General features: G+C 34.6%; 8 protein-coding genes across 12 annotated transcripts; 2 read left to right on the top strand and 6 right to left on the bottom strand.

The window, feature by feature from the left end:
* Positions 1-6839: 6839 nt before the first annotated feature.
* Positions 6840-38315, bottom strand: LOC138694936 (guanine deaminase-like). The gene is made up of 10 exons (XM_069819142.1): positions 38159-38315; positions 37891-37988; positions 31196-31303; positions 29439-29702; positions 19580-19798; positions 16367-16474; positions 15421-15528; positions 14410-14575; positions 9395-9541; positions 6840-7218 (listed from the first exon to the last, which is right to left on the bottom strand). Exons 2-10 carry the CDS (start codon positions 37915-37917, stop codon positions 7022-7024), a joined length of 1344 nt encoding a protein of 447 aa, XP_069675243.1. The 5' UTR covers positions 37918-37988; positions 38159-38315; the 3' UTR covers positions 6840-7021.
* A 12569-nt stretch (positions 38316-50884) lies between these two features.
* RhoGAP5A (Rho GTPase activating protein at 5A) lies at positions 50885-73746 on the bottom strand. Its single transcript, XM_069819141.1, has 8 exons — positions 73512-73746; positions 73062-73115; positions 62325-62523; positions 60133-60605; positions 56666-56917; positions 56053-56190; positions 54482-54587; positions 50885-51634 (listed from the first exon to the last, which is right to left on the bottom strand). Exons 1-8 carry the CDS (start codon positions 73534-73536, stop codon positions 51460-51462), a joined length of 1422 nt encoding a protein of 473 aa, XP_069675242.1. The 5' UTR covers positions 73537-73746; the 3' UTR covers positions 50885-51459.
* Positions 73747-76917: 3171 nt separating this feature from the next.
* unc-45 (unc-45 myosin chaperone) lies at positions 76918-85909 on the bottom strand. Its single transcript, XM_069819140.1, has one exon. It carries the CDS (start codon positions 85677-85679, stop codon positions 82863-82865), a length of 2817 nt encoding a protein of 938 aa, XP_069675241.1. The 5' UTR covers positions 85680-85909; the 3' UTR covers positions 76918-82862.
* Positions 85910-87347: 1438 nt separating this feature from the next.
* Ppcs (phosphopantothenoylcysteine synthetase) lies at positions 87348-96242 on the top strand. Of its 3 annotated transcripts, none has more exons than XM_069819135.1 (6): positions 87367-87695; positions 88112-88242; positions 90856-90953; positions 94427-94641; positions 94732-94917; positions 95926-96242. In XM_069819135.1, the coding sequence occupies exons 1-6, from the start codon at positions 87570-87572 to the stop codon at positions 96100-96102; spliced, it is 933 nt and encodes a 310-aa protein (XP_069675236.1). In that variant the 5' UTR covers positions 87367-87569; the 3' UTR covers positions 96103-96242. The 3 variants fall into 3 exon arrangements, with proteins under 3 accessions (XP_069675238.1, XP_069675236.1, XP_069675237.1); XM_069819136.1 differs by lacking the exon at positions 87367-87695 and adding an exon at positions 87880-87987; XM_069819137.1 differs by lacking the exon at positions 94732-94917 and having other exon boundaries at positions 87348-87695.
* A 4707-nt stretch (positions 96243-100949) lies between these two features.
* Positions 100950-112316, bottom strand: RpL15 (ribosomal protein L15). Its single transcript, XM_069819139.1, has 5 exons — positions 112239-112316; positions 111771-111966; positions 111453-111589; positions 109403-109513; positions 100950-101217 (listed from the first exon to the last, which is right to left on the bottom strand). Exons 2-5 carry the CDS (start codon positions 111940-111942, stop codon positions 101023-101025), a joined length of 615 nt encoding a protein of 204 aa, XP_069675240.1. The 5' UTR covers positions 111943-111966; positions 112239-112316; the 3' UTR covers positions 100950-101022.
* Positions 112317-165736: 53420 nt separating this feature from the next.
* Positions 165737-220674, bottom strand: put (activin A receptor type 2 punt). Of its 2 annotated transcripts, XM_069819133.1 has the most exons (12): positions 219784-219980; positions 208698-208882; positions 204256-204412; positions 196984-197040; positions 191387-191529; positions 184297-184455; positions 179199-179419; positions 178599-178785; positions 177094-177231; positions 173304-173435; positions 170489-170690; positions 166320-166452 (listed from the first exon to the last, which is right to left on the bottom strand). In XM_069819133.1, exons 1-11 carry the CDS (start codon positions 219839-219841, stop codon positions 170508-170510), a joined length of 1620 nt encoding a protein of 539 aa, XP_069675234.1. In that variant the 5' UTR covers positions 219842-219980; the 3' UTR covers positions 166320-166452; positions 170489-170507. The 2 variants fall into 2 exon arrangements, with proteins under 2 accessions (XP_069675235.1, XP_069675234.1); XM_069819134.1 differs by lacking the exon at positions 196984-197040 and having other exon boundaries at positions 165737-166452; positions 219784-220674.
* An 8843-nt stretch (positions 220675-229517) lies between these two features.
* Positions 229518-234427, bottom strand: LOC138694930 (transmembrane and ubiquitin-like domain-containing protein 1). Its single transcript, XM_069819132.1, has 3 exons — positions 234255-234427; positions 233110-233937; positions 229518-230902 (listed from the first exon to the last, which is right to left on the bottom strand). The coding sequence occupies exons 2-3, from the start codon at positions 233919-233921 to the stop codon at positions 230473-230475; spliced, it is 1242 nt and encodes a 413-aa protein (XP_069675233.1). The 5' UTR covers positions 233922-233937; positions 234255-234427; the 3' UTR covers positions 229518-230472.
* A 64-nt stretch (positions 234428-234491) lies between these two features.
* On the top strand, positions 234492-265949 carry ALiX (programmed cell death 6-interacting protein-like protein AliX). Of its 2 annotated transcripts, none has more exons than XM_069819124.1 (15): positions 234492-234801; positions 235205-235323; positions 235750-235877; positions 238101-238254; positions 239342-239466; positions 239553-239654; positions 244226-244448; positions 245490-245613; positions 251704-251881; positions 254869-255186; positions 257806-258021; positions 260653-260808; positions 261080-261233; positions 264025-264240; positions 265284-265949. In XM_069819124.1, the coding sequence occupies exons 1-15, from the start codon at positions 234596-234598 to the stop codon at positions 265373-265375; spliced, it is 2511 nt and encodes an 836-aa protein (XP_069675225.1). In that variant the 5' UTR covers positions 234492-234595; the 3' UTR covers positions 265376-265949. The 2 variants fall into 2 exon arrangements, with proteins under 2 accessions (XP_069675225.1, XP_069675224.1); XM_069819123.1 differs by having other exon boundaries at positions 263956-264240.
* The last annotated feature ends 2680 nt before the right edge of the window (positions 265950-268629 follow it).

The following is a 268629-nucleotide window of genomic DNA, read 5'->3' as shown; positions in this document are numbered from 1 at the left end:
ATCTTGGAGCAACAGTAACAAATATAAATGACATTCGAGAGGAAATTAAACACAGAATAAATATGGGAAATGCCATATGGGAACCTCCGGGTTCCTTAAAAGCCATAAATAATAAGTAAGAAGTTTTAATAATTAAGTATATCCTGCTAACAGTCTTACCTTATTGTTTATAATGCAGTGTATCATTATGAATGTTTTGTTTAAAAGTTAGATAATGTTTATGCATGCCGCATTAGTTTTTTACATCCTTACGCAGAAGAGAAGCCAATTTGCCATTGTCTCTGTATGGATGACATTCCGAGTATTTTAAAGCCTTTTTTAATATTTTCTTTCTCGTTAGCCATGGGTAGTAGGTAATTACTCCACGGAAATATCGCTGTTATCTCCCCTGCAGATATCTCATATTCTATCTACACCAGTGGTTCGCTAGAAATTAGAGGAGAGCCAAACGTGACAAATAGTAATTTGCTGAGAACTGCAATGCATTTCACAGTACTGAATTCCAACGATTTTTAATTACTGAATTATTTGGCTTATTATTATTATTATTATTATTATTATTACAATTTATATTAACAGAAAACTTACATATTACTGATATTTTGAAGTTGAAAGGCGGACTCTGCTACTCATCTGCAAAATCATATTAACACGAGCAGGTTGAGTTGTTTTATTTCATCTGTACTCTGTTTTGAATTTGGAAATTTAGAAAATAAAGTGTCACATACAGCTAGAAGACACTTAATAATCTTCTCATCTGTAAATTGCTTAATTTCTGCAGACGTGGTATGTGTTTTTGTTGTCAATACTTCTTTATGTGCAGTGGAATAGATAACTTTCCGTTCAAATCTTACGGACATTTTTAACATTTTCAGTTTTTCTATTCTTGATTGAGAATGTTTTGAATACTTGTTTCATAAATTTCAATATACGCTATTGTTTTTGGAAATCTTCACCGGCAGCAATGATGCAGGGTAACCAATGTTTTCTACAGTTGCATATTATTACAGAAATAAAAAAGTACCAGCAGCAGAGGAAAAACCAAGTCCAACGAATGAATCGTAATAGTCTTCCAAAAGCTATGCTTCAATACTGTCCCCAAGGGAAGAGATATTTAGCCCGCACAAAAAGAAATGAAAAAAGATGGAACGAGAATGACCGAGACCGTAATGGGCCTCAGACCTTATACTTGTTTGGATAATGATGAAAAAAAAATTCTCAGAAAAAATGTAGTAATAGTAATACCGGTAGTTAAAGAGCAGCAATAATGTCTTTGAGGGCCGCGTAAAGAGTACCTTTGATCTATACTGTCACAGCTCTATTAAAGTTTCCAACCACCGGTTATGCGCTTGTCTGCAGACCCGAAGCTGCGCTCGGGCGCGGGTTCGATTCCCGCTTGGGCTGATAGCCTGGTAGGATTTTTTTCCGAGCTTTTCTTCAACCGTAAGGCAAATGTCAGGTAATTTATGGCAAATCCTCGGTCTCATCTCGCTATCACCAATTCCATCGACGTTAAATAAACTCAGCTAACCTAGTTAAATTAGTAAATAAATTCAGTTTCCAGTCTTGTTCCCTGGGGTAAAGAAAAGTGGATGACTGACAGTTCCTTAGAATACACTCAATTCTCTCTGCATAATACCCCCTCACAGCTTTGGTAGTGTTACCTGCAAATTACAAATGTGTGATAATGAATTCCCATTGACAAACTGTCCCAAAAACAACAAAACAAATAAAACGTCAAATACACATATCCCATCGCCTTTTTCGTTTAACGCTCGTCATCGACGTTGTGACGTTACATTGTTTTTTTCATTGTAGCCAATATTGTAAATTTTCACCAACTCAAAGGGATACTAAATAAATATCTATCGTGCTACTTTACTATTAAAAATCGTAATATATCGATTTTAACAGCATGAAATATAAGCGATTTACTTTCAAAAATATATTACATTGAAATAGGAAAATTCGTGGTAACATGGATTATATTTTCGAATTTTCTCAGTTGCTGGCATTGCTACTGTACGGATATTAGACAAAACACTGTCACAGCGCACTGCAGCGACTGATGGTGACAAAGCATTGAAGATTTTGAAATAATTTCAAATAGCTACAAAGAGTAATCTTGTTCGTATAAATTATTGGATTGCTATCTACAATGACAGACTCGACAAATAAGTCTAAAGTAGATTTAGGACTTCTCGAAGAAGATGATGAATTCGAAGAATTTCCGGCAGAAGGTAACTTATACTCTCAGACCAGATACGTTTCCCCGTTATTGTTTTTAAATTACTTCTATTAAGAAATTAAAGTTACTAAATAAATCATGAGGGAAACATTCACGCGATATTCGTTGTGTGTCTGTTTACCTGTATATAGGAACAAATCTACCCTAACATTGCGTGCGACTTTCAGTAATCGCTAAGCGGTTTTTAAGGCAGGCTTTACGAATATCAACCCTTACAATTTAATTTTCTTTCTGTCTTTAATTGCTTCATTAGTTAAAGCTCTTCGTCCCACCCTTGGTTGTGTCGTTTGCTTCTTAATAGTTCATATCATGTTTATTGCTAAACTAGCGCTGAGGTATTTCTTCCACCTATTTACTCTTCTGTTCTTCTTGGTTATAGTATTCCCACTTTATTATAGGTAAACATCTATTTTCAGATTGGACTGGAAAGGAAGAAGATGAAGAGGACATAAGTGTGTGGGAAGATAACTGGGATGATGACAACGTGGAGGATGATTTCAGTGCGCAATTGAGGTTAGTATATTGCTGTATACTTGAGGGTATAATAGGTTGATTACTTATGGCTTATTCTTTAGTCTTTTTATGTATTGACAATCGTTTAAAGAGGCACTTTGGAACGCTTCACGTTCACAATACAGGAGCCATCAGATTTTCACATACGCCAGTTATGAATTAACTCAAGTGTCTTACGAGATTGTGGAAGTAAAGGGGTGGGGAATAAAAAAACTCTTCTTTTTTCTCTTTTTCTCCATTTCTTCTCACTTCCTTTTACTCTTTACTATCTTCACAGCACTTCAATATCACCACATATATAGACATTATATTAACTATACGGATAAATTTCAGAACACGGATTCCTTCCTTTCCCTCTTACTTCAAAATTCCAACCTTGTGCACAGAAAATAAATTATTGGCACTGAAAAGTGCCTTTTCGTAAGCATGATGATGTGCATTTGACAAACTGAGACAAATCTGCTATTTTTAGTATTTTAAGATATAATTTTCAGTGAGGAATCCGTATACTGAAATTTTCTCGTGCAAATAAAACTAAGTTTGTTCACTCAGAAATTAGACATATACATTTGTGATATTAAAATTTACTTACCATGTAACACAACAGCCCACTTTTATTAAAGTCGTCTAAGTCTGTCTAACCCCGTCTCTCCAGTTACATTATATTCCAGCTGATCGAGGTCCTTTACCAATAAGAGAAGTTCTAACTTGCAATTTCTTGCACTATGCAAAGCCCAACTTCACAAGCAGACATACACTCATAGTGCTCTTGACAGTATGAGATTGAATTTCAAAGTGTTAGTACACTTTATACAATATCTGTCGTATAATTGAATAGGTATGTCCGTCAAATTGCTTATCAAAATCACAGTGCTATTAGCAAAATATTACAACATTTACAGTGTTAAACGTTTTCGGCATAAACTGTCAACTTCAGAACACGTAACAATACCAGAATATGAATAGGTACTTACTTCGTGTGGAAGCATTATGGCTGAGATACATGTTGATTACATATTACTTATTTAAAACTAGATTGTATATGAACATGGACATATAAAATGAACGTTGCTGAATGATAAAATAAAATTGCATTATATATAAAATTCATTTTATATATCCATGTTCATATACAATTTTATTATGGTGATGACGATGGCATCTTGAAGATCTCTGATCTCTCTTCAGCTTAAATTTTTCTCTTCACTTTACAAAGGTTTTCGGAATGGTGCCTCTTGCTCCAAAGAAGAGACCAGTAACTATGATTTTTTCAATGTTGTATTTCGCTGATAGGTACCAATACTGAATCGTGGGCTCGTAGATTTTCTTTTTCTCTTCATTCACTTCAGATGGTTGAGTGCCTGAGATTTCAAATCTGATCATAGGATAAATTATTTTGGCTGTTTCATTATTTATATGTATAGTTATGATATCGATTCTACAATTGCTCCCACCATCAGCAATACAATGAACTTCCTCATGGACTTCTAAATTTTTGGATCGAAGTGCATCTGCCATTATAGAACATATGGTGTTGTGATGTTTTATTCTGAGTACTTATCCCTGTGGGCAACTCCCAAGCACATGTAGTAAAGTTCCATACTCACTGCAGTGGGTTGTGCCTGTAGAGTGGCCAGAGAGAGAACGTAACAATGAATTTTCGTGTTTATTTCGTGTTGGTTAGTAAAACTTTTTTTTGTCCAATGGCAGGCCCTTAACTTTCTATTATTCGCTCCAACTCTTATGAGCATACTCAAGTCACTAGTTTCGAGAAGCAAAGATCACCTAGTTCAAGAGACTATCCAGAGTGCACCACAGGTAGTGAATCTACATTGCACTTGTAATGAATTATGATGGAGAATTGTTGGAATGTCACAGGAGAACTGAAGTACTCCAAGAAAACTCCTGTGTTGCCTGGACCACGGGATTGCCCAACACAAGTTATAAATTCAGGGTAGATCGGAATTTGAACCCAGAGTCTCTGACTTGTAAACCCAAGCGGTTGATTAGTATAACCTAATATTCTAAAACTGAAAGCAAGATTTCGTCATTTTTATGCTAGTGTCATAAAATGAAAATGCAATTCTAAAATATGTTGTTGTTGTCTAGTGCCTTGCATCTGGCAATGAAGCTATTAGCAGTCGTGCTTTCCAATACTTTTGAACTGTAGTTTCTTCTGATCTTAATGCTGCACAGGTCTTCAAGTGATCTTCATTCATTTCTGCTGGATCGTTACACAGGACACATATTGAAGCTGAGATACCTATTCTGTAGAGATGACTTGCTAGACAGTCATGATTTGTCAATAGTCTGAAGGCTGCAACTGCTGTTTTCCCTGGTCTCTGGGGGATTATATCTGGGTGTGGCTTACATGTAACTGTTTTCTTAACGGGCACCAGTTTTTACAATGTGGCAGTTACATCACCCGACTTAAACCCCATTATGCAAGAGGCACCGCACCTGTCGTTGGTCAACGGGTCCTTCGGACCTAGCCGGGAGGACTAAATAGATGGTATTTAGATCCACCGACCTTTCCCTCATGTGCCGCTGAGGGACGCTGTTGAGCTGTGATAGACCAGCACATATGTAAATGGCATTTCCTCCATTTTAGATGAAACTGTTATACCGCTGTGACTCTGTCCCCAGATCCTCATCTGTTAAAAGCAGGGTGTACCATGGGCAGGTTGAGGTTGGGAATTGGGTAGGAGAGGCTATAGGAGGCGCATCACTACCCCTTACACCCTTATATACTAAATTGAGAATTTGTCACAAGCTTCGGTATTTCACTTTGTACGCTTATGAATTTTAATATTGGTGCACATGAAATAGACCCATTACAGTGCACTTTGTTGCTTAGTTGCCATTACAGTGTAGTTTTTCGAAGGCGTTGGAATAATATTGCTCTAAATTTTCATTGCAAAATATATTGTATTTGCAATTTTAAAGGAGAAGTGCGCACAAATGTGCATTAGTTTTGGGCTCTGCTGTATTCCAGCAGCGATTTTCTCTTTAAACACGCACTGAAGTGGTATCTTGCACATGGATTGTCACACAGTTTACACACGCATTCTGGTGATGGGTCGTGATAGTTTGACCTTCTGCAGAGTTTGTGGTGATAGCCATTTAAAAATATGATCATGCAAAAATGTTGTACAAGTTTGTAAAGTGCATTACAAAATCACTTCCCAACCTTGTATCGTAATATACTATTACATGAATTCTTTCCATTCCCTGGAACAGTAATTCCTAAATAGTCTTTGTTCGTAAATGATTTCAGAAATGGTGGCATATATTTACACAATTTCGTGGTCTCGGAGTATTTTATAAACTAAATACCAGAACACATTTCCAACATCTCTACAAGAAATTTGAGAAAATGTTCATCTGCAAATGCCTGCTGATGTGTTTGTATCTAAAAATAGCGTGATAGGGAAATTGCTAGTTATATCTATTATCAATTTTATAGGTGACTCAATCATGAAATTGCAGAAGTGTATTAATTGAAGCATGAAAGTCAACCACTAATCTGTGAGTCTTCATGCGAAGACACCTGATGGCCATTTTCAGTATTATTTCACCACAGATTTGTGCTTCTTCATACAAGAGTTTAGGCCAGACCTGCAGAACTGTAGCTCCTCAGAGCGACTTCTTTCCTCCACTTTCTTACCCCACCCACCTTTTCTACCTGTGCTGTCACAGCGTTCTAGTTACGCTCGGCTGCATCAACATTCATTCTCGCGGCGGAAGTCTATCATCCCGAATAGAAATGGAGGCTGACGTCATATTTTCCCTACTTGCGAGTTCTGCAGGCCTGGTTTAGGCAGTAAATACTGAAGACAATCCCATATTAATTTATGGGAAACTATATGCGTTTTACTGGGGGAATAATTTACTTTTTATGAATTGCTGTGGTCTTAATAAGATTTCTGTTTTGTTTACAGGGCTGAGCTCGAGAAGCAAGGAATTAAGCTGGATCCCTAAGTTAATATCTTAAATAACTGTAAATTATTTGGATTTAATTATGATGTTCGTGATAAGTTTATAAATTCTCTGTAAGAAACAAATAAACAATGTGATATATTTTTTACTGATTTATTATTTCATATTTTTTGTCAATATAAGTGATTTATTTTAATTGTATAAAACCTTTAATTTGTTTTTATAGTAATAATTTGTTACATTAATGTAAATTTAATAGCACAGTGATTGAGCAACATACTTTGTATATTAAGTACTCAAAATGCAAGTCAGTAGACAGTTTTATTTCACTTGACGTCCAGCAACAAACACCTTGCTGATATTACGGTCATCACCATTATACAGGAACTTCTGCACCAATGCTTCAGTCTTGTAAGGTTGTAGGATGTCGATGGGGCCTGGATTCATCATGTTAACAATCAATGCATCAAAATCTTTGTTGACTTTGAAGTTGCCAATTTTGTCATCCAATGCAACAGCTGGAAAATAAAATTAAAATTATTGTAACAGCTGATACTGACAGCTTGTTAAATTATTATGCTGGTAAGGATGGGCAGAAGTCCTGACATACAATTCTATAAGCACAAAATCAGCGATATGGGTACAGCTCACCAGTTAAGGCTCCCCCATTCACAATGAGATCTGTATCGATACCTGTTGCAAGTAGCAGTCTCACAATACTAATCCTAACATGTATCTGACTGTTAGTTTTATAAGTACAGTACTTTAGTACGATTCTTGGCATATCTCAGTGCAATCCCTACCCAGAGATCCGATTGAGGGACTACTGTATTTTACCTCCGGAGAATTTTACACTAAGGGACTCCATGGGTCATAAGCAGTGAAAAATATAGTGCGACTGCATTGGTGTTAATGCAGCTTATGTGGGTACCTCTTTGTTACTTGTTAGCTTAAACAACAAGTTTAAGCCCCCTCACCATGACAAGGTGAGTACAGATGGATCTCTAAATCCTAATAATGGGACATCAGGAGCAGGGTATTATATTCCAAAATATCAAGAAAGTTATTTCATACCATGTTCATCCTCCTCCAGTCTTGACACTGAATTGCTAGCTATTGATGCTGCTCTTCAGTGTGTTACTCAAATTTCTGAAAAATCTATTTGCATACTTACTAACTCCAAGGGGGCTATATTTAATATAATTAAATATGTTGTTGTTTTCTAATGCCAGGCGTTTGACAATAAAGTCATTTGACCTCTTGCACGCCAATATTTTTCAAAGATATTATCATGACCAGCCACTGAAGCACAGATTTTGAGGTGTTCCGAATCCATTTCTTGGTTTGAGTTGCACAATGGGCAGTTAGGGGACTGATATATTCCAATTCTATGCAGGTGTTTGGCCAAACAATCATGGCCTGTTGCCAATCTAAATGCAGCTACAGACGATTTTCGTGGTAAATCGGGAATTAACTGTGGATTTTGATGCAGAGAGTTTCATTTTTTTCCCTTGGGATTGAGTTATCAAATTTTGTTTGTTGAAGTCTAAGTATGTACATTTAATAAATCTCTTCACAGAGTAATACGTAGATTTAGTAACAGGTCTGTAAATAGCAGTGCTGCCCTTCTTTGCTAAAGCATCTGCATTCTCGTTTCCCAGGATTCCACAATGGGATGGTATCCATTGGAATACAATTCTTTTATTGAGTGATATTAATTAACTCCAATAATTAAATATGTACCAAACCTATATGCACATAGAATTATTCCAATTCATAAACAACTAAGTAAACTGAAAGAACTCCAAAAGGAAATAACATTTCAATGGATACCTAGTCATTGAGGTATACCTGGAAACGAGAAAGTCGATAATATTGCAAAATAGGCAACATATTTGCAACCAAGACCTCTTCAAGTGATATCTCTATCCAGTGCTTTTGCTTCAGTAAAGTCTCATTTTACAAACCTATGAATCAACAATTGGCTCGCTTCTGACAAAGGAAAAATTTTACAGTCTGTTCAAAAGAAACCAAATGACCTGGAAATGTACAAAAACTTGCCCAGACAACATTTTTAACAAGAGCCAGAACAGGTCACATTGTCACTCAATTGTACCTACACCGATTTCACATTTCTGATAATCCTACTTTGTCTGTGGTGTAATGGTCATGATGAAGATCTGGAACACATTCTTTTATACTGTCCATCCATAAACCACAAAAGAAGTAAATTAAAATCATCAGTACCAGTTGCAGAAGACACAGCCCTGCAGTATATATTGACTACACCCCAACTCTGGCTACTAGCAACAGGCATCTATAATGAACACCGATCAAAATATCCCTCATTTCTCATGAAAAACAACTGAATAGACTACAGTGGACTATATGTTGTCAGCAAACAGCTGGATACATCAAGAAGATTGATTGATAAGTACAGTACTATCCCATCCTAATACAGTATTCCATATTGGATTATAGACTGAAATAAGGCAAGGTAAACTAAGTAGTATGTCCATTGGTAAGTAATTTCGTAACTGAATAAAGTAATATACACATAGAATCCCTCTTATCTGGCACCAAAGGGACCAGGTTAGTTACGGATACGAGATTTTGCCGAATAATTGAATAAAATATTGGTATATCACTATTACCAATTTTTTTTTAATATGGTCCCCAATAATTTAGCAATACCTGTAGCTCCTCCCAGTGTAGCAAGGTAGAAAGCCTCATGATACGTAAGTGGAACATAATTTTCATCCTTGAAGGAAATGTGAATTGAAACATCTAGGGTGTTGCGAATAGTGTCCAAGATAGAAGGGCTGTATCCACCAGATACATCTGGAACAAATGATAAAGTTGTATTATGTAGCTGTTTATACTATGCACACATTTATACTACAGTCTTAATCGACTAACAGAACAAAAGGAATTAATTATAATGAAAACAAAAATAAATTTTTATTTTCCGACTACCACCAAATTATAAGGTTCGTTCCAACAAGTGGTTCATGGATCAGTTCATGTACGGTTCCTGTACCATCTTATGCGCATGCGCTAGTTGAGCATCTGCTATGGGATTGAAACTGGACTGGACACTGTTGGAATGCTTTCGCAGATCGTTATGTACTAAATCCAGAGATGCTATAACTGTGATCATCTTTGCTAAGAACGGGATGCTTATTATTATCATTTCACAGCTAATTCTAATTGCAGAAAATAGAATTTCGATCATTTTCTATTAAAAGATGACAAAAAGTATGGAAGGCAAGAATTCCGCCAATTCAATGTCGTGTACTGGGGGACTCTCATTTAAAAATAGTTTTTTTTTAATTATTAATTTACGTGCGTTATGTATTATACTTTTAATCAAAGCTGCATGTTGAAATTGTAATTAACTATTTCAATACCCAAATAATTTCCATTCCCTTTATTTTTCGCGAAAATTTAAATTAAATCTCTAGTTTTATTATTTGTATGCACTGTCACTTTTCATCTTAGCCTCATTGATGTGAACAGTCGATCATGTCTTTCTTCAGTATCCAGGAGACGTTGGTGAGCTTATACGCATGTGCGTCTCGTGTACTCTTTCGTACATGCCTCATTCTGCGGACTATTTCTGACCGTTCCAAACCAGTGTCAAAAGCTTGTTGGAACGCCCGACTGCAGTACATGTTTCCAGTTCAGGACTGGTTTGGATTGTGTTGGAACACTTTTTCTTTATGGCGCATGCTCACAATAGTTACGGACGGTTCCTGACTGTTGTTGAAACAAACCTATTGTTATTCCTTTATAATGCAGATTCACTAAAATGAAGTGATTTCGATATTCACATAATTCATTGCATGAATATTAATTGCATACACTAACTAAACTGTAATGCTTGGATAGTTCTCTTCAGAAGGGAAATAAACTAGAGTCTTGTGCCATGGATTTACAGCACGTAAAAGAAATCTGTCTCTGGAGAAAAGGATTCTAGGCAAAATTACTGCCCATTTAAGTTTCCTGTTTTGATACAAAATTCTGGCCTTGTAAGATAATGCACTGGTCTCTAATGCTCGAAATCGTAAGATATTAAAAAAAAAAAAAAAAACTGGTTCATAGCATGTTGCAATGGCTCTGACCTATAATGTCATCTAAAAGGAACAAAATTTGATTAATTGTATCAGGTATCTGATATTAAGGATGTAGACACAATGGACTCATTCAGCCTAAGTGCTCAAGGCTAATCTATCCCATCTCTCTACGTCAAATATATTCCTATACAAGATGTAACAAAAAGGTATGTAAAAATGTTAGGGAAATATTTCTCACATGTAGAGAATGAAAATACACTCAGGGACAAAAAAAACCGGACACTTTAATATTTGCTGGTATTTTGCAAAACATTATCTTCTCATACAATATTATGGTAGCCATCTGTTGTTATGGAGACATGTATACATTGTTGATTGTTTTTTGTTTTATAAACAAGCCATTACAACCAAATATTCCAATTTTGCTTTCGGAGTCTCAGCTATAACAATTTTTTCTCAACCATTTTGTGCTTCATTATCGTTATCATTCGTTATTTCTTTATTTTTACATTTTCTGAGTTTAAGTGGGGTTGTAACATTTGTCTTAAAACAAGATGCGACCTGAAGATGTGGCTCGAGCTGTAGCCCTTTACGATGATGGACGCAGTGTATGTTACATTGCAAATGTTATGAATATGGCTAGAAGCACAACCCATGATGCCATAAAACGGTATAGAGAGACCATAGAATATACCAGAAGACCAGGTTCGGGTCGTCCAAGAGCTACAAATCCAAATGAAGACAGGTATATGGTGTTGAGAGTTCTTAGGGAGCGCAACCTGCCAGCTACTAGTGTAGCCCAGCAATTTGTTAACATGCATGGACGCCCAATTTCGGCCAAAACAGTTAGAAGGAGGTTGAAAGCAAGTAGACTGATATCAAGTAGACCTGCAACTGGTCCCAGACTTCTCAGGATGCATAGAGTTGAACGACTGCGTTTTGCAAATTATCACAGGGATTGGAGAAATGGACAGTGGAGCTCTGTTCTGTTCACCGATGAGTCCCGTTTCAATCTGTGCTCACCTGATGGACGTGAAAGAGTTTGGAGAAGGAGGGGAGAACGATTTTCACAGTGTTGCATTTCCGAAAATGTGCCATATGGAGGTGGTGGAGTGATGGTTTGGGCAGGAGTGTGTACGGATGCTCGTACAGAGTTGGTTTTTGTTGAAAATGGAAGACTCACAGCTGATAGGTATATAAATGAATGTTTGGCTGATCATGTTGTGCCATTTGGCCAATTTGTAGGTGATAATTTTGTTTTAATGCATGATAATGCACGGTCGCATATTGCCCATGCAGTCGGAGATTATCTTCAAGAATCCATGTTCTTCCATGGCCAGCAAGGAGTCCAGACATGAACTCAATTGAACACGTGTGGAACATGCTGGGACGGCGTGTTAAGAATAGACCACCGAGACCAGAATCGTTACAAGAGTTGAGGCGAGCACTTGGTGAAGAATGGGAACTTATTCCTCAAGAAGACATTGCTAACGAAATTGAGAGCATGCCAAGACGTATGGATGCAGTTATTCAAGCCAGAGGGGGTAATACCCGTTACTAAAAAGAGTTTTTAATGTTTAAGGCACCATAAAATGAAAAAAACAGACCAAACGATGCCATAGTTATACGCCCTTTGTAATTTTTTGTAAATTTTCTCATCAGAGATTTTTTTTTCAAATGTTGTCGTATAAGGTGCTAAATGAAACATTATTTTGTTTAAATGGGTTTTGTTTCGTTCTGAAATAATTTGCAACAAAATGCAAGCAAATATAGAAGTGTCCGGTTTTTTTTGTCCCTGAGTGTATATTATATAAACATGGGTCCAGAAACACTTTATTTCTGTGTTAGAGCTCATATTCTACAACTTTGCGTACATATCATGAGAAACACACAGGAACATACCACATGAAACTCTGCATTGCAAGAAGTGTTCAAAATGTTCTCCATTAGCACGAATACATGCATCAACCCACTGTCGCACTGCATCCCAGAGACACTGATATATCCCTGGAGAATGTCTTATTGTTTCGCAGCCTTTCCGCAATACGGGCACGAAGACTCTCTACATCTTGCATCGAAGTTTCATAAACAAAAGCTTTCAAATGCCCCCATAAGTAAAAAATCTAGCGAGTTTAGGTCCGGATAGCGTGGAGGCCAAGGAATTGGTCCACCTCTCCCTATCCATTTGTCACGGAACCTTTCATTTAGCAAGTGATGAAGTGAACTGCACGACCTTTGTATGTACAGTGCATATCAACACTGGCAGTGAACCTAAGAATTACATCACGATCCCACTACCATTTATTAGACATAAACACTACTATATCTTAAAGACAATATATTTTGCATATTTTCATTCCATTATGTCCTACGGAATAATATTTTGGGGAAATTCTGCAGATAGTAAAAATATATTCTTATTACAAAAAAGAGCCATTAGAATAATAGTTGGAGCAAAGGCTAGAGAATCATGTAGATTATTTAAAAAAAAAATCAGAGATTCTAACCTTAACAAATCAATACATCATCATCATCATCTTCCTAACAAGTATTAGGCCAAGTGGCCTGTTACGGTCTCAAACTAGAATTTTCAGTCCATCTCTTCTTCGGACGACCCAGAGATCTTTTGCCATGCGGATGGTAATGAAACAGTGCTTTTTGAATTCTGCAGCGATTCATTCGTTCGAGATGACCCTTCCACTGAAGTTGATATTTGCTGATGAACTGTATAATGGGTTCTACTTGAAGTTCTTGCATTATGTCCTCATTTTTTTTATGATCCCAGCGAGTATATCCAGCTCTCATGAACCTCATCTCACTTGCTGTTATTCTACTGACATCCTTATTCAATACATATACTCTACAATAAACTTCCTATTATGTAATAAAGAAATTTTTCCAACTAACTCAGCCATACATAGTATAAATACCCACAGAAGGAATGATTTTCATACGCCATCATCAAATTTATCATGCTTCCAAAGGGGAGTACATTACATGGCGATAAATATGTTCAATAGTCTTCCTGAAGACATTAAGAATCATAGCCAAAACCCTGCATTATTTAAGGTAAAACTAAAAAATTACTTAATATCTCACACTTTCTATTCTGTAGATGAATTCTTGACATTTCACAGTACTGTGTAAATATTATAATACTATTAAATGGTAAACATATTACATTGTATAAAATATTATTGTTATTAAGGTATTAATTCTGTACATATTTCATATTTGCATTTTATATGTATTGCATTTTATTGTTAACCGTAAGAATTGGACATGTTCTTTATTCTATGCTATAAAGCAAATGTAAGAATATTCTGGAACGAATAAATCTATCTATCTATAGTCAGATTACAAGCTGTTTGTAAACTGGGGGAGGACTAGTCGTATAAAATGAGCTCTAACACGTAAATAAAGAATTTCCGGACTCATGTTTATGTAACATATTTTCAACCTCTACATGTGAGAAATATATCCCTAAAGTTTTGACATACCTTTTTGTTACACCCTGTACAGAACATATATAATTCTTCTACTTTAGTCGCCATTTTACACACAGAGCATTTAGCACATCACATGGACATTGACACCTCTCTTGACTTACTTCAATCACAAATTCCATCATACCTGTACCCAACCCAACTTTGACACCAGCATTGATCAGTCTGCGAACATCACACAGACCACTCTTAAGGGAAGTGTTGGAATTGGGGCAATGTGAAACAGAAGAACCTCGGGCAGCCAATACAGCCAATTCATCATCAAGAAGATATACTCCATGGGCCAGTACTGTCTGCAAAAGTATTTGGATATTATTAAGATATCGAGATAATTGAATAAATAATGACAAAACACTTCATATCTATGTATATCAATATAAAATTATCAACAATAGATCCATTAATATGTTATTAAAATCTGAGTAAATATGTAAATTAAAACTATCAGTAAAAATTATTTCATTTATAGATATATAAAAACTTCAAGATACATTTTGAAAGTTACACATATCAAAGGCACATATTGAGTATGAAAAGATGAATTGGGAAATTTAACATCTGCAGGCACAATTCAGTATCTTGCAAAACTTTTTATTACTAATGTAAAAATTGTAGTTACACAAGAATTAAAAGAAAACAGAAGGAAAACATACAAATCACAAAAACATTGTATAGATTATAGCATACAAAGTTTTCCAGCAAAGTCCATTAAAATCACACTTAAGTACTGTATGACCATGCTTGTTTCACAGGAAAAAGGAAAATTTATGAAAATTATTTGTTGTGGTAGGATGAATCTTAAATTTCCTCGAATCCAAATCCTAAGTTTCTCGAATCCTTCATATAAGTTCTGAAAGATTCTGCCAGATGGCATATTGAAAACAGTGTGGCACTCAGGGCCACTACAAGGTAATACTGGTGATCTGGATACTACCAAAATTGCAACTATCACTGTTTTTTTTTTATTAGTGAACACTTCTAATCTTTCCAAAGTTTTAACAGTGTTTTAGGTTAGGATTTTAAAGATTCAAATGACGAAAAAAGCGCCAAGATTCGAGTTTTGGAATCTCGAATCTTTTGCAAGATTTGAGGATTTGAATGTCCCACCCTCGTTATTTATATGGTGTGAACAACTTACCTTCTTTGTAAGAAGTTTGGCTTTATCATACACATCAGCATAGTTCTTACAGTCTGGGTACAACTGTGCCACAGCTGCAACCTCTCCACGATTCTCTGAGATATGAGTCTAGAACATCAGAATTCAATACATGTACATGACTTTGTTGTTGTTGTTCTTTTATTATTATTATTACTATTATTATTACAGGGACGGGAAAATTTCGCTAAAATAGCCAAATACGTCACAGCATGACATTATTACAATTAAAAAATTGATTTCATAAAAGCAACTGATTAATAATTGATTTAATACAGAGGTTGTTCTCAAGACTTGTAGCGGTATTTTTTCTTTCTTTCTATCAAGCCTGTTTTTAAGCTCCCCACTCTTTGTGTACCCTTCCTACTTCCCCTAGCGTGCCTGTAGTATTTACTTATTGGCTTTTAAGGAACCCGGAGGTTCATTGCCGCCCTCACATAAGCCCGCCATTGGTCCCTATCCTAAGCAAGATTAATCCAGTCTCTATCATCATATCCCACCTCCCTCAAATCCATTTTAATATTATCTTTCCATCTACGTCTTGGCCTCCCTAAAGGTCTTTTTCCCTCCGGCCTCCCAACTAACACTGCCTGTAGTATTATTATTATTATTATTATTATTATTATTATTATTATTATTATTATTAAATCTCCAAATATCAGGTAATCCGATGTCATAATACATACCTTCAATAGGTTTACGTGAAATGTTGCTACCAAATTAAATCATAAATATGTTTGTTATTTACATTTAGTATACCTGAGCAGAAAGTATTTAGTATTTTAGTATTTATTTATTTATTTATATAATCTGGTAGAGATAAGGCTGTCAGGCCTTCTCTGTCCCTCTACCAGGGGATTACAACTACAATATGAAGAATAAAGTTACAATTAAGTGGCTTCTGAGCACTAAATAAACTGAAACCTACCTGAACATGCACATCATATTGTGACGCAAGATCTCCCAGTTTCTTCATGAGTTCCATATCACAACTCAGAGCAAATCTTGGAGTTATGATTGGCATGACCAAATCATTCTACAACAAAAAAAGTATATTAAATACAATTTACTGATTTGTCGGAAGAATTGCATATATGCACCAACAACAAAATGACCTATGTACTGTATGTGCCCTTCTTCCAGCAAATCTCTTCAATTAATAAGTGCACAGATATGTTTCTCTAACGATTCTATCATATACAACACAAGCCAAATCAAAGATCTTAAGAAATATTAAACATTATTTCTCGAGCAGTAATGTCCATAGCATTAATACACATTGCTATAAAAAAAAATCGACAGGGGTTTTAAGGAAATCTCAATGACTGCATGAAACGTCCATTCTCGAATTAAAGTAATAAAGTTTTGTTTCTTTAACAGTGGAGTGTATTGTAATATTTCTTGTATATGCTGAACTAGATATTTCCTCATGGGCACCAACAACAGCGTGCAGCCTATAATCTACAACAAATTACCTCAAATTTTGGACTTAGCATTTCTACAGATAAAACTAAAGTTTTGGCCTTCAAAGGGAAATATCCTATTTAAAGCAAAATTTGTATTAGTGCCACTTTAATTGAACGAGTCAACTCTTAATTTTTTGGATTACAAGATGTCATTTAGTACAGATCAAGATATGCTAAACAAAATATCAAAATATATTAAAGTCACTAGGGTAATAAATAAGTTTTTAAATAATCACTAATACAGAATCACACCAGACTCCAAATCTATCATACTCTTGTTAGACCTGTTCTAAAATACGATAGTGGATATGGATCATCAGGAAGACAGATGAGAAACATCTGACAGCAGTGGAGATGAGGTTCATGAGGAGAATCGCAGGTTGTTCCGTTCTCGAACATCATGAAGAACCCCAATTGTCAAGTACATTCAACAATATCATGCAAATTGGAAAACACACGTAGAACAAATGCTCCGAATACCTAAACAGATCTTGTCCTATGCTCCACGACATCACAGGAATTTGGGACGTCCTATGAAGTGTTGGCAGGAGACTGTAACATATCCACTAGGGTCTAATACTTGATCTGTAAACGTGCATACGTAACTCATATATCCGATATTTCCAGGACTATTGTGTGGAAAACCTCGAGACACATTAAATTTAATAGAGTGAGATGGAATGCGTGGAAAATGAGACACGAAGTTCATTTTACACTTCTGTTTCCATGCTACCTCGAGTGACTACAGAGTAAACATTTCATGCCAAAATGTTACAATTTTTCTCTCCTTGTAGGTCGAATATAAAGTTTAACGTCAAAAAGAGATGAACTACTTGCAGAGAAATGTCAATTCAATTTCATGTTGTACGTCACCTTGCCCGAAATCTACTTCACAAAAACATTTTGCATCTTCAGAGTTAATAGAAGAAAGAAAAACCCTAAATAGGTCTTCGTTTCCCTGGGTTTCTCACACCTGTTAAGTGACAATGTTCAGGATGTGTGCTGACAGCATGAGACTTATTACAGTATTGTCAGAGATGACCGACATTTACAAAGGCGATCCTGAGAAAGTAGCTGAAAACAACCCGTCAACTTCACTGGATGAGAAGATTTCAACAAACGTGTTAGAAATATACTACATCCATCAACAGGGCACAAGCAATAGCATTTCTAGCCACATAACTAACAGACTCGTCTTTTATTTTCAGCAGTGAAATAAAGATCTCTCTCTCCCATCACAACTGGATATGTGCCTCTTGTTCTGGTAGCTCAGTGTGAGAGTAGAGACTTGCCATTCCACAAAATCATCTCTTAGCACTGAGGTCCCAACTGCAGTAAATATTTGTGGCGGACAAGATCCGAGGTTCGAGTTTTTTTTTCGAAAGTTCTTTTATTTCCTTAAACATTGCTAGAAACCACAGAATTTCGTATTTACTTTTGAAAAAATTCGCGATAAAAATATATCGTTAAAAAATGAAAAACAAGCTACTTTTAGTACTAATCAGAACATTCATAATTTTGCTACAAGCACACATTAGATCTCCATCTACCCTCTGTGAGAAAGGAAGAGTTCACTATTCTGTATTATTGTCTTCAATGCACTGCCTAAATTACCTTTAAAGCTTTGAAAGACCACGAGAATAAAATTAACAAAATTTCATCATATTTATACCTTCTACTCAACTGATAAACTTTGTTTGGAAATGAAATGAATCTACTTACTATGTATTAATTACCATCTATGCATTATATATCTTTGTATAATTTTTTATTCATTTCACACCTTAAAGCTACATTGCTGATTATTCTGAATATATAACTGACTGTCTTAGTCTGTACTAACGGGTTTCTCACATACGACGCAACTTAAGGTCTCAGCATTGCTCGGAAAACATTAGCTTGGCAGGAAGGCAGCACTCACCAATTGAGCAGCTGGCGGCCTCTCCCCCCTCCCCCCATTTCTGGTAACAAAATTAGTCTTGCAGACACCTTAGCTGTAAACAATGCGTATTACTCAGCCTCGTTCAGTTCTGTTTGTTGTGTGATTAAGTACACGTTTGTTCATTCTTATTGTGTGTAGTTTTGTTCACTATGTTGTATATCAGGGAGCAACGAGTGTTTATTGTGTTAAACTATTCAAGAACAGAGTCGTATGTGGAATGTCAGCTTCCTTTTATACAGAAATTTCCCGACGTACATGTTGTTCCCAATAAATCGACAATATGCAGATTACTAGAAATTTTTTTTAAGACTGGGTTCGTGTTAAACATAAAGAAAACTAGAAAACCAAGCATTCTAACTAAGAAAAAATTAGATGAGATAGGAACGGCCTTAAAAAGAGGTCCGAGAAAATCGTTGCCTCGTTTAGCACTTCAATGATTGTGATTTCAACAATTTTGGTAGCCGAAATTCATCGAGTGTTTAATAACGTGTACAAAAGGTGCCAGGCTTCTCTAGAGGCAGAGAGACGTCATTTTGAGCACATTCTGTAAATAAAGGTATGCTTAATCTCGTCACATTACTTCTTAGTTTACGTACAACTCAGGGGAAATGAGCCAGGCCATGACGTGGCAACTGTGCTATGTGTGTGCGATAGACATTCCATGGGAGATATGGGCAGACGATTTCATTGTACGTGACAAACCCTGTAGTATTCATATGAGCAACAATCTTACGTCTTGGCTTTTAAGAAGTTTGATGAAGTCTTCTGTATTTTGGTATGACTCTTCTGTTGTTTCTCCATACCCTTCAGGTGTATCATAATTCATATTCACTTTCCCAATAAATGCTCGCTGACCAAGGCGAGCCACAATATCTGCCAGAACCTCCGAGCTGGACAAGTGGATTGTTGCGAAATATGTTGCTGTAGTGGTACCATTTGCCAAGGTCTTTTTCTGCAATATATGAAGTGAAACAATTCCTAATTTTTAACTCATGGTAACAAAATAATGTCTTATACTAAGCATATTGTTTTTAAATAATTGATTAAATGGCGATCTTACTTGTGTTAATTGTGTAAGCATGTGCGGTGTAAGCAGCTGTTTCGGTGTTTCTTCACACCATCCTCAGAGCCTACTAGATCTCGGAGTCATCTCGAACTTCGCCGCCTGTTGTGTGGGTGCGTTCGAATGTTGAAAAGTGTTTAAATGTGGTGTCAAATAGTGCGTGTGTTCTGAAATTGATCTGTGTGTTGAGAACTTGATCAGGGTGTGTTTTGGTGTGTCTGTATATTTCATATTGTATCTGTGCGTAAGTGGCTAATCATGACAATATCTTTGAAAAATATTGGAGTGCAAGAGGTCAAATGACTTTATTGTCAAATGTCTGGCATTAGAAAACAACAACATATTTCATATTGTTCTAGTGTGTCGAGTTTTTCGTTTTTGGGTTGTATGTGTAGGATTTCCATGTCTGTTATTGTATGTATGGTTAGCATTAGTTATGTGTTCGTCATATGTAGATGTATTGTGTCCTCTGGTTATTGCTTTAATGTGTTCTTTGTATCGAGTTTGGAATGATCTGCCTGTCTGTCCAAAACACACCCTGATCAAGTTCTCAACACACAGATCAATTTCAGAACACACACACTATTTGACACCACATTTCAACAATCAACGCACCCACACAACAGGCAACGAAGTTCGAGATGACGCCGAGATCTAGTAGGCTCTGAGGAAGGTGTGAAGAAACACCGAAACAGCTGTAAGCCGCACATGCTTACACAATTAACACGAGTAAGATCGCCATTTAATCAATTATTTATATTCAAGTGTTAAAAGTAGTGTACGAAAGATTCAACATGGATATTGTTTTCATTATTGAATAACTATAAGCAACTAATTTAGATACTGATAATTGAGTGAAATAAGCGTTCTACATTAATCTGAACACATGCGTGGCATATACAACTTACTGGCATTATAACTAGTAGTAACACACGTGTTTAGTGGGGAGATCCAACCACTCTCTTGCACAGGAGAAAACGAATTGGTGGTGATTTAGGCCTATAATCCCGTACAAATAATGCGACAGTAAGAGGTAGTAACAAAACTTTCTGTTGATCTTACTTTTATCAAAGTATTTACTGAAAATAATGTACACTTTTGTGGAATCACATTGGAGAAACTTGCAGATATTCAGGGAAGAACACAGCAAAGTCCTTGGAAATCTTCACACCAATTAGTAAAAAAAATGAAAAATGTCACTGTAATAAAGTTGCAATTTATAGAACCAAAGTTGGCTTTATTCGACATATAAATCTAGCTACCTGGTTACATAAACAAATACCTTGGATACATAAACAAAACAAAACAGAAGAATCGATCATTATGGATATGGTCGATTTAACTATAAAACTCATTACATTCTCCCCTAGGTCAGTATTGAATATAGCCCAGTAAGTAACTCGGGGGGTTTCACTACTCTGCCAGAACGAGATACCGGTATATTGTTCTCGTTTGACTTAGTCTCGCCATTTCTTCCATAAGACTCATTCAAATTGGGATCACTCCTTTCTGTTATTCTCGGGCTTTGTGAAGATTTAGAAATAGCTGTATTCTGGTTGTCATCATTTTCGAAGTCTTCCATTTGAATTTCATCCCTCTCCTCAAAAACAGACATCTGTTCTTTCGGAGCAAGTTGTCGATTCGATACAGTCATCTCTCTTCCATTAGATGTTCGGACATAAGAATAGGTAGGGTTTGCCTCTATCAACTGAAATACTTCAACTAATGGATCGAACTTGCTTGCACGAACGTTACTTCTCATGAATACAGTTCCTGGTGTTGTCAATCATGTCGGTAGCATAGATCCATTTGCAGAGCGTCTGGAGTGTGAGAACATACGTTCATGTGGTGTTGTGTTAGTTGCTGTACATAACAGAGATCGAATAGCATTTAAGGATTCCTGAAGAACAGTCTCCCATTGTATAACTGGAAGACCTCGAGATTTTAATGTCAATTCTATAGTCTTCCAAATTATTCCGTTATATCTCTCAATTTGTCCGTTCCCTTGGGGATTATATGCTGTAGTGCGGCTAGTTGCTATTCCTTGTGAACAAAGATACTGTTTAAGTTGCTGCGACATAAAAGCAGAACCTCGATCAGAATGGATAACTGACGGACTCCCAAAAATCGAGAATAAAGTTGATAATCTGTGTATGACCGTCGAAGTTGAAATATCACTGCAAGGGAATGCAAATGGAAATCTGGAATACTCGTCGACAATTGTGAGTAAGTATACATTGCTAGTTGCCTTTAAAATCTATATTCAGACGCTCGAAAGGTGATGTTGCTTTAATTAGTCGATCTTCTCCTTTGTAGAAACGAGGTTTAATTTCTGCACACACCGGACATGATGCAGTCATCTTCTTGACATCTTCTAAGGAATACGGGAAGTTACCACAACGAATAAAATGTGCCATTTGCACTACACCAGGATGGCAGAGAGACTGGTGAAGCTGATAAAGAGTAGGAATTCTAGCAGATGAGGATGAGCAGACTCTGGATAATGTATCAGCTACTGTGTTATCCTTTCCAGGACGATAGACAATATCAAATTTGTAACGTGATAATTCTAATCTCCAGCGTTCAATCTTCTCATTTTTTATTTTTCCATGTTTAGTACAATTAAACATGAAAGAAACTGACTTTTGATCGGTTAACAGCGAAAATGGGCGTCCTATTAGGTAATGCTTCCATTTTCTCAGTGATTCAACAATAGCGTAAGCCTCTTTCTCTACAGCAGAATGGCGACGTTCATTTTCAGAAAGGGTTCTAGAAAAGAATGCTACTGGCCTTCCAGACTGGGACAAAGTTGCAGCTATAGCAAAATCAGAAGCGTCAGTCTCAACCAAGAATAGAACTCCTTCCTCTACAGAGACTACAACTGACTTGGTGATATCAGATTTTATTTCCTTGAAGGCAGTACAAACATGAATAGGAATAGGAAGTTCTCTGCATTGTATTAAGGGTCGTATTTTATCAGAAAAATTTCGTACCCATTTAGCATAGTGTGAAAACATCCCAATTGCTCTTTTTAGTGACTGCTGATCTTTAGGAATAGGTAGATCCAGTAAAGGACGAATACGATCAGGATCAGGTTTAATAGTGTTGTTTATAATTTGATAACCTAGGAGGTTAATGGATTTTGTAGAGAATTTACATTTGGTTTCATTGAGAATAAGGCCATATTTCTTTACAGCTTCAAGAAACTTTCTCAAGTTTTTATCGTGATCTAGTTGACTAGTACCACACACAGTAATATCGTCAAAGTAAGCATATACTCCATTTAGTTTTTCATTACTGATAATTGAATTAATCACCCTCTGGAAACATGCTACTCCATTCGTAATCACCAAATGGAATTCGCAGAAATTGATAAAGTTGTCCACAGGCTTCAAAAGCTGTATAAGATTGCTCATATTCAACAATGGATATCTGATGATATGCACTCTTTAAATCGACAGTACTAAAATATTGATATTTAGCTACTTCTGAAACAATGCTTTCAATACTAGGAAGAGGGTACGCATCAAGTAGTGTAAATTTATTTATGGTTTGTGAATAGTCAACAAGCATTCGCTTCCTGTGATCAGTACTCGAAGTAACAAGAACTTGTGCCCTCCACGGCGATGTACTCTTTTCAATTATGCCTTCACTTAAAAGTTTGGCGATTTCAGATTCTATGAATTTGTTGTCTTCTCGTGAATGTTTACGAGACTTTATAGCAATAGGATGATAATCCTGAGTGAGATTAGAAAATAATGACACAGGCGATATGGAAGCAGCAGCAAGTCCACAAACATAAACGGGTTCATGAGGTCCCCAAAAACAATTTCAATAGAAGAATGAAGTTTGAGTATATCATGCCCAAGTACTATATCAGCACACAAGTCATCCATAATTAATAGCACGACATCTCGATAAATGTGATCATCAAGTTCTATAGTAGCATTACAGCTACCTCTCACATGAGAAATGAGTACTGATGATGCCATTGCAATCTGCACATTAGCAGGTGTCATTTCAAAATTATGCCTGTTTACTAAGGAACTGTTGATGAAGCTGTTGGTACCTCCTGTATCAATGAGAGCTTTAGCTTGCACTCCATTAATTTTAACTAGTAAGATAGATTTATTTAAAAAAGTAGTTGAAGCCCCACAGAGAGTACGACTCGAACTAATCCAAGCATCTGAAAGTTTATTGTTTCCATCTGTTGCAGCTGTTACAGCATCATAAACTTTCCTTTTAGATTGACATACCTTAGCAAAGTGTCCTTTCTTCTTGCAAATATTACAAATAGCATTTAAAGCGGGACAATTACTTCTCATATGACAATTGAAACCACAGAAGAAACACTTGTTAAATTGTTTTTGCGCAATGGCTAGTACACTATCAGGATGATGTGATTCATTAGACTTCTTATTTATCTCTTGCACATTACCTGATGCTGCACTGACTGATGACACATTATTATGTCCATATTCTTCTGATTGTCTGAAAGCCATCTCCAAGGCACGTGCTTAGGAAAATGCTTCATCTAATTTTAATGTAATATTTTCTAAAAGACGTTGTCTAATCGGACATGATAATAGTCCAGTAATAAAAGCATCGCGGATGCATTCATTTGCGTTTTCTTCTGCTGAAACTGCTTTAAACTTACAGTCCTTCCCCAATAGTTTAAGTGCTTGCAGATATTCATCTAAAGTTTCGTGTTGCAGTTGTCGTCTTGTAGCTAGACGGTGTCTTGCAAAAATTTCATTCGTAGGTTTTACAAACACAGATTCAAGGTAAACTATAGCTGCCGAATAGTTGTTACAATCTCTTATAAATTAATAAACTTTAGGAGATATGTGATTTATTAACAGCTGAAGTTTCAGCTCTTCTGTAAGTTGTTCTCCTGCATTGGCTGCCAAGAAATTAGTAAAAGTATTCTTCCAGTACTCCCATTCCTGACATGATGATTGCGATGCAGGGTCCAAATCTAGTCGTTCTGGACGCAAAAATTTCTCCATGTTCTTTCTTCTTCTCCTTTTACTTATTAAATTCGTTGAAGTACATATCTTAAGAGAATTTAATCAGTACAATATTTGTTTTATATATGTCGAATAAATTGTAATAAAGTTGCAATTTATAGAACCAAAGTTGGCTTTATTCGACATATAAATCTAGCTACCTGGTTACATAAACAAATACCTTGGATACATACACAAAACAAAACAGAAGAATCGATCATTATGGATATGGTCGATTTAACTATAAAACTCATTACAGTCACAAAGACCAGCATTAAGAAGACTGGAAATGCTGCACTTTTACCCTTATACAGTGACAGTGGTTCATCGATTACAGCAATGGAATCCAGTCACTTGAGTGAATTTTCTTGAGTGGACGTTGCAATCTGTTTATGTTGAGCCATCTCAATTAGTGATGGCAGAGGAAGCCTGGTTTCATTTAAACGATTATTATAGCCACTCTCAGAATACAAGGCACTGAAGCCCTCAAAATCCTCATTTAGTGCATGAAGTGGGTGTGTTGAATGGCATTACTGCACGCAGGGTAATTGATCCCATTTTCTTTTACGATTAGAGGCATTAGAAAAAGTGTTTGATGGTCCCATAATAGTCAGGATGTTCATCTGCTTGTTCCCCAGATTTAAATGTTTGTGACTTTTATTCTTGGGGAAATTAAAGCAAAACGTGTATGTGAGCAATATAATTATATACTCTTGACGAGCTGGAGAATGAAATCAGGCGAGTGCTGACAGAAATTACAAGGACAGAGTTTGCAAGAGGTGTTACAGAATTTACAACATCGATGAGATTCTTATATTCAGAAAAGTGGACATCATTTTCAACTTATGCTTTGATAAAAGATAAGATCAACATAACGTTTTCTTACTACCTCTTATCAGCGCATTATTTGTATGAGACTACGGGCCTAAATCACCACCATTCACCACCAATTAATTTTCTTCCTGTGCAAGAGAGCGGTCAGGTGTTCCCACTAAACACGCTCAATACAACTGATTATAATGTCGGTACCAGTAAGTTATATATGCCATGCACTGTATTAGTAAATATATCATGCATGAGATAAAATTGTGATCATTAATAATCAAAGCTTTTGAAATCATGTAGTAAAACGCAAATGCTGCTACTTTACTTTCTTATATCAGGCATAAGCTGTGTAAACATAACACAATTGTTACATTTTTTAAACAAAAAAGAACAATATGACAGAAAAAAGTGAAAAGCATTTGATTCATTCAGCATTCGTGTTAAAAGAATGTGTGAAATAACTACAAAGATTGTAGGCCTATTAAAGACACAGAAGCGTAAATACATACTCAGAAAATAAAAAGAACAAAGTCGTTAAGTTTTACATTCTAGAAGTTTCAATCACATCCAGCAAGTGACAGACAGAGCAAGTTTATAATGTTTAATCTTTTTTGTTGTCAAGCACCGTTTAGGGATTTAAACTGGGAGGGGATGGGAGGGGAATCCAGATATATTTAGACTTAACATTTTATACAATTTGTGTAAAATCTTACACATCTAAACGCAGTAAAAGTCCTAACATGAGCTCGCCTTTACTGACCAGTTAAATGCTGTGCTTTAAAAAAAAAAACGCTACGTTATTCTCATTGCAATAAATTTATTAATTTGTCATACATTAAAATTATTCATTGCTTTACTAATAATTTAAGGAGTAGCACTAAAAATTAAAGTGTGGTGTAAGTAACTTTTTAATACTATACTAAAAACTACACTATCAATGCAGATAACATTTTGAGCCATAATTTCATGCACGCAAAAATAAAGGGTAACTGTCATTATTCCAAAGACCACATGATAATAAGTTTAGGAAAGATTTCAAACAAAGAGTTTCAGATAGCACTGCAACGCAAAGAATTTCAATACTCTAATTTAATTTTAGCATAAACCTGCATTTTTGACGAAAAATGTACCGATAAAATTCCAAGAATATTTCAGTTTCATAATGGTACATAAATTTTGTACCTTTAACTCATATTAAAGTGAAAGGATGCTGTTCAAACAAACATTTAGATTTCAGACGAATATCAATACGAAAAACTGTCCATGAAGTTCCTTTGAGGTTAAATTTTGTATTTTGTAAAACGTAAAGGTAGGCCTAAACTCTTTACATGCCATGAAGGCACATGGAGGCAGAGTTCCGTGGTTCTGTGACCTTTGGTACTAGAATGAGGTATTGTGGTCAGAACCATGCTCTAAATGACTTTTACCCCTGTGAAAGACCCGTATCAATATGACAGGAGTCTGAATGGACCCTGGGGCCATGGAAAAAATCCGAACCACCACCTGGGCTTGAACCTGGAGCCTTCCAGTTGATCTACCAACTAACCTACTCAGTTGCTAACTAAATATTCTGCAACTTTAATTTAACAAAATTCCTCATACTTACTTACTTACCAGCTTTTAAGGAACCCGGAGGTTCATTGCCACCCTCACATAAGCCCGCCATTGGTCCCTATCCTGAGCAAGATTAATCCAGTCTCTACCATCATATCCCACCTCCCTCAAATCCATTTTAATATTATCTTCCCACCTACGTCTCGGCCTCCCCAAAGGTCTTTTTCCCTCCGGATTCCCAACTAACACTCTATATGCATTTCTGGAATCACCCATACGTGCTACATGTCCTGCCCATCTCAAACGTCTGGATTTTATGTTCCTAATTATGTCAGGTGAAGTATACAATGTGTACAGCTCTGTGTTGTGTAACTTTCTCCATTCTTCTGTAACTTCATCCCTCTTAGCCCCAAATATTTTCCTAAGAACTTTATTCTCAAACACCCTTAATCTCTGCTCCTCTCTCAAAGTGAGAGTCCAAGTTTCACAACCATACAGAGCAACCGGTAATATAATTGTTTTATAAATTCTAACTTTCAGATTTTTTGACAGCAGACTAAACAAAATTCCTCATAGTATTAAAAAATTCCAAATTCATATTGGAACTCATATTGGCATAAGAACTCATGATTAAGAGATACAATAAAATTCTGAGGAACAGTCTGTTCGATTTTCAAGTTTCAGTGGGCAGATGAACAGTTAAATGATATGTCATCGCAAGTTCTTTCGAAATTTTCGAGGCATCGACAACCGTCAAAGTAATTTTTCTTTTTAAAGGGCAGTTACTTTATTTTTAATCATGATATAATAATCACAGCATTCTCCTCTAGATGCAACAAGCCAAACTGTAGATCACTTCCTACTACCTTAGTATTGCTTCTTGTGCACCATGGTAATTGTTATACCAGGACGATTATGATCTTTCATGGGCCAGTTAAGGAAATGCCGGCATGGGAAATGGGAGTATCCTATGAAAATCAGGTTTATTCATTACAAATACAATCTTGATTCGCTAAGATTTGAAACCAAGTCTCAAGAGTAGGAAACTTACACTCTAGCCATTCATCCAACAGTGCGAATATGAGCAAAACCTACAGTATTAGGAAACTTTCTTCCATGCTAAAGGACACAAATTAGAAGTCCGGAAAGTAACGTACTTTTACAGGCCAACTCTGATGTTTTGTTATTACATAATTAACAACAAAGCTTTATTTTTATTAACAACTGAGCCAACTCCCACTAACCCAGTAATAACACCAAATCTAATAAGACTTCAAGTATGCTGAACAAAAACCAAATTAGAACAACATAACATCATGCGAAGAATCTAAATAAGGCTCACTAAAGGTACAAGGACTCCTCTTGAGAGGTTGGTCTCTCTTTCATTACCAATCTTACACCAATGCTGGATGTGGCAGGACGTTCTCTATTGCTGAAGTGAGAAAACCTTACTAGTTTTGAAGTGTCTTCTCCTCATTCACCTAGATAAAAGTAGTACTTCAACCTACAGCTCTGTTGGAAACATTTCCAAAACTTATGAGCAAATTTAATGTAAACAATAGTGTATCTACACATGCATTCAGATAATATATTCACAAACTCTCCAATAACTTCTTGCAAATATTCTATTTGTACTGTTTTTAACATTTTACTTTGATGCAATATTGCTTAAATTTGTTGTCAATTGCAATTTTCTTCTGGAACAACTAAATGGTTTTTAAAGTAATTAACTAGTATATAATAAATATGTACGTATTTTAAATTTCAAACATTATTTTCAATTGAGGACCGTTTTTGCAAAACTTGCTAACTGAAAAAACTAAATTTTACAGGAGAGACAAAACACTATAGGAAGCAAGTTTTGCTGTATCTCTTATAGGAGAAAGCAAGTTTTGAAAAAACGATCCCACTTTGACACACTACAATGAAGAGAAATAAACCAATTTTACTAAGACGCTTCGAACATCATGTAAAGGCCTGCCTTATGTTAACGAATCCATCAAAATCTCGATTTTGCAAATTTTGCAGTTAACAAGTTTTGCAAAAACGGTCCTCAATTATAATTATAGTACATAAGTATTTTGAAAAGTATTTTAAAAATAATATTAGAAGAAATAATTAAATATATTCAGTTTACTTACCACAATGGCTTCATACACTTTTGTAGCAAAATCTAGGTCAGAATATTTTTTTTCCAAGGGGAAGGTGTAGATCTGAAGCCAGTCCAGTAACTGTTTATCGTATCCCAGACCAGCATTGGGATACTGAGGTGCATGAATGTGGGTGTCTACCAAACCAGGCATCACAAATTCCCCTTCTCCCAAAGTATACACAAAGTCATCAGTAATACTATACTGCTCTTTGATTTTCTCCAAGTTTGCCGTGGTGTTTTCTACAGCTACAATCTGTAACCAAGATAATGAGATGAAGAGTTCGCGGGAAAAACGATGAATGTCACAGTTTTCTTACGGTTGATGTCATTATCTAATTCAATGGATCACTGCGAAATTGAATGTTGTTCTTATGAAAAATGGTAAAAAGGAGAATTATCACCACGAATACAGTAATCCTTTCCTTTATTTTCTATAGAAACAGCACTACATCTTGCAGTTATAGACTCAATTAAATCATTATCTAATCCTTAGCAGAAATGTGACATTCATCGTTTTTCCCGCGAACTCTTCAGATATTAATGAAGTTCTTGAAGTATAATTCTGCTGTCCATAATTAGATGACAACTATGATTCATACTTTCAGTAAAAGCAGGCAATAATTTTTCTTGTTACCATCTACAATATGTAGATTGCTTAGAATACTGAATGAAGTGTCTTGGTGTGAATGATACATTAGTTTTTTACTGAATAAAGATGTTCATGAAGTTTTCATTTGTCCATTGTAAGAGATCTTTCCATTCTCTTATGGATTGTATTGTACTTATTTACATTCCATGGTATTCATACATCGCTTCATAGCTAAAATACGGAACATGTTAAAAAAATCTTAATAGTACTACAAAGTCTTATCACAGTCACAGTCTAGTTGAAATATATACAGAAGGGTTTCACAATAGACTAGTACAACACAAGAGGTTAGTATCAATACTTAATACAGGACAGAAATATTCATGCAGTATTATTAAATGTCATAAATTCACCTACAGACTAGAAGGCGTGAGAAATTAGATACGGTACTTCTTTAATTTGGCCCTAAATGTTTTGAGTTTCATTTTTTATATCCATAGGAAGGCTATTAAAAAATGTTTACTGTCATATAACACACTCCTCTTTGATAACATGATAGACTTGCCGATGAAGTATTAAAGTCATTTTTTTGACGAGTATTTATACTGTGAACTGTTACATTAGTTACAAAGTTGTCACAATTACACATCAGGAAGTTTATTAATGAAAAAATATATTGTCAAGCCATGGGCATTATTTGTAGTTTTTTTTTTTTTTAATTTGGCTTTTTTTACAGTAGGAATATACTGTTACTATCTGTAGAATTTTCCATGGATGAAATATTTGTTCTTATTTCCCCATATTTGTAATGAATTTCTTAAGACACAGTAAAGACCTAAACACCGAATTTAAAGAATTTTGGTTAATTACTATTTTTTTTATCATGCTAATAATAAACCAGCACGTAATAGTTCACATACATACTGTCGCGAAACTGTTCAATGTAGGTTTCATAATGTGTACCGTATTTTGTCGAAATCTGAAAGACATTCTTTAAAAATACTTTCTCCATATACCATGGACAAAGTAAAGATGATTAGGACACTTTTTTTTAGCCAATTACAGTGTATACTAAAGAATCTTTCAATCAACTCATTGTACATGAGCGAATTATATACAATAACATTCAAAGTATATAGTTTAAAATGTATACATACCTTCCCTTTCACCACAGCAATTAGACCATTTTCAATAATAGTGAGTGGAGATATTTTCTCAGAATGCACAATCGGCCCAACGATGATGAAAGTTGTGTTGTAGTTTGTCTGTACAATAAAAATATACGTTAGATTACTAATATAAAATAAATATGTTTTGCAGACAGTGCTCCTTCTCATGTTACTTCAGCAATAACAAGTGAGAATTAATATGACTCACATAATAATTTTATTTTCACACTTCAGTTCTATAGTTACATCTTTTTTGTCCGAACAGACACCTTAACTCAGGCCATCTCCTTACAATTGTGATAACAGTTGAGAGTGATGACTAGTGACAGCAAAATATGAAATTTCATATTCTAAACCATTTCTGTTCGCATTAAAGGAAACCAGGATTTTCAAGTTCTTGATGTGAAGAATGCAATAGTATTAATGCCAAAAAAAATCATATTTTATAAAGTTAATATTTTATAATTATGGAGCACCTGGCTAATTGTGAAACTCTTAGGACATTTGTGGACCTTCCATCAAAATATTGGGAAGCAAGAAGGATGATGACTTCATTGTTAAATCCAGGGCATTAGATACACACACACATATTTTATAATTCATTTTTTTTTCATATATAGTACGATTTTTTCCCCTAAATTAATATTTCTGTAACTACCATTGAGCCAATCTTTCTAGTCATTATAAGTAAACAAGAGCGATGTTTTCCAGGAAATACTTAAAAAACCCAAATCAACTATTCAACCAACATCCAGGATTCATAAGGGCAAGTGAAATCTCCAAATTCGCCTTAGAATTACTGGACTTGTAGTGTCAATAAATTCGAGAAGCCAAAACAAAATAAGTGATTCCTATTCCACCTTTGCCCATTTTTTCGAATCCAGTGAAAGTCTTTTCAATGCTGTCATATTGGTTTAAATTAATGTTTTAAATGGGTTTCAACCATCAATTTTGCTGTATACTTAGTTCCTTCAAGATACAAAACAATATTAATCTTTTGTCAGATAAAGAGTTACTTGAGCTATACTATGAATTACTAATGTTGAGTCCAGACAATTTAAGAACTTTTTCTTTTGTTCTCTTCAGTGTAAAAAATTGAATTACAGTATCTACTGTAATCCTTGCATTCAAGTAAGGATTTGATGATGCTGTAAAGTTAAATTATGCAGATTATTGTATTTTATTTGGTAGTACATTAAATATGAATATATAATCTCTTATTTTGTACGAAAAATAATTACGTAAGCCTGCTTCTAATGGATTAGGAATGAAGATATTTTAGCATTAAAATATTTATTTCATATTTTGCCATAACAAATTTCATATTTTGACATAATTTTCTTCATATTTTATCAGTTTCTAGTGATGACAATCAAGAGTCCAATTACGAAGTGAGAAACAACCAGTAATTTTTCTTGGAGCCTACAGTTGTTACGCTGTAAGTCTAACCTATAAGAACCTGAATACACTCTTCTCCTATCTGTGAAATCATGGATCTAAGAATTTTTATTGCTCTTAGAAATCCATTAAGTTTCAATTACTCTTGCCAAATGTTTGAATCTATGGACCTCAGATCTCATGGTAAATGGTAACGACTCAACCACTGAGGACGGACTTGAACACAAATTATTATTATGTGGCATATTATGTGACAGGTGTATCTGAAGCTAATGAATTAATGAGTTTTCAGATGAACTATCAGCGATTTCAGTAAAGAAAAAGAAAAGTTATTTTTTGAACCACATATTGTTAGAGGAAAGGTTATGTGTAGAATTACATCGAATTGGCTTTAAGGAAAAACAGGATCAATCAACTTCATTGGTTACAATAAGATGTTTACTGGGGTTAAATGCACTGGGTCAAATGTCTAGGTCCCAATGACTACTGAACCAATAAATTCCTGGAAGGGAGCCAGTTTTGTTTCGAACAATACTAATACATTAACTTATAAATAACACAGTATTCGAAGTCGGTCATGTAGGTATTAAAATAAATTAATATACGTATTATTCGATATATTATGTAATTTCTTGTACATTTATGTCCTTTCGTCTCTAGAGCAAAGCTTAATTTCAGGATTGATATTTAATTCAGTATGCTCATAATTATGACCCAAGCATAATTTATTCTCAGATGAATCATTTACTATATTGTGTGGTTACTTTTTTCTATAAAAATGTTGGCAGATATACAACAAATTTTTATGGCGAAATTAAAGTCATTTACACGTCACTTCAAAATGGGTTGAAGCCCAAGTGAAGGTGGGATTTTTCATCTCATTATATTTTTCCTAATGGTTTCAGAATCAACTCAGTCTCCTATGAAATTAAGTACAGCGTTGGTTCGGAAATATATAAATGTCATCAAAGCATTGTGATAACTATATCACCCCCATACTACTACCAAAGTCATGGGAGAACTACTTCCAACATACCTATCCAGTGAAGCATACAAGGACAGTTATATTCTGTTATTCAGGGCTGTGTCGATAATTAAAGCTTAATTTAATCTGCATATATAAAACAGACAGCCAGTACAAATGCATAATATTTATTGCCTGTTGACTATTAGGCTTTTATATTATCACCTGCAGATGTTATGTTGTAGCATCATTCAACCTTAGAGGTTATCAACTGTTGGTATCATAAATCTGGAGATAATAATAACATTGCATGAATTGTGAGTCAGTTTCTTAAACTGATTAAAGCTTCAAGGTTGCTTAAGGGAAGATGCCTATGCAAATGGTCAAAAATTCGATATTTTAATTTTACTTTTATTTTGTTCTCTGATGTTTAAAGATGAAGTTGCCAAAATATTATTTCGAAATTACGTCAGAAAGTACCCCAAAAATAATTATCATATGACAAGGAGTCACACCACTCTTCTTTATAATTCTAAACTTTATACTTAATTTTCCGAAAGTTAACATTTTTTTAATAATGTTCATTAGAAACTGAGTTTTTCTGAAATGTTGCACACTTGTTAACTTTGTATATTCTTTATTTCAATCAGGGAAATCTTCATGGCTGATATATTTTTCAATTACTAAAAGATGTTGCAGAGAAAAATAAATTTTTAAAAAGTTATTTATGAAATTAATATATGCTAACTCAAATGTCACAGAAAAAAATCCTGACAAGCAATTATTCGACTATACATGAAATAAAAGTGAACAAAATTTCATTTAGTAATCTTCATTTGTTTTTGTACAAATGGTACACGAGTAAAATGAAATTACTAAAATCCTTTAAGCCACCCTTGCCCAAAATATTTAGTTTTTCATGAAAATTATAATACATGTTTCACATGTTGTTATTTGTATCATACCCAAATTTCAAAATGCTACAGCACAAACTAAGAGAGTTATGAAATTTGTAGCAATGTACTGTACTTTCATTGACATCTCCCCTTAAATTAACTTTGCCCTTTCAATGGATCCGTTGAAACTGAAATGCTCAGGAAAGATCTAATTTATCTCTAAACTACTATGCGGTAGAAAGTGGAGTGAAAATAAGTCCTGAAGAACCAACATACAGCTAAATCCAACTAAAGTTATACCAACACCTGAGTTTATTTCTGGGGCCATTTCAAATAAAAACGTTCATATATTAATATGGTTGCTCTAGTTCTCAATTCAAGAGTGTAGGAGAAAAACTAGACAACAAACATTAAGTTCATTCTAAGAGAATAAAAGAAACTCTTTTTATTTAAATGCTATAATAAGAATCAAAAGTTACAGATAAAGAAATTAGCCGACTTGTGTGAATTATCTGTCTGATGTTGGTATTAGATAAACATGTCATGATATTGCTCAAACTCAGTTGCTTTCTGTGTCATATATAATGAGGGTTATATAAGTATGTATGCAGTTATTTCGAAATAAGAGGAACTACTACTATAGGTTACTTTTTCCTACTTCATTATCTGTAGCAGTCATGTTGAAAGTGAAGGTTACCAACTTTTCCTTGTACTGTGAGCAAATGGAGTTTTAACGAGGGCATAACTCCGCTCTTCATTAAATAAGTATATAATAAATTTCAATCTTAAGACATATCAACTTGCAAATGTTTATTTGCTATTTAATAACAACATATGAACGTTTTCGCCGTTTAGGGCATCTTCAGATATAACAAAAAACATGTAATCTGGACCTATAATAGTAAATTATGCAAATGACAAGGAGTAGAGAACAATATATGTAATACATAAGATTCATGAGCTTTATGTAAAATATGACATAATACAGGATGAATATTGAGATGATCTTTGGATTTTAAAATTAAACTGGACGAACATTTTTACATATAGCTCATGTTACAATTAAATATACAATGATTAAAATTTGTCAATGATGTTAAAATTTAAATTTATAATGATGATAATAAAATGTTTTAGAGTAATCATAGCTGAGAATTGTCGTAAGTTACAAGATAGTTTGCGTAGCTGATGTTCGTGTGTTTTGTAATTGTTTCATCTGAAAATCATCTCAATTTTCATGTTCCTATCATCGAAATTTTAAGAACCTGACGAAATGTTCTGAAAAAAAAAAAGTATGAGAAAAAGCTTGTAAAATGAGCATGGAATTGAAATTCAAGGGTGCAGCCACTTATATATTGCGTAATTTTTGTGCTTTCGAATGCCGCGGAGCATTGAAACTGCTCAACATATAAATAAGAGATTGCTGATTCATTTTTACAAGAAAACGAAAATGCGATTTTTGACTGAAAATGACCAAAATTTCACTCGTCACCCCCCCCCCTTAACATATCCACAATACACATGGAAAAGCGGAATATTCAGAAGATTTCAACTTGAAAGCAATGAAAGAGCCAGCCTATATTTCACGCTACTAATTTGGTTTACAGTGTGGTGTATCTGTAGTGTAACTGCCTATTGAGAATGTGATCATCTTCATACGATCTTTACTCAAAGTGACCCAAATTCTTGTATAATTTAATAGCTGACACTGTATCTGCATTGATGTTCCAGCTTATTATAAGAGACCAAAACGATCTCCCATGTTTTAATACAACCATAATCTCTCTAAACGCACTGTCACTCATATGTTAATATATTTCTTTAACATTTTCTTTTGCACATCATATGATAATATGAAATACAGTGCCATATTACAAGGTCATTGTTCTATATCTGCCGTAACTACATATTATAATACCTATCTGATTACAGCGCAAACAGAAAAAAGTAAAGGACTGAGTTCATCTCACTGCATTCTAGTTTATCATTAGATTCTCTCGTGCTTTCTATTATTAATTTTCTGAAGGAAAATAATTAATTCCGGAGTTGCCCTCGAACATGGGTTCGACTCCCGCTTGGGTTGATCAATAATTGCATTGCCTTCAATGTAATAAAGAGTATTTCCACAATATAAAACAATTAACTTAAGAACCGAAATACAGAACAATGAAAAAGTAGGCCTAATTGTCAAAATTGTTGAAAAAGTTGTCTCGAATGAATGTGATGTCAAATATTATAAAATAAAAATAAAATCACATTATGTTGACTTATTCTAACTTTATAATTAAAACCATGATATTTTTAGTTTCTCTTCAGGCAACATTATCCTTAAACTACCTGTACCTAAACTAATTAAAAATCCTAGATTTAGAGAAACCAAAAAAAATAAACATTTCCCATTTCTTTTACCAGATATTTACAACAAATGAGATACTTGAATAATTTTCACTTTTTGTACAGATATTTCCCCATTCTTACTTATCCCCATTATATGACGATTAAGTTATGTAAGTTATATGATATTCTGTTTTATGATGTTCAAAAATAAAAGCACTTTCTTGTTAACATTATTTTGTGTAGTAATCACTTTGCCTCTAGATACAACACAGACTATGCCTAGGCTACTCTTTTCCTAGGTAAACATACTTTTCCATCCGAGGACACTTTATAAACATGTCAAAATTAAAAGAGAGAGAGTAAAAAAGATGAACTAACATAAGACACGCAATAGTTAAACATTATGCTGGAGAAATGTATAATTTATGGAAAAATATGCAATGTTTGAAATTTCAATAATACAATTTGTAAAAATATAAAATATGTCCCTGGGTAAAATTCCTTACTTTAATATTTAAACACTTTACACGAAGAATTTAAATTTCTATCAATGATGGTAGTACAACAGAGGCAATGAATTATATATCGGTAATAAAATTAATACAGTGTCGGTAGCCTTACATACCGATACCAGCACCTACTTATGTGTAGGTTTACCTAAATTTTAATACTTATTGGGATAACAAAACGTAATTTTAAAGATACGATGGAAAGGTATGATGTCATATCACTTAAATAATTCCCTCAACCAACCCACTAACGTTGTCATGTATGTTCTTTATGAGTTAGAGGGATTAAATGAGGGGACAGCTAAGTGACATTAAGTCGGGGTATGTGACAAAGTTAGTGGGTTAGTTGAGGGGATTATTTTTTAAGTGATAGGACATCATACCTTTCCATCGTATCTTTAAAATTGCCCTGAATTTTCAATAGTGGTAGTGTAATATTAGTAAATAAATGTCTGTAGTGTAATACAGAGGACAATATTGGAAGAGGAAATTAGTCTAAACACATGAATATTTAAGTATTATATTATACATAAATGTTACTATAATTTCTGCATTACTATAAAAAGAGATTATAATTACCTTTTGTGAATGTGGTTGTCCACTCATGTTGAATTCTTTGATTTTCCACAAATTATCCACACTAACTTGTAAAAGACAGTATGGAAACAGTATGATCCCTGTGAATTAATTAGGTATTTATATACATAAAACATGCACTGTCCAACTTGAAATGTTATTGTTTCTATTCAAAGTCCTGATAAGCTTTACTGATATTTATTGGTTTAATTAAAAAGATAACAATTACATTGTCTACTATACACTCATTGTGTAACAAGTTAGAACATACCCTGATAATGTCTGTTCCTTATTGTCTCGCAGACTTATTACATTAACTTGCAGACGGAGATTAGATAAGTCTGCAGGTCTGTCACACAAATGATATTCGCACTCTTCAACACTCATATCGAGTTCAAGGGGTTAGGAGAAGCTGTTTAATCTTAATCTTATCTAACTGAACTGGAGAGCACTCTAATGGTAGGAATAATAAACAGTACACATTTTGAAAAGAAATGGAAGATGTAAATGTCAAGAGATCGAGAGCGTTTAATATTCGTTTGAAAGCAAATAATAATTGTATTCTAAAATTATAAGTATAGTTTCAAGACTAACAAAGATTCTCATTATAGTTCACAAAAAAATCATTTGCCAACCCTAACCTCGAAATAATTAACACAGTATTTTGGAGTCATATTATAGAAAAACTGTCCAAATACATTTTCCGAAACACATGTATTGTGTAAGTGCATATCCTGTGATACTGATATGCAGTTTTCGAATCTCTGTTGGAAAATCTTTTATTTCCTGTAATTTGGCTTAGGCCTACTTGTTGAATGTCTCTTCATACAAAAATAAATGTTGGTATATCTTTCTGTGAGAGATATTTACAACAGTAGCCTATTCTTTTATTCTAAATTAGAGAGCTTTCTATGAAAATTAAACTTTCCAGAGAACGAAATTCACTTGAAATCTTTACAAGCATGACTGAAAGAAATCATATTTTCAATTGTTATTTCAGAGACAGACATTATTTGCACTTCTTAAGCTTTGACATATTCAGTCATCATTAGTTTTCTTGTGACAACAGTAAGTCTACCAAATTTCTCCTGCTGAAAACTGGAATGTCACCATCAATATCAGGTCACTGACAAGCGACACTCATGAAGATACTCATATTATGGATTATTACATTACTCAAAAATGGTCTTACAGCTTTTTACCTTTTCAAAAATATTTTTCACTGCTATGGATTCCTTTCAACACTGTTTGTTTTGAAGAAGTTTAACACACATTTCTATGCAAGAATAATTTACATTTAATTTCACTCATTGTATTGGCAATAGTTGATGCTGACATGTTACCGGTACTCTTTTGTAATGTAGGCCTTACAATATTGATTCATATTTGAGAATACTCTTTCGGTAGGCCTACTTCCATTAGACAGTGGCAACGAAAATGAAAATTCAAAGAACAGTGGGAAGATTTGTAGGCTGTTATAACTTGATTATACATCTTGATTACACAACTTTTAACACTGTGTCACTTCGAAATATTTATGATAAGTACTTTGTGTTAAAATTTAACGTACCTTATTAACATGTTTCGACCGAAGATGACCAAAAATAGGTCGAAACATGTTAACAAGGTACGTTAAATTTTAACACAAGAAAGTTCTTATCATACATATTTCGAAGTTATAACTTGATTTGCTAGCATGATTTGGTACGACATTCCACTTTCTTTCAATTTTTATTTCATCTTCCCATCCATTCTCAAGAATCTTAACCGCTTCTTTCATGAAACATACGTACTTCATAAAAAAGATCTGAGTTTTAGATTTCTTCTAATATTGTTGAACCACAGTAATGCACACCTTCCTATTCTGGCAGTTTTCAGCATAACTTAGCAGAAATTCTTGTATTTTTGTACCGGTAGTGCACACACCCCATATCCAGATATGAAAGTGCAGTGTCATAAAATGTGTATGTACAGAATTTAACAAAATCTTTTCTTTCCACTTGAATTTTTAAAATTTGTTTCCAGAGATTTCAGAGATAATGTTAGAAAATAAGCTTCTTCCCTGTTTCTAAGCTGTGTTTGCAGCAATTCATAATTAGAAAGTGGTCTGGTAACATCTTGTTTACCTGTGTTTTTTTTGTGATTGTATCAAATAAGCTTAATAGGTTGTGGAAAAACATAAGCCATAATTCACCCTCTTCTTGTGCCAGATGTGACTTCAAATCAAAGAACATATTTCCTTTGTTAAAAAAAATCTCTTTAGTGCTGGAAACGGTTTTGTAATTCTTTCAAGGGCTGGCATCAGTACTCTATCGCGCGGTTCACTCGTGTAAACGTAACCCACTGCAAGGCATTGCTGTGGTGACTCTTCATTGAAAGTCGTCCATCTATAATGTAGTGAACCTTACGAGCAATGTGTGGCCGAGTGGTAAGAAGTCTGACATCCGTACCAGAGGTTGTGAGTTCGCCTCCCGGTACGGTAAAATTATTATTTTTTATTTTAATTTTTACTTAATTTATTAGTTTAAATGTGAAATGGCATTTGTTAACAAACTTCGTTATGCCTGCCTTGTAAAACTATTATTCCACATCACCTGTGGGCTATTAATAGGTGAGACCTGGCCTGTATAAACAAGAATAGTTGTTTCACATCCTAAAAAACCGGACGCATATCAAACACAAATAAATAATTAAATTAACAAAAACAAACAATTGTTTAATATATTAACAAAACAAGGCCTGTGGTGGGGACTAGTATCTCGTCCACAAACCACCTGCGTCAACAACGCCCTCATTCTGCGCGGCATGGAGTCCACAAGATTATGGAACAGGTCTAAATTCTTGGCCATCTCCTCCCACGCATCTAGAACTCTGTCCCTCAATTCCGAACGGGTGGTTGTTCTGCCCAATTAGAGCATAGGATCCTTTTGACTGCAGCCCACAAATTTTGAATCGGATTCATATCTGGTGAATTTGGATGCCAGTCGACTGAGTCGACATCACGCCTCCTCGTAAACCATCTTTGAATCCGGTTGGCGGTGTGTATCGGATGATTATCCTGCTGGAAGAAAAGTGTTCCTTCTGGATATCGTTTTCCGTTGTATTAACAGATAGCAGTATTGCTTGAAAGAGAGAGGGAGGTTTATTATTTATTAGAGTTTGGGCATATTGTAAGAGATATCGCCACATAATTATAGCTTTGTGAGACACATATGATGGCAAATTCGTAATAAAAAGAAGATTACGGGAGATTCGAACCTTGAGCTACTACTATCAAATTGTTCAGTAGACCAATGCGTAACGACTTATGCCACTGTGACTGTTAATGTCAGTTCGACATAATACGTGGTTTTCCTGTTCATATTCGCTCCGGTTGATTTTGTATTTATCAATTTTGTTATTATTTCACTCTTCAAGGGCCCTGGTGTATCTAGAATCAACCCGCCATTCGATTTTATTACATATTTTAGACTCTTAAAACAAAATACAGCAAATTTAAATGGTTTAATTATGTGTTACATGGTGAACTACGGCTTTGACGAGACGAGCATGCGCAATGTTTGTCTCTGGAACTTAGAAATTGTCAGCTGGCCCATTCTTTTTGCCGCTAAGTGTACATGGATAATTTTTGTGGTATCATGATTGCGTGCTTAAATAGTCCCATACAAATATTTAAAATATTCCATTCATATGTGATTTTTTCCTATATCACATTAATAATATTGTACTTCAGACAATTTTTTATTGTTGCACAAAATTAATCTCTGTTTTTAACGATTTGGTGATAGCATCAAAATTACATTGTGGAAGAACAAAGAAAGTTGTAGTAGCAGTCAGCATGCCTGACCGCAAAACTCATGTCACCAAGGCTGGATCCTGGTTGGGACAAGTTACTTTGTGAGGTTTATTCTGGGGTTTTTCTTCAATCCTCTGAGTAAATGCTGGATAAATTCTGGAGTTGGTCTTCAGGCTCATTTTGCCGACATCATCAGATACGAAAAGCAATGGGGAAACTAGTGTTTATCATTAATTTCTCTAGTACAGTGTGGTGGCTGCCAGATCACCAATGATACAATCATTATGGTAAGATACTGTCTGGTAGCTATCAGATCGTCAATGATTGTTCCAGTCAAGACACTTGAAGAAGACCAAAAAAACGAAATATTAATATTCATAATACAGTTTGTATTACTGATACATTCTACAATAATGTAAAGAATATAGATTTAGGAAAATGTAGCTATAATTTTCACCAGAAATTTGCAATTTTATTGAATAATTTAGTACCGTAAACTGGGGTTACTTTGAAGACAGAGGAAACTTTGAACATTTTTTCAGAAAATCAAATTTAAGTTTCTACATGCTGCACTTGTTATAGATGGAGGTAAATTATCATAAAAATCATTCTCCATCAAACAAGTGTAGCATCTAGAAACCTAAATATGATTTTCTAAAAAAATGTTCAAAGTTTCCTCTGTGTTCAAAGTAACCCCAGTATACGGTAGCATCAACCTTTCCAATTGAGGGGCGTTTTCACAAAACTCGTTATCTACAAAATATTCTTTTTTTCAAGACAACTCTTTTCTAAAATACGCAACTGTAGATACCGAGTTTTGAAAAATCTCTTTTATTTCAACATCAATTTACTGATATACTTACCAACTTTAGCTTAAATCTGATAGCACCATTGGATTCTCCTGAGCCAAAAACGTAAGGATACGCTAAAACCTCAAAATCGAAAAAAATGTAGATAACGAGTTTTGTGAAAACGCCCCTCAATTGTAACTTCCTATGGTAATGATGTGGAATGATGTGCATGGGTTCTCTGAAAATATGATATAAATGTCACATCTCATCCTGTGCCTTGTTGGCACTCTAGAAACCTAGTAACCCTATTACTATTTAGTCCGGGTCTTTGTACTTTATACCAAAAAGGCGAAACCTAATCATTTTCTCCCTATTACCACAGTCTAGTATATACAGTCACGAAGCTCAATACGTATTAAATATGCATCCATGGATAGTTGCTAACCACTAGGATCGCTACTATCGCCTTATTACAGACAATGCAAAATAGTACCGGCACAGTTTATTGTTCCTAGCAACCTCAACAACTCAAGCTTCGTGACTGTATATACTAGACTGTGCTATTACTACATAATATTAGTGGTTTATAGTGATTTTCTAGTTGTCAGGTTGAATTTTTTTTTTTTTTTGCTAACTCTGTTCCGAATTTTGATACTGACAAATACAACTGGCAGTTACTTTCCAACTGTTATGTTGACAGCATCATTTGCTTTTGAAGAAGCTGCTAATGTTCCAGAAACAAAATTATTAGAGAGTACTATTTGAAATTTGAACATGATTAATAATATTAATAAATAATACAGTAGTATTTAATAAGTAAACAACTTAAAAGAGTGTTTTCGCACCCTTGTTATTCACTAAATAGTTAATGCTAATAGTTGACAGCAGTAGTGACGTATTTGGTGGCATGTTCACATCTGTAAAACTTCAGAAATAATCGTAAGGAATCAGTGCACGTGACCATTCAATATTCTCAACGAAAAATTCTTTCCTGGGCCTTCTTGTACTTCGGCCTGAATATTTATCCATCTTGAGCTGTCCTAAATAGATGAATATCGTCTACAGTGGTAAATCTCACACAAAATGGTAGGATGGAAGAGAAAGCCTTATGGCCTTAATCCTGTCAGATTAAATAAATAAAATTTCTAAGAAGTCATATTTTAATACCGAATTAGGTCTACAGTAAACTTCACTCACAAACACATTATCCGCCTATAGATAGCCCCTTAACCACTTAGCAAATGACAGGAGTGCAAACACTCACTAAAAAGTGGTATTCGGTTTTTGAAGTTCATATTAATCATTTCATGTGGTCAAACAAAATAAATTGTTAGGTTAGGTCTCATCAATTGTGAACTGTTTAGTCAAAACAATTTGATGTTGTCAGACGAAATACATTTTCATATTACAGTATATTAATTATAAATAAATAATTAGTATTATTGAATAATTTCAAAGAAAAAATTGTTCTGGGGCTGCGTATAGATCCCCGGACCTTAGGCTTAATGCACCAATGCTCTACCAACTAAGCTACCCAGGAACTTCACCAGAAACTCAATTTTTCCCTTTTGAGACAGTGTCGGATGAAGTTCCTGGGTAGCTCAGTTGGTAGAGCATTGGTGCGCTAAGTCAAAGGTCTCAGGATCAATATCCAGCCCCAGAACAATTTCTCTCTTGAAATTATTCTAGTCTGCTTCACAGGAGCTTTACCTGAAAGTATGATTTGCAGAATTAGTATTAATGTTTCGGTATTGTCATTTTACCTGCTTTGCTGATATCTGGTGATAATAGTTGGCACCCCTGAAAAGACGGCCATGTTAGCTTCTTAGGAAATAATCCTACGTGAACCCCACTATAGAAATAGGTATTCTTAATGAAGCTCAACCGAGTTCTTTCGAACAAACAATATTTTTCTGGTCGCAATTATAGATGAAATATGCCCTTGGCTTCCACATTCCTCAGTCCTTGTAACATTTGTTCAATCTGTGCAAAATCAAAACAGATATTTTCAGGTACACAGGTTTTTAAGAGAATTAACTATTTCAGTAACAATAATGTGCATGTTTAATTTTATTTCTTTTAAAAAATATATATACAAAAAGTTATAATTAAAATAGGGAGGATTTTTTTTAACTATATTACCACTAACAAAAAATATTTAATTTTCTTTCAGTGACCAGGTGCACTTTACAAATGATACAGCATACGAATTTAATTCAGTGTTTTTATCACAGTAAAGTTATGACAGGACTAAAGCATAATACTATATGTAAAAAGAATTCCTACAACAGCTATAACACTTTTACCTGCTATGAGACAGTATCTTACAATATACATTTGTAGATCTACAAATAGCTAGGCAACACAAAGTATAGGCTTACATTACGTAACACTTCTATCAAAACTGAACTATAACTTGCCTGTCACGTAAACTAAATATATTTATGAACAAAGAATTCGTTTAAATATAGACTATAAACTGCATATACAAAATATTTACTGTATACTTTTATTTAGTAATTCCAGGTGTTGCAAAAACTATAGATGTATTTTACATCTCAAAAAAGAAATTTCGTTAACAGCCTCTGTTAGTTTTACATCAAACTGTCTCATTAAAATGCAACATGTACTTGGATTATTAAACAGTAGGTTCCATTACTGATCGGATAAAACATTCACTTGTCGAACAATTCAAAAATTTATTTCTAGTTTCTGCAGTTATTATTACTTACTTACTTACAAATGGCTTTTAAGGAATCCGGAGGTTCATAGCCACCCTCACATAAGCCCTCTGCAGTTATTATTAGCTAATGAATTATGTAACATGGACTAAATACACAATTTCGTACAAAACAAAATATTCTTGTTCAATTAATTTGTCAACCAAGATGAAATGACAGTTTTCTGCAGTTTTTAACTATTGGTCATTGAATTCATGATGTGGAGCTCATAAATTCATTGAAATATTAAATTAGGTGAGAAAGGAGACCACGCTTTCTTGAAAATTCAGTTCATCATTATACAGAGAGATTCGTTTGTAATTTCAGAGCAGCTACAATGCACATAGATGTGATACGTTTATGGCACTTGCATCACTTCCTCTCACAGAAACTGAAACACATTTACACCAAACAGCACATGACTACAGTAGTGTCTGTCATTCTAACACAATGATTTGGTTCGGTATTAGGCAGAGAATTTTTCTAATGGAAACTTATTTGCAAAGTAGTTGTTTTCTAATGCCAGGCATTTGACAAAGTCATTTGACCTCTTGCACTCCAATATTTTTCAAAGATATTGTCATGGTCAGCCACTGAAGCACAGATTTATTTGCAAAGTAAAACTGTATAAAACGTATTAAAAAGCGCAATTGTAAGTTTTATCGAAAATATCCCACTCTCAAATTACACTGTACAACACTGATTTCCTCACAGACATAAAATGCATCAATTACCATGTTTTCGGACCCACAGAATACAAAAATGAGATTGATTTTTGCGTATCACATAACAGAGCTGAGATATTGCTATCACACCCTATAGTGGAATTATTCTCATGGTTTATTACTCTCAGGGGCTGTTAAACCTCTAGGAATGTTCAGGTATACAGAATTTGGTGGTTTCTATCGTGAATAACATGAAGCAGTGTCTTGTAATACTTCATTCTGTGCAGATGGTGCTTACATTGTGAGTAAATCATTGTGACTGTGTTATATTGTGAGTAAATCATTGTGGTAGTGAAGTGGCATTTCATACAGTGCTGTGTAGGAGAATTAAGATATTACGCTAAAAAAATCTGCCATCTGAGATATCATATAGAAATTTCTATAACTTTTCAATGTCTCACTGCTGTAAGAATTCCCATAATTTATGGGCACTATAGTAGATTTGGAAATAAGAATAAATATTGGGTGCCGAACTCCTGCTTGGGTGACATCAGCAACGAGCATAAGTTTCATCAGGACATATTAGAAACAGAAAGGCATTACAAAAGCAAATCAGTAACCAACATGCTTGCTGATTACAGCTGGCAACTTATCATAGATGTTTTGAAGCCATCTTATCAGTATAAGTCATCCAGGAAGAAGTTTTGAAAAGGTGAGAAATTTTGCTATATTTTAGTTTACTTTGTTAGGTATATAAAATATAATTGTATCATTATTAGAAAAATACATTTGGTTGTATTGGATAATGCATGATTTGGTTAAGATGGATGGAGTGATTCTAGCAATATCATTGCAAAAACACGTCTCCAAAAACTTTTGATTACACAACAATACTTGAAATGTTGTAAAAAAAATTGAACAAACTGTTACGTGATAGAGAAAAACGAACTTCAGATTTGAAATCAGCATATTCCAATTAACTAAAGTCGCGTAGTTTCATTTCTGTGAGCGACAGAATGTTGAAATTTGCTGTACAGTGTTATAAATGGATCTCTATGTATAATAACAATATGCAATAAAGCTCATCAAGTCATCATACACTATTAATTTTGCTTACAAAACATAACCTCAAAATAATTACTGTTGCTAACATCATATATATGTTATCAATAATCAGAGATGTAATTACAATCAATTGAAATAAGCAATTTAAGATTAAACAAGTTCCAGTATTCAGTATGGGAAATGTAAGTATAATCTCCCCATTTCCAATTAAAAGTTTTGATATATAAAATACACCTAAAAATTCTGTAACATCTTCTAAAGAATACTGTATAGCACTAACACAGGAAGAACTAAAATGTGGAGTTAAATGTCAAATATTATGTAACATTTCGAGGTGTTACAGTTTAAAAATTGTGGCTCTTAGGTTAAAAAAATACATATTATGTAAAACACGAGTTCTGAATGTGTGATAATTACAATCTTTCCAGTGCAATAGGAGTGTAATTCACATTTATATCTCGGAATAGTAGCAAGTTACACACGAATCAATTCACGATTACGACACATTTGATGCATAATTAATGTAAATCAGTTAAATCATGGTTATTAATAAAATTCTGAAAGTGCTTGAAAAGGAATGCCAAAATAAAACAAGCTATAAAAGATGTGGCAGTATAATATTACGAAATTTAAATATCATACATCTGAGACATTAGTATTACCAGTTAGTACGATTAATTATTTGCAAAATAAAAACAGTAATTATGATAACGAAGACCTCTTTAACAACTCGAAAGTAAAAGCCATTAATACAGTCTTCATTTGAATTCCAAGTAAAGGAATTCTCTTCACAGTGGGGCAGACGAAATGGCCGTCTGAAGTGAATGTTTATTCAATTTACTTTTAACATTCAAATGCTTTTATTTTTATTGAATTTATTTATTTGCAAAGTTAGAACATTTTCACTGTCAGAGTCCTGCCTAATTCATACTCTCGATATGTCACACGATAACAACAAAGAATGACACCCTCAACATCTCGCATGCTTCCAATGGAAAACACTATCCAATCCTCAAATCTGTTTAGGTCGTTCTCTAGTGTCTTCAAAGATGTCGTCTAAGTGGCATGATGTGCTGGGAGTAATATACAGTACCGGTATAATAATTATTCTAGACAAGCATTTTGAAGAAATACCATCTACATTGTTCCCTTTGGTTCCACTTGTTACGTAACTCAAGAAGAAAATATTATACAGCTGACTCACTTAGGACGACCTTCCACTGGATCTGAAGCTCATGGGTTCAAATCCAATACTGTATTGAAAGTATGACGTACTTTTCAGGAACAATAAAAATCCTTTGAAAGGAAAGCAAACCCACATGCCATAGATGTCGTCATTTATAACTTACTAGCAAATACGAACAATCTCTGACCAGGCAAAAATATGTCTGGTTATTTCTCTTCCCTCCTTCCTGCTTTTCTGACAGATTTTCTGCAAGTCATCATCTTCAATATAATTGTACTACGAAGTTACATCAAACTGCAAAGGCATAATAAGACAATGGAAACAAACGGAAAGAAAAAAAAAGTATGCAATAGGCTTTCAAAGACCATAGCATTTAAAGGACCTAAAAGGACACCACCACCACTGCATTTAACTTAGATTATAGAATACACAATGGACTAAAAACTCTGTCAAAGACAATTAACTGTTCAGAAGAATGATATGATATGCCATATAAAGTTTCAACCATAAAAAATCAACACATCAGATTGCTATCATGTGAATCAATCATAATTTATCAACTCTGTTGACAAGATTTTATAGCCATGCTAATGTTTAAAATAACGTAATAATCTAACTACATAAATAGCTATATGAAATGAACTGATATTTAAAACTGAAAAGAGGTTATTGTTAATTATCATACAATTTTAATAAAGAATATTTCCAAAGTAAATTGAATTATGTATGCATGACAATATGAAGAGATTAGGAGTATGGAAAACAAAAGAAAAACATTGAAAGTATGACTGCTTTTGTGCACTTCATTTTAAGTACACTACAATTATTGCACGTTTCTTCTTCTACATAATCCGTCTTTCCATATTACTAAGTTCAATCATTCTACAGAATTTTTCCTTATTTATGGGTTATCCCGATGCTATCTTTTCAGCAAATAAAGAAGAGAAATGTTAGAATCAATGTTGATTAAATAATAATCTTTCTTTGAATAATCTTCGAATAAACTACTATTATTTTATGAATAAATTTTTTTAATTAACATATGCTTATTTGCTATATGAATTAATGATTCTTAAACAAGAGTGTGAATTAAATTTCCCCGTAATTTAGTGAGAAAATGGATGCGGATAGATAAAACATATTAAAATAAAACTTTTCACTATGGAATGCTGAAAATCTGTATTGGTGACTAACAATTTTTAAATGCATAAAAATGAAATCAGTTGAAAAAAGCCAGTATACAGCATATTCGTAGAATAAGTTAAATTAATATACAACTAATATGAAATAACAATGAATCTATACACAAATTTAAAACGTTTAAACCTGAGAGGCACTTATATGGATATAAATGACTACAAATCATCTATGCAAAGAAACCACACAAATAAGTGACATGCAGCAAAATGTTGTGTTATTGCTATGTATGCTGCGAATTACGAAAGAATATTTAATTATTCATTTTAAACAAAGTAATCATAATATAATACATCTAATAAAAGTGAAAACAATCATTGAACAGACAAAATTAGATATGTACGATATATAAAGTTTTGAACTCGTTACATTTATTACTTTAACAATTGCAAAATTTTCAGATATGTACAAACAAAAATTAAAAAAAAAAAAAAAAAAAAAGTCAATATAATATTGAACTGCATTTATATACAACTATTTAATGCAAATTTAAATTAAATAGTAACTTCACAGTATTAGTTCATAGACGACACTAAAAATGAAGAAGAAACTATTAACAAATACTGATTTTATGGTCTATTAGTTACATTTGTCATTGATGTGAAGCTTACAGTTTCAAACCCGACTAACAGAAATGCAATTTTAAGGTATGAGAAAAACCCTTGGTATGGCTTCCTTCAAAAGTACAGTATATAAAAACACTCTGCTAATCTTGACTCAGACAAAATTAGTGACTGGCTATTTCGTGCCTCACCAAGCTCCTTGCTATGCCAACATCTCTCTGAAGGTCAATGTATTGATTGAGACCTATAAGATTGCAGAGGCTCTGACACACAAAGCAAGTGACAAATTAGAAAAATGGGATAAAACAGGCCTTCAAAAGCCACAGAGTTCAATTAAGTCTACTGTTATAAATTATTTCGAATTTAGATTAAGGGGTTAGCTTAAAGGTACAGCTTACAGCAGTAAAATTTTTGGAAATATTCAACATTTTTTTTCTCCATTACTGTATTTTGTACAATAATGAAAATTGGTATGTGTAAAACACTGTCCTTCTGCTATATGAAAAAAATATTTTTACGATTTAAAATATATATATATATTTTCAAAATTCAAAATGGTGGCAGTTCACTGTGCAGTGATGAAGCCTTTCCCCTCTTAACTCATAAACTTGTTAACTTTTTCATGTTCTCTCCCTTTTATTTTATTGTTGAAACTCATGTTTACAATATCATGCTCTTACAACTACATTCCTCAAGAAATTATACATTTTTTCTTATTTTGTGTTAGAAGGAAATACCGATATTTGACCATTTTTTTAAATTAATTTATTTTTATCAGACAATCTATCGAAAGTAGAGAAATGATCTTGCATCATATTGTAGATATGACATGCATAAATACACACAAAAAATTTCATCACAGAATGTTGGACAGTTTTTGAGTTATGTGAGAAACGCTTGATCACTGCACAGTGAAATGAATTTTGAAAAAAAAAATGTAAATAATTTTTTTTAATCGTAAATATATATATATATATATATATATATATATATATTTTTTTTTTTTTTTTTTTCATATAGCAGAAGGACAGTGTTTACACATACTAATTTTCATTATTGTACAAGATACAGCAATGGAGGAAAAAAATGTTGAATATTTTCAAAATTTTACTGCTGTAAGCTGTACCTAACCTCTTAATAAATATGTGACAATGTATTAATAAATAATATATTTATTAAGACAGAATGAAATAATATGGGGTCATGGCATCAATAAGTGAATACATGTTAAATTAAAGACTGACGAGATTCTTATATCATACTACATGTTTTCTCAAGTGCAAATACACCATGTAACTTCAGAATTATCTGGAAAAATAGGATTTTTTTTCATTTGCTAATTGTAACATGTAATTAAAAAATTAATTATTATACTTTACTCTCCACATTTATGCTCTAACTGCTTAACATACCAATACTACATGATAATAAGCAGTTCTGCACGAGTAGAATATATCTTCAGGCTCAGTCACCTGATAAGTGAGACTAGAACACTTATTTTGAGCCTTGTACAAAATATAATACTCTCTTATTACAGAGTACATTATAAAAAGGCAAGCCTCTGGCTATTACGTGGGAGACTTAAGAATTTAACTAAATATGGCTTGTTGATGAGTTATCATGGTTTCGAGAGCAGATATCTCGTATGTCATGCCTGGGAGACCACCACACTTGGTGAGATCAGGTGCAGGCATCAATGTAGGTGCAAATACAGTGCTCAGATTGTGAGCAGTCATCTTGTTCGTGCTTTGTTGCTGAACAACCCTGGAAACACAGAAATACTAGCTGTAACAGTGACATGTCCTGCCGATAAGCTTAATGGAATAAAGATTTAATTGTTTTTAGCTTTGCCTCAGGCATTAAAGTCTTAAAAGTACTTTTCGCACACTACCATATAATAGTAAATTTTTAACATGCATCCCTAGCATGAATAGATCTACATGTAATTTTAGGATTTTATTTTATTGGGTTATTTTACGATGCTGTATCAACATCTAGGTTATTTAGCGTCTGAATGAAATGAAGGTGATAATGCTGGTGAAATGAGTCCGGGGTCCATCACTGAAAGTTACCCAGCATTTGCTCGTATTGGGTTGAGGGAAAACCCCGGAAAAAACCTCAACCAGGTAACTTGCCCCGACCAGGATTCGAACCCGGGCCACCTGATTTCGCGGCCAGACGCACTGACCGTTACTCCACAGGTGTGGACGTAATTTTAGGAATACTTACTTACTTACAAATGGCTTTTAAGGAACCCGGAGGTTCATTGCCGCCCTCACATAAGCCCGCCATTGGTCCCTATCCTGTGCAAGATTAATGCAGTCTCTATCATCATATCCCACCTCCCTCAAATCCATTTTAATATTATCCTCCCATCTACCTCTCGGCCTCCCCAAATGTCTTTTTCCCTCCGGTCTCTCAACTAACACTCTATATGCATTTCTGGATTTGCCCATACGTGCTACATGCCCTGCCCATCTCAAACGTCTGGATTTAATGTTTCTAATTATGTCAGGTGAAGAATACAATGCGTGCAGTTCTGCGTTGTGTAACTTTCTCCATTCTCCTGTAACTTCATCCCGCTTAGCCCCAAATATTTTCCTAAGCACCTTATTCTCAAACACCCTTAACCTATGTTCCTCTCTCAGAGTGAGAGTCCAAGTTTCACAATCATACAGAACAACTGGTAATATAACTGTTTTATAAATTCTAACTTTCAGATATTTGACAGCAGACTAGATGATAAAAGCTTCTCAACCGAATAATAACACGCATTTCCCATATTTATTCTGCGTTTAACTTCCTCCCGAGTGTCATTTATATTTGTTACTGTTGCTCCAAGATATTTGAATTTTTCCACCCCTTCGAAGGATAAATCTCCTATTTTTATATTTCCATTTCGTACAATATTCTGGTCACGAGACATAATCATATACTTTGTCTTTTCGGGATTTACTTCCAAACCGATCGCTTTACTTGCTTCCAGTAAAATTCCCGTGTTTTCCCTAATCGCTTGTGGATTTTCTCCTAACATATTCACGTCATCCGCATAGACAAGAAGCTGATGTAACCCGTTCAATTCCAAAGCCTGCCTGTTATCCTGAACTTTCCTAATGGCATATTCTAAGGTGAAGTTAAAAAGTAAAGGTGATAGTGCATCTCCCTGCTTTAGCCCGCAGTGAATTGGAAAAGCATCAGATAGAAACCGACCTATACGGACTCTGCTGTATGTTTCACTGAGACACATTTTAATTAATCGAACTAGTTTCTTGGGAATACCAAATTCAATAAAAATATCATATAATACTTCCCTCTTAACCGAGTCATATGCTTTTTTGAAATCTATGAATAACTGATGTACTGTACCCTTATACTCCTATTTTTTCTCCATTATCTGTCGAATACAAAAAATTTGATCAATAGTCGATCTATTACGCCTAAAACCGCGGAATGGCTGTCTAAAAATGTAATTTATTGAATGAATACCATTCCAAATGAGACTATCGAGGAAAGTAAGAAAATTTCTCAGACGAACTGAAAGATATGAAAATGTTCGAGATAAGTAATCTGTCTGTATACATGATTCAACATACATTCTGTGACAAATGCCTGCAACCACAAAATCTGCATTCAGTCAGCTAAAAGTGTCTCCACACACATATGCTCTCTCTCTTTCTTCAGTGACTCGCAGAATCATGTCTTCATCCTCGAGCTTATATAATAAATAATAATGTTGTTGTTGTTTTCTAATGCCAGGCGTTTGACAATAAAGTCATTTGACCTCTTGCACTCCAATATTTTTCAAAGATATTATCATGGCCAGCCACTGAAGCACAGATTTTGAGGTGTTCCGAATCCATTTCTTGGTTTGAGTTGCACAGTGGGCAGTTAGGGGACTGATATATTCCAATTCTATGCAGGTGTTTGGCCAAACAATCATGGCCTGTTGCCAACCTAAATGCAGCTACAGACGATTTTCGTGGTAAATCGAGAATTAACTGTGGATTATGATGCAGAGAGTTCCATTTTTTCCCCTTGAGATTGTGTTATCAAATTTTGTTTGTTGAAGTCCAAGTATGTAGATTTAATAAATCTTTTCACAGAGTAATACGTAGATTTAGTAACAGGTCTGTAAGTAGCAGTGCTGCCCTTCTTTGCTAAAGCATCCGCATTCTCGTGCTTAGCTTTTTTCCTCTAATAATATTCAAGACTATACCCATATTCTTTTACAAAAAAACGTGTTAAACTCATATATCCCACTTGACAGATAAGATAGTACTTACATCCTACTACATACTGTGGTATAACTATTCATCTTATCTCAATACCCAGTTTTATCTCAATATTTCTATTTCTGTGAACCACTCCACTGAATAGCCTTCTCGAGATCAATTCATATCATTAGGAAATGCCATAAAAAGCATTGTATATACAAACAATGCTTACTACATCACCAGCACTTGGTCTTCGTTGTGATCACTTACAAATGATATTGTTTAACAAGTACCTATTGAATACATAACTATCAATTGACAAAGAAGGATTATATGGATCAAATGTGTATTGTTTCAACACTTATCTCTTCAGATGTATAAAATCCAATCCACTCACCTGTTCAGGTGTTCCATCAGATACTTCAGTGTATTGTAATGAGCTGCTGGCAGCAAAGTTAAAGCATCTTTGATGCCTACAATCTGTTCTGGAACTGATTTCAGCTCTGCAGTTTATAGAAATAAATGATTATTAACACTATGATATGCTTACAATGTAACATATACTGTTATTATATTAATATGTACTATTGTAATAAGAAATTGATAAAAAATGAACGTATATATCTGGATACTTCAGAACAAGAATTGTTCGATTTAGATGTTACTCAGATCAAAGTGATCTATACTAATAATAAATCTGTAGCCGAAATTTTTCTGGTAATTTTCGATTTTCCAAAAATAATTGGTCCTAACATATATAATTAACCGCCCTGAAACCGAAAATCGCTTTTTTGAAATTTTTGTTTGTATGTCTGTCTGTCTATCTGTATGTTTGTTACCTTTTCACGTGATAATGGCTGAACCGATTTATATGAAAATTGGAATATAAATTAAGTTCGTTGTAACTTAGAATTTAGGCTATATGGCATTCAAAATATTTTATTTACAAGGGGTGTTATAAAGGGGCTTGAATTAAATAAATCGAAATATCTCCCCTATTATTAATTTTCATGAAAAATATTACATAACAAAAGTTTCTTTAAAACTAATTTCTGATACGTTTTATTCCATGCAAAATTTTGATAGGACTGATATTTAATGAGATAAATGAGTTTCAAAATTACAATAACAACGCCATCTAAGGCGGTGTAATGGAATAAAAAACAAATGACTTCGTCTATAAGGGGCTTTGGACAACAATCGAAAGCTATGAAACATAGCCTACAGATAATGTTTCTGTGTTTGTATGAAGTAATATCGGAAGCTAAATTAACCGATTTGTATAATTATTAATTCACCATTGGAAAGTGTAGTTTCTCTAGATGGACATAATGATAGGCCTATAATGTTATTACAGTAACTTCTGAGTGAATTGAGGACAGTAAGATTAAAATAGCTTCTTATGCACAGAAAACTTAATAGCTATTCGTTTCCTGTATTTTCTAAAATAATTTTTATGTCCAAATGAGTGGTCTATGGATCAAAATGATCACATTTTAATTTTTTAATACAATTTAAATTAAGTTACATAATAAACGATTTATCTTTCTATCAAACACGAATGTTCCCTGGATCAAATGTCCTATTTTAATTATGTAATTACTATATATTTACTTCTAACGGGTGCAGTGGAGCGCACGGGTACGGCTAGTAAAAGATAAATTATTTCTACCTTATGAGGCTAACTTACAAGAGTAGGTCACGAAAGGCAAACGCAGTTTTTAATAAAAGACTAAGTTTTCAGAGCTGACGAGTACATTCCAACATATTAGGTTATAAGATTAAATGTTCAGCATATCACAGCCACTTCGTATTTTCCTTGAACCAAAAACATAATATTAACAGATCAAATAAACCTATACAGGAATAAACAGGAAAATGAGAAGCCAAGATCCTATCACTGGAAATTGGACTGAACAACCACTACTCAAATAAGTGCACTTTTTAATAACTGAAGTGTAAACTTACGAGCAGCTTTAATGAGAGCTGGATGAGTTTCAAATGTAACAAGAGGAATAGGCAGTAATCTCAAGTATAATTTTAATGTGCCTGCTATAACATTGATGTTGTCATACACTTCTGGCCCCATGTCTGCCTGATCACCATCTGAAAACGTAAAATCAAACATTCATCAGACCAATTTGAAAGACAAGATATACATACATACATATACAGGGTGAACTGTAAGCAATGTCATTAATTTCAGGGAGTTATTCTTTTAGATATTCTAAACAAAAAAGTTTAATACAATTTGCACGCTTTTCCTTCCTATTCGGGATAAAAATTGTGTATTTGAAACATTTCATAGCATGATTTGGGAAAGCCATTGATTTCATTCATAATCAGCTCAGTTGGTTTAAGACAGCAGTATATTAAGAAAATAAATGATGAAGAGAATTTTAGTTTTGTCCTTTGAATGTGCAGAAATTTGATCCAAACAAATGCAACATTTAAAAATTGCACGCGCACGCGCACGCGCACGCACACGCACACGCACACGCACACACACACACACACACACACACACAAAATAGAACGTACAGTTCAAGATAGGAGACATAAAGTTAACAGATTTAATTACCCTTATCTAATGCAAGTTTGAGCGTCTCTATTTCCTCTGCAAATCCCGATACCCTGTACAATCCTTCTGCATCAAGTCCTCGCCTTTCTATTTCAGTAATACATTTATCTACTACAAATGGGCGAGTTGTCCGATGAGCTTTCACTAATGTGGTGAGGTCAATTCCAAACACTCCACGCAGTTGTTTCAAGTCTGGGCAGCAGTCACAAGGTACCTTTTCTGAACATTTGCTATGAGCACTAAATCCACAATCTGAAAGGAATGTAAGATCTTATAGTTATAATCTGTACCTTAGCTTTCTTTATAAACATACAATTTTATCAACTGAAGTTTTATTTTTAAGTAATTTGTGTGAAAATTGTGTGAAAATAATGAAGTATTTACACTGGAAAAGTAGGGTATATTTATTTATTTACTCTGGTGGAGTTAAGCCCATCAGACCTTCTCTTCCACACCACCAGAAATACAACTACAAGAAAAATTGTACACCAATGCAATTAATCTACAGTAATAATGAGTGACAGAATGAATATGACATATATTTATTTAATGGAATGTGTTCCACTGTATTTATTTTTTATTTATTTTTTCTTATTTTTATTATCTAAATCGTGTTTATTTATCACTTAACGCCAATATGTATCCCACTGTGTTGTTTTTTTATTATTAATCTATTTTTTTTGTGTACATTTTATTCAATTGTCGGTTTCTGGTGTAATTATGTAAAACCTATTTAATTGTAATCTAATACGAATATGTATGATCCCAGGATATAAATATTATTTAGTAAATAAATATTTAGTATTATTGAATAATAATTGTATAATTTCAAGGAAAAAATTGTACATGAATTATCGGCTTCTGTTTTTACGTGATTTGTATTTGATTCTAACAACATTAATACGTATTTCACTATGTTTATTTTTATTTTATGAGGTAAATTTTATGTAACTACCTCTTTTGATCTCATTATGTACCTAAATTGTATCAGTATGTAATTATTTAATTCTGATCCAGTTTTATGTTCAACTATGTAAGCAAGTTTTAATCCTGGTTGAGTGTAAGAGAAGGCCTTAAGGCCTTAACTCTGCCAGGTTAAATAAAGCCATTATTATTATTATTATTATTATTATTATTATTATTATTATTATAAAAAAAACAACTGAACATACAAATACAAAATGAAAATAATATCACTCAGCATCATTGTATATTGGATGGATTGGGGTAATTTGGGTATAAAAAACAGTATTTTTAACTCTAGAGACTCGTAGTCTGTTATCACAATTTTTCAGTCAGCTTTTCATATGTTAGCACTGTGATCTAGAATGATTCTGTTCAAGTACGTATCATTCAAAAATGTAGATCGCTGCTTCAATTTATAATTAATTTATTGAGCTCGTATTTTCATTTTTCTTTTTTTTTATTCAAAAGTGCATTGTTTTGGAACTGCCACTTATTTCAGTATACTGAATACAAAGGATTCCATTGTACAGTGAACTCTCAAAATAACGTACTTCACTAGACCATATTTTTCAGTTTAACGTACATTTTCAGATTCCCCACTCAAATCACATATGTTACTATGTACAAATATTTCATTTTTACGTTCTCTGGGCTTAAGAAGGTTTCATTATTACATACAGGATTTTGAAGTGAATAAGTGATAACACTTTTTTTTTTTAACTTTTACGACTATAATGTGACATATATTATGTGTAACAATGTTTTTTCTTACACGATTTATCGATTTTGAAGTTTTATTTGCCTAACATGAAGTGTGATAACCTATCTTACTTGTTGACGATTTTTGGCATGGCTCAATGATCTTTTCTGTGGATGCAATGAAGTGTGTAGACCAATTCAAAGTTTACCTGGGGAAGAGTGAAAATGTTCCAAGAAGAATTCTGATATTTTGACAGAAGTAGAACAATTTGTGGAAAATGAACTACTTCAAAAAACACATCAAACGAAAATAAGGGATTTTTTCAGGTCATTATTATTGTATCTCCAATGGGGGGTTAGCCTTATTTTACATCTGTATGTTAGGGCTATAGTTTTACACAAAAAAGTTAAGCATAAAGAGAAATGGAAAAGAAAATTAAATTAGCTTACGCGATGTAAACAAAACATAAACAAACCGTAAATTAGGCATTGCGATTGCAAAGCAAACATCAGGCATCAATTTAAGACATACAAAAACATTAACAACACACATACGTAACACTTCTATAACACAAATATGCAGCTTTCCGTACCATACATCATAAATTAATACACAATAGTCACACAAACACAAACAAACTTTAATTATGACACTGCGACGACATCAAGCATCCCATAACTATGACTCACATACATAACAAATCAAGCATCCGTTACAACACATACACTTCAACATAGTAACCACAATTTTAAAAGTTACAAATTTGGCTCCAAGAAGAATAAATAGGACACTGTTACTAATTACTATTCTCCTACAAGGTCTTAAATACATCTGTAATAAATCTTTGAAATTCCTTTAAGCAACACTTACTTACTTACAAATGGCTTTTAAGGAACCCAAAGGTTCATTGCCGCCCTCACATAAGCCCGCCATCGGTCCCTATCCTGTGCAAGATTAATCCAGTCTCTATCATCACACCCCACCTCCCTCAAATCCATTTTAATATTATCCTCCCATCTACGTCTCGGCCTCCCTAAAGGTCTTTTTCCCTCCGGTCTCCCAACTAACATTCTATATGCATTTCTGGATTCGCCCATACGTGCTACATGCCCTGCCCATCTCAAACGTCTGGATTTTAAGTTCCTAATTATGTTAGGTGAAGAATACAATGTGTGCAGTTCTGTGTTGTGTAACTTTCTCCATTCTCCTGTAACTTCATCCCTTTAAGCAACACTGCTTCAGAAAAACTTTTGTTAATGGTGGTAAGAAAGTTGTATCGCACATGCTGAGATGGGTTTCTAGCCGGTATCTCTTGCGTTCTTGTAGCGGACACTCGAATAATGTTAAGTGTTTTATTGTAAAGTTTAATAATTCTTTAAAGTGTACTTGTGTGTTTGAATTTGTTCTGTGACACAAGGGCTGTAATCAGAACTGGTAACGGTGGATCAAAAGACATGGTTTTCAGAATAAAATATAAAAGATTTGATTCTTTCATGTACGTTATACTGCTTCGGCTTCGAAGCTGGGTACCTGGTTCTAATAAAGTGCACTGGTAGCAAACTAAAACATGGAGGCATGAGATAGTTACTCTGCCTGCCATTAAAAATTCACTTCACTAAATCCCCAAGGTAAAAAAAAAAAAAAAAAAAAAAAAAAAATGTACGTTATACTGAGATTTCACTGTACATCGTAACTCTCCACATGCAATTGAGTTCTTGAATGCTACAGAAATTATGTATAAAAATACTGCAAGTTTTATGTTAAATGAAAATTAAATAAACAATAATATGTTTGTACATACCCTCACACTTTACTCCCTGGGCAGTAAATCCCCAAAGAAAATTCCCACAGAATTCACACCAATTCAGACCTTTAAATGTATGTACTTTAAAAGCATGAGGTTTGTCATAATCCACTGCATCCGTTTCACAAGTAGCAGAGTCTGTTACAGATAATTCTTTGGTTTGTAGCTCTGAGATTTCTGTAGATTTCTTCTCCTTCTCAAGAAAAGATTCTGTTGCCATGCAGATATCTGTTTTTCTATTTGCTTGGCCTATCACAGCTCTTCTTTTCAAGCGATTAAGTGTCATGTATGGACTCTTCTCATAGTTATTAAAACTATCCATCAATTCAATATAAGGAGCAGCTTTTGCTTCAAAATAAAGCGTAACAAGTCCATCGGCCACCAAGTCATACACAGAATCAAATCTTTTATCTCTGACGTAATGTTGGCCATCGTAATAAAGTTTATAATGTTTGATCTTGGTGTCAAACCTGCCAATGTAAAAGAAACATATATTAGCAATAATAAATTGAATACAAATATTGCACGATTGATTGAAGTGTAATGAAAGAGTTGATATGTGTATAAAAAATGAGTTTCTTTTGACACTTCAAAGTGATAAATAATTGTTTTTAGCATCTCTGCCACCACTAACATCACCACTGCCACTACAATTACTGCTAAGATGTTGCCATTGGCAATGACGTTTCTCTTTTTTGTAAATACTTCTATAAGATTATGAGTTCCATTCAGCACTTTTTACTTACTTACAAATGGCTTTTAAAGAACACTGCCACTGCCACTCTCACAAACACTCCCCATCAATTCCTATCCCGAGCAAGATTAATTCAGTCAAGAACATTTTACAACCCACTTCCATTAAACTACTGTTGCAGCATCATAATACTTTTTCTATAATCCATATAATGAGTTGATACTTGTTTTATTATTTTTATTATTGATTACTATCTTAAGGTACTTTTGCTGTGCAACTTTTGTACTGCAGCTGCAAAAGTTGCGCGTTGTATTCACATGTAAGTCAAAAGTAGCGCGCTGTGCAACCCGAGTGCTGCAAAAGTTGCAACTGGAGGTTGCGAGTCTGTTCACACACAAGGCGCTACTTTTGCAGCCGCAGTCATACTGCAGGTTTCCATCTCCGTGTTGACTTCTCAATATACATTTTGTGGTTATGTTCGCATTATTAAGAAACTCATGCGAAAGCTTCCTTATCTATTATTTGATTTTCTGTCGTATCTAGTATTTGAAATTGGCATTATTTTTACTATAAAGCTTTTAAAAACGCCTGTATACTTAAATGATAACCAACAGCATATTCACGTAATCAATGTTGGCAACCCTCCTGTTTGGAACTATGCTACAGAAAATTTAAAAAATGAATTATATCGTCAGCACAGACTGTGTTGTGTATTTAATAACTGTTACAAATAATTTATTTTCATCACATTTAACATTAAAATATATCCAAACAATAAAAGTATCATTGGCACATTTGGATGGCAACACTGGTTGCAACCGCAGCAAAAGTTTCAACAAACCCGATATCAAAAATGCTGCGGCTGCAACCCTGAGAACCCTGTTCACATGTCGCTACTTTTAAGCTGCGAGCAGCATGAAAAAGTAGCGGGCAGCAGGTTCGGCAGCCGCTACTTTTCGGGTTGCACCGTTGTTCACACATCGCAGTACGAGAGTTGCGCTTTTTTTTGTACTGCAGTGCTGCAAAAGTAGCGACATGTGACCGTACCTTTAGCTCTACAGTGAGTAGTATTTCCCTCTAAAATCATCAATCATCACCTTAGATTTGGTTTCATAAATGTTTCAATTATTATTTGTCAGAAAATATCGAAACATAATTACAGAGGAGAAAAAATTCGAATTATTAAGTCTCAGAATTGTTGAGTTAAAGGACACAGTAGAATACTAAAAGTCTACTTCTGAAATCATAAAAAATTAGCCTATAGTGTTGATAGTTCAAGGGATTCAAATAATTCTCAAACAGGAAATTTTGAAGGGACGAATGTAAGGCTATATTTAAGTTCCTCCCCTCTCCCCTGCCTCAGGACTAATAACATAAATGCATCTCTTAAAGAGCAAAAAGAAACGCAAATTTTCATTACACAACTGAACTGTCTACTGTTAAAACTAAAAGTTTCTAATAAATTCAGACAACTGCATCATCATCTAATACCTACCTGAGTGTCAAAGTGTAAAATCCATTTGTTCCTTCACTCTGCCTTACTAGGTAAGCTCCTTCCTCTTTTAAAAGGGCAGATGCTTCAAGATGTGACATAACACCATGAAACTCTAATCCATAAAATAATGGACAATTTGCAACATGATGCTTTCGTGGAATTGGTACAGGTCGAGGAGCTTGCTGCTGAAGACGATATACTGAAACATTTAACAATTATTGTATAACACTAATGATCATGCATGTTACGGCACTTGATAATTATGTAGTAAGCCAGGCCATCTTCCCACAACAAAAGTCCAGAGCACATACATTACCAAATATATACATAATATTTTATACATCTTGATTACACAACTTTTAACACTATACCACTTCAGAATATGTAGTCCTTTGCTTTCGCATGTTAACCCCTTACCGCATTCTGGGACAGATATGGCACATACCGGTTTTATATTCATATAACTTATAATATAAGCATATAATATTTCAAACTAGATACTGGGACAGATATGGCACACTGTCAACAATTGGATTTGACCATATGTGACATCAGTTGAGAAAGAAAGAACTACTTAAGTTATCTGAATATAAAACCAGTGTATGCAAGACTGTCCCATGCGGTAAGGGGTTAAATACTAGGTACGGTACCTTGTTGACTAGTTTCAGCCTGTTGTGGGCTATCCTCAGAACTGAATGGTCCTGGTTTTCGCACTTTCTGTTTGCATTTCCTGTACTGTACTTAGTATGCAACACGCAAAAGCAAAAAAAAACTACATATTCCGAAATAATATTTTAATACAATTTTCAAAATTTTCTTATGAGTGACATATTGTCGGCCTCTTTACATTCTAATGGAAAAGTATGTTCGACAGACTTATACTGCAGGAAGATGGCAGCTTTGCTGATGCTTACTTACTACACAATTATCATCAACTCTATTCTTTTACCGAAAATAACTCTGTTCGTACAGTAAAAAACCTGTAGTTGTAGCCAAACTCCCTTCTTTAACATCAGTACTTACTTACTTAGGTACTGGCTTTTAAGGAACCCGAAGGTTTATTGCCGCCCTCACATAAGCCCGCCATTGGTCCCTATCCTGAGCAAGATTAATCCAGTCTCTATCATCATATCCCACCTCCCTCAATCCAATTTAATATTATCTTCCCATCTACGTCTCGGCCTCCCTAAAGATCTTTTTCCCTCCGGCCTCCCAACTAACACTCTATATGCATTTCTGGATACGCCCATATGTGCTACATGCCCTACCCATCTCAAATGTCTGGATTTAATGTTCCTAATTATGTCAGGTGAAGAATACAATGCGTGCATTTCCGTGTTGTGTAACTTTCTCCATTCTTCTCCTGTAACTTCATCCCTCTTAGCCCCAAATATTTTCCTAAGCACCTTATTCTCAACACCCTTAACCTATATACCTCTCTCAAAGTGAGAGTCCAAGTTTCACAACCATAAAAAACAACCGGTAATATAACTGTTTTATAAATTCTAACTTTCAGATTTTTTGACAGCAGACTGGATGATAAAAAAGCTTCTCAACCGAATAATAACAGGCATTTCCCATATTTATTCTGTGTTTAATTTCCTCCCGAGTATAATTTATATTTGTTACTGTTGCTTCAAGATATTTGAACTTCTCCACCTCTTCAAAAGATAAATTTCCAATTTTTATATTTCTATTTCGTACAATATTCTCGTCACGAGATATAATCATATACTTTGTCTTTTTTGGGATTTACTTCCAAACCTATCTCTTTACTTGCTTCCAGTAAAATTCCCGTGTTTTCCCTAATCGTTTGTGGATTTTCTACTAACATATTGACGTCATCCGCATAGACAAGCACCTGATTTAACCCGTTCAATTCCAAACCCTCTCTGTTATCCTGGACTTTCCTAATGGCATACTCTAGGGCAAAGTTAAAAAGTAAAGGTGATAGTGCATCTCCTTGCTTTAGCCCACAGTGAATTGGAAACGCATCTGACAGAAACTGACCTATACGAACTCTGCTGTACGTTTCACTGAGACACATTTTAATTAATCAAACTAGTTTCTTGGGAATACCAAATTCAATAAGAATATCATATAAAACTTCTCTCTTAACCGAGTCATATGCCTTTTTGAAATCTATGAATAACTGATGCAGTGTACCCTTATACTCCCATTTTTTCTCAATTATCTGTCGAATACAAAATATCTGGTCAATAGTTGATCTATTACGCCTAAAACCACATCTACATATGGAGTTAATCTTCTCAAAAGAATATTGGACAGAATTTTGTACGATGTCAACAAAAGTGATATTCCTCGAAAGTTACTACTGTTGTCACGCCAGGAGAAGGCGGCTGAAGTACTTAGACGGGGCGGAGGGGAAACAGTTGCGCATGCGCACCGCGCTGTTCCCTGCAATATTCCTGTTTCACAAACATCTACTGCACATATATTTGAGAGTGTCTGCGGGTCTGTGAAATAATAGTGGCGTTTGGTTGTGTTTTATTTGTTTCAACAAGAATAGTTTCAATATATCGCAAGTCTTTAATAATAGGTTTTTTTCTGGTGTTAATATAGTTGATTATAATACAGTTAGTGGAGTTTTTATTATTGTATAGTTGTAGTTTAGGCTTACATAGCGGTTTATTAATTGCAAATAATTGTAAATATGTCGACAAAGAGGAAACAAGGATTGACAATCCATAGCGGAGAAAGAAATATTATTGTAAATGTGATAAAATGCTGTGATGAAGAAAAAGAACAACAATGTCTTAGCATTCCTGTTACGAAATCTGCAGAAAGGGCAAAAAAGTATTGTAATGTATCTATAAGAATGATACAGCGTATAAGGAAAGAAATGAAAGACTGCAAAGAAGAAGAAAATGTTTTGTCGACACCTGGAAAAAAACGGAAACGTCCAGACTATCGGAACGCAAATGTAGATGACTTTGACCGGAGAGTGATAAAGGACATAATTGAGGATTTTTATCTGAACAAGAAAGTAGTACCAAGCTGCAAGAAACTTTTGCCTGTGTTAAAAGACAGAATTGATTTCAAATGGAAGGCGACAACATTATGACGAATACTAAAGGAAATGGGTTTCAGATGGAAGAAGTGTGCATCGAGACGAAAATTTTTAATTGAAAGGGAAAACATTGTAAATTGGAGGTGTAGATACCTACAGACAATTAGAAAGCTTAGGGAAGAGGGTAAACCAATCTTGTACCTGGACGAGACATGGGTAGACACCAATTTAACGTTTCGCAAGTGCTGGCAGCATAAAGACGTTACGGGAGTTTTGACTACCGTTAATGAGTCTAACAGACTCATTGTTGTCCATTTGGGTGGGATTGATGGCTTTGTTGAAGGATGCGAATTAGTATACAAGGCGGGGACAGCAACAGGCGACTATCATGGACAGATGAACTCTAACAATTTCGAAAAGTGGGTGGTTGAAAAAGTTATTCCCAATCTGTCTACTCCATCTGTAATCGTCATGGACAATGCGCCCTATCATGGAAAACAATTAGATAAGGTACCAACCAAATCAGCGGTAAAAAAAGAAATGTTGGACTACCTGCGAAGGCATGGAGTGCCATGTGAAGAAAATATGAGGAAGTTCACTCTTTTTTCGTTAATTGAACAAATTCGTCCTAAGCAAAAAGTGTACCAAATAGATACGATATTTGCAAATCATGGTCACACTGTCGTCAGGTTACCACCGTATATGTGTGATCTAAGCGCTATTGAATTAGCTTGGAGTAGTGTTAAGAACTATGTAAGGTCACATAACACAACGGGTGATATGTCACTGAAAAGACTGCAAGAACTTGTGCAAGAACTAAAATCTGTAACTAAAGAAGACTGGACTGGATACTATAAACATGTGAGTGATATTGAAAACTACTACTGGGAGAAAGACGCAATAATGGAGGACGTTATAGACGAGTTCATCATTAATGTTGGCGACGCGGACACCAGTGATGATGACAGCAGTGATGAGAGTGATGATGACAGCAACACCGAAGATGAAGATGAAGAATCTTTTATGTCTGACTTCGTTCCCCTGTAGCCAGGTAAGTGGACTGACGTTTTCATGTCAGAGTGTAGCGAGAAGTTCCCCCGTCCCGCCTATCCACTCCACCCGCCACCTCGTAGCGCGAAGACAGTACAGTTAGTCTTGTCCCCCTTCTTAAAGATAGGTACGATTAAGGTCTTTAACATCAATAGCAATATAAATTTAATTTAATATTGAAAGAACTATATTATTACCTTGCAGACAAACAATATAACCCACTTGAATTTCAGTTACCATTTTACAATCTGTTACATGATGGTAAAACATACCAGTTCATAGGTACCAACTCCATGGGGCAGCAAAGGCTATCTCACCTTGTTCATTTGGGTACAGAGGCTAACACGTCCTTTTGTCTCAGTGATTTTTTTTAACAATGTCCGAACATGTTACATGAAATATACGGAAGGGAACATATCTCTATCCAATTTTTACTGGGAAGTAGGATGGAATAACTATATTAGAATTTCATAAGTCGATTCGTGCTGTGTTCAGTGGTAACTGAAACCGGAGACCCCTTGGTGATAAGTGTAGATAACAGCCTAGGATTGAGTGTAATAAATATGGTGGTGTATGAGAATGCTAATATAAACATGAGTGGAAACAAGTGAAACTGATAGAAACTTAACCCTTTGCAGTCGGATTTAAATACCGCAGTCAGTCTGCGCGAGAAATGTGTCGGATGCTGCCCACCGTGGATATTGCAGTGGCGGATGTCACCCGACATGGGACACAGATTTAAATATCGCAGTCACTTTGCGCGAGAAATGTGTCGAATGCTGCCTGCCATGGGACTGCAACGTTGATATTGCAGTTGTGGATGTCACCCGACATGGGACACGGATTTAAATATCGCAGTCACTTTGCGCGAGAAATGTGTCGAATGCTGCCCGCCATGCGACCGCAACGTTGATATTGCAGTGGTGGATGTCACCCGACATGGGACACAGATTTAAATATCGCAGTCACTTTGCGCGAGAAATGTGTCGAATGCTGCCCGCCATGGGACCGCAACGTTGATATTGCAGTGGTGGATGTCACCCGACATGGGACACAGATTTAAATATCGCAGTCACTTTGCGCGAGAAATGTGTCGAATGCTGCCCGTCATGGGACCGCAACATTGATATTGCAGCAGTGGGTGTCATCCGACATGGGACACAGATTTAAATATCGCAGTCACTTTGCGCGAGAAATGTGTCGAATGCTGCCCGCCATGGGACCGCAACGTTGATATTGCAGTGGTGGATGTCACCCGACATGGGACACAGATTTAAATATCGCAGTCACTTTGCGCGAGAAATGTGTCGAATGCTGCCCGCCATGGAACTGCAACGTTGATATTGCAGTGATGGATGTCACCCGACATGGGACACAGATTTAAATATCGCAGTCACTTTGCGCAAGAAATGTGTCGAATGCTGTCCGCCATGGGACTGCAACGTTGATATTGCAGTGGTGGATGTCACCCAACATGGGACACAGATTTAAATATCGCAGTCACTTTGCGCGAGAAATGTGTCGAATGCTGCCCGCCATGGGACTGCAACATTGATATTGCAGTGGTGGATGTCATCCGACATGGGACACAGATTTAAATATCGCAGTCACTTTGCGCGAGAAATGTGTCGAATGCTGCCCGCCACGGGACTGCAACATTGATATTGCAGTGGTGGATGTCATCCGACATGGGACAGAGATTTAAATATCGCAGTCACTTTGCGCGAGAAATGTGTCGAATGCTGCCCGCCATGGGACCGCAACATTGATATTGCAGTGGTGGATGTCATCCGACATGGGACACAGATTTAAATATCGCAGTCACTTTGCGCGAGAAATGTGTCGAATGCTGCCCGCCATGGGACTGCAACATTGATATTGCAGTGGTGGATGTCATCCGACATGGGACAGAGATTTAAATATCGCAGTCACTTTGCGCGAGAAATGTGTCGAATGCTGCCCGCCATGGGACTGCAACATTGATATTGCAGTGGTGGATGTCATCCGACATGGGACACAGATTTAAATATCGCAGTCACTTTGCGCGAGAAACGTATCAGATGCTGCCCACCGTGGGACTGCAACGTGGATATTGCAGTGGCGGATGTCACCCGACATGGGACACAGATTTAAATATCGCAGTCACTTTGCGCGAGAAATGTGTCGAATGCTGCCCGCCATGGGACTGCAACGTTGATATTGCAGTGGTGGATGTCATCCAACATGGGACACAGATTTAAATATCGCAGTCACTTTGCGTGAGAAATGTGTCAGATGTTGCCTGCCATGGGACTACAACGCCGATATTGCAGTAGCGGATGTCACACAACACGGGACTCAAAAGGGTTAAACCTAAGTGTAGTAGCTGAGTATCACATAAGTAGAAATACATTTACATATACCACCCATAACTCATGCATCCCTTCTTGCCCTGTACTCAAAGTCAAAAGTCAGTGCCTATGTCGAAGTTCATTCATGTGACACCAACTACACTGTCAACACACGATTTACAAAATACAACTTACAATCTGCAAGCAATGGCTGTGTCAGTGGGGGTTAAGGGCTAGTGCTCATTGATTATAATTTTATCTTCATATTTTTATCGCATCTCATAGATTCGTAGATAAAAAATTAATTTAGTCAATCAGTATTAATGAAGTTACAGGAGAATGGAGAAAGTTACACAACACAGAACTGCACGCATTGTATTCTTCACCTGACATAATCCAGACGTTTCAGATGGGCAGGGCATGTAGCACGTATGGTTGAATCCAGAAATGCATATAGTGTGTTAGTTGGGAGGCCGGAGGGAAAAAGACCTTTAGGGAGGCCGAGACGTAGATGGGAAGATAATATTAAAATGGATTTGAGGGAGGTGGGATATGATGATAGAGAATGGATTAATCTTGCTCAGGATAGGGACCAATGGCAGGCTTATGTGAGGGCGGCAATGAACCTCCGGGTTCCTTAAAAGCCAGTAAGTAAGTAAGTATTAATATTTAACATTAGAAATCTTTCCTTTGATATTTCTATACAACCGCATTACTCTAGTTGATTCAATAAGTACCATAAATAGGGTTAACAACAGATGTCCGTAAAAACCCAGACATGTTTTCCAATTTTATCTTTTGTCCAGTGTCCAGGGAGGAATTTCTGTAAATTGCTAAATGTCCTCCTTTTTGAAAATTAAACATTTATTACTTTAAGTATGCATTATCAATCGGAAAGCAGCCTGGCTGCACGACTGTCATTATCAAATTAACTTACATATCAACTTTTCCTGGTGGTGGTATGTGGCATGTAAATACTTAGCGATGCTTTGTTTCGAGAAGGGTGAGCATCAATCCATTTGCTATTGAAGTTCGCAGCATATTATCACGTGCATCAAGAATACAATTTAGTCAAGTTTCTTAAGCAAAATGGTTCAAGCATTGAAAAGATGTCTTGTAATGATAAGTGGGTGAGATTTTGGTAGAAGCAAGAATGAATCCTGCCATTCTGCATTGTTAAAAATGGTAGATTTGACTATTCCTTGTCCACACCTTGTGGAGTAATGGTCAGCGTGTCTGGCCGCGAAATCAGGTAGCCCAGGTTCGAATCCTGGTCTGAGCAAGTTATCTGGTTGAGGTTTTTTCCGAGGTTTTCCCTCAATCCAATACAAGCAAATGCTGGGTAACTTTCGGTGCTGGACCCTGGACTCATTTCACCGGCATTATCACAGTTTCATACAGACGCTAAATAACCTAGATGTTGATACAGCGTCGTAAAATAACCCAATAAAATAAAAAAATTGACTATTCCTTAACATAGGCTAATTCATATTTCGAGTGTGTTAAAAATGACAGATTTTGCTATTTCTGCACATAATGCAAATGTCGAGAGAGTTTTTTCATTGATTTCACCTCAGCAGACAGATAAGAGGAACCCATTATTGATATAGTTGCTGAAGGGTGTAACTCTAGTAAAATATAATTTTAAGCAGTTAAATCGCTCTGAATTTTACGATTTTATTTTGAATAGGAATATTCTGCAAAAAATCAGTTCACAAAAAAATATGACTGATGTTTACTGCATACATGATTATATTGTTTACAGAATTGTAGATGTAAGGGAACAGAATACTAATGTAAATACAATATATTTACTACTATTGGTTTTCAGCTAATGATTTCCCATGTCCTACATCATAGAACATCATAACATACATTTCGTCAAGTGTACCTGGTAACCATAACCGTAAACAAAAAAAAAAATTGTGGGTGAAAATTACTTAAATGTCCCAGCCACTATAGGAACTTGATAAAATACCGTGAAAATGTCTTGGATTTATAGTACTGATTAGTAGAAATTGATTGATCACTGGGAAAGCTGTAAGCCCACTTGATCCGCCTTAAATATGACCTTACTTATATACAAAACTCATCATGCAGGCAGTGATAAAAGTGTGCAATATTCGTTCAGTGGCTGGTGGATATTCTATATTGACCATAATGATTTCAATGGTGTTGTGCAGAAAGGAGAAGATTACCCACATTGATTACTATTTGTCCATTAGAATGTTCTCTCCTTCCCAAATTAAACTATGTTGGTGTCACTTCCGGGTAATTAGCAAGGGAGCACCAGTCTTTCACAAGGTATTTAACAAGGTTAGTGTATTAATTGAGGAGATATCTAAGTGACGTGAGGCCGAAGACCTTAAATCATTGAAATCTTTTCACATAATCTTTTTTTTTGGGTTATTTTACGACGCTGTATCAACATCTCAGGTTATTTAGCGTCTGAATGAAATGAAGGTGATAATGGCGGTGAAATGAGTCCAGGGTCCAGCACCGAAAGTTACCCAGCATTTGCTCGTATTGGGTTGAGGGAAAACCCCGGAAAAAACCTCAACCAGGTAACTTGCCCCGACTGGGATTCGAACCCGGGCCACCTGGTTTCGCAGCCAGATGCGCTGACCGTTACTCCACAGGTGTGGACTCACATATTCCTCAGCGTTACGTCACTTAACATATCTCCCTTAACTAATCCACTAACCTTGTTACATGGGTACCTTATAAAAGACCGGCGGTCCCTCGCTAATTATCTATGTCTGTCTGCAAGCACAATACTTCTCTTCCATGAACCACTAATAAACTTTGTCATGTAGGCCTGTTTTACTTATTATTAGGGGAGAGTCGGGTATTATCGGACATCGGGTAATATCGGACAGTGAGTTTCTTTCATCTACCACATGATAATAGTACCTGATTGACATGGTTACATTTCTGTGAAGGCGCATAGAGAAACGTAACCATGCCATTCAGGTACTACCATATGGTGGTAGATGAAAGAAACGCACTGTCCGATATTACCCGATATCCGATACTACCCGCCTCTCCCCTACTTACTGCACATGTGTATAACATTGAAGCTTTGTTAATATTTTAAAGTTGATCTGACGTCATAATGTTGTTTTCTAATGCCAGGCATTTGACAAAGTTATTTGACCTCTTGCAATCCAATATTTTTCAAAGATATTGTCATGATCGGCCACTGAAGCACAGATTTTGAAGTGTTCCGAATCCATTTCTTGAAAATAATGATTTTGTACCATTAAAGTAGTCCCCACCCAGAGATCCAATTAGGGGACTATTTTACCTCCGGATAATTTTACCTTAATGGTACCAGTACTCATTTCATATTGGAGTGGTTAAATGGCAAGTTGTAGCCAATTTAAGTGAACATCATATTTTAACGTTTTGGTGGTTAATTCATCCACACACAACCCCCAGAATGTCTGGAGGACCACACCTGCTGTTGGTCGACGGGTCTACTAGACCTAGTTGGGAGGTCTTGTTGATTACCAGCTTTCCCTCCTTAAGTCTCTGGAGGACGATTTTAGTGCCATAGCAGGTCAGCACTAGGAACAGAAAGGTAGAAAGGGTAGGAAGGAAAGTGAATTGAACCCCTAGGCCTCGAATGCTCTAATACCATCGCGGTTGAAGACAGTAAGAGTTCAATCAGAGGACTGGATAGGAAAGGGTAAAGAGGGAATTAGGTATTGAATAGAGAAAAATTATACCAAATTCGGACATTAACTCATCAAGCTGACCAGTGCTAAACGCATTAAATGATGTGTGAGAAGAGGTAATTAATTGGAGGTCCATTTAAATAAAACAAGCTAGGCCCTATTTAATATTAACTTAACTCTTCATCCCTACCCATAGCGAAACTTACACAAACCCTTCCCTGGGGTACTGGAGAACCCCATCAATTGAAAGCTTAACGTTTTCCTAAAAAAAAAAAAATAAAAAAAAAATGTAATTTCTACACATATATGGTCACAATCTTCTAAACATGTAAGTACTGCCAACCAACTCGAAGAAGCATTAAAATAAAAATCTCATGTGGTACTCTAGTACCTCAGGTAGGGATTAAGAGTTAAAGAATTCATTACTTAATAAGGCAGTTCCATACATTGGGCTGAAGTAGTCCAATCTATTCCAGATGAAGAAAAGGTAATGTGTTTATTTATTTTATCTAGGTCTAACTATAACTTTGCTTTGGTGACTGATTAATTAGGACCCAGATGAATACATAAATTGATTTTAATTAAGTATAACGTGATCAGGAAACTGCACTAGCCTATAAAGCATAGGTAATATAATTTTACTCACAATTTGGATTCCAAACATGACGAAGTGGTGATCCCTGTTCTTGAGTTGGGCTACCTAGAATAGAAATAATTTGAGGATGAATATGTACATTATATTCATTTTAATAGCACAGCATAAGAAAGCGACAATTTTGTTATCACAAAACAATTTACAGAGGAGTGCCTCTTATAATAAAAGGAAGTGAACCCACCCTGAAGTAAATAATAAATTACTTTGCAATGTTATGAGAGTGACACAATCATTTGAAATATTATGTCTCTCTTACTGGAACTAAACCACGGAAAGGAAGACTTACGGACTTTTTTTATGGTATCCTTCAATTCATAAAAATGTTGAATACCATATTTCATTCCTTACTCAAACTTTAACATAAACATATTTTGTTTTCCTATGTCATGTCAGGATAATGACCCGCAATATTTCTTCTGAATTAGAAGGAAAATAAAGTACCTTCATTAGTTTTTTTATAGCTCATTTTACAGCTCTTACAGCCAATCAAAAGTTAATTCCTATATTGCACCTCTTCTCTACAAACATTTCAATACAATAGAAATTGTCTACATCTTCAATCATAGATTCGAAATCTCCATCATCTTGAAACATACAAAACCACTGATTAAACCAAACCATCCTTCCGTTTCTTAAGGAAATACAACCAAACTAATGGAACTCCGCCGGATTTGAATGTCATTTGTTTTACGTGGCGAATGCACTCGAGTATTAGTAAAAGCAGTAGTAATTTTTTTAGTTATGAATTACATAAATTAAATCGCATTCAAAGCATAGCCTTTTTTTTTAATAATTACTAACTTCAACGTTGTTGTAAATGTAATATCTGTAATTACGAGCTCTCTCAGCTGGATTTTTGCAATTGATTGACTATTTACGCCAGGGTTCGGTCAAGTCCTTCCTTCATTGTAGTTTGCTTAAGCGTTTGGTGTAAAATTGTAACGTAATTTCTTAATTAGGAAAGGTTATTTGCTAATTAATCGCAATCATGGTTATGAAAGGTCTTAGTGGATCAACTCTAAAACATCATCCTGCTGTAAGCGAATATCCATTTTATTGAAAAATATATCAAAGTATTACATTTCTTCTAAGTTCGGACACTACTTCGATATGAATTTTTTTAGATAACACGCAATTCTCGTTTCAGCTTATACCTTTGTATGTTTGTGTGGGATTGGGATGCTGTGGAGCCGTATTGTACACTCTTAGACTAGCTACACGAAGTCCCGAAGTATCTTGGAACAAGAAATCAAACCCAGAGCCCTGGCATGAATATTCTGCCAAACAACATAAGGTGGGTAACTAACACTCTCGTAATACTTATATAAAAATTGAAATTGTGTTTCAGTGGAGATTGTTACCAATATGTGTGCTTTTATTTCCAGTTCTATTCACCTGTACGAGATTATTCCAAAACTGAAAGCCCAGCCCCAAAATACGAGTAGGCTAAGCATTGTGTTTTATTTCATGTAGAAAATAAATGTACCCACTGAATATTGTAGCCTGTGGCCTTGCATGGTTGACTTTAATAATTACACTAAGTATAGAATGTGAAGCTGTCATGCTTATGAAATGTAAATAAAATATAGTTTACAGTATTACGTTTGTTATTTTATTAGTTAATTGTATGAGAGATTGATTGAAATATATTTGTATTGTCTGAAAGTGTTTCGTTGTGATTGGTTATTAAATGTACGTAAGTAGGCCTACGTTAATTTCGGTTATTAAATGTAACTAAGTACCGTAGGCTTATGTTCATTTCAGAGAACTATTTTTTTGGCCATTCATTATACTGATACTACGATACTCAATCACCATAAAGACTTTCACCCGTTTCAGATTTAATCAAGTTCATTTCCTGCAGAAGCAAATATTAAACTTTTTTTTAATACTTAATTGAGTCTCATTTGTCAGAGATAACATTGGTGAATATGAAGTGAGAGGTGACTATAACGATTACTTGAGTAAACAGCAAAATGTTAAATTTACACTTTTCAGATTGGTAATTCTACAGAACTATAGAGCTCAACTAAAACATCAAGCTTTGAAATCGCGAACAGAACACCCCTAGGAGATATATAAGTAATGTTGAATTCAAAATTATCTCTAATTGGCTTATTACCAAATCTATTTAATATTATGTTTTGACAATTGTCTATTGCACTATTAATTATTGTGCCTAAATAAAAATTGTTCTGATAATTATAGCGAATTGTCTCATTCCCACTTTTAAAGTAATCTGAATTCAATTTGCGGTTCAGACATTGTGCGAGTAGGAATTTCTGTAGTAGTAAGTTGAGCATTCTTACCAGGGAACTGATAAAGATATTGAAGAAGGGAAGATGTGTCGTTCAGTACGAGTTAGGGATCTTATTAGTAAGAGAAAGACATGACTATTGACCATTATAAACAGGTTTAATTCATCATTATTTGAAAATTATTTTCTTGCATCTATCATAGTTCCCAAAAAATCTATCAGCAACATTGAACCATGCTGGTTTTGGCTGATAAATGTTATCTATTCAAGCAATATTCTTGCTACTAGATCTTCCTCACTTCTCTATTACAGTTTTAATAGTTTTTTCTTTTCTTTCTTTCGTACTTAAGTTATGTGTCCACAGTAAAACATCACCTATTCATTTCCTCAATGGACTCTCTCATGGCAGATTCACTTGTATTTCTGTCACGACACTTTACAGTCTATATTCCAGAGGCCTTTGAGAGCTCATAACACTTCAGAAACTGAAGTACCTCGAGTCATTATTTCACTTATTCTTTCCTATTATTTCTACTTTCCAGTACAAAAAAAAAAAAAAAAAAAAAAAAAAAAAAGCAATCGGCTGTTAATTTACCGAGCTTAAAATACGTGTCAATCTGAATTTGCGCGTTTTCTTCTTGAATTCAAGTTATCAAGTGATGTTCATACTCTTCAAGTTGTTTCAAGTATCCTTTAAAGTCGATTAAAAAGTAGAAAGGGATTAAATTTCACTTGAAACTTTAATTCAAGCTGCTACTTGACTTGGAACTCAAAGACTATTATTTTTAGGCAAGTGCAAGAAATCAAATTAAAATAAATCCTGTGTATCTTATTTCGGAGGGGAGCAACAATTTCTTTTGCCCAGGGGTGTAAAGACCTCTAAATACGGCCCTGATTATATTGTGTTCTACAAAATCACAAATATTTCAAATGGACAAAAATGAGTGGATGAAATCATAAAGTTGACCAAAAATACAATGGACGAATAGGAGAGGTGGACAAAATAGAAATAGACGAATTGCCTGTGGATGAAATATCTGGGAGACCATATTTAAGAGGATCTAATATGGCATATTGGTAATCTTCATGTTACATAAATTCCTTTTGAAAAGCATTCTTTCAATGTGCGTCTCCTTGTCTAATTTTTGTTTTTTTTTTTTTTCTCCTAAACAGCAGCACTCCACCTTGTTGCTGTCAAACTCACTGATTAAGGTATCAAAAGGCTTTATTTTCTAAGAAAAGGATTATATGAATCGAGGAAATTTTATAGAATCATACTATCACTAATAGTATTTGAAATCTAATATTGTAGTTCTACAAATAAATATATGGTATTCACAGATTTGAACACTACTACATGAATATCTATATAAAACAGGATTTAAATTTTTCAGTTTATCTTCAGAATCAGTTTTCTATATAACAAGGAAACTGTACTACTTAAGTTCTAGAATCTTCATTATGTCGAGAGCAAAATACATCTGAAATTTTGGCAGTTAAATATCAATTGTTTCTTAATATATTTGGGCACATTTGGTGGTATACAACTGAAATGGTAAACATTATTCCTTTTACATAAAAAAAAACATAGTTTTCAATATTCATTTTATTAGTAAAAATCTATGAAATAAAATACAATACTTTCATTTTTATAAAAACTTTCAGAAACCATTAACTTGCATAAGTCCAATGAAAAAATGTTTCATACACTACAACCTCCTGAGTTCTGAAACATTTGTTTGTTTATTTTTAAAGTTAAATATAATTTCTACGCTTTAAAGAAAGTCACTGAAATGAGAAAAAATTCTGCAGATTACAGTTAGGGCACAAATGCAGGTATATTATACTAGACTTCGGGGGTCTGCACATACATCTATATCATAATCATGTATGAGGTATAGTATGCTATACTTTCAAGACTCAGGAGGATAAATATTTTGATTTCACTGTGGCTAATTTTTTTACAGCAAATTTGATTGAAAAATAAGACCTTATTCCATTTATCCTTATGATGAAAATTCCAATTTTTATAAGAACAGAACTCTATGTCACTGCTTCTTTCACATTTCCTATGAAGAGAACTACCTGTCTTTTCTTTTTAGCAGGTAAAGAAGCCATTTGTGATGAACATAATCTGTTTTTGAACTATTAAACGTTTAGAATTGAAACAAATATCATAAGTGATGAATACATTCAAAACATTATATTACCTGCACTTTTCCATTTTTAATTTGTTGGCATACGAATGTAACGGGTATAATACCGGTATATATGACAACAATTACTAAAGGAACCTGAGCAACAAAAATGACCATTTTGAGTTAATTGTGGTTTCATAAACTATAAGGGTACAGCTATATTTGAGTGTTAAAATGGTCCTGATTCCACTGCTAAAACAGTGTAAAGGAATAGCAAGTTTCTTGATTTGGTGTAAGAAGACACCCGAATCCAGGACTTGGGTACCATACCTTTTAACACAATATAATAGATAAAAGAGTGAGGCACATTCGCAAAATACTTTTGAAAGGAAAGTTGCCAAATGATAAGCATGACAAACACCAGTGTGCATTTAGAAAAGGAGATGATCTTGTTCAGATTCATCAAAACATCACTTCTTTCGCAGTTAAAGAATAAGATTACACATCTCGCAAATGTACAAATGCAATCTTAATGAAGACCTTGAATCTATATCTGCATGGACCAGAAAGTACGCTTTGAAATCACAAGCAATCCTAGTGGAACATCAACATCTATTATGCAACATTACTCCTGCTCTTCCAGTCAAATTAAACACAATCCCTTTTGCTTCCTGTGTTAAAAACCTTGGAGTTTACTTGATATGCATTTAAACTGGAACAACTATGTAACTCATATTATCAAAAAAATACTTTCCACACTACATTCCTTAAACAGCATTCGAAAATTTCTCCCACTGTCTTTCAAAAAAATATTAGTGGAAACACTAGTAATGCTCCACTTTGATTATTGCGATTTTGTACTGACTGCCCTCATTGTCAACCAGTCGCAAAGATTACATGTTCATAATTCTTGTGTTTGTCTGTGGTCCATTGCGCTGAGCACATTACCCCTTCCAAACTGGCTATGGCTTAACGAACGTAAAAATGTTCATTTTCTTGTTCTCCTTTTCCAAGACCTTCACCTCTCTACACCCACCTACCTACCTACATCGTATCATAATCTCTACACAAGCACGCAAAATAGCTGCATATCAGCCATACCAACACATAAGACATCATCATACACAATCTCGTTATTGCACCTTGTGGAATACCCTACCCAGTGATCTCAGAGATTGTTGGAATTTAACAGTATTAAAAAACAAATTGCATATCCATCCTGAAGAGTGCCAAAAACAAAAGATTGAGGACTTGAAAAAGATATGCTTACCTTTTGTCCTGATGATGGAACTTGTATCTACAGGTAGAACCATAAGTCACGTTATCTATGTAATATTTTAAAGTCAGTAAGTAGTGCTACCAAATGTCGACCCCACTGCATGCTGCTGTGGCAAAAGCATTCAGGAATATAACAGAAGATTTTCTTCACAAAACCTCTCATCGAACATGGCGTCACATTCAGTTGTGATAATGACTGTGCACAACGATCTTCTGGATAAATAAGGTATGTGTATGTATGAGTCGTTAGTTGTGAAATAAATTTGGGGGAGGGTAAAGTGACTTACGGCCCATGCTGTAGTTCCAAAACGTTGGAAATGTCAAGTTCCAGGACACAGTAGAATACCCAAAAGCCTAATTCTGATATGCTGTTATGTATCTGAAACTTGCATTGATTTCTACAATATGTTCATTTTGTGGCCAACAGCCTTGCAAATCACAGGTGATGACTAAAGAGCCATAATGGGTTATTTGAAGATGACTCAATGATCAATGAGTTATATATATATATATATATATATATATATATATATATGTGTGTGTGTGTGTCGTTGAGAAGTCACCACAAAAATATTCATTGTACCATCCTGATGGTATTCTTTGAAATCACATTTATTCATTTTTCTCAGAACTTTGTAAATGACACTCAGGTCCCTTTTTAAAATAAGCGATTCAATTATTACGGATCTATTTATAGCTAGAAGAAAAGGGAGGCTGAAAAATTCAGTCAAATTAAAGTTATCTATGAATAATGCACTATTGAAGAGCATCAGCTTGTATTTACATAACTGCATTAAGTAAAATGGTAGTTGGGAAAGTTTACAATAACATATTCCCACTTGAATGTTTACTCTAATTTAGTCACTGTCATTTTCAAAAATAAATAAATTAATTAAAGCTACATATTAATACAGTATTTAAAAATCAATAACGTAAAATTTCACACAGGTAAGTTGTTAATACTTCACTCGAATAAATATAAATAAACAATGATTCCATGACAACACCGCTCATTCGAAGAAAGGTGTGATAATGAAGAAAATCTTTATGAATAGATATTAATATATATACTGATTAACACATGATGATTCAAGAATGGGAATTATTATGTAATGGTTTACATACAGTAGCTATTCACAACAGGAATTAATGAGCACCAATTTAAATTATGGTTACCAATATTAATTATAACTAAAATATGTAATATACTCTAGCACAAAAAAAATATTCAAACTTAAGGAATGACACTTTCTTTTCAAATGCCACAAAAGACGAACTATAGGTTACCACAAACTTGGTAAATGATTATCTTTCTTCAGTGCACTGTATTAATATTTTCACAAGAAACAGTCTTCGCATTCATAGCTATATAGTATGTAGCGACATGATGATCCTCAAAACAATGTTAAGTCATTATACAGTACAAATATTTCCCAGTTCAAGGCACAAAAGGAACTAAAAAATGGTAGTATATACCTCTATCAGTACTAAAAAATAAATAATACCTGAATACAGCAGTTTTATACAGCATTATGTTCAGCTGTATGGATCACTTATAATTAAGAGGTGAGAATGATATATCCTAAGCCACACAGACAAAATTTTACACAGAACGTATTAAAGGTTTAGAGTTCAATGTTCTTAGGCGCGGTATCATAATTTCTTTGGTGTATACTTACGTCATTTCTTGAGTAATTGTATCACATTACATTATTATACATGTTTATTGTATTCAGGACCCTTGTGGTCACTCAAAATTCTTTGAGCTGATGTCTATAATTTAGAAATTTATTTATATATTACTAGTAGCATTCCTCATATGTGTAAGAAATGAAAACATTTTTGTTAAAAGTATGACTTTGAACTATCTCATTCTCGCCCCTTCAATTTTCAGAGCACCTAAAATATGTTAAAACGAAAAATTGAAGGATAACTTTATGTTTTTTAAAACACTGCAAGCACAATATATGAGTTTTGACAACATTGCAAACACAAATGTTTTATCATAAAATAAAATTTCACCACGCTACACAATGTCTCTGTTGGCACTATGATCATTCATATCACACAGTTTCAAATAATATCTCCAAATTCATAGGCCCTAAATGATTTCAAAGAATGTTTCATATAAATATACTGTAAGTATTGGACTATTAGGACAAGAATACACATTCGTTTGTATATAAATATTCACATTACACAATTGTCTTCACTATTATTATTATTATTATCATTATTGATAATTCTGTACAAGAGTGCTACCATAGGAAGGCAAATTTCCAGTGGAAAATATATAAATGTATTTAAGGTCCACGGAAATTATGTTAGCAATGCTGCGAGAGAATGTACTTCAAGTTATTCAGTTGTAAACATGGGTGTTCAGAATGGCATGTAAGATTGTGTGAGTAATGGATTTTCGGACCTAATTTGGAGCAGCCCCTAATTTATGTAGGCCTAAATAAATTATACCTGCTTTTGGTAGCGCTCTTGTGAAGAAATAACATTACTACCATTATTACGTCCTCAAAGTAATTGTTGTACATTATTTTATTGCAAACTTATGAAAATTTACCAAGTAATATGCAATACGAGTATGTTTTCTTGAGCACAAAAATAAATTTGCATATTTCTTTCATAAGTTTGCAATAAAATAACAAGCAACAATTTCTTTGTGCACTATATTATTTATTATAGTTTACACTACACTGTGCAAAGCTGAAATCCTGAATTCTGAGTTGAGTTCCAATAATTAAAAGTATCCTTCTTCCCCCCCCCCCCCCTGAATATTATGTGGGTTGTGAAAAGATATCGATGGAGTTTTGTACGAAGAGCATTAACAACAATTTTGTGGCTTTACGTTAATAAACGGTTATACCACATTTACCCGCATAATGGACGCACTCAATTTATTCGCGTTAAAATTAAAATAATATTCCCTGCATAATAGACACATAGAGGAATGTGAATCTGTGATAGCAGTGATGCTGAATCTACAGTGAATGAGGTAAATCTAGTGTTAATAATGAAAATAAAATGTCTTGTCTTATTGTCGCTGTATTCACTAAGTTATCATCTGTTTGTACAACTGCTGCTAACTATCGATCGTCTTAAGTGTGACACAATCAATATATAAATCAGTCGCGGTCCATATAGCGTTATGTATTCTATCAATTATTTCACCATTTGAGCTGTCACACTTTTAATACGAGTTTTTTTTTTCACTATAAATTTTTCCTCACATAAAGGACGCACCCTAGTTTCTTTGTTATAAAAATCGAAGAAAAAAAGCGTCTATTACGCAGGTAAATATGGTACATCATTTCTCCATCGACTCTTTCCTTCATGTATGAAAAATTAAAAAAACAAAATGTGAAAATACTGAGATAAAGTAAGTAACACATTTTATGAAATGATGGATCTGAAACATTTTCTTTTAGACCTGATTTTGTTGACAGCGCCCTTTTTACAAAACACCATTGATATGTTAAATCTATTATTAATAATTATGATGTTTCCAATGAACAAAAAAATATTGTGTACAGGCATATATATATATATATATATATATAATTTTACGACGCTGTATCAACATCTATGGTTTTTCATATATATGCCCATATCGACAAAAAACACGAGCTTTCATCACTTTTCTTCTTGGAATGAGAGTGTTGTAAGTTTCATTTTGCTGGTCTTGGTTTCTCACTCTGCAGTCCTGCCTTCATAAAACTTGGATTGAAAGGAATAATTTTACAATCTAAACAATTAATCTTGTCTTTTCTTGTTGAACAAAGACAGTACTCATTTGTATTGCACCAGTTTGAACATTAGTTAATTTCCTCCCACAAAACAATCCAATGAAAAAAATTAAGTTCCCTATATTGTTCTTAAGCTATTTACAGATGCAGTTAAAAATGTTAGCCTAATGCTAAGTATGGTACTCAATACGGCTTCACAAAAGTACCAAAATATCAGACACTGATTCACACTGCTTTAGAACTGAGGTCTTACTTAAACCAAATTTGAAATTTTCATCATTTCACTTGAAACTCAACTCAACCCAAGATAATAGGAAGAAGTTTGCATATCTTAGTTAACAGTTTGGGACAAAAACATATCTGCCTATTCCACATCATCTTCATCGTCTTCCCCTGGCTTCTTAATTAGTTTCCATTCTTCTGCAGCTTTCAGCGCCTCTCCAGCATATTCTCTCACCTTCTCTTTCCCTTCTTCATGGATGGTAGAAAGAGCCATAAGGAGCTCCATTATGTCAGTAGCAATGAGCTTCTCTGCAACCTCCTTGCAACTGCGCATCATATTGTGAACGATGACAACACCTCGATGCTGAATGTCTGTTTTAGGATTTGCCAACAGCTGATGTAGAACTTCCAACCATGATTCTGGCTCAAATACTTTTTTGCACGCTTTCTTGCTAACAGACGTGAGCATGGCAAGTGCACCAGCTGCAGCCATACTTGTTTCTTCATCTTCCTCACTGCACAGTAGTACTAGAAGTTTTGTTCGATCATTACTACCTTCATATATTTTGACAACATCGGGAGAGACAATTAGATTTGTCATTGCCTGTGTAGCAGCCCTTCTTAACATTTCATGTTCTTCGTACATGTAGTTTTCTATTTTTGGAACACCACCTTCCTTAATAATTCTCTTTCTAACAGTTTCATTTACTCCTGCCAAGTTACAAAGCGCTAGGAGAGATTCAAAATTCTCTAATGCACTACAATCTAACGATAGCAAACTGAGAAGAGGACGAATGACTTCAGCACATCTTTGTCCAGGAAATGCCACCTCAGGATTAATAGTAATTCCGATGCGAGCCAAAGCCTGTGCAGCTTGCTTCTTTCCCTTTTCAGTTCCTTCCAGAGCCATTGGAAGCAACACTTTGGCTCCACCTTGCTGCACTACGATGCCGCGCAATTCTTTCTGACAGCACATTGCATTGAATACCCTGGAAATAAGTTCCTTTGTATTTTGACTCTCTGTCTTAGACAAAACTACTAATGCACTAGTAACACCTTCCTTAGCCAGAACCTCAAGCCGTTTAGCTACAAAATCAGGATCATCTAGTTCGTGTTCTTCAGGGATGTGGTGTTTCGAAAACTTGGCAAGTTCAATCATTTCTGGAATCACCTCCTGCTTTTCGTACGCATTGGCCAAGTTGACAAGTGTCGTCACACAACCATATACTGCAGACTGGTCACCTGTTTTGGCTAGTTCAATCATGGCACGGAGGGCATCCCTATCTTCTATTAATTTCTCCTTCACATCAGCATCCAAGGTAAGATACGAAAGTCCTTCAACTGCCCAGCGACGCATGTCACGATCCTTAGCAGGGTTGATCAGAAATCTCCGACATGCTTCTGCTAGTTTTGTAGTAGAACCATCTGCAAATGGACGTATCGAAGCATCAGTTCCGCCACTACTCCCCAATTTACACAAACCCACTAAAGCTCGAACACGGATACTGTCATTCTTCGACTGATACAGCCTCTTCAGGATGTCGACTCCTTGAGTAATGATACTGCGTACTTTATCCTTTTTGGAAGCTGCGGCAATGATACATTCACAGGCGACTTTTTGTTGCAGAACATCTTCGGTACCAGCCATAACTAATATCATTTCCATAATTCCCTCCCGAGATACAATGGTGTTGCCCACATCCAATGGACCTAAAAGTAGTGTAGTCAATGCTACCACGACACGCACTTTGGATTCAATGTCCGGTGTTATAAGTTTGTCTTTGACATATTCATCCACACTATTGATGAATCGCTGGCGAGCTTCGTCATAATACATATTTTCGTAAATACGCGAGAGGCAAACGGATGCAATTGTACGTGTTGATGGTGTTATTTCCATGGCGGATTCATATTTATATTCTTCCAATTCACTTGCAACCTCCATAAGGCGATGTAAACCACGGATCTCTACGACACGTTCCGCCCAGTCCAATGCACTGTAGTGAACATTACGAGTGATGAGTTCCATAAGAGAATCACGTGCTAAACCTGTGATTGTACGACTCGTTGTTGCATACAAAAGACAAGTTAGTAATGTGTCTATTTCCATTTTATTCTCCTTGCACAGTTCTGGTTGAGGCTTGGAATCTGGCTTGTTTTCCATTCCACTTAAACTATTAAGAATGGTCTGCATACAATACTGAGCTGCGTTCACTTGGGCCTCATCTTTGCAGTTCAAAATATCTAGGAACCATGGCACACCAACTACTTGAAGAACATCTTTCGTCCTTTCTACGCTGTTCTTGCACAGTTCACCTATGATCCTCACTCCACCTAAGAAAATGTCTTTATTTTTCTCGATTTTAAGTAAGCTGCTGATTTTTTGCACAACACCCTCCTTGTACATAACTTCTGCCCCTGCCTTCTCTCGAGCCAGTACCAGTAAGTTGTTCATAGCAGTTTCTCTCTTCTCTTTATCCACTTCAATATCAAATGCGTACTTAAACATTTGAGCTACTTTATTAGATGTTTGTGCATTTTGTACCAATCGATCTTGAACTACTGCATGAAGCCTTTCTAGAATTGGCTGGATTGCTTTGTTTCCCGGATCAACAGTATGAATCTGTCTCGCATCACGATAAGCTTCTTCGTATTTTTCTAGAGCTTCAAGTGCTTGACAACGTCTGAACAGTGCTTTAGGATCATTAGGTACTATGTCCAGAGCTGAGGTACAGTCACTGTGTGCTTCATTATATTCATTTTTCTTCAAATGCACTGCTGCACGGTTTTTGTAATACACGGCTTTCTCAGATGTGTCGTCCTTGGTCTGCTTAATAGCTTTAGTGTAACACCTGTAGGCTTCATCCCAGTCACCATTTTTAAAAGCCACATTACCTTTTTCTTTCCAAGTCTGTGGATCTCCTGCACTCTCACAATCAGTAGCTGTAGAGTTTGTCATCTTCGTGAATTTAAACTCGGATGCCGTCGTGAACTACACAAATTTAACAGCAAACTGTCTAACCTCGCTTCTTTTTATTGCTGCCAGTCTTGTGCTCTGGAACTTTCTAGTCAAAGACCATGCGTCTGGTTTATTTTTGGAAGTTCATATTCAGGTGCCAAATCCACCACTCTGCACCCTCCTAACCTATATCAACAACTTCTATTATTGGGTGCGCTCCATCACTGCCATATGATCATACAGACTTTACCACAGTTTTCAAGATCACAGTGCGTAGACTCGGCAACGCGGTTGTGACGACCAAGAAAGGGAACCATTTTCTGTCAATATCTATATCTATAGAATAGATTGCACCACTCCTCCACCGAACATCGTACAGATCGTAGACAAATAGGTAAATAACCAGAGCCTTCTTAACTAAAGAAGGCTCTGAAATAACCCATTCACGTTGAGCTACCAGGAAAAATCGTGACAATGGACCGCATTAGTGGGAGTGGCTGGGTGCTATGGCAACAATTGAGCGGGTTTCCAAATCGATGCTGGCTCTGTAGACAAATAACTATGTACACTGGTTTCTGACAAATAAATAAATGTTGTTATTAAATATTATTTCTAGGTTTATCACCATTAGCATTGTTTACGACGTTGAATTTCTTGGTTTGGATTTAATATCACAGTTGATCATTCATCGTGGTATTTATTGATAGCGAAATGGCAAGAAATAGCATAATACAATTTCACAGTATAATAGTTTTTCTTGGAGATGTCAGATTCCTATTTCATAACAATTTCACCATGACAAGTAAAATTTTGTCAAGACTTTCTGACATATTTAATTTTATGAAACACAAAAGTGTAGATTCATTTGTTGACAATTCTATAAATCTGTAAAATTGTTGTCTCGTATGTCATAGGAAGTTGACAATTTATTGTAGTTGTATTGTAATTGAGGCAATTGGATATTGGTGTGAATTTTAAGAGAAATATTTTATTTTAAGTCACGCTCAATACTAGCAGCAGTAGCAGCAGCAATATAAACAGTGATGATGGTTATAGGGAACCACGCAGGCAAAGGGCTTTCAAAGAAAGTATAAACGCAAATTATATTTTCAGTGATTGTCTTCAAGGGAAAATTTCGTATTTGCAGAACAGCTGAATATATTATGACCAAAATAGAATATTTTTGCTTTCTTTAATCAAATTTATAATTGTATTCTTGCTGTTCGTGACTGATATTTGATGATGGTTAATAATTTTAACAAATTCAATAATGACGCGCGTTACTGGCATTATAGATCATCCAATTGACTCGTCTCGTGTCGATTACTTTGATAAAAATATGAAATGAAGAAGAATAAATAATTTGCTATCGATCTTACATTTTACACATACTTTATACGGTATGTCATTGTCGTTTTTATGAAACGCTGTTGATAATTTTACAAACTGTATTTATTTGTCAAAGCAGTAAAAACTGTCAGAAAACAAATGCTACAATATTTTTTACATATTTGTAGAATTGTAAAACTTGTCAGCTTAATGAAACAGGGCCCTGATAAATTCTAAGTGGGGGCATCTGACTCTGGGTTCGAGCTCGTTAGAGCCTGCAGGGCTCAGGAAGAATGGCCGCCTGTCAGCGTCAGATTCAGGAATGCCGGGTCATCCATCAGACAATTGTATATAGGCTAATAGACATACAGTATAATGAGCTAAGTCACGATTATAAGAAATTTAAATTTTCACAAGTTACGTGGAAATGCATTATCTGTTGTCTACGAATCTCTAAATCGCAATGAAAATGCAAAGATAACTATTATAGGTGTCACTAGTATCCTTCAGCGTCAGATACCTTGTCAAATGTTGTAAAATCATCATTTAATTTGTTAAGTCATGTCCTCTCGTTGGGAAGAATTTTATGCCTCTCTTGCGATTCCAACTGACTTTGAAGAAAATAAGAATAAAATAAAAGACTTTTGTGAGCATGTCAGTTCACAACAGAAGATAGTATTGGTCACGGTAATAAACTTTATATACTGTATATATATTTTTGAAATTTTATATGTACGGTAATATCATTTAATTTTGTTGCAAAACGAAAATGTTTATATGTATGTATGTATTATGTAACTGTTTTCTAACCTCATACAATATATTTAACAAACCGGTTAACTCAAACCCATTAACCTAACTAAATAGTCACGAGTAGGCAATTAGATGTACAGATGTATAGGCCTTTGTTGACCACATATATCGTTCTAATTGATATGTTATGCAGACCCCAGTAGTGCCTTGTACATCGATACATGAAGTAATGAGTTCCTTAAAATGTTTTAATTTCACTTAGCCCAGCCTAATTTTGAGTTTATGGTTGGCATTGACGATACTAAGGAGTTCCTCACACTCATGGAACATGATCTTTTTGTTGTTTACAGTCTGGTGGCACGACAGTACCTTTAGAACACAACACAGTGCGGTTTGTTGACAATTTTAGTGCGGGAACAAGAGGTTCTGCGTCAGCAGAATATTTCTTAGAGAAGGGTTATGTTGTTATTTTCGTTCACAGGTTAGTCAATTTATAGTAGAATTAGTATACTAACGCGTTTGATAGAAATCATACATTAAATCGTATTCCCGGTACTTATTTAAGCATAAGTGTAATCTAATCTACGCCTATTCAATATAGGCCTCTCTATTTGTTAATAAATACACTCTTAATTTACTCTTATTCTCATTTCTTCCTTCGGTTCTTTTACACATACGCACATGGTGATCATGGAAAATTTAAGGGTAATTCTTCAGGAAAGCTACAGCCAAGAAGGCACAATTTTCTTTTGCTTCATTGTTGGATGTTGGATGCTTCACGAAACATTACTTTCAACATCAAAATCGTTTGATACTTACAGATACCTGTATATTCTGATGCTGTTGTAACACACCCCTCCCCGCTACTTTTACTTTTTACTAATTACCAACATAACATGCGAGAGATGCAGGACGAATTACTACGGAAATGGTCAGTTTCCCTAATTTTGGGATCCTAGACCTCTTGAATGTTATATTTGTAACAAATGCATTAACGATTTTTATGTTGAAAGTATTTGTGGCTGCAAACTAAAACCACGCGTTTATCACTATTATACATTCACAGAAATCAAGCTAATGAAGCAAAAGAAAATTTGTGCCTGCTTCGGTTTAGATTTTTTTGAGAATTAAGCTTATAATATATGCAGTTGTACTGTTGAGTACTGGCATTTGGCAAAGTCCTGTCGTTTTAAATTATATATGTACCTACAGTATATGACTATTGCTATGCGTCACAAACATAATACCTTTGTGAACAATAGTCAACAGATTGATAATTGTAGTGAATGATGAAAATGAATGATGATCAGCATATTCACTATCCTCCTTTCCATAGTCATCTTTCGAGGCCCCTTTACTTTTTAACAAGTAAAACACACACAAGTTTCCTCTTCCTTATACCCTTTAGATTTACACGGTTTTAGGATACAAAAAATGTTAAAAATAAAACAATTGAAATATGGGGGGGGGGGGAATAGAGCAATGCTGTTATATCACTGATAATTAATTAATGGCTGTCTCCAAGGTTACGCTTGGCCTATCATGTCCATTTTCACAACTTTCTTATGAAAGTCATTCCTTGCTATGTATTTTATACCTACAAAGACATTTTAAATGTGTTCTGACTATAAAAGTATGGTATTAATTTGTGTTAACATAAATTTTACTCACAGTGAATGCATGAATGCAAATAGTTTAAGCTCTGTTGTGACTTGCAGCTCTCTCTTTATAGGCAGAAAAAAAAGGTAACAAGAAAGCCATCAGATTATGCCACAATTGAATGGGTTGCATATGCAATTAAAATACCGTACACGGACTTCCTCCAAAATAACTTTGGTCATCAATGAGTGTTATAGGTGGTAAGATTAGAAGACAGTATGCTAACATTATTGGTTTCTGTAGTATATACAAGATGAACAGTAAGTAATGTCATCAATTTCAGGGGGTTATTCTTTGAGATATTTCAGACAAAATAGTTCAATACAATTTTGCTCATTTTTGTTTCATTTTCGAGATAAAAATTGTTTTATATGAAACATTTCATAATGTATTTTGGGAAAGCCATTGATTGAATTCCCAATTTGTTCAGTCAATTTAAGAGGTAATAAATGATTGAAAGAATTTTAGTTTTGTTTTTTAAATATGCAGGAATTTGATCCGAACAAATGTAACATTAAAAAATTCCTTTGCAGAATGAAAAGTTACATTTGTTCAGATTAAATTTCTGAACATTTAAAGGACAAAACATATCATCATAAGGCTGCTGTCTTAAAATGACTGAGCATAATTAAATCAATGGCTTTCCAAAAACACGCTATGAAATGTTTCATATAAAACAATTTTTATCTCGAAAAAGAAGCAAAAACGAACAAAATTATATTAAACGTTTTTGTTTGAAATATCTCAAAGTATAACCCCGTAAAATTAATGATGTTACTTATGGTTGAGCGTGTATTAATTAATGGAAGAAATAATTTACATAATACGTTTAAATTGTTTTTAAAATACATTTTGGTATAGACTTGCATGTAGCAATATGCATCAGACTGGCTAAATGTGTACCGTAATATGATTACCTAATAAGTTTATAGTTGAGACATTCGGAAATAACCAATGTCGACATTCACACTGCTAGAACTCTTGTATAGATAAATTTTGGATATTAAACAAATTTGAGTGATTATATTACTACTAAAATAATTTCTATCAAATAACCAATATATTTATTTAAAATCTTAACAAGAATGATTATATGCTATTGCTGACAAATCTTAACATGTGTGAACACACATTATTTTAGCTAATGTTAGAATACATTCACATATCATAACTTCATCAGCCTACCATTCCTGATTTTAAGAAAGTATGAGAATTAAATGCTAGTAAACAACATAAATGTACGCCTATGTCATTGTAAGAAGAAAGTCAGATGCACAGACACAAATTCTGTTCTTTTTTTCTTACTTATCTGTCTCTCTCTATTTCTATTCCACTCTCGAAGAAAAAAGTGTTTTTATTTGAGCTATATAATAGTATGTAAGTGCAGAAACAGGTAGTGGTATAAAGTTTCTTTATACATATCAAACTTTTTCAGATTAAAATCATTGGAACCGTATGTTCGACATTTCATGGGACAGAAGTTCCTGGATATGCTGGAGATCCATAATGATGAAGCAGAAACATCAGTTGTTGGTGAGTCATAAATTTAACGATTTAATTGACATAGGACTATGAGAATTTAAAACGTTCGTAAATTAACTGTTTATATTTTAGGGACAGGGACGTACGCAAGGAGGGGGTTACCAGGTATGAACCCTCCCTTCCACCCCTTGGACTTCAGAAAAATGACATATTTAGATTTGAGTTTTTTTAATCCGTAATCATTTTTCCTTTTCTAATTTTTCACTGTCAGAGTAACAAAATCTACATCGACATAAGAGATAGTCCTCCTACCCCTCCTTCAGTATAATCTCTATGCTTAATGCTGCGGCACATACGAATTATAACAATGCTATCTTTATTATAGAGACCTAATACCTAGTACTGACCTTGTAATAAAATGAAGCCGGCACAATATACGATTTAACTTGCTGTTTGTTAAAAATTGGATGGCTGTAAAAAAATTACGTTTCAAAGATTTTTATAAGGATATTCATGAATATGTTCTATTAAAATATAATGGGTTCGATCCCAGGTGGTGACAGGATTTTTTCTCGTTGCCATACTTTCAGAACGGCCCCGAGGTTCACTCTGCCTCCTATAAAATTGAGTACTGGGTCTTTCCCGGGGGTAAAAGGTGGTCAGAGCGTGGTGCTGACCACACCACCTCATTCTAGTGCTGAGGTCATGGAAACCATGGGGCTCTACCTCCATGCTCCCAAAGTGCCTTCATGGCATGTTACAGGGATACCTTTACCTTTTTTTACCTTTACCGTAACATAATAATAATAATACACAAAATTTAAAATACCGAAAATGTAAACAATTTTAATAATGACTCTCCCCTTGACAAAATTCTCCAGACGCCACTGTTTAAGGATGATAATATTACGTGTACAACCAAGGTTTATGTTTAATACAATAAGGTACAATCACGATATGTCAGAATTAGTTTAAAACAGCAGCGGCTCTACTTTAAGGTCACATGATCATGTGTCCTCCCAGTTGTAAATGAAAATTGACGAGATTTTACTTAGTTTTGAATTTTTTCATTTGTGGCCTTTTTCCTCGATACAGGACTGACACTTTTAGCAGGGTGGCAACATGAGCTGGTCACATTTCAACTGCAGACTTCTTGTGCCATACTGTTTTATAATGAATACTCGTCTCATGGTTTGTGCAGGCAATGGGAACAAGAATATTTCCTACTTAAAGGTGGTCTTCACTCACAGAGGTATTCTGATTGAGAACTTGAAATAACTAAAACTAGCCACTGGCATGGCTCAGTCGGTTAAGGCGTTTGCCTGTCGGTCTGAAGTTGCGCTCGTGTGCAGGTTCGATCCCCGCTTGAACTGATTGCCTGGTTGGGTTTTTTCCGAGGTTTTCTCCAACCATAAGGTAAATGCCAGGTAATCTATGGCGAATCCTCGGCCTCATCTTGCTATCACTAATCTCATCAACGCTAAATAACCTCGTAGTTGATACAGCATTGTTAAATAACCAACTAAAAAAAATAAAAGTACTACCATTTGCTACCCAGTGGTGCCATTATATTACACTGTTCCAAAATAAATTATTTTATTGTTTAGAATAGTTACGCTAGTATATCAACCTTCCAGCAGACTGCGCAATTTAAGTGGGAGTAGTTCAACAAAATATTTGTAAGTGTGGCATGGTGGGGGTGCGGAAAAAAATTGCAGAGTTATCAGTCCAGTCCCAGTCACAAATAAAGATTTTACCACCAAGTTCAGAAAGCAGAAGTCACTGCCAGTTTGTTTGTAAGATACTCTGAAGACGAGTCTTACTAATAGTACGTCACAAAGTGACATCTTGTTTTAATTAACATGAATAAATTATCAATTATATTACTCAAATGACCAACAGTATAGTTTCATTTTAATCAGTTATGAGTGAAAATTTTGTTTCAAAGTGATTACCAATTAAGTGTTGTGGTTCAAAATGATGTAAAATATTTACAAAGTGCGTAAAAGCTTTATGCCCATAACACACTATAGCAAGAAATATGTAATGCATCCGTGAACCTATAGAAAATACATTTGTTTAGCCTGGAGTAGTGCTTTAAATAAGGAGTAGATTACATCAGTTGGCTAGCGATATTTTGTAAACATATCTACCCACAGCTAACCTACCTGTATTATAGACCTATAAAATTTATATGTGGTAAACAAACTGGAACCAGTAATAGAAAAATTCAAATTTATGTCATTTTATTTCGATATCAAACCGTCTTCCATATGGCATTGTAAAATTGGTGTTTTAATTAATTATCTATACACAAATGGGTCCACTGAGTAGCAACATATTCTCATTATAGTCTGAAGACCAAAGCATTGCTAAGCTGTCCCCATACACATTACATAGTTCTCTCTGTAGTGTATATGGGCCTTATGCTAAGAGCTCAGCTCTTTTAACAAGAGTTAGCTCGCCCAAAACTGGAAGTTATAGGTGAGTTTTTTTTATCTTCTGATTATTAAATTTTTTAAACATCTTCTCTTTTGTGCCCCATCTGGCCCTAAGGTCAAAAGCCGCTATTGGTTTAAAATCCATTATATGTTGTTGTTTTCTAATGCCAGGCGTTTGACAATAAAGTCATTTGACCTCTTACACTCCAATATTTTTCAAAGATATTATCATGGCCAGCCACTGAAGCACAGATTTTGAGGTGTTCCGAATCCATTTCTTGGTTTGAGTTGCACAATGGGCAGTTAGGGGACTGATATATTCCAATTCTATGCAGATGCCTGGTCAAACAATCATGGCCTGTTGCCAATCTAAATGCAGCTACAGACGATTTTCGTGGTAAATCGGGAATTAACTGTGGATTATGATGCAGAGAGTTCCATTTTTTCCCTTGTGATTGTGTTATCAAATTTTGTTTATTGAAGTCTAACTATGTAGATTTAATAAATCTTTTCACCAGAGTAATATGTAGATTTAGTAACAGGTCTGTAAGTAGCAGTGCTGCCCTTCTTTGCTAATGCATCCACATTCTCGTTTCCCAGGATTCCACAATGGGATGGTATCCATTGGAATACAATTCTTTTATTGAGTGATATTGAGAGAGCATTTTAGTTATTTCTGCTCTTTGAGATGAAGGTGTGCGTTTAGAGACTATTGATAGAATAGCTGCTTTGGAGTCTGACAATATAACTGCATTCTTAAATTTATTGATGTGGCATAGAAGATTCCTGAGACTTTCACTTATTGCAACGATTTCTCCATCAAAATTTGTTGTTTCATATCCAAGAGAACTATAAAGTGAGAAGAGACAGCATGTAACACCTACACTGGCACCTTGTTCTCTGGAGATAAAGGCTCCTTCAGTGTATAAATGAAGCCAGTTTTGTGGAGGGTACCTAATATTAATTGTCTCTAAAGACAATTGTTTCATTATTTCAGTGTTTACTTCTGATTTCAGAAGTAAATTATATTAACAATTATATAAACTTAAAATCTTACAATTCTCCCATGGCTTTTATTTTCAGTGAAGAGTGACCATGTAAATTCAGTGCTGCCTATACTGACAAAATATAAATCAACTATGGAAGCCAGACATTTACTTTGCATTCCATTTACAACTTTAACTGAATATATGTGGCTTCTGAGAGCTGCCTGTGAATGTCTTGCTCCTTTTGGAGCAAGGGCCGTTCTCTACCTTGCAGCCGCAGTTTCAGACTTCTACATTCCTTCAAGTCAAATGGTTAGTAAGTAAACAACAAAAAAAATATTTTTTTTTATGGACTTTGTCCCTTCTATTTCAGAAAGTGACTGAAATATTTTGGTGTTTCAGCCAACACACAAGATGCAGTCAGAGGCTGGTGCACCGAACATTTCGCTGCAGCTTGTTCCGAAAATATTAGAGCCTTTGGTGAACACATGGGTACCCCATGCGTATGTTGTTTCTTTCAAACTTGAAACAGATGAAAACCTCCTGATTACTAGAGCTCGAGGTGCTCTTTCTAAATATAAACATAAGGTAAAACATTAATTTTTAGTGCGTACAAAATTATACGATGAAAGAGTAATGGAACGGAGAAAAATTCTCTCCGACACCGGGATTTGAACCCGGGTTTTCAGCTCTACGTGCTGATGCTTTATCCACTAAGCCGCACCGGATACCCATCCCGGTGTCGGACAGAATCGTCTCAGTTTAAGTTCCAACTCTTGGGTTCCCTCTAGTGGCACCCTCTGCACGTCATAGATGTCTATGAACGTAGGACTGAAGTCCATACATGTGCTGAGGTGCACTCGTTATGAGTGACTAGTTGGCCGGGATCCGACGGAATAAGCGCAGTCTCAAATCACGAAGTGATTTACGCATATCATATATATTATTTTAATGTACCGAAGTACATATGATATTTCCATGCAGATATTCTGCGTCATCATACGATGTAAGAGTAATGGAACGGAGAAAAATTCTCTCCAGCACCGGGATTTGAACCCGGGTTTTCAGCTCTACATGCTGATGCTTTATCCACTAAGCCACACCGGATACCCATCCCAGTGTCTTACAGAATCGTCTCAGTTTAAGTTCCAACTCTTGGGTTCCCTCTAGTGGCCGCCCTCTGCACTACGTCATAGATGTCTATGAACATAGGACTGAAGTCCATACATGTGCTGAGGTGCACTCGTTATGAGTGACTAGTTGGCCGGGATCCGACGGAATAAGCACAGTCTTAAATCATGAAGTGATTTACGCATATCATATATATATTTTTCTGAGACAATTCTGTCCGACACCGGGATGGGTATCCGGTGTGGCTTAGTGGATAAAGCATCAGCACGTAGGGCTGAAAACCCGGGTTCAAATCCCGGTGCCGGAGAGAATTTTTCTCCGTTCCATTACTCTTTCATCGTATGATGATGCAGAATAACTGCATGGAAATATCATATGTACTTCGGTACATTAAAATATATATGTGTACAAAATTGTTTAGAAAGTGTAAAATTTTATATTTTGCTGTATCCTTTGTTGTTGCAGATGGTGATAGCAAACATTCTCCACACTCGGAAATACAGAGTAGTTCTTGTGATGGCTACTACGTGTTCAGAAATTGTACTTGATCCTGAAGAAATAGAGGCAGGAATTGAAATTGAATCAAAAATAGTATCAGAACTTACGAAGAGACATGAGTCGTTTATAGCAGAGTCTGTATAATCAAGTGGTATTTAGTGTAGTCGATGTAAGTGGGAAGGGATTTATTTTTATATATGTATAACACCACATTATGTAATATGTATATATATGTACATAAATGTAAACATTTCTAAATAAATAGAACTTCAAAAGAATGAAAACTGGAAGTTTAATGTAATTTCATTTACAGTTCATCTTAAACTCTGTGGCTGACTGCGAATGTGTGTTGTAGGTAAGTAATGAAGTTGTTTTTAACTTCAGGATTGCTGAGAGACAGCACAAAATACTACACGGAAATGCAAACGAAATAATAAGATCATGACTATATTCTGAGTGCCTTCGGTAATATTACTATCTCAAACTGCTGACTTCCTTCTTTCACGAGTGCATCAGGGTGTCTACCGAAAATGTGAAACAAAAATTGGTTACTTTTTAGCTGTCACAACTTAATTACTGATGAGCACGATGAAAAAACCAGTAATCACATTTCAGTCATCTGGGCAGTTTCATAAAGTTGACAAGTCATGACAATTCTACAAATATGTCGGAATATTTTAGCATTTCCTTTCCGACAATTCTTCCGTGCTTTGACAAATATAATTTGTGAATTGTTGTTGTTGTTTTCTAATGCCAGGCGTTTGACAATAAAGTCATTTGACCTCTTGCACTCCAATATTTTTCAAAGATATTATCATGACCAGCCACTGAAGCACAGATTTTGAGGTGTTCCGAATCCATTTCTTGGTTTGAGTTGCACAATGGGCAGTTAGGGGACTGATATATTCCAATTCTATGCAGGTGTCTGGCCAAACAATCATGGCCTGTTGCCAATCTAAATGCAGCTACAGACGATTTTCATGGTAAATCGGGAATTAACTGTGGATTTTGATGCAGAGAGTTCCCTTGGGATTGAGTTATCAAATTTTGTTTGTTGAAGTGTAAGTATGTAGATTTAATAAATCTCTTCACAGAGTAATACGTAGATTTAGTAACAGGTCTGTAAGTAGCAGTGCTGCCCTTCTTTGCTAAAGCATCCGCATTCTCATTTCCCAGGATTCCACTATGGGATGGTATCCATTGGAATACAATTCTTTTATTGAGTGATATTAATTGAGAGAGCATTTCAGTTATTTCTGCTGTTTGAGATGAAGGTGTGTGTTTAGAGACGATTGATAGAATAGCTGCTTTGGAGTCTGACAATATAACTGCATTCTTAAATTTATTGATGTGGCATAGACAGTTCCTGAGACATTCACTTATTGCAATGATTTCACCATCAAAACTTGTTGTTCTATATCCAAGAGATCTATAAAGTGAGAAGAGACAGCATGTAACACCTGCACCGGCACCTTGTTCTCTGGAGATCAAGGATCCGTCGGTGTATAAATGAAGCCAGTTTTGTGGAGGGTACCTAATATTAATTGTCTCTAAAGACAATTGTTTTAGTATTTCAGTGTTTACTTCTGACTTCAGTATTTCTTCTGTTAAATTTAGATTATATTCTATATTTAATAGAGTTAAAGGTTTTGGTTTAATTTGTAAGTCTTCTTTTAAATTCGGGATATTGATTTTCTGTTTTAATTCTTGAACAATGGATATGAAACTTTTTTGAGTTTTCAATCTACAGAGAGGACTGTATGATTGCCAATTGTTTCCTGGTAATCTGATAAGTTTTTCATATTGAATCAGTGCTTTTTCTTCTATTGTCATTTTGATGCTGTTAATACTAGTGAAGAATCTCATAGAATCTATTGGAGTTGTTTTGATTCCACCAGTAATGAGTCTGAGAGCTTGGTTTTGAACATATTCTATGTCGTTTATGAAAGGTGAAGTAATTAAAATTTCTCCGCAGTATGTCAGCACTGGCTGTATAAACATTTTGTATGTAGTGTTCAAAGTATTCCTAGAGCATCCCCATTTCTTTCCTGCTAGTCTTTTTAGAAGGGAGAATCTTTTACGAGCTTTTTCAGAAATGTCAACAGTGTTTCATAAACATGACAGTGACAGATAAAGTATGTGTGTACAGGTAAAATCAATAGCGAATTATTTATTCTTACTTATTTTAGAATAAAATTTAGTTGGAATTTATAAAACAGTTATATTACTGGTTGTGAAACTTGGACTCTCACTTTGAGAGAGGAACAGAGATTAAGGGTGTTTGAGAATAAGGTGCTTAGGAAAATATTTGGGGCTTAGAGGAATGAAGTTACACGAGAATGGAGAAAGTTACAAAAAACAGAACTGCACGCATTGTATTCTTCACCTGACATAATAAGGAACATTAAATCCAGATGTTTTGAGATGGGCTGGGCATGTAGCACGTATGGGCGAATCCAGAAATGCATATAGAGTGTTAGTTGGGAGGCTGGAGGGGAAAAAGGCCTTTAGGGAGGCCGAGACATAGATGGGAAGATATTAAAATGGATTTGAGGGAGGTAGGATATGATAGAGAATGGATTAATCTTGCTCAGGATAGGGACCAATGGCGGACTTATGTGAGGACGGCAGTGAACCTCCGTGTTCCTTAAAAGCCAGGAAGTAGGCAAGCATTTTATATTTTTATGAAAGTAATCAATATGAGATGAGCTGATCGATTGATCTATAATGCACACTATTATTGCATTTGTTGAAATTAGTAACCACTGTTATAAATTCAATTATGAACAGCGAGAAAATTACAATTAATTCTAAATTTTACTAAGAAAGCAAACACATTCCTATCAACAAATGTAGCCTCATATTCAAAGGAAGCATCCATATTTTTTTCTTTATCAAGGACCCATCAATAATTCCAACAACTCTTGGCAAATTGGTTGCTCTCATGAAATGATTTTGATAAGCTACATACATCAGCAGTTAAGTAATATTGAGCTCCATTTACCATCCAGTATAAGAACACAATATTTGAATCAAGTGTATTATTAATTTTTTTTGTGCAGCAAATCTCATATTTTCAGTTCCTGTTTTTCATGATTTACTATGTGAATTATTATTTAATCTATATCATATCTAAAGATGAACCCTGTAATATAGGAATTTAGTTCTTGGTCAGCACTTAAGACAACATAGGATAACAGACTAGTACATTTTTCATAATGTGGAATATAAAAAAGAAAAAGTGAAGTACTGGAGATCATACATGTAACCATGTCATACAGCACTTAGTATAAACTGAGCTATCAAACACAGTACAATATTCTTCCTGTAAGTATGAGAATGAGGTGAACCCTTCACTTTCTTCGAAAAGGTATTTTAACATATTAAATAGCCACCATAGTGGTCTAGTGGCTACAGTGCTGAACTTATCATGTGGACCCAGGTTTGATCCCTGAAGTAACACCAATCTATAACTTCTGTAGGACAGCTCGTGGTCCAGGTAACACAGGGGCTTTCTGCAGTTCCCTGTGGCATCCTAACAAATCTAATCTTAACCACATAAAAAAACCTCTCCAGTTCAAACATAAGCTCATAAGAAATTACATGAGATATCACAGTCTACTATATACAGTCACGAAGCTTGAGTTTTGAGGGTGCTAGAAACAATAGACTGTGACAGTACTATTTTGCATTGCCTGTAATGAGGCGATATTAGCGATCCTAGTGATGAGTAACTATCTAATGTTTGCATATTTACTACGTATTGAGCTTCGCGACTATATAGTAGACTGTGATATTATTATCATTACTATTATTATTTTAATTCACTTTCAGTTGTCAGTTCCTATATTCAAAGCCATGTTGAAATATGCGTGGCATGCATCAAAATTGATAAACGAGTGTTTGTGAATGTGAAGGATGTCTGTTTCGCAGCAGAAGTGCGGAAAAATGCGTGTGACTGTGGACAACCTTTCATTTGCTGTGCATGGTGCAGGAAATATGTTTTTATGACATAATGAATCGGGTACAAAATTAAATGGAATAGCTGCTACAGAAATAGAACAGACACCAGTGACACATCTTACCTTTCTACGTGAGCAGTATTTCATTGTTTATCCTTTACAATACAATGTTAATTAGTAATTTGTTTAAAACATGATGAAGCATTCAATACATTGAGAAATATGATATAGGTCTGTAAATAGATAACTGTGATCACAATATTAATCATTATTAAAAGAAAAAAAAATAGGACCAGTTAAGATTCGAACTCAGGTTGCCTGGATAACAACTCAGCATCCAACCATATGGGCTACACTGTCACGCAAGCTAATGCTTCCCTATTGAGCACCTAACGGAAGTATGTCACAAACAATAGCCAATATTTCCAAAACGAGGGGTCATTGGCCACCCATATCAGGTATGACTTTAAACAGTACGTCTTATACTTTCATCTCACACAATCTTATTCCATTCGGTGATATACAGAGCGTGTTCTCTCCTTGTTCGTATAAACTGAGCTATCAAACACCGTACAATATTCTTCCTGCAAGTGTGAGAATGCGGTGAACCCTTCACTTTCTTCGAAAGGGTATTTTAACATATTAAATAGCCACCATAGTGGTCTAGTGGCTACAGTGCTCGACTTATTATGTGGACCCAGGTTTGATCCCTGAAGTAACACCGATCTATAACTTCTGTAGGACAAGTCCATGGTCCAGGTAACACAGGGGCTTTCTGCAGTTCCCTGTGGCATCCTAACAAATCTCATCTTAACCATATAAAAAAACCTCTCCAGTTCAAACACAGTCTCATAAGAAATTACATAATGAGATTATATCCAGTTTTCATAGTAGAGAGACGTCAAAATTGAATATAATGAAAGAGAAATCAATTTTTGATCCAGATATGTAGCCATCAAGATCAGTATCCCACCCCCCCCACTTCAGAATTGTACTATGTCATTTTAGTCAAATAAAAAAGGAACAGAATTGTAAGAAACATTTCTTTTATTTCCTGGCAATGTACCACCATATATTTTTACATATTTTTTCACAAATAATATTAACGTTTTCTGCGTAACTGTAGGGAATTTCTCCTCAACCAAGCAGCACGCCTTGATCCTCCAACTGTTTGGCTGTAACGATGTCCTTTACCAAGACCTCTAGATTTACGACCAGCAGATGTTAATCCACGTAATTCACGATGCTTCATCACAGCCTTGCATATCCAATTGGATTTGGGATCACGACGAATTGCCTGTAACAGAAATTATCCATTTTACTATTGTGCTTTTATTTTTTTGTACAATTTTCCAAACAAGATAATATATTACAGAAGAATCCATAGACAGTATTGCAAGCTAGCACACGCAATATAGTGGCAATTATTGCTGGGAATCAGAGAGATTGAAAAGTCCATGGTGAAGTGGAAAGCCAACTTATTACTATCAATAATACAATCATCCATCATTAGTATGTTACTAATTTTTAACATCAGCATTGTAGCACTGATATAATATGGAACAAGTAACAAATTATATAACAAAAATATGTCGTGCAGAGCAAGCAGATTAAATCCAATTTACAAGCATAAATTCATCGGATGAATAGAAGATAGTAATATGAAAAATATTTGTTAATACTGTTCTAAACTTTTTCTCTTCACCCTTCAAAGCTTTAAGATGACAGAGGCAGTGAATAGTGAACTACTTTTTCATACAATATGAGATTAACAGAAAGTAGATGGAGACATGAATTGAATCTTTTATTCAAATTATTAATTTCTGATTAGTAAGAAAAGTACTTTGATTTTAAACATAAAACAGCAGGGGAAAAAAAAAGATGTACCCACTAAATAGGGTCAACATTTCTCAATTTTGAAAAATTTTTTTATATGACGTCCTTTTATGTACATCTATCATTGCTGTTAGACCTTTCTTTTGTAAAACAAAAATATGTCAAGCTTCATGTAAGTTAACTCAAAATATTAATCCATATTTCATCACAAAATGAAAGCTATTTTAAGAGTTTACATCGCCATAATGATCTTAATGCATAATAAACAGAGATCAATAACAATTGGAAGCACTGGTAATATTCATCGGCTTAGAGTGTAAACCTGCTAACCACCAAAAACAAAATTTCACAAGGGAAGAAAAAAAAAAAAAACGAGTTTAAATTAACTCAAACTTTAGGACCAAATCCAAAGTACAGGTAAAGTTTTAGAGTTAATTTAAACTTAGTTTTTTTTTGCTTCGCTTGTAAAATTTTCTTTTTGGCAGTTAGCAGGTTTACACTCTAAGCCGACGATATGTTCTGTGTATTTTCCAGTTCAAGTGTTTGCCCAATTCAAAACCAGGAAAATTTGTGCTTATATACTGTATTATGGGAAAACTGAGCTGACGTCTTTAATGAATAAATAAAAATAACAAATTCGAAAAATTTCAGAAAAACAAATGTAGTGGAGATAACTTTACTCACTATAGCATAAAAATAAAATAAAACTAGGTGTATGCTTTTATTAGGTAACTGCGTTGTACGACAGTTGAATATATGGAGAGATAACGATTCAAGAATGCTGGGAGTTATAATCTTTTCGCTGTAAGAAAAATCCTAATATAAACAATAGCACATGACTGAAGTGAGGCTTCATTGGCCGCTGTTTGGCGCCATAGATTCTCAGTACGTGTTCCCGCCTACTGTTGTACATTCTGTTTCATGTTGAACATTTCCCGTTACTCGTCAAGTAGACCTAACTTCATTACTATGCATTCATTTGCTTAGGAAACATTTACTTTATAATTACCCTAATTAAAACTCACATAGCTTATTATATACATTTAAGACTATTTGTTTTTCTCCGCTTTTGAGAGGGTTTCTAATCTTATGATTAATAACCACACACACCCAGGATGCAGAAACCATACTTCAGTACCATGTGCTTACGTGAACAATTACGAGCTAAAGTGACGCCAGCGTGTTACAAGAACAGACTACCTCGGTATTACTGTTTGTATTCATCTGCGTTCATAGTACATAACAAAATATAAAAGTAGCTTTTCTTTTACGTATCGTTTTATATATGAGGGAAGTTATATGTTTCATTATATTTACTTACTTACAAATGGCTTTTAAGGAACCCGAAGGTTCATTGCCGCCCTCACATAAGCCCGCCAGCGGTCCCTATCCTGTGCAAGATTAATCCAGTCTCTATCATCATACCCCACCTTGCTCAGATCCATTTTAATATTATCCTCCCATCTACGTCTCGGCCTCCCTAAAGGTCTTTTTCCCTCCGGTCTCCCAACTAACACTCTATATGCATTTCTGGATTCGCCCATACGTGCTACATGCCCTGCCCATCTCAAACGTCTGGATTTAATGTTCCTAATTATGTCAGGTGAAGAATACAATGCGTGCAGTTCTGTGTTGTGTAACTTTCTCCATTCTCCTGTAACTTCATCCCGCTTAGCCCCAAATATTTTCCTTAGCACCTTATTCTCAAACACCCTGAACCTATGTTCCTCTCTCAGAGTGAGAGTCCAAGTTTCACAACCATACAGAAGAACCGGTAATATAACTGTTTTATAAATTCTAACTTTCAGATTTTTCGACAGCAGACTGGATGATAAGAGCTTCTCAACCGAATAATAACACGCATTTCCCATATTTATTCTGCGTTTAATTTCCTCCCGAGTGTCATTTATATTTGTTACTGTTGCTCCAAGATATTTGAATTTTTCCACCTCTTCGAAGGATAAATCTCCAATTTTTATATTTCCATTTCGTACAATATTCTGGTCACGAGACATAATCATATACTTTGTCTTTTCGGGATTTACTTCCAAACCGATCGCTCTACTTGCTTCAAGTAAAATTTCCGTGTTTTCCATAATCGTTTGTGTATTTTCTCCTAACATATTCACGTCATCCGCATAGACAAGAAGCTGATGTAACCCGTTCAATTCCAAACCCTGCCCGTTATCCTGAACTTTCCTAATGGCATATTCTAGAGCGAAGTTAAAAAGTAAAGGTGATAGTGCATCTCCTTGCTTTAGCCCGCAGTGAATTGGAAAAGCATCAGATAGAAACTGACCTATACGGACTCTGCTGTACGTTTCACTGAGACACATTTTAATTAATCGAACTAGTTTCTTGGGAATACCAAATTCAATAAGAATATCATATAATACTTCCCTCTTAACTGAGTCATAAGCCTTTTTGAAATCTATGAATAACTGATGTACTGTACCCTTATACTCCCATTTTTTCTCCATTATCTGTCGAATACAAAAAATCTGATCAATAGTTGATCTATTACGCCGAAAACCGCACTGATGATCCCCAATAATTTCATCTACGTACGGAGTTAATCTTCTCAAAAGAATATTGGACAAAATTTTGTACAACGTCAACAAAAGTGATATTCCTCGAAAGTTACCACAGTTGGTTTTGTCCCCCTTTTTAAAAATAGGTACAATTATGGACTCCTTCCATTGTTCTGGTACAATTTCCTTTTCCCAAATAGCAAGTACAAGTTTATAAATTTCGCTATATAATGCACTCCCACCCTCTTGTATTAATTCTGCTGGAATTTGATCGATACCTGGAGACTTGTACTTTTTCAGATTTTCTATCGCAATTTCGACTTCTGAAAGCGTGGGTTCGGGTGTAAATGGCTCAGCAGTTTGTATTTCATTTTCGTCCCGATCATTTCTATTTGGCCTATGTACATTTAGTAGTTGCGCAAAATAGTTTTTCCATCTGTTTAGGATTGATGGAGAGTCTGCAAGCAAGTCACCATTCTCATCCTTGATCACGTTTACCCTTGGCTGATATCCGTTCTTAAATTCCTTTATACCCTTATATAAATCTCTAATGTTTTTATTCTTACTATTTGTTTCTACCTCATTCAGTTTTTCCTTCAAGTAACCTCTCTTTTTATTCCTAAGTGTACGACTTGCTTCCCGTCTTTCATTGAAATAATTATCTCTCTTCTCCTCAACTGGATCCTGTAAGAATTTCAATTTTGCCTGTTTCCTTCTTTCTACTACCATGCAACAATCTTCATCAAACCACGGTTTCTTTTTCTTAGTTTCATAATAACCTATGCTCTGCTCAGCTGCAATTTTGATACTATCTCTGATATTTTCCCACACGCTATTAACATCTAATTCTTTCTCAACTTCGTCGGAACTTTCTAAAGTGGCAAACCTATTCGAAATTTCGACCTGATAATTTTGTTTAGCTTCCTCGTCCTTTAATTTCAAAATATTGAATTTAGTAATATTAACTTGTTGCTCTACTCGCTTGGCTACTGATAATCTTTCTCTTAATTCTCCAATCACCAAATAATGGTCAGAATTACAGTCTGCACCCCTGAAAGTTCGAATATCTACTATACTAGTATATCTCCGTTTATCTATCAAGATGTGATCTATTTGGTTGTGTGTCAATCCATCTGGAGAAGTCCAAGTATATTTATGTACAGTATATCCTTATGGGGGAATGTTGTACTTTTGACAATTAAATTTTTCGATGTGGCAAAGTTGACTAATCTAACTCCATTGTCACTACTAATTGCGTGTAGGCTCTCTTTTCCAATAGTTGGTCTAAAAATATCCTCCCGTCCTACTTTAGCATTGAAATCACCCAATAAAATTTTCATGTGATATCTAGGGAACTGATCAAAAGTATGTTCCAATTCCTCATAGAAGCTATTCTTTATATGGTCGTCTTTCTCTTCTGTAGGGGCGTGAGCATTTATAACTATGATGTCGCACCATCTACCCTTAAGTACTAAATATGATAACCCGTCACTGATAAATTCGACCTTTTTTACTGCTGATTTTATTCTTTTATGAACAAAGAATCCTGTTCCTAATTGGTGATTATTGTTTCCTTCCCCATAATACAACAAGTAATCTCCTATTTGTGATATGCCATTCCCATCTAACCTAACCTCTTGTACTCCTACGAAGTCTATTCTATATCTAGCTAGTTCTTTTGCTACTAATGTTACCTCTCCTGTTCTATAAAGACTAGTTACGTTCCAAGTGCCAAATCTCAAATCCTTATTCCTTTGCTGTGGTCGTGCCAGAGAATCAGTCCTATTCCGAGGCTTATTATAGGGATACGTAACAAGCTGTTTTTTACGGTGATGGGTTGTTAGCCCTTCGCCCAACCCCCAAGCTGGAGGACCACCCCTTATCGGCTGTCCACGACTGCTTATTCAATATATTCGCAGCTACCCTCCATATCTGGAGGCCGTCTCCTCTATCCGCAACCTGAGGACGCGCCATGCCGTGGTGATAGGGACCCACAATACATGGGTTTCATTATATTTAACAATTATAATTCAATTTTTTATTTTCAAATAATACAAGATGATAGTTTCAAAATACGGACTATATTTTCCCGCGTCGTGTGAGTGTTTCGACTGTGAGCCAATCACGGGTATGACAGCCATGTGCTTGTGTTTACATTAGGATTTTTCTTACAGCGAAAACAGTATAGTTGGCAGCTGTTTCTGCTTACATGTTTGGAGTCAGCTAATACCTGACTGGCATTCTCTGTATTACATGTCGATCATGCTATTTTTCTGATTTCTAAAACCTAACTACAGTATAATCTCGATTATCTATGTGTGGTTTATCCGATTTGCGGATTACCCATGCATGGCTTACGCACGAAAATAATTTATAACTTATAATAACATAGTGATAAGAAATCATGAAAAAATTATACTGGACTTCAAATTAAAATGGTAGTTTGTGAACTAAGCTCTGATGCTCGAAGTTAACGATTCCCTATTGAGGTGGGAAAAGGAATGTCCCTATGTGAAAGAACATGGAGAAATCTGAGCAGCAGCTACCTGCTATCGTAATACAGATGATTAGTCTGTTTTTATGTACACTTGCTGTATACGTCTTGGTTCTCACTGTAGTCGTCTGTTAATAATCATATCATGCAAAATAATAAACTTTTATGCTCGACCATGCCGAAATGTAGTAATTATACACCTGGTAGCAGTCCTTTAATGCATGTCATTAAAGTACACCTACTCATTAAAGTACAGGTGTTCAGCCAATGACAAGTCAGATTTGTACCGTTATAAAACAGCAAGTATTGATTATTCTCGGATATGCAATCGAAAGAGAATTAGCGAAAAGTCACGGAGGCTGGAAATCCAATACTGTCGCAGAAGGTTATGTTCTGTTACTATAATAATTAGTGTTAATTGTAAATAATATTCAAATAAATTCAATTTGTCATCTCGTTTTTCAATTCTAAATCAATTTTCAGGTTATACCAGAGTAATGTTCATCTTATTCTGTGCCAAGGTCAATGAAATTCGGCCTCGGAAAAAATCAATACTTTCACATTTGCGCACATCTCACAATTCAGGTCAGTTCGCACATAACCATAATTTTGAATACTTTCAAGTTAGAAATATGGACGAGCATAAAAAGTCGTATGAAACTTGCCTATAATGGTAATTAAGACGCTCGTATGAAAATTATGAAAGTCGCTTGCGCTAGTTTCATAAACAATCATATTTGCGTCTTAATTACTACCATTATAGGCTCATTGCATAATGTACTATTCTATTTTCAGTTTCTTTGCATTATCCAGGTACCTCTTCCCGGTCATTAGTGCGAATAATAGAGATTATACTGCACAATAGTGTTCTACAGGCATGCACAATAACGTTCTTACTCAAGTAACTCAACTAATGTTTCTGAAATCTCACTTTCAATACACTGAAGAAATATGTTTAAGGCAGAAAGGCATTAATAAAAGAACGACTCATAGTTTAATTATGAAAATCCCACGAAAAATATTAGAGGCAATATCAATTAAAACTGATGTAGTGATCAGTATATCATTCATGCTTGACTTCTTGTTTTTAGTTTTCCACTGAAAAGCACGAATTCCCCCAGTTCATTTGGGCCTATGCTATCATTCTGCCTGACTTCCCCATTTGGGCACATCGTAAAACAGCGAATGCTAAGCTCCGCCCACGACCACTTTCCACTTTTCCCCTACAAGCTCACCACACACTCTAGCGAGAAAGAGTGGAAATAGGGGTTTAGGGTGGGGTGACATTTAGTGGAGGAAAGTGGAACAAAAAGAGTGAATGCGGCATCTACGAAGCAAAACAGGAACTTCGTCCTGTTTCCCCCCTCTCTCTCTCCCTCTCCAGCTTCTTCTCCTCTCTTCCTTGCTTCATGTCTCTGTCTTTTATTCCTTATGACTTTGCGTAGGGTAGTATTCGATTCATTGATCTTCCTAACGAAACGCACGCACGCTTTTTGGTCACGCTTCAGACCTCTCGGCTACCGAGACGAGTTGGTGGTAGAAGGGAAAATGAATCTATTTATATTATTTCAATGTACCGAAGTACATATGATATTTCCATGCAGATATTCTGCGTCATCATACGATGAAAGAGTAATGGAGCGGCTTAGTGGATAAAGCATCAGCACGTAGAGCTGAAAACCCGGGTTCAAGTCCCAGCGCCGGAGAGAATTTTTCTCCGTTCCATTACTCTTTCATCGAATCTATTTATGTTCAAGGGAACTACCATAACGTATTGCAGAAACGCAATATGTGTCGTTGGATATGTCTTAGTACGTTTTTTTTTTTTGCACTGAAAAGGGCAGTTTGGTGTTGGAGCATGATGTACTCCTAAACTTCATCTCTCAAACTTACGACTCTATGCAAAATGAGGTCGTAAGTGTAATAGCGAGATCTGAATTCCACATCAGTTTCCAGTCTCGCGTAGAGGGAAATGTAATAATGCACACTGATTTAGTTGTAGTGTGTTGTAAAATATTAAATACATGCGAGGCGGTAGGCAGTGATCCACCAGTTTTGTTTTATTCAAAGTATGTGTTAGTTCGAGGAAAAAAACGTAGTGTCAAATGCACATTACATGTGGTTGTTGTCTAATGCACATTAATTTGGTTGTATTGTGTTGTGTTGTAAAATATGAAATACGTGCGAGGCGGTAGGCAGTGATCCACCAAAGCAGGGCAGATATTAGAGAGAGACAGACTGAGCAGGCGAGTGAGGTGCTGAGCGACGAGGGTGTGGATAACTTCCCCTACTGGCGTTCGCTGTTTTACGATTTATCCCCCCATTTTGCCGAGATTAAGTATAATATTCAATTCAATAGAGTTGTACACTTAACAGTGACACTATAGGTATTATCTCCTGGAGCACTTTAAAAGCATGGACAAATACACATCCAACAGGTGGCTGACAAAGGTGATCTGTGAAATTCCTTTTCTAATGCAATGAATTTGTTGGTTTATAATCGTCTCCTACTCATATTACAAAAATATTCTGTACAAGCCATTAACAGTAACACATGCAAAGTAGCACATTACCTGCGTGGCAGACCCAATATGATACTTTACACTTCAAAATATATTTACCTTATGGGATGGATCTATCAAGATTACTTCAAAGTATTTGTATGTAGAATCCTGAGCAACCCAGTATGAATTAAGAACACGCAAACCTCCACATCGTCGGCCAACACGTTCCTGAAAGTACAAATTTTAGACTTCATTAACACAAGCTAATAGAAAGAGGACAAACACAGTTAAAAAACTGAATTTTGCATCAGACATCCAAGGAAGTATAAACTCATCGTGTTTCATGTAAAGAAAGGTATCATCATAGCAAACAATGCATTTTCTCCAATTATTTTCTTAATATTTCGGTAATTCTTACAACACTTTTCTAAAACATATGACATTCTCATACTGTACTACAACCCATTTTCGAATATTGTGACCTGACAGCTTAGGAAGAGATGACTACCAGTAGCTACCATGTGTATCAAAAACCTGGCACCAGTGTCAAATCTTATAATTTCCTCTTTTTGTCTGCTTACATTTCTTTCTTTCTGATTCCCTCTCTGGTGTTTTTGGTTTATAAAATTTATTTACTCTTTTTTGTATTTTGAAGGAGATATATTACAATACCAACGTAACATAAAAGGAGTTACACATTAATACAGTGTACACAACAGCTTGTAAGCAAGTTGCATACTGGCAACAGAGATCGCTCTCTACAAAATGCAGTGAAGAAAAGCAGATAAAGTTAGATTTTTATTGATATATTAACAGAAAAATCCGTGGCCAAGACTGACCAGCATGCTGCTGGCCTCATATCTACATGCCTTGTGAACGATCATCGAACAGCGTATTCCGAATCTCACCGGACCGGTGGACAACAATGACGTCACGCTGCAGCGAAACAGAAACAAAACTGCTGGAAGGCTCGATGGCTGTCATGGCGACTGTATAAGTTGTTGTCTGTGCTACACTAGCAAAATTTTGCGAAATTTCCGTACTGCCATCTCGTTCAAAGAAAAGAGAGCATAAACAATTTATTTCTTGAACCGGTAGTAATAACTGGTCCGTTGACATGTTCGCTCATAAGCCATTAACATATTGTTTTTACGTTGTGCTCATTACAAACAATAAAGCAGAACTAAAGCGGAACACACCGCCATGACACAACAGTGCACGATGTCATTCGTCTGCTAATTCCCGCCCTATACAAGAACCAATCAGATTCAATGATGGCGGCTGCCACCACCTCTGCAAGCTGATGGCACTGGTACGATACCGATGGAGCATCAGTGAAACCATCGGTGAAATTCGGAATACCGTGATGCCAACAGATTGCTCAGCGCTGAGATTCGGAATACGCTCAAACCAAAACTAAGTATCATGTCATTAGCACAGTGATCACCACAACCATTATAGCTGGTTTCCGTAACCAGGTTTTGCTACCTATCGCAGCTCCCTAAATTCATCACGATGCTGCGTGAGCACCAATTCCATTTGCTGGCCGAAATACATTAACAGTGCTTATCCATATCATAGCATTTACTTGGCATGTCGTCTGCCTTCATCTGCGTACACACCCAGAAACAAAATTTCTCATTAACAGAACGATCGCGGTAAAACTAGCGCTGAGTTAGTTACGGTGATTTCGGAAGTGAAAATCTTGAATTTATAAAGGATTAGCTTATTTGTGGAGAAGCAATTGGTCGTCTAAGCAAGGCATAACAAAACCCTAATCTAATCAAACCTAACCTGCGTCAGAATTAAAATTGTTTTATTTAACGACGCTCGCAACGGCAGAGGTTATATCAGCGTCGCCGGATGTGCCGGAATTTTGTCCCGCAGGAATTCTTTTACATGCTAGTAAATCTACTGACATGAACCTGTCGCCTCCTGCGTCAGATTCGTATAAGCTTATATGTAGGGTGTATAAGCGGAGCACGAAGGGAATACTTCAGCCTAGTTTAGCAGAGAAACTGAGTTATTAATGGATAAAATCGACAATGGTAACTTCCACCCAATACTATAATGATACTGGTACCAGTTTAATTAGAAAAAATGTACACTTTATGATTTGCATTAATCATGAAAGACACTCGTTATTAATCACATAATATTAACATACCTCTGCAATAGACTGAAGGTTACGAGTGGGCTTCAGCTGATTTACTCCATGGCTTTTGGGCTTACCGAAAGTTGCACCTTTTGGCACTGGACGCTTTCGGCCTCCACGGCGAACACGGATACGGTAAATAACATATCCTGCAATATAAAAGTGACTACATTATTATAAATATTCAAGTGCTTGAAATTAAATAATTGCATAAACAAATTACCTCAGAAATACATAATCCCCATCATAGAATGTGAGAGTGGTGCATGTACAATTCATCACTGGACGCTACTTAATTTAATACAAAACATATTACAATAGGGTTAATACCTTGTTTGGCTTTATATCCCATCCTACGAGCTTTATCCGGACGCGAAGGTCTTGGAGCTCGATGCATCTTTGTCAACTGGCGGTATTGCCAGCATCTTATCCGCAACAAGAACCTCATAACATCACTTTGCTTCTTGCGGTAAAGTTCTTGAATATATTTGTAAGCCCCCATGGCGATGTAAAGGGCCTTTTACACCTAATACAGAATAAGCGTAAACAATAATTCAGGAACAAATACAAAATTACTTAAAAGTAGGTATGTGGCATGTTCCATGTCGGTACGTCCAACATGCCACAAACTACATCGCACTACAATATGGAATATGCTTAAATAATACAAACTACCTATTTCGTTATAGTTATAACGGCAGAAATAACTGCATATAACATAGCATCAACGTTTATTTTCAGTTAACATTACCGATGCAATGGATAATTATCATTGTCACTCTATCCATTCCCACTTACCTAACCACACTTGCACACCAACCGGAAAAAGGATTTCCAATCGCTGTACTCAAGGGAAATATTATGTTCATAAAATTGATTACATTAATTATACCTAGATAACAGCATCTACATCATTTTGAATTAGAGTTAAATAAATAAAGTCCAATAAATTTGTTTATATTATTAAAGAAATATATTGATTTAAATTTAATTTGGAGTTACAGGAAGCTTGGAATCGGCACTTGCACAAAATACCGCGAAGTTCAAAACAAGTTAATCTTGTCTTTACTAGAGCCGGGATTTATATGCACATAAAGTTCGATAAGAAAGAATAGGAGTAGAAATAGAAGCAGAGTCTGGGTCCATTCATTTGGAAAGACAGAATCGGGACTATTTCACATTTTATTTTATGATTTACATTAGGACTATAAAATGTCCCCCCCCTCCTCCCCGTATTTTCACTTGTTTAAGAAATCATTTCAAGAGCTTCTAGCAAGAATTACCAATGAAATTCGAAAAAAAAAAAAAAAAAAAAAAGAAAACACCATACTACAGGAGACCTGTGTTATTGTTGGAGGACAGTTTTAGTACTGTTGGTATTAACTACTGTTTTCACAGAAAGTGTCGTTAGGTCAATCCATTACAAATTCAATAGTTGAGCAGTTTGGACTTTTTCCATTGCTAATTGTCAAAATTATAACACAACGTTTCGAAGAGTTGTGTTACAAATTGTTACAAAGTATTGAAGTTTTATATTGGGTACATCATGCTTCAGTGTTGTGTTTTTGGATGTAACAGTCATACCCACAAAGATTTAGGGTTTCAGAAATTCCCTTAAAAAAAATTCCAGCAAGTTATTCTGTTTCTGTCGGGTACGTGGAGAATTCCATCAGACAAAGCATTGCAAAAAAATGGTTTTGTCGTTTCAACACACAACTCCTGGTATAAAAGTTAGTGTCCCTCCACAAAAGATTATGTTGTGTGTCTGGTGGGATAAAGAAGACATCGTTCCCCAGGAATTTAACCGTAACTGCTGACATTTACTCCCAACAACTCAGACGTCTTGCAGCTGCAATTGAAGGAAAACGACCGGGAAGACTGCATCAAGTGCTGCTACAACATGATAATGCACACCTGCACTCTGCTAACATGACGAAAGCAGCTATCCAGGAGCTTGGTTGGGAGGTGATTCCACATCCACCATATTCTCTTGCGCCCTCAGATTTCCACCTTTTCCATTCTCTATTCAACAATCTTCAAGGGAAATCCTTTGATAACGAATATACTTTATAAACTTGGCTTGACAACTTCTTTAACACCAAACCAGCAGATTTCTCAGACGTGAAATCGAAAAACTACTCCAGCATTGGCAGGGAATCGTAAATAATGTAGGAGAATATATTGCTGATTAATTTCTGTCTTATATTCATCTCAAATAAAAACTTTTGTCACACCGAAAAAGCTACGAACTTTTGCATCAACCTAATAGTAATAAGTAGGCCTACTTATAATAAGCTTTTTGTTATGTTCAAAACGTTTCTATTTTATAGTACTGAATTTAGCATTTTAATTATTTTCCTTCCTTCACTTACTCTTTTTTCTATTTTAGATGTACTTGTTTCATTGGTCTCTAATGTTGAAAATATTAAATACATATGTAAAACATGACACACTAAAATTCAGACCCTGATGATTATTATTCTGGGTGTTCATTTCAAAATGTGTCATGACATCACTGTTGTTGGGTCACCGATTTGAAGCGAGTTTCAGCTTATATGTTAGAGAAGTTGCCTATTATTTAAGGCGTTCTTCAATCTGAACTTGAGAACGTGTACGGTATAACTTGAACGTCGTAGCAACAGATGGCGGTCTGTACAGTCTGTGTGCTACCATAACCTCTTTCGAACTGTGTTTTGCGCCGGCAAGTCGTATGCAGGGTATTTGTTATCATCGGTTGCGTACGGTAACATTCCACAACACAAATCAAATGCTCCGTGTCCATGTTGACCTTCGAAGTTAATGTCAACAAATACGTAAGTAATCGTCTTAACCCTCTCCCCATATCCCGACAGTACGTATTTCCAAACAGTTCACATTCCTGCCACTACCGGCATTACCGTACGTATCGGTACATACTCTTCAGAATGAATGCCGTACTTGCTAGGCAACTTCTCTGCCTCATAGGTTATACACCTCTGCGGAAGTGTAGGAAGATTGAATTCTCTAGGCTCATCGGCTAGCCACATGACGGCATACAGCGAGCCATGACACACTTTGAACTGAACACCCAGTACAATTTATATATAACACTCCTGGGTTGATTGAAGGCTGCAGGAAATTCAACAGTAAAAAGATGGGTTTCTTGGATACAAATATATCACAGATAACGAAGAGGCTTGCAATTTGGTCAGGACTGGACCTGTGTCTCTTATCAATCTTCTCATATGAGCCGAAAAGCAATGACTGGCCTTAGGAAATTTAAAAAAGGTTTCAACTGCAGTATCAGCTGTATGACAAGTTTCACTATTTGACTTAAATATGTAAAGAGTATTTGACAAGCATTTATAAAGGAATAAATCAGTCAACTTATCCCTATATAATTCTTTTAATAGAGCTCATAAAAAGGTAAAAAAAGGTATCCCCGTAACATGCCATGAAGGCACTTGGGGGGCAATGGATCAAATTAAGGGAACTGTTAATAAGCTCATCTCGAAATCCTTCTCTCAAACCGATCATCACAGCAGATAGACAAATATAAAGTAGCTGCCCATACTATCCGTGAGCTTGAATGAAGATCATCAAAAAATCGAGTAACCTCGAGTAGATAGTACTCATACAGCTGGTGCAGCACATTGTATGCATAATCTTAGTCTGCATGTGATGTGACAGGGTAGAGACAACTATCTAATTTCTTACACTATTAGTTAGTATAGACAACTTACTTACTTACTGGCTTTTAAGGAACCCGGAGGTTCATTGCCACCCTCACATAAGCCCGCCATTGGTCCCTATCCTGAGCAAGATTAATCCAGTCTCTACCATCATATCCCACCTCCCTCAAATCCATTTTAATATTATCTTCCCACCTACGTCTCGGCCTCCCTAAAGGTCTTTTTCCCTCCGGTCTCCCAACTAACACTCTATATGCATTTCTGGATTCGCCCATACGTGCTACATGTCCTGCCCATCTCAAACGTCTGCATTTTATGTTCCTAATTATGTCAGGTGAAGAATACAATGCGTGAAGCTCTCCGTTGTGTAACTTTCTCCATTCTCCTGTAACTTCATCCCTCTTAGCCCCAAATATTTTCCTAAGAACCGTATTCTCAAACACCCTCCATTTAATCTAAAACACGAAGGAACTGTGAATGAACTCATGTCCAAACACTTCCTCAATCTTTGCGCATTAGTTTGATCTCCTCAGCAGATAGAAGAATATAAAAAAATTAGTTGTCTATACTAGTCTAGTTGTTCGATTAATTAAAATGTGTCTTAGTGAAACTTACAGCAGAGTCCGTATAGGCTAGTTTCTATCTGATGCTTTTCCAGTTCACTGCGGGCTAAAGCAGGGAGATGCACTATCACCTTTACTTTTTAACTTCGCTCTAGAATATGCCATTAGGAAAGTCCCTTAATCTCTGTTCCTCTCACAAAGTGAGAGTCCAAGTTTCACAACCATACAGAACAGCCGGTAATATAACTGTTTTATAAATTCTAACTTTCAGATTTTTTGACAGAAGACTAGATGACAAAAGCTTCTCAACCGAATAATAACAGGCATTTCCCATATTTATTCTGCGTTTAATTTCTTCCCGAGTGTCATTTATATTTCTTACTGTTGCTCCAAGATATTTGAATTTTTCCACCTCTTCGAAAGATAAATCTCCAATTTTTATAGTTCCATTTCGTACAATATTCTGGTCACAAGACATAATCATATACTTAGTCTTTTCGGGATTTACTTCCAACCCTATCGCTTTACTTGCTTCAACTAGAATTTCCGCATTTTCCCTAATCGTTTGTGGATTTTCTCCTAGCATATTGACGTCATCCGCATGGACAAGAAGCTGATGTAACCCATTCAGCTCCAAACCCTGTCTATTATCCTGGACTTTCCTAATGGCATATTCTAGAGCGAAGTTAAAAAATAAAGGTGATAGTGCATCTCCCTGCTTTAGCCCGCAGTGAACCGGAAAAGCATCAGATAGAAACTGGCCTATACGGACTCTGCTGTAAGTTTCACTAAGACACATTTTAATTAATCGAACAACTAGACAACTAGACTAGTATAGACAACTAATTTTTTTATATTCTTCTATCTGCTGAGGAGATCAAACTAATGCGCAAAGATTGAGGAAGTGTTTGGACATGAGTTCATTCACAGTTCCTTCGTGTTTTAGATTAAATTGACAGATTGATATATGAAATGACAACTGGTAAAATCAGTGAAAAGGAAGGTTTATACAGTGTTCACCACTGTGGAGTAACAGCATGTAACTGTGATACGAGTGGGCCTAAGTTCAAATCCTGGTTGGATTTTTTACCGAGGTTTTCTCCCTCAACCAACCAAAGCAGAATAACTTTCAGTGTTGGACCTCAGACTCATTTTACTTAATTAAAATCAACTTTATCTGTCACCTTTCAATAATTTCAGATGAACCGGAGATGCAGCAGATGTAGTACCATGATTTGCGCACAGAGGGCGTCCTGCGTACATTCCAGGAGAACAGAGGGGGTTTCACAGACTGTGTCAGTCCTGGTGTTGTGTAGCTGAATTGGTAGATGGCAACAAATGGTGAATCATGATATCTATAGTAAAGTGATCTTCAGGTTAATATAGGATGCAGCAGCATGTAGAAGTGTAATTTACGAACAGATTGCATTGATTTGAGGAGGCTGCAGAGGGGCATCTTTTGTTATTTACACGGACTCCGTCAGACCTGGGTGTTGTAGCTGAATTGATAAATCCCGCCAAATAGTGAATCACTATACTTACAGGAATGTGATCCTGAGGACTTCAACGATTATCTCATAGAGGCAGTTGGCATAACAAGTCTTAGGTTGTGGTGCAGCCTTTGTGCTCTCCTCAGAAAGAAGAAAATGAGTTACTGTATACAGTTTATGTACGAAAGTGTAACTGGACACTGCTAACAGTTCCATGGACATTTGCAGAAATATTTTTAGCAAATAATATAATAAAGGACTATGGTTTCTAAGATCAATTACATTCAATTTTGATCTACATCAGTATGCTTAATGAAATGGTGCATGTAAAAATGAATGAATAAATAAATACATCAATCAGTTGATCGATCAATCAATTAATCACTATAATTTATAAGAGCTTCAGCACAATACAAAGTCAGACAAATAGAATTAAAAAAATGAATTGAGCATCATTTCAAAGCTTTTGAAAGTAAGCATCTGAAACAGTTTCCACCTCAGTTGTAAAGGTAAATTGAAGATCCTATAAAAGAGGAACATCATTAAATCAATCTTTTTGGGTGTAGAGGGAGTGAGAGAGAAATAACATTATATTTGGTTAAAGTTACTTCTGATAAGGTTAAGTCTGTGAATCTGTTCGTTTTTGTGAATCTTTGGACATTTAATAATATTAACCCAGTTCCAAGTCACCTTGATAGCTCAGTTGGCTCAGCGCTGGCTTACGATGACTAGACCTGGGTTCAAATGCCAGTGATGCAGTGGTGGCTCGTGCCATAAATAGTAAGTGAAGTACATACTTACAGACATTAAAAACATAACTACTTTCTTTAAAATGAATTATAGTAAATTACGTCACTCATGCATAACTCACCTATTTTTTTTGTACATTTGGTCGATCCTTCTATCCTTTAGGTCAGCAAACCTGTCGTTAATGTCACTGTAAAAGGGGTGACGTTAGTAAGTTGAGCTAAGTGTTCCTTTTTAATTGTAATGTTCGACAAAGACGATCCTTTCCACCAATGTACTAGTAGAGGGAATTATCACAGCAAGAGTGAATAACTTGTAAAATTCCTCAAATACATCTTGATTGTCTTGGAGAGAGTGCAGTATTTCTTCAGGAGTGAAATCTCTGTAATTTTTATCTGCATAAAGAAGACACAGTTCATTTTTCAGGTGCTGGAGCTTACTAAATATTTGTGGATAGCAATGACGTAACTGCTGTAAGGCCTTAGTTGGAAAATTGGTGGAGTGATCTTGAAATTTTGAGAAGTCCATAAGACATAGGAACTGTAATTTATCACAATCTTGAAACCGAACACTCCTTTGCATCAATATGTTGTCGAGAATTTCAAAATAAAGGAACCGACAATTATGGAAAACATAATTTTTTTGTCTTCTTCTGATGGTCACACTTGTAGGCTTGGTGGCATTTTCAAACAATGTTACGAAATTACGTTTATCCCTTCTATTCTTTAGAATATCACCCTTTGATTTTAGTTACCAGTAACCAATGTCCACTGACTTTTTCTGAATAATTTCGAGGAGAACGTCAGTTAAACTAAAAATATAATTGAAAATGATAGCAAGAAAAGTACATTCAAATTTGTCCATTTCATTGAGAAATCCATTGCTAGAATGAATAGAATTTTCATCAGATTTTACATAGTTTAAAATAACTTGGAAAACTTCTTTTAGCTTGTCCTAGTTCTCAACAATCCCTGGATAAGTTTGGAGTTTGAACTCCATCTTGTCTCAGTTAAAGTAGGGATTCTTTTTGTCAAAACTAAATCAAGTTCATGCATTCGTTTTGCAGAATTATGGGGAAAAAAGTTGGGATGCCAGCAATACTAGCAAAATATATGTGACACTTTGAAATAGTACCTATTACAACTTTGCTTTAGAATAAAATTTAACTGGCGAGCTAAACAATGTACAGATACGGAATTAAAATTTGGAGCAAGTCTTGATGGGATCCACTTGTATGTAGGTAACAATTTCGCATGACTGTCTACAAGTAGTACAGTATATATACAGGGGCTCTTGTTTTCTGCACATGCGCAGTGTGTTCTAAGCAAAACTTATACAATAAGGTAACTCCAAATTTTACTTCCTTATCTGTAAAAAGATTGCTTGAGGCCCTTTGTCTTTGCTTCTCTTTTGCAGCTATTCAAATGACCTAATATTACACTCGCATCATCATAGCATTGCGAAACTAATTTGCGTTCATAGTCAAATTCTTTTAAGGCACCATCCAACAACTGAAAAAGAGCTTCTGCTGATGTCTGCACTTACATTATGAAACCCTAAAAATCTCTCAACTAGCTCCCCCTCTACATTAACATATCTCACTATAATAGAGCATTGGGACGTCTGACAAATGTCTGTGGTATCATCGACTTGCATAGAAACGAAATATGAACCATTACTTTCAGTTTTTACATGTTCTTGTATATAATCTGAAATGCAATCGGCAAGTTCGTTTTCAATTGTCTTAAAATTGCCACTGAATGAATTCTTTATTTTGTTGTAATGAGTCTGTATTTCTACGAGACTTCTTGATGTCAAAATAGTAACAAGCTCTTTGAAACGTCCACAATGTAACGAAGAAACACTTTCGTCATGGCACTTGACTAGAAGTTCCTGTTTGCACAAATACAGTGTTGCATTGTTATCTCTTAGAAAAGCCTATTTAAGCGTATATTATCATTAAACTGTTCATTTATAAGTCTTCTATTCTCTTGAAGAGCATCAGCTATAGTATTTGTTTTTTACGAATGCATTAAAGTGCAATTTGCACTGTTCTCCCGAATCGGCATGCTTATGGAGAGATCGAGTAATATTAATGAAGTCAGTACACCCTTCATTCCACACGTAATCCACAAACAGAAACAGTGTTTAATATTATTTGACATTGTCGACTCAATCCTTACTTAGCAATAGTAGTCATAAATAACGTAATAACCAAAGTCCTGAGTTTGGTTACTTTGAATACAAGTTAGATGTACATCGATCATACTAACTTTGTTCGGTCTGGAGAGCAAGTTGCGAGCGAACAGTTCACGATGCTGTTCAGTGGTCTTCTTGCACACTCCAGTACAGTGTGTTTGCATTTGTTTATTTGTGTGCATATACGTATAAGTCGGTGAACAACAGGAATAGTACTCATATACAAAATATTACTTGAATTTAATAACAATAACGAAATATTTATTTAAAGGCAGCTTATATGCAATAAAATATAATTTTTATCAGGGATAGACAAGACTAAACAATTTTCAGAAGCCAGCGCAATTTTGCGCATACATGCAATGAGAAAACCATTCGAGCTAAGATAAAGATACATTTACTGTAATATATTAAGCAATATTAAATATCTATACAATGCAAACACAGGGTCTCAGAGATGCTCTGAAGCTACATAGGACAGTATCTTGAGATATGCAACATGTGTAATGATATTAATTTAAAAAGCACACTTGAATTTAATAATTAAGCACCACTGATTATCAAATTATATTTATAAATAAAAGATTTTATTTAAAATTAGCATATCCTTAATTAAGGCCTTCTGAGTGGTATAAATGGAATTGTATAATCTGCAGGGAATCTTTAAGAATTTGCGAGATGATTTTTTGAATTTCAAAAGATGATACTGATAATTCTTTTAAAAAAATATATGTAAATTTTAGTAAAGAACTCCGAGCACCAAAAAATAAACCTGTCACTGACCAATTGAAGAGAGGGATGTTATACTTGGCACTAAGGTAGAGAATACAAGGTTCATAAATGGCCCTCTTTTCATGATCAACCTGATGAGCTTGGTTTAGATCTCTCTCCATGCGTATAGTTGGATCTATGATAATAACCTTTTGTTGTTGTCTGTTTATTGCTATTATATCCACTCTTCTGTGAGAGTCGTCTTCAGAAATACAGTGGACCTCTCCATGAACTTCCCAACCCTTGTTCCAAAGAAGACAGGTGATAGCTCCACGGACTCTATGATGCCTGTTGTTATGCAATAACTCTCCTTTCCGACAAAAGCCCAACACGTGGCCAAGAGTTTCTGTCTCATTGCAGCCAGGTTGACGGCAACAGGTCGTGCTGAAAGCTCTGCCAGGAACGGAGCACACTGCAGTAAGCTTGCAGGACATCTTGATTGCATTAATATATTCCGAAGACGACAAATTCTTTTTGGTGCTGACCCATGAATTGGCTCTTGGATATTCTTCATAGATGACTACACCTTTCCCCTTATGAGGTAAATGACACCAGGATTCAAACGATCTCTTTCGCAATTCATCACATAGATGTCTTCCAGTAGTTCGAGGTGTTATGCTGGCTTCAAGAATTTTCAGGCACTTGAGAGCATAACATTTTTAGTCACCATGGTACCTGGGACCCTGAATTTGTCACTCTTGATTTTTACAATAAGTAAAATGTATCTAGATAGTACTTCATATCTAATTAAAGTTTGGAATATAAACTCCAACACAGACTTAGAATAATACAAATTATGATTGTGTGCTTTACGAGTCTCTCAAGTGTTTAAAATGAAACATTTTTCCTTCTTTCTCATAAAGTATATTTTCTTCTTTCCTAATGACGTGCTCACTACCAAATTATTCTATTGGAATACTGATTTCCAACTGTCTAGCTTAATTTTGTTTTCGTATGTTCACTGAAAAGCAGACCTGAACTAAGTAGTGTTGGATACCGCCGAGCTATATTCCATACATATCTACACTGTTGTGGATTGCTTGGAAGCTTTAGATAACCAAACACAGGATTCTAGTAATAACATACTTCGTTCCGCACAGTATTCTTGTTTTATAGCTTACCTCGAATATAATGCAGCTGATCATCTGAGAACTGAAATTTCTGTGATAAGTACAGCATCAGTCTGGTTGCCTAAGTAGCAAAAATCATACGTGAACTTCCCCATAAGCAAAGCCGTGTTTTCTTTATGGTGATAATTTTCTTAGAATTTCATGTGTCATTTTTTAAATTTCGTTTCTTGGCATTGAATAGAGTATCAAATTTTCGCGATGATGTTGCAATAAAATATGTCTGTAATTATGTAATAACCTACTACATCTCTACCAAATTTGCTTGGATACGAAAATCAATTTAAACACATTACATGAATATATAACTCACTAAATATATTATTTATTTATCTAATGGCTGGTAAACTGATTATAAAATCATTAATCTTCAAAGAAAACAACAAGTGAAGAAATATTAAGAAACAATTTTATAGAAAAAGCATCTTCTTTCTGGCTTCCCAATAGTGTTTCACTTCTGTGAGTGACTGTAGGCCAGGACATATTGAAAGGTGATGTCGGTTCATCTCTGTATTAGTTAGGTACACAATTTGCAGGATGGTGTCTCCATTATCCCAAAACAAAAGAGGTATTTCGCCAGTAAATCATGCCCTGTTGCTAGACGAAAGAGTGCGACTGCACTTTTTCTTGGTTGAATTGGTATTTTCAGTATTGACTCTCTCCAGTGCTTCTCAGATGTTCTTGAGGCTAGACCTTGCAGATGTTGTGTCTTGAATTGCTCTTTTACAGCTATTTTCACAGACATTTTTATTATTACTCAGTGGATTTAAGTTATAATATTTGATATGTTATTTAGTTGAAGGACATAATGGATGGTAAGATGTAGTGAAATAATTAACACAATTATTACTTTAATTTACTGTTAACTCCAAACAGAAACATACAAGAAGCTGCAATATTTTCAGAATTCATTTAAGACTTCTAGTGACAATATCATTATCACTTAAACAAAACCCATGTCCAGCACTGTGGTGTAGTGGTCTAAGGCATCCTGCCTAGGACTCAAGTTACAGAATGCGCACTGGTTCGAGTCCTCATGGGGGAAGAAATTTTCTCATGCAATTTCGGCCAGTGTATGGGACCGGTGACCACCCAGCATCGTGATGCACTTGGGTAGCTACAATAGATAGCGAAAATCTGGTTTTGCAAACCAGCTATAACGGCTGGGTATCATCGTGCTAACCACACGATACCTCCATTCTGGTTGGTGATCGTCCACCTCTGCTTCGGTATGTGGACGTGAGGCCAGCAGCCAGCTGGTCCGTTTTGGCCCTTCATGGGCTGTAGCGCCACTGATAAAAACAATTTGTAGTGTTTTTTGTATCACACTTTTACTTATTGTTGAGTGTTATAATGGCTTTAATTTTCCCAAGTTAAATAAACCATTATTGTTATTGAACAATAAATGTGTACATATCTCCAACCACAATTTAAAATCATTTTTCACGTTTATTGCTAACACAGTATATAGACATGGCTCTGCTCATATGGCATTTTCAGGACACTCGAGATTGGAAACCCTAATAATCGATAGTGTGTGAAAATAGAAAAGATGAAGTGCAAGCAGGTATAGTGCTACCTGCATAATACAACAAGTGTAAAATATCAAGATTGCTGTATTACACTATAGTCACATGCCGTTACAGAAAGAGCACTGGTTCGAGTCTTCATAGGGGAAGAAATTTTCTCATGAAATTTCGGCCAGTGTATGGGACCGGTGCCCAACCAGCATCGTGATGCACTTAGGAAGCTACAATAGATAGCAAAAATCCAGCTTCGAAAACCAGCTATAATGGTTGGAGGGGATCATCGTGCTAACCACACGATACCTCCATTCTGGTTGGATGATCATCTACCTCTGCTTCGGCATGTGGACGTGAGGCCAGCAGCCGGCTGGTAGGTCTTAGCCCTTCATAGGCTGTAATGCCACAGATTTACTTTTACTTTGTATCACACTGTGGAGTATTCAGAAATATAAAATGGGCATCTGGTGTAGCAATTTCTTGATACATCCAATAATGAAAATGAAATCTACAAATATGTTTTGACATGTTGGATACAATACTCTGCCTGACACGTATCTAACCAGAAATATAGCACCAAAGAAAAAACAGTTTGAAATACAAAAATTATTCTCTTTTCTTTTGTTCTGCCTATGAGTACAGTACTGGTAAATAAAATAAAAATAAATGTTCGCTAATCGCACCAATACCTGGATATGTGGGGGGAAAATGAAATACAAGATATTATCCTCGTAATTATAATAATCAAGAGTTCCTCAATGCCAGTCTCTCAACTTAAGATTATCCTCCTGTTCCTGCATTCCCAAAATGTTTTCCAATTACAATTCCGGAGATCTGTATTTTCCAATATAAAAACAACATTTTCACAGTAGCGATTGCTGTTTTATTGGTCACAATGTTTGTCAAAGATACGTTATTATTACAAACACAAAAAAGGGAAGAGGGGTCTGGAGCATCTACCAGTAATTATAAAATCAGATTTCTCAATTGCAAATGATGCAGTCATAATATATTAATATCATAGTTATTACCACTTTCTATCCCTAGTTTCTTCATTTTTTATTTTATGTCAGTCTACCTGCCGAAAAGAATTCAGTTATTACTTGTCTGCTCTCCAATAATAAAAAGCAAGCAAACAAGATTTAACTGAACAGAATATCTATACACATAGCCCTTGGTAAAATTTCCCATCCTTACTTCTATTTCATTGTTGTACTTTTTCTGGCAAGAAATTCACCAAGGCTTATTTTTTATTCACACTGACATTTTGTGTACTAACCCAATGTTCAGCTATGCCACTGCATCTAAATAATCAAGAAAAGAAGAAATGAAAATGAAGATCCAAGTGGACAGTAAAGAGAGAAATGATGTATCTTAAATATTTTATATATATATGGAGCACGTGAATGTTTTAGCAACACTGTAATTAATTATTTGTAATGAAAATTGATGTAATATTCAATTATGTTTTGCATTAAAGTCAAGTTAGCTCAGCTGATAAGTGTCTAACATGATGGATGTGATTACAGAAAGGAGTAAAGGAATTTTATTTTTACTATAATCTTCAGAACAATTCTAGGAATTAAAAATTTATAAGAACGAAATGCTTGTTTTAAAGGTTAGCCCATCAGAATTTCTATCTTCGTGCTGCTCTTGCAACTTATTGACATGGATATAAAGAACTTTCCCTATATAAGTATAAATACTGTACAAAGAATGAAATTATGCAGTACTAAATTAATTCAAAATACTAAAATAGCACATTAGTTCACCAAAATGTACGTCTTGGAAACTGAATTAGGCCTATGTGTAAATCACTAAATATTTTAAAGTGAAATAAACATTTTTATATTTGTTAGTACAGTCGAATCTCTGTACAACGAAAACTGATATAGCCATAAACCCTGTGATATATTTCCTATATTATAAATGTGTTCTATTCATCATTATAACAATGGTTAAATTTTGGAGAAACTCTGATAAACCCTCATTAATACGAACTCGGTTAAGAACACCTCCTTAATACAATCAATTTTCCAGGTTCCTGCTCAAATGCAGTGATTTTAATGGATTTTTATTTGGTTCATACGAATTTCTGTTTATATGAAATTCGAACAAATTTTCGGTCCCCAGATTTTTGTCCTCTTCTTTAATATTCATACGAACAAAAATACAACTTTTATATACATCCTTTGGAGTTTATTGCATGGGAACTTTCTTCGCTCGCTCTCATAGTAAAGACTTCAAATGTCCTTCACAATATCGATTAGAACACATAATACATTAGAACTTGGTTATAGCGACCTCGTTTTGTGCAACACCTCGCCTGTAACGTCAAATATTCTGTGGTCCCAACAAATTCCCCATAAGACATAAGCTTTTCTCCCTTGCTTAATACGACAAACGTATATGCGTCTACCTCGCATATAATGTCATTTTCAACCTCAGTTTGGAATACAATTTTCTAAGAACCAAAGTATTTTAAGAAATATTTTGCTGAAATCTGGCAAATCCTTTACTGTTCCCTTCTATCATAGACCAGGCAGATTCCCCATCCCATTGTAACCTGCCCGAATTCATGTGGTATTAATGGTAGCCTACCTGCATGCGGTCAGTTTCAACAGGAAGTTTTCACTAAATGCACGCAGTATGGCCACTTAAAGAAGTGAGTGACACTTTAGAAGCCATTAGAATTGTGAACATTTCTATGAAGCTAGGAGGAGCAGTGAAATTGCAACTGAAATAATTACCATAAAATTTAATTTATAAAATGTATATTGGGCAAGTAGGAGACAACAGAGTAAAATGACTGATAACTTCATTTCTCAGTAAAGAAGTTTGGTGAGTAATGAACAAACTGTTTTAATACAGAATACTGTATTTATAATTGTATGTGTATTCTATTGTGTTCATGGTATGCTTAAAAGTGAATACATAAATCTAAAATAAGCCTAATTATGTTTATTATTTTTCATTTCCCACCTCACTAGACTGATAATTTGAATCTCGGTTACTACGACACTCGTTTATAACATAATTTTCAAGGTCCCTTGGATGTCGTTATAACCAAGTTCTACTGTATTATTGCTATATCTTTCATGGGAACCAGAATAATACTGTAAACTGGGGTTACTTTGAACACAGAGAAAACTTTGACCACTTTTTCAGAAAATCATATTTAGGTTTCTACATGCTGCATTTGCTATAGATAGGGGTAAATTATCATAAAATCATTCTCATACCAAATTTACCTCCATCTATAACAAGTGCATCATGTAGAAACCTAAATATTATTTTCTGAAAAAAAAAATGGTCAAAGTTTCCTCTGTGTTCAAAATAACCCCGGTTTATGGTAGCTTAAGTCTTCTGTGTGTCTTATCTCGAGAGGTGTCATTAGGTGCCAGTGATTTAACCGTTAATTTCTCATGGCCAGTGTTCGGGATAACATCTCAATACAAGCAACAACATGAGTGAAAGAAGGAAAAAATCTATAGATATCAAAACTAAAGTTAAAATTTTGACTGAAGTGTGTCACGGTACTATGACAAAAACTCAAATTGCAAAATATTTTCAAATTCTAAAACCTACTCCTTTGACCACAATAAAAAAACAAAGATGAAACTGACGCTGTTGCAGCTTCCAGTTCTTCATCAGGAAAAATTAAGTGAATTCGTGCAGCAAAATATGAACAAATGGAATCTGAGGTTCTTGAATATTTTAACAATATGAGGGCAATATAAGTGAGTTAGAAGTAATTTAAGTTAAATTCATTGTGGTAATAAAAGTGATAATTTTTATAAACTGAATAACCTCTATATCTGGAAGACTGCACCAAGATGGAAAGAGGCCAGATATGGAGACTTCTCTAAACCGTAAGTACTGATGATACATTCTTCTAATACAGTATTCAGAAACGTTCACAGGTACATAAATCGAAATTCATTATTACTAACTACAAACCATGAGAAAGTGTTTTGAACTGAAAGAGTGAATTCGTTACAACAAAAATCGATCAGAATTCGGATAAGACAAACTTCGTTAATACAAACAAGCGATTTTTCAGTCCCTTGAAGTTCGTCTTAATGAGAGTTTACTGTATTAATTTACTTGGTTTACATAGCCAATATTTCACTTTTAACTTGACATCACCCTCTTAAAAAGAAATGTTTCTGTTATTTAACATACCCTTTCTCTATACTTTTGTTGACCGAGCTTTGCATTTTGTGCAATGAGTATGTTACAGTAGAACTCTACTTCAAGGGCACATACTCCTGCCACTGGCGCTTTGCACATACAATTGTTAATGATGGGAGGTGTAACACGAAAACAAATCAGTTTGGAGACTAAATTAGCTGCATTTAGTAATTTAAATCTGGAATTGAAGCAGCCTGAAATGGCTAACAAGTATGACTTTGCAAAGTCAACACTTGCAACATTCATAAAGAAACAAAAGGAAATATAGGACAGTGCTGCAAGTGGTAAAATTAATCATAAATGTAGGCATTTAAAAACTGCAGCAGCAGAAGTTACTGATATTGCTACCTTGAAGTGGTTTAATGTGTCTAGTACCACCAGAACATCTGACTGTGCTTGAAGTAATATGAACACGTTTGTTGATGAAAATCTCAAAACCAAAACACAGAATACAATTTTATTACTGATTAAAAAAGTCCGAATGTTAAAAATGAATTTGTACTTCAAGTAGGATAATCAAATAGTGAGTAAATTTTATTTCACAGTATGTAATGTTGTTTTATGCTTATTTCCACTACATTCCATTTCAGAACAAAACTTGGAGCAAAATTTCATACCGGCAACATTTCAATACAATAATAACCCTGATATTACAATACAATTTTCCTAGTCCCAGAAAATTGTTGTATCGAGGTTCGACTGTATTAAAAACAGAGAGGAAGATATGTAACCACATGGCATAAATATTTCTTGGTATGATCACTAATAAGATATGAAATTCAATAAAAATAATAACCAGAAAACCGAAATAACTGCAAAGTGAATTAAGGAAGAAGCTTTAACTGCATGGAAAATAAAATCTAACTTTAGTGTTCTGAACACTGTTAATAATTTTATTACTGAGCTGGAACGTGAAAACTTATTTATTCAAGAAAATGAAGACTTAAGAAAATCAGGAAGTGGGGATAAACTCTGTAAATGATTATCTCAAGAGAAGGGGGAATATCCAACAAGATGACTTTAATAATAAGCATTTCAAATACCGATATTCAGGCTGTGGAGTTCCAGAGGAGAGATAATTTAGTATCATAAATCTTGATTTACATTTGATATTGCTCAAGTGAGTTACTTAATGCTATGGTTCACTGGCTTACTTATTAAATAAAAACAATACTTCAGTCCTACTGGATCGATATAAGAATTTAAAATTTCAAGTGCTCCATCATTATTAATGTTTGTCCACAGATATGTGACAGAGATAGATGTAAGTGCAAGTAGATAGAAAAGAAATACAAAAGAATCTATCCTCCACCTAAATGCATTAATTTTGAAATGACCAGGATGTAATGACAAAAGCACTGATTCCAATAATAATTTTTGTTGTTTTCAAATGAAATTCATAAGCAACCCTAATAAAAAAAAAATTAAATCAAGTAAAATATGCAGTCTGCTACAGTGCTTCCACTATATAAATACACTACACATATAATTATATAGCTTAATTCTTAAAGATACAGACCATAATCAAGCAGTCAAATCCTGTTGAAATCTGTCACAACAGGCGAGACCTTTCTCTCATATGAGAAATTAGTACTTGCAATGACCCCTTCTTATTTCAACAACATAAAACCCTTATGTACAGTATAGGAATATACATTCATCATATTAATACATAATTATCATTATCATTATTATTATTATTAATATTAATCTTTATGGTACATATTTTCTTCTATACTAGAGCCGAAAAAATACACTCCGGTATATCTAGCTATATGCATAATGGTAATAGTATTAATAGTAGTAGCAGTAACAGTAGTAGTAACAGTAAGAGTATAATATAAACTTGTGTTAAGTGTTACTTGTAGTATTTACAGATATGCAGATACAAACTGAGGATAATTAAAAAAACAGCCCATTGAACAATTAAATTCATCAGTTACAAATATTGTGAGAACAGTTTTATTATAAAATATTTCAAAACTAAAATAGCACTGATATTATGTTTTTTTAACCTCCGGCTTATTCTTTTCACTATACTATTATTGGCGTTTTACAATATCCATTTTTGTGTGCTGTCCAGGCACAACAGATGAGAATATCTGGGAGAAGTAAAGCCGGTGTAAAAAGTTATTTCTGACTATTGACAAGATAATTTTATAGAATTCTAAGAACCTGTCAGTTACAGAGAATCAAATAATTCTCTTTTAGACAATGTACGGAGATCTTTAAACTCGCAAGTCCTTACAATTCCAACAAAATCGTCAATTCCATAGTCATTTTCAAATTTACCAGTACCGTGTCTTGAATTCTATTACTACAAAAGAATTACATATGAATTTACCAGCCCTTATACCTACATGACATAACGGCATATCTCTTGAGCAAAAACATAACACTTATTATTAACATTATTATATTATCATATTTATTATTAAAACACTTGAATTTACTTTTTTTTTATATTTTTTTTGTGACTGCTAAACAAGTTTTTACCTTTTAACTTTTAGAGGAATCTGCTGCAAGAACTATTGGTAACACAACTACACTTGAGAAAATTATTCACAACCACCACGAATCTCAAAAGGAGGAACAAATTGGAGGCGAGGATAGTTGTTGATAAGGCCTCATACTCATGTGTTTGGTACCTGCAAACTGAGTGTGGTAATTGTGAACATTACACGTAGCAGCAGAGGAATGAGGGAAAAGGATAGAAGGTAGATTTGTGGGTTACTTAACTATGTTACTACGCAATTTACAGTCCTCCCCATCCTAATACTAAACTTTGAGCATATTCCGAATCTCACCGGTGAGCAATCCGATGGCATCACGGTGTTCCGAATTCCGATGACGTCATTGATGCTCCACCAGTGTCGCACCGGTGCCATCAACTTGCACAGGTGGTGGCAGTCTCCATCAGTGAATCTGATTGGTTCTTGTATAGGGCGGGAATTAGCAGACGAATAACATCGTGCACTGTTGTGTCATGGCGGTGTGTTCCGCTTTAGTTCTGCTGTATTGTTTATAATGAGCACAATGTAAAAACAATATGTTAATGGCTTATGAGCGAACATGTCAACGGACCCGTTATTACTACTGGTTCAAGAAATAAATTGTTTATGCTATCTTTTCTTTGAACGAGATGGGAGTACGAAAATTTTGCAAAATTTTGCTAGCGTAGCACAGACAACAACTTGTACAGTCGCCATGACAGCCATCAATCCTTCCAGCAGTTTTGTTCCTTATTTCGCTGCAACGTGACGTCATTGATGCCACCGGACCGGTGAGATTCGGAATACACTGTTTACAACTGGGCAAGTAACAAATTAGAGAAAAATTCCATCACACACACACACGCACGCACACATGCTTACAAACGAAATTGCCACAGTGTGTCAATTGGCTTTTCCAGTAGTACAAGGTAAAGCCGCAATACATTCAACATGACATAGATACATACTTACAACATATGTATGTCATTTGTTTGTCTCTCTAAAAATTAAATACATTGTCTGAATCACGGCCGTACTTCCTACAACAAACACACACACACACACACACACACACACACACATACACTAACACCACAACAATCAGGTTGGTTAGTAATATTGTCCAATGTAAAGCATTCAGAGAAACAGATTCTGTTAATATACCATACCAGAGATGTTGAAAACAGCAACTGAGTATCAATTGAAAGGCTTTTCACATATATACATATTTAAATCCTTGTTAAGAGTAATGACCTGAATATGTATATCTTAATTCTTTGGTTATTTAACAATGCAGCATCAATCAAGTCACGGGTCCACATACCACAGCATGAAACTGTACCTGTAAAATCGTCTAATGAATTTACAAATATTATTTACCACCCCATCATTCTCACGTGAGTAATATCTACTTATGTTTATATCATGTTAAGTGTACAATAGGAAAAGCACTATAAAGACAAAAAAGCTTATTTTGGCAAGAGGTGCACACAGAAAATGTCTGAGCATTCCTGAATAAAAATTTGAGCAATGGTAGGTACATCTTGAACTGCCTCTCACAAGGGAACATCACTCAATGTTAAAAAAAACTTCCAACAATTTATATATCATTCGAAAGAACATCCTGAAAAATGATGAAATCTCTATTACATCCTAGAGTTAGAGAGTTAAAGAGGCGGTGATGGAAGTTTCCGCCATCCAATGGGAGTCTATTATGTTTGACCTGGTGGACATGAGGATTGAAAAAATTAATTAATTAATTAATAATAATAATTTATTTATTCTGGCGAAGTTAAGGCCACCAGGTTGGCCACCTCTGTGGTGTAGGGGTCAGCATGCTGGTCTCTTACGCAGAGGGCCCGGGTTCGATTCCCGGTCGGGTTGAATTTCCTGGTTGAGGTTTTTCAGGGTTTTTCCTCAACCGTAAGATGTTAAAGCGAGTATAAATAACAGCGAGAGAGAGAGAGAGAGGGAGAGGGGGGGGGAGAGAGAGAGAGAGAGAGAGAGAGAGCCATCAGATCTTCTCTTCCACTTAGCCAGAAACAAAAGAAGCTTATACAATTTTACTAATATTTAAAGAACACTAATAAAAAAATTTATAGTCATTCTCCTGTGAATGATAATGATAGTTAACAAAACAATGTTTGAAACACAAAAGTTTCTTGCATCAACTAAACTTTACCAAAGAGAGTTGATGACACTCATTTTCTTCCATATGAAATTCACAAGTACCAACTGTCCATCTAACACAATAAATTTGTTTAAAGGGAATAAGCAGGAACTGTCATATTATTGGTGAGTATGTGTTTGATTTTATGTTTGTTTAGAGAATTTAATACGCATTCATTGTAATGTGTTTAAAATTCCCCCTCTGACCACTCACCTGCATTCTCACAATATAACAGCAGGTGGCTATGTAAAATTAACAGTTTTAATACGTCCCACCATCATATTTCCAAATTGATGTATAATTGTTTAGACTTTTGCTTAACATAGAGTTGCTCGCTCTATATGCTGCTTCATACATATTCAATCCTCGCGCCCAACGGGTCAAACATAATAGACGCCCATCGGATGGCGGAAACTCCCATCACCGCCTCTTTAACTGTCTTTAGCCTATTCATATGTGCATCGCAGGATGTAGTATTATAGATTTCACCATTTTCCAGGATGCTCTTTCGAATGGTATATAAATTGTATGGAAGTTTTCTTAACATTGAGTGATGTTCCCTCGTTAGAATAACATGAAAAAAAAAAAAAAAAAATGTTTCTACTGGTAAATAAATAAAAGACGAAACTTGAATATAGATAAGCACCACTGCCATACAAAGATACTACTGTCACCTAGTTAATCCCCAAACAAACTCTATCTAACCTCACCAAAACCTTACCATACAACTATCACAAACAAAGTGGTGCTTACCCGTATTCACGTTTGGCCAAAAAAGATAACAGAAAATTATAGATGTAAGAAACTATAATTAATAATATATTACGTGTGCAGAACATGAAACAGCGCAAGGAAAGATCGTCAGTCAACATTTTTTTGCAATGAACGAATCGAAATTCCCACTTCACTCCTGATCTCTGTAATTGTTCTTTCAACGATCTTGCAACACTAACAGCCGCACTTTCTCGATTGTTTCGGGATTTCTTCTACTTGGTCTGCCAAAACTTTCGTTACTCTCAAATGAAGTTTATCATCTTTGAAATGACGATACCATTCTTTAATGTGTAATTTCCATAACTTCATTACCAAAAGGTTTATTTATCTTTGTAATTGTCTTCGTTTGTTACCAAGTTTTTCACAAAATTTAATGCAAATTCTTTGCTCCACACACTCAGCCAATTCGGCTCAAAATACGAATAAGACAAATACGACTATTACTGGCAGCATAGTGACAGAGAGGCTATGAGGTCTGGCAAAATACCACATACACACTCACTGTGCAACCTTCAACATATATATATATATATATATATTTCCGGTTTTACAATGTTAGTACATTTTCCCGGAGTCCATGATCACAATTTTTTTAATAACTCTCCTCCATTCTTGTCTATCAGACCATAAATTTTCATCAATATTCCTCTCCCTCATTGTTGTAAGTATTCTTTCTATCCAAGTCGCTCGTGTTCTCTCTTTTTTTTTTGTGTGTCCTTGTGGTATCCTTCCATAATTCTCTGTGGTAATCAGTCTTCTCCCATTCTTTTTACATGTCCGTACTATTTCAGTTGGTCTTGAATGAAGTCGATAATTTAATTTTGAACATTCATTTTTTGTCTTATTTCTTCTCGCCAAGAGAACCTTACAGATCTTCTCCAGAATCCATCTCTGCTGCTGTTAATTTTGATTTCAAAATCCAAACTTCTGATCCGTATGTCATAATACTTTTTACTATTGTTTTAAATATTTTTGTCTTTGTTTCATTTGTAATCTGTTGGTTCCAAATAATACCATTAACAACAATTTATCGCTAAGCCTCAAGGCTTTTACTCTATTGTATCATGGTACTCTTTGTCGACGGCAACCTGTAGTGGTTACAGGAAGAAATTAAATTAAATTAAGTTCTCAGAAGTAATTTCTATTCTAATTTCCTTATCCTGTAGTCCATCACTTGTAATTTTCATTTCAAGACATTTAATATTCTTCTGCATGTGGCATTGTTCCAATTCTTCTTGTATTATTAAATCATGTTTTGTACCTCCTATTGTTATACATTTTGTTTTAGTTGTGTTTACACTAAGACCCAGTTTCTTATATTCTTGAACCAATTTTCTAGTAATGTAGTCTATTCTATGTCTTCATAATCCTGAGCCAAATCAATTGATATCAGCAAACTGTAATGAATATACAGTGTTATTTATTGAAATTTCAATGTTCTTACATTTTTTCTTCCTTCAACATAATGTATTATATTACAGGTTAAAGCAGTGATTCTCAACCAAGGAGCCACATCCACTGGGGCTCCGAAAAGCAGTTAATGGAGCTAAGAACAAAGAAAGAAGAAAAAAAAAAATATATATATATTTTCCGAAAGTCATTCTATAAAAATTTAAACGTTAGACAATTTTGCGTTAAATAAAATCATAATTAAATTGTTTTCTTTTTAATTTGATACCAAATTTAATACTGCTGTATTCTACAGTCTAGGAAAAGGGGCCGCACTGAAATAATATGAAGGAAAAAGGGTGGGAGCCTCATCATCAAAAAGGCTGAGAAACACTGGGTTAAAGTATGAAATCTGAAACAATTCTTTGGCCCGTTTTGCATTCAAGACGAGTATTTTTCCTGGATCAATGTAATAAAAATGTAGTATTTTCCCACGGTATAATTAACGACACATACACTACCAAAGGTTATAGTCTGAGTTACTTTAGAGCAAAAATAACGAAATGACGTTTATCATTTTGCTTCCTTACAAACTGTGAATATGACTGAAGTGTAACCCATATTTTATTATATTCAGTATATGTATATCATGTTTCGAAGTTCGACACTTTACCATAAAATAATACTCTACAATCATAAATAAGATGAAAATGCAAAAGAAAAAATAATTCTCTAAGTGCTATAATTTTCAACTGTGTTTAAAAGTTAACTAACAGGAAGACGAGAGATCAAAGTCAACCACGGCCTACTATCGCTTCAAATAAAATTAGTCATGTTTATTCTTTGTTTGCTGAGAATTGGCGAGAACTTATTTCAATTGACAGGAGCATACGAACTGGCACTCACTCCACATAATTGGAGTCATAAGAATGGATGATGATGATAATGACGACATGAATTGAGAAGAAAAGAAAAAAAAAACACAAATACTACATCAATTAATATTTTCATCATAGTTCCACATTGAGAAGAAATTAGGTGATTAAAATTGTAGAAAATCCACTCCTTCTATACATATTGATCTATACAGCGCACCTGGAAAGTGTTCAAAGTAATTTCTCGAAAATCATCTGAGATATCTAAAACTATATGAGGAGCAACTAATCAAATCGTAATGTCATACAAAACAAAATCTTCAGAAAAAGCCGAAAACCTGTATTTTCTAAACTTTTGTATTAAGAAATATGAACAAAACATCATATCCTGGTGTTTGCTATGCTGACTGAGGTATACAACACAATTAAAACAATTATAAAAAACATCAAAGTTATTAAACAATATTGGACAAATTACGTTTTGAAGCAATTTCATAGACATATTACATTTTGTTTCATTTTAAACATCACAGTGAGTTTTATTTCAAAATTTTAAACACCACAATGATTTTTATTACGAATCTGTCTATGTTAAATATTGCACAATGGTGAGAATAACAGTTTTATTATGAAGTACCACACACATTACATTTTTCAAGTCCACTTTTAATGTCTGGTATAATTACATGAGTATGCAGTTTTAATGTAAACCGAATTTAAATCTTGTAAATGAATGAAAATTAATTATAGGAAGGTACTGATTTAATTTAAAAAAAAAAATGAAAAAGATATCCGCAACTCTGGTCTGATTTTATAAAAAAAAATATTTTCATAAAAATGTACAGTTATCGGTAAGCTTCAGATCTTGTACAGAAGGAAGTATTTTAAAATTAAAAGAAGAATGCAAGGTAATAACAAACAACACTATATTTCATTAATTGATCTGATTCTTATTGAACTCTGAAATCTAATGTAGAATATGCAAGCATGAAAATGTTGCATTCTGAGAAACTTGAAAGAGGACACGGTTCTTATTGTTGACTTTTTCCTTCTCCTGGTGATTTGATTAATATAAGCAATACTACGACAATGTCACTAAGTATCAGGACAGAGTTATTAAATTTCATACATCTGAGATAACAAGCTTACACCTTTTATTACAAGCCTGCCAAAGGGTTGTATTCTGGACTAATACAATACTTTTCCCAAATTTTATCAAATAACCTGGCTTCATATTCTTGTTGCCGTTTGGATTTCCTTTTCATTTTCTTCCTGGTACGCCTGTTTCCTGAATTCTCTCCCACAACCAAACTATCTACAAACTCATTCATAGTTACACAATTAAAACTCTCAAGATCACAACAACACATCTGCTAACAATGAGCATACAATATAAACTAAAATAAATTGTACCAACAGTTGAAAAGTAGTAGCATTAATGCTTTGGACATACTGCGATTCGATTCATTTTCAGTGATGGACAAATTGCAATTTGTTGTGACAGTTACTATTGTGACTAGTTTTTTAAGGTGATATAATACGAATTGAAGCATTTTGACTGTGCAGACTTGTAGAAGAGGCAGAAAACTATAGGAAACCACATCAAACTCATTTTGCACCTGAGGTGGACATATTACGATTTGATTAGTTGCTCCTCATAATTTTGGTATGAGTTACTTTTGCATATTTCATTGAGCATAGGCCAGTCTCTTAAGATAACATCTGGAGATGACACAACATTTTTTAATATTATACATTTATTAATTTGTCCTACAGAATAATATCTGTAATATTGACAATATTTGGAGAGAAAAATTCGTTCTGGTGCCGGGGATCGAACCCGGTCCATGGTTCTACATACCAAGTACTCTGACCACTGAGCTACGCTGAATTCAATCCACAGCACCGGACCGAACCCTCCTCCTTCAATGTTTCCCTTTTGTGGCCTGACTCCAAGTTAGGCGTATATGTTGACGTATATGTCCAATGTCAACTGCCATTATACTAGGAGCGCACTCAGCTGAGTGACTTTTTTGGCCGGGATTCCGCAATTATATGCACTGCTGTGAGAATATTATGGATTTATTAATTTGTCCTACAGAATAATATCTATGATATTGACAATTGATATTAGAGGAGAAAAATTCGCTCTGGCACCGGGGATCAACCCCGGGTCCTTGGTTCTATGTACAAGCGCTTTGACCACTGAGCTACGCCGAATTCAATTCACAGCACCCGATCGAATTCCTCTCCTTCAGTGTTTCCCTTTGTGGCCTTACTCCTAGTTAGGCATACATGTTGACGTATATGTCCAATGTCAACTGCCATTATACTAGGGGCGTACTCAGCTGAGTGACTTGTTTGGCCGGGATTCCGCAGTTATGTGCACAGGAATCTGTCCAAATATATGAACTGCAGCTATGAGAATATTATAGATTTATTAATTTGTCCTACAGAATAATATCTGTGATATTGACAATTAATATTTGAGGAGAAAAATTCGTTCCAGCGCCGGGGATCGAACCCGGGTACTTGGTTCTACGTATCAAGCGCTCTGACCACTGAGCTATGCCGAATTCAATCCATAGCACCAGACCGAACCCTCCTCCTTCCAATGTTTCCAGTGCTGTGGATTGAATTCGGTGTAGCTCAGTGGTCAGAGCGCTTGGTACGTAGAACTAAGGACCCAGGTTCGATTCCCGGCGCCAAAACGAATTTTTCTCCTCAAATATTAACATTTTTTAAGCTACTTTGTAAGCTATAATCTGTTCCTCACTGAATATCAATGGAGCAATGGCTCTCCAGTTAACATAGCCACAATGACCTAAACGATCTATGCTTCTTGACACTAGTGACATCTATGAGCCATGCTTATAGATTTGGGGAAAATAACAGCAAGAGTATTAATCTTTTACATTTATACTTCAGTCCCGAAAGTAGGATCTTATGATTTCAGTGCACGAATTTTTTGACACCAATGTATCTTGTATTCCTTTAGAAATTTATTGTATGTATTTTCAATTTTCATTGTTTCATTGTAAACTTCTATATATGCATTTGTTTTCTGGATCCTTGTGGTCACCCTTATTGAAGGGCAGATGGTTTTATTTTATAAATCCAATATATCGATCGTCCAGTTCAAAAGTGCGACAACTAAAAAATTGCCATTTTTTTTAGTTATTTATACTGCTGAAAGCCCCTTTTTGAGCTCTTTCCGATTCAATATTGAGATAAGTCATATTTACAACAAAAAAGAAAAAAAAAACGAAATAAACTGCTTTAGAAGTAATTATAATTATGGACTTTACTAATTCATTCATTATTTACTCATGGGTAAGCAATCGAAAGGGCCTATCTTCCTCAGAATGGACCAATGCTTTAAAAATGTCAATATTTCGGCGGTTTGCGCAATACCGGGCAGAACTCTAAGCACAACCCGCTGCCGTCATCCAGACTGTAGTGAGCTTGAAACACTTGGACACGTGCTTGGACAATGCCCCAAAGGCGAGCTGCTGATCAATGCTAGACATCATCGTGTACGACATACTTTGGCGATATCGTTAAAAACTTTAAATTGGGAGATTCATGAGGAAGTACATTGTGTATCATCAGATGGTTCTTTTAGACGGGCAGACATTATTGCTATCAACGGACGCTTAAAACGGGCTCTTGTTCTTGACCCTACTATCCGCCGTTTCGAAAGAAACCTAAATCAAGCCACCGAGGTTGATATTGAGAAGAAGTCCATATATGAACCTTGTCTGCCGTATCTTTCTCAAAAGTACAACGTCCCTCTTAAACAATGGTCCGTCATTGGTTTGCTGTTTGGCAGTAGAGGTTCAATCACAAAATTCACGTGGAATTATCTTAAGGAACTTCACATTCCTTTTGATTATGTAATGTCTATTCTTATAAATATTATCAAGGATTCTCTTCAAATATTACATCATCATCTCTATTTCAATTAATCAACTTATATTTGCCTTCAACAATTAACTTTCTTTTTTCTTTAATGTATCACATCACATTATTGTACATGTTTATTGTATTCAGGACCCTTGTGGTCACTCAAAATTCTTTGAGCTGATGTCTATAATTTAGAAATTTATTTTAATGAACTGGAAGATTGTGATATACTCGTCCTGAATACTGACTCATTTCTAATTGTCGTGGTTATGAACCAGAAATCTGTTCCTTTCTAGGTGATTTATTTGAAACTTTCAACTGAAGATATCTCAAAACTTGTTTTTTTTAGTTGTCGCACTTTTGAACTAGACGACTGATATATTAGAGATGATTGAATACCACCCTCCCAGAATAAGGGTCTAAATACATAGGGAAATAATGTACCATATGCCATTATTCCGGGGAGAGGGTATTTAATTTAATTAATGTACAACTGTGACCAACAGATGTATCACTTTATAACAAATTTAGCATAATTATATAACTTTTTTCAGAGGAAAATGATTTTTTTAGTAAAATCAAGTGCTTAGAAACCTTTTCATCAATACTATTTGTATGCTAGTACGATACAGTCCGGCAGACGAATCACTATCAACAGTGACATAATTATGCCTTCTCTTCATATGCACTGCAGAGAGATTTGGGATTTAACTCAGGCATATTGGTGTACAATCTAGTGATAGAAGTTGTGCACCGTCACCTCTCTAGTCCCGAGGTAGAAATTTTGCATGAAAATTTCTGACCCCGCTGGGGATCGAACCTGGGCCAGCAGGCATGCTATCACAGAGCTAACTCAGTGGACTATCTTACTAAAAGAACAACACAGAAGAAGTACTGTTATACGAAACACAGTTTACTTGAAATTACCGGTATAATGAAACAAATTCAATTTACTGTAAATACTACAAATATAATAGAAAAACAAAAATATAATAGAATGCTATCTCATCTCGCCAAGAAATTGTGTAATTCTCGACTTGTTCCATATCTTAAAACTTCAATGCTAATGTAAGATCTATGCAATATAATAAATTAAATTAATGAAAATGAAGAAAACAAACAAGACTTGATTCTAGTTACGTACTGACAGCAAGAAGGCATAGTGATGTCAGTATGCAGATAGACACAGCTGGAGTCAGATTAGTGTTCTCACAACAGGAAGCCACAATTGTAAAAGTAATTATGGTTAGTTACGATTACTGAGGAGTGAATATTCATGTTGAGATCTCTTAGCGAAAAAGTTATACTTGTGCATGAAATGTTTGAGAAAATTTCGGCTACATTTTCCAGAAGCTACCTGATCGTCTATGCCAGCATTTCTCAAACTTTTCTGAAGTGGGGACTACTTTTTTAAGTCAGAAAACTTCCGCGGACCATCTTACTCTTGTTCCCTTCGAAAGCAAATGTATCGTTTATGTAGCATATTTTAATACCAGTATATTTACATTTTAATGTAGAAATAATTAATTAAAATTAATTTAATTCAATTAATTTTATATTAGTAGTAACTAAGTTAATGTTAAAAGAAGAAAATTTATTATATCGTCATCTGAAAAAACAGAAATAAAAAAAATTAATGCAGAAACATGCCCGATTTTCAACAAGTAAAGATGCAATTTTGCATGTTCTATTATTTGTGTACAGCATACAGTATGTGCCCATTTCAATGTGCAGACTGGGTGTCGCCAAACTATTAAGAAAGTCATAAATACATGAAAAGGTTCGGTACTTTGGTCCTGTTATGAATTCGGGTAGTCCCTAACTGGGTTACAGACACGATGCCAGATGTGCAGGGAAAAGCTGGCGAGAAACACCACGTTCATAGTGCTTTAAATCTCTGTTTTGTTGCTGAGAGTAGAGTGGGAAGTCAATAAACGAGTAGAGTAAATAAATTTCATAAAATGTCAGTAGGCCTACTGGGAGAAAAAGTGAAAGGCGATTGCCATGTGTCATTTACAAACTCTGAGATTTTCAGCTATAGTGTGATACGCAATTCGTTTCAATTTTATTTTTTCTTTTGTCTTTTTTTTTGGAGGACCACAAGGACAGACCTCGAGGACCACAGGTGGTCCGCAGACCATAGTTTGAGAAACGCTGGTCTATGCAATATGCCCTTGACTTGTTTTAAAAGTGGCGTGGAACAGGCTCAGAAAAAAAAAAGACAGTACGCAAAGAGAGCCCTTACAGGAAATCTTGACTATGCTGACAAGACTGACGCAAAGTCCAAAATAAATTCTTTAAGATGGTTAGTTGCAATGATTTCTTATGAGGACTCAAAATGTCAAAGTTTTATCTGTGTAAAGTGTCAGTATACCATCCACCAGAAAAACAGAGTGACTGATGGCAAGGGAGCACTTTACCAGGGTCGTCCTGTTTGCAGGATTCGGTATATGTATTAATTTTAGATGGGCTTATAATGTAATTATTAATATATTTCTAATGGAATTCTGTCAACATTCTTTACAGATCACAACTCTCTTCCTTAATCAATTCTCTTCCTAACATTACCATGGATAAGCGGAATATTTACAACTGCAATAAATATAACAGGTTTTCTTACTTCCAAAATAAACATATAAAAAATAAAACGCATTCGATATAATTATGTTCAATTGTGGTAACAACAGCACACAATGCATTTTCTTCATCATTAATGAGGACTGTATGATAAATACGAACAGTAGGCCAAAAATAGACACACCGGATCTTCTAAGTTCACAGTAACTGGAACATGAAATTAAGTAAAAACTGTACATGAATAAATTGTATATGTGTGTGTGTGTGTGTTTGTGTATATATATATATATATATATTCAGAACGGCCCCAAGGTTCACTCAGCCTTCTATAAAATTGAGTACCGGGTCTTTCCCGGGGGTAAAAGGCGATCAGAGCGTGGTGCCGACCACACCACCTCATTCTAGTGCCGAGGTCACTGAAAGCATGGGGCTCTACCTCCATGCCCCCCAAGTGCCTTCATGGCATGTTACGGGGATACCTTTACCTTTTACCTTTTTTATATATATATATATATATATATATATCTACAGTGCGCAGTATACACAACTTCAACTTACCAACATTACAACTGGTTGTAACACGTGTGTTTAGTGAGGAGATCTGACCACTCTCACATGGTCAGTGGCAGTGATTTAGGCTTATAGTCCCAAACAAATAATGTGCCGGTAAGAGGTAATAACAAAACATTACATTGATCTTACTTTTATCAAAGCAAATATGTTGAAAATGATGTCCACCTTCCTGGATGCAAGAATCACATCAGAGAAACTTGCAGATATTCATGCAAGAATACAGCTAAGTCCTAAGAAATCTTCATGCCGATTAGCACAAGAATGCAACATGTCACAAAGATCAGCATTAAGAGGATTGAAAATGCTGCACTTTTATCTTTATAGAGTGACAGTGGTACATTGATTATAGCGAGAAGATTCAGCCACTCACGAGAATTTTAGTGATGGTATTGTTGATCCATCTCAATTACTAATGATGGACGGAGCTTGGGTCCATTTATGTCCACTTGGAATACAAGGCACTGAGACAATGAAAATCCTCAATTAGTGCAGAAAGTGGGTGTATGGTGCGGCATTACTTTACACAGAGTAATTGGCCCCATTTTGTTTTACACGATACGGTCAACTCACAATGTTATGTGCGAGATATATTGTACATTAACAAAATGAAAAACAGTGTGCTTACTTCCAGCAAGATAACTCCACTGCACATACAGCTTCTATGTCATTAGAAGCATTACAAAAAGTGTAATCACAGCCATTCATCATCACTGATTGGTTTTCCTCCCATTTAGGAGAGAGGTCGGATCTCCTCACTAAACATGTTATGACTATTTATAACACTGGTAAGTTGTATATGCTGCGAATTTTGTGTGTATATATAATAATAATAATAATAATAATAATAATAATAATAATAATAATAATAATAATAATAATTTAGAACATAAAGATTTAACATTTCCATAAGAAACCTATGAATAAAAACAATGAAGAAATAACTTTATCACTGAGTCATATTTAGAAATTAGTAAGCTTTGACAATTTGTAAAACAAGAGAACATCAGTCTTTGACTTAGCAATTTATTTGCTAGAGCTTCCTCAAATTAGAGGCTGCCATTAGACAAAGCATACAAAACAGTACAAGAACAAATAGATGATGAAAGGTAACAGAGTAAGAAAAAAAGTAAACAAACAAACAATGGCAGTTTACAGAATAAAAAAAAGTTACAAGCAAAGAAGCAATGAAAGCTAATAAGAGAAAGAAAAATGATAATGGTGCGTCAGTTTTTTCAGTACACTGAATTAGAGTCCATATAGGTGGTTCCGTAAAACTTTGACTGACTCTAATTATGAAGAGGGCCAGTTCATTCAGAAGAGATTTGTGCAGTCCTAGGGTCTTACAGAATTGAGAAGAGAAGTTGGGTATCGTTCCTCTTGCTCCAAACATCAATCCCGAAACACTGATATTGTGAAGTTGGTATTTATCTTTATAATACGGGATAGTTGGAATGTAGATTGCTCATTTCTCCTCATGTACGTCTTCAGGCTGCCCTTTATACATTTCAAACCTAATGGTGGGGTCAATTAACATAACCTGAGACAGGGATTCACTAATGGCGATTATGTCAATTCGTCTGTTACTGCCATTGTTGGCAGTTCCATGGACTTCTTCATAGACTATGTATTTTAGTTTTCTAAGGGCATGATATTCCTTTGTTTTACAAATTGAATTGTCAAAGCCTGATAATTTTTAAACATGGCCCACTGATTAAGTTATTTCTCATTTTTTTATAGGCAGATTTTTTATGGCAATGTTAAATTCCTATGTCCTCTATCCAGAAAAAAAAAAAAACAATATAAAACACTAATTTTCTATTATAAATCTTCCTAGTCCTATCTGTTCAAATAAAACTACACTGGGCTTAGTTATGAAAACAATCAATAAAATATTTTAGGTCATTAAAACTATAAATTCTCTTTAGTTTATTTTTAAATAAGAAATGGATTTATTAATATCTGAATGTACCATGAATGTAAGAACGAAATAATAATAATAATAATAATAATAATAATAATAATAATAATAATAATGCATGTGTCTTTGCTTCTTCTGTTTTCATTAAGTAAGTATATACCTATAAAAATAATCCATTCATTAACACCTAGGACTCACTCCCAGACTGAGAAGGAGTACATCATAATAAAGAAAAAGAAATCATACCCATAAGGAGGGGCAGAAAAGAGAAGGGGAGCGAAAATAGTGTGACAGGATAACATTAAATCAGCAGGTAGGCAGAGCAATTTATTACAGGACAGAAAAGGAGGGAAGGGGGTGGAATTAAGTGATAATCTCTACTTGAGAAATGTCATCCATCAGGCAATTATTATTGAAGATTTTATCACTAAATACGGCAGTTTAATTCGAGGTTATTTCCACAACTCCTACATACAAATATAAAGTACTTGTAACAGTATACGCACATAAGAAATTTCTACTTCATTAGCGCAATAATAAGAAATTGCAAAAAATTCTATCTTTTTCCCATCTTATTATAAATAATATAGCGAAAGCATCTTAATGTTTTTCTGAAGCCATAAAAAATCAATTTGCAATTATAGGGCACCCGGTATTCCACATTGTCACACTTTTCCAATCAATGTAGCATAAAGAATAATAAACTAGTTTGTTATGTCACCAACATCATCATAGTATTCGTACAAGAATTATATAGAAATTCCAACTTAAAATACGAATACTTCGCAGTTTAAAGCAATAAACTAACAAGAACAGCAGACCACGACAAGTAAATTATACTCACAAAACAGTATTGCAATTGGAAGAGCAAATGTTAAGTACAAGAAGTACACAAGCATATATAGTAACATAAGCACAAGAATAATATACAGTATTATTTACAGTGCATATTTGAGGCCTATTAAAGAGTTTCTAATATCTAGCGTAATAATTAAAATATTATTAGATGCCATTTTAATAAAGGTTTACTTTGAATTACTATATCATCCAATATAGTATTAGTAAATAAATATAATTGCACAAAGATGAAGTTTGCTATGATTAGATTCTGTCATATTTACAACCGAACATTAAACTATATCATCAATTCTTCAGTATACAGGGTAGTCCATTTAACCCTTTCACCTCCAAGAGCGTGTGAAATATTTCAGATATACACAAACCGACAATTACAATTTCAATTACATTGAAGAGGACATCTGATACACATAATGTATTTTTTGTACATGATATAATTTTCAAGATATTTGAGTCGACCTTCTACTTTTAAAATGGGAACCAACTATGTTTTGTATTGCAAATGATGCGTTAGCTTTGTCTAGTAGCAACTGGCTACTTTACTGACTGTTTGAATGTCACAGGTAAGAGTAACCAAAAGCAATGTCCGACCAAGGATCAAATGGAGGGAGGACAATTCTGGTTAGAGTTGTGGATCAATTAAATCACAATCACAATGTACTGTACATTTTAATACTATGGAAATATTGCACATATGAAGTGAGACTAAAAGTAGTGTACAATAAAAAATAAACAATTATTCTCAAGAAACAAAATGCAAAATCTCCAGTGTGAAATCAGATTTCTCGCCGATATCTTATCATTCAATTTCCCAGTACAGAACTGAAGAAATAAGTGTTGTATTGAGTAGTGTACAGTACTATGGATGTGTTCGATCTTCAATTATGCCAACATTATGAACTAGACATAAGGAAGGGTGCGTCAGACATTGTTTATAGTTTATAGTAATGATAGACATCAGCTCAAAGTATTTGAGTGACCACAAGGGTCCTGAATACAATACACATTTATTTATTTTTATTTATTTATTTAACCTGGTAGAGATAAGGCCCCTCTACCAGGGGATTACAACTACAATATTAAGAATACAATTAAAATTATAATTACAATTAATATTAAATTTACAAATACAATAAAAATCAAAGTACTAAAAGATTAACTGACTAATAAAAGCTAGACAGTTTATTGTAAAAGTTAAGAAGAGAGAAAATTTTTTTATTAACTAAGTAAAAATTAAACCTATTCTATGCAGTAAGAAAATGCTTAATAAGTTTGCTTTTGAACGCTACTAAATTCCGACAGTCTCTGATGTCACTGGGTAGGGTATTCCACAAGCGCGAAAGCGAGATTGTGTATGATGATGAATACGATGATGTCTTATGTGTTGGTATGGCTAGTATTAGGCTATGGCTAGTATGCGGCTAGTATGTACAATATAATGTGATGTGATACATTAAAGAAAAAAGAAAGTTAATTTTACTGTTACCGGTGATATTCAAACAGCCTGTAAAGTAGCCAGTTGTCGTTAGACAGTGCTAAGGCAACATTTACAATACAAAACATTGTGCAATTCAAAACAAGAAATGGATTCGGAACACCTCAAAATCTGTGCTTCAGTGGCTGACATAACAATATCTTTGAAAAATATTGGAGTGCAAGAGGTCAAATAACTTTATTGTCAAATGCCTGGCATTAGAAAACAACAACAATACAAAACATAGTTAGTTCCCATTTAAAAAACGAAAGTTGACTCTATCTTGAAAATTATTTCATGTACAAGAAATATATTACCTGTATCAGATGTCCCCTTCAATGTAATTTAAATTGCAATTATTGTCGGTTTATGTATATATGAAATATTTCACACACTACCAGAGGTGAAAGAGTTACGTGGGCCATCCTGCACTAACCACGGTCAAGTAAGTAAATGTCACTGGAAATATTATGTATGAAATAGTTTAACAGAAATAACTAGATCTGTGTTTAGATGACTTTAATATCATCATGATTTAATTTTTAAAAATCTTATACTTACAACACCTGGCAAGAGACTGTCCCATCCTACAAATGCTTATTAGAGGGAGAAACAGTGCATCTTGTGAAACAATAAATTGCCTGAAGAAAGTATTCTCATTTTTATAATTCGTTGTTCATATCAAACTAATGATACAGAATGGCATCATTCTTTTGAAAAATTCCTGAGTGCTTCCTCAGAAGGCATCATAAAAGGATATTTACTACAATGTGCTTAACCTCTTTTAATATAAAGAGGTGAAAAATTACACGAAACAATGTAACTGTCAAGATTGAATTGATAAGAAATGAAGCATTTAAATTTCAAAAGCACAGGGGGCCTAGAGAATTTTCTTTTTTATTATTATTAATTTTTTGTTTACAATACTTTTAATGTGAGGCACTTGTGGCAAGGATTACAGCCCCCACATGCTTCTGGAATTGTTTTCATTTCAACCAAAGAATATATTGTTTGCATAGATCGAACTGTATTGGGAAGCCATATTTATCAGATTTAAGTTCAATAACAGGGCAGAAGTCCAGTTTAAATACTGATTACTAAAGAGGAACAGTTTTATATTGAAGCTACAGTAATGTTTCATCAAAAATATGTTTGTTACATTCAATGTCCAATATACATTAATTGTAAGGCATATTATTAGTACCTTTCAGATAAAAAAGAATGAATTAATCGTAACCAGTTACTTGGTTATGATTATAAATGGGAAAGTTGTAAGCAAACATCAAAAAGGAAATAGACTGCATGCTTGAATAATGTCTTGCTAAGGCTGCAAATTCTACTATGCTAGTCTTTACTTTCTAAGACAAATATTATGTTTCTAAATACCAAAATTCAACAGACACGGCAGCATCATATTTTACATAAATAAGTAGAAGCTATGTAAATTTCTGGGAATAAAATATAAAATCCGATATTGCATACAAACTGCAGTCAATGCAGGACTTTCATCACATTCAGATGTTTAACCTCACTATCAACAAAGATTGGCTTGAGAAGTAAATCACATGCATTATGTACATTTCTGTATTGTTTTCAATTTAAAAATAATTATGACGAACTGTACATAATACGATCTTTACCTATTTGCAAAGAATTAAGAGTTTTACATACTTCCATATCAAATCTACAAAATTCCTGATAGAATATAAAAAACAAAAAATCTTCTGCGGGATAGGACAGAAACTTGGCAATCAGCTGATTTCAACACCTCTGGCAGTAATACTTAAAACCATCTTAACGAAAGCAATTATATTTGTCATTGGCAGCAATATTAACTAGATTGGTTGTTTTCTATGTACTCTTTCAAAGCAGATATCAGAAATCTGGAATGACAACCTTGCAAACAAAAAATTGGAGGTAGAAAAGAGCATGACCTTATATTCAAAGCAATATGCACAATTCTGTCAAAATACAACTTACACCACATTATTTCAGTTCCTTAAAATATACGCAAAAAATCCACACTATTTTATACAACCATATTCACAGTTTTGCATTATTACAAAACACAACACAAAACAAAATATTAAGAATTTACATCATTAACAAACATACGTACTATCAATACATGGATGTGTTTACTTTCTAAATATTATAAAAATTGTACAAAAGCTTAATGAAAGCTCCACAGGAGCATACATTTACTATTCATATTTTCATAGACATTAATGACTTTTTAAAAGTATTCACTGATATTAAATTCAAACTAACTGGTATCTTATAAACAAAACCAATTGTTGCATCTGGTGAACAGGCATAGATGCTATTTTCGAGAATTGATTAATAAACAGAATGAAGTAGTGGCCAATATTTTATATATTTATTTCCATCTAAAATTATTACCTGATGAATTTTCTTCCATAATTAATATTTTGGATAGCATAATTTTTAATGCTCCTGTAGAAAGTCTGAATATTATTATTTTGCAGAATTTGTTCCACAAATATATTGTTAGAACTTATTAGCTTGATATGAATAGAAGAAAAGAGCATGCCATTAGGAACAAATTTGTAAATTAATGTGAACACGCACAAAAAAAATGACGTTCACAAAAAGATAATTGAAATAAACTGTTAGTAACAAAATTAAATTATATTTCAATCTTCAATGTAAACAGTTATAAAATTACAATGTGCTGAAATTTAATGTCATAAAGAAAGGAGAGGAGAAACATTATCATGGGATATACAAAATATCATTTGGACATATTTTCTTTTACATGTCTTAAAATGTAATCAATATCTTAACCATTTTCAAACGTATGTAGGTTGTTTTCAGACGTATTTATTATCCCTCATAATAAGTTACAAATATTAAGTTCAATGGATTTATATTTAATACATGCCTTGCATTAATGACAGAACTGAGCATATCAACTTAAGTCAGGGCTGGAGACAGAATAAAAGTACTTTACAATTCTTTAACCCTCCATCTGCTTACAATCAAAATATATTTTATTCTAAACATGACAGTTAAAAAAGTTCTTATTCGAAAAACAAAGCTATAAAACTAATATTTTATTATTAAAACTCACGAAAATGTTCCAACACACAAAAACAAGTGTTTCTGTGTAACAAACATGACATAATGGTACAAAATGCTTAAAACAAATGCATGATTTTAAAAATTTCGTTTCATGCAATAATAATAGTATGTTAAATTTCGGAAAAGTACTGGCGTTTCTGTAATTAAGTTTCATTTATAATTTGGAGGGGTTTGACTATTGAAAATCCCTAGCAATATTCTGTCATCTTTAAAATTGAAGTAATCGACATACATGATTAAGAATGGATTATTTATCAATTATAAAGAGGATCAGTTAATGTGACGAACATACTGTTACATGCTGAAACACTAAATCTATATGGATTGTTGTATTTACTGCAGTGAGTGGTGTTCCTGTAAGTAAGAATTACACGAGATGGAAACTCACAATTTTTTCGAGTATCAAATCAGTCACACTGGTATATTCTAAACTTTTATTAATAAATTGTTGATTAACTATACCTAGGTATATACCACATATTTTCTGTTCCTTTGTTGTTCAGAAAACACCGGAGACAAAGATAGTGGAGAAACAGGAAGACACTTTGTATGTGTATTGTTTGCTAAAGAAACACACTGCAGACATATTTAGGTAAGGATCTGAAACCAGGATTAATGAAATAAATTCACGGGAGAAAAATTAGAAGCTGAAAGGTCAAGTGTTGGGTACTGAGCTATCACTTCTTTGAAGAATTCTTTCATATCTTCTAGATTTACAGAATATCAGATGATGATTATACATTAGATTCCTGGGTTTTGTAATGATGATGGTATTTCTAAATAACATTCAATATTAATAATTATGGAATGCCTTTCATGATGGTTACCAATAAGTAATAAAAATATCCTATTTATTCTTTTATTTGCATTAAAATTTATATGCAAAATTAATAATGTAATTTCTTAGGGATTACAGAATTTCATCACACTAAATATTGCTATGTATGTTACCAAGTAATTAAAACTTCCTATTTTTTTTTTAAACAGTAATGTAATAAATTTCAGAACAATCTTGAGTAAATGAGTGAACCAAATAATACTGCCTTCAATGTAACATAAACAATAAAATAAAACTATATTAAGGCAAAATAATATTTTCAACATGAAAAATAATGAAAGCAGAAAATGGGTAAAGAAAATCCACAGCCTTGACTTAATCTCACAACACAATGCATATGAACTGTGGCAAGCTATTTTCAATCTAATGGTACTCTGTGAACCATTCAGTTTGTGCACTGCTACTTTCACCGGCAAAGCATCTGTATCACACTGAAATTCATTTACCACCTGCATAACTTAAGACAAAAAAATAGGGGATTTGCAGCAATTCATATACAATGCGTTAAAATAACAGTGTTGGTCATCCCTGCTATGAATAAGCAATAAACAAAAAATATTAAATGAACTCACCAAATACACCAGTATAAGTTTTAAATATTTTCTGTCACGCTCATGTTAACATTAAGTACCCCGACAACTAAAAGTCTAAGTGAACACCATAATCTGACCAGTAATAAGGATGGATTGCAGATTATAGAACTGTTTACAAATACTATAACCATAATAATTACAATTAATTAAAACATAAAATAAAACCAAGACTTAAGTGTAGTAGTTAACGGAATGATTGCAAACATGTAACAAACTGGAGGTATATGTCAATAACTTGTACTGTGGTATTGAAATGGTCTGACTATATGGGGGAGTGGAAAGGAGCGGCCATGTTACAGGAGGCAATTCCATTCTTCTGTTTTGTAGTATGTATATGGAATACATTTAAACTTCTAGTAACAGTAATTTATGGAAGAGAATATGGCAATATACGGGCAAATAGGAACATGGTGAAGCAAATCCTATATTGCATTTCCAACATTCACATTTAGAACCATCAATATAAAAAATGTAAATAACTGTTGGATTAAAAAGATGAATATTGCATTTGCAAGGCCTTGCAAGTTGTGTAAAATAATTATATATGTTCTTTTATATGTACACACGCGTCATTCATTCATGTTGTCAATTGTGAAATACGGAAAAATAAACACAAGTGGATGTTAAAGTGATCTGAATGTTGAATATCTATGGTTGGAAAAGTGATGCAGAAGGGTTCTCTGCATCACCATCCTGTCTACCTGTATTACAGATGGAACTACAAAAGGGGTTTGGGATGAGGACAATTTTATAATTGTTAAATGTAGCAGATTTATCCACACAAAACAATCTAAACACAACACCACAATTGAACAGTGAGCGGTATACAATGCAACATGTTTGCATGGCAAAAGAATGAACAAACATAATTTCAATTACATTCATATTGGAAGTAATTGAAGTTAATAAACCGAAAAGAATTCAATACTGTCAACAGGTACAAATAGTTCAACCAACTGTATGACAAGTAACGGTAAACATGCCAGAGAAAAGAGCACGCACATAGTGGTCATAGGACATACATACTGGCTTGAAAATAACACAATTAAAAAAAAAAAAAACACACACACACACAAAAAGTCTCCCTGGCCAATTTACTTTCGTCTTGCAAAAAATTGTTTAGAACAAAATTACAATGACGGAGATAACACACGTTGCATATTTAATAAGAAAATATAATGCATATAAATGAAGACTGTAAAATTTTAAATTTGATATTGACCTTAGAAGACGTAATAATATCTTGATGATGATGATGATAATATGATGACAATAACAATAATAATAATAATAATAATAATAATAATAATAATAATAATAATAATAATAATAATAATGATAATAATAATAATAAGAATAATAATAATATCTTTTTTTGCACACATTTAAACTTGGTGGTGAGTATAGTTTCCTGCCAGATTTTTGGGGGTTATCCCAAAGTTATAACATCAAATGCAACATAAACAACAATCTAGGCTTGATTACTGTCCTATAGATCTGATTTAAGGGCATGTGTACGTTAACGACCACAAATATTACCGGAAAATGCAGGCTCTAAATTTCTAAAATTTTATAAGAAAATGAACTAACAATTGGACAAAAATTACAAGGTACCACAACAAGACTTATTAGAATTTAAATATCTGATAAAAGTATAAAAAAGATTACTAATATTATTTTTCAAACCAGTTTTATCAGAGTATGAAAAAAAAAAAAAAAAATTCTGCAGTTACATAATTTGGTAACCATAACATTGTTGTAGTCTCTCTGACATCTGTAATATTTTTCCTGCATGTAATAAACACTTATTTCTGGAAAGTAGACTACTCTCAGACATGTAGAATTGTTTATTTTAATACAATTAATTTTTTATTTGTCTTATATCAAATATATTAAAATGTACATAATGTTTTGTGACCTAATTTTTCTATTTTCAAAGAAATGGGCATTATTGTAGTCTACCTTTTGCATAAATTCATGTTAAATCAGCATGCAAAACTTCAGAATTCTATCTCTAATGACTGTGGAGTTATGAAATAATATATGTGAGAATTTTCAAATTTTGGAAAATTTAATTTAAAATAAAAACTAAATTCTAAAAAATATTATTAGTAATCTTTTTCATACTTTTATCAGATATTTAAGTTCTAAAAAATCTTGTTCCGGTACCTTGTAATTTTTGTCCAATTGTGAGTTCATTTCCTTATAACATTTTAGAAATTTAGAGCCTGCATTTTCTGATAATAATATTGTGGTTGTTCACGTACATATACCCTTAACTATAATTTATTTATCTCTGTCCTACAGTAAAATTATTTTTTATTATTTTTTTTCTCTTAACTCAATATGAGATTGGAGAATCTCCAAGCAGAAAACTTTAGAAACATAAAATACGCAATATTTCGGAAAGAAAAATTTAAACTTCAGATGATATACACAAATACTCAACTGTAATATATGTACAATGGAACAATTTTGTACTTTCAATCAATTACTGATTCCCTTAATTCCTTAGATGAAATTTAATACAAGATCTAGACCGTCATTCAAATTTAATCTGAGGCAATTTATGCCGGCGACGGTGGAGAGACAGAATCCTTTCAAAGGGATAAAGTTGAAAAAAACGTATGTCCATTAATGATAGATGTGTGAGGTTGGACTGCAAGTTTATAGCTAACAATGCAAACATTGGCTGACTTTTCATTTCGACATTCTTTTGCCTTAACAAACATGATGTCCAAGAAAACACTACATAAGCTGCCCTACTCTTACAACCCAACTACACAATACACTTTAAAAATTATGCAAAAATATTGTGCACAAAAATTTGTTTTCATTTCATGGAAGGAAGAAATGGGGAAGGAAAGAATATTTTAACTACAGTACTTATATTCAAAAGTTATGTACAAAAAAGAACTATGACAAAAAAGTTATGTAATGTATGCATATTGTTTGAACTCTCGGAGATGTAAAAAGCACCAGTGTTTGTTGTTTTTGTTCACTGTACAATTAGTGGTTAGTTATGACATCAGTTGTAATCAGGAGTGTGCAGCAGGTTGGTACTGTCCTAACACGTAACAGAGGGAGCACGTGACAATTATATTTCGTGTAAACTAAAGATATAGAAGGTCAGCAAATATTCAATACGAACATGCACTTCTCTTATGCAGTTAGTATTACACAATACTGGAGCGAAACTATTGTTGCCAACCTCTTTCCACTGAAAATACAATTAATGATTTACAAAAATATATTTAATATTACTAGATAAAAAACAGTTGTTTAATACAAAGAAAAACACTAACGTTAAGTTATCAATGTAATTAGTATAGGGTGGTCCTAAGTCACACAACCTCAAACTATGAACTGTCAACATATATATTAGAATTAGAATGTATATCACACGTAAAGTACAGGAAGAGTATATAACTTTATGCAACTACTGTATAAAATAAATATATACATGTCTGATCTAGTTTGCTTTTTAATTCTTTTTCATTATTGGATCAGCTTATTCTTTCACGGTTTCGTAAACACTGTAACACTTTCTGCAAGTCAGAATTAACTGATTCTTATATGGGGTTTTCATGGTTTTCCTTAGCTCCTTTCTAGTACCTTGGGATAGGCCATATTTATTGCTTAGCTTTCACTTAACTTATCCTTACATTTCTCGAACCGAACTCAGAACATTCAATTTTGTAGATATAGAACTAAATTAGGAAGCAACTGCTTGCAAGTAAATGTTGTCATGCACAAACATGTATTAATAATTCATTAAAATCTTTCATTATTGCAAATGTGATGAAAAATGTGATACATTCAACATTTGTTACACAGTAGGAAAGAATTATGAAATGCAAAGGTTTCTTTCATGAAAGATTCATGAAAAAAGAATAAGGCAGAAAACATTTATGCAAGTACATAGATTTCAAATTGTTGCGACTCTAGGACCATCTTATACCCTGAAGAGGTTGCTTTAGATATATATATATTACAATAACATTTTGCACTTTCTTTCAATTACAGGTGATTTATCCATACATTCTTGAAGTACTGTGTACTTTACGGATTTAATCAATGCAATGGTATCATAAACAGTACGAAGGTGTTCACTTCAAAGGTCAGAGTGTTACAACAGTAGACATCCACGTAGTAATATACACCGGTACATATTCCATAAAAATATTAATTTAAGAAAACCAACACATATAGTGCCTAATAAACTAATTTTTACAATCACACTTATTCATTTTTGATACTTCATAAGATGAGCACATAACCAATGCAGATGAATAAGGTATACTTTAAATACAATTTTACAACTTAGAAGAGAATTAACCCTTATTAACTTTGCCTTGTAGTGATGTACTCGTAAATATGAGGGTAATTTTTCATGTCTCATGCAAAGCTTAATTTCCGATTAGATATATATTAAATATTTTACTTTATCTTTCTCAATACAAAAATTCTAGGGAAGAAAACAGAATGAATACACTTTAAATACAAGAGAGAGACATTTCTCAAACTATCTCCATTCATGTTAAATCAGTTATGAATGACTCTGGTTCATTGTCTTGAAATGAAAGAGAGAGGGAAAGGCTGAGAGATAGAGGGAGAGAGACGCAGATGTACAAAAATTAGTACAACTGTTAATCATGTGTAGGGACAGTACCAAGGAACAACTTTCTCCATCCATTAACTGGAGAACAAGGTAGCAAAGTGGGGATGACAACAGGTATTGAGCAACCAAAGAACTCAGTCTTGAAACCAATAGGTAGCAGAGCTACAGCTGGGCAAGTGAGGTACAAGACAGATCAACAGCACTGGCCAAAACATAAGGAGCTATTCCTACTCATATGTAATGCGATTTCTAAGACTTTTAAAAACAGAGACACGGAGGTGAAAACCTAAAAGAACCTCTTGAGAATTTGTTATGGGATGCAGCTTGTGAATTGCAAGCTATAAGTGGTCAATAAGAGAAAAGTCTTGACAGTACGTTGAACTACTGCTACTATAAACTACTGTAATTATAATGCTTTTCATCATCATCATCATCATCATCATCATCCTCCTTCACGAATTAGGCCTCTCTAGACCTGTTTCGGCCCCATCTAGCAGTCTTCTTAAAGGTCTTCCTGGTCGACGATGTCCTCTAGGTTTATATTGCATCATAATTTTTGGGATTCTTGAATTTTCCATTCTTCTTACATGATTTAGCCAATTGAATTTGTATCTGCTGATTTTTTCTTCTACTGACTCTACTTCTAATTGTTCTAAAATTTCTTCATTCCTTTTTCGGTCTAAAAGAGTATATCCTGCTGTCCTCTTTAAAAATTTCATTTCCGTTGCTTTGATTCTGTTCATGTCTTTTTTCTTTAATGTCCAAATCTCGCTTCCGTATAAGAGGGAGGGTAATGCTAGTGTATTATATATTTTTATTCTTGTAGATTTTTGTACTAATTTAGCTTTTAATGTATTGTTTATTATTCCTAGAATTTATGTAAATTTGGCAATTTTCTTGTTCACATCTTTTTCATTTTGATAAGATATTTCGCAACCCAGATAATTGAAATTTTGCACTTGTTCGAAGCATTGGTTATTGTGTATTATCTTACTTCTGACTGGGTCTTGTCCTAAAAATGCCATTACTTTTGATTTTTGTGCTGAAATTTCCATCCCAAAATCTTTTAATATTTTATTTAATGTATACAATCCTCTTTGTAAATTATCCTCTGAATTGGAAATTATGACTTGATCATCGGCATAGAGTAAGGTATTTAATGTTAGAGCACTGGTTATTTTGATTCCTGATGTGTAGATTTGGTTCCATTTTAAAATAATTTCATTTATATAGATATTAAATAAAGTTGGTGATAGTGGACAACCTTGTCGAACTCCATTATTAACTAATTTTCTTTCGGATATACAGTTATTTATTTTGACACTTATTTTGCTGTCTGTGTAGATTTCTATTATATTTTGTAATAGCAAATTTGGAATATTTTTATCTTGTAATATGATAATGCTTTTCATGTGACTTAATTCATATGTCTGATCTTAGTGGCTATAATATTTTGTCTGGATGCATGTAATATTTAACTTACCATAACTAACAGTGAATGAGTCTTAACATTACAAATAGGCAATGTTGCTCAAGTGTGAATGGCTCGTGTTGTTCTTAGCTGCGACCTCTATGAAGTAAGTCGCGTGAAAAGGAGTTATAATTGTGCACAAACAAACCTCACTCAGCATGTGCCTCTATATAATGGAAACACACTATTTTTGTTCTGCAGTCCTAGTGAGTTTCAGTAAATGGACTTTTAACAAGGAAATTCATTTGCCTGCAAGTGTAGCATATATGATTTGTATACAACAGTGTTTTACCTTTGTTGCCCTAGGCTGCATATATTTATTTATTTAATTATTCTAACATAATTAAGGCCATGAGTCCTTCTCTTCCGCACTAGCAAAAGTGACATATGCATTTAAATAATAATAGCCGTAGTAATATTAATAATCTATACTAATACTAAATCTGTAGCCGAAATTTTTCTCGTAATTTTCGCTTTTCAAAAAATAATTGGTCTTAACATGTAAAATTAACCATCCTGAAACCGAAAATCGCTTTTTTGAAATTTTTGTTTGTATGTCTGTCTGTCTGCCTGGATGTTTGTTACCTTTTCACGCGATAATGGCTGAACCGATTTATATGAAAATTGGAATATAAATTAAGTTCGTTGTAACTTAGATTTTAGGATATATAGCATTCAAAATACCTCATTTAAAAAGGGGGTTGAATTAAATAAATCGAAATATCTCCCTTATTATTAATTTTCATGAAAAATGTTACATAACAAAAGTTTCTTTAAAAATGATTTCCGATAAGTTTTATTCTATACAAAATTTGATAGGACTGATATTTAATGAGATAAATGGGTTTTCAAATTAAAATAACGCCATCTAAGGCGCTGTAATGAAATAAAAACAAGTGACTTCGTCTATAAGGGGCCTTGGACAACAACAATTGAAAGCTATTAAACATAGCCTACAGAGAATGTTTCTGTGTTTGTATGAAGTAATATCGGAAGCTAATTAATTACTAAATGATATGTCAATCTTCATTAAACTATGGTAGCATGTAATAACAATAATTAAGAAACATGTTAAAGGAATTGTCATTGCAACAAATGAGTGGTCTCTGGACCAAAATGATCGCATTTTAATTATTTAAATACAATTTAAATTAAGTAACATATTAAACGATTTATCCTTCTATCAAACACGAATGTTCCCTGGATCAAACGTCCTATTTTAATTATGTAATTACTTTATATTTATTTCTAACAGGTGCAGCGGAGTGCACGGGTACGGCTAGTACTTAAATATAAAAATCAATATCTAGCAGATTAAGGAGCTTATACTGTGTCTTCTGAAACCCTTTAACATACTGTTTAATTTAGCATACTTTTGAGACGACCATTCAATGGGCTTCAACGTTGTGAAGTAATCAAGAGATGCCTTTAATAGCTGCAGCAAAATCTCTGAAGCTCCTTACATGTGAACTCAGTACACCTATTGCAATGTGCATTTGGAAGAAACTGAAATGAACATGTCAGGAAAATTATGCTTCAGTTTATCAAGGTCTATAGAGACAAAGTTTCCACTGATGCTAGATAACTGTGTAATTGACAAAATGTCGTTAAATAACAAACTTAAAAAAATATATAATTGTTACACTGGAGTAAGATCTGCCAAATGTTTCCACTATTTTTATACATCTTGAGCAGATATAATTGCCATGTAGTGCAAATGAGTCTAATTAATTAGTCCCGAAGGTAAGGCAATGGTCTAACATATCTTCTTAATTTAAGGGAGAAGTTGAAATCGGAAGTTACTTATTATATCCAGTTAAGGTATGTTTTATTCACTTCATTCTTGTGGATATTTGCCATAGGTTTGGAAAATAACTGAACTTTTAAAATAAAGTGTAGAAGTAACAGTAGGCATAATAGACTCTGCTAGCTGTACAGCCTAACAGTGAGTTTTCTTTTAACTCACATGTTGCAAACTGCATCCATCTGTCTCTTAATTGTGTGGTGTTTGCTTAAGCAAACATATGTACATGAGTTTGTCCTTTTTTTTTTTTTTTTTTCAAACAAATAATTGTCATGAGCTGCATATTTTCCTGAAGTTCTGTTTTAAATCATTGAAAACATTTTCAGGGACTTTGAAAAGGTTAAATTAAGCATTTGGAAAATGACTCTTCGGAAGAGCATAAATTTTAGAGCAGTATAATCATTTTAAATGTGATCAAATCTCCATTAAAGAGTAGCAATGGTAAGAGTGACCTTCAACATAAAATATTAAAATAGTTTGCGAAGTAATTTCTTAAAACTGTTGCTTGACTATGGGGAAGCAGAAAATGTATGAATTTCGAATATGTCACAAGATTCTTAACAAAAACTTGGGCATGTATCGTGCTGCTGCCAAATTTGTGCTATGCCTGCTGCCTGAAGATAAAAAACATAAAATTGTTAATGACACTCGAATCTCTAAAATGTCGACAATAATGCTAACTTCTTACAAAACTAAATCAAAGATGGAAAAACACGAGTGTGCAGATGACAATCAAACAAAATAGTATTTTTCATAATGAGTCACAAAAATATCATGTACTCGAAATTCGAAACAAAGTTGGTAAAAGAAAATCCAACCTGACATCTAGAAAATCACTATTATCACTAGCATATTAGTAATAGGGGAAAAATGGTTAGGTTTCACCCTTACGATATTAAGTAAGCTGATCCGGACTACATATGCGTGTGTACCATACATACACACCAAGGAAATTGATTCTAATTCAAAACTCACCAGAATTAACTGAAGAAAAATCGTAATTTCTTCTCATAGGCATGATTAATTTCAAATAATCAATTCTGTAAATAAATATTACTAATACATCATGTTATTATGTCACCAAGCCTAATAAATAATACAAATTGTAGCTGTGGAAAAATGTAACATATTTTCTTGTACTATTGAAAAGAGTGACAATTAAGATGCTTAATAGAAGTGAAATATGAATTAAGATGAGCAATTTTTTGCTAACATTCTTCCACTGTGATCATGTCCATAGCTTCCGAGTGTTTTGACAGTGTGTTGATCAATTTTGGCAGCATGGAACTAAATTACTGGTATAGGATATAATGCATGCCTAACAGCATACAATTTGTCAGGATAAAATATGTACAAGTAAAATCTGAATGTACGAGTGTATACTGTATTGTGGCGAAACTAATTATTTTAAATAAATTAAAAGTATAAAGGTAACAAACACATACAGTAGGCATATTCACAGTACAGGACGAAATCACACTGGTGTAAGCAACTCTTAAATTATTTTCTCTTCTTACCAAATTCAACTGAAAGCTAACACGAAAATTGTTTCATATGTTGATAGCTAAACCAGAACTGTATAGGCTTTCATAAAGTGATCTAAACATGTCCAACAGCAATGATGGTTGGTTTTCAAATCAAAGTACTTAACAAAGCCAACGGCTATTTCTTTCTTTCTTTTTTTTTTAGTAGGTTATTTTACGACGCTTTATCAACATCTAAGGTTATTTAGAATCTGAATGAGATGAAGGTGATAATGCCGGTGAAATGAGTCCGGGGTCCAACACCGAAAGTTACCCATATTGGGTTGAGGGAAAACCCGGCTATTTCTTATGTGATATCCATTTTCAATTTGCATACCCTGTATGTCAGTGATTATTGTTACAGGCTGTGGTCTAGTGATATACTGAATCTACATGTTTGCACAATTTTTTTACCACTGACCTCCACAGCCATCATGGAACATCTGCTGCCAAGAACTGAGAACAAAGTAACGACGTCCAAGACATAGCATTTTGGTTTATTTATGTTATAATCTGGTTCCCCAGTGGCATCCCAACAAATCTCCATCATCATCTCATCTCATCTCATCTCATCATGGGTGTAGCATAGGCCAGCCTCCTATGGCGCACCCTGAACAACGACTCTGTTGGTAAATTGCTCTACATAACTGGCTTCATATGAGTCAATGACAAGCAGTCAAGTACCCATGATTAGTTAAACAAATGTAGTAAATGTAGAGCCTGGACGAGAAATTATGGCACCAGCGCGAGGGACGCATTTCAGTTCGTTTACTTGGACTCGCCCTCACACTCAACTGGAAGGATGTTGGGTTAGTTGGTTACTAGCATTCCGAGTGTTCAGATCGTTCTGCTACTACCGCTATTACTAATACTGAAAACATTGTCCTTCTGACCGCCCTCATTATGGCATTGTCTAAGGTGTGAAATCATAAGAGTAGTTCATAGTTAAGGACATGAAATAGCATACAATGCATGGAAATTCATGTCAGAAGAGGTTGTAAATGGAATGCCAATTCCATTGAAAATCGTGTTTGCAAGAGTACTGGCTGCCACTGATATTTCAAAGCGAACCTTGGCAAGAATTAGGAAAGAAGGGAAAAATAATGAGGCAGAAACAGCAGATTCTTTCTCCAGGCCGGAAAAATCACAGCCGAAGAAGAAGATTGTTGCAGCTGTAGACAGTTTTGATGAGGAAGTCATAAGAAGACTCATCTATAATTTCTACGCTACGCATAAGCAGAGGCCGACTCTGCATTCGCTTCTTCCAAGAATGGATATCAGTGTATGATTATGTGAAGAAAGTAGAGAACAATACATTGAAAGTGAGCACGTGATGGACAGTATTTTGGAGAACATTTCCATAAACTTAGGGACATCTGATTTCAGCACAGATCAGTCGTCTGATTCGAACGGAGAATAGGAATATAAAGATGGAATAGCGGGTGTAGTTCCATTAGGTACTTTCGGACTCTTGAGTAGGAAAGTGGTGATACTAAGATAAGACGAATGTTTTTAAAAAGAGATGAAAAGGTATGCCTGCCGCTCTGAGCTTGAGAACAGTAACCCAAACAACCCCACTCCTCTACTCTGCTGGCCGGCAATTTAAAACTTGGCGCAGGTTGGTGCCATAACATCTCGTCTCGGCTCTACTACATGCGGTAATGGCTCTACTTTTTCCATTCAATGGAAGCCACACTTTAAATTTATTTTGCTTAAAACTCCATCACTTTCAGCCAGGCTTGAACTCATGACATGTGAGTTCTGAAGCATTGTATATTACTGACAAGTATTGATAGTATTTTTTATTTGTTCTGGAGGACTGGCTTGTGACCTCACAGAGTGGGTGTGATTATGGAGTATTGATGGAATGATGATGATGATGATGATGATAATGGTGAGGGGAAATGGGAGAACCCCACGAAAAATCCCTCGTGCCTGTTTTGTCCACCACAAATTCCTTTATGACCCAGACAAGAACTTCTGCAAATTACATATTATGAACAAAGGTTGGTTGGTTGGTTGCCAATGCTCGACATATTGGAGTTCTTCCATTTGCCTTCCTGCTTCCCAATATGAACAAAAGCTAAACTTGTGTAACATTCACTATTTTCAACTAATTCACTCACATATCAATGTAGGTGTATAAAGGAGCTTTGAATCACTTTATGTATGACTAATTAAGAAATTAGTTTGTGATTGAAATCTAACTCTTAACATTTTAATATATAGTTAGAACTGCAATCTGTAAAAAATGGGCTATATTGTTTTATTAATCTTTTTGCAGAAAATAGACAATATTGTTCTAATCTGTTCTTACATGTAATACAACACAATAATGGTCAGCATTAGAATTATCATTAATTTTTCAAATTACGCATACTTAAGGAAACTACATATATTTCATCTCCATTTCGGGAATTTTTTCCAGACTTAAAATTTCTGATGTGTTTATGTGCGTGAACAGATAACTTTTTGTGATGTTACTGTGAATACACCTCCTATGCCTTTCATACAGTAGATATTTTGTGCATTTGGTATAATTATTATATGAAATATTACAGTTTGCTAAGATTGTACTGTACATATGAACGCATTTAAAGAAAGCATTATGAACAACGAAATGAAGTGGAATGTTTATTTAGAAGTATTAAAAACCACAAATGATATGAACTACAAACTGGATTTCCATAAACTCAGTCTCGATTTATTGTGATAGGCTGTATAGAATTGTCTCAATTTATGCCAAATGCAGCATCATCTACTGTTAAAATTAAAACACAATAATCTTGTCCCTATATATTACTTATGGTTACTTTTTAGAAGCATTGTAATGCTAAATTTGTGTTTATAATATTACAATTAAATTGCAAATGTATTCATTGAATGTTTTCCTACATTCACCACAATGCAGTATACCTATAAGACTGGTATGTTTGTATATGAATATATACAGTTTATCGGTATGATGTGTACAATAATGGTGAGACTTATTTGAAGACTAATTAAAAAACCTGAAATGAAGTTTGCATATCCGATATCAGTGCACTAAAATACACAATGAAATAAAATATGGAGCAATTTAAAAATAATGAGAATAATAAGTTATCAATAATTTATCATTCTTTCACATCAACAACAAAAGTCAAACAACTGCTTTAAAATTTCAGATTTTTCTTTCAATATGTAGGGCAACTGCGAATACATAACCAATGGGCACTGATAAATTAGATTACTTACTGCAAGCACTACAAACTGACAACTATCTCTTGTAATAAAAAATGCATCTTACAATTCAGATTTCTATAGAATCTTACCTTGTAAAATTACATTTAATAACAAAATTTCATATAACTTTATAAAAGCTATAAAAAAACATGCAACAACAAATAAATTAAGTTTACTGGAGGAAAAACAAGTGAGGCATCTTGAGCTGTGTCATCATTCACCAACAAACAATGCAAACTACGGTGTATAACAGGAACTTGTTAAAATAACCATAAGGTTATGCTCCATAGTGCTAAATTAAACACTACTAGGAATTAAATGCACTGATATCAGAAGATTAACTAACCATTTGAAACAGGAAGCGTCATGTTCAGAGAACTGATGCTCAACAATACAGATACAAACACACACATCATTCACAATCAATCTGTTTGCAATAGTTGTCTAGAGAGCTTTCAACAACTTAGCATTTCAAGGCAAGGCAAAATATCTATCACTCATACTCACATACACTCACGATGATACATGGAAGCATCTCTGCTTACCTGTCCTGCTGGAATCTAATTTGTTCCAAGTTTTACTCCAATAATGGACTAGTATAGCACAATATTACTAAAAATATAAATGTCTAACATGAGGATTTATACATGAAAGCTACACTGTTCCAGTGCTCAAAACACACGAATTCCTGAATAAATGGTTAGTTTGTTTTCCTGTGGTTGCTTGGATATGATTTCATCAGAAAGAAATAAAAAGAAACTTAACATTAAATATTCGTATATAAAAAGGGATAAAATTAACGATGACTTAAGATATATCCTGGGGAAAGAGGGGCAGAAGAAGCGAATCTCACTTTTCAGTAATAATGAATTTTGACAGCATAAATTTATCTATACAAATACAACCCACTTGATGTCATGGTCATTTATCTCTACAAACGTGCCCCAAGTTGACATCATGGCCCTTTGTAAAGTCCATTAATAACGTGGTTTCTAAAACATTTGTCAATTCGATAAAAAATTATACTAACAACAAGAAAATAAAATTCCCCTCATTGTCTTCATGAGTAAACATTTAAGAAAGTGTTGAGAGTGATATCTAACAAATTTTTACCTACTGAATGGAGAAAAAATAAAACTTATAAGGGAGAAGAGTAAATAAAAACAGGAGTAAAGTGCAAGACAATGGAAAACTGTGTTAAACCATTTATAAAAACCTGAGATAATTGACTATTTCATATACGTACAACGATAATGCTTCACAGTTTTGAAATTAACTACAAAACCTAAACTTATGGTTCGCCAGAATAAAAAAAAAAGTTCTGAACCACATCCAATGCTATTACAGAAGAATTTCTTTAAGCTAGTTCTACGTAAAGAAAGCATCGCAAGCTTTCCTTCAAGAATATATATATCCTTCCTTAGCACATTTACTTTGGATGTTCACTCAGTAGATACATCTTCAGCTGCCATCTGCAGGAGTGAACAGGCAACTCATAGATGCCGGGCTGGTAGGTGTGGCCCCACAGAACTAACACACCAGTAATACTATGGGTTGAAAATTTCAAATTAAATGCAACTTGTGACACAATTTCCATTTTTTTCACAGCTCAAACCGAACTAACACTCACTGGCTAGAAGCCTCATCACAAGCAAAAAGCTTTATAAACTATTGCCTACCAACCCGACCAGATCTAGCCATAGATTACATAGTTTGTCTCTCTCGCGTTCTTCTTATATTGAAATCACTTCCAACTACAGCTACACTACACGCAAGCAGCCCATCTGCAACTTGAAACTTGAAGCAGAAGCTCCTCTTGCTGTGGAATTAAACAATCTTCTCATAAAGTGTAACAATAATTATTTCATCCTCTATTTAACTGTAACACATCTCTTCTTTTCATCAAAGTAGCGAACGTCAAGCATTAAGTGATAGTAACTGAGTTAGAATGTCACACAGGCACACTATTGACGAACGTAATGCTCTTACTTTATTTAACATGATTAAGTGATGCAAATTAAATTTGAAAACCATATATAAAAAGGTCTACGTCATAATATCTTCACTCGTGAACATACATGTTAGTAGTCAAAAGTACTCAACATAAGAACTAGTAACAAACATAGTGTCAAAATGTGGCTGTTTGACATTCACCGTCCAGCTACTAAGCTATGTCGTTGTCTACTTCTCTTAGCAGTAGGATATGTTGCATCACAATTCCAAACCTTCACAATGCCCACACTTTACTAATAGGTTCGCAATTTCCCATGGGGCCACATGGCACAGTGCCTGGTTCATTCTTGCATTGAGTGACATGACAATGCACAAAACGAAACTAATACACTAACTTGTCCACACATGAAAAACAGCTTTCGAATTGGCACAGGTTCAAAAATGAAGTAATGAATGTATGGAGGTAACAACAGCACTGGTAGGATTCCCCATCTTGCTAAACATGTACAAACATTTGTGTTTCTGCTAAAATTCTCTGTTCCAGGTACTGTAGATCAAGTGCAGGTACTCGATAAAAAAAATTATTCACTAGAAAAGAAAATAATGTTAAATTAATATTAAACCACAGCTTGAAAAATTGATAGCATGTAGAAAGGAGGACATTTTAACGTAGCATATTCTAGAACAAAAGACAGAATTTTAATGATATCAAATAATGGATTAATATTATTCATTGTTTGATACACTCTTTTAACACTTATAATCACTGAATAGCTTTATGATATCTTTAGTGTGTTAACTTTTGCAATTTATCAGGCTGACTAAACATGCTCTTATCATATCAACAAATGCACGTGGACAAGGATCTCGTAATTGGTTGTACACCAAAGTACACCAGTGCGCAATTAGAAAACTAGTCCGCTTTATAAATGGTTTCTTGTTTTAAAAAATTTGCAATATTGCTGTTTAAAAGTATTAAACAAAAACTTAGTTACAAAATTATATGTAATTACAACAATATATACAATAATTTTCATTGCAATAAAAAGTAGAGTGTCTTAATACAAAACACGGAAAAGTTGTATATTACGGTCAGATTAAAGTATACACTATGACACTATGCAGTAATAGTATGTCTACCATAATGTTTTATATGTACTGAAACACCTCGCTGATAGAGAATGATTGCATTTTGAATGATGTCATCATGACTAATTGCTATACAGTATATAGGATGTGTGTGTGTGACCTTCCTGACCTCAACATTTCGTAATCTTACAGTTACAGATTAAGCCTTAATTGAAGTGTGGCATATCAGATGGGCAGTTTAATTTCAACTAATCGGCCACTTTTATGAAGTGTTGTGAATAATAAATTGAACTGTTGTGTTATGAATTTGTGAATTGAGATATTATTATTATGGGAGAGGAATGAATTGTGTTCAGTGTTGTGAATTATGTGAGAGTAAATTATTTATCAGTACAATCTACAAAATGAATTGTGCTGTGTGTTACTATCTGATTTGGAAGGAACTGGCATGTTGTCTGATAGCTACTAAAGGTACGGTCACACGTCGCTACTTTTGCAGCGCAACTTTTGTACTGCAGCTGCAAAAGTTACGTGTCGTGTTCACACGTAAGCCAAAAGTAGCGTGCTGCACGCTACTTTTCGTGCTGTGCAACCCGAGTGCAGCAAAAGTTGCAACTGGAGGTTGCGAGTCTGTTCACACACAAGGCACTACTTTTGCAGCCACAGTCATGCTGCAGGTTTCCATCTCCGTGTTGACTTCTCAATATACATTTTGTGGTTATGTTCGCATTATTAAGAAACTCATGCGAAAGCTTCCTTATCTATTATTTGCTTTTCTGTCCTAACTAGTATTCAGAAATTGGCATTATTTTTACTATAAAGCTTTTAAAAACGCCTATATACTTAAATGATAACCAACAGCATATTCACGTAATCAATGTTGGCAACCCTCCTGTTTGAAACTATGCTACAGAAAATTAAAAAGTGAATTATATCGTCAGCAAATATGCTCAGACTGTGTTGTGCATTTAATAACTGTTACAAATAAATTATTTTCATCACATCTAACATTAAAATACATCCAAACAATGAAAGTATCATTGGCACATATGGGTGGCAACACTGGTCGCAACCGCAGCAAAAGTTTCAACAAAACCGATGTCAAAAATGCTGCAGCTGCAACCCTGAGAATCCTATTCACACGTCGCTACTTTTAAGCTGCGTGCAGCATGAAAAAGTAGCGAGCAGCAGGTTTGGCAGCCACTACTTTTCGGGTTGCACCATTGTTCACACGTCACAGTACGAGAGTTGCACAGTTTTTTGTACTGCATCGCTGCAAAAGTAGCGACATGTGACCGTACCTTAAGTTATTCACGTAAGTTCTATGATTTTGAGTTAGGCTAACTACCTTAACCTGCCATCATCATATCCAAAATATAATATACAGTATGCTATTAATAAAGTATTGTAAACTAATATGCTGGCAATAATTTAATAGTGAAACATTTTTTTTACTAATAGCGATTACTTGACTTCATCATTCACCACATTAAGCCAGTCATTGCCAAAAATCTGCCATAGGAGAGCTCAATCATATAATGATTAATGAATCATTTATAACTTCATATTTGTATTTACATATATTTATTTTTATAATTTACAATTTTTTTACTTCTACCATAATTATATTTATTAGGCCTATATTATTTTTAAATGCACGTCCATTTTCAACACTGACTGCTGTGTGTTACCACGCCCAGAAATGTTATGTGCGACTGAACCACCAATAATATATCAGAAATGATCACATGCATTTGTTGATATGAGGAACCAGTTTAAGAGTGTATAGTTTCGAAGTGGTATCCTTCATTGTCCAAAGCCTAGGCCACTTCGAAACTAGTCAACCAGGTAAACTGCAAACGTTAACACAGTAAAGATATCATAAACTATATTACCTGGCTAGGGAAAAAATTGATGTAATCAAAATACCTAACATTAGGTCAACAACATGCTTGGTAGTTGTTCAAAATACATTGACCTTACGGATGTTAAAAACCACTGCAGAAAATCTGAGTTTTAAGAGGGTAGTATTGATACTAGAGCTTGTTGACGGAAATTGTACTATATGAATGGCTACATATCTTAATAATAATCATCTATACTAATAATAAATCTGTAGCCAAAATTTTTCTGGTAATTTTCGATTTTCCAAAAATAATTGGTGTTAACATGTATAATTAACCATCCTGAAACCGAAAATCGCTTTTTTGAAATTTTTGTTTGTATGTCTGTCTGTCTGTCTGGATGTTTATTACCTTTTCACGCGATAATGGCTGAACCGATTTGTATGAAAATTGGAATATAAATTAAGTTCGTTGTAACTTAGATTTTAGGCTATATGGCATTCAAAATACTTTATTTAAAAGGGGGGTTATAAGGGGGCTTGAATTAAATAAATCGAAATATCTCGCATATTATTGATTTTCATGAAAAATATTGCATAACAAAAGTTTCTTTAAAAATAATTTCCCATAAGTTTTATTCTACACAAAATTTTGATAGGACTGATATTTAATGAGATAAATGAGTTTCAAAATTACAATAACGCCATCTAAGGCGCTGTACAGAAATAAAAACAAATGACTTCGTCTATAAGGGGCCTTGGACAACAACAATCGAAAGCTATTAAACATAGCCTAAGAGAATGCTTCTGTGTTTGTATGAAGTAATATCGGAAGCTAATTAATTGTTTAATTATTATTTCACCATTGGAAAGTGTAGTTTCTCTAGATGGACATAATTCTACAATGTTATTACAGTAACTTCTGAAACATATAGCAAGTAATATAAAGTACTCATTAAAACTAAATGATATGTCAATCTTCATTAAACTATGGTTGCATGTAATAACAATTAAACATGTTAAAGGAATTGTCATTGCACCAAATGAGTGTCTCTGGACCAAAATGACCGCATTTTAATTATTTAAATACAATTTAAATTAAGTAACATATTAAACGATTTATCCTTCTATCAAACACAAATGTTCCCTGGATCAAACGTCCTATTTTAATTATGTAATTACTATATTTATTTCTAACAGGTGCATCGGAGCGCATGGGTACGGCTAGTTATAATAATAAAAACATAAGATTTCTAGCATTGTTGTTATAAAAATAAAATCTTGGAGAGTTTCTGCATCCTGTGCCAAACATATAATAATAAAATATCCTTCTGTTAATAAATGGTGAAAAATTATTTCTTGATACCTCTAGCCCAGACACAGTGTATATTCGGGAATGCAATAACAGAATACAGTAGTAGCATTTCAAACAGGGTACTGTACCATTCTGTACAAGAAATATTGGAATGGCTCGGCTGAAATGAACTAGAATAAGCAGAATATGACAACAGGCTGTATTCTACACACAGCTGAGAGGGAGATGAGCCATTATTGCAACAAGAGAGAGGTACTGTTCCTTTGTGGTACCTATAAAAATTTTACAGGATCACTCACATAACTATTATAGATCTCTAATAATAGAAATCATTGGATTAAGTTAATGCAAGTGGTTTAGAAGTAAGGTTAACTTACCAATAATATGCTGAGCTTTCTACATGCTGGACTCTTTGTGCGGAGTCTCACTTCCAAGAGGGCTCATTCTGATGGTGGTAACAGGAGTGGGCAATAGGCGTGACTGTAGTGCCACTCTCTCCACAACACACGAGGCTGAAAGTCGAGCTTCGGCATCATGGTCCCAGCATTCCTCCATTGTGTCACAAAGAGCCACCAAACCCTGAAAGATCATACTTACTTCTTTAAGTATTCACGTCATAACCCATACACACTATCCACGAAATTAGTATTACAATAAAGATTTCTTCCTGAGAGTTTAATTTCATACTCATTTTTGGATAAGGTTTATTCTACCAATTTTTTTGTTTGTATTTCATCTATCAAGCAACTTAAAGTAGAATAATATGGAGTAAGAACTGGGAAAAAGAAGCTTCTAAATTTATCTGTTGCAAATTTTGGAAAAAAGTATTTAGCATTAAATATCAAATATCACAAATTCACTTTTAGCATTAGTATCACGCATCAAATAATTATGAAGAATTGGTAGAATGGAGAAAAATTCTCTCTGGCACCGGGACTTGAACCTGGGTTTCCAGCTTTATGTGCTAGTGCTTTATCCACTAAGCCACACCGGATTCAAGTTCCAATGCCGGATTGAATCCCTCTCATTCTTAAGTTCTACCTACTGTGTTCCCCTTTTGCTGGCCTACCCTCATGTACCTTGTTACATTATATCAATCGTCTCTAAACACACACCTTCATCTCAAACAGCAGAAATAACTAAAATGCTCTCTCAATTAATATCACTCAATAAAAGAATTGTATTCCAATGGATACCATCCCATTGTGGAATCCTGGGAAACGAGAATGCGGATGCTTTAGCAAAGAAGGGCAGCACTGCTACTTACAGACCTGTCACTAAACCTACGTATTACTCTGTGAAGAGATTTATTAAATCTACATACTTAGACTTCAACAAACAAAATTTGATAACACAATCCCAAGGGAAAAAATGGAACTCTCTGCACCAAAATCCACAGTTAATTCCCGATTTACCACGAAAATCGTCTGTAGCTGCATTTAGATTGGCAACAGGCCATGATTATTTGGCTAAACACCTGTATAGAATTGGAATATATCAGTCCCCTAACTGCCCATTGTGCAACTCAAACCAAGAAATGGATTCGGAACACCTCAAAATCTGTGCTTCTTTGGCTGGTCATGATAATATCTTTGAAAAATATTGGAGTGCAAGAGGTCAAATGACTTTATTGTCAAACGCCTGGCATTAGAAAACAACAACAACATTATATGTGACAGTAGAGACAATGTCCAACCACAAGTACAGAAGTACACAAGGATACAACTAGAGTCCAAATAAAAAATGCCTTTCATTACTTTAATAAATTATTAACTTGTACATCTGAAATGGCTTTCTGTAATATGGAAAATGCAATAATCTTAACCCATATGACTTTGTGAACTATATGATATTGAATATTGGTAGTACATAGGCGGTTCAATAAGTAATGCACATAATTTTTTTTCTCGTCTGCCTTTCATTGCAAAATAACGAAATTTTATACACATCATCTTTAAAGCTTCCTGCATTTCGTCATATAGTTTCGCCATTTTCCGTTAGATAGCTGTGACGTAGTTTAGTTTTAAAATGGCTACTGCACGTGAAACAGGTACAAAGCAGAGAGCTGTGATTGAATTCTCTTTGCGGTGCAGGAAACCATTGCAAACATCCAAAAGCGCTTACAACATGTCTATGGGGATCAAGCAGTGAATAGGAGTACTGTCAGTCGTTGGGTTAGCAGAGTGTCAGCGACAGAACGAGGTGAAGCAAGGCTGTCAAATCTTCTACGCTCAGGATGACCATATGCTGCTGTAACACAGAGACAGTTGAAAGCACCGATAGGCTTATTCCGGGTAACAGGCAAGTAACATCCAAACAACTTGCTGTTCAGTCGACATCTCTGTTCGTCCCCATAAGATGTCAACAAAATTCTCCTTCTCCATGACAAAGCGAGGCCACACACAAGTGTGTGCACTCCTCAAGAAATCATAAAACTTGGGCGGACTGTCCTTCCTCATCCGCCCTACAGTCCGGATCTAGACCATCCCACCCTACAGTCCGGATCTAGCACCATCCCACCCTACAGTCCGGATCTAGCACCATCCCACCCTACAGTCCGGATCTAGCACCATCCCACCCTACAGTCCGGATCTAGCACCATCCCACCCTACAGTCCTAGCACCATCTGACTTTCATTTGTTTGGTCCCCTGAAGGATGCGATCTGTAGGAAGCGATATGACGATAATGAGCAGGTCATAGGAGACATCAGGATGTGACTGAGAGAAAGACCAGCTGATACCAAGATGACATACAGGCTCTAACATGTAGGTGGCATAGGACCATAGATTGAATGAAGACTACGTGGAAAATAGGTATTTGTAGTCAATTAATTGGGGAATAATGTAGTATATTTGGATTTGTAATAAAAAAACTTTTAATGAGAAAAAAAAAATGATGTGCATTACAGTGTAGTACTATACCTATGAATACAGCACAATACCTAGTCTTGGTTCTTAACATTAGATATTGCGTCATTAACTAGACTATACAACATGCCCGTCCTAATTTACATAGTATGATAGTAGAGTGAATCACGTTCAATATAGTTTTTATATACTGTTCACTTATTAAAAAACCTAAACAGATGGTTAATCCACAAAAAGAATAACCAGGGGATAGAAAATCGAGGTTCTGCTGTTATTAGAAAATAAAAATTACTTTTGAATTTATTTGTTCCAACAACAACTTACAGAGTGCTTGCGCCAAGTCTCTCTGATTGCAGGCCTCATCTTCTTCTGCACAACACATTCCTGCATATCCTCGAGGGTAGGATGTTGACCCACCTCTTCTTCAAATGGAAGCATGTACTCTGGGATAGGACCCTAATTCGTAAACATGATAAATAAAAATTAGTATCACGAAGGTCACACATACTTTTTTGTTACATGTTTCACGCATTTTGCAAAAATTTAGTTTCTTCATCAAAATGTGAATGATATTAATGCTTGTGGTTTTAGTTTCTTCAGCTTTTACTCGTTAGACATACATTAATGAAATTATTATGCATCCAAATAAGACAAACTTTCGTTTTTTTGAACTGCACACAAAAGGAATTATAAACCCAAAAGTAAAAAAATTGAGTTGTTTTATGCAGATATACGAGATCTGTGTGGAAAGTATCCATCCATTTTGAATAACTTGTGAACCAGATGCAGTTACTTTTGTTATATTAAATGGCTGGATACTTTCTGGACAGATATCGTATGTAATTAATCTTGAACAAAAAGTGAAAGTAATAATAACAAAAAAAATGTAATATAAATTCTTGTAGTGGCTACTGGTGAAGTTTTAAAATTTGGGTAATTAACAGACACATATTTATCTATAATTAATAATATGAATATCTTAAATACGTCAACATACTCATAACCACAGAATGTTGGGTAAATCTATATCATTTATCTCTTAAAGAACAGAAAGAAAGAAAAAAGTAAAGGGAAAGAAAGAATGAAAGAAAGATTTGGAGAAAAAAAAGGAACAGAAAAAGACAGAAAATCGAAATTATAGAAAAATAAATAAAATCATAAATCTATACGTTTTTATAGTAATAGTAATTTATTCACCATAAAGATCTTTACAAATCATGGCTTCGTCAATCTTATTTCTAAGTCTTAATCTAGTTTCTGATTATACTATGGACATATTTATGAATTTGTAGCTTTGTTATTGCAGGACATCTGCTGACATGATACAATTACACATTAGTAGGCACTTTCTGCAAGGTCTAAAGACATAAATTCCTCTACAGTATATGGCATATGATGCAGCAGCAACCTGTTGACCATGCTTTTAAACTTCTTTTGTTTACTACTTATTATGGAGCTTGGAATTTTATTATACATATGGGTATGTAAAATACTTTTAAGACTTGTGGTTATTCTATGGGTGGACAGATGGATATGACTTGATGTTCTTGTTTGATACATGTGGTAGTCTGAATTCAATTTGAATTTTGCTTTGTTTTTATGAATGAAAGACACTGTTTCTAGAATGTATATACAAGGTACTGGCAGAATTTTGAGTTCCCTAAAAATTTCTTTACTTTGCGACCTTATAGGTGCTTGTTTCATAATTTTTATAATTTTCTTCTGTAACTTAAAAATTTCCGTAATTTTGCTTGTTGCGTCCCATAATGGTATGCCATACTGAATCTGGGAATGTACCGATATTCCTAGCAATGTTTACCACATACTCAACATTTGGATTTTTATGACAAACAAAATGCAACCTCAGGTTGCGAATTAAATTTTCTGATGAGGGGGGGATAGAATCCTAAGCTAGGGAATACCTCGTTAGCATTGAACCTCGGACTAATTTCCACATGATTAATTCACATATCATAAATTCATCATCACGCATACAATAGCCTGGGTTAAGTTCACGGTGCTGCATGCTGAACATTACAAGCATCCAACAGTATCGGAATTTCTCCAAACTAAATGTATTTACATATTGCATCATTTGCATCACTCCTCTTATCTTACTACACACACAATGATAACAACAGAGCGACAGAGGCGACCTCAACCTGATTCGATACGGCTTAAGATAAAATGTGTAATTCCTAAGTTACTGATTGTTGTCAGCTTGCCGGTATATTTTATGAAGTATACTCGTATTAAACCAGTTATATTTTGTGAGGAGGATAGAAGTTATCCCTGGCAGAGATTTTAATATGAATTTATGAGAGGGGGATAACTTTCCAACAGGGGGAAATCCCCCCATTAATTCGCACCCTGCATACCCCAGACAGGATTCGAAACCAGAACCAAGGCTGAAAGCTGTATGTCTGAATTGTTGCATACACTATTGATGAATTAATTAATGGACAACGAGAAAAAAAATTCTGCACTGTATCAGGGATACACCAACACACAGAATACATCAGTCAGTTTCAGGAACAAAATTACAGTTGTGTTGCTTTGAATGTTTTATTTCTGTTTTGCTTTACATATGAAGAGGTTGGGTCTATGATAAGAGAATTAATGAAGAGCATACAATATATTTTCTCTTCATATGAAGTGACATTATTCCCAGCTCATATAAAATTTGTTAATATATCATATGTGTCCATTATCACTTCAATATTGCAGAACTTGCGAGTGGTCACACAGGTTTGTAGGTGCTCTTGAAGCTGAGATATTAATAAGTGCCAGTGTGGCATGGCTAATTTTATATCCAACTTCGGCGCCCTTATACCCAAAGCAAGGGGAGGTGGCATCATTAGAAGGAGTCACACAAGTTACACTGGTTCATGGTCTAACTACAAATAACATTAGCATTCCACTGTGGCTCATACAATAAATATTTGGAATTCTGCCATTTTTTGTTTCATCACGGATTCCGGAATGGGTGTGCATACTCAGTACGATGAAAGATGTATTCTACATCAAAAACTTAAATCTATTTTTTTGTTCCCACGCTCCTAGCAAGGTTTACCATAAACTCAACATTTGGGCTTTTATAACATACAGCATACAGACATAGTGTGACTATCATGATATGGGGTTTGCATCATGCTGGACCTCCACAATAGTACATTATGCAATGAGCCTATGTTAGTAATTAAGACGCGAGTATGTTTATGAAACGAGTGCGAGTTTCATAATTTTCATACAAGTGTCTTAATTACCATTATAGGCAAGTTTCATATGACTTTTTATGCTCGACCATATTTCTAACTTGAAATTATTCATAAGTATTCATGTTATTCTTATCTGACTGGGAAGCGGAATTGACCTTGTGCAATATCTCATAAATTGTGAGATGTGCGCAGACGCGAAAGTATTGATTTTTTGCTAGAAACAAATGACCTTGATATAATCTAGAGAGTAAAATAAAGATTAATCTTGATATAACTTTGAAATTGATTTAGACATTGAAAAACGAGATGACAAATTGAATTTATTCGAATATTATTTACAATTAACGCTAATTATTATAGTAACAGAGCATAACCTTCTGCGATAGTATTGGATTTCCAGCCTCCGTGGCGTTTCGCTAGTTGTCTTTTGATTGCATATCCGAAAATAATCGATACTTGCACTTTCATATTGCTACAATGGTGTTTTCTGATTGGTGGAACACCTGAACTTTAATAAATAGGTGTACTTTAATGAGGTCCATTAAAGGGTTGCTACCAGGTGTATAATTACTACATTTCGGCATGGTCGAGCATAAAAGAAATAGAGAACATCACAATATGTCAGGAAAACATTCATATACTAAACAGGGTTCGAAACTACAACTATGACTTCCACATCATGAAAGCTGCATGCCTTAAGTGTTGCACAACAAAACTTGTGCATAAATGAATTAATAGATAAAGAGAAAAAAGTAAATTCTAAATGCAATACTCATTTTATTACGGTACACAATAGGCAAATTGAATGATACAATTGTATATTTCTATTAAAGCCTCCAACTAAATTATTATAATAGCATAAGCCCCTCTATAAAGAAAGTACAACGCAGTCTCACCTCTTGAGCTGTGCATCTTGAGGCCAACTCCCAGAGTACCAAGCCACAGGCGTACATATCAATGCGAAGAAAAGCATCTCGTGAAAAGTTTATGGCTCCTTCCAGAACCTCGGGAGCCATGTAACGACGTGTGCCCACCTAATAACATTAAAAGCTTTATTTAATTCAAACGACACAGCTCATATCACTAAGCATCTGCTGAGTCCATATCATATCAAAACTGATAATTTTTTTGCTTTCTGTGTAAAATAATTTACTCAGTCCTGAAGAAGTTTTTGACTTTTGCAAACAGGAAATAATCAGAAGGAGACAGGTTGGGCGAGTATGTAGAGACATGGGAGAAGCTTCCACTTCCAAGAACTTGCAAACGTCTTCACATTGATCAGGGCTGCCTGAACTACGTATGGCCTGTGAGTCACATCTGGCCCATCATAGCTTTTTATATATATTATTTAATGTACTGTAGTACATATGATATTTTCATGCAGATATTCTGCGTCATCATACGATGAAAGAGTAATGGAACGGAGAAAAATTCTCTTCGGCGCCAGGATTTGAACCTAGGTTTTCAGCTCTACGTGCTGATGCTTTATCCACTAAGCCACACCGGATACCCACCCTGGCGTCGGACAGAATCGTCTCAGATTAAGTTCCAACTCTTGGGTTCCCTCTAGTGGCCGCCCTCTGCACTACGTCATAGATGTCTATGAATGTAGGACTGAAGTCCACACATGTGCTGAGGTGCACTCGTTATGAGTGACTAGTTGGCCGGGATCCAACGGAATAAGTGCCGTCTTAAATCATGAAGTGGTTTACGCATATCATAAATATTATTTAATGTACCGAAGTATATATGATATTTCCATGCAGATATTCTGCGTCATCATACGATGAAAGAGTAATGGAACAGAGAAAAATTCTCTCCGGCGCCGGGATTTGAACCTGGGTTTTCAGCTCTACGTGCTGATGCTTTATCCACTAAGCCACACCGAATACCCACCCGGTATCCCAAGAGTTGGAACTTATTCTGAGACGATTCTGTCCGATGGCGGGGTGGGTATCCGGTATGGCTTAGTGGATAAAGCATCAGCACGTAGAGCTGAAAACCTGGGTTCAAATCCCGGCGCCGGAGAGAATTTTTCTCCGTTCCATGACTCTTTCATCATATAGCTTTTTATGCTGCCCACTTTTTTCTTATACGAGTTTGAAGAAAAAGCAGAAATCCAGTATGAGAAATCAATCAAACTGCCTAATACAGACTATTGGAGAAAATACAAAATCTTGCCTACTAAATTAAATACACAAGAAGGATAATCGAGATATCAAATTTTCTTTCTCAGCTGGTATTTCTAGATTTTCATCAATATCGTGCAAAAATTAATTCTCGTTACTTCTTAATGCTATACCACATGAGTAAACAATATTCACTAACAGTACAGATGACTATTTTTAAAATATATCTTTATATGGTATAAAGCACATTAAAAAAAATGTTTATATCTTACTTGTCCATGGGTGTCACCGCAAGGTTTCCCAGGTTGGAATATAAGAGCCAAACCAAAGTCAGCAATGCAGGCTGTCAGGTCAGATTTGAGCAGGACGTTCTTCGACTTGAAATCTCGGTGTGCAATAGCAGGCTTGTACCCATCTGCCTTGTTTGCTGGAATCTCCTCGTGCAAATGCATCAAGCCCCTGTAATTGCATGACCATAACTTACAATGTTTAAAACTAAAACTATTTCCATAACCGTAATGATAAATATATACACATATAATCCAAAATGGTGGTGGCGTCCTTTTAGAGTTTTGCAGCTTTTTAACAAATCCTGCAGAGACATCTATAGTCACAATCGAGACAATTTTTTTTCTTCCTTGATAATATTAATTTTCCATAATAATAATAGTAATGATGATAATAATAATAATAATAATAATAATAATAATAATAATAATAATAATAATAATAATTTTCACCACAATTCCATAATAATGGGGAGAAATCAATAATAATTACAGACAATCTGTAATAGTTGGTGCCTCTGTTTATACACTAAATACCTAGAAGAGAAATCAATATCCAAATCTCTAAATATTGAGAGAGAATACCTGGCCATCGACTCAGCAATGCGACACATCTCAGTCCAGGTGACGATATTAGCTTTGAGGTAGTCACAAAGTGAACCCTTCTCATGGAAAGCAGTGATGAGCCAAAATTCAGCCTGCAAATTGTCACCACGTTTTTCCACGCCAATGTATCTCAGGATGTCTTCATGGTCCATATGTGGTAGCTTGAAGATTTCTTGTTCAGACAACCATGACTGCTTATCCTGTAACACACAGTTTAAACATTATCATTACTTAAAATACAACAGCAAAAAAAAGTTTAGAAAACATAACATCTATACTAATAATTAATAAATCTGTAGCCGAAATTTTTCTGGTAATTTTCGATTTTCCAAAAATAATTGGTCCTAACATATATAATTAACCGCCCTGAAACCGAAACTCGCTTTTTTGAAATTTTTGTTTGTATGTCTGTCTGTCTGGATGTTTGTTACCTTTTCACATAATAATGGCTGAACCGATTTATATAAAAATTGGAATATAAATTAAGTTCGTTTAACTTAGAATTTAGGCTATATGGCATTCAAAATATTTTCTTTAAAAGGGGGGTTATAAGGGGGCTTGAATTAAATAAATCGAAATATCTCCCTTATTATTAATTTTCATGAGAAATATTACATAACAAAAGTTTCTTTAAAAATAATTTCCGATAAGTTTTATTCCATGCAAAATTTTGATAGGACTAATATTTAATGAGATAAATGAGTTTCAAAATTACAATAACAACACCATCTAAGATGGTGTAATGAAATAAAAAACAAATGACTTCGTCTATAAAGGGTCTTGGACAACAACAATCGAAAGCTATGAAACATAGCCTACAGAGAATGTTTCTGTGTTTATATGAAGTAATATTAGAAGCTAAATTAACAGATTTGTATAATTAATTATTAATTCACCATTGGAAAGTGTAGTTTCTCTAGATGGACATAATGCTATAATGTTATTACAGTAACTTCTGAGTGAATCGAGGACAGGTAAGATTAAAATAGCTTCTTATGCACAGAAAACTTGATAGGCATTCGTTTCCTGTATTTCCTAAAATAATTTTTATGACCAAATGAGTGGTCTCTAGATCAAAATGATCGCATTTTAATTTTTTTAATACAATTTGAATTAAGTTATATAATAAACAATTTATCGTTCTATCAAACACGAATGTTCCCTGGATCAAACGTCCTATTTTAATTATGTAATTACTTTATATTTATTTCTAACAGGTGCAGCGGAGCGTACGGGTACGGCTAGTGCTGACATAAGATTACAGTGTTGATTCTCATGCATCGCTACTATTTTCCTTAGTTCATGTAGATGACAGCTGTTACTTCAAAATGTAATAAATGCTTTCTTAAAATTTCGCCTAGATGAATTACGTTAAATGGTATCAAGTGCATGACGAAGTAGTGGCTTCAACTGACTGAAACCACTGCAACAGTTTGATACCATGCATGATTCCGTGGCTTATTATGTGCAATGCCAGAGTTAAACAGTACACTCATCAGTAGGATACATGGAATAACTTATTTAACAAATGAGAATAGTAAGAAGTCCTGGAAATAGATGAGAACTTGATCACTCAAAGGAAAATATATAATTCATCTTCACCTTAATTAAAAATCTGTGGAAAAATTATTTGGTGGGCTACTAGTAAAAGTTGTTGCTGTTTTCTAATGCCAGGCGTTTCACAACAAAGTAATTTGAGCTCTTGCACTCCAATATTTTTCAAAGATATTATCATGGTCAGCCACTGAAGCACAGATTTTGAGATGTTCCGAATCCATTTCTTGGTTTGAGTTGCACAATGGGCAGTTGGGGGACTGATATATTCCAATTCTATGTAGGTGTTTGGCCAAACAGTCATGGCCTGTTGCCAATCTAAATGCAGCTACAGACGATTTTCGTGTTAAATCAGGAATTAACTGTGGATGTGATGCAGAGAGTTCCATTTTTTCCCTTGAGATTGTGTTATCAAATTTTGTTTGTTGAAGTCTAAGTATGTAGATTTAATAAATTTTTTCACAGAATAATATGTAGATTTAGTAACAGGTCTGTAAGTAGCAGTGCTGCCCTTCTTTGCTAAAGCATCCACATTCTTGTTTCCCAGGATTGAACAATGGGATGGTATCAATTGGAATACAATTCTTTTATTGAGTGATATTAACTGAGAGAGCATTTTAGTTATTTCTGCTGTTTGAGATGAAGGTGTGTGTTTAGAGACTTTTGATGGAATAGCTGCTTTGGAGTCTGACAATATAACTGCATTCTTAAATTTATTGATGTGGCATAGAAGATTCCTGAGACTTTCACTTATTGCAACGATTTCTCCATCAAAACTTGTTGTTCCATACCCAAGAGATTACTAGTAAAAGTTGAAACAAAGCAAGCACAGTACAATCCCTCATATTCAACAACTACAGGACAAAACCAGTGCCAGATAACTGATTTTACCGATTAATTGAAAATAGTTCTTATAGGTTATTTACAGGCATAATGGCACCTACGTTTTTTTACATGTAGAAATTTAAAAATCTGCAGGCTGATTTTTAAATTAAATGTTGAAATAAAAGCTTTATTTCCAGTACTTAATACAGTGCATTCAACTGTTAGTCCATAATACAAAGCATGCTAAAAATACTGGCTGCCATATAATGTAGAGAGCAAGGTAGTCAAAATCACAGTTTTGACAATGATGAGATTGTAGTGCTCCATAATTTAAACCTCTTTAGTACCGGTATGTCTCTAATATCTGCTATAGCTCATCTAATTATTACTAATTATTACGAATTATAATATTGATCTTTCTATTTAATTTTCAATGAATGATTAAAAGTCATACCTAACTCATGATTTATCTATTACGAAATTTATCGTACATTCCACTACATTCACAATCAACGAGCATTTATTCAATATCTCAACTAATTACACCCAACAGTAATTCTTTAACACAAACAACATTTTTAACAAGTAATCTTATAATAATAATTATCTGCGTCTCTATATAATAACTTGTCTATATTTTGCATTTATTATTATCTCTTAATCTCTATTTTCAGGTGAAACAATTACATAACACACAACATCAACTACGAAAACTATCTTGAACTTACGACAATTCTCAGCCATGATTACTCTAAATATTTTATTATCTTCATTATAAAATTAAAATTTTTAACATTGACTAATTTAATCACTGTATATCAATTGTAAAGTAGTCATCAACGTCAAACAACATTCATTCAAATGCCAACGGCCTCTCTAAGTGAAATAATTACAAAACAACGAACATTAACTACGCATACTATCTTGTAACTTATGACAACTTTCAGCCATGTTTACTTTAAATATTTTATTATCATCATTGTAAATTTTAAATTTAATATCATTGACAAATTTTAAACATTGTATATTAATTGTAACATGAGCTATATGTATAAAATAAAATATTCGTCCAGTCTAAGTTCAAATTCAAAGATTATCTCAATATTCATCCTGTATTATGTTATATCTACATAAAGCTCATGAATTTCATGTATCACATATATTTTTCTCTATTTCCTTGTTATTTGCATAATATACTATTATAGGTCCAGATAATATGTTTTGTTATATCTGAAGATGCCCTATACGGCGAAAACATTCATATTGTAAATTTTATTAGTAACAACAATGTAATTTATTCGTCACACAATAATTCCTTTCTACAATTCGCCTTAAACGCTCTCGTCAACAATTGGATTTTCACTCAACACAATATTCGTTATAAAACTCCACCGATGACAACGACAATTTACTTGGACTAGTACGAACAACAATGAACTGTTAATCTTAACTAATATTTACAAAGCACTATTTACAAATCAGAACTATCAGTTCTCAGTTCACAGTTCTTCTATCTCAGTCACTCGAGTTCACAGTATCTCGAACCACAGACCTTCAGAGACAGTTCACTGTACTCGAACTCGGGTCCCTCCAACTGCGGTCCACTGCACTCGAACTCAGGTCCCTCCAACTGCGGTCCACTGCACTCGAACTCAGGCCTTCGGATGCTGACGCAGATGCGGACGCACACTCGAGTCGAACTCCGGCACACAAGTCTGGCTTGCTTGCTCTGGCTTACTCACTGACTGAATAACTGAAAACTGCTGTCGTTCCTTCGCGACCGTAATTTATAACCACAGCGACGTAGCCTCGATAGTTCCACGCGTCTCTAGAGATGGCACTCCAGAAAAATCCAGAGCCCTCTCCTCTCTACCAGCACCAGATGCGCGCGCAAACTCGTCGCGTTGACGTAATACACCCTCTCTCTTCTCTCCACCGCGCGACGTCACTCAATGTTCCGTGGAGCCTGTGCGATCTGCTTTCTTGCGGGACGCTGGTCGTGAGTTCGAATCTCACGTCGCTGTCACAATATATTGTTATTAAATAGCAAATAAACATTTGCAAGTTTATATGCCTTAAGATTGAAATTCATTAAATACTTATTAATAACTTCTTCAGTGGCTGAATCATTTTTTTCGTACTTCATTATCTTCATAATGTTTTGCTGATAAACAGTTCTTACAATTACTCTTACAAGGAATCAAGTGAAGCATTTTGTTTCTTTCATTCAATTGACAAATAGTCATTTTGTCAGGTAGTAGGAGTAAATAACATTACCTTCAGTTGTTACCAAAACTTGACTGTAGGTCAGTTTCATTTGTCACTGTCTCCTCAGTGACAAAATAGCTGATAAACATCTAAATGGGTACAGAAGAAGGAAAGACAATGTCAAGCACTTGACATCAATAAGCCTGACATGACTAAACCAGTCCTATCTCATCAATACTGGACTTCTGCTGTTGAAAGCGAAATTGAAACAAAATAAAAAAATCCAAGACTTTCTAATTAGCATTCTATTATTTGCATACCAATATCTTAAAAAAAGTCTTACTTCAAAACAAAATAAGTGTAAACATACATTTCTTAATATACAAGTAACTCACAGTTTTCTGGCGTATTAAAAATTAAATTCTCGTAGTAAAATTCAACACAAACACACATTATTTAAACAAAAATTTAAATAAACAAATGGGGATACCTGTATAGGAAATATCTTGACTGCGACTGTATCAGTCTTGTACTGAGCCTTCCAAACAGCACCAAAACGTCCTCTAGCTTTTATTTCTAGAAGCTGGATGGGGCGAAGACCCAAAAGAGGCGAAGGTGGAGGTAAGGGATGTGGTTCAATTGTAGGAAGCTGTAAATGAAGAACAAGATTAGAGAATGCATAATTAGCGTCAAGAAAAGTAATTACATGATACATAATAAAAAACCAATTAAAACAAATATTCTTATGCATGCCATTGTAGCAATGTTTATCACTTACATCAAAGATAAATAGGGCACAGATTTGTATGCAATGTAAGCTAAAAATGACATCAACTACGGTACATCTGGGTAGGCATGGTGTACATTACGGTTGAGAAAGCATGGTTTACAATGTTACTAAGTTTAAATATTCCAGTCTATCTAACAATATCTAAATGTGACAGGGAGTCACCTATCGAACTCTGAGCCGAACATACTACACACAGCAGTTATCAAGAGATGCTGTAATGAAGTTTGTTTTGTCTTCTTTAAAGGCTTCTGTGGTTGGACAAAATATGCACTGCTTCACACACACAGCTAAGTAGCCAGAAATATCTGATATCAGACGCTTGTGTGTGTGGGGGGGTATAGTTAAATATATACGAAATAGCAATACTACTTTATAATGCATAAATCCGAACTCTAATGATAAATATGAATTGTACATGACACTGAAATCAGAAACTGTAACACAAATTAGAAGTTATTAATTAAAATGAAAAGAAATAAGAATGGAAAGATGTTGACACTACTAAAATTAAACTGTTCTTGGCAGTAGATATTTCTTTGGTCTGTGACCCAACAATATTTGGAAGACATTAAAGAATAGGTCCATAGTAGAAATGAACTATGCAAAATCAATTCGTGGTAGATTTCTCGCCATCTTGACAATGATACATTAAATATTGTCTGACTGAGTGGTTATGTCACAGGGTCGTCAAAATGGGGTAAGTCACGTAGCAGTTATTTACTTTATAGGACACTTTTCTTTTAAATTATTTTCAACAGTTGTATAATATTACATAGATTTCCAAATCCGAACAGCAAATATTTTCAGGAAAGAGCCTAACAACTCAGCCACTAGCTTTTATAGAGAGACCAGCAGAAATTGGTGGGGGAAATCGAGATGCGACATAACCACTTGGTCCGATAGTAGTAATGGACTGTAAAATTCGTTCACACTTAAGATACACTTAGGGTGACCAGACGTCCTCTTTTGTCTGGACATTTCTCCTTTTTAGGCCTTCGTCTGGGGTCCGGGCGGATTTTAAAAAAAATCAAGAAATATCCTCCTGATAATTTGAAATTATCTGATTTGACGCCTTTTTCAAGTAATTTGCCTGTAGATAGCAGCAGTAACGACGGAATATACTCTTTGCCAACGATCATAACTCTTTTTGGTCCTATTTATTGTCGTTGCTTTCATACATGTAGCTTACTGTAAAATCATTTTATATTATTAAGTTTTGTCATAAGTAGACCTATGCTGTAATAAAATATATATTTACATAATTTTAAGTATAATATAGGCCTAAGCCTAAATCTAAATGATATTATCTGTCTTCTTTAATAAATGAATTGGTTATTTCGAAAACGTAACATGTATGTACTGCTCAGCGCAAACTACTTCAGTAGCATTTATTACATTAACCAAACTAAAGGTCCATTTCTTATCAATTTCTATAGATGAAATATGTGACTTATTTTATGATTTTTAACAATATGTTATAGGAAAGAGTAAACAGCAGTCTGGTTAAAAAAGTAACATAAGCGAAAATGTCACATGTTACGTTTTCGAAATAATCGATTCAATTATAGTTCCCTTGACTTTGATATGTAGCTAACTGTAAAATCATTATTATTAAGTTTTTCATAATTATTTTCTAATAAAATGGATATTAATATACTTTTAAGTAGTATGATATAAGCCTAAATCTATACTGTAAATATTTTATAATAAAATAGATATTGACGGAATTTAAATTACATGTATAATAAGCCTAAATCTAAATTATACATATTTTCTGTCCTCTTTTTTTCGAACAATGTCCTTCTTTTTGAAGCTTTGTGTCCTCTTTTTCATTGATGTGCATCTGGTCACCTTACACTTAGTTAATATACCAGAAAAATATTCGAAATATTTAACATTCATTTTTTTAATGTTATTCCCTTTGCTATACAGCTTATGATATGGGAAAACAGAACAGAAATTGACCAGAACAGCATTCACTAACTCGAACTGAGCATAATACTGCAACAACATGATGCTAGAATATGTTTACTTTCAAAATTAGCTAATCTGTTCCTAAGGAGTTTTGAATGGCAGTCTTGTGCTGTTTTAGAATGAGATGGAAGTCAACCATTCACAAAACACTTCATATAAGAAAACGCAAGGCTGAATTAATGACAGTAAAAAGAAAAATTAAACAAATACAACAGCAAAACAAACAAAAACTAATATTGAAATGTGTAGTTTTGCTCACATACAGGGGATTTTCTTGAATAAAGCTATGTATTTCCAGTAAATTAAACGAACTTTGTTCATATTAGCACACAACAAAGTAAAGAAAAGTGGACTAAAGAGATAAGAAATTAAATTGAACTTTGCCACTCTGCTATTTTTGGCACTATGTGGTGCCATATTTTCCAACAGCCTACATTTTAATGTGCAGTATGTCACTTCAAATTTTTCAATTTATAACGACTTATAGCCACTCCTTTCAATTCTATATATCTGAGTCTATATATTCATAACACCCAATTTGTGCGGTATTTGAAAGTATTAGGGCGGAATTCATAGTCGTCACTTATAAATGAGTGAACCCTTAAGTGGTTACTTATACTCATTTCTAATTCATAGTTGTCCCTCATTCACATAATGAGTGATTACTTAAGTGAGCTTATCTGTACCCTTAAGTGACCACTCATTTTCAAAATGGATACCGAGAATGATTTTGAGGATTTTGTTGAACGAAATGAGGAAAATATACGTGTCCCAAAAAGGTATATTAGAGACATGGAGAATCCTCTGGAAAAAAACACAGAATTGCATATAACATGAAAAGAGAGATAAAACAGATACAAATGCAAGATACAAGTGTAATTACAAATTAAAACTTGAAAATAAAAAAAAAAAAAAACAAATAGATACTATCTAAATAAAAGACACAGATATCGATATAAATGAAAAATACCAAATAAAAATAAATTAAAAGGAGTTAAGTATAGAATCATAGCGAAAATGTAAAATGTAGCTATAATTGGAAAATTACAGAGTAAATATAACACTATGTTAATAAATTCAGTATACAGTATTATATAGTAGGCGTAATAAGCTTAATTAATTTATTTAAGAAATTCACTACTACAGAACATGTGTTCCAATTAGTAGGATATCTGATTATAACTATAACTAACATGCAATTAGAATCCAACATATCATGAAACTATTGCTGTATATAACTTATTCAGTACAATAATATTGATAACTCGTTGTTATAGCAACTCCACATGTAGAGCTGCTTTCGATTAGTTCAATGAGAGTCAGCTTTTGTTATGACGTCATGTCCGGCAGCTGTAAGTGAGCACTCATTACGTAAAAATAAGTGTTGTCTATGAATTCGGAATTGACTTAAGGGTTCCCTTATTATAAGCAAACACTTATTACTTAAGGGTTCACTCATTTTATAAGTGACGACTATGAATTCCACCCTTAGTATAACACACATGTAATAAAAAATATTCGCTTTCTTTCATTTTGTCATATAGGATTATTTTAACTGTTTTATCAATATTATTTAGTAATTAATTTCTTAAAATTGTCACAGATTTATTTAAAAGTTAACAATATAGTTATTGCACAATTTAGCAGCATTCTGATTTGAAAGGAGATGCTGCCTGCAACGGTATAAAATATGTTTATTATTATAACGATTATGTATGACATATTAGTATCAACAAGAGTGTCGTGCCAAAAGCTATGAAATGTGCGTTCATTTATGCTGTGTGTAGCAAAATGTGTGTATGAAAGGTGCAAGCGAAAAGATGCTTCAAATTTTTTTTGATTTCCTATCTTACTCTGGAGGAGATGGGACATTTTTCATATATGATGGCAAGCTATAACCTGATCTCCTTGTAGAACTGAAATAAAAACTTCTGCAAGGAAGAACAGTAAAAAAAGTCAAAAGAAGATTTCCACTTAAATAAATCTATTTATTATATTTAGTTAATTTTATAAAACAGTATGCAAATCAATGCCGAAAAACGTAAAATAATGTAGCTATTTCTGTTAAATTCCCTGCATACGAAATTTTAAATAGTAAAACATTCGAAAGAGTAAAACAATATACACTGATGAAGTTTTACACTTTTTAAAATGAGTTAGTTCTATTATACAAAACTACAAAATTTAATAAATATGAGACTATGATCACAAAAAAATACAAAAATACAGATGTGTACTACTTAAGCATGACCCGTACTTGGTAATAGTAAAGCTTCTAGACTGAAGTAGATAAAGTTTGTGAAAAGAAATTTACAATGGTTAGACACTGTGGAACTTGAAATTAAGATATCATACAAGAAATCATTTTGATATAGTTCTGAGTTATATTTCTCGTCATTATTTAAATATGAACAGTCATCTTCAAAGAAAGAATTTTACTTCGGAATATGTATGGTAAGACTTTCCTGTGTTAAATTTCAACGTACCTCATTTACATGTTTCGACCTATTTATGGATCATCTTCAGAACTGGTCGTTGTTGGTCTTGGCGCCACTTGTTCTGTTTCCTGTGAGGGTGTGTTCCTGTGGTATAGTGTAGAGTCAAAGAGTGTGTGTGTTTTGAAGTTGAGTTGTGTGTTGAGAATTTTGTTCGGGTGTGTTTTTGTATGTCTGTATATTTCATATCGTTCTAGTGTGTTTAGTTTCTGGCTTTTTGGTTGGATGTGTAGTATTTCCATGTCTGTGTTGATGTCTCTACACTATGCCACAGGAACACACCCCCACAGGAAACAGAACAAGTGGCGCCAAGACCAACAACGACCAGTTCTGAAGGTGACCCATAAATAGGTCGAAACATGTAAACGAGGTACGTCGAAATTTAACACAGGAAAGTCTTAACATACATATTCCGAAGTGATACAGTGTTAAAAGTTGTGTAATCAAGATGTATAAAGAATTTTAGAAGAAACTTAAAGCAGTTCTGGACTATAATTCGTCCTTTAAGAAGACAGAGAATGGAAATACTTTTGTTGAAATACCCTATCTTATTCAGAAGTAGACTTTTAGATATTCCACACTGTCCTGGAACTTGGAGCTGTTGCTACTATTCACCGACTTTCCTGAATATTAATTTCACCTCTCATTTCCTCCATGCTCGTCAAAAATGCGCAGAAGATCTTCCTCAATGTGTATATTTTCATTAAGTTCAGTGATAATTATAGTTTCCTGGATTTTTTTGCCAATCAGATATTTAACTGTGTATATAATGTGTAATTGTGTACTAGCTGGCCTCTATTTTACTAACTCCAAGTGAGAAAGCCTTTATGTTTTACATGTGCATCACAAGAGTATCGCATGATTTCTGCTACCTTTAGTTTCTGGATTGCAAGGGAAAATTCTGACTTTTCAACCACACAAAATGCTAAACATATTGCTAAAATATTTCTGAATAATTGAGAAAATGTCCCAGGATTATATTTTGATCAGGTGCAAACTGCGACTACCTTAGTCCTTTTAAATCTTTGCAATTACTATTTACAGAGAAAAATTGAAAGATGAGTAAATGTGAAAAATGTCCACATGTTACATAAATTAAGAGCTAATATTCATGTCGAAATTTCGAAACAACAACTTGGCAGTGTTGCTGGAAATATCTCTACAAAATGAAAAATATACACCGAAGAAGGGGATGGGGGACTTGTCACTGAGATATTAAGGTAAGTTATGGTATAAATTTTAAGTTCAAAAAACCAGCTAGCTTACTAGTTTATAAGACACACAGATTTACAGCATCAAGGCTGCTGTGCAATCAGAACATTGAATTCATGTAACAAGGACATGCTATATTTTTTTCGCACTGTTTAAACAATAAACAGAATAAAAATACCTTGTAAAATTAAAATACAGAATTTAAATTAGTTTAGTAAATATTTCACAGATGTCTAATATTTACAGCATAAAATAAGCCGCATTTACTGTATACACACTAAACAGTCTTACTAATAAAAACTCTATATACAGACGTTTAACTGTCTTAAACTTATACAATGAGTAGCTCGTTTAGAAGTCGTGTGTAAATTCCTTACTAATAATCACTACATATGTCGTGTATAACAGTATAACTGTATATAGTTTCGTCATTACTTCGTTACGAAAAGTAATAGAATATCTGAGGTTCTCTACTGCATCCGGTAGAGCGCTCTAGTGTGGCGTGTTAAATATCGATAGTACAAATGGCTCTAATCGATTACCACACTATATTTTGGTCAAAGAGTACAAGCTACAGCAATATTATTCTAATAATTCTATGATCTTTGGTTTGTTCTTCTGTGGTTACAAGGTAACCATCATCATAAAATGACAGTCTATACGAACAGCTGTTAGAGGGGCGGCCATTTTTTCCCTATATACAACGCTTAAACAAGGGATTTCGTGTATATAACTACTGCAAAGCAATTCCCATTGTATAGTTACAGCCTGTTTATACGTCCATAGCTTATTCACGGTTTATTAGTAATGTTTTCGGTCTCAATTCTACATAAGTCTCGTATAAAAACTATACACGGTTTATTAGTAAGACTAAGTTTATCCTATAAAAATATAAATTCAATCTTGTTAACATAGCTACTTACCCACTAAAGATTTAAAATCATAAGCATTGACGTGTGCATGGAAAAAGAAACACATACTGTAGTTGAAGCAACACTTATATTAACAAAATAAATGCTTTGCAATTGCTAGCAGTGATAATGATTAAAAAAAATAAAGCTTTTAAAAACACAGTGCACACAGTTGAAAAGCTAAGAAGAAAAACTTACCTCATTGAAGTAAGCAAGCTTGCGTTTACGGTAGAACCAATAAAAGAGAACAGAAAATACAGCAGCAAGAAGGACAGGCACCAATGTATATATCACCACGTTCAATCCTTCCTCAGTACCATCTGGAGGTGGCTTTGGCACTGCTTTAGAAATTAAATCAGTAAAATTAGTTAACTCTGTCTTGCAGAAAAGTATCTTATGAAGAAAAAAAAAAAAAACACTTTCTTATACTGCTGTTTAGCAATATTTTATTATATCAAACACATCAACACAAGAAAACAGAAGTGTATTCATTCTTTTTCTTCACCTGACGCACATTAGATGAAATAAAATTTGCTTCTACGAACACTCCAGCCAATAAAATGAAGTCACATGGAGGTATAGCGAATCTTTACTCACTCTATATATAGAGAAGAGGAGGAGGTGTAAAAAGAGAAAGAAGAAAAAGAAGATGGGTGGAAGAGCGAAGTGACACTGCTAACACTAATTAAGCCATTCAATTGAAATTTACATTTAAAAAGATGGTGTATTTAGTGATAAGAAAAATAATGGGCTGCATCAATGTATGAGAAAGTGTAATAAACACAGTGATAACACTGTTACTATCTAAACATAAGTTTATATTATTAAAATACTGCATTTGGGAAATTTTATGTCAATTAAAACAGAGCTGTTCATCATAAAATCACGAATATTAATGATTTTGAAATGTGTACAATTTTGGAAGAACTCAAGACCCATAGTTTTTAAGATTCTACAATGTATTATACTGAAGAAAAAAAATACAGGTTCAGTCTAATTAAAATTGTAAAGAATTGTTTTTACATAAAAATGTTAATTTCTGCACTATTAAAAAACTCAAAATCATGAAATTTTATCCTCTGATTATGGTTCTGGCCAACCATCTATTAACAGACAGTGTGTCTCACTTGATGATATGTGTCAGAGGAAGAACTTATTGTTACATACACCTTAAGTATGGTTAGTAAACTATGTTACTAAAGTCCCGTCGCTCTAATTTCCGGCAGCCAATCGTGTTGCAGGTCGGCTACATTTAAACGTGTGCGTCTTGTGATTCGCTGATTCATTTCTTAAGGCTCGATAAATACTTAATATAATCGCCCGCCATTTTAGCTCTTTCGTTGGCGTTCGCAGAAAGCACACGAAGATGTTATTTGCCGCTCAATTATTTGCTGAATTACATTGCGTTTGATTTATTATCATAGGAGCTACGACATGACAATGTTTAACGGTGTGGCAAATAGATTCCTCATATGGTAGCTCGGCAACGTAAGAACAAAAATGGCGAACGATACTACGTACCTAGACTTTATAGAGCCTTCACTTTCTTTCACGCTGGAAATAACAACGTCAGGACTATAGTCAGTGATGTATGCAATGGAGAGGAAAAGGAATTGGCCACCCTACCCAATTATCTCCTGGCTAATTTTCCTCAGGAGTGATGTCTTATTTGTACCACATTTTAGTATAACTTTCATCATGATTGTGAAACTGTCCCCGATGTGATGTAGGAACAATTTTGATGTTTACATCCGTTGATGCTTTCACTCACCAAGAACCATTCATGATACACTAGAATTCCTCATATCTGGCAACTGTGGGGCAAAGCCAGTGCTGGATAACTGATTTTGCCGGATAATTGGAAAATACGTTTATAGGTTATGTAAAGACATACTGTAGTGCACAAACATTTTTTCCATGTTGAAATTTAGTAATTTTCTTATAAATATTTAAAAATAAAGTTTTGAAATAGTACAAAGTTTATTTTTAGTATTGAATATGGTAATGTACATTCATCAGTTCATAACTGTAGTAATATATAATAGCATAAAAAATACTGAACGTTTTTGTAACCTTATGACATTTTTAAATGGCGATCATTTGACGTGAAGAGCAGTGTAGTCAACATCGCAATTATGAAGATGATGAAGTAGCACTTGATGATTTGAACCTCTTTAACCTAATGTCTGCTTGTTTATGTATACTATCTATTACTCAAATGAAACTTTTACGCGCTACAGCGTAACAGACAATTTCACACTTTTCTATTAAGACTCATCCAACATCCTTTCGAAACGGGTGAGTTCAAGTGGTAAATTTAAAGATATCATCTCTGCACATTGTTTGCAAGGCCCAAGTGACAGCTTACCACTGCTACCCAATCTACTGCAAGGAATAATGGGGTTGCGTGAACAATGTAAAGAGTAAACACAATATGTGGCATGTGCGATTCACGAAAACCACTCACATCTTCGTCCGACTCTTGCCTTTCGCATGAATGACAATTTTTTTTTTGCCTAGCAAAAAGTGCCGTTGATTTGATATTGCCGGTTATTTGGATGTCGGATACGAGAGAATTACTGTATTACGTTTTCATAATAGTCTTGGAAAAGACTCTTTATCTGGAATATACAAGAGGCAAAGGAAAGGGCACTAATCCGTTGTGACAGCATGAATTAATATGCTCACTCACGATCTTTCCTTTAAAATGAAATGCTTGACAATGGCTATATGTATCATTTATTGGACCTACATCATGATGGTTACACTGTCTTCATACAATTTACTGTCCTGATGCTTTGTTCATAGTACTAACAACATTTCTAGACATGCGTCTTTCATATCTTGAAGCAGCATTAAATAACAAATCTGTAAGTTCTACCACGTTTCCTTGGACACTTATGGTCACTCATTACAAAAGGAATGCAGTAAGAATCACAGAATCTTTTTTCCCACCATTAACATTTTCACACATTGCACTTCATTTACAATATTCTGTCAAATAAAGGTGACAATCTCAAACAAATATTCCGTGAATCAAACAAAAACAGCAAAGTGGTCAACTGTATTGTAATGTGCTAACATTTGTTATAGAGTTTCTTTATTTTTGGTGCTTTAAATAACTGAACATTCAAATTTTAACAAAGTTATATTTTTTCCTCAATCACGGACGTTAATAGCTTTCGATTAAGATATCACACAACCTCCTAGGCATTATAGGTTTCTCAAAATTTCCATGCCAAGTTCAAATTAAATAAATAGATATTTTGTATATAAATATAATGAGTCTGAGTTTTTTAACAGTAGAGAAATTGTGTACAAGTAGTCATTCCAAATGAAACTAGATAGGAACCATTTTTCATAAAATAATATTTAACAAATATGTTCATTTATAGGACTATCTCAAGAATGAATAGTTTATGTGGCACTGCTTTTTAATAGCTGAAAATAATATCAGAGGAAAGTGAATATTAGGGTTTATGGGAAAAAATAAATATAGGTGGACTTTAACTTATTATTAGTGTATTCTAATTCAAATTTGGTTCACTATAGTTATATGCTTTCAGAAGACATATGAGAAGGGGACAGGCAAAGCTTGTATAGTATGATTGGCATATGACAGAAGTGCGATGTGGCTATGCATTAATCGTATATTTGACATGTAACGAATTCTCTTAGTCTTTCTCTCTCTCCCACTAGCAGTCTGGCAACAGTGCTGTAATGTTGGACGAGTATTGATTGAACTCATATGTCTTCTAAAAGTGTATAAGATAAAATGCCTTTATTTACATCGATATAAGAATTGTTGGGTTATGATCGTGGCCTCCTCTGTTTCACAATGCATAGTACTGTCATCTGAACCTTCAAAGCAAAGTGAAAACAAAATGGAGAGTTCAATAAAAACGTTCTAACATAGATTTCTTAATATATAATTACAAATAAGAGTGCATTAAAAGCTGAAAATATGGAACAGGAGAAGGTTTATGACAGGCATGTCAAAAATCAGACACTGAAAGTGCAGTGTATGTGTGCAGAACGCCGGTCTGTGCAGATTGCGTCATTCACATGTTGCTCTTACCAGTTCTTATTGGGAGGGATGTACAAGAATCTATTCTGCGCTTCTAGTGTTCAATTAAATTGACATTTGGACATTATAAACATATTTAGCAGAAGGAAAAAACACAATTATTGTCAGTGTCTATATTTGACAATAATTGTAACACAAGAAACAATAGACTTACTCAGTTACAATTCACAATGCAGTCGTTTGTAAAGAATCACTTATTTACATAATTTGTATACAGTATTTGAAGAAAATATAAATATTGCAGTAATTTCGAAACAACAAAAAACGAACACAATATTTCATTTTACGTAGTAGGTACTGATTATTTCAAAGTAATACTCTTTCATTGTTCCTCAAGCATTATTGGGACCATTGGTGCACAAATGCTTAGAAAGAAAATATTTTACTCCCAATTACATGCAATAGGACATTGTGAGGCTTTTACACTGGAATCATTTCCTTGCTGTATATTAATATAAATTCACATTATTATTAATAAATTGGATAAATTAAGCTTGAATTTAAATTTACGTATAGTTTATTTGGAAAACGTTAAGAGCAAGTATTAGCAAGTTGGGAGCGTTACTGAATTGAGTTAAAAGAGTACTTCACAAGCTGTAAAGCGAGGACATTTTCTTTATGTCAGGTTTAAAGATTTATTAACGTAAGTGTATTAAGATAATATAGTAACGTGAGGTGGAAAATTCGCCCTTATGTATTATTTTTCCAGAAAATTTTTCCGCCTTACAAATAGTTGCTTTCTTCCTTCCCTTAAAACCTCAAGAGCCTCACATGTATTCCTCACTCAATATTCTCATCACTTATCAGCTTATCAAATAAAAGTTGTAAGTCGTCGGCTGTGATGGTACAGACTCCAAAACAACATCATTGTCATGTTTGTCTTGCCGTGAGAGTACTAATTAAGAAATAAGAGCAGGCAAATATCATATTTTGAGAACTTTACTAATATCATTTAAATTCTGATATCACTATTAGGTCCACATGATTTGATGAAAGCTTTACATTTTAAAATAATTACTGTTGGCTGAGGAAAACATCATAACAGTTACGCGTTATATGATTCGTGATTTCTCTTCTTCGTTATATCTGTGGACTCCTCGCTTTATTTTCCATAACGCATTCACAATCACAGCTCAATGAGCACCCGTACTGATCTGTGTTTCTGAAACAAAAGCTAATCTGCTACTATAGGTACTGCACAGCCGTGTCGCGTTCCCCTCCAAGCCGATTCGCTCCCTCCAGGTAGGGGAATAGGAACTGCACATTGCACAGAGACCAGTGCACAATGTGCGCGAGTGCACAATGTGCAGGGTTTTGACATGCCTGGTTTATGAGAACTGTTGTTTTGGAAGATTACTACAAACAAATTGTCATTTACAAACACATGCAAGAAAAACTGGTCTTCATAATTTCAACGATGTTATAGCCCAAAGATATGGAAGTTATCTTATTAAGATGTGTACTTTCAGAGTTAATGACAAAACAACTATTTGTATGCATTATGAAAAACTGTTATTTTCCAAATGTTCTGATCCCTTCAAAACCCATAAGAAACATGTTTTAGAAAGGATTAAGAGAAATATCCATTGATATTGAAAAGTTATTCAATAAGGATGGCAGTACATACTTAAACCAGGTGAGAAATTATGCACATCTTGCACAAACAAGATTAATGAACATATACAAACAAAATCATTAGCACAGGTACCTGAGGATGGTAGTGATGATACTCCAAGTGAATCTGATAATGGTCCCACAGATGAAGCTGGAAATGTTGTACATAACAAATCAATGAATCAATTACCGGTACCACGTTGGAATTTTCCGCTATCAAACTGCACAGAGTTGGTAAAAAAGGGAAGGAGAAGAGCCTATAGAAAATGAAAGTTATTCCAAGTAAAGGATGTTGTAACCTCAAAATTAGCCGAGGTTCTTGATGTTCTGAAAGTCTGAATAATAACAGTAAACAAGCTTCTGCAGGCTGTGAAGATGTAACTATTTTAATAGAAGAAATAAAGCACAAAATTTCATCTTCAACAAAACAAGAAATATTAAAGTTATTGACTTTGGCACTCAGAAAACAACTGAAGAAACTGCCACAGAATTTTCTATTTCTGAATACATGGTAAACAAAGCCCGAATATTGAAAGAATAAAATGGAATTGTTACTGAGCCTGCAAAAATATCTGGGTAGACACCTTCCTGAACAGACTGTGAATGAAGCTACCTCAATTTGTTAAAATAATGGATTTTATAGAATGTATCCTTGTAAAAAAGAAAAAAAAAAAATCAGTAAAAATCCTCAATTGAGAAATAATAATAATAATAAAAAAACCGAATACTGTATATTTTTACTTGTAAATCTCAATCATTTATACGAGGCGCATCCAGAAAGTAAGTTTCCCTATTTAAAAAAAAAAAAGAACACACACTTTCAGGAAAACATTTATTGGCAACAGGTACAGCAATGTTTCAGCTATTTTTCAACATAGCCACCATCAGAATTGAGACACTTGTCGTATCATGGGATCAACTTTTGTATCCCTCTGTCATAGAACTCTGCCGCCTGTGAATGGAACCAGCGTGTGACAGACGTCTTCAGCTCTTCGTCGTTGCCAAAATGCTCACCGGAGGACAGGAATTTCTTGAGGTGCAAGAAAATGTGAAAATCGCTGGAAGCAAGATCAGGACTGTAGGGTGGATGATCAAACAACTCCCAGCAAAATTCCATCAAAACAGCTGCTGTGCGCCGAGCCATATGTGGACGAGCATTGTCATGGAGAAGCACAACACCTGCAGTAAGCATTCCATGCCACTTGTTTTGAATGGCACGTCGCAATTTTCGCAGTGTTTCACAGAGAATCCTTTATAACATGAATTACCATACCAGCACATATAAATAATAATGCTTTAAACAATGTATGAGTTAACAAGTGAAAAAAACGTTCACTGTTTCACCTCTTGGAAGGAAGTCAATGAGCAGAATGCCCTTCCTGTCCCAGAACACCGTGCACATCACTTTCCGTACCGACAGCGTCTGTTTGAATTTTGTCCTGACCGGAGATCCACTATGCCGCCAATGCATTGACTGCTGCTTGGTTTCCGAGGTGAAGTGCGAAATCCAAGTCTCATCGCCCATGACGATCCTGTCGAGGAACTCGTCGCCGTCATTGTGATACCGTTGCAGAAATGTCAGTGCTGCTCCTAAAAGTTGCATTTTGTGTTCCGGTGTCAGGTTTTTCGGCACCCACCTGGCACACACTTTTTTGAACAGCAGGTGCTTAGTGACAATCTCATGCAACAAGGATCGCGATATCTGCGGAAAATGGCTGCTCAGCTCCGTAATCGTGAAGCGATGGTTCTCCATGATGCACTGCCGCACCAGCTCAACACGATCATCATTGATGAGGGAGGGTCGCCCACTGCGCTCTTCATCATGGACACTTTGACGACCTTCGGAAAACTGCCTACACTAGCGACGCACCATCTGCTTACTCATGATGTTCGGCCCATAGACCTGACAGAGCTGCTGATGAATTTCAATTGGCGCAATGCTTTGTGCATTAAATAACTTTATCACCGACCGAACCTTGCAGGCGGCAGGAGAAGGAATAAGAGCTCTCATTTCGGACCACTGCTGCCACGCTACTGCCACCAGGCGGGACCTGTCCGGCTGGCATATGATTGATACGTCATAGATCTGTTATGCATGCACAATTGACACGGCTAATTACATTTACTTTCAAGGGGAAAAAATCGGGAAACTTACTTTTTGGATGCGCCTCATACTTTGAATTAAAAACACACCATTCACCTTTAAAAACTGGATTTTCCTAATATTATCTGCACCAAAAATAGTATGCAACAGCAGAATCCAGAGGCATACATTTATTTGCGTCTGCAAGTCTTGTCAAAATTTGAAACAGGTGGCTTTGGCTTTATCAAAAGAAGAATGAGTACAAACAACAGAAAATACTCTAAGTTCCATATAAGTTATTCTTGAAATTGTAAGCTCCACAGGTGCTCAGACTGTTGTGATCAAAAACACCTCGACAGCAAGATTAAAAACTCTATCAAGAAAATTATTTCGATATGGAAGACAACAGAGTGGATCCATGATGATCATGCGAGGAGAATTCAATGAAAAAGTCTATAGAACCATTGATCAATTAAGAGTACATCACTACATAGCTAAGTCTCTATACTCACATCTCAAGACACTAAAGAATTGGCTGAAGAAGCTGAAGCAATTACATTACTGGACTTTGCAGAAAACTATTCCTTTGTATGCCAAGAGTCAAGATTCCACAGAAAAACAGTTCAGGCTACAATGCATCCTTCTGTTGTGTATTTTAACAAATTATGTTTTAATGAAGTCAGAACATATCCTTTAATAAAGTTTATGCTCGACCATGCCGAAATGTAGTAATTATACACCTGGTAGCAGTCCTTTAATGCATGTCATTAAAGTACACCTATTCATTAAAGTTCAGGTTTTCGATTATTCTCGGATATGCAATCGAAAGACAACGAGGGAAACGTCACGGAGGCTGGAAATCCAATACTGTCGCAGAAGGTTATGTTCTGTTACTATAATAATTAGCGTTAATTGTAAATAATATTCAAATAAATTCAATTTGTCATCTCGTTTTTCAATTCTAAATCAATTTCCAGGTTATATCAAGCCTAATCTTCATGTTATTCTCTAGATTATATCAAGGTCAATGACATTCGTGTTTCGGAAAAAAATAAATACTTTCGCGTCTGCGCAAATCTCGCAATTCAGGTCAGTTCACTCCTCACTTACATAACCATAACATGAATACTTCTGAATAATTTCAAGTTAGAAATATGGTCGAGCATAAATAGTCGTATGAAACGTCGCTTGCACTCGTTTCATAAACAAACATACTCGCGTCTTAATAACTACCATTATAGGCTCGTTGCATAATGTACTATTCTGTTCAATGACATTCTTGATCATGTAGCTGTCACAGTTCACAGTTTCTTGAAATTCTTTTAGAACATTTGGTAATTATAATTCCCAAATTAAAAAAAAAAAAAACTGCACTGTTCAGTGATGGCATATAAACCCATTGATATTGGAGGCACAGTAAAAAGATATGCAACTCGTGCTAGCCTATAAGCAGCAGTAATCAACTGCATTTAATATACCAGAATGTTTGTATAAAAGAGTTAAGGATGAAGAGATCCTGACTCGTGCCAAAACTTACAGAAAAAGCAGCAACATGACAAAACTGTTACCTGCAATAGAAATTAGCACAAATTTGTTTCAATAATTATGGCAGAACTAAAGATGTTTTCACTCAGATGAAGAGGGAAGTGTAGTACGGGTGACCAATAAAACTTCATTAAACAGTTATCATTTAAGATTTTGGAAATATGCTGTAGCAATATACAAGTATGACAATCATTAGTAAATCATCGGCAATATATCATGTGAAGAGATAGACACTGTTGCGAAGTTCATGAACATAATATCGTCCCACTCATTGAGTTAATGTTGGCGTACATTTTGAGTTCTGATTATCGCTTGCCACCATGCCCACAGTAATGTATAAGTTAACTGATTGATTATTATTGTTTGGGACTGCAAGACTCATCATGCAGTAAGTTCGGTGTTGCAATATCTATACAGTATTCTACTGCTGTTTCATCTAGAGATAACATACTGTCATCCTACGTAAATGGAAAGAACCCATGTTAGGCTATATAATTCAGCATATTACAAGTAAAATGAATGAAAGTGTTAGTGCGTTCATCATACAAGTAAATTATATTTATATTTGTGTTGTATTAATACATTACATTTTAACTAATGTAAGTACTATTGCATATTAAAATAATTTATAAAGCATAATATGCAGTATATAATAATATACAGGATATCTAAAATATTCCTCCTAATTATATCGAAAATGACTTGTTTGCAACACAGGTAATAACCTAACATTGATGACTTTTTAACCAGTGCGGATTAAGGTCATTTCAATGTCAACTTGATATATTTTTTATTGGAAACATAAAATTTTCATTATATTACATGAATGCATGCATATTTTGGGATTTTATAATGCATGAAATTCTCGTCTCTACTAATGACACAGATAAATATATCATAAAATATCATAGATTTGACATGACTTATTTAGTTATATTGATAAAAATCACTGCAGACTACCAGACTGGTCTGGTTATGGATATCTTGGCTACCACTGTGTTAAACTGTGAAAGACATAATATAAACCACTACCAATTTTTTTTTTCCATTCATTTGTTCAGAGTTAACTTATTTTTGTATAGTAAAGTATATTACTTGATAACTATTATGCCATATTTATATCATAAAAGCAGTGCCACATGTCTTAATTTTTTATGTGATCAACCAAAAGAACGTAAGTGCGCAAATTTTGTTTTCATAAATATTTTTGATAAATGAAAAGTTAATATTATATTGATGATTTTATAAGGCAAATAATACTTATGAGCCAAATCTGATCCATTATGAGCACCATAACATAAAAATATGATGCTTACATAAAAATGGTTACACTTTTTGCTACATCACTCTCTTATATTGAACAGCAAGAGAGTTTTACTTCCAAGAACTTGGCAATGGTTAACAATAACATAATCCATTACATATAAGAAAATAATAAAATCATGGAAAATTATAAATTCAAAATAATAAACTTCCACTTGGCACATCTATAATATTCATAATATTAAACTAATATTTTGCCATTTTCGTAACTGGATTTCGCTACTCATTGTAACTCCCCAAATTCATCATAATGTTGGGTGAACACTAGTCCTGTACACTGACCGAAATTTCATGAGAAAATTTCTTCTCTCAAGAAGACTCGAACCAGCACTCATTTTGTATCATTAGTCTATGGCATGACACTTTAGATCACGTGATTAGTTATGATGCAGGATATGGTACTACAACAGTCTTCCAAAAATTATTTCATCTCTATTTTGATAATGAATAAGCATTAAAAATTAACATTAATCTTCCACTCTTTATTTAATTACGGTACTATAGAAAATTTCTGTCACAGTCTTCAATAGCTTTACACCGAGAATATACTGATATCAAATTAGTGTTGCTGGCGGTTGTACTGTTGATGTGTGAGATATTTTCCTCAGCAAATTGAAATGAGTATTCTGCTGAAAAAAATTATTTTTTCTAAAGTACATCAGTTATTCACATATTTCAAAAAGGCATTTGACTCCATTAAGAGAGAAGTTTTATATAATATTCTTATTGAATTTGGTATTCCCAAGAAACAGTAGAATCTCTATTATCTGGCACCAAAGGGATCAGGCTAGTTCTGGATATGAGATTTTGCCGGATAATTGAATAAATACCAGTATATATATATACACGAGGGGGATCCAGGAAATAACGACCGTTCGCGCATACCCGCCGCGCAGCTGACTCCCCTTCCTTGTTTGAAGGCCAACTGGCTTCCTTAACATGTGTTCTCATAATGTTGTGAGTACTGGTTGCAACAAGTCGCCATTGTGCATTTTGTGTTACTTCAAAATGAACGACGTGATTGATAATCCTGCCGACTGTGAGGTGAGGAGTGTGATTCGATTTTTGAATGCCCGACATTTGAAACCTGCAGAAATTTACCGGCAATTGAAAGAAGTGTATGGTGATACTGTAATGAATGAAAGAAATGTGAGAAAATGGTGCGAAATGTTCAACAATGGGCGAACAAATGTCCAAGGTGTTCTTTTGCTGGATTTCATGCCAAAAGGCACTACGATCAATGCAAATCGTTATTGTGAGACTTTACGAAAACTACGGCGAGCCATCCAAAAAAAGAGGCGAGGAATGCTTTCGAGAGGAGTTGTGCTTCTTCACGACAACGCCTGCCCGCACACTGCTGCTTCAACTCGAGAATTGCTGGATCAATTCGGTTGGGAAATCTTTGATCATCCGCCCTGTAATCCAGACCTTGCTCCTAGCGATTTTCACCTTTTCACTAAGCTGAAAGACTTTCTGGGTGGTACGCATTTTGGAAGTGATGAAGAGTTGAAGAAGACAGTGAACACCTGGCTTAATGAACTGGCGGCAGAGTAGTATAACACGGGAATTCTAAAGCTAGTGAACAGATACGACAAATGTTAAAATGTAGGTGGTGATTATGTAGAGAAGTAAAGGAAGCTTCAGTTATGTAACAGACTTTGTTTTTTTCAAATAAATATTTTTTTTTTTAATTATTACAACAAAACGGTCATTTCCTGGATCCCCCTATATATATATATATATATATATATATATATACAGTTCGTATTTCATGATGCCAAATGTTGAAACTGCAGCCATGTGAAGCTTATTTCTCTATTACTTGCTCATAACTGGATAAACATAAAAACTATGTGAATTTCCCTTATTAAAACACATTACAAATAATACACTCATTCCAGGTACGAATATTCACTGAAAATTAAAGTTTGTGCGATCTTCCTAATATGGCAGCTGCCACCGCCACCACAACCATACAAATACAACATTACATCATCTCGAGGCATGCCCCAAAACTAGCATCAAAATTAAAGTATAGAGATAAACTGATGGAAATCCGAAAAAGAAATGCTAAGGCTTGAATTATTATAACCACCTGAAAGTCACCAATTTCTTATCAAGATACAGATTATAAAATATATCGTCGGTTTCTTGGTAAAAGTGACCAAGTCCAAAATTGAAAATTGTTGGGAAAAGGCATTTAAAGGTTTAATGATCCATCCAAAGATAACTGTTCTTCTTTAGATGTTAGTAACAAGTTATTTTGAAGGTAAATGTGCTATATTATTAGTTTTTAATATATAATTATGTCTTAAATTTTCATGAAGGTTGGATGCCTTGGAATGTGACTTGGTCACTTTTACCATGAAACCGACGATATCTGGACAATGTTAATATATAACACTCGAGACTTACCACTAGGTGGATGATTAGTGGAAACGGGCTCCCATGTAAAGTTCCTGTTGCACATGTCACCCTCGCAGCAGCAAAACATCAGTGCCTTCATTGGTTCTTCCCGTTTCTCTACACATTTTGGCTGGTCGTAGCAGTCGATGTTATTCAAGAAACAACCCTATGAATATAAAATGAATATATGAAACTAATCAATTACTGTTTTAACTAATAATACTGCTTCATACTGCAGCAAAATACAAATGTTACTGACATAATAGAGGATATATAATAAGTTGTTATGTACAAGTTATCATCAAATAAATACATGACTACCATTTAATTCACTCGTACAGAAAGTTTATTGTGTGCACCCTACTACTGTTTCAAACTGTTCCATCAAGTATAAGTATAAGCTTATTCAAAAGTAAGTTCCCATTTTGAAACAGCTGTACCTTCTGTACATATCAGCAGTTTGGTTTCATATAGGTACCATTACTGTTTAGAAGGTTTGGGTTTTATTTGAGGGGCCCACAACCAGAGTGGACCAAGTCCACCAGTGGTCAGTTTGTGGATTAATACAATTTCGGATGAAGAAAACTTAGATTTATTCATTGCCATAACAAACCAAGTCCATTACTCATTTGTTACTCCACAGAGGGCAGCATTTCCTATGGAAGGTGAAGGTTGCTAAGCATGAGCCAGGAACTTTAAGACTCAACTTCTCAAAATTATTCCAAAAGGACTTGGTCCACTCTGGTTGTGAACCCCTCATTTATCGATGCATGTTTTGTTGCTATGGTAACTGTATCACGCTTGTATAAACAATTATTGTTGTTCAGAATATAGACGGCAGCTGTAGAAGAGTAATTTTAATCATTTTTATAATGGTTTTACCTCTACGAGTTCGAAATGGCCTCTTCATTGCTATTACGAATTCAATAAACAATATGCATATGCATTGAGAAGATATAGAACGTTATATGAATTGAGAAATGAACCCTGCTCTGTAAAACCATTTCATAAGCTGATGAACAAATTTAACGAAACTGGTTCAGTTGCCGATACAAAAATGATCGGGTAGATCAAAATTAGTAAAAAACAAGGTGAGTGCAGCTCTAGTTTCACGAGAAGTCCAGGAAGTTAGTAAAAACACTATTGCACAACACATTTGGTGATCATGTAATGAGTAGGCATTTTCCGAAGTTGGCCTTCTAGGTCACCAGACATAAATCCAGCTGACTACTGGTTATGGGGTTATCTAAAAGAAAAGGTATTTCTTAGTACACCTACTACATGTGAGGAACTGAAACAGGAATACCGGATGTCATTGAAAACATCCCTAGGAATGTGTTTACTAATGCTGTTTAGCATAGAAGAAAGACTATTTCTTATTGAACAACACAGTGGCGGTCACATTTAATTTTTTCGTGCTTTAATAAAATCCCATTTCTTTATGAACAAATTGGTGTTTTTATTTTTGTGCAATCTAAAAATTTGACAGAATTATTACCATTTCAAAATTGGAACTTACTTTTGAATAACCCTATATATTTTGGGTATGCAGGTCATGACACATGGTTTCTGCAACTCTTCATCTGTTTTGAAATGATGGCCTCTCAGGCCTTCCTTGACAAAACCAAAGAGATGGAACTCTAACAGTGCTAAATCTGGTATGTAAGAGAGGTGAGAAAGTATTTCCCAGCTGGAAACACAGAATTACTGCACTGAAACTCCATAATATGTACTTCGGTACATCATAGTAATATGATAAAGTGTAAGTAATCACTTTATGATTCAAAACGGCACATGTTCCATCGGATCCCAGCCAATCTGACATTGGAACTTGAATCCGGTGTGGCTTAGTGGATAAAGCTCCAGCACGTAAAGCTGGAAGCTCGGGTTCGAGTCCTGGTGCCTGAGAGAATTTTTCTCTATTCTACCGATTCTTCACCATATGTTATAAGCAAGATAGCTCAGACAGTAATGTTTGAGACGCGCATTCGGGAGGTCCTGGGTTTGAAATTCCTAACAAATGTTTTTTTTAAATCAATTAACTCAGTTTTTTGTTGCATGTTTGGTTTCCTGATTTTCCTCAAGCATTTTTTTATGTGTACTTGATTATCTATTTACATATATGAAGAACATTTCTCATCATGATAAGGTGCATTTTCATTATTTTCATTTGCCATAGTGAACCAAATCCGACATTTAATAAACAAAGTACGTGTCGTTTGGAGAGAAATAGTGCTCCAACATCTAAAAACACACAAATACAATAAGAATAACATATAGATTATCAACCAATCAATAAATTAAACTTTTCTGTCATTGCTATTCTTATATTTCAAAATAAACTTTAAAAATTGAATTCTGAAAAATGTTAAAAACGTAACTGGTTCACTCTGGTATCAGACCCTCCATATATAGGTCGAACTAACAGAACTTTTACCACAAGATACAAAGAATATAGGCAAATTTCGAATAACAATAGTTTTCAAACAGCATTTAGCGAACATATTTACAATAATAAACATTTTTTCACCAACATAGATTCAGACATGACTATATTGTATGTACATTGCATGGAATCCATGGAAATTTATAAAGATAAATTAAAAAAGAAAAACAACTTAAATGATAAAACCCCAATTGACAGTAACATTCTCATTGATCTTTATATTACTTTTCAACTTGATCAACGTACTTCCAATACACACAACCAATATCAATTTCATATGTCTCAGTCAGTCACCAACTCACGCTGGCTACAGACGTCAGCGAGCACCAGCTGATTTCATCGTAAGTATTCATTCTATATGATGACCATTTTCAATCTTCAAAGACATAATCTGTTTCACTTGAAGATTGTTATAACATCGTAATATTTGAGTAACAGATCATTTTTAAGAAATTCACTCTCCTTTGCAGATGATTACTGAGGACTAGACAGCAATGGTCCAGAACATCTCTAGTCATAACATGATATTTAATAATAAGTAATCTTCATCTTACGATGTTTGGATGACATATATACGTCCGTTGATGTGACATATTAATGAATTAAATATTATTATAGTCACAATCATGCCATCGTCAACAGACGTATATACGTCATCCAAACATCGTAAGATGAAGATTACATTTGTAAAGTTTCTTTCCACCCATAAGCAGTGCTGACTAAGATCAGACACTATGGACAGTACTCTATAACAGAATCGCCAGTATGAAAGGATAATTCCGAGCCTTTGGCGTGAGACGAACTCGATAGCTCAGTGGTAGAGCGCCTGACCGGAGAACAGGCAGTCGCAGGTTCGATTGCCGCTCGAGGTTGTGAAATTTTTCTTTCATACCATGGCATGATTGTGATTATAATAGTATTTAATTCATTAATAATAAGTGTTTGAATACTGTTGTAATTATTTTATACACATATTTTAAATTATTTAAGAGAAAACACTGTTGAAACAAGACTAGACTGAAACATGTCTATCGTAATATTACTCTTTGCTTGGAATGTCTCTTTTGTGTAACGTGAGTTACAACTACTACATCATCAATAAAGCGAAAATAATTAATTATATTCCACTTTACTGATTAATGATATGAAGCATGTTACTAAATACAATAAATAAGGCAAAAAAAGTTCGTAAAAAGCTATATTTTTTGTTTTAGTATATCCAGTAAATTTACAAATGTGTCTTTCTGTAACGCGAGTTACTGTGGAATGATATTATAGCACATTGTCAAAATGAAAAAATACTGTCGGCCATCTTTTCAATTACTATTGCAGGACAAGACTGTTAGTTTCAATAGTACACCAACAGATGTCGTTATATGATCTATTCAGAGCAGCAGCATGTCTCTCACCATTTCAACAAATTCAACAGACGATTTTGACTTTCAGTAAAACCTTATTTCTGTACTTTTCTCTCGGTCTCTGAGGAAATAAACAGCAATGGACTATAGAAATCTCCTCTATACAGTCTTAAAATTTTGCAGTTTGAATAATTTCAAGGGAAAAATCGTTACAGGGCCGGGTATCGATCCCGGGACCTCTGGTTGAACGTACCAGCGCTCTGCCAACTGAGCTAACCGGGAACTCCGACACCGTCTCAACCTTTCCCTTTATATCCACACAACTTGCGTGGGCTGGCGAAACACCAGAGACCCACCTCGAGTGCACACAATCTCTGTGTGACTTGGAATTGTGGTTTTCTGTTAACGTACACAGTGACGTATATATTATGCAAATCTAGTCTTTCAGATAAAGCTCCCTGTGAAGCAGATTTGAATAATAAAATCTGCTTTACAGGGAGCTTTACCTGAAAGACTAGATTTGCATAATTTTGCAGTTTGATTATAGCTTAAAAAAATAGGCCTAATAATAAAACAAAAACAGGCCAATCTTCATAAACACCACACATCAGCAATAGTGATTCCAGTAAAATTTAAAATTAACTCACCTTCAACTTGATGTATGGTTTTCCAATACTATCATTCTGCCAAAGAACGAAGCAGTGATTCCGCTTCTCAGGTTCTGGCTGGTCACATTCTTGAGTCTCAAAACAACCTTGTTTGGATTCCTGGCATAATGTCTCATTGTAATACTCGCAACGTGCAGTGGTTGCAACGTTGCTGCTCGATGCCCCTGTAATTAAATACATGATCATTCGTCATATCTTTCTGCAATGGGATATTACATAGGCCTACATAGGTTACACTATTACAATGATGTATTCAAAGTTGTTAGAGAGACAGATGTGAGATGTTGAACAAGTTTCCTGAGTCTGGTAAATCAAGGCAAATTTACACATTTGCGAATTTTATTACAAGAGTTAGCCCAATTCTTCCTTCACAGATGCTATCATTGGTCTCATTTAAACGACTCTGCATGCATCTTAAGGGAAGACTCCACTGAAAATCATGAAAATTTTTCCAAATTTTTTTAGCTATTTCACTTATTCAGAATTTATATTTTCATACCCCAAATGGATTCAGCTCAATTCTGATTACAAATACTCGTATGTTAACACTTTTTAAATTAAGGCTGGAAGGGGGCGTGGAATTTAAAGAGCTGTCAAAACTGTTTTTCATCGAGAATTCTTTTTTAAAATTTCTGATTACAAATCTAGTAACATTTTGTCGGCTCCCTGAAGTTACTAGATGAATGTAGTGGAGGAGAATATTAATTTACATAAATATTCATTTTATTTTCAAATCTACTTTTCTGTGTTCATTTTTGTTGATTCAATACCAACTTTCTTATGCCAAATATTAATCAATCTGGATGAAATTTTTACTGCAAGGATTTTTGAGGTAGCTGCATGTTTCTATGCATTTATTTTGTGAAAGATGCTGCTAGTCTATTTTATTAATATTTTTCTTAAGAAAAATATTAATAAAATAAACTAACAGCATTTCTCACAAAATAAATGCATAGAAACATGCAGCTACCTCATACATACTTGCAGTAAAAATTTCATCCAGATTGATTAATATTTGGCATAAGAAAGTTTGTGTTGAATCAACAAAAATGAACACAGAAAAATAGATTTGAAAATAAAATGAATATTTATATAAATTAATATTCTCCTCTGCTACATTCCTCTAGTAACTTCAGAGATCTAACAAAAAGTTACTAGATTTGTAATCAGAAATTTTAAAAAAGAATTCTTCGATGAAAAACAATTTTGACAGCTCTTTAAATTCCACGCCCCCTTCCAGCCTTAATTTAAAAAGTGTTAACATACGAGTATTTGTAATCAGAATTGAGCTGAATCCATTTGGGGTATGAAAATATAAATTCTGAATGAGTGAAATAGCTAAAAAAATTTGGAAAAATTTTCATGATTTTCAGTGGAGTCTTCCCTTAAATGAAGCAAAGCAGGTCTTCTTAATTAGGCCTACTAAAGTTGACACCCAAGAGTTTGCCTCTTAAAGATTTATGTCTTCTTTCACAAACAAAATATTTAATTGTAAAGAGCTTCTTTTGTTTTCATAATTGTCAGCAATTTTTTACATTTGTCAAATCAATGGTCAAATTTCGATATGGGATATCAGGTCATCAAATGAGATAGCAGTAACTATTATCCCAGATCACATATAAGAGATTAATCAGCCTTATGGGCTTTGAAGGCAACAACTTTGATCAATTTCATTATGCTGCCATCTAGTGACTGCAAAAGAAGTCACGTTATAATTCTCATTTGAATTGCTTGGAGCAAATGTTCTTCCGTCTATCGGTCTTTATCAATCAACAGTGGCAACTGGTGGTTGTTCTCTTCCAAATGTTACCGTTTTCTACATGGGGATGGCCAATCTGTTATATATGTAATCAGGGCTATTATCAAAGAATTGAAGTATTATGTAAAAATTGTAAAATAATTGTAAAAATTTGTAAAAATTGCAATTGTAATATTGTAAAATTTTGACTTGTTCCACATCTTAAAGCTTCATTGCTCATGTAAGATCTATGGAATATAATAAATGAAATGAAATAATAAAAAAAAATGAAATATAGTTGGCAAGTTTTATTATACTGAATGGAAGTAAATTATGTTTATTTTTAATCTTTTACAAATTCCATATATCTTTCTATTAAAATGGCAGATTATTTTAATGATGAGATAGTATATCTGAAGTGTCCAGAAAACATGACTTGAATATTCTTTACCAGAAAGAAAATGGTGGACATCACCTGTCAAAACGAGTTATATTAAAAACAAACCTGATTATTTTTCATATCAACCCCATTTCTTAATAGTGACACATTGCAGAACTCACAATATCACATAAAATCTTAATTCTAGCATTTTGCTATTTTCAATTTATGAAATTGGGATACTGATATTCCAAAAACAAATTCTGTTATGCAAATAACTTTTAAAACACTCAAAACAAATAGGATAAACAAATGCCAAATAATTACTGTACTTGAATTAATGTCTTAGGCTATATCAACCTTCATAATAATAATTGTCATTTTGAAAAAAAAAAATCAATTCTAAAAATGAAAATACACAGAGGCCTACTAATATTACAAATTTTAGTTAGGCACATTATACTGTCAAGTCATTTTTAGTTGGCTGATTGTTGAGTTCTTATCTTTATGATAAGTACAGGAACCTGTCGAACCAAGAGAAACATACATCATTATTTTTTACTATTATCACATACTCACAAAATTGTGGTCTCATTTCAGATGTCCAAATGCTGAGGAGTATCAATAAAAAAATCACAACTGATGGCAAAATAGTATGTCTTACAAGATTTAAAGTTAGCGAAACTTTTAATGAATGTGGAAAAGAAAAATTAAATTATGAACCAAAATAAATTGAAAATATTTGCTGCAAAATTTGTGGCAAAAATTTGATTGAAATGGCTTCCATATTAAAAATGCCACGTTATGTCAACTTATTTTTGCTTTATGAAGAATTTTTTTTTTTTCAGACTACATTATCCTTCTATCTATACTACTCAAAAGTTCCTAGTTTTAGAGCAACTATGAAATAAATATTTCCCATTTCTTTATCAGACTATATGCTAAGGTAAGATACTAGACTAATTTTTCATTTTATATGTATATTCCTTCACCTATTTATTTTCATTCATGACTTATAACATTTTTTTAAGTTTTTCAGGAGCGAGAATTTAAAAGTTTGAACTTCTGTATAAAATCATAAAAATATCAAGATAATACAAACATGTGAAGTTTTGATATTTCAACCTTTGACTTAGCTATTTAGGCCTATAGCAAAATATATCCACAAAGTTATTTTTTGCTAATACATCTTAGTTAACGTTTTCGCCCCTTATTGTGGGCATCCTCAGACTAATGTAAGGATACATATATACATATATGGTAACAAATTCATATTACATATTGCAAAAAAGAAAAAAAAAAAAAAAAAAAAAAATTAAAACGACCTTCAGATTAAAAACAATAAAAATTGAAAATAATTAACAAGAATTAAGTTACATAGCCTATATAAAATTTATTGAAAATATGCATATTTAATATTAACATACTGAAATTGTCTAAGAGATGGAAGATTTTACTAGCCTATATACCGTACATGCTTTTCTGTCTTCACTATGTTTGTTATGTGTGGATTGTTGAGTATGTACTTTATGCAGTGACTATTTGAATGTAGAACGACCTGTAAGTAATCACTTGTTTATCTTGTTATTTAGTGATATGGAAAAGAATTAAATATGCACACTTTTTACAAATGTACTTACAAAACATCTGCAAAAAATTCTGTGATTACATATTTATGTCATTGGTTTTCTAAATTCAAATATATTAAACTGAACAAGCTCTGTAGCGATGGAACAGAAATGGTCTGTGAACACTGTAATGTCCATTTTCCGTTGTTTATGAAGAGGGTAGGTCTACAGATTTCTTTTTTAAACAAACGAAAAACGCCTAGACTTCCTAGACTTTTGTAATACTTTAGAATGTGTTCTTTGCTTTCCAGGAATTAGAGAACCTGTCCAAAAAATATTTTGGTATGAACAGTGTGTGGTAAAAGGGTAAATCTAGTTTAAGTGTTGAGACAATGAGGTAAAGGTAAAGGTATCCCCGCAACATGCCATGAAGGCACTTGGGGGGCATGGAGGTAGAGACCCATGCTTTCCATGACCTCGGCAGTAGAATGAGGTGGTGTGGTCGGCACCACGCTCTGACCGCCTTTTACCCCCGGGAAAGACCCGGTACTCAATTTTATAGGAGACTGAGTGAACCTCGGGGCCGTTCTGAAAGTTTGGCAACGAGAAAAAATCCTGTCACCAGCTGGGATCGAACCCTGGACCTTCCAGTCCGTAGCCAGCTGCTTTACCAACTGAGCTACCCGGCCGCCCTGAGACAATGAGGGCTATGTTAAATGTAAGGCAATATTGTTTTATGAAATGTGAGAAGTTTTATGATAAGGTGTTGAAAGAACGAAATTTCCTGTGTAAGATTACTTCAACACAGAAATATTCATGGTACAATCGCTTCCCTTCACATCTATCGACATTTTTGTAATGGGTTCTGTCATTGAAGAATAGTGGTATAAGTTGCAATATGTTCATATTACAAAACTTTCATCATCCTTTTCTTGAATACACAATTTTATATAAATCCCATCTGTTTCTGCCATCCCAATGTCCTGTTTTTGTCTGAAGGAAATATGGCCATGATAAAAGAACTGAATTGTTGCAAAATGTGTAGAACGAATATTGACAAAGTAAGTTATGTTGTTGTTTTCCAATGCCAGGCATTTGACAATAAAGCCATTTGATCTCTTGCACTCCAATATTTTTCAAAGATATTGTCATGGTTAGCCACTGAAGCACAGATTTTGAGATGTTCTGAATCCATTTCTTGATTTGAGTTGCACAATGGACAGTTAGGAGACTGATATATTCCAATTCTATGCAGATGCTTGGCCAAACAGTCATGGCCTGTTGCCGATCTAAATGCAGCTACACACGATTTGTGTGGTAAATCGGGAATCAACTGTGGATTTTGATGCAGAAAGTTTCATTTTTTCCCTTGAGATTGTGTTATCAAATTTTGTTTGTTGAAGTCTAAGTATATAGATTTAATAAATCTTTTCACAGAGGAATACGTAGATTTAGTAACAGGTCTGTAAGTAGCAGTGCTGCCCTTCTTTGCTAAAGCATCAGCATTCTCGTTTCCCAGGATTCCACAATGGGATGGTATCCATTGGAATACAATTCTTTTATTGAGTGTTATTAGTTGAGAGAGCATTTTATTTATTTCTGCTATTTGAGATGAAGGTGTGTGTCTAAAGACTATTGATAGAATAGCTGCTTTGGAGTCTGACAATATAACTGCATTTTTAAATTTATTGATGTGGCAGAGAAGATTCCTGAGACTTTCACTTATTGCAGTGATTTCACCATCAAAACTTGTTGTTCCATATCCAAGAGATCTATAAAGTGAGAAGAGACAGCACGTAACACCTGCACCTGCACCTGCACCCTGTTCCCTGGAGATCAAGGTTTTTAAATTTTGTATAGCTATGCTTAATTCTTTGGAAGTAAAATTTTGATGGAATATTTCAGGTTTTGTAATATTGTTTTTATTATATTTATGTAATTCTCTTTTGATAAATTTGTCAGTTTTTTTTATATTGGGATGTAATCTGTGAAAGTTTGAGTAGTGTTTATTAAATGCATTTGCTATATCTCTACTATCTATTAGTGTTTTGTTATTATGAATAATATTTTCCTATGTACTGAAAATATTCTTCAGAAATGTATATCTAGCATTTCTCCAAATACTATCCCCAGATTATCTACAGACTCTTCCTTGACTGCCACTGAACTGTTACCATGTAATATTAACCCAGGAAAATATGTTTTGGTGACTTTTGGAATAAGTAGGCCTAATAAATTTGATCAGTACAGATATGTTGGTATATGCCAAACTCATGTTGACGATGATGACGAAGTTCGCGTTGTGTTTCTGAAGCTACATGGGAAGACAGGTAGATTATTTAAAATAGATGAACGTGATGAAAAGTACACCAGGTATGAACAGATAGTAAAAATTATATCACCACCTAAAATAGTAACAAAGGGAGCCAGGGTCTTTTATGAGTTCACTAATCCTGTCGATGTATATGAAAAAAATGTTTAAAATTGTGAGATTAATAACTTGTAATGACAAAAAGTGATCCCAAGAACTCATTATTTTAAGTTGTTTTATTTTGTATGTCTCTATTTGTAGGCTTCCATGCATATTTTATATAAACTTGCTGTTTGGTACTTACTTGTGACACCCGTTACACTTTGTACGTAACATCCGTTACAAAGAATATGAAATAATTTTTCTTCATATTTAAATATTTCTGTGAGTTCAATATTTACCAGACCTCTTTCAAACCTTCTGCATCAGCTCACCAAAAATGAGAATCATCATTGGCCAAAGTGAACAGAGTTTTTAAGAAAATGGATACTAAGTGAGGTAACACTTCCATTTATTGTAACATCCGTTACAGCTATTTTTTTTATGGGACTCCTATATGGTTTGTACTTTTAGGTTCTTGTTTTCAGTAGTGAGACAAATTAATACTCAAGTGAATTAGGATGGCAAGAATTGATATTATGTATTAAACTTTAATAAATATTGAACTATATATGAGTAAAATTGTAACATCCGTTACAAATGGAATGGCTCAGTAGCTATTGGAGGAAGTCAGGCCAATACTTTCTTTGTGGGGGTGAAGACTATCTTGTCTGTCTACTTCCATAAATTATTTTCAAGTGAATTTGCCATTGTATAATGACGTTGCAATAGCACATTTGCCAGTGTAAATAAGGGGAAGTAACTTTAACCAAGTTCATTGTTTCTGCAATAGATATAAAGATGATTTCCACTTCTCAGATGATAATATATCAATAACTGTTTGTATGATCAGTTTATAGCCCTACTTTACAAATGTAAACAAAATAGTCTAACAAACAATTCCCGTAGTTCCTATTCTGAGGAAGTGTGGAATAATCTCATAAAGAATAAGAAATATGTTTTAGCGCGATCGGTTCTGTAATTAATATTTTCAATAAATTTATTAAAACTGTTCTTTTTTGCTGTCATGATTGCTTTTTTAAGAATGGCAGTCTTCCTCCTCCAATCTTGAGTATCTTCTGGTGAAGTAAGTTATGTACAATCATGCAACTTTATGAGTTGATTTCTTTGAGCAGGATGTCATGCAATTTGTATTCAACCATTACGCATGTAGGGATATGTTCAATTTATATTCGCACACTACTCTTAATCAGAGATAACTGTAATTATGTCATTAACTAGATTAGGAAATTCCTTGCATGTTCTACAATAGCACTAGATTATTACACAGAATTACTGCCATAGTATGTACTACTCTTTGGTTACTGAATTGCAGCCACACTGACTTAGGGTTGCCAGATTTGTTTTGGGGGGGGGGGGATTTCATAAAAAATAACGAAGATATAATGAAATCTTCTCAGGGATTTAGTAGCATTTACAATAAAATTTATATCTCTGATTGAGGTTCTGGCTGATATGTAAGGGCCTAATATTATTATTATTATTATTATTATTATTATTATTATTATTATTAGTTACAAGCTTCAATTTGACTAGACTCATACATAGGGTTTTCCTTAACTTTTGAGGCAAAAATTCCCTTATTTTATGGAATGGCTGAGTTCTTATTCTTTATGAGATTGTTCCACACTTCCTCAGAATAGGAACTACGGGAATCGTTTGTTAGACTATTTTGTTTACATTTGTAAAGTGATCATACAAACAGTTATTGATATATTATCATCTGAGAAGTGGAAATCATCTTTATATCTATTGCAGAAACAATGAACTTGGTCAAAGTTACTTCCCCTTATTTACACTGGCAAATGTGCTATTGCAACGTCATTATACAATGGCAAATTCACTTGAAAATAATTTATGGAAGTAGACAGACAAGATAGTCTTCACCCCCACAAAGAAAGTATTGGCCTGACTTCCTCCAATAGCTACTTGCATCTAGTGCTTTTTTTCATTATGGAATCGATAAATGTATTAATAATTGTTTTTAACAATTTTCCTTTGAATTCTGCTTAGGTATTAAAAGTCTTAAAGCTGAATGAAAAACGACGAAATTCCCGTGCACAGAACTATAATCATCTCCCTTCCGCTACAATATAGTTCTACACAGAGTTCCATCACCTTTCCCTTCAGAAGAAAAGCACTGTTTCCATCATCTATTAGCCTTATGAGAAGATGTTTACGTGTCAAACCAATAATGAACTCTGAATTTTCTAGCTGATTTGCTCTAATCATATTAATGCTCGTAAGATTAGGACCAGACAGTCACTGCCATCGTGATCTAGACCAGGCCGTAATGCAGGATGTGTGACATCACTCGATGGGTCGGGTTTTTCTATTTGAGTATACGGAGCTGAGTGAAATATATTACTTTATTGCGTGTTTGTGCTCAATTTTATTTAGTGTAATGTGTGTATAAGACACGTTCACTTCTTATTGCATAATATGTTGCAGAAATAATTACAAAACTGTGTTATTTTAATGTGAACGGAGTTTTACATGTTAACATAACCTGTTTGCATCAACATTTTAAGTTTGGAATGGAAGCTATTTTGAGATTTAATGAAGAAGAATGATTTATATTGTGATTTTAATTTAGCACATCTACCTTCCTTACTTGTAGGTAGAAGATTTACCACAGTCCCTCCTATGAAATTAGTGTAGGTACGTACGGTTGTGTGTTCCTTCATCTGGTAGGTTAGATAAATAGAATTAAATACGACCCAGTATAGTAGGGAACAAATAAAACAATTAAATTGTTATTCAATGTAATGTGTGCATAAGTTCCATTTATTTGTTGTATAATGTGGCAGGATTATAAAACTGTTATTTTTATGTGAAGAGAATTCAGCATATTAACATATTTTAAGTTGAGAACGAAAGCTATTTTGAGATTTAATAAAGAAGAATATATTTAGGATAAACTTCAGAACACGGTTATCTTCCTTACTTAAAGGTAGAAAATTCACCACACTCGCTCCAATGAAATGTACATACGGTTATATTACTTACTAGCGCTGAGGTATAATTCCGGTAATTTATGAACTGAAAACAGTTGAATTTATTTTTTGTGGAGATGCATTTAATCCTCTATGCAAGGCATAATAAAAGCCTGAACTAACCGAACTAATTAGTATATGCAAGGTGTATGAATACGAAGGGAACTACCTCAGCGCTAGTTTAGGCCTGGTAACATATTAAACTAATCAGACTGGAGTACCGTATGAAACGAATAAATACAATTGAAGTGTAGACAAATTGCATATGCAAGTTATACGTAGCGTTATGCTTAATTATGATGCATAATTGCGATTATAGAAATAAGGCAAGTACTGATAGAGTAAACATAACCTATATTTTCAACACATCAAAAATGCGTGCGATGCAACTGAAAATTGTTGAAACGTGCTTAAATGAATGTGCAAGAATTTCGTAATGAAGTGAGCGTGCTTTATTTCAATTAATTACAATACGAGATACTGTAACAGTAATGAAAACTACTTATAAGGTATAATTTTTCACAATATACTATATGTATCTCGCTTTTAGTTCAAATTGTGTATATTATCAAACGTCGTATTATTTATAATGTAGATTATTTACACATAAGAAGGGCGCAATAATTTAAATTTAATAAAACAAATACGGTAAACAATAATGGATTAGACAAGAGTAACATCAGTAACGCTGCACTTAGGCCTAATCATAATTTACTTTACATCCCAGTCAATGTTTCACTTTCACGTGTATATTATTACACATATTTACTGTTTATAACACCAAAAATTCACTTAACTACATAAGGGCGCAATGTTTAATCGAAATAAAGGCAGGTATTACACATACGAACTTTGCCTGCAACAACGTAATTTTTACACTAAAAATAATATTATACCTTACGTTGCAAGTGAATTGTGTCTCAAGTGTCTCATAATCACTGTTTAAAATTTTACTGACGCAATTACACTGCATGTCAGAGAAATATATGTTATTTTTCATGTACTGTAACTAATTGATATGGTTGAAAGACCGCCCTTCGCGATCAGCTGTTAAGCGAGTCACGTGGTCTGCCTTACGGCCTGTATTAGATCACGATGGCAGTGAGGCAGTGCACCAGTTTTTACAAACTGACAAAGCAATAAGCAATTTATGCAGCAAATCATATATCAACTCTTTAAAAAAAATATTACGCAGAGTCAAATCGAAAGAACTAAACACAGGTTGACAGAAGAGTGTAAATAAACTTGCACAGGCTGAAAGAACAGTGTAAATAAACTTGTCATGGAATCACTAAATGAGTTTTAAAGTCTCTATAAAAGTTTAAAATTAAAATTGAAATATACCAAATGACACAAAATACAGTCTGGCACAGCACCTATGAAAAAAGCTGACAAACAAGTACCGCGTGCTGACAAACCTTAGAAAACTCTCATCTTAGCTTTAAAAGCTGACACTTGGCAGCCCTGTAATAGGCCTACCCATTCAAAATAAATATATTGCAAATTATATCATTGTACATAACGAAGAGGGCTTCTATCTAGCCCTCTTGTAGCTACAAAACTTTTCCACACGTATAGCACGCGTCTAACAATCTGTCAATCAAATTATGTTGAAGAGATTGCATTAATCTTAGTCAGTCACCTAGGTAAATTGCAAAACTGTTCGAAAACAAAACTCTTCCAAAATAATTTTGGCTTAATAATTCACAATAAAAACCGTTTGTAGTTTATAACACTGATGACTGTGTATGAGAAGTTTTATCGTTCCTGCTCCTACATGATAGGCCTAAGTTTTACGACTCAATGCTGTCATAAACATTTTCAGATTTCAGTAGGCTTACATTTCAATGGATGATTTGTAACAGACAATTTTCTAATTGAATTTCAGTCAACATTTCCCTAGATTAGGTATGCTACGGCTAAAAACTAAAAATAATTCACTTTAAAACTTACCAAAACATACACACAGTAGGAATAACAGTGATGTTTTCAACTGGATCCAGGAAAACATTGGAACTGTCTTGTACTTCTAGCGTTGCAGGAAAAATAACTTCAAACACATGTAGGAAGAAGATCAACTTCAAATTGAGCCCAGTAAGCTAGTTGAAATGTGATCATCCTTTTAATAGGCCTTGGCACAAGTCAGCCTTTCAATACTCTGCTAGGCATTAAAATTTGTACTAAACGGTCTAGGCCTTATTGCAAATGGTCTTCGGTTTTATGACAGTTGACAAATATATGCTTACATCTCAACACTAATGTTCCTATCTATACAGACAGGACTTGAATGCGGATGCTTTCTCACACTGTCCCCAGCAATTTAATATACATGAGGCAAATATGCGAGACGTACGTTCACTGGAGATACCAATACACCTTTGTATTGTTCCCTTCACAAATACAGTTCATTAGCACTGGATTAAATGGTTACATCTGCAACATATCTTGTTTTGGTTCCAATTTGAAGGCTGCACCAAGAGGTCAGTATTACGCTTTTCACGTCCCAAGTTCCATTCAAGAGTATGACATACAAAAGAGTATGCATCTGCTGATGTGCACGATTAGATCAACACATTTATAATGCTGCAAGATAAATCTATCAAGCTAAACCTTCATCTTCTCTTTCCACAACAATGTAGTCACTACGAAATTCACACCCAACCGAACATATCTTGACAACGTGAGACGAAAACAAATTGAGCTGCATGAAGGTAGATGTTTAATTTTACCCCTGAGAATTTGTTAGCAATCTCGCTATCTTCACATACGCAGCACATTCCAAAAAACATATAAGATAAACACTTCTCTCTTAATAGGCAATATGGCGTACTTTTTTGCAGCAAAACATGGCCTCCTTGGAAAAACTACGCTCCAAGTATTGCGCCTATGGCTTCTTGAAATAACAGGGGGCCATGGATAATTCTGTCAATTGGCCACACTATAGTGTAGCGCTGCTTTCGCTTTGAGCGGTTGAGCTCATCGTCAGGCTAGGCAATTCGCGTTACAGTATTAGTTCGACTTTTTAGTTATACCATTGAGAAGCTAAAGCTATACAGTTCGTTTATCATCACTAAGGGTAGGAATTTATACCACATGAGGATATTGGGTTAGTTGTGCTTACTGTAGACTATCGTTACATCAACAAGAATGACGTTATTACAACTGAAATGTTTTTTGTATCGCAGCAATTGAATGGGGATTTGTTCCTGTGCGTAAAAAAAAAAAAAAAAAAAAAAAAAAAAAAAAAAAAAAAAAAAAAAAAACCACACACGTAAAACCCCCCCCCCCTCCGCGGGTAAATTCCTATCTTTAATCATCACTAGAGGTGTAACTTGTGATTATTGCACTTTGAAGCAATCCAAATTCTGAAAGTTATAACATCATTAAAATAAATTATATTTAAACGTAACAGAAATCTTAATCAAAGTAGGCCTAGATGAGGAGAATTAAGTTGCCCTTTATTTCTATCGTATTGTGTTCTTTTTCCCATTATCAAAAAGAAAGCTCTTACTTACACGCTTATGATTATATATATGTAATAATATGAAATAGGGGGAGGAGTAGGACAAGGATGTCCTTTATCACCTACCTTGTTAGACATCTACTTGGGGGATTTGGTAAAGAACTGTTTTCAGAACATGGGAGGGGTGATAATAGGAGGAAGAAAAATAAAGTGCATAAGATTTGCTGATATGGCATTGTTAGCAGAAGAGACGATACTAACAGATATGCTAATGGAGCTAAATGACAGCTGTCAGCAGTATGGGATGAACCTAAAAGCAAACAAGACGAAGACCATGGTTGTCGGAAGAAAAATGAGGCAGCAGAGCAAGTGAACAGCTTCAAATACCTGTGATGTACTATAAGCAGTAACATGAGCTGCTGCCAAAGAAAGTCACAAGGAGGATAGCAATGGCAAAGGAAGCTTTTAATAATAAAAGAAAGGAGCATCTTTTGCGGACGTTTCGAAAAAGAACTAAAGAGACTACTGAAGTGCTTTGCGAATGTGGCACTGTAAAGGACAGAAACATGGACATTACGACGAAGTGAAGAGAAACTACTAGAAGCATTTGAAATGTGGATATGAAGAATGAAACACGTGAAATGGACAGACAGAATAAGAAATAAAATGGTGTTAGAAAGAGTGGGTGAAAGAAGAGTGGTACTGAAACTGATCAGAAAGAGAAAAAGGATTTGACTCACTGACTGAGAAGAAAGTACCGGTACCTACTGTAGGATGCACTGAAAGGAATGGTGAATGGGAGAAGAGTTCGGGACAGAAGAAATCAGATGATAGACAACATTAAGATATATGGATCATATGCGGAGACTAAGAGGAAGGCAGAAAATAGGAAAGATTGGAGAATGCTTGTTTGCAGTGAAAGACTTACCTTGGGGCAGAACACGTATGTAATAATCCGTGGTGCTACAGCCTTTAAAGCTGGCTGATGACCTCATGTCCCCATGCCGAAGAAGAGGTTGACGATCATTGAACCTGAATGGAGATATGGTGTGGTGTGGTTAGCACAATGACTCCTCTCAGCCGTTATAGCTGGCTTTTGTAACCAAATTTCGCTATACCTATCGTAGCTTCTCAAGTGCATCACAATATTGGCTGACCATCACTCTCATACACTGAAAACTCGAGCCAGCGCACATTTCATAGAAGAGTCCTAGACAGATGCCTTATGATTATGTATACCAATATTCATAATTACAGAATGCTGTCACAATTTATTAATACTGGCCTACATTACATATGAGAGCCTAGATGCAAAACTCTCCATGTCCACTTTTCATAATTTTTCACCAGAGGCAAAAAAGCTTACTCACAGTATGTACAATATTACATTACTCAGATTTCAGATTTGTCACTTCTACACTAATGTTTGTGGAAATTGCAACACCAAGAAGGGTACATGTGAATGAAATGGAATTGACACCACAGATTAGATACATGACAATACACAAATGATTAGAATTACAGAACTGTACCTGATCTGTGACCGTGAGATTTCAGTATGGTGTGAAGCCTCCATGCGCTGCAATCAGAGCCTCTAAGTGCCGTGGCATGGAATGAAAGAGGACCTGGATATGTTCTTGGGGAATCTCCCTCCACACTGTTTGTATGTGTGCCTACAAAGCATCAAGAGTGGGTGCTGGAGGACCATGACGAACAAGTTGCCGACCAACCATATCCCAGACATGTTCGATGGGCGACATGCAGGACAGGGAAGCAGTGATACCCGTCATTCTTCCAAGAAGGCTTGCACAATCCTCGCCACATGTGGCCAGGCATTGTCCAGCTGAAATATGGCATGTGGAGTTGCCTGAAGGAGGGACAGTAGCTTGGGCTCTAAAACCTACCTAATGTAGCAGTTGCTGTTCAGATTGCCCTGAATACGTAGGAGGCGAGATCGCATATTGTATTCAATGGTGCCCCAAACCATCACACTGGGCGTTTGTCCACTATGCCACTCAACAATGTAGACTCTCAGATTGCATTCACCATGGTAGGGTCTAACACATATGCGGCCATCATTGTAGGACAAGTTGAAGTGGGATTCGTCCAAAACACTACTACTACGCCAGTGACGGCGTTCACGTGCCCATTGCAGTCTGAGCCATTGGTGGTTTCTGGACAATGGAAGCAGATGCAATGGCATGCGAGCCACTAGTCCAGCCCTCAAAAGATGGCGACGAACTGTTGATGCAGACAGGTCCACACCCGTTGCAGTACTCCAACACTGACTCAACACTGTGGATGAAGCTGTATTGTCCATCATGGCCATGCAGACAAGATGGAAGTCATCTCGTGCTGTGTCACATTACGGGGTCCAGTTCCTGATCGTCTCTGCGTATGACCCTCTTCTATCCACTGGTTTCACACACACACCACTGTCATAGCAGCATACCCTGTATGAGCCAAAATGTCACAGTATGACAAACCTGCTTTCCGGAGACCAACCATCCTGCCCCGTTCAAACTCACTCACGTGCTAATATTACGCCCTTCCATGTCGACGAGGCATACCTGCACTAGCTTTCACGTTTCCACTTCGTTTGAACGCTCTGCAATGACGAGCAAGGCATAACACTGACCTTGCTGGTGACAAAAGAGATGCCACTGTTGAGCCTGTGCGTACGCCATCTCTCTGGAAAATTAATCAATTATTGGTGTTACACTGTTCTACACATCTCCCGAATTTGGAGTCGTTCGGTTCGTTCTGGGTGTTGCACTTTTCACAAACAATGGTGTATTAAATTGAGTCATTCTTTTTAAATGAATTTATTTTATAACTCTTACCGAATCACAATAAAACTAAATATGAACGTAAATTTTGCATCTTAATTTGTAAAATAGTGAGTTTTACATCTAACCCTAATGGACTTCAAAAGTTTTGCGTTCAATCTTTTGTAAGGATACCACTGCTGAAAGAAAATTACAATGATGAGCTGAACAGTTTTATTCTCTACAGAGAACGTCCACATTAAATATTATTTTCAGTACGTAAATCAAAATTGTGAAAAAATAGTAATGAGTAGAACATGTTTATCAGTTTGTAACAGTGTCCTTATTTTATACAGAGAACTTCCACATTAATTGATGTTAGCATCTAATGTTATTTTGAGTAAAACATCACAACTGAGAAAAAACAATAATGGGTTGGAAACATCTGCCATTTTGCAAAATATTTTATTCTTACATCTGGGCACTCTTCTTTATAGGTTCATAAAGTTCCTCATCATAATGAAAACCATTTTCCTTTCTCTTTCTATTGCATTCTTATACCATTCCAACTAATTTAATATAGAGTTACCATGTTCTGAAATCTGAAAATGCTGGATACATTCCTTTCACCAACGAACTCCTTATACTAACTTCGTCATCTATATCACTTCTGTAGCTTCTGCATATTTCTCATTAGATCTAGTTTTCTTTAACAATTCCTTGAAAAACAGTCAAACATACATTTGCATGTAAACTACCGGAAATTAAATTTCACTGAAACAAGCCTTTCACAGAATCGATGGTAAGTCTAATCCAAGGAATTGAATAATTTTCTTGATAAGTTCATTGCTATTTACAATTAACAAAATGAAGGATATATCTGGATAAACAGCATTTACACATTTAACAATCACATACACTGCAATATGTTTCTCACAGCAACACATAAAAAAAAACAAAAATGAATAAATGAGACTTCAGTATGAAAAACAGGGACAAATTAGAGGATTTCCAAAAATGTATGCAGATGACTATTTTTATTATCAAAAAGCAGACATATCCGCATAAATGCTGACATATGGTAACCCTAATTTAATAACACCATTCCGGTCCAAAGTGTTTGGTCAAGTGGTCAATAGCCATTTTACATAATTTATTTCTCCCCCCTTCACTGGAACACTGATGGGAAGTAATCTGAATTCATTTCTCGATGGGTCTTGCAACACTACAGCCACTTTTGTAAAAGAACTTTCCACAAACGCCAATCTTTCCTTCTTGAGATAATTCGTTTTGCTTTAGAAAAATTTAAAGTTCCATTCAGATGGTAGTTTCAAGTACCGGTATTCTTCACATACGATTTTAAAATCATACATATGAAAGAATTTTTCAGTTTTCAGGACAGTGGCAAATTCGTCTTTTCTCAATCCTCAGTAGTGGTAATAACATTTATTCCTTTTACTTTCTTCTCAATGTTCCCAAAAATCTTGTCAGGGTAAAAAGAACTGAGCAGTTATTGGAATGACTAGTTGTAAGGATTTAACAGATTTTGGTGTTTTCTCCAACAACCATTTTGAACGCTTTGATATAACCACCTGGTTTTTATTCTCACCATCGCAGCCATCTGTTAAAAATGTCTCACAATTTTTATATCATCAAAATTCATGTTATTTAGGTCATGGTATACAGTAGATGCTAATTGGACCCTTTATTCCTATATACTAGTTCTGTTTCAATACACGACTTTTAAGGAACCCGGAGTTTCATTGCCATCCTCACATAAGCCCACCATCGGTTCTATCTGAGCAAGATTAATCCAGTCCCACCTCCCTCAAATCCATTTTAATATTATCCTCCCATCTACGTCTCGGCCTCCCCAAAGGACTTATTCATTCCGGCCTCCATACATGCTACAAACATCTCGATTGAATGTTCCTAATTATGTCAGGTGAAGAATAAAATGCATGCAGTTCTGCATTGTGTAAATTTCTCCATTCTCCTGTAACTTCATCCCTCTTAGCCCCAAATATTTTCCTAAGCACCTTATTCTCAAACACCCTTAACCTCTGTTCCTCTCAAAGTGACAGTCTAAATTTCACAACCATACAGAAGAACCGGTATACAATTGTTTTATAAATTCTTACTTTCAGATTTTTTGAGAGCAGACTGGATGATAGAAGCTTCTCAATCGAATAATAACACACATTTCCCATATTTATTCTGCGTTTAATTCCCCCTCCCCTCCCGAGTATATTTATATTTGTTACTGTTGCTTCAAGATATTTGAATTTTTCACCTCTTCAAAGGATAAACTTCCAATTTTTATATTTCCATTCCATATAATATTCTGGTCACGAAACATAATCATATACAGTACTTTGTCTTTTCGGGATTTACTTCCAAACCTATATCTTTACTTGCTTCAAGTAAAATTCCCGTGTTTTCCCTAATAGTTTGTGAATTTTCTACTAATATAGTCATGTCATCCAAATAAACAAGGAGCTGATGTAACCTGTTCAATTCTACACCCTCTCTGTTATCCTGGACTTTCCTAATAGCATATTCTAGAGCAACGTTAAAAAGTAAAGGTGATAGTGCATCTCCTTGCTTTAGCTCACAGTGAATTGGAAAAGCATGAGACAGAAACTGACCTATACAGACTATGTTGTACATTTCATTGAGACACATTTTAATTAATCGAACTAGTTTCTTGGGAATACCAAATTCAATAAGATTATTATATAAAACTTACGGCGTGGCACATCCTGAGGTTGTGGATAGAGGAGACGGCCTCCAGATATGGAGGGTAGCTGCAAATATATTGAATAAGCAGTTGCGAACAGCCGATAAGGGGTGATCCTTCAGCTTGGGGATTGGGCAAAGGGTTAACAACGTATCACCATAAAAAAACAGCTTGTACGAAAACTGTTTCATTATTATTATTATTATTATTATTATTATTATTATTACATAATTATTTTATTGGTGTTGTGAAGATGAAAAGAATTATTGTATTATATTAATTATGTATTATATTGTCTTGTATTGTAGTATTGCTTTGAATTGTATTGTATTGTATTAATTATGTTATATTCATAGCATTGTAGTAATTTTCTATCATACTGGTTGAGTGGAAGAGAAGGCCGAATGGCCTTAACTCTGCCAGTTAAAATAAACCATTATTATTATTATAATAAAAAACATTCTCTTTCTGTACTGTTGACTTCATAGTAACAAAACAAGTTTGGCAAGAGTCATATTTGTTTTTACAACCGAAGGATATAATAGGTTTGTTCGTGCAGCAGTTTCCAACAGTTTGCAACTGTCTGCTCGTAAATTCCAAGTGCACATGCTCATGATGGTTTCAAACTGTCGGAAACTGCTGTACGAACAAACTTGAATGTATAATTCAAGATTGTTTTCCCTTAATGATGCCATGATGTGATGAATTCTGTCCTTTAAACTAATATATTTCGAACAAGCATCCATTACTGGAGATCTTTAACCTATATTAAATGAACATTTAATATATGCTGGAAGGAACACACTCTTACTCTCTGATTACGAAGATTTACTTTAAAACACTCAACAAATTGCTTGACACACTTTCGTTTTGCTTCATTCTTACCAGAAACTCTGTCATCTCCTCTTCTTTCACTGGACAATCTTCCAATAGCAAAATATCTTTTAGTTAATCACTTGGTCTCTGCTTACTCTTAGTTTCCTTATAAATGCATCTTTGGATACTGGGATCATCAAACCATTTGGTTTCCGTACATTGTACTTTAGTGTCATTAATCTACAAGAGTGCCATCTCTAGTTCTTGCACTCCTTCTTTAAGATGTTAATGGTTCAACTTGTTTAAGAATAAATTACCTTTAAGAATTAAATTGGGCTTAGCATAGAGTGAAACTGTTGAATGTCAACCATTTTAGGAGACTTGCATGAATATAATGGCTACAGCTTACCAAAGTGCTAGCACACAAGGTAAGTAGGCATCAATTTTGCAGAATGTCTGAAAAAGAAAAATATTTAAAAATGTTATTAACTATTCCTAGTAAAATACAAATGTGTGCAATTTACAAGAAGGATTATTATATTTCCAACGCAAATATGAAAAATAAACTGAAGTTATACTAACTTTTTTATCTGTTCCATTTTTCACTTGCAGTTACTTTCATCATGCTCTCTTCTTTCCTTTTTCACACTCAATAATAGACACATTTATGTCCATAATAATACCAAAAACATCAATCTTATAAATATTATGTAATAATTACTAACATTAATACACACACTAATCTTTACAATGTCATTCAAGGTTATCATTTTAATTGTTAATAGGTCATGTAATCACAGCTGACATTCTGATTGAGATGGACATGAATTTTGAATCTTAACTACATATGGATATGCATCCAAATGAAAATTTTACAGTTGATTTTGTATGTAAAGATTAGTGTGTGTATTAATGTTAGTAATTATTACATAATATTTATAAAATTGCGAGTTTTGCAGCTAATCTGAAATGAATTAAATAATCTTAACTTGAAGATTCAGGTGACATTAATAATTTTTTTAAGTGGTCTTGCAGTTTAGCTGCTAGATCCGTCATATCCAAATATATGCTGTGGCTTTTCTCAATTTATACATATAGCAGTTAAAAAATGTGAAGATCTATTTTGAAAAATATGACTGGTCTTTTAAATATACGAGTCTGAAAAGAGTAAAAATATATATGGAGGGATCTTAGTTCAAGAAGTAGATCATCTTTTTTATTCAGATTATAAAATTGTCATTAAAAATAAATTTTCCGATCAGGAAATAAGAACCTTTATTTTTTGCTCAGAAAGTAGTTTGAAAAATGATTTCAATTTATATGAGACTGTCCACAGCAACTAACGAGGGCACTTTTAGAGAAACTTCGGATTCATTTTAGCAAATCTTTTGCAGATCCCTTACGGAACAGACCTGCCTGCCCACCCAACCACCTGTTAAATTCACCAAGATTCCAAAAAAAAATCTCATTTCTGTAACTTCAATAATTTTAGTTGACAACTGCAGACCAGTTTTAAAAAACTACTATTTATCCTGGGTTCATCCTTCATATTAATTTGTTTAAAGCTACGCTTGAAAAATATAACAATTGACTCTTGGAGTGGAATGACACTAGTAGGGAATAAGTTTAATATTAGTTACGATCATAAACCACTTCAAGCCATGCCAAATTATTAATTTAAAATAATAATCTTGTTTTGATATACACAATAAAATATTAAACACTCAAGGTACTTCAAAACATATGCTTAATTTGAAATCAATTTCTTGTGATTACTACATACCCTTTTTTTCAAAGAACATTTAAAAAATATTATAATCGTCTGCACTCTTAAACCAATATCATCTTTATTAGAATGAGGGATGTGATACAGCCACTCGATCAAAATCAATAAAAGAAATTTTACAAAAATTACTTTATTTTTCTATTTTACAAATTTTACACACAGAAATAATATTTTAGTGTTCACTGGATGTTACAGAAAACGTACATAAACAGGAAGCTGATGTCGGAAACAATGATTGGATGAAAAGATTATATTAATACAAAACATGTCACCTCTGAGCCTATACAAACACTTCCAATTTCATTGTTGCTGGTACTCTACTGCGGAGAGATTTCGTAAATTATACACAATACGAATTTAAAAATAAACCATATATACACAACATTTTCATGTTCATATCTACTATCTCAATAAATCACATAAAACTGCAATTGTACTTCATTATACACGACAATCCCATGGACAAAATAAAAGGGCAAAGGACAGAGACTAAGTCTATTTAAACATCTTTCGAAGATGATTATGAGTGCTGGAAGGTAACATATACCATATGACTACTGTGTGCCATAATAATAATTTTTAACACAAAACTGTTCATACTCAAAGCAAAGTATTTTGGAGCCACTGCTGCAAACTGTAAATTTGGAAGTAATGTATATATGAAAAGGATGCTGTTGAAAGATAATAATTATGGTTCTGAAACCATTTTAATTTTGTTACTTAAAAAGAAACACACGAAAAAAAAGTGATATGGAAAGACATGTTAATCCAAAAAAATTTTTCATAGCAGTCAACTGGCATAAGAATGTATATTTGTGAACAGGCAACAGTATAGATTTGTCATTTTTTAAACAATGCAGAGGAATCACTCGTATCTGGAAATGATCTACTTGTATGAGTCAATTTATAACTTACTTTCCACATTAGAAACGTAAGTTAGAACATGCTGTTGATAAATGCAGAGACAATGAAAACTGCAGGGTATTAATCAATCAGAGAGTAGCTCTTGCAACCTGCTGGTAAGAGGATTAAGGGAGTTGACCATCTAAAGCTGTTTGTATCCAAGATTTTATTGCCTGATGCCATCTTGGTCTGGCAGATAGATTCCCACAAGAGATACAGTAAGGATTCCTGTGAGACCTACGAGGGCAACTGTAGTAGTGGCATTAAACAACTGGGCATATTGGTAGCGACAGTACCAAGCAAGACCCAGAAGGAGACTGAGGGAAGCAAAGAGAACATTGCCCAAATCCCAGTCCCGGTGAGGAGCAGCATCTGCAGCATTACTGGAACTCGAAGCTGAATCTCTTGCTGATTGGTTATCACTGGCACCGGCTTGATTTGATGAACCAGAGCGCTGCTGATGAACAAGACAGTGTACTACACAGTTGTCAAACAGCCCATAGCCTTGTAAGGTCTCACTATCACTTTGCAACACCTGCCCATTGAAGATGAGACGTACCAATTTGTCAGCAGCCAACTCTAGACCAAAATGACGTCTGCAAAAGAATTTCAACTGCTTTAGAACTGTTTTATAATATAGAGTAAATAAAAAAATATATTGATGTGAAATACTACAATAAAAGATCAGATTTATGAATGTAAATTTCTGGCATATAACATTCTGGAACCGAGATAAAAATGATGTACAGCAAACTCTTGCTTATCACCAGGTGAAACGGCATGAATAAACGAAAAACACGAATAATCCACAATAATGGTTTAGCATAAGAAAGACATATACATAATATATGTATAGTAAGCTAACTTACTATATTTAAAATTATTATTTTTACTTTTAACAGCAGAATAAACATATCAGGCTGCAGTTTAATCATTGAACTCACCTCACCACCTAACCACATTAGTTTAAATCTCAATACTGTACTGTAATGATCTATAATAATAGTCTATTCTCAATAAGAAAACCGACATCTTGGAACCAAGGGTCTCATTTGATAACAAATTCACTGTCACTTACCCAGAGCGGAGTGAATGGGAAAGTCAGTTAAGCCTGAGAATAATAAAGGTCCTGTCTGGTATACTGATGGTTCTAAAACCAAGTCAGGAACTGGTGGTGGATTATTTTGAAATGGCACCAAGCTTTCTTTCAGCTTGGGTCAATATGCTACAGTCTTTCAGGCTGTGATTTTTGCTATCTTAGCCAGTGTTAGGGAAAGTATTAGAAAAGGCTACAATCGTAGACAAATTCTTATACTTTCAGATAGCCAAGTAGCGCTTAGGCACTTGAAGCCCCCTTGGTTAAATGAAAACTGGTACTGGTGTGTTTCACTGCAGTGTGTTGCACTGGTGGGAATATAATATTACATCAATGTCGCCATCTTTGTTCCATCACAAGTTGGTTATGTGATTGTATCATATTCAATAATCCCCTATTTCTCAACAATACTCTGATTTTGTACCAACGGCCCTATTCATAGAATTTTTTTCAATTTTTATGGTGGACCACTACTCGGAAATTTTACATATGATTTTAACGAATTTACTTTAAAATTTCTGTCCGCCGAGTTAGCTTTGCGGTAGCGCATCTGCTTCCAGACTATCTGGCGGGGTCAGAAATTTTCATGTAAAATTTCTACCTCGGAACTAGGAGAGATGGCGGTGCAAAACTTCTAATCACTAAATTGTGCACCAATATGCCTGGGATAAATTCCAAATCTCTCCACAGTGCATATGTCACTATTGATAGTGATTTGTCCGTCGGATGGGGACATTAAGCCTTGCGGCACCCTTGGTTGTATTCGATAGGCGTAAGCTACGTGCCAGCACCGGGTTTTCCCTTTCCCCTTCCTCACCTTCGTCCTCACCCTTTCCCTATACTATACTTTCACGAACACTCACCTAGTACAAGACATAACTCTTCACAGATACACATCATGCATAACGTGGCTCACCGAAGTGGTGTGCAACTTGAAAAGGGGTCAATCCTGCCATCTATCCACAGTAGGCAGAACCCGAATCACGCAAAGTGAAGTGGTCTCTCTCTCAAATTTCCTGACAGAACATTGGTCTTAAAAACGGGAAACTTTAAGCGAATGCAATTCGCTTGTAGTGAACTAAACAGCTCAAATGTTTCCTGCAGAAAATTTCTTTAAGATTTAAATCAGAAGAATAACTTTTCTATAATAATAAAAAACATTTTAGTTGCATTGTTTCGACGTAGCATTTGACTATTTTCTTCACACGATTCTTTTTACTCGGATATAATAATGTTCTATTTGAAGTTTTGTTCCCTTTCAACGTAAGCTATATGTCATTTCGCATATACATAGCTACTTCAGTTTTACTGCAATTCTCATATTATTTTATATAATAATATAATAAAATGATAGAACTATAAATGAACTTATGCTATGCTACATAGAACTAGGCTATGACAACGCATAATGCTATGACTGATTCAATAATACTCATATTTCATGTTTACAAGGGCCTGACGTTCTTACTCACCTTCAGTAACAAGAAGTCCCAATGCCAGTGACAAGGTTAGGAAGGGTTTGCTGAAGTGATAAGTTAGTGACAAATAGCCCCGCTGTCAGGAATAACATCAGGTAGGGTTTCATGAGGAGACGGATTAATGACAAGTTGATATCAGGCCCATTCTCTCTCTGTTCCTTTAATGATATATGTATGTGTAGGCTGACGAAATTTAAAATATGAAACTAATTAAATATACAAAACTCACCTTTTAAAATCTCCAAGTTGCTCATGGAGCCTTCCTTCCACTAATTTCTGATCATCATTAAGGTACTTCAGTCGTATTCGAATATTTCCAGTTGTTGGTAAATTATCACTAGCGTCAGATGATATAACCGAAGGACCTTGTGTCTGGTTTGTGTTATCATTATCTGTATTATCACTGTCAGTTGAGCTAGATGTTGAAAGTATTGGTCCCTCAGTAGCAGGAGAATCCAGCAGAGTCACTTGTCTGCTCTGAAAAAAAGCCAGACGCCTGCTTCTAAGAAAATTAGATTCGGTGTTACTTGTGGCTGAACTGAAAGGTGGTCCAATAGCTTGGTTTCCTTCTTCAGAACTGTTTCCATCTCCTCTTACAGAATGTAAATTAGATTGGAAGTATTCAGAAGTGTTGCTTTCAACTACAGGATCATTACTCGCTTCAACATACTCTCTGTCTTGGTCATTATTTACATTTTGTGAACTGCTAGCTGCAGATGATGATGAAATATTTGTCGCTTCTTTGTCACATATTTGACAAGCAGCTCCATCTTCAATTTCTTGATTTTCATCAGCAGAATTCTGAGGCTCAAGTTGCCCGGTATCAATGCTATTATCAACGGAAGAGGTTGTTGTTGCTGGTGCTGAAGGTGGCTCTACAGGAACTCTGTGTCTCGTTCGCCGCTCAAGTATTAGAACAGTGCGGATTAAAGGTTGATCGGCAATACTCGTTGACCACCATGCAATAATTCCAACTAGAATAACTACAACCAGGACGAAAAACTGAGTTACTTCATCCCCTACACCCTCGATTAATGTCATGTTTTACACCTTCCACCTGAAATTAACATACATATTAGATGAAACTGTCACGTTATAAAATTGTTTGGCTAATGAAACAGAGTATCCTACGCCGACATTACGTCAAGTACAATTATATATGTAGGCAATTAACTTAATAAATTATGTAAAGTTTTGAAATAGAAAAATAAGGCCTGAAGTCTAGCACTATAACAGAATTTGATAAATGACAAACTATAATCATCCAAGCAGCCTTGGATGACCTAGTAACACTTAATTCAATAGAAGACATAATAATTTATAAATAAATATAAGAGAACATCCATGATATATTGATAGACCCATATATTATACCTGTTTATAATAATATAAATTGAGACACTCGATAATATCACTCTTCACTGCACAAATTTTCTGTTCCAGCTTGTTTGTCGTACATGCCTCGCAGCGATTTGCTATATATGTAGTCTCTCCCGCTAGACGACAGGTTAGCCAACGTTAATTCTCACTCCTCGCCAACCTTCCTTCCCTGATCCTTTCTGATTGTTCACAAAAGCGAGTTTAGGAAGGTATCATATGGTTTCAGAAAAGGATGTGACGTCATATCTGAGTAATGCCACTAATGACGGTCATCATCAACAAAAGGCGGTGAAATAGGCTGGGCTACTGGGCTCTGAATCGTAATAATTTCGGAAATGGCAGAAGTACTAGCTGTTCCGTTAAAAAAACCGTCGGACGTGGATGTTGTTAAACCTTTAAAAAATTTAATTTCATCTTCATATAGCACAGCCGATAAGCCTCAAGATTACAGTGAGGCAATAAATGAATTAAGTAAACTACGTACCAATGCTGTTTGGCGAGTATTCGAGAAGTATGAAAGTTCTTTGGAAATTGTTTACAGGTATGCGATTAATTTTTTTAAATTAATAACTCATGCAAATTGGCCTCACGGCCTTACAATGTAACTTATTTTTCTGACAGATGGCGCTTCCTATTGTAGCCTATAGTAAAGAAAAATTAACATTTTAGGTGTCAATCGAATCAATGTAGGCTAATCGTAATCAGTACTTGAAATATGAATGTGCATATTTATTTTTCCCTTGTTTTAAGAAGAGGCACTTGCGAATTTTTATTAGATATCCAAAGTGTTGTCATGTTGTGTAAGCTTTATTCTGTATTTCATTGTGCAAGTAAGTTCGTAAAAACTTTGTAATTTTTGTCATTCTAAACAAATTGGTTATATGCATATACAAATTTTTCAATTTCAGAGCATGTTATTTTTCTGACTATTATTTCATTTACAGTTATTATGATCAACTGTGTGCACTAGAAGGAAAGATTCCTTCCCATGAAGTTCAGATACCTTTCAAGTGGAAAGATGCTTTTGATAAGGGTTCAATTTTTGGTGGAAGAATCAGTTTGAGTAAGTAATATGTTGTGTACCATGCACAGTATCGCTGCTGTATGTTACTGTCATAGGCTAGCCAAGCGCTAAAGTCATGGGTTCATTCCTGTTGTCATCTGTGTTGAATGGAAATGTTTAAATATCCCATTGACATGATTGTTTGGTAATTTTAAAGATACGATGGAGAGGTATGATGTCATATGATTCCTCGGCCTCATATTACTTAAATAATCCCCTCAACTAATCCACTAACCTTGTCACATATCTCGGCTTAATGTCATTTAGCTATTCCCTCATTTAACCTATCTAACCCATAAAGAAACAAATCAGACATTGGCCCCCCCTCTCTTCCATGACATCATTTCAAAGATACGATGGAAAGGTATGATGTCATACAATTCCTCGGCCTCATGGCATATAATTTATTGTTTTTTTTCTTTGCAGCAATTTCGTCACTTGCCTATGAGAAAGTATGTGTACTTTTCAACATAGCAGCTCTGCAAAGTTCCGTTGCTGCTGCTCAGAGTATTGAGAGTGATGAGGGATTAAAACTAGCAGCAAAATTATTTCAGGTATTGAATATTAATTTTCATGTGAAATTATGTGAAAATTGGAAGTTTTCAGTACTTCCAACTATGATTGTACGGCAATACTATTTCAGTACCAAGAATTATTTTTCATGAACTTGTTTTTGCCTCACTTTTGATATAATTAATATAATTAGGAATCTTTAATTTAATATTTTAGGAATTTGAATTTTTAGCTTGTCAGATAGGCTAACAGGTAGAAGTCAGGTATATTGCAGAATAATTTTGCAGAAAATACTAGTATAGTTTTGGTGTAGCTGAGCTTTTGATATTAACATGTCGTCTCTGAAGATCTGTATTAGTTTTGCTGCTACAATTATGTTTACATTGTGAATGAGACATGAGCTCAATCCATCACTTTATTCACTTCCTGAATTAGTGATGGGGTGTGATTTTGTTGCTGTGATAGATTTCTCACTGGTTCCGACTATGACTAGTTCCAAAATCACACCTTCAAGAAATCGCCATATCTGACCGATACGTGATTCTTAGCCAAGGCAACTGATGTACTTATGTGACAGGTCCAGAGAACAGCAAGTCAGAAGATTAACTTGAATGACAACATATCTGGGATCTAATTAGCTATCGTTAGCAAGGGCAATTCTTTGATACTGTACAATAATGGCTCACTTTTGTAAACATTCTTGGAACATATCATGATAATGCAGGTTTTGTTTTCCGTATATTTGACTCGATAATCACTAAATATATCGTGGCTCGTGATGGAAACACTGAAAAGTTTTGATTAAATATAGTGCTAATTTATAGTTTATATTGCTAAAGGTGATTCATTTAGATGAATTTAACAATTTAACCCTCATTGCTGAGTTCTGTAAAATCTCAATGATCGAATGATATGGAATAGGTGAAAGAGAAGATTGAACATATCACTGGTCATCAGTTAGAAGTAATGGTTTGGGTCTCAAAACGAAGATTCGTGTTCGGAACATTATGGGCTGTACTATGCCTTTTGATTGCAATGTTTGGGTTCATTCTGGTTTTGTTATATTCTTTAAAGAACAGTTATATTCCTTAATTTTGTAAAATGACCACGAATTAAAGATTTGCTGAGACTTGCAGCAACAATAAATTTCCACATTATGACTGATGACATTACCCTTGGAATGTGGCATCATCTTTAATGAATGACTGTGTGAATGCCAGGGCGTTACAACATTCGTAGTCGCTAAGAATCATCCGAACACAAAAATCACAGTGACAAAATCGCTATTATCTGTCACAGCGATTTTTCCGGAGCTGTTACACTTCAGATCTGTGATGGAAAAATGCTGTCACACTCCACCTCTATCCTGAATGAGGCCGAAAGTTACGCAATGGCCATGCATTTTTTTGTTCTCATATCTAATAGATTGAACTTTTATATGATTGTTTGACTATAATTATATGTGTACAAAACCGCCTTTGCTTATCATAAAATAAATAAATTTTCATTAACGTTTTCGATACTTGTGTATCATCTTCAGATGTGAAATGTTAGATTAATATGATGAAAACCTTGCCTATTAGATGGAACTTAATGTGGTAGTTCAACGTCAAACATCAAGATCAACAGAAACTGCCCTATTTAACGAACTTTAAATCGGGAAATACAGCCAACATATGTTCAACGTGATTATAATTTTTCAAAGTGATTTTACAAAGTGTTCACATTTCAATGACTACGCTAATAGTGGTTACAATTCTTAAACAGTTTTAATTTTTTATATATTTTAGATCATATCACATGACTTGCAGAGATTTAAATCGGCAAATACAGCCAACACATGTTCAAAGTGATTTAAACTTTTAAAGTGTTTATACAAAGTGTTCACATTTCAATAACTACACTAATAGAGGTTACAATTCTTAAACAGTTTTATTTTATATTTTAGATCATATCATATGACTCGGAGTGATTTAACCTAACATAGCATGTATATCATAGATCAACCTAAGTTAAGTCCAAGCAATCACACTAATATGACCCGAAAATTACCACATTAAGTTCCATGTAATAGGCAAGGTTTTCATCATATTAATCCAACATTTCACATCTGAAGATGATACACAAGTATCGAAAACGTTAATGAAAATTTATTTATTTTATGATAAGCAAAGGCGGTTTTGTACACATATAATTATAGTCAAACATTAATAACTTATTGGCAAACTTCAACATGAAATTGATTTTTTATATGATTGGTATAGCAAGCAGCAGGAATCTTCAATCATCTAAAGGGAACAGTAATGTTGGCAATCCAGCAAGATCCAACTCCAGATTTGAATCCAGAAACCCTTGGTGCATTGTCTGCATTGATGCTGGCACAGGCTCAAGAAATCTTCGTACAGAAAGCAATCCATGGTATGTGATCTAAAGAGGCCTATTTTGTCCTTACAGGGAAATCGAATAAGTGATTCAAATAATTGCACACGCGCCACGCACACACACACTCTCTCACTCTCTTCTAGTAAATTACAATTTACACATGTGGGTTATTGGGATAACTTATAATTATAGATTAATTGTCAAATAACCTAATTTTTCATTCCAAATCATGCCGTGTACATACATTATGAATTAATGAAGGACAAATATCCGAAGTGTTTTCTGTCCCTATGAGATATATTTTAAATTTACAAACTAAGCTTCATGAAGAATTGACATTTTTTTATCTTGTTAGTTAAATTTGTTTTAAATACTATGTAAGCTCTATACATTGTCATAGACTACATACACTAACCTATGGTTGGAGTAATTTGAATTTATAATGACTTTAAAGCATGTTTTACTTGAATAATTCACATTATACCCAAATTTCCTCATACTTAGTATAAATTGGGTACAGTTAAACTTATGGTTATTATATATGCAAGAAAAGGACACAATACTTAAAATGTAATAGAATCATTCTAAAATGTCACAGTGTTTATGTATAAAAAACTGACTGGAAAATTTTATCATGGTAACAAGCTATGGGTCTCTAATTTTAAGAGAAGCTGTTTTTATACTGAAATTATCCTCCCCGCCCAATCTTCTTAGAAAATTTGACATTTTTAGCCCAAGAAATGCTGAACAATATAACACTTCGTGTAGAATGTGTTTAAATAAATGCATTTTATTTTTATTTTTAATGTAACAACAATTAATGGTAGTAGTGTTGGGACTACCTTGCAGACAGCATGACGGAAGCTGGTAACACATCTGCAGCCAGTGAAAGTGCCAGTTAAATTAATAGTAAGAAAATAAAACAGGCACACTATATTAATAAAATATTGACAGTTAATTTGAGCTTTTTGTGTAATGTTATATGTGATGTTCTTTGTTCATTACAAAATTCTTAAAAATAATTTAAAATTATCTTCTGGCGAAGTTATAAGTCTGGTCTTAATTATCCTACCATTTGATCATCAGTGTAATCAATGTTCCAAAATGTTGTTTATGATTGCAGACAGAATGAAGGATGCAGTCATAGCAAAACTGAGTTCTCAATGTGAAGAACTCTACGTAGAAGTGTTGAAACAATTCCAAAAGGAATTACTGAGACCTTTGTGGGATAAAGATTGGATACCGACAGTGAGTATATCAATTTAAAGTAACTTAAATGCTTGATGATAGTTTAGGTATTGTTGAATTTATATTGATTTCCCTCCTTATTTCAGGTAGCTGGGAAACAAGCAGCATACCACGGCCTTACTGAGTACTACCAGAGTCTTGTGTGTAAAGCAAACAAGAGTGTTGGCGAAGAAATAGCAAGATTAGAAGTAAGTTAACATATTATGGTGCCCGTTGTGTCAAACCAAAAAATTGAGTTTTGCTGGATAATATTTCTCTGATTTTTTAGAGATCCTAGATTTAGCATGGTTATGATCACATTAATGTTTCCAAAAGAAGGTTGATGTTTGGATGACTTACAGTGCCTCTATAATGCTTTTCACGAGACTCAGTTCTACATTTCTTCTTCTTCGTACCTATCATATTTTATCTGGGCACATGTAATATTTAACATTAAATCCAAACGTTTGAGATGGGCAGGGCATGTAGCACGTATGGGTGAATCCAGAAATGCATATAGAGTGTTAGTTGGGAAGCCGGAGGGAAAAAGATCTTTGGGGAGGCCGAGACGTAGATGGGAAGATAAAATTAAAATGAATTTGAGGGAAGTGGGATATGATGATAGAGACTGGATTAATCTTGCTCAGGATAGGGACCAATGGTGGGCTTATGTGAGGGCGGCAATGAATCTCCGGGTTCTTTAAACTCCAGTTAGTAAGTAAGTACAAATATTTAAGTGACCTCCATGACCTAAGTCACATGAAAAGGGGTGTAATTATGACTTACGGTCAATTTAGACTTTTCTGGAGTTGTGCTTGTTTTAGAAAAGTTAAATTATATTTCTTCAGGTGGAGACACTGTAAGGTAGAATTATCATCTCTGATGATACAGGTGAGAGGCTAGTAGAAAATTTTCATACTGTATTATATTAGAAGGTGCCATTGGAGGTTAGTTGGAAAGTCATTTGCACTTGAAAATAGAGTTACAAAGCTGTTAGGAATTTTTCTTATGACATAATATGGTGTAATGGTTGAGCAATTTGGACTTGTTTTGGAAAAAGTCCTAATGCTCAACCATTGAACAATTCAACGTTGCTCTGCCCCATCCCCTTCATCCGAATCACATATGGTTTAATTCTTATGTCACAAAGTTAGTATGACATAGAATCTTCTTCTTTACTTTTCTTCTGGGGGAAATTATACTTCAGTTTTTTCGTCCAAAAGTATTCTAACACCTTCCACCAGCTTGGGTCTGGAAGCAGATATGTTAACCAGTAGACCACTGTGAGATGAATCTGGGAAACAAATGTTATATTAGAACGTAAAAGAAGCTTTTTCTGTGTAATAAAAATATTTGATCCATTTTGATTATGTAATGTGAACTTTATAGCACTAATAAAAATGTTTTAAACACATTCATTACGCAACTAGTTAGGTAATGATACTCACTAAAGTATGCCAGCATTACCTTCATTGATACACTTTCTACATTTTTTCTCGGAACACCAATCTTAAAATTTTTTGTACCCCCCCCCCCCTTTCCACTTCATATCTTACATGGGATTTCGATTATACTAAACATTCAGTTGTAGAATTTACAGCATCCTCGTTTGAACTCATTTTAACAATCTTTGTTTATTTCTCCTAGTACTGCTATTCTTCTGTTATAAACAAAAACCTATTGTATAATTTCGAGGGAAAAATTGTTCCAGAGCCGGGTATCGAACCCGGGACCTTTGGTTTAACGTACCAACGCTCTACCACTGAGCTACCCAGGAACTCTAACCGACACCGATCCAATTTTTCCCTCTATATCCACAGACCTCAAACTGGGCTGACAACCGTCAAGCAACCAACTTCGAGTGCACACTAACTCCGTGTGACTCCGACGTGTGGATCGGTGTTAGAGTTCCCGGGTAGCTCAGTGGTAGAGCGTTGGTACGTTAAACCAAAGGTCCCGGGTTCGATACCCGGCTCCGGAACAATTTTTCCCTCGAAATTATTCAAATCAACTTTACAGGGAGTTATACCTGAAATCTTGATTTGCATAATACACGTCACTGTTCGTTAACAGAAAACCACAATTTAAGTCACACGGAGTTAGTGTGCACTCGAAGTTGGTTGCTTGACGGTTGTCAGCCCACTTTGAGGTCTGTGGATATAGAGGGAAAAATTGGATCGGTGTCGGTTAGAGTTCCCGAGTAGCTCAGTGGTAGAGTGTTGGTACGTTAAACCAAAGGTCCCGGGTTCGATACCCGGCTCCGGAACAATTTTTCCCTCGAAATTATTCAAATCAACTTTACAGGGAGTTATACCTGAAATCTTGATTTGCATAATACACGTCACTGTTCGTTAACAGAAAACCACAATTTAAGTCACACGGAGTTAGTGTGCACTCGAAGTTGGTTGCTTGACGGTTGTCAGCCCACTTTGAGGTCTGTGGATATAGAGGGAAAAATTGGATCGGTGTCGGTTAGAGTTCCCGGGTAGCTCAGTGATAACGCGTTGGTACGTTAAACCAAAGGTCCCGGGTTCGTTACCCGGCACCGGAACAATTTTTCCCTTGAAATTATTCAAATCAACTTTACAGGGAGTTATACCTGAAATCTTGATTTGTAAAAACCTATTGTGTTCAAAAATAATAAAACAAACATAAAAGAATCACCTCTTGCAGGAAGAAACTAACGATAATACAATCACCTCTCCACAAAAGACATGTTCAAAACTAATAAATTCCATACTTGTCAGTGTGTCTGACTGCGAAACCAGGTGGTCCGGGTTCGAATCCCGGTCAGGGAAAGTTATCTGGTTGAGGTTTTTTCCCTCAACCCAATACAAGCGAATGCTGGATAACTTTCGGTGCTGGACTCGAGACTTATTTCACCGCCATTATCACCATTTCATTCAGATGCTAAATAACTTGAGATGTTGATACAGCATCGTAAAATAACCCAATTAAAAAATAATACAATTGAATCGGTCGGAGCTAAAAGGAATTAAGTCAAAATATGAAGTTTTTGGTTATGCAACAATTTGAACAACTGATGTCATGCGCATCGAACGGTGGAAGAAGGAACTAAGACTTTTAAATATTCTTTTGTCTTCTATAACGTAAAAATATAATATTTGTGTTATTAGTGGAATATTTTTTGCTTCTCCTGAAAAGCTGCCAAAAGTGACTTAATTCCTTTTAGCTCCGACTGATTCAATTATTACTTTTATAAAAAAATTAAATTATTATCAAAGTGGATAAAACGTCGTATGATATATACAGTACTTATCTTATTGTAATTTCATATTACAATACTCGACTGGTTATCAAACTCGACCTGCAGCCTTGTTTGACAACTTTCCAATCTTGTATTGTAATATGAAATTATACTATAGTCATATCATAAATAACTATTACATTTGTAGTCGTGACAAATAATAACAAACGAATGTCATATTATTTATGCTGAATCCTCGGCCTCATCTCACCAAATACCATCTCCATATCACCAATTCCATCGATGCTAAATAATAACCCAGTAATTGATACATCATTGTTAAATAACCTAGTAAAAAACAAGAAAGGGCTTGTGGTGATTAGAGGATTGGAATATGTTGTTGTTGTTTTCTAATGCCAGGCGTTTGACAATAAAGTCATTTGACCTCTTGCTCTCCAATATTTTTCAAAGATATTATCATGGTTAGCCACTGAAGCACAGATTTTGAGGTGTTCCGAATTCATTTCTTGGTTTGAGTTGCACAATGGACAGTTAGGGGATTGATATATTCCAATTCTATGCAGGTGTTTGGCCAAACAATCATGGCCTGTTGCCAATCTAAATGCAGCTATAGACGATTTTCGTGGTAAATCGGGAATTAACTGTGGATTTTGATGCAGAGAGTTCCATTTTTTCCCTTGGGATTGTGTTATCAAATTTTGTTTGTTGAAGTCTAAGTATGTAGATTTAATAAATCTTTTTACAAAGTAATACATAGATTTAGTAACAGGTCTGTAAGTAGCAGTGCTGCCCTTCTTTGCTAAAGCATCCGCATTCTCGTTTCCCAGGATTCCACAATGGGATGGTATCCATTGGAATACAATTCTTTTATTGAGTGATATCAATTGAGAGAGCATTTTAGTTATTTCTGCTGTTTGAGATGAAGGTGTGTGTTTAGAGACGATTGATAGAATAGCTACTTTGGAGTCTGACAATATAACTGCATTCTTAAATTTATTGATGTGGCATAGAAGATTCCTGAGACTTTCACTTATTGCAATGATTTCACCATCAAAACTTGTTGTTCCATATCCAAGAGATCTATAAAGTGAGAAGAGACAGCACGTAACACCTGCACCGGCACCTTGTTCTCTGGAGATCAAGGCTCCTTCAGTGTATAAATGAAGCCAGTTTTGTGGAGGGTACCTAATATTAATTGTCTCTAAAGACAATTGTTTCAGTATTGGAATATGTAAACTTGTTATGATATCACAGTTGATTATTAGTTTTATAACTAAACCTCCCTATATGCAGTATTTCTATTCGAAAACATTCCATGATGTTTCAAGTCATACTGCTACACTTCTCAAGTAGTTTTACTGAGCATATGTTACAAGTCAATTTGTATTTTATGGCCTGTTTTTTATTCTTCTTTGGACACGAAGTTCTTTCTTAAAATTGTTCAGACATTAGTCATATTTTAGTTCATAACTTCATTAAGTGCATAGAATCAATAACATAAGTTCATAAATGAAATGAAAACACATCAAAATAGCTTAACTTTTCTTATAGCATGCCTCAGAATTGTTCAAAGCTGCACAACAAAGATCAGGAAAACCGTCATACTTTCAAGACTATGCAAATAAAGTGCAGAGAAATCTGACTGAAGCGAAGAAAGACAATGACTTCATTTATCATGAAAGAATTCCAGATGTGAAGAATTTAACTCCTGTTGGCAAAGCAATGCTAGCCAAGTCTTTGCCAGTTCCAGAAAGACTGAGTCAGAATTTCAAAGGTAAGAAATTATGTCTTAAAGATTAGTTAATGAAAAGATGAAAAAATTTAGATACATTTCTAAAAATCTGTTAGCCTTTTTAATGTTGTTCAGACGTGAAATAATAAACTTAAATTAAACTAATTTAGTACATTATGCAACGAGCCTATAATGGTAGTAATTAAGACGCGAGTATGTTTATGAAACGAGTGCGAGTTTTATAATTTTCATACGAGCGTCTTAATTACCATTATAGGCAGGTTTTATACGACTTTTTATGCTCGACCATATTTCTAACTTGAAATTATTCATAAGTATTCATGTTATTCTTATCTGACTGGGGAGAGGAACTGACCTTGTGCAATATCTCGTAAATTGTGAAATGTGCGCTAACGCGAAAGTATTGATTTTTTCCGAGAAACAAATGTCATTGACCTTGATATAATCAAGAGAGTAAAATAAACGTTAATCTTGATATACCCTTGAAATTGATTTAGACATTGAAAAACGAGATGACAAATTGAATTTATTTGAATATTATTTACAATTAACGCTAATTATTATAGTAACAGAACATAACCTTCTGTGACAGTATTGGATTTGCAGCCTCCGTGACGTTTCGCTAGTTGTCTTTCGATTGCATATCTGAGAATAATCGATACTTGCACTTTCATATTGCTACAATGGTGTTTTCTGATTGGTAGAACACCTGAACTTTAATGAATAGGTGTACTTTAATGAGGTCCATTAAAGGGCTGCTACCAGGTGTATAATTACTACATTTTGGCATGGTCGAGCATAAACATTTTTCTCTTTTCCTTCCACTGACAAACTGAAAATCCATCTATATTACCTTAAAAATAAAATCTGTAAACTTAGATATGTAAAAGAGCCAGCAGATTCTGAATATCTAATTTATAACTTAGAATTTGTTTACAAATAGCAGTCATTGCATCATACAGAATTCTTGCATGTTTCTTGGTGGAAAGTTAAAAAGTTGTAGAAGAAAGAAAGGTTAATTCTTAAATATATTGCTCTTATATGTGTTCCCTGTATTTACAGACTTATTTGATGAATTGGTGCCAGTGACTGTACATCAAGCCATGGCAGCTTATGATGTCAGGAAGAATGAAATAGTAAATTCAGAAATCACGAAACTTAGAGAGAGCACACAGTTTCTTAATAGGTATGTCATCAGGCAGTTGTAATGTTCATTCTTGCAAAAAATATTTAATTTTTAAAGGTATACAATTACGAGTCACAATAGAACCTCGATTTTTCATCCCTTGGTTATCTGTTTTGTGATTTATTTGTTTTGTTTTTTTTCTTCTTAATAAGCAAACCAAATATAAAAACCAAGCTCTCTATGTAAAAACCTATTGTCAATAAACACTGCAGTACAAACATAGTATGCCGCTAAAATACTGAACGTGATTCGCTCTGTCATCACAGTACATAAATTAGAAGGTGCATGGTGTATACTCTGGTTAATGATGCAACATGATATGTTAAGAACCGAGACAAAATAGCGTACTACCAATATTCAAAATCATGTAGTTCACGAAACAGTATACTACTAGGTTCAAAAAGTTCCCGGAATTTTACTACCATTTTTCGTATTAATATATAACAAGGGATATTATACATTTGTTTTGTTGGTAACATTCATGATGTCATTTCCTTAAAGTTTGTTGATAATGGCAATTATTGGTTTTGAGTTGTAGGCAATTGTTTATCATAGTGTTTTGTTTGTTCGTCGCATTTTGTAATTATGTCCACAGAGCAAAGTACAAACATCAAGTTCTGTGTTTTGCTGGGGACATGATCAGTATGGCTGATGAAGATGGTGATTTCTTAAACAAAATGAAACTGGTGCTACTTGTACGACCCAGTCCCTAAACGACAGTCATCTGAGTGGAAATCGAAAACATCTCCTCGGAAGCAAAAATTTCCTAGGGACACTTCCAAAGGCAAAGTTATTTTAAATGTTATGTTTTATTTAACGACGCTCGCAACTGCAGAGGTTATATCAGCATCGCAGGATGTGCCGGAATTTTGTCCCGCAGGAGTTCTTTTACATGCCAGTAAATCTACTGACATGAGCCTGTCGCATTTAAGCACACTTAAAGCAAAGTTATGTTGGAAGTTTTCTTCGACTCTCAGGGTCTCATGCACCATGAGTTCATTCCAGAAGGTCGTACTGTAACGAAAGAATTGTACGTAAAAACCCTCCGTCGCCTTTGGGACGCAGTGAGAAGGAAACGTCCAGAAAAGTGGTTCCTTATGCATGACAATGCACCTGCTCATCGCGCAATTATTGTAAAGAATTTTCTTGCCAGGCACAACATAACTGCTTTGGATCACCCACCATACTCTCCTGATCTCTCACCACCTGATTACTTTCTGTTTCCCCGTCTGAAAAGTCATCTGAAAGGACGGAGATTCAATGCTGAAGAGGTTATCGCAAACGCGACGAGAGCACTAAGACGGGTTTCACAAAATGGCTTCCAGGCCTGCTTCCAGGAACTCTACACGCGTTGGCAAAAGTGTGTTGTTGCGGAAGGCAACTATTTTGAAGGGAATGCTGTAGAATAGTGTTTAAGGTACGTTGTTTCTATGATGCTAGCAAATTCCGGGAACTTTTTGAACCTAGTATGTAGATTACAATTAATGCTTTTTCGTATAACAGAAAGTTATTTCAGACGTACAAGTTAATTTATGAAAGTAATGAAAGGTATTCTCTATTTCGAACTAAACAGACTCTGATTCATTACAGAACAGCCAGTCTTAGTTGGCAAGAGTGCGAATTATACTACAATTTGCTTTATTCTTCACCTCATGGATGAAAGCTCTGCTCTTTTACAATTTGTTCAATACTGACTCAGTGTTTGTTTTGTAGTACTGAGAAAGTGAACAACGAGAAGAGAAGCATTTATGGGTTTATATTGGATTACTATGAAACCAAATACAAGTTAACCGAGATACTGATGTTTGGATTTATGGTGGAGACCACCATACCATACCATGCTATTTTGCTATTCTGTGAAAATTGAAAAAGTCTCGGACTACCAATTAAAAAAATTAAATTAAAACCATTGTTATCACTGTAATTAAAAACATTTATATAATAATTTTAGAGGTAACCCTTAAATGTTATTTTGATCTCCAATTTCATGTTAATTTGTTTTTTTTTTTTATAAGTATTTATTATATAATAAATTTGGTGCTTTAATTAGTGGACACGAATTTATAGACATTAGAACTTCTATAAAAATAATTATTAACCAGGGGCGGCCGGTACTTATGTGCTCATGTGCTACAGCACATAATAAAAATAAGAGAGAAAAATATGCTTTGTTTTAAAAACCTCAAAAATATCTGTTTAATTTAAATAGTTACCGCATGTTTCCATTCTGTATTGTTAAAGAATTTGAATCGTTTGCCTTGACGCGTTTCAACATTCACCCTCCATTGTAGTGCGCGATGTGCTAAGCACAGGAAAGATGTCGACATGGAGAAATGTGCGTGCTTCAGTTACCCTTCTCACTTCCCCGCAAGCACCGAAAACCTCATCAAACTGCTGTCCCTTCTGTGCTCACCAAAGAGTAGCCAGAACAGAATAGCCAACTTATGTATTTAGTACCTAAAACTTCATTCATCAAAAATGTATTTAAATATGAAACATTTATTTTTTCTATTAGAAATGTGGTTTTTAGCCATCGTTTTCAATTCTTCTAGTTCATAAAATTAGACATATATCCAGGTCGATGGCATGTTAGTAGAGCGACAGGCTCATGTTAGTAGATTTACGGGCATGTAAAAGAACTCATGTGGGACAAAATTCCGGCACACCTGCGACGCTGATATAACCTCGGCAGTTGCGAGCATCGTTAAATAAAACATAAGCTTAATATTTTTTAATACTAAGGTGATAGACATGTTCGCCAAAAGGAAGGAGAATGAACTTTAATTTTAGTTATTAGGATGAGTGCTATTATTATTATTATTATTATTATTATTATTATTATTATTATTATTACTACTACTACTACTACTACTACTATTCTTGTTGTTGTTGTTGTTGTAGTAGCACATACGTTTAAAAAATCACGACCTGCCACTGTTATTAACATTTAATATTAGAGGAGATTCTATAATATTTACGTAGATTCTGTAAAAGTAGTTCTCAATATAATAATCTTCAATTTCTTTTCTTAAATTTCTTAATATCCAGTAGATTAACTAGGACTGCTTTTGTGTACTATGCCTTGGAATCGGCTGATTTGTTGCTGCATTTTCTAGAGCAGGAAGAAGATACTATTTACCCGAATATTTTTCACTTGAGAAAACAAAAAATTAACATCATTACAAATCTAAATGCTGCCAAAGTACAAAGGAAAGTGACAGACTTTTTTTAAAATTACTCATCAGTTCTTAATATAAAAAAATACTTTTGCAAAGTAACATTAAACTATAGTAATCTAAGTAAAATGGTTTATTCTTCATTTTCAGTGAACTGTCAGCCTCTTCCTCTCCATTATAATGGATAATTGAGGTTCTACTGTACATGCAATTTTGTAATTCACAGGTGCTCGTGTGAAGGGGGTTAAGTATGAATGGGATATAATGGGATAAGTACAGCCTACACAATTACTTCTTTCTTGTGTTAAAGGGGTTATGTCATTTTTCCATCGATGATGCAGTTGCAGTGCTCCATATATTGTGTAAAAGGTGTTTTGTTCAGTACCAAAGGAGAGAAGTTTACATATCTTACAATTTGACTTAACCCTCTTTACACAAGCACCTGCGAATTGCAATATGAGTCAATTTAGATATAAGTTATTACTGTATTAGGATATCATCTATGGATTCTCTGAGCAATGTAAGTTCATTTTTAGTAATTATTATTGTATATATTTAATGTACCGAAGTACATATGATATTTCCATGCAGATATTCTGCGTCATCATACGATGAAAGAGTAATGGAACGGAGTAAAATTCTCTCCGGCACTGGGATTTGAACCTGGGTTTTCAGCTCTATGTGCTGATGCTTTATCCACTAAGCCACACCGGATACCCATCCCGGTGTCGGACAGAATCGTCTCAGTTTAAGTTCCAACTCTTGGGTTCCCTCTAGTGGCCGCCCTCTGCACTACGTTATAGATAGTCTATGAACGTAGGACTGAAGTCCACACATGTGCTGAGGTGCACTCGTTATGAGTGACTAGTTGGCCGGGATCCGACGGAATAAGCGCCGTCTTAAATCATGAAGTGATTTATGCATATCATATATATTTAATGTACCGAAGTACATATATTTCCATGCAGATATTCTGTCAGATCCCGGCCAACTAGTCACTCATAACGAGTGCACCTCAGCACATGTATGGACTTCAGTCTTATGTTCATAGAATATCTATGACGTAGTGCAGAGGGCGGTCACTAGAGGGAACCCAAGAGTTGGAACTTAAACTGAGACGATTCTATCCGACACCAGATGGGTATCCGGTATGGCTTAGTGGATAAAGCATCAGCATGTAGAGCTGAAAACCCAGGTTCAAGTCCCGGTGCCGGAGAGAATTTTTCTCCATTCCATTACTCTTTCATCGAATTATTATTGTGATTAGTGATTAACAAACTTATTGGATCCGAAATTTGTAAGTTAAAATCCAGTTGAGGGTGAAGGGCTTTTAAGGAGCAATAAAACTCTAAGAATGGCTTTCCTAGAAAAAGAAATAAAGGTAGGAGCCCTGTGTTCTGAGATGTATGGCCCATGAAAAAATCCTAACTAGGAAAGTATTTAAGGAATCGAGAAAGAAACAATTCTTATAAATTACTTACTTCTGTGGCAGTTCAAACCTCAATAGATTGTGGTCTCATTCACAAGCTACCTCCATTCTCTTCTGTCATGTGCCTCATCTACAGTTCCTTCTATGCAATCTAGATACTAGCGAACTTGATCTTCCCAGCTTAATTTGAGTATGTCCAGTGATGTACATCCAGTGGGGTTTTCCTGCCACACAGTTTTTAATAAGGAAGATTTATAAAAGTAAAGATAGTAGGGAAATGGAATGCAGTATATCTCCAAAAGCTACAGTATTAATGAAACCAAAAAGAAAAAAATACCTAGTACATTTTTAGATTTATAATGCTTTCTACCTAGACCTTCCTGAATGGTGCAAAAATTTCCATTTCTAAGGTGGGGACATCAGTAATGCTTTCAGTGATAGGATGATGATTAGCAGAGTTGAATATTGATGTCAGCAACAAATGGGCTGTAAATTTGGCCATGAGTTCTCTCATTCAGGAACAATTCTCATACAATCTGTAAATCTGCAACAAATAATTGTATTTCTTTTTCAAAGAAACTTTTGCTGTTCCTTATAGCCCCAGAATCCATTTTTATCAGCGGAATTTGAATTTATAAACCTCGGGTTAACAACAAAATATAACTATTCAGTCATATAGAATGACATATAAAGATTTAAAAATTAATATCAGAATTGTGCAAGAGGTACAATCCCCGTGGCTAACGAGAAAGACAGGCTATGGCATGACATCACATTCTTAGTCATAACATGGCCAACATTGAACAGTTTATATATAAAAGTGAGAGTGGGATTGATTATTTATTGTGGTGTTGGTAGAGGAGACTGATGCAGTTGTCTGAACACGAAGACTGGTAGACAATTCGTGATGACGAAAGGGTGTATGTTATATCATGTATATTTAATCTCAAGTACATAATTGATATTAATCGCTGTTATTAAATTTTAATTTATTATTAAAAAATATATATATATAAATGTACAGTTAACATGAGTTTAATATAGAAATTCCTTTGTTTTTAGAAGTATTTATATTAGGCAATTGTCAAGATGGCCATGACTAGACCATGATAACCATGTGACTCTCATTTGTGCTGAAGTCTGTCTTTCTTGTTAGCCATGTACAATCCCACTTGCAATTCAGTGCTTCCTAAAGGTGCAAAGAGTTGATTGAACAGTTGATTTAGCTGCCTTGAAGGGGTCACTCTCCATCTTAAGGACGCATCTGTACCAAAGTGCAACTTAATTAACACATCAATGTATTTAAATTTTTAGGATGTTTTTCTTCTAAATCTTTTGTTATCTCTAGTGTTTGATATCTAATTGCAATCACATTTAAATTCAATTATCATATTTTATATAATAATTGATCAGTATACTTTGTCTTATGGCAGACCATGGAATGCATGGCAAGTTTGTAATATAAACTGTCTTTATTTCTTTCAGTGTCTTGGCTTCGCTTAATCTTCCAGCAGCCTTAGAAGATACGTCAGGAAACTCATTACCACAGTCACTGATAGATAAGGCTACAGCTGTGCAAAGTAATGGTGGGATTACAGAACTACAGAGAATGATTACAGAACTTCCGGATCTTCTGCAGAGAAATAAGGATATCCTTGATGAGGTCATCATACATGCATATACAGACGTGGACAAATTATTAGCAAAATTGGAGATTTTTATTATATATTTTTACAAAATATGATTCTTCAATTTAGACTACAGTTGACATCTTTGCGTATTTCCAAATTATTAGAAAAATTGAAGATTTGTATTGTATATTTTCACAAAATTTGACTCTTCAATTTAGACTACAATTGATATTTTTGCATATTTACAAATTATTAGCAAAAGTGAAGATTTTTTTGTATATTTTTTTACAAAATTCGACTCTTCAATTTGGACTACAGGTGACATTTTGGATATGTCCAAATTATTAGCAAAACTGAATATTTATATTATATATATTTTTACAGCGTTTGACTCTTCACTTTAAACTGCAGTTGACATTTTTGCATATTTACAAATTATTAGCAAAATTGAAGATTTTATTATATATATTTTACAAAATTTGACTCTTCAGTTTAGAATAGCTTACATTTTTGCATATTTATATCTACTGTAATTATAGAAATATGCAAAATTTTCAACTGTAGTCTAAATTGAAAAGTCAAATTTTGTAAATGGAATTATCATAAAAATCGTCAATTTTGTTAATGATTTGTCCACGTCTGTATCTGTAAAAGTTTGAGAAATTTCTACAGCTACTTGAGCAAGAGTGCACATATATTGCATAATATATTCCTCTTTTTGAGTAAATACAGAGAGTTGTACAAAGTGACGTCATTTGATTCCAATGTTTGGCTATGGTAGTACAATTTTTGCCGTTACAGATACAGTTCCCTTCCATTTCGTGAATCTGTAGATCCAACCCCGGCTCACTTTCACAGCTAATGCTCTGCTTCTTTGATAGTTCTCAAATGTAGAATCTCGTGCAAGACACTGAAGCCATAACTCTTATCACATAGCAAAGAAGCTCGTCTTCCAATTCAGGGAACTTTTTGCTTTTCGGCTCCCTAAATTCTTTTCGTGATTTATGTTTTCTAGCGCATGTTTCTGTTTACATCACCAGTAGCAAATACTACATTCTTTCACATTAAATTCATAATCAACAGCTCGATCGCTGTGTTCTTTTGTATATCGTATAGTCCACACCTGCAGAGTAACGGTTAGCGCGTCTGGCCGCAAAACCAGGTGGCCTGGATTCGATTCCCGGTCGGGGCAAGTTACCTGGTTGAGGTTTTTTCCAGGGTTTTCCCTCAACCCAACATGAGCAAATGCTGGGTAACTTTCGGTGCAGGACCCCGGACTCATTTCACCAGCATTATCACCTTCATATCATTCAGACGCTAAATAACCTAGATGTTGATAAAGCATCGTAAAATAACCTACTAAAATAAAAATAAAGTAAATATATCGTATAACTGAAGTTTAAAGCCAGCTGTACAACTTGCATGTTTCTTCATAACTTACAGATGCACAAAACAAATCACATAAAAAAGAGGAAATCACTCCAGACGAAAGTAAGCACTGCCACTAGACTGATGAAACCAGCAATGCTAATAACGAATGCCAAAATTAACAATGAAATCACACGGGAAACAGTGCTGAATGAGTGGAGTGTGTTTACCATTAATATTAATTTGTCTCACTCTTACTGCATCATGCGGGAATTCAAACTTAAAATTACTATGATCGTATTTATTTATATGGACATCAGAAATTAATGCGAGATATATGCGGGGATTTTTTTCCTGTATTTTCACAATGAGAAAATAGAGTGGGAGATATATGAAATGGTGAGTTATATGCGAGAAAATACGTTATTAGCCCAGGTAAGAGGGAGACAAAAACAAATCATAATCTTAGGTATGGAGTGATACAAAAATCGCTTTGTTATTGTGAAATTTCATTCAAGAGCTGTATAAGTAATAGAAAGCCAAAGTGGACGACTAGGTTGATAAAACACTCTTTAGATTACATGCATTCAACATTTGGCATTAGCATTTTACATGAAATTTGATAATTTGATATTTATTTATCAATCAACTTTACAATTCACAGTTATGGTGGACCTTCACATTTCTGTTTTTCGATCCGCCATCCCTTTAATACATATAACTCTTTTCTATTAATGTATTCTTTGCCGAGAATTTCTTGATTACTTTCTAATGTTATGTTATGACTGAATTGCTATATGTCCTTCCCCCTCTATCCTCTTCTATTCTCTCCCTCCTACCTAGACTGTCTCCCTTCCATTTCTCGCTCACCTATTAAATATTGCATATTCCTTCCTTAATAATTTGCGTTATTTATTTATTTTCTTCTCTACCCTCAAATCCTACCTACTCTTAATCATTGTTTTCCCGCTATTTTCTCCTACATTACTTGCTGACTTTTCTGTTTACTCTATTTTACAACACTTATATCACTTTTTTTTTCCTATCCTCTGTTTATTTACATATTTATCTCTTTCTTTTCGCTTCACTTCTAAATTTCCTATTTTATTATCTCTTTCCATATATTTATTTCTATAATACTCCTACAGTTATAGTACCCCTGATACTACTCCCAACCCATAACATTGAATAACATGACATATCTAATTCACTTAATTACACTTGCAATTTCTCTCTCATTCCACTTCACATTTGTTCAGATGATTTTTTTTTTTTTTCCACTTTAATTCTCTTGTATTCATTGTTTGATAGTCTATCTTATTACATTCTTACCCTATCTTCTTACACTTAACACTTTCTTCTCTGTTTCTTTTCTTACACTTTTGCCACCCCTAACTTTCTTGCACTCACTTTTTAGCACTCTTCTTCTTCGTTAATAACCTCTCCAAAGCCGTATCTATTCTGTCCTCACAATCACTTAATATCTGGTAGTCGCTTCATTCCTTCACTCCTATTTTACATGAAATTAAATATATTGTTGGCAGGAGGGAGAATTAACTGAAGGTACTTCAAATTTCTGTCCTGTTTGAAATGCAAATCATAATTTTTTAAAACTTGAATTTTATCGAGATTTTCCTCTCCAATTTTCCAGACCGAGAGAATGCTTCGTGATGAGAAAGAATCAGATGATCAGCTCCGTGAACAATTCAAAGAACGTTGGACCCGTACTCCTTCAGAAAAATTAACAGAAACATTCCTTGCCAATATGAATAAATATCGGGAGATCATTAATAATGCTATGAAGGCTGATAAAGTAGTCCGTGATAAATTTGAATCTCATCTGAGAGGCATGGAACTTCTGAGCAAGGGTCCAGATGAAATGCAAAATGCAGTGCCATCTGCAGGTCCTGGAGGAAGCAGTGTGCAGAACAGCTCAGCAGTTCAGCAACTACGAAAGCTTATGGAAGATGTATGTATAAAAATATATTTTGATTGACTGTTACGTAGTCTGCTCAACTACTATCTCTAGTTAAAATGAATTGTTTAATTAATTTCCTTTAGCTTTACTAAAGAGCATAATGATGTTAATTTGAAATATTTCTTGGTTTTGTTTGATAGTGGATAATACTAACACAGTCCCAGTCGATTATAGTTGTTGTACTATGAAATTGGATGACAAACTTAAAAGATGTAGAGATTAATTTTTTGGTCCCACAAAATTATGTATGATGGTTACCATTTGTTATTAACAGAGAAAAATTCGTCCCACTGCCGAGGATCAAGGAGAAAGATCGAACTTCGGCACCCAGTGCCTAGAACTGGGAGACCCAGGTTCAATTCTCGGCACCAGGACGAATTTTTCTCTGTTAATAACAAATGGTAAACTTAAAAGAATTCATTGTATAGAAACTGTCTTACTGACAATAACCCTTTACCAATTGTTAGATTAGAATTCCTAGTATTGCATTGTTCAGTTCTGGATAGTTGACAGTGAAGCCAATTATCCTCAGCTTGTAAACAGGCTTTTATTTGTATAAGGTGAGCCAATGAAACGAGTGATTTTAAAACTTTAATAATTATTGCACTGATTACTTTGAAACGAAACTTTCACTTTACATTTAAAGTATACACAATATCATTTACCTGTACCTCATGAAATTCTTATTTTCTGAACACTACATCCCGCTGATACACCCATTTCGTTGCACACATTCTTCAAGTCTAAGTTGTATGTTTTCCATTACATGACGCAACATGTCCATAGGAATTTCAACAACTTCATGGCGAATTTTTTCTTCGAGTTCGTTGATGTTCTGTGGAGGTGGATTTTTGAAGACCATACTCTTCAAATATCCCCATAAGAAAAAATCGCATGCTATGAGATCTGGAGATCTCACAGGCCAGGAAATTTCTCCATATCTTGAGACAATGTGGTTTGAAAATAAACCTTTGACTGCATCCATGGTGCGTCTAGCCGTGTGACTGGTTGCACCATCCTGTTGAAACCACATGTCTCTATTGGTGAGAGGATTATTAGCAATTTTTGGAGACAAAAATTCTTGAATCATTCGGATATATCGCTGTGATGTTACAGTAACAGATGTCCCATAATCGTCCTCAAAGAAATAAGGACCAAAGTTTCCAAATGACGCTATTGCACACCAAACTGTGACTTTGACACTGTGTAATGGTTCCTCATGTATTTCATAAGGATTAGTTGGTGACCAGTATCGAAAGTTTTGTTTATTGATGTATCCAGAGAGATGAAAATGAGCTTCATCACTCATCAGCATATTGTGGACAATGTCTTCCCTAACATTTAAATCCAAGAATTTTTGGGAAAAAGTCATGAGGTTTACTTTATCAGCATCTTGTAATGTCTGTCGTTGTGCAGCAATGAAACTATCATTATTTTTATAATATGCCTTAATAGCAAAAGCACGTTGTTCAACCGTCCATTGATCCATTATAAACAAATGCTATCAAATGAAGAATAGATTGTTGCATGTAACAATTAAAATACCCGACAACAGCCGAAAAGACACGAATCTGAAAATCGCCCGTTTCATTGGCTCACCTTATATGTTGTTGTTTTCTAATGCCAGGCGTTTGACAATAAAGTCATTTGACCTCTTGCACTCCAATATTTTTCAAAGATATTATCATGACCAGCCAATGAAGCACAGATTAATATATAATTTAAAGCAAAAATAATTTATTTGAGTGCTCACACCTGTTTGTACGTGCTTGGCAGTGTATTGTCTGTCCATCCAGTGTTAAATCGGAAAATTCTTGCAGTCATTAAATGTATCAGAGAAGTCTTTGAAGACTTAATTTTTGGCATTGCAAAATTCATCTACCCACACACCATACTTTACACTTCGTGAATTAAGACAGAATGCACAATTTGTTTGCAATAGATACCATGCAGTAGTGAAGTTGAGTGCACTTTCTCATTTTCCAAGAACTGGATATGTGGCCCTTATTAAATGTGTGTCACAGCACACCAAATGTTATAAGTAATGAAGCAATCCCTGACCAGACCATCAAATATGATACATACAATTCTAGTTTAAAAATTAGTACAAGCTGAAATGTGAATTTTGAAATTAATGATATGAATTTTGAAGTGGGTGTTTTGACCATTGAGTAACAAAACATGGTAAATAGGCAAAATTAGGCTATTATCATCAAAATAGGCATTTTTAGGTTCTATAAAAGTACCAATTTTAGGTATAATTTTTTATGAAACGTGTACTTGCAAGTTTTTATGCACTTATCATGTAAGAATTACTTTAGGTTTTACCTAAAAACCAAGTCTACTTATGAGTATATTGGTGAATAGAAAATCTAGTTCTCTGCAGTTGCTCGTGAACTTCAATGTATCATTAAATACCAATTAGATAAAAATGTCTTGTGTAAATAAAATTAATTAGTACGGTAAGTAAATTAACTTTCAAATTGATATTCATTGCACTGGCTACATTGGTTCTCGAATACAAATTAAGTTATATTTCTTATTGCCACTTTAAAAATAATATGAATAAAAGGAAAGAAAATTGTCTGTATAATGATATTTAATATTCAGGTTGAAACTATAAAGGCAGAACGAGACAGCATTGAATGTGAACTGAAGTCAGCTACTGTAGATATGAAATCAACATTCCTCAATGCACTAGCACAGGATGGAGCCATCAATGAGCAAGCCTTATCTGTAGAAAGTTTGGGAAGGGTGTTTGGTCCCTTGCAGCGGCAAGTAAAGGAGAGCCTTCAAAGACAGGAAGCCTTAGTGGCAGATATTCAGGTAAGCTACAAGTAAAGAACCTTCACTTTCTGTCATTTAGCAATCCATTTCTTGAATTAAGAAGCTTCCTTTCTCCTTTTTATTGAAAAATTATGACTTGTGTTAGAATAGATTATACTGTACTAGAGACATTATTATGACGTGAGGCGAGAAAACTGCGGGTGACTTGTGGTCCACTGCTAACGTAGTTTCCGGTGACCGCGCAGTCATTATTTGAGGATTAGCCTCGACAGCCCTTATTATTTTCATTTTTTGTCCAGTAAATTCCTTCCATTTAATCGCCATTATAACTAGGGCTAGGATTTTGATGAAATTGCATCTTTTTTCTAGTAACCCAGAAACGTTGCTGCTTTAGTATTTATATGTTATGTGATAAACTGAGTGTTTTAAAACATATTTGTTACGGCATTTTTTTGCATTTTTTGCCTGTTTCAACTCATAAGAGCATTTTTTTGTTTTATTCGGTCATTTTTGAGGCATTTTCATTTAAGTTTGGCCATAAATCCCTATTATTAACCCTTAAGTATTCGCATCGGGTCAAATCACAATATATAAACAGCTGTTGGCGCTAAATGATAAATGACTACAGCCAGACCGTTTCAAAGACTTCAACAATAGAAGAAATTACACACCATCGGCACTCATCATATTACCTTCCAGCAAAGAAAACAGAGGAAAGAAAAAACACTCGAGTCATATAGACCTGACGCAAGTACTCAAGTTTAATGTAAAATAATGTTTATTTCCTTCGATATTTTCTCTACATATTTTGTCCATTAATACCCAATATTTTGTATAATATTTTAATCGTTTTTCTACACAAATATTGCCATTTTAACATAGTACACCCCATGTAATGCATCAGTCCAACCACCTCTTCAATATAGACTCCTATATATCTGCTAGTTCCGGATAAGAGTGGCCATGTGGTAGACTACTTGGAAATTATATCAGGTAAAATAATTAATTAAAGTGTACTACTTATAAAAAATATGTGAAATTAAATAAACTTGAATATTGGTACTAGAATTTAATTTAATTACTAGTCTAAATATTAAGCAGCACAAAACTTCTTTTCCTACTAAGCCAATTTTAGAATGTAAGATCAATTATTAGGGAATTTTTAAGGGCATTTTTGAAAGCTTTTAGGTCATAAATGCATTGGTTTTAGGACATTTTTTCATGTTTTATAGATCATCAAAATCCTAGCCCTAATTAAATGCATAAACAATATGAACTAACAAAAAAAACTTGGAAACAGGATCCACACAACTCGAGAGAATAAAACAAGCAAAGCAACCACTGTGTGAAAGCAACTCAAAGCAAGACCATAAAGAATGATAAAGAATAATGATGCTGTGTGGCATATAATATTCTGGTACCCTACTGTTGATTATTGAAAGTCGAGTCAAGATCATCACAAAATCACTTGAAAAGTATCCTTAAACTGGGTTTCCTTAAAATTGGGAATTAATTACATTATTCTTATGGCAGTTTGGCTGGGACTTAACAGATTTAGTCTTTAAAAACAGGAATGTTAAAGTGGGGTTTTACTGTAGTTAGATATACATTGTGATATGCAAAATTACTTTTGCATAAACATTATCAAACATTTTCTTTACCCTCCAGATTTAATACTATTGTGTTAATATTTCATTTATAATAATGATTTTTATTATGCCATAAAATAGAAGAAGAAATAAATAGAAAGAAAGACAAAGAGAGAAATAAGGCAGAGACGAACAGTAAAGAAAGGTCAAAACTTGCGACAGATGAGGATTTAGCAGAGATATTTGATATGTGTAAAAAAATAGTGGGGATATGATCAAGAAGTGCAAGTAAAGTGAAACTGGAAAAGATCGAGAAGTATAGGGTAGAGAGAAAGTGTATAAGCAGATGTATAGAATAAAATATAAGTATTTATAGGAAGTGAGAATAGTGACAATGGATTAGGTGGAAGCAGAATAGTGAGAAAGTGAAAGTGAGCGCAAATAAGGAGTGAAAATAGTGAGAAAGGGTTAAGAGAAGTGAACAAATGACAGCATAAAATTAGTACTAACATTTGAACGTTGGAACAGTAAAGGAATAAAAGGTCGAAAAACAAATAGGTCAAATAATTCAATATAATAATTTATAGAGAAAAATTGAAATTGAGATTTTAGTGAATAGTTAGAGGAAAAGAGGGGTGTGAAAGAAGTATATAATATTAGATATATTAGGATTAATGAATAAATAGAGAATAGCAAATGAAATGTAAGAGAAATACTGAAGGGGAGATTGACCAAGTAACAAAAAAGGTACATTGTGTAATTGGGAGTATCTGTGTAGACGTGTACTGCAAATAATGTGTTATTGTAATAATATGTTAATGGTGGCACCGGATACAGAAATGTGAGGTACACCATTACATGTAAAGAAGTGCTGTGACGAAATATATCATATCATATCATATTATGCCATAACATTTTAATCCTTTTTAAAATATCATTTCATTTTATTTTTTATTTTCATTGTCTGCTTTTGTGCACAAGAATTCACCACAAATGATTCGTTTTGGCAACTTTATTAAAGTCACTTCTTCACTTCCACATTTATATAAACGATTAGTTATTTTCTGCTTTTGTTTATTAGGTGCAAAATACAGAATTTTGTAAAGAGAAGTCAGGTGCAGGAGCTTCTGCTCAGAGAGAGGCTATGTTGAAAGAGCTGGCTGCAGCACATGACACTTTTAATGAACTGAAAGGAAACCTTTCTGAAGGAGCAAGATTCTACAATGATCTTACACAGGTATTTGTCATAGTCCCAGATGATTGAACATATTACTGGTTATTTCTTTTTCATAAAAAAGTTCACCTGTATGTTATCCTTTGGAACATTTTAACACATTTATTATTATTATTATTATTATTATTATTATTAGATGAAGATAATCATAATTTCATAATAATATCAATAATAATATAAATATCGATATTATTGTTTATAGTGAAATGAATAATGTTCGGTAACTGATTTCAGTTGTAGAAATTATGCTCAAACATTGGCATTTGTCTTTCAGATATTGGTAGCATTCCAGAATAAGATTTCTGACTTCTGCTTTGCTCGAAAGACTGAAAAGGAAGAATTATTGAAAGACTTGACACAAAATATTGGACGTCAAACCTTTGGTGCAACTCCAGCAATTCCTGCTCATTATGCCACTAGTGGTCAAGGTACGATATGCTGTAAAACGAATCTCGGAATTGAATGTTCCATAATAAACTATCACCATGATGTACAGAATTTAATTAAACGAATACAGAATTATTATAAATCAATGGCGATTCTGTAGGAAAAGAATAAGAAAATATCCTGGCTCTCTCTCAAAAAAAATGACAAAATACGAACTTTAGACAAAGGTAACTAAAATTTTAGTACAATAAAAATATAATTATTATATAAATCAAGTTACCCCTATCAGTTGTTCTTCAAAAAAATATGACTCACACTCATATACGTTGTTGGAGAACTTCTGCTGTTGCAATTAGTATTGTATGTGTAGTATCCCTTATTAGACTTAATATCACACATTTTTTTAATTCATCCAAATAATGGTAGAAAAAAAACTTAGTAATTTTTTTCCGAAGTTCGCAGCACTTGTCATTTTCCGTAATTTGAGATTTTGATTATTTTAAACTTTAAACAGAATTATTCTTATCTCTGTATATTTCTTGCACTATTCTATCGATTACACAGTTCATTTGATCCTTTAATGTATCAATATTTCTTTTCTTCATTTGTCTAATTGTGTATACTGTATATACTATTCCATTAATTTGTTATATACACGATCAGATATGGCATAGCATTTTATTAACGTAATAGTACTGGTAATTAATTTATATCACTGTGTATACACATTTGGATGTCAAACTTTTAGTGTTTATGAAAGATTAATTGAACAAAACCTACCAAGAAAACTTACACACATATGTTAATTATTTTCAAAGAATATAGTTAGAATTATGCAATGAATCTGATGATGAAACTTGACGTGGCCTAATCCAAAGATAAAGAATATTTGTCTTGTGTTGAATGCAAATAATGAAGCATGCTACAAAAATTGGGGTAAGTGATTGCTTTTAATGGTATATTAAAATACACCAGAGGGATAAATTATTCTTTATTAGTTTTCCTGTTGATATGGACAAAAATCACGATCCTACTCGCAATAGTTACCGAATACGTTGCATTATATAGTATAAACAATTAGCCTTTTCTGTATCCATGTTCACATTTTTCCTCTTACAGATTGTGAACTAATTAAATTGTATATCTTTGTGTGAATCTGTTCTCAGATTTTTTCTTTTAAATCATACTTTCAATATGAATACCTATCAAGAATCTTTTGTTTAAATTTCCTCTTGCACAAGGGCATCTTGTGAAAGGGAAGGAATGTACTATATTGCACAATTGATTGGTATCCTAATCTGTGATAGATTATCATTTGAAAATACTTAACGAACATCTTTACTCTCCTAGTTCACTGTTTTACTTTGAGTTATTGCTCCACTTTTTACATTTATCAACCTTGATACAAGATTAGTCCATCATTATATAGGGTGGAAGTGAAATAATTTTTGAGAAGAAATGGGACGATAGGGTACACTGGAATGAATAGAAAACGGCAGGCCGAATATTCTCGGCGCTCGGGGAACTTCGTGCGCATCCGGCAGGAGAGGGGGCACGAGGTGGTGGCGCGGATGTGACGAAGGGAGAGGGGGAAGTAATGCGCCTGCGACTGAGGGGAGAAATCCAGAGAAGTTTCCGGAAGCGTCAACCTCTCAGTATCTGAAGATTGTTCGCGAAATCGTAGCTTCTCGAAACTATGGTTTAGTTATAAATAAGAGACGCAAGTGAGTTGTTGCAGTAGTTGCTAGCCAGTCAGTCTTGTGTAGCAGTGAAGCCAGCTTCGAGACCGGAGTTAAACTTGAGTGTGTCCGCAGCTGTGTGAGGGCAGTGGACCGCAGTTGGGGGACCTGAGTTCGAAGTTCAGTGGACTGTCTCTGAAGGTCTGGAGTTCGAGATACTGTGAACTCGAGTGACTGAGCTAGAAGAACTAGCCAAGGCAAACGAACTGTGAACCGAGAACTGATATTTCTGTGTTGTAAATAGTGCTTTGTGAATATTAATTAAGATTAGCAGTACATTGTTGTTCTCAATAATCCAAGTAAATTGTCATTGTCGTCTGTGGAGTGCAATAACGAATACTGTGTTGCTGTGTGGAGTGGAAATCCCATTGTTGACGGGAATGTTTAAATTAAATTGTAGAAAGGAATTATTGTTGTAACAATAAAACTACATTATTATTTTGAATTAAAGTTACACTACATTACGTCTTGTGATTAAATGAACATTTAATTTGGAAATTAAGTTTGAAGTTTCACCAGTCCGGCAACATCGCAGCTAACACACTCTTCTCATGATACAGATGTAAAAGGTCAATGAACTCGGTGTGTCTCGCTAGATGAGCTGTTCTCTGGCGTTGTGTTGCACCCAATTCGCATCGTGCATTGGCTTGAAATTAGAGGTTTTTAAAATTAAATTACACGAAAACCGTTCATACTATTAAAATACACCTGAGGGGTAAATTATTCTTTATTAGTTTCCCTATTGATATGGACAAAAATCACGATCCTACTCGCAATAGTTACCGAATAAGAGGTTGAAAAAACTATCGACTTTCCACCAATATGATATTACAGTTTTTTGTTACATACAACATGAGCTATTCGCTCTGAAAATCAGCAAGACTATTTCACTTCCACTGTGTATATATTTCATGTTAATAATGCTGAATGACCTTTTCCATTTTGGAAGCATTAAAGAATTTACATAATGTGCGAAATTAATTTCAGAATTACAAAGTATATGAATCAAATTTGTCTGTTTCAGAGGGCAAGAAGGAGCCTCCACCAAGACCACCACCTCCACCGACTACTACACAAAATTTGTCTGTTTCAGAGGGCAAGAAGGAGGCTCCACCAAGACCTCCACCACCAACTGCTACCCCTAGCGGTGGAGCGGCTGCTCCTCCACCAACTTTGCCATATCCCTCATACCCACAGGGCATGCCCATCCCCTACGGAGCTACACCAGCAGCTCCTTACCCAGCTTACATGCCTACACCTCTTCCAGCCAGCTACAACCCCTACACTACAGCACCATATCCTCAGCAAGGTGAGTCCAACACCCAACAACAGTGCTCTCTGTCCTGAATCTCAGAACCTGTACCTATGCCTTTTTCACGTACCAGGTTTGCATTCATAAAGTGTGCAATGTCTTTGATCACTGTGATAATAATAGCCTTAACTACACCGTCCACATTCAGTTGTTACAGCAATTTATAACATGACTAATACTTTGAGATCTGATTGTTTGATATTGCAATAATTGTTTGAAATGCTCATTCAGTCTACTACAACTGTGGATGCATGTGTTGTGTGTTACATATATGATCTGTTAATAATGAATGCTCAAATATAAAAACCTCTTTCTATATTGCATTTAATATCTTACATAGAGTAGTTAGACTGTTATTTTGTATAAAGGAATATATCTCTTATTAAAATTTAATTTGTTACATGATAAACGTGACAAATTTATATCAAAATGTCAATTTGAAATATTTGGGAAGGGAAGGCATATACAATTTTTCTAAAGTTTTTAATTTTAATGTTTTATATGCTTATACATAATTGAATCGGTTATTGTTGAAAGGAACTAAGTCCACTTTTTAAAGTTTTGAGATAATCGAAAAAAACTGTTATGTGGATAATCTATCGAAGATTAAACCAACATATATTGTACACATAAAAAATATGTGTACAATATATGTTGGTTTAATCTTCGATAGATTATCCACAAAACAGTTTTTTTCGATTATCTCAAAACTTTAAAAAGTGGACTTAGTTCCTTTCAACAACAACCGATTCAATTATATTTTGCAGACTTGAATTCAACAATTTTTCTAGTTACCTGGTACTCTTTATAATATGGTACAGCTTTTGGAGAAAATGTTCAAATAATTTTGCTGAAACTAGCATGTAGGCTTAACTGTAACTTTCAATTTAAATATGAAATTTCAAAGCAAGAACGAAAATTAAAAAAAAAATGACTGATATTAATATAGGCCTATTATTTACTGCCTGATGAAGAATTTGTCGTTGAAGCTGGATAGGGGAAGCTATATCACAAAACACGTGCTAATGGAATGTTTTCAGGTTATGGTGCATTCCCTGCATACCCTCAACCCCCGTATGGTGGTTATCCTTACCCTCCACAGCAGCCACCACCGCAGAATCGTCCATGGTGAATGATGGAAAAGCATGCCAACATGCAGTAAACATGCATGAAGAAAATATTACTTTTTTATCATTACTTTGCAGTGATTTGCTTTAGACCAAAAGGTAGAAGATAAAACAAGAATATGTGTTAATTTTTTTTACAGGTTGATTAATATCTATAATAATTTTTGAAAAAGAGAAAGTACATAGGAACAACAAATTCAAGTTTGGAGTGATGTGTTCACGATGTGATTGTCTTTTCTAAAGGGAACACATAAAATCTGCTTTTCCTATTAGGCTTTTCCTTATGTTGTGTATAGGGAACCATTTGTTTGATTTGTTAAAATGTAATCATAGCATAATAGAGGATTGATACAAAGTGCCCATAAACTGAAGCATTTATAATTATGGAGTGCCTAACTTAAAAACTTATGTTCCATGTAAAGCTTACTGTTGAAGTAGTGATGACGTGTAGTTTCCAATGATAAACGTTTTAGAGGATGGTATTGATTCAGTGTTTTGTTAAGAACAAATTATACCACTTTCTTTGTATTATTTTAATGTAATTTCTTTTCCTGAATAAGATTATATAATTATGTATTATTTTATTCAATTATTTCAAAATCCTAATAAGTCAATATTAACCTTTCCTGTGATCCTGTCAGTCAAGTCTAGAGACTCTGCAGATAAGGCTATAGATGAATAAAAAAAATCCATAAAACCGGAGTTTCTCTTACAAGGCAGATAAAATTCTACACTTAAACCATTATACAATACAACAAATAACATTTGTCATCCAAGGCAAAGAGCTCTTCGAGCACATCCTGGTTGTCACTGTTGACAGTATCGTCATATGGGTCCCATTCTGACTGCGGAGTCTGTTTCTACTTCATAAATATTTCATAACAAATCGTCCTCCATGCCTTCCATAGCATTACAAATTCCGCACTTTTTGAAGGATTTTATAACCAGTTCCACTTTTCCCGCCATGCAGGGGGTCGTCTTAAAGTACAGATATAAGCTAACACCATAATATTGTGCTCGAAATTTATGCCTTATCTGCAGAAATCTACGAATATACGGTATTTCTCTTACAGTACCCACTGGCCCACAGAGACATCTGCAAAGCAGAGAGTCCATGTAGCAAGAAACAGCTGGCCAGAGAGGGTTTTTTTTATCCTTAATCCCACTATGAACTTACTTTCCTTCAAAAGAAGCCAGGATTTTTTTTTTATCATCTTTAAAATTTGTAATGAAAATGTACAAAAACTTGCTCAGACATGTTCAAACATTTTTAACAAGAGTCACATTGTCACTCAATTGTACCTACACTGATTTCACATTTCTGATAATCCTACTTGTCTGTGGTGTAATAATCATGATGAAGATCTGGAATACATTCTTCTATACTGTCCATCCATAAACCAAAAAGAAGTAAATTAAACTCATCAATACCAGTTGCAGAAGACACAACCCTGCAATATATATTGACTACACCCCAACTCTGGCTATTAGCAACAGGCATCTATAATGAACACCTATCAAAATACCCCTCATTTCTCGTGAAAAACAACAACTGAATAGATTACAGTGGGCTATAGTGGACTTTATGTTGTCAGCAAACAGCTGGATACATTAAGAAGATTGATTTAAAATTTGTGCACCTGTTACCATCAAATACAGTTGAAAGCATTCTGGTAATTAAACCATTAGGATAAATTATTTTCTACTCACAAGGCGCAACTGTTAATGAGCTCATGTTGAAACCTTCCTTCAAACTGCGCACACACATCTCCACAACAGATAGGCAAACCCATACTAACTATAAGAGTGCGAAAAATGACTTCGAATGATATAATAAGCTTAGCTTGTGGTGAGAATATTGAGTTGCCATCCTCAGCAAATGCCTGTACTGTTACATAGGGTTGCCATACATGTGTATAAGTGAAACCTCTCCATATATACACTCAAATACGGACAGATTTTTATGTCCCAACTGAAATAATATAGAAATAACTTAATGATAAATTTAACTCTCGTTTACAGACACAGACAGCTGTTTCACAGTCCTAAAGCTTGCTTTACCTCCTGACTGTGGACAGAACTTGCTTTTCAAGACTTAATGTGTTACAAAAATGGCAAATTTAGTTTTGAGAACTGTACAGAAATTCCTTAACATGAAAGAAGACAATAAGGGTCTCGTAGGCTACCACTAGCCCAGCCGGCTACCCCTTGTTAGCTGGAAGTGGGTGGATAAACAGTCATAAAATTTAACCAAGGTTTCCGCGATCATGAAATTGTATTTGACACATGATAGGATTAATAAGATTATTCTCTTCACTTCAATCATTTCTGATTCGAGAGACATGGCATCTGAACGTAAAGGTTAAGTTGAAAACTGTAATTACAGTACTGCATAACTAGACGTAGAATAAAATTGCATGGCACAGTACTATATTTTCCTTTTTCGGTCTTATCTACTGTAGTTGCAAAGAATTTACTGTAGTATACTGTATTTAGAATTAAACTACAGTAATACATTTCACTTAAAGCATGAAGGGATACATAATGCATATTATAAATTTACTGTTAGATTGGGGAGCCTCCCTCCCAATAAAGGACACCTCCCAGATGCGGACAGATTTGTTATTTCCCTTCAATGTCCGTAAATGAGAGGTTTCAATGTACAGTACGGACAGTTTGTATTTTAAGACCTGTGTCCATATACAAGTAAAAAAAGTGACGAAATGTCCGTATTTTCTTGATTGGGCTAAGAAAGGAACTTAATAATTGGTTGCTACACCTTTCAAGGGATGACACGTGCTACATAGTAACCAATGGTAATAGCCAGTGTTTTATACTGTACTTTGGTTTTAAAGATACGTCAAAGACCAACAAAGTACTGCATTCTCAGATTATGAAGCTCATTTCCTCAATGCATAAATGTGCATTTATTTTTTTTGCAGTTTCATAGTTTTTGCTTGCCATTGTCTCTTTCTGGCTACATAATTTAAATTATAGTTATTTAATTGAACATTGTACTATTGAGCAGCTATACCCATTACCATTTATATATCTTTTCATTTTCCCCTCTCAAACACAAAAATAGCAAAACAGGTTTTAGCTAATAAACATTATTTCTTCAAGTTATTAATGTTATAAAATGCTATTTTTTTTTTTTAATTTTTGCTATAAATACAAAAAAAATAATGCTATATCTCACACCTCTACTGATGACAATGAATTAAAGTACTTGTTGCTGGAAACCAGGGATATCCTTTTT

The sequence above is a fragment of the Periplaneta americana genome, chromosome 2 (genome assembly GCF_040183065.1).
Source record: "Periplaneta americana isolate PAMFEO1 chromosome 2, P.americana_PAMFEO1_priV1, whole genome shotgun sequence".
NCBI classification, from domain to species: Eukaryota; Metazoa; Arthropoda; class Insecta; order Blattodea; family Blattidae; genus Periplaneta; species Periplaneta americana.
This window is presented reverse-complemented; position numbering and strand designations above follow the sequence as displayed.

Excerpts from the sequence above, each read along its gene's own strand:
- LOC138694936 (XM_069819142.1), bottom strand. The coding sequence starts at position 37,917 with ATGAGTGGACAACCACATTCACAAAAG. Across the intron at positions 31,304-37,890 it reads GACAACCACATTCACAAAAG|ACAAACTACAACACAACTTT; the intron begins GTAATTATAATC and ends TTTATTGTACAG. Across the intron at positions 16,475-19,579 it reads AACTTCTTAAAAGCCAAGAC|AATGATTTGGTCATGCCAAT; the intron begins GTAAGATTGTTG and ends TTTTTGTTGTAG.
- RhoGAP5A (XM_069819141.1), bottom strand. The coding sequence starts at position 73,536 with ATGAGCTATAAAAAAACTAATGAAG. Across the intron at positions 56,191-56,665 it reads CAAACTTGCATTAGATAAGG|ATGGTGATCAGGCAGACATG; the intron begins GTAATTAAATCT and ends TTACGTTTTCAG. Across the intron at positions 51,635-54,481 it reads CTGATGGAACACCTGAACAG|GGTTGTTCAGCAACAAAGCA; the intron begins GTGAGTGGATTG and ends CTGTGTTTCCAG.
- unc-45 (XM_069819140.1), bottom strand. The coding sequence starts at position 85,679 with ATGACAAACTCTACAGCTACTGATTGTGAGAGTGCAGGAGATCCACAG.
- Ppcs (XM_069819135.1), top strand. The coding sequence starts at position 87,570 with ATGTCCTCTCGTTGGGAAGAATTTTATGCCTCTCTTGCGATTCCAACT. Across the intron at positions 87,696-88,111 it reads AGAAGATAGTATTGGTCACG|TCTGGTGGCACGACAGTACC; the intron begins GTAATAAACTTT and ends TGTTGTTTACAG. Across the intron at positions 94,642-94,731 it reads ACATTCCTTCAAGTCAAATG|CCAACACACAAGATGCAGTC; the intron begins GTTAGTAAGTAA and ends TTGGTGTTTCAG.
- RpL15 (XM_069819139.1), bottom strand. The coding sequence starts at position 111,942 with ATGGGGGCTTACAAATATATTCAAGAACTTTACCGCAAGAAGCAAAGT. Across the intron at positions 111,590-111,770 it reads GGGATATAAAGCCAAACAAG|GATATGTTATTTACCGTATC; the intron begins GTATTAACCCTA and ends TTTATATTGCAG. Across the intron at positions 109,514-111,452 it reads ACCTTCAGTCTATTGCAGAG|GAACGTGTTGGCCGACGATG; the intron begins GTATGTTAATAT and ends TTGTACTTTCAG.
- put (XM_069819133.1), bottom strand. The coding sequence starts at position 219,841 with ATGTTTTCCTGGATCCAGTTGAAAACATCACTGTTATTCCTACTGTGT. Across the intron at positions 191,530-196,983 it reads ATCATCACTACCATCCTCAG|CAGTGCCAAAGCCACCTCCA; the intron begins GTACCTGTGCTA and ends TAATTTCTAAAG. Across the intron at positions 173,436-177,093 it reads CAAGATGCACAGCTCAAGAG|GGTCCTATCCCAGAGTACAT; the intron begins GTGAGACTGCGT and ends TTTACGAATTAG.
- LOC138694930 (XM_069819132.1), bottom strand. The coding sequence starts at position 233,921 with ATGACATTAATCGAGGGTGTAGGGGATGAAGTAACTCAGTTTTTCGTC. Across the intron at positions 230,903-233,109 it reads CAACTTGGAGATTTTAAAAG|ACGTCATTTTGGTCTAGAGT; the intron begins GTGAGTTTTGTA and ends ATTCTTTTGCAG.
- ALiX (XM_069819123.1), top strand. The coding sequence starts at position 234,596 with ATGGCAGAAGTACTAGCTGTTCCGTTAAAAAAACCGTCGGACGTGGAT. Across the intron at positions 255,187-257,805 it reads TACGAAAGCTTATGGAAGAT|GTTGAAACTATAAAGGCAGA; the intron begins GTATGTATAAAA and ends TTTAATATTCAG. Across the intron at positions 264,241-265,283 it reads AGCACCATATCCTCAGCAAG|GTTATGGTGCATTCCCTGCA; the intron begins GTGAGTCCAACA and ends GAATGTTTTCAG.